Source organism: Mesoplodon densirostris, chromosome 2, assembly GCF_025265405.1.
Source record: "Mesoplodon densirostris isolate mMesDen1 chromosome 2, mMesDen1 primary haplotype, whole genome shotgun sequence".
NCBI classification, from domain to species: Eukaryota; Metazoa; Chordata; class Mammalia; order Artiodactyla; family Ziphiidae; genus Mesoplodon; species Mesoplodon densirostris.
In genome coordinates, this window is record NC_082662.1 from 15453857 (window position 1) to 15709155 (window position 255299).

At 47.9% G+C, this 255299-nt stretch overlaps 5 protein-coding genes, 2 long non-coding RNA genes and 2 pseudogenes across 15 annotated transcripts; 5 read left to right on the forward strand and 4 right to left on the reverse strand.

Annotated features, from left to right (window-relative positions):
• Positions 1-29508: 29508 nt before the first annotated feature.
• UBR4 (ubiquitin protein ligase E3 component n-recognin 4) lies at positions 29509-159825 on the reverse strand. Of its 5 annotated transcripts, none has more exons than XM_060089053.1 (106): positions 159594-159825; positions 152558-152655; positions 151215-151318; positions 150297-150426; positions 150044-150183; positions 149435-149537; positions 149176-149317; positions 148892-149016; positions 145805-145929; positions 145133-145192; positions 144842-145032; positions 141651-141750; positions 141378-141515; positions 140794-140911; positions 139729-139916; positions 138656-138815; positions 138452-138537; positions 132228-132397; positions 130666-130948; positions 128908-129043; positions 127874-127953; positions 127245-127373; positions 126085-126267; positions 125825-125947; positions 125498-125727; positions 124046-124167; positions 122948-123045; positions 121553-121710; positions 120349-120558; positions 119394-119495; positions 118977-119077; positions 118529-118727; positions 117967-118155; positions 117483-117546; positions 115778-115969; positions 114969-115039; positions 114731-114878; positions 114075-114302; positions 113237-113407; positions 111605-111787; positions 110576-110734; positions 110081-110233; positions 109392-109619; positions 108936-109093; positions 107827-107998; positions 107379-107580; positions 106379-106542; positions 105720-105936; positions 104650-104926; positions 102673-102736; positions 101877-102011; positions 100713-100887; positions 99700-99840; positions 98376-98497; positions 97595-97706; positions 95568-95695; positions 95269-95446; positions 94702-94806; positions 93021-93158; positions 91902-92076; positions 84970-85066; positions 83972-84079; positions 83415-83531; positions 82027-82236; positions 80359-80508; positions 78887-79114; positions 78057-78135; positions 77318-77563; positions 76023-76191; positions 75354-75498; positions 74685-74770; positions 73886-73973; positions 73431-73624; positions 71597-71836; positions 71044-71182; positions 70190-70315; positions 69947-70075; positions 68814-69157; positions 67039-67129; positions 66615-66699; positions 66305-66432; positions 63013-63142; positions 62732-62889; positions 61881-61990; positions 61017-61158; positions 60251-60332; positions 59743-59916; positions 57594-57715; positions 56427-56624; positions 55679-55759; positions 53532-53619; positions 52879-53006; positions 51889-51996; positions 51236-51355; positions 50371-50561; positions 49752-49925; positions 49288-49387; positions 45063-45281; positions 44029-44142; positions 42710-42852; positions 42122-42247; positions 40838-41032; positions 37902-38126; positions 34391-34481; positions 33535-33697; positions 29509-31121 (listed from the first exon to the last, which is right to left on the reverse strand). In XM_060089053.1, the coding sequence occupies exons 1-106, from the start codon at positions 159767-159769 to the stop codon at positions 31057-31059; spliced, it is 15603 nt and encodes a 5200-aa protein (XP_059945036.1). In that variant the 5' UTR covers positions 159770-159825; the 3' UTR covers positions 29509-31056. The 5 variants fall into 5 exon arrangements, with proteins under 5 accessions (XP_059945036.1, XP_059945037.1, XP_059945035.1 ...); XM_060089054.1 differs by having other exon boundaries at positions 93021-93152; positions 95568-95698; XM_060089052.1 differs by having other exon boundaries at positions 95568-95698.
• Positions 159826-159941: 116 nt separating this feature from the next.
• On the forward strand, positions 159942-162526 carry LOC132477798 (uncharacterized). Its single transcript, XR_009530317.1, has 2 exons — positions 159942-160085; positions 161771-162526. It is a non-coding gene; the product is annotated as an uncharacterized LOC132477798 (long non-coding RNA).
• Positions 162527-172707: 10181 nt separating this feature from the next.
• On the reverse strand, positions 172708-197388 carry EMC1 (ER membrane protein complex subunit 1). Of its 3 annotated transcripts, none has more exons than XM_060089058.1 (23): positions 197244-197388; positions 194249-194373; positions 193500-193565; positions 193166-193259; positions 192176-192304; positions 191059-191185; positions 190359-190508; positions 189893-190060; positions 189314-189385; positions 188889-188948; positions 188115-188237; positions 187325-187421; positions 186870-186992; positions 184992-185191; positions 184693-184842; positions 183246-183407; positions 182787-182906; positions 179569-179706; positions 177524-177697; positions 176739-176949; positions 175739-175823; positions 174280-174409; positions 172708-174098 (listed from the first exon to the last, which is right to left on the reverse strand). In XM_060089058.1, exons 1-23 carry the CDS (start codon positions 197366-197368, stop codon positions 173919-173921), a joined length of 3009 nt encoding a protein of 1002 aa, XP_059945041.1. In that variant the 5' UTR covers positions 197369-197388; the 3' UTR covers positions 172708-173918. The 3 variants fall into 3 exon arrangements, with proteins under 3 accessions (XP_059945041.1, XP_059945042.1, XP_059945040.1); XM_060089059.1 differs by having other exon boundaries at positions 186870-186989; positions 188889-188951; XM_060089057.1 differs by having other exon boundaries at positions 188889-188951.
• On the forward strand, positions 179887-180004 carry LOC132484763 (small nucleolar RNA SNORA70; annotated as a pseudogene).
• A 28-nt stretch (positions 197389-197416) lies between the features above and the next one.
• On the forward strand, positions 197417-203469 carry MRTO4 (MRT4 homolog, ribosome maturation factor). The gene is made up of 8 exons (XM_060089060.1): positions 197417-197690; positions 199817-199875; positions 200777-200880; positions 201420-201501; positions 201777-201844; positions 202082-202233; positions 202610-202686; positions 202793-203469. The coding sequence occupies exons 1-8, from the start codon at positions 197663-197665 to the stop codon at positions 202940-202942; spliced, it is 720 nt and encodes a 239-aa protein (XP_059945043.1). The 5' UTR covers positions 197417-197662; the 3' UTR covers positions 202943-203469.
• Positions 203470-204085: 616 nt separating this feature from the next.
• Positions 204086-212247, reverse strand: LOC132502537 (aflatoxin B1 aldehyde reductase member 2-like; annotated as a pseudogene).
• Positions 212248-227954: 15707 nt separating this feature from the next.
• Positions 227955-235354, reverse strand: LOC132483613 (aflatoxin B1 aldehyde reductase member 4). The gene is made up of 7 exons (XM_060089061.1): positions 234952-235354; positions 231834-232021; positions 231553-231657; positions 230501-230597; positions 230154-230253; positions 229435-229564; positions 227955-228386 (listed from the first exon to the last, which is right to left on the reverse strand). The coding sequence occupies exons 1-7, from the start codon at positions 235265-235267 to the stop codon at positions 228225-228227; spliced, it is 1098 nt and encodes a 365-aa protein (XP_059945044.1). The 5' UTR covers positions 235268-235354; the 3' UTR covers positions 227955-228224.
• A 91-nt stretch (positions 235355-235445) lies between these two features.
• On the forward strand, positions 235446-249629 carry SLC66A1 (solute carrier family 66 member 1). 3 transcript variants are annotated; one of them, XM_060080315.1, is made up of 8 exons: positions 235446-235510; positions 240259-240474; positions 245221-245350; positions 245995-246082; positions 246690-246832; positions 247004-247096; positions 247684-247869; positions 249482-249629. In XM_060080315.1, the coding sequence occupies exons 2-8, from the start codon at positions 240311-240313 to the stop codon at positions 249539-249541; spliced, it is 864 nt and encodes a 287-aa protein (XP_059936298.1). In that variant the 5' UTR covers positions 235446-235510; positions 240259-240310; the 3' UTR covers positions 249542-249629. The 3 variants fall into 3 exon arrangements, with proteins under 3 accessions (XP_059936298.1, XP_059936307.1, XP_059936317.1); XM_060080324.1 differs by having other exon boundaries at positions 247684-247785; XM_060080334.1 differs by lacking the exon at positions 240259-240474 and having other exon boundaries at positions 235459-235510.
• Positions 249630-249679: 50 nt separating this feature from the next.
• On the forward strand, positions 249680-250434 carry LOC132477822 (uncharacterized). Its single transcript, XR_009530332.1, has 2 exons — positions 249680-249760; positions 250230-250434. It is a non-coding gene; the product is annotated as an uncharacterized LOC132477822 (long non-coding RNA).
• The last annotated feature ends 4865 nt before the right edge of the window (positions 250435-255299 follow it).

The window sequence follows — 255299 nt, forward strand, 5'->3', positions numbered from 1 at the left end:
TCTCCTGCCACCTCAAGATTCCACTTGTTTTCCACGTGTTGACTTTCGACTCGAAATCCTCAAACAAGCCCCTTCTTGGTCCCCAAACCACCCCTGGTCACCTTGATCCGGGGGACTCTGGCCAAGGTGGCCTGGTGTTTTGAATCACCTTTCTGAGGGCCTGTCCTGGGTCCTGGGTGATCGTAGGAGACCCCAAGCGAAGTCCTCCTTGGAGCACCTTCGCCATCCCGGGCAAAGCCAGTGCTCCCAGCCCCCAGCCCATGACCCCTTGCCCGGGAAGGCCCGCAGGTACACTGTGGCATCAGGCCAAAGTGTCGTGGTGACTTGATCCTCGGTCTGTCTCCCCCCTGGATTGTGAGCCTCTGGGACATAGAAGGTGCTCAGGAAAAGTTGGGAGATGGGAGAGAGGGAGCAGGGAAAGAGGGAGACGAAAGGGAGCGGGGGAGGGAAGGAAGGAGGGAGAGAAGGAGGGAAGGAGGAGGTAGGGATGAGTCTAGGGTGGTTCCCAACCCATAGGTGTGTTATTGAATACAAATAAATTATTCTAGATGCATCTGTTTGCTAAGGGGACATTTACTACCTCCCAAAAAGGAAAACTTGCTGCTTTTACTTTTATAGCAGTAATACATGCTCATGTTAATTTTTTTTTCTAGACCAAAGGCTGGTGAACTTTTTCTGTAAAGAGCCCTAAATAATTTAGGTTTTGTGGCTCACATGTGCTCTCTACAGCATAGTCTTCTGATTTTTGTTTGCTTGTTCTTAATTCTCTGTAAAAATGTAGAAGTCATTCTCAGCTCATGGGCTGCACAAAAACCCCAATTCTAGATAACCCACAAACATACAGATAAGAAAATGGAAATCACCTTAAACTCTCCTTCCAGAAATAACCACTGCCAACATTTTGGTGTGTTTGTCTCTAGACTCCTTCTGGGCATGTGTATTATGTATATTTTTCCAAAATAGGATTATGTTCTTACATTACTGTTTAATAACTGGCTTTTTCAGTTAACAAAATAATGTGGATCTAGCTCCACGCTGCTGAATACAGGTGGAGGATGTCACTTTTGTGGCTGCGTTGCACTGCACTGTATGAGCCTAATGATCTCTTTGGTATATTTATCGAGGGCAGATGAGTTGCTGCCTCCAAACCCTCATTCAGTTTATTAAAAGAGATGAAAAGGCTAATGAAGGGATGAATCTTAGTGCCTGGCTACAAGGCACCCCTCCTAGAGCAGACACGGAGAAACATTTCTTGCTGATGATTTTATTACATATTTATCCCACTTCTCTGCAGTGAGGGCTGGGGGAGAAGAGAAATGGAAGCACAGACAGGCGCCTGCTTTGACCCCAAGGCTGATTTTGAGAGCAGACGCAGTCAGACTGAACAGGGAGCCCATTTGCTGGGAGTCGGGTGCAGGCGATACAGCAGCCTTTAGCCGCTGAGCATTTGGATGGGTCTTCAGGCAGGCGACACTGGCTCGGCCAGTCACCAGACGTTTGTCCTGCATGAGGGCAGCCGCTATTTAGAAACTCCTGGAGGGACAGTTCCTCACTTTCCAGATGGGTGTTTGATGTCCCAGCAGACATGCCCCTGGAGGTCAGGAGAGGGGCGTCCTCCGCATATCCTAAGATGCTCCAATATTTGTAGGCCAGCAAAGGGGGGGTGGCCGGGGGCTTCGATCACAATGATAACACATCGTTTCATGTATCGACCATGCACAGGCTTCGTGACCTCATTTCAGTCTCACATATGCCCAATGAGAATATCCCCACTTTACAGGTAAGGGACCTAAAGCACAGAGCAGTCAAGTTACTTGCCCAGGGTCACACAGTCTGGGAGTAGGAAACCCCAGACCTGCACCTGTGCCATCTGACTCAGAAGCCTGTATCCCACTGTGCAGACAGTAGGTATCCAAGGAAGGGGGTTGCTTCAGCGACGGGGGAGAGCCCAGGGCTAGGAGTACAGAGACCTGGTGTAGGGTCCACCACCTCTTAGGAGCAGGGGTTCTGGGGAACCTCTCAGCCTCTGCTCGCCAGAGCCCGCGTCCATCTCGGGGGTGCCCCACACTCCCCTCAATGCACAGGAGGGCAGGTGGGAGATGCAGACCAGAGGGTGGACCTGAACGCGCTTTAGGTCACATGATGTAAGGGGAGCCACGCCGACTGGCCAACCTACAGGAAGATGTCATGGAGAAGGGGCACCGCGGCCAGAAATGAGGGAAGGGCACCACCAGCTGCAAAAGGCAACGCTGCTTTCAGGGACCAGGGGCCCTGAGTTCACAGGAACCCGACCCTCCTCTCTGTCCCCCTGCCCCATCCTGGTCCAGAACTCTCTACCTCCCCTGGACTATCATGCCAGCTGCCAACTGGGCTTCCCGCCACCTGTCTCCACCCTCTGTCCATCCTTCCCACCTTGCTACCGGCATCACTGCCTAAAACCTGACCCTGGTCATGTCACTCCCATGCTTCAGACCCTTCTGTGGTCCCCATTGTCCTGGTTTGAGCTCGTTGGTGTGACAGAGAGCCCACCACTGTCCAAGTCCTGCCACCTCCCCCTTCATCTCTTCCATCACAAAAACTGCTTTGGCTCCCCCAAACGTGTCTCTGGACCTTTGCACATGCCGTTCCCTCTGATTGATGCTGTTCCCTCTGATGTGTCCCCTCCCATTTTCTGGCAGCCTCCGATACAGCCTTCAAGACTCATTTCCAGAATCACCGTCCCTGACCTCCAGGGCAGTCGGGTGTTGCCCCCTAAGTGTACCAACAGAGTCTGGCACAAATAGTTCAATGAGTGGAAATCTCTATGTGCACATTCCTCCCAGCCCCACAGGCACAGGGTCTTCTCATCTTCAGATCCCAGTGCCCACGCTGGGGCCGGGCCCAGAGGCAGCCTTCAGCTGACAGCAGTTGGGTTAAGGGCCAGATGAAAGCCAGCGGGGCCTGATGGGCCTGGGGCCCAGCTCTGCTCACCGACCACCAGCCCAGGGTCCCGGCCCACAGCCCGCGCACCAGCCGGGGTGGAACCGGGGTGCAGCCGGGGAGCCAGTGGGAACAGAGCATCCCAGGCAAGAAGGTGCTTGTCTGAGAACCCAGCCAAGGGGTGACTTCACTGATGACTCAGCCTCTTAAACACAAAGGTGGGGGCCAGCCTTCCAGGGAAGGGCGGTGCCTGGGACGATTTGAACAGGCAAGGTGCATGCTTGGGGGCCAGAAGTGGGGTAGATGAGTCAACGAAGGGGAGATGCCTTGCCCTAAAAAGGGAAGAGCTTCCCTCTCACAAGGCTCTGCTGAGCCCATCACACTCATTAAGAGAAAGAAAAGAAATAGGAGGAAAAGCCTCAAACCTTATAGCTGGCAATTTTTCTCAGAGGTAATTAATAATCATTCAGAAAGAATGGATGACACCATCCCTGGTTTGAGCCAAAAGCAAGAGCCCCAAGTGTACGTCAGGTACAGGGCCCTGAACGCAGTCCACTCCAAGGACACTGCCTGCCCGTCAGGTTCATCCTCCCGCCCCTGCAACCTGTCACCCCCCAAACGCGTCAGCTCCCTTCCCAAAGTGGGGGCATTTGCAAGCCCTCTGGTCCTCCGAGGCAGATTTTGGCTTCCCCCCAATATATCGGAGAACGGGGTTCCAAGCTGCTGTCTCTGACGTGTTCCCCAGAGCTCCAGGCTCTGTTGCGAGCTTCCGACACACACAATCTCCAGAGCTCACAACAGAACCACGAGGCGGGTCCTGCTGACCCGATTTTAAGGTGAAGAAACTGAGATTGGAAAAGAGGAGGGGGAACTCGAGGTTAATGATTAGTGAGTGGTAGCACAGGACACCGTCCTTTTGGACAAAGGGACACATCAGTTGTCACTCTCAGGCAATGGCTGCTTTGCAGAGTCCCCTTACAGGATGAGCAGTGAGGACACTGATGCAGGGCAGGGACCACAGCAACAGAGCCGGCAGCCGGCAGGTGATGACTGGCTTACACTGGGTTACATAGACAGAGGTGGGAGGTAGACAGGGTCTGTGCGCCCAAGAGAGTCACATGGGGAACCCCCAGCCCTTAAAGACAGGGCAGAGGCCTGCTGGCCACCAGGTCCTGGGGGCCACTTTGTCTCCTGCCAGGAGGTTCCATGGGGACAGGAAGTTCGTCCAGGGCAGCTTCACCTGCCCCAGGAGGGAGCCGGGCACAGACAAGTCAGTTAATATCCGCCAGCTGAACTGAACCAGAGGCGACCTTCCGACAGGGCCAGTGTTATGGGTTGAATTGTGTCTTCCCAAAAAAGAGATGCCAAAGTACTAACCCCCAGTATCTCAGAATATGACCTTTGGAAACAGGGTGTTTACAGAGGTAAGCAAGTTAAATGGGGTCATTACCAAAAGACAACCCTCAGAATGGGAGAAAATATTTGCCAATAAAGCAACTGACAAAGGATTAATCTCCAAAATTTATAAGCAGCTCATGCAGCTCAATAGCAAAAAAACAAACAACCCAATCCAAAAATGGGCAGAAGACCTAAATAGACATTTCTCCAAAGAAGATATACAGAGTGCCAACAAACACATGAAAGAATGCTCAACATCATTAATCATTAGAGAAATGCAAATCCAAACTACAATGAGATATCATCTCACACCAGTCAGAATGGCCATCATCAAAAAATCTAGAAACAATAAATGCTGGAGAGGGTGTGGAGAAAAGGGAACACTCTTGCACTGCTGGTGGGAATGTGAACTGGCACAGCCACTATGGAGACAGTATGGGGGTTCCTTAAAAAACTACAAATAGAACTACCATATGACCCAGCAATCCCACTACTGGGCATACACCCTGAGAAAACCATAATTCAAAAAGAGTCATGTACCAAAATGTTCATTGCAGCTCTATTTACAATAGCCCGGAGATGGAAACAACCTAAGTGTCCATCATCCGATGAATGGATAAAGAAGATGTGGCACATATATACAATGGAATATTACTCAGCCATAAAAAGAAACGAAATTGAGCTATTTGTAATGAGGTGGATAGACCTAGAGTCTGTCATACAGAGTGAAGTAAGCCAGAAAGGGAAAGACAAATACCATATGCTAACACATATATATGGAATTTAAGAAAAAAATGTCATGAAGAACCTAGGAGTAAAACGGGAATAAAGACACAGACCTACTTGAGAATGGACTTGAGGATATGGGGAGGGGGAAGGGTAAGCTGGGACAAAGTGAGAGAGTGGCATGGACGTATACACACTACCAAATGTAAAATAGATAGCTAGTGGGAAGCAGCCGCATAGCACAGGGAGATCAGCTTGGTGCTTTGTGACCGACTGGAGGGGTGGGATAGGGAGGGTGGGAGGGAGGGAGACGCAAGAGTGAAGGGATATGGGAACAGATGTATATGTATGACTGATTCACTTTGTTATAAAGCAGAAACTAATAAAAACAAATAAAAATAAAATGGGGTCATTAGAGTGGGCCCTAATCCAACACAACTGGTGGCCTTTTTTATTTTTTGGCTACATTTGGTCTTCGTTGCTGCGCGCAGGCTTTCTCACCGCGCAGGCGGTGAGCGGGGGCTGCTCTTTGTTGCGGTGCGCAGGCTTCTCACTGCAGTGGCTTCCCTTGTTGCAGAGCACGGGTTCTAGGTGCGCGGGCTTCAGTAGTTGCAGTGCGTGGGCTTCAGTAGTTGCAGCACGCGGGCTCAATAGTTGTGGCTCACAGGCTCTAGAGAGCAGGCTCAGTAGTTTTGGCACATGGGCTTAGTTGCTCCGCGGCATGTGAGATCTTCCAGGACCAGGGCTTGAACCTGTGTCCCCTGCATTGTCAGGTGGGTTCCAACCACTGTGCCACTAGGGAAGTCCCTGGTGGCCTTCTAAAAAGAGGAAATTTGGACCCAGAAACTGGCACACTCAGACGAAAGACATACAGAGGCACACAGGAGGGGACAACATGTGAAGACGGAGATCAGGGTGAGGCTGCTACAGCCAAGGGAAGCCACAGACTGCCGGCGAGACCCCAGCAGCTGGGGACGAGGCCTGGGACAGATTCTCCACGAGATCCCCGGAAGGAACCAACCCTGCCAACACTTCTAGCCTCCAGACCTGGGAGACAACACGTGTCTTATTGAAAGCCACCTGGTTTGTGGGACTCTGTTCCAGCAGCCCTAAGAAAAGAATACAGTGGGTTTTGGGGGCGTGGGAGCTGTGCACAGGGCCGTGTGCTCAGAAGGGTCCATGCTTGGTATCATGTCCTGTGTTAGTCATCCTGAAGTTCTTAATTACTTTGGGACAGGGGCCCACGTTTTCACTTTGCACTGGGCCCCAAAAATCACACAGGCGATCATGTTTTCAGATCTCTCTGGCAAAACCCCGCCACAAGCCCAGATATCGCCAGGGCAGCTCAGTCCTAGGCCAAGAACTTTGTGGGCCCCAGGCCTGGCATGAGGGGTGTCCCAGGGTAGGGGCCTACTGGGCATCCTGCCACCTCCTTTCCCCAAAGACCTGTTCAAGATGGGGTATCCTCATTATAGCCCGGATCAGGACTCCTGGGGTCTCTGGCCAACCCCAAGTCCTTCCAACTTCCTTCCGAGCCCAAACCAGGCTAAACATTAGATTTTGCCAACAGGTAGTCACCAGGACCCAAGAGACTTAGCCATAATCCCAGCCCCCTCCCTACTGGACTGTGACTTCTTTCCACTTTGTCCTAACTCAGGTCACATCAGCTAGGGCTTCTAGACCCCTCCCCAGAGCTCAATATCATGATTCTGCACAGAACACCCGGTCAGTGCCTTCTGGGAATGGGAGCTCGCCATAGGGTGTAAGAATCAGTTTCTATTTATTTCTTCTTTGAAAGACAAACAAATCCTTCTGGGAAGCGGGTTACCTGACGGTGGAGGATTTCCATCAGCAGCTTCTGCAGGCAGCTAATGTGTTGTGTCCCACTGGATCAGCTCCCTTAACCTAGGGGCAGGAGGACAGGGGGATGGAGAAGGGCAAAGGGGTCTGCTTCTCTGCAATGCTGAAGTCCTGCCCAAAGCAACACCGTGGATAATCACATCAACTCCCCGCGACAAAGCTGGGACAAGAGAGATTACAGTAAGGCCAGGATGGTGAGGCTCACAGATAATCCCGCACATCTGACTTTAGCGCCAAGTTTTAGGACACAGCAAACTTTCACCCATGTGGGCTGCTGAGAATTCCCCTTCTCACTTTGCCCCCACCTGCTGACGTGGTACAGTGGTTCCGGGAGGAGGTGAGGAGAAGAGGGAAGAACGACCCTGGTGGGGGTGGTAGCCCGAGAACCAGCCCACCAGCCCTGATGTCCCCTGGCCCACCCTGGCTTTCCTCCCTGCCTTCCCCGGCCGATCCTCCCGGGCACCCTGGAAGAGCCTGGCAGGCCATTCCTCCCTGCTCATTCTTTTCCTTAACACATTTTACCCGGATTATCCATTTGCCCATCTCTCTTCCTGACCAGATGATGCATTCCTTCAAGCCAGAGCCTTCTTGATTTAATATTTGGCCTCTGGGCCTTGAATGGGACCTGGCACAGAGGAGGAGGTGTACCCTGAATCTTTCTGGGAGAGAACGGTCTAAGGAGGCAAGAAAGGAAAACCAGTGAGCAAGGCCAGTCAAGAGACGGTCATGGTGACACTAGACCATCCACCGTAGATCTGATGAGCGTGGTCTGATGTTGAATATATGGGTGAATGAAAGAATGAATGGATTAATGAAGTAGAGAAAGATCTCGGGGCCCAAGTGGAGACACAAGCCCAAACCCATTTTGGTGGTGAGAGAATTTGCAAGATGAGAGTGGGCGGGAAACTTTTGCCCTCTTTTTCTTTCACCAGGATCTGAGCAAACTGGAATCGTTGAAGCCCTCCTTGGGAGTAGCAGTCAGATAGTAACATTTAGTAGGTAACCCCTGTGGCTCTTTTGAGCTGATTCCTGACATAGACCCTGTGCCAGCAACCAGGGAAAGGAATGGACCCCCTACCCCCACCCCCGGAAGAGTTCAGACCAACCAGGGAATAGGGCAGCCATGGGCAGCTCACTGGCAGTGCCTGGAGCAAATTCCAGTGAATCTCAAGAAATTAAACTAAGCCCGAGGGGATGGGCAGGACCATGTGGGGACAACCAGGGGAGATTTTGCACAGGACTATGAAATTATGCAGGTTTCCTTCATTATCAAGGTCGTGCGTGGGAATTTTGGAAACTACAGAGAAGTAATAATGTTAACTCCACCCCCCAGCCCTTCCCAAGACAATTGCTATTTTATTTGGATGCATTTCCCCTTTATCTCTTTCTAGGTGCAGTTTTCTGTACAGAGGAGAGGAGAGGAGAGGCGTGGGGCCCCCCATGAAGGAAGAGGCCACCCCATCACCCCTCCCATTCTTGGGTTCCACGTGATTCCCACTGAGAAGTGCATGGCATCCCTGTTGGCAGAGGTGGGACCCTTTCCTAGGGGCCTCAGGGCTCCACCAGGTCTCTGGCATATTTTTACAAAGTTGATGGAACAATCCACCCTGCACAGGTGTGTGCAATCCTCTTTGGAAACTCAGGGACTAAGGAGGGGGCAGGAGGGCTTCTAGGCTGTCCAGGGCAAAGGAACAGGGTCACTACCGTGATGAGGGTCCAAATGCAACCTCCCGGCTGCCTTAATTCATTCATTCATTCATTCATTCATTCATTGAATTGGTCCATCCATCAGTCAGCAAACCTTCTGGGGATCCAGAGAAAACTAATGCAGAGTCCCTTTCCATTAGGAGCTCTTGTTTTAGGGAAGGAGATGATTACAACTGGGCATGCTAAAGGCACCGTGGAGCTGCCGACTCTCACAGTAGCCCCGGTGGGTTCCCAGGGCACAGCGACTAGGCCTCCTTGTCCCCTGCCCAGACACCAGAGGGTGGGGACTCTCGGAGCCATCAGAACAAGGACCCCCTAAGGACGCTCAGTAGTCGTGTCTTCCATCAGCCTGGGAATACTGGAGAGAGGAATTCTACAGAAAGTTCCCCAAGGGTGGAAGGATTGTCCCCTCATTAGACCAATCACTTACTGAGGATGCTAGATAGAAGAATACTTTATAAACTGGACAACACTGGATGAAGTTGAGAGCAAAGAAGGCTATCTCTAAGAGTCTCCTGGGGGCAAGGGCTGTGCCTCCCCCATCAGACTGGAACTCCCTGAGTCAGGGGCTAGGCCTCTCCCATCAAACTGGAGGTTCCTGTTTTAATTCTGTAATCCCAGAAGTTTCTGCATCCAGGGTGTGCTTAGCGAACCCACTTGCCCCACTTAACGTGGATGCCAATGGACCATTAGCCCTCAGCATTAAGACTCAGCTGGCGCATCTGAATACTTTCTGCTTCTTACAAAGAAAATCCAGCTGAATTCTGATATCACATTTTTTAAACCATTTACTATATATATCACATAGTGTACAAGATAACTTGTACCCTGTGGGAACAACATACTACACTAAATTTAGTATTTATTATTACACTAAATTTATTATACTAAAGTGTGAATGACCTTATAACACATACTTATCATCTTGAACTTAGAAGGAAACTTGGTGTCCCAGTTCTCAAACGTAGATGCACATGGGATCACCTGGAAAATGATGATCTTTTAAAAATATTAATGCCCAAACTGCACTTCAGAATCCATGGGGGTAAAATCCAGGCATTCATGTGTTTTAAATTCCCTAGGGATTCTGATATGTAGCCAAGTTTCAGCAGTATTCTAGAACAACCTCCTTCCCAATACAGGAATCACAATTATTTATTCAACAGACATGTATACAGCACCTACTCGGTGCCCCAAACCAGGATTGTCCCAATCTCTTCTACAATGACTCTCTCGGTTCTCCAGCCTTTTTTTTGTGGGGGGGGGGGAATACTTCCAGTGATGGGGAGCTCACTGCCTAATGAGGCAGATCTTTTCCCAGGAGTTGGCTTTTAGATAGTATGTAGGGAGGGAAGATGGGTTGGAAAGAGGAAACTAAGATGCATTGGGTCCTACTGTGTGCCGGCAATGGTGTGACTTATGTTATAGGCACTATTTCATGGAAATCTCACCAGTGAGGTCGGAAGTACAACCACAGTATTGCAGATGAGGAAACTGGGGCTCAGAGAAGTGAGGAGACTTATCCGAGACCACTCAGCTTGTGGGTGGTGAAGCCAGACCCACACCCCAGAGTGTCTCTTCGTTGGGAGATTGGAGCTGGCGGGGCAGGCGGGGTGGGAGTGAGGCACAGGCTAGGGATTATAGCCAGGTGTCCAGAAAGACCTTCCAGGTGTCCCACCAACTTCTAAATGCTCACATTCCAGACACGTTCCTTGCCCCAGTGTTCCTTCCTTCTTGTCCCTTAGGGCTGGGAGAGTCTGACAAACTCATTTTTCTAAAGTACTGGGGACCCGAGTCACACCTGTAGCAGGATGCACTTACACAGAAAAGGAACCAAGCTGGGCAGGGCGATTTAGTCCTGCCTGAAGTCAGTCTGAAGGAATGCCTATCTAGTGATGAGATAGGTGAGATTCTGTCGGTGGAGAAACACACCCATCCTTGGCATTCCCAAACCATAGCCCAGAGCCGATGGCCCCACCTTCCTTAACCTCCCATGGGTACATCTGTGAGGCAATAACAACAGAACCCTGTTTCTTGTGCCCCTACTCTATGCCAGCTGCCTTCCCTCCTTTATTCTCAGCCCTCACAGCAGCCCTGCAAATTCAGGACCATCATGTTCCCTTTACAAATAGAAACAAGGCACAGACAAATCCATCTCCGGAGCCTGAGTTCTTGTTCACTTCAATCAGCATTTTTCAATCTGCAGGTTGTTACCCACTTGTGGAGTGTGAAATCGATTTAGTGGCTCCTGAGCAGCATTTTTTAATAGAATAAGGTGGAAAAGAGTTTTTAAAAAATAGTGCGTATAGTAAGGGAAGGCTGGTTTCATAAACCTTTTGTTTCTGGTGTGTGTGTTGTATGCAAAGTGGTGATGAAAAATATATTCCTTACGGTGAGTTGTGATCAAAATGTTCGAAAGCCAGTGCCCCACACAGTTGTCTCCATCATGCTACTAGAAAGTGGCTTTTTTCTTCCTGAGAAGGGATGAGGTGACAGTGTGCTTTGGGCTCCCAAATATGAGGGCTCTGGAGACCACAGGGTGAGCTCACCGCTATTTTACCTCTAGGACGCTTAGAGAGAGAGAGAGGGAGTGAGCAGCCACCATCACTGAGACGAGCAGTGGCTCTCTCTGCCAAGAGTTCATCCCATCCAGATGTTCCAGCCTGGTTTTCCATAACCTCCACCCCCAGCCAGTCCTTGAGAAAACCCCCAGGAGACAGCCCCAGGGGAAGGAGGCAGCATGAGGGATGTGGTTTAGACACCAGGAAGACTTCAATGAGAGAATGCTGGAGTCCACGGTGAGCCAAGTGAGAAGTACGATGATAGATCCTCCATGCCAGGAGGTCTTTGAAAGCAGAGGTGGGTTTTCTGTCTAGAATATTTCAGCCAGTTTCCTGCAGGCAGACAGGGTGGATCACGGGGGTCTCAGAAATCCCTGGATTGGGCAATTCTTCGACATTGTGGTCTGGGCAGAGGGCTGTGGCAGGTTGTGAGTATGGAGGGGGTGAAGGTGGGAAAGGGTGCAATTGGTGGGGAAAAGAACAGAGCCACGGCGGCAAAAGGAGAAAAGATCTTTGTGACAAAAGTCTCCTTGTGCAGCCCAGCTCACCTCTCACCTCCTGAAGCAACTGGCATTCCTAGGATGAGCCCTGGAGTGGAGCTTTGGAGGCTCAGCTCTGCCAACAAAAACCCTAAAGCAAATCACACCTCTGGGCCTCATTTTCCTCATCTCTAAAATGGAATAATAGCCTAGATCAGCACGGTCCAGTAGAAACATAATGTGAGTCATAAGTGTTCTAGCAGCCACATAAAAAAGTAAAAATGAACAGGTGAAATTAGTTTCAATGATACGTTATTTACCCTAATATAGCCAAAGTATCTTCAACATGTAGTCAATATAAAAAAGGATTAGGAAGGACTTCCCTGGTGGCCCCGTGGTTAAGACTCTGCACTTCCACCGCAGGAGGCACGGGTTCGATCCCTGGTCAGGGAACTAAGATCCCACATGCTGCAAAAAAAAATTAAGGCAATTTTACATTCTTTGTGCTAAGCCTTCAAAATCCAGGGTGTATTTTACACTCAGAGCATTTAGACCAACTACATACCCAGGGCTCAATGGCCCCATGGTTAGTGGCTACCATATTGGAAGCTCAGATATAGATAATCGCTAGGGTCTCCTCTAAAATTATGTGACTGGAGTAAAGGCCAGGCTAGACTCCGTATACATTCTTTATACATTTGCCCCCTGTTGAAGCACAAGGCCCTGGTTGGTCCCAGTTGCAGAAAACCATTCAAGTAACACATTTAGGGAGTTACTTCAAGTGGCAATAAAATGAGTCATTGATTCTGGAATGACACAGACCTGGCTTACTCAGCTGTGTGCTCTGGGCAAGTTATGCTTCCTCTCTGAGCCTCAGTTTTGCCATCTGTAAAATGGGAATAATAATAATAGCTAACATTATATAGCACTTACCATGGGCCAGGCATTTTTGTTCTAAGCCCTTTATGTGTATTGACTTCTCATTCAAGAGTCTAACATGCAGCATCCCAATTTTATAGGAGAGCTGAGGCACAGAGAGGTTAAGTAACTTGCCCAAGGTCACACAGCTAGTATGTAGTATTGCTAGGATTCAAACCCGGGCCACCTGGCTCCAGAGTCCCTAGGCTGAACCCCAGGTCCACATTGCTGCCCTCCTCAGGAGGTGGTGAGGATTTAGCAAAGGACTGCCCTGAAAGCTCCTGGCAGAGTACCTGGAACACAGTAGGCAAGTAATAGATTTTTGCTGTTGCCTTCAAGCGGAGAAGAGCCCCTGGGTGACATCCAAACACCTGGGGCACAGCTGGGTCATGACCAGCTAGGAGGCAGCCCCTTCTGAGCTTTCCTTGTGCCGCTCCCAGTCAGAGGCTGAGAGGGGAATTCGGCTGAGAAGGCGTCTTCCTCATAGCTCTGATGCAGAGGCCTCTGAAGGTGGATGATTCAGGGTCTGAAGTGCCTGGGGCTTGTGGATGGGGGGGGGCGGGGGGGGGCCTCGGTGAGAAAGGCAGCCCCACCAGTTCCAAGGGCCGAGCCAGGAGCTCGTGGATGCCTGTCCGGGTTCCACTACCAGCATCTTCAGAGGGTGGGGTATGACAGCAACCTGGAGGAGGGGCTCAGAGGTCAAAGGGTCATGACCTTGCACGCACGTGGTGGTCATGGCAATATCCCAGGCCTGGGAACAGACACCTGCACAGGCAGATGCTTTCAGCTGCAGTGTTGTGTAGCTGAACTTGAAGATCTGATTCAAACTGGCCCAAACAATGAAGAGGCCCAAGAGTCTGGCAGCAGGTGACGCTGGATACAACTGGTCTAAAAATCACCAAGGGCCCACTTTTTGTGCATCTTCCCCCTTCCTGCGGCAGAGCAGCCTCCTCTCATGACTGGCTCAGTCCTAGAGGAAGGAGGCTCCCTCTCATCACCCTGAGTAGGAAGGAGAAAGCGTCTCAATCCCAGCATTCCCAGTCCCAAGTCCTGAGGTTCACTCTGATTGGTCCTGCTTTGGTCACATGTTCACTCCTGAGCCAATCCCTATGGCCAGAGAAATGGAACACACTGAATGGCTTAGTGTGAATCACATGCTCTAGTCTTGCATCCCCTGCCCAGAATGGGAAATGGTAAAGGGGGAGATGGATTCCTGGGGAGGCAGAGAGCAAATCTCTACTCCATCAGGTTCTGGTTCCATTTCTGCTACTGCCTGGTCATGTGACCTGGGCAATCCATTCCCCTCTCTAGGCTCAGTGGACTAGAGTAAATGTTTTAAAATCTTGACTTAGTTTTTTTTTGTTTTTTTAAACTTTTTTCAAAGTCTTATGTGGAACTCCAATATATGAACCAGATCCAACTGGACATGCTGCGGTTGAAGTGGAGGAGGGGCCCGGACCCTCAGCCTCCAGTCCCTACCTTTCCCCATGGGGGCTCCAGGAGCCCCATTGTCCCCTCCATCCCTGGCAGCCCAAGCCACCTGAGTCAACATGAGCCCAGCACCACTCCCAGCACACGATCCAGGTTGGTTGAACTGTCCAGGTAATGTCCAGGGAACCCTGGACACGGTGAGGTGGCAACCCCAGGGTCCTTGTATACAGAGGCGAGACTAGGGATTTGTGAACCCCATTCCCACGATAGCCCCAGCCCCTCAGCACCCTCAGCCCTTTCAGAAAGCGCCTGCTGCTGACCATGACCTCACCCTCACGAGGAAATGGTAGGCATGGTTATGGCACAGTCAGAGCCTTCACCCACCGTGGGTGACTCAGCCAGGAGCCAGGCTCGGGGAGAGAGGATGATAGCCATGAACAGAACCGCCTTTGACTACAGAGGACAGTGCCCTCCCCATGTTCTCTGAGGGATGGCCCTCACCCCCTTATGCCTGCCTGGTCCCCAGGAGCAGGTTAGGTCAATGCTGAGTTGTTTCAAAATAATAATAAAAGAGTGACAGCCATACCCCTCTCCCTCCCTGGCAATTCACAGCGTGTAAAGCTTTTTCCTTCCCTTTGGCTCAATTGCTTTTGACGGCAGCCACAAGAGGCAGTAAGGGTTAGGTCCCACTGTATGAGCTGACATTGACTGAGCCCCTGCCCTGCACTAAATGCCTTATTAACTCACGTCACCCTCTATACAGCGATAGGAGGCAGACACTATTGTTAGCCATGCCCTTGAAGAGAACCTTGTGACTTGGGGAAGTGAGCCCTCGCCACTCAGCTGGATGTGATGGAGCTTCCACTTAAACCCAGGTCTGCAACTCAAACCATGAGAGGAGCAGTTGCACAACTACAGCTGCTAATTCTACAGAAGAATAGATGGTCACCATCACCAAATCCTTGAAGGAGAGAATGGGAGAGAAGGATTGCATGGGAATTCTGAGAACAGAACAATGTCAACACAGGGATGCGTCAGGGGCTCAGATGTCTATTTGACCCGAGAAAGAACACTGTGACGCTCGGAGCTGAGGGACAGAAGACAGGGCAGCCTGGTGAGGCCTGAGTGTGCGGGCGGAGGCTGAACGGCCATTTGGCACAGTGTGGTCGGAGTTCCCACACTGATGGGGGTTGGGCAAACATGGTCTTGGTGCTGGCGTTTCAAATTTTGTTTATTTCACTAACAGGCCCCCCTGTCTCCAGCCTCAGCCCTCCCCACCCACTCTCCACACTGCAGACCTGGTGAACTTTCCAGAGCATCCCTCCACCAAGTTGCCTCCATTGGCAGCTCACCATCTTCGCCAAACTACCCAAAACTTAGTGGCATAAAACCACCACTTTATTAGGCTCAGAGTCTGTAGGTCAAGAACAGACAGCGCCTATCGGGGATGCCTTGACTCTGTGATGTTTGGGGCCTCAGCTGGGAAAACTCGAAGGCTGGGTGGGGCTGGAGTCATCTGGAGAAGTCTTTGCTCACATGCCTGGCTGCTGATGCTGGCTGTCAGCGGGACCTCAGCAGGGCCGTTGCCTGGACCACTTACACGTGGTCTCTCCAAGAGAGGGCTTTCTCAGAGCCTGGCAGCCAGGTTCACAGAGTAAATACCCCAAGAGAGCAAGATGGAAAAGCATTTCTGTGACCTAACTTTGGAGGTCACAGAGTGTCATACACAAAGCTCCACCATATACCCAGAAAGTTCCACCCAGGGTCAAAGGAAGGGGACATAGACGCCAGCACTGGATGGGAGGAATGTCAAGGTCATGTTGAAAGAAGAGCAAGAGAGATGGGAGAGAATGTTACGGCCGCCTTTGGAAAAAAATAATCATCTGCAACACATGACTCTTCAGATGGGGGTCTGAGCCCTCAGCCTGGCTGACGAGGCCCCATTTACGCCTCCAGCCTCACTGGTCTTTGCACATATGCTCTTCCTTCTGACCAGAAAACTCGTCCACCCATCCCACCCCCCACCCCCTTCACCTGGTCCAACTCTACTCACCCTCACGGCTCAGCGGGGACATCATCTCCTCCCAGGAAGCCTGCTCTGACCCCTGCCCCCACCGCAGCTGAGGTGGGGCACCTTTGGACCACAACAATTAGCCCCTCTGGGTGCAGCGGTTTCTCTACTTTTTCGTCTCTAACAGACTGTGAGACCACGAGGGCATGAATGGTGTCCACCCCATGTGTCTATCATTATACCCCCAGCCCTGGGCCAAATTCCAGCCCCTTTCTGGGTCCTGCTGGTGGACAGCCCTCAGCCACTCCCCCCCAGGAAGCCTTCCTAGATTGTCCAGGTGTTAGGTGTCTCTCCTGCTCTCCCACAGGCCCCCTGTGCAGGTGTTTGGAAAGGCTGGGATGAAAGCACAGAGCTCTGCCCCCTGTTCCCAAGCCAGAGCTTGTTATTGCAATAAAAGAAGCAGCAAATTACCAGATGGGCTTGGAGCTGTAATGATTAAAACAGGGTATTGTTCTTGGGGCTGCTAATTGCATACCTGAGAATGAGGCCTGCTCAGCCCATGGTGTATTAACACAGACCTCAGCCACCGTGCCAGGCCCAGGCTGGCAGACAGCCAGACACAGAGGTGACAGGGGCAGAAGAGTTGTCCCGGGGCAGTGTGTCCCCAAAGGGGGTGACTGCCTCAGCCTCATGGGGGACCTATTAAAATACAGATTCCAAGGCCCTGCCTCAGACCCACTAAAGCTCTATGTGGGGGGCTGCGGGCCTAGGAACATGTATTCTTGACAAGCTCCCAAGGTGATTCTGAAGGTCCAAGCCTGGGATTTCTAACTGCCCCACCCCAAAGCCAGACAGAGCACCACGCCACCCGGCCCAGCTCACCTTGAGAACGTGGCAAGATTGAGAAAGTGAGGACAAGAAGAGGGCAGTTTTCCCAGGACCTCAGGTCCAATCTTCCTCGTGAGCTGAGGGACCCAGGACGAGCCACCCCACCTCTCTGAGCACAGCCTGATTTACCCGGAAGCCACGGAGGCTTAAGCTTCCAAGATGCCCCCAAGGCTCCAGGAGGGGCCTCAGCAACGGGTTCACTTGCTCGTGTGTGTTCAGCAGTTTGCAAAAGTAAGATATTTTTGTCTTCTTTTTCTCCGAGTTCCTGCCCCCCAAACTGTATGAGCTTCAGGCTCCCTAAGAAATGAAGAGGGTCGTTTGGATGTCACAGGGAGCTGTGGGGATGAAACGAGCAGACAAAGGTAGAGCTGCCAGCCCTGAGCCTGACGACCAACTGTCCAGGGAGAAAGCACCGCCAGCAAGGGGCTCAGCCTCTCCGCGCCTCCGTGTCCTCGTCTGTGAGAGGGACATGTGACCGCAGCTGTTGTGCACATCGCGCTGTGCGAGCATTTGACCAGCGAATATGGATAAAGCATCCAGCTCAGTGCCTGGCGCAGAGCAAGTGCTCCGCAGGTCCGGCCAGGGATGCACAGCTGATGAACAACTGTGGGACCGAGCGAGCAAGGCAGCCCAGCCTGAGAGGGTTGCGTGATGTGTGTGCTTTTGAAATCGTGTTCCTTGGAAGCATAGAAAGAAGATAAGGCCTGCTTTCGCCAAGCCAGTTTAAGAACGGCCCTGCCAAGAGGCAGGGGAATGGACTCAGTGAACCAGATTCGCTGTAATTCTGGGACCGGAGTGACAGAATGGCCTTGACCTTGGGCCAGTGGTTTCTGGGAAGACACCTGCTCTGAGGAGAGGAGCAGACACCCGGATCAGAGGATGCTGGAAGGTTAGGGCAGGAGGAGAGCTTGAGGATGGGGTTTCACACAGTGCAACCACCTCCCGTACTCCCTATGCTACCAGCAATTGTGAATGACATTTTCATGGAGAACTTCCTGGAGGAAGCAGCGTTTGAGCAGGGAGGGAAATGACAGGGATGGGCAGAAAGAAAAGACAAGGCCAGGAGAGGCAGGACACTCAACAGTCATCAGCAGAATTACAGACATTGGATGAGCACATCTTATGTCAGGATTTGCCTACGTGCTGCATTCAGATGGTCTCATGTTAGGAATTCTTTTCTTGTTTCTGTTTATTTTGCTCATCTCCTTTTTTTTTTTTTTTTTTGCGGTACGCGGGCCTCTCACTGTTGTGGCCTCTCCCGCTGCAGAGCACAGGCTCCGGACGCGCAGGCCCAGAGGCCATGGCTCACAGGCCCAGCCGCTCCGCGGCATGTGGGATCTTCCCAGACTAGGGCACGAACCCGTGTCCCCTGCATCGGCAGGCGGACTCTCAACCACTGTGCCACCAGGGAAGCCCTCACCTGCTTTTATACTAATAGTTTTTAAGCTCTGAAACAATTTCAAACTGGTAGAAAATTTGCACACATAATAGTAAGAACTTTTTTTCTGGCTCCTTTGGAAAGTAAGCTGCTGACCTGATGCCCCATTACCCCAGATTCTTTGGTGTTTACCTTCTACAAGGACACTTCCCTGCACAACCGCAGCAGAACCGTCCAGTCAGGAAGTTAGCACCGAAACACTGCTACCTTCTGCTCCCCAGGCCCCGTGCTGGTTGCCCAACTGTCCCGGCAATGCCTTTTATAGCCAAAGCACCCAGTTCACACACCTAAGTTGTCAGGTCTCCTCGTTCTGGACCAGTGTTACTCACCCTTCCTTTCACAGCCTTGACACCTTTCAAGATGTCGGGTCAGTTATTTTGTAGCATTTGGGTTTGGCTGCTGTTTCCTCATGGCTGGGTTCGTTTGTGGCAGGACGCTCCCAGGTGGCACCTACTTAGCTTTGAATTTGTTCCATCATGTCAACTGGGGTCACTTGATTAAGGTGGTGTCTGCCAGGTTTCTCCACTGTCAAGTGACTCTTTCTCCCTTTGTAATTAAGAAGGAGATACTCTGAGACTAGGTAACTATCCCATTCCTCACCAAACTGTCCATTTATTCACTTATTTATTTATAGCAGGATGGACTCATGGTTTCCTATTGTATTCAGCAGTTTATAATCCATGACTATCATTGTTTACCATTAATTCTCAAATTGTCCCAGAGTTGGCCAGTGGTTGCCCCTTCAAGTGGTTCCTGGGGCATTTTGGCACGTGTCCACCATTCTTTGAGTATTTCCTTAATTTCTGGCACAAGAAGCCATTCCAGCTTCGTCTTGTACTTTCCCCGCCTCAGCCCTAGAATCAGCCATGTCTCTAAGGAACCCCAGTGGAGAGTGGTATATAGCAGCCACCATCTGGGTGCTAAATGGGCTCGTTCTTATTGGGGAGAGCTGCTACTCCCAGGCCCTCTCTGTAGACAGAGCGGGGGGCAGGGACAGGAAGCATATTTATTTACACACACACATACGCTATATGGTATTTACACATTTACATCTATATTTCTATATCTCTCTCATATTGAAAACCATGAGTACACACGGATACCTCAATTTCCAATCCAATGCCACAGGATTCATTTCCGTTCTCTCCCTTCCCGTATCTGTAACTCCCTTCTTGGATGTGAAAATCTGTGTTTCCTTGATCCTTACTATATTTACGAAGTTGATGAATCTCCTCACAGGTAAACAGTCTCCCACCACTATCATCGCCCCCCCCCACAGGGATGCCCTCCTCACCCCTCTTGGGCTCTGGCACCCCTCATCTGGCCACCCTCCATACCCTGCTGGGGCTCTGACATCCCCTGTGGCCGACTCCCCCCTCGTGGGTGACCTTCTCATCCCTTTGGGTTCTGATACCCATACCAGGTCACCCTTCCATGGGGTATCCTTGTCCCCTTGCTCAGGCTCTGATTGTCCTCTGGGCCACTGTCACCCCTGTGAACACTCTCCTTCCCAGAGCTAGTAAGTTGCAAAGCCCAGATTCAAACCCAAGTCTGTCTGATGCAGACCCTAAGATCTCTGCGTTCTCTAAACAGTTGCGAGAAGGAGCACGCTTTATCTCCCAAGTGAATTTTCCCAACTCAAGGGAATTGAGGAGGTTCTTAGCCTCAGCCAGGGCTGCTTCTCCTGGGGGAGGGAAGACAGGGACCCCACCTGTAGCCCTTCTGCTGGGCTGTACACCAGGCCCTCTGCTCCTGCCAGCTCATGGCTTCAGAAGGGACCTTGGGTCTCCCCAGGGGTGAATTCAGGAGCTGGGAGCGATCTGGCTGCCTATGGCAGATAATAAAAACAGCACACCATTTTTTCAGCGCTTTACGGTTTACAAAGCCCTTAACAAATCTGCTGAGTCTTCATCACAGCCCTACGAGATAAAGATCAGTAAACCCATTTTACAGGCAGTGAACTGAGGCTCAGACTGGGGAAGGGGCATGAACAAAGTCCGCATCAGACAACCAGTGAGTGTCAGAGCCAGAACTGCACTCAGGCCAGGCTGACCCAGGCCTGATCCTTTGCTCCTCCCCCTCTGGCACTCCCCACCTCTCCACTCTCCTCTTCGAGCGATGGTTTGGCTCAGAAGGGCCCACATCTCCCCTGCGGGCCTCTCCTGAGAACCCCAGGTACATGGCTACAGTTGCATGCGACAGGGCTGGGCAGTCCTGTTCCTGCCTCTCGGAGCCATAATCTGGGGCAGACATCATGGGCGGCTGCGGTACCAACCACAGTGCAGGTTGCCTCCACACCCTCTCTTCCTATAAGCCCAGCCACCCACTGCCTTTAACTGGGACCAACAAACGAAGGGGTGATCTGTGTTGTTCGGGGTTAGCCCTCGTTTGCCTCATTGTCCACTGTGACTCCTACGGGCGCCCAAGACGGATGGTCCCCTCGACGGGCTGGCCCAGCACTGGCACAGGACAAAACCCTGGTGTCAGCAGGCCCAGGGCCAAGACCCACCCGCGAGTGAGGGCGGCTCCCCGCCAGGCACTTGTGGCTCTGCTCAGCCTTGTCGCAGACGGGCTGGCCAGGCAGGCGGGAGGCACACTCATTAGCCGGCACGTGTTCAGGGCCCTGAGCCACCGGGCAGCCTCGTGCGAGCCCCGGGCAGGCCAGGCGATTCCTCCGGGTCCCTGGGAGAGGTCCCTGTGTGAGTCAACCCCAAGCTGAGCTCAGCACAGAACTTCTTCCCTGGCCGGCCAGGGATGCCACTCCCCACGGTGGGAACAGCCTTTGTGCCCCAAATTCCACAGAAGGGGACCTGGCTACAGGTCATTCCACATGGCCACGGCCGGGGCTACGTGACACCTGCTAAGGCGAGGAGATGAGTGCCTGCCAGGTGGGGCCTCCATGCACCCCAGCAAACTGAAGGAACCCCCTTACCCTCCCGATGCATACTGGGGGGCCACGCCTCTCCCCCAGGGGGGAGGAGAAGGTCACAGCCAGAAAAGGGGCCATCGGAGACAGGACCTTGGCCCTGTGAGCCCTCAGTGGCCCTGGTGAAGGATGGGCCAGGCACAGATGCCTTCTAGTGCTGGGCGGGCCGCGCACATTACCAAGGCACGGCAAGCCCGCCGGAAGTGGAAAGGTCATTGGGTGACATTGGCCGGCTGGCCCCCAGCTCACAATGCTGCCTCAGCTTCCCCGTCTGTAAAGTGAGACCGTTGTTTCTGACCAGTGGTCTCTATTCTGTTCTCCGTGGAGCCGCAGCCCCCTTGGAGGAGGGGTGGACATACCAAGCAGGTGGGACACCAGGTCCCACTGAGACAATGTCCCCAGAGCTGGACCTTGGACTTCTCTTCACCTGTGGCAGGATTCGGGGGGGATGGTTGGGGGCGGGGTGGCGTGGTCCATTTAGAGTTTGGCTGGAAAATAATAAGGTGTGAAAACCACTGACCCAGGGGAGCCTAGGAGCCCTTAGCATGGCCATCCCTGGCTTCCTTCCCTCCCTCTCCTATTAAGCTCATTCAGCACCTGGACTGCGTAGTCCCACTGGGCTCAGGGCACTGGGCATACTCAGGCACAATGAACACCTGGTCCCTGCGACCTGCGAACAGGTAGGAGTAAGCCCAGGTCCAGCAGATGGGGCTGGGGACAGAAATGAGTTGAGAACTGCCTCAGTTTCCCTAAGGTGCTCATCCTTGAAAGGGCACACTAACTGCAAGGCTGCTGGTGGCAGTGTCCTCCAGTTTCCCTAGTTCAATGCCAGGGGTACAGGCAGAAGAGGATTGCACTCCTGCCTCTGGGAATCTTGCGGTGCCAGGGAGCTGATGCTTATAGAGATGATTCCACCTGAGCCAGAGAGGGCTGTGATCAAGAGATGAACAGTCAGGGGGCCAGCTGTGAACACGCAACCAGGCGGATAAATACAGCAACTTCAGAGCGTGACAGGTGCTACAAAGACAATAAAATGGGCAGCAGGATAGAGAGAAATAGGGACAATATTGGACAGATGCTGGGAAAGGCCCCTTTGAGGAGGTGACATGTGACTCAAGTACCCCGAAAGAGTCTATGAGAATCTGAGGAAAGAGCTTTCTTCATGAGCAAAGGCCCTGGGGTTGGAAAGGGCTTGGCTTGTTGGAGGGACCGAGGCCAGTGTGGGTGCAGCTGTTTCCTCACAGGCTACACAGCCCCATTGCCTTTTGGGGGCACCTGCCCCAGCCCCCAGTCCCACCCTGGCACGTAGGAACGTGCACACAGAGAATTCTCTGCTTCCTCCATCTCCTGAAACTCAGCCATCCTTAACTCTACAGTGGATGCAGAGTCACAGACGAGGAGAATTCCTGCCTCATGGAGACCAGGCCCCAGGCCATCAGAAGAGGATCACAGCTTGCCCCAGGGCAGGCTGGGAAAATCCCAAGAGACAGGGATTGAGGATCTTGGCTGTGTGGCTGCCTCCCTGTCCCTCCGGCCTGCCTGGGCTCAGGTGCCCAGACACGTGCCAGCCTCTACCTGGTGGGGGCCCCACCCTGGCAGACGGAGCTTGCCCAAGAAGAGATGATGTCACTGCCTTCTGGCCAGGGGACCGGCTCTACAGAGAGTGATGGGGCAGCTGTCCTGGCGGTGGGGCGGGGAGGGCAGGGCTCCCCTGACTCCAAAGGAAGGCAGGGTGGGAGGTATCGATGCTCATTGTCACAGCTCCCAGCCCTCCCGTCCTTCTGAGACCTGTCTGTGAACCTGAGGGGCCATTTCCAGGCCCAAGTTTACGTTTCGCCAAAACACTGGGAGCCTGGAAACGCTCAGGTTCTGCCAGCGAGTCTTTCCTGAGGACCATCCAGAGCAGGGGCTGAGCTGGGGGAGGGGAAGGAGGGCCACTTTGACATGTTTTACGAAGGCAGGGTTGGCAGGCACTCTCGATAGAGATGTCACAGTGGAGACAGGATGGAAGGGTGGAGGGAGCCAGCTAGGCTGTTACCACCCTGGGCGGTGGCCTCACACCCACCTCGGGAAGGGGTGGCCAGGCGTGGCCAGAGGCACGCATGTCACAGGGCGTCTGGCCACCGGCTTTGGGCCACACTTCCCTCCTGAGGGCCGAGCCTGAGTCCCTCTCGCACCTGTGATCCCCCAGAGGCTTGCTGCTTCTCGCCCTCACACCTTCCCCTCTGCTGTCCTGCCTGGAACTTTCTTCCCCTGCCCCACCCCACCCCTCCCCCGCCCCCCAGTCTACGTTTTACTGGTTGTTGGGACTCAGCCCAGGAGGCCCCTCCAGGAAGCCTCCCTGACCCCAGCCCCCCACCCCGTGGTTCAGCCACTCCGCCCGCCAGCTCACGTCCCCTCTGTCACGGCCTCCAACCTCCTGTCCACTCCTCGGCTCGGGACCGACAGCCTTCTCTCATGGCAGGCTGAAGAGGGACGTGACCAGTAATTGTCCCCGTCCCCCAGGCCTGGCACAGAGGAGGTGCTTAGAGGGCACCAGGCAAAGGAGGGAACGGAGGCTTCGAGTGGCCAGCAGTCAGACAAACAGTATCACAAATAGTCAGGCCTTCGGAAGGGAGGGGCTGGCAAAGTCCCCAGGCTGCTCTTGCTGGGAGGTTGTAAGGAGACCCTCATCAAGCCCTTGATCTGACTTCTGGTTATGGGACAGGAGCAGGTAGAAGAACCAGTTAAATGACATTTCAGCGAAACAGACAAATCCTGCTGTGGAACATTCTAAAAGACCACCTACCTGGGCTCTTCAAAACGCCACTGTTGTGGGGAAAAGGTGGGGGTGGAGATCTTCTGGAATACAAAGACAACTAAAGAAAAAGGCATACGTCAGCCCCTGGAAACCACTCACCGCATCCTGCCCTGCGAGGTCCCTCTATCACCCGCAACCCGGGCCTCAGTATTCCCATCTGTGAAATGGGAAACGAGCAGCTGAGTGGGTGGAGAAATGGAAGGCTAAGCCTCTGGGGGGCTTCCAGGAGCACCAGGAGAAGACCTGGTCTCGTCCAACCCCCTCAAGCTAGAGACAGACCAGCAGGGCCTGGGACATGCCCTGGGTCACGCGGACCCATGTCCTGTCCACTGCGGCCAGGCCACCTTCCTCCCGGTCCTGCACCTCCCCTGCCTCCCAGCACCCCAGCTGCACCCTATACCTGCAGCCCCTCCCGGGTCCGCCGCCCACTCACCTGGCACCAGGCCTTTCCCAGGGCAGTGCCTACACTGGCTGTGAGACATGCCCAGACCCTCAGGGGCTGGCCTCCCCCCACATACCCTCCCCCACAGCTGTCCCAGCCCCTCTGGATATTCTGCTCCCTGCACTAAGGAGCCCCTGTCTCAAACGCCACTTCCTCCAAGAAGTCCTCCCCTGACGCCAGCACACCACCCCCATCCAGAGGTGGCTTCTCCCTCCCTGAGGGTCCCGGCTGTCCTGTGCCTCAGTCCACCAGGCCTCAACCCTCTCCCTTCATCCCTGAGGTGTCCCTCTGGCCTCCCCTGGAGGCCTGGCCCTCAGCTTGGGCACAGAGAGGGCTCCATGGATGTGTCTGTGAATGCTGCCCTGTGCCAGGCTCCCAGCGGCTCCTGATAACAGTTCTGTGGTCGTCAGTGACAGCGCTGTGCCAGGGGCCTAGTGGTCATCATCTTGCTCAACTCTGCTGTTGGGATGAGTAGCTCCTTTTTATGGATGAGGAAACTGAGGCCCCGAGCGATTAAGCAATCTGCCCAAGGGGATGGTGACTGGCAGGGCTGGGACGAGACCCCAGGTCAACGGACACCAAAGTTTCCCTGTAACACAAACTCCCTCATTTCCCAGGCCCGCCACCTGGGGGAAAACAGCTGTCCTCGTTTTTGGCCTCTGATTCATCTGAGCCCACCTGTAAGTCTTGGGCGCCCCGCCTCAATCCCCACAAAGGCTGTGCAGGCCCTTGCTTTCCCAGCCTCCCTGCAGCCTGCCCAGACTTTGAAACCAGAGCCAGGGATGCAAAGAAACAGGATCAATGCGGGAACTAGTTGGGGGCTGGCAGGGGTGGGAGCGGCCGTGGGGCACAGGCAAGCCTGGTGTCTGGAGTAAGGTGGACTGTGTGGACCAGATGAAGTGAGGGAGGGGTGCTGGGAGCCCCCGGGGTGGACTAGGACACTGTCGCTGCCCACTGCACAGCACTCCCGCCCCTGCCTCTGGCTCGGGGGGGGGGCCCCGGGAGCATTCACGTCCCTGCCCTGTCCAGCCCCAGGGAGGGCCACTTTTGTCTGAGCCAAGCTGGGCTGTCTCGTCTCCTGACAGGGACTGGCACAGAGATGGGTGAGGGACCCATCTTCGGCCCATGAGACGTGAGGGAGAACCCCTGGGGACTTCCGGGAGAGGTTTCCCGAGGCTCTGATGCAGGGATCAGCAGGCCCCATCTTCCTCTGGTGTGGTCGGGCCAGGCGGGAAGCGATACAGGGACCCCTGGGGGCAGTAGCCCTGGGGGACCTGGAGGGTAGCCGCCTGCGGGCAGAGCCGACAGACGAGGCCCGAGATGTGCTCTCGCTCGGAGACCCGGATCAGCCACTCCTGGGTCCCCCTCTGGGTTTGCTGTTGGGTGAGATGGTAGGTCCCCTTAACCACTCAGGCCGGTTCGCATCGGACCTCTGCCACTCACAGCCACGAGCCTCTCAGCCCCTCCGCGTCCCACGGCGACACCAGCACCCTCGTCACTGGTCACAGCGTTTGTTTCACCTCCAGCACTGTCTTCAGCAGGTGGTACCGAGGGCAAGCAGGGGGTCAGCCTGTGGGGTTTTGCTGTAAATCTACACGTGGCAGTGTGACTACAGGCACAGGATGGCATGGGGAACTTTAGGGACTTCGAACGGCCGACGGGGGGCGGCGGTGGCCCCCAGGCTGCGTCCCTCTTCACTGTAACCCACTGTGGCTCCCTCTTCCGAAGCAGGACTCAGTAAACGTTTTCTGCAAAGAGCCGGATACTCACATTTCAGGCTCTATGAGCCACATACGGTCTCTGTTGCATATTCTGTGTTTTTCTTCCAACCCTTTAAAAACGTACAAACTACCCTGGCTCTCAGGTGGTACGAAAGCAGCCAGATGTGTCTCACCCCGGACACCCTTCCTGAACCAACTGGCCGCTTCCAGCCAGGTCAGCCTCTGGGGCACTAAGGAGCTTTTCCTGTTTGCCCCCCCCAGTCCCGGCCACTCAAGTCCAGATGTTTCCAAGAGAGCGTCCATCTGGGATAAGCACAGAGACGAGGTGGCAAAGAGATGACGGCTGTGGACTGTGGCCTCAGGGGGACTTGGACTCAAATCCCTGCTCGGCCACTTCTGACGGGGCGGCTTCGGTTTCATCACCTGGAAAATGGGGAGGATACTAGTGCCAACCTCATAGGGCGGCTGTGAGGCTCAAAACACCCCGTGAGCACTTTCCGCGGAGCGAGGCACGTTGGCTGGTCAGGACCATGTGGGGAAGCGTCTGGGGCCTCCTCTGAACGGTACGTCCACCGTCCACCGGCTTCTCAGTGAGGCTGCGTGCCCCGCGGTGCTGATACCCGGGAGCCTGTGCAAGTCCCTGTCCCTGCCCGGCCTCGGCTTCCCCCCAGAGTGGCTCATTGGACAGATCTCCATCCACCCTCCACCTCCCCAGGAGTTAATGAGATGGAAACCCCCGTGCACGTGGGTGCATCCTGTCCTCTCCCAAGCCGGGCCGGGGGCAGCACAGTGCAGCACGGAGGGGAGCAAGGCGGGGGCCACGCCCGACCTGCGCATCAGGTTCACGCTGCCTCAGCATCTCCCCTTTCTCGGGGAGAAAGCCCCTCCAGAGCTGTGGGAGGGGACCCCGGGGAGGTGGGCGCTCTCTCCTCTGGTTTGCTGCCTCCCCCAGGTTCCCTTCAGACTCTGAGAAGCCCATGAGCCCCTCTCCCCGCAGCCCTGCCCCACCGGCTGGGGGACAGCCAGAGTCAAGGGCGGGGGGCAGGGCGGGGGCTCTCAGCAGGACTCCATGAAAGGCCCCTCGGAAGCCTCGTTCCCACATCAGCGAGACGCTTCTCAGGACCCACAAGTGTTTGGCACCTACGCTGAGCTGGGGCGCTCTGCAAATATGGTCACGTTTATCCTGTGATGCAGCACTGCTCACGTCCTTTGCAGGGGACCCACCGAGGCCTGCAGGGCCTGCCAGGCGTAGAGGAGGCAGAATCAGAACCCAGGACTGTCTGACTCCAAAGCCCCTGGACTTCCCACCCGCTGCCCCGGCCTGAGTTGGAAGTGACTTTTGATATCAGCATCCCCCGCCCCCCGCCACCTCCATGTGGCACGTCTGTGGTTAAGACTCGGCCTCTGCCTGGGTAACTCCAGTGACAGAAGACTCACTACCTTCAAACAGCTCTTGTCACTGTAGGAGCCCTGCTGTGGATGGAACCCCACGCAGGCCTGTGAAAGCTCTTCTTGGGCTGCCTCGTTCATAACCCCAACAATTTATGTTTCCAGAGCCTCCTCTGAGCCGCGGGCTGCATAAGCGCTCCCTTGGCTAACCCCCGATGAGGTGTGCTCATCTCACACGTGGAGAAACTGAGGCCCGGAGAGGTAAAGGGTTTGGTCTGAGGCTGCACAGCCAGCTCTGAACCCAAATCTGACCCCAAGCCCTTTCCCCGGAGCCCTGGCTCCCAGGCCCCACCCCACCCCTGAGCTGAGCAGCCTGGTGGGCAGAGGAGGGCAGGTGTGCGGGGGAGGCCATCATCAGGTGTGGCCAGTCTGGAACCATCTGAACTCCCCCAGTGGGGCTGCCTGTTGAGAAAGACAAGGACCCAAGAAGCAATTAGCCCAGAAAATGGTTCGAGACAGGAAGGGACTAACTGCTTTTCTGCCCGATGTCCGTTGGTGCTGTCAGGGGACGCAGGCTGGGGGAGGCCGAGTTCTTGCCCTGGACCAGCTTCCACTCCTGCCCAAGCTCTGCCGAGGGCACCGCCCTGGGACCCGTCACAGACCTGTACGGCCACCGTGTCGGCAACCTGCCTGCAACTGCGGCAGGCACGGGGAAGCAGCAGGGGTACATACCAGGAAAAGCTGTGACCATGAAAACAAGAGACTTGATGCGACTGGGCTGGGGCCAAAATTCTGAGGACTTTGCAAGAAACCAAAAAATGAAGGGCAGAGAAAAAGAAGTGAACACCTTGTCCTGAGCCTTGGAGACCTCAGCCTTGCAGGCCCAAGGAACCAAGCCGTGGCTAAGCTTCCGAAGGCCCTCGGTCAAAGCGTGAGGCCCCGAGGCACTGCCATGGGTGCGGCTCAGCCTCCATCAGTGCCCGCCACCCGGCAGGCAGGGATAGTCCCACCTGTTTACCCTGCACCCTTCCCTACTCTCCCCGCTGCCTTTGCTGTCCCAGATGAAGCTGTTCCAATCTATTCCCTGCTAGGATGTTACGTAACAGCAACTCCACATGGTAACATGGACCTGGGATGTCTCCTGGGAGACGACCAGAAAGCGGGAGATGATGGACCTACGAGAGGGAATGAACTTGCTGTGCTCAGTGTGAGAAGCAAGTGTGCCTGAGACCAAGGTCCGTCATCCACCTTCAAAGCTGGACATACTTAGACCTCACCTGAGACGTGGAGCTTCGTTAAAGAAAAAGCCAAGATTCTGCAGACTGCAAATGAATTCATCAGTAATAAAAGCGGCCATTTCCTTACTACATGGCAACCAAGTAAACTCGCGTAAACCTGGCAACCACCCGACCCCGTAGATACCGACATTCCCATTTTACAGATGAGGAGACTGCGGAGACACCCAGGGTGGTGGAGCTGGGATCTGAACGAAGGAGTGGGCGCCTGACGCCCTTAGATCCCCTCGCTGTCCCCTCCCTCGAGCCCGTCCGTCCCTCAGAAAGCCCCGTCGCCCACCCACACCACCGTGCACCCCCATGCACTCGGCACACGCACGTTCTCATCTGCCAGGGCCTGCCTGCCTCTAGCTGGGGGTTTTTTGGGTTTTTTAAAAGATTTTTTTGATGTGGGCTTCCCTGGTGGCGCAGTGGTTGAGAGTCCGCCTGCCGATGCAGGGGACACGGGTTCGTGCCCCAGTCCGGGAGGATCCCACATGCTGCGGAGCGGCTGGGCCCGTGAGCCATGGCCGCTGAGCCTGTGCGTCCGGAGCCTGTGCTCCACAATGGGAGAGGCCACAACAGTGAGAGGCCCGTGTACCGCAAAAAAAAAAAAAAGATTTTTTTGATGTGGACCATCTTTAAAGTCTTTATTGAATTTGTTACAATATTGCTTCTGTTATATGTTTTGTTTTTTTGGCCACAAGGCACGTGGGATCTTAGCTCCCCAACCAGGGATCGAACCTGCACCCCCTGCACTGGAAGGCGAAGGCTTAACCACTGGACCGCCAGGGAAGTCCCTCCAGCTGGGCTCTTGCAACAAATTGCCCTTGTCTCTCTGGCTAAAGCCCAAGCACGACACTCACTCCTGCTTGCGGCTGCCCGGTCGGGGGCTCCAGGGAAGAGACACTAAGTCCTGGCTCTGGGAGTCTTCTAAAGGAACCTAGAGGCCCCTTCTGTTCCAAATGGTCTGGCCTGAGGAGTGGGCCACATACACTGGACATCAAGATAGGGGAGCCTGTCACTCGGGAAAGCAGGTGGCAGAGCGGCCCACAGGGAGGTGAAGGAGGCAGCCACCACCGAGCTCCTCCTCCCTGCGAGGGCACGTCCGGATCAGCCTTGCCCTACAATCCGGGGGGAGGCTCGTGGGAGTCCTGCTGCCTTGCTAAGAGGGCTGCTGCCCATGAACGTTGGGGAGCAGGTCTCAAGGCCCCCAGAGGCAGCTGCCACAGTGGTTTAGGACTCGACTTCGGAGGCGCAAACCTCAGCTCTGGCAGCTACAGGCTGGGTGGTCTTGAGCAAGTAATGTCGGTTCATAGGCCCCTTCTTGCAGGGCTGTTGAAAGACTAGAAATAATTACACACACACACGCACGCGCACGCACACGCGGGCCTGGCAGAGAGAAGGCGCTCAGCAAAGGGCAGCCACTCAGAGTCTGCCCCAGACCTTCTCCCAACATGGCAACACTGAAGAGAAGTCGCCAAAGGATTTCCCATTTGAAGTTAACAGGGGACTGTCAAATGCCTCTGCTGTAGAAAGACCAGTGCCGACTGCGCTGAGCCGGCCTTTGGCAGAGGACTAGAAAATCACATGTCTTTGGGCTCCAGCTCTTAAGGCCAAAAGTTAAGAGAAGCCAAGGCGTTTGTTTCAGGAAAGATCATAGCCGTCAAATGCGGTGCCCCAACTTGCTGGCCGAGAACAGACAGGCTCCATTTGGCGCCAAGAGACAGCGAATGTGATACACGCAGGCCTCCCTGCTGACGCCAGAAAGGGCTGTGCAGTCAAGAAGTATTTGGCCAGTGTCACTAAGGAGGGGTTCAAGCACAGGCAACACCTTCCTTTTCAATGTGTATTAAGTCATTTGTTTATTTCTCAAGATGTGCACACTCAAGTATTCAGTTGGCCAGGACAACTCGTGGCTCCTAGGTATGTACAGGTCCCTCGACGGCTTGGGTTACAGACAACTTCATAGCTAGTGCACCACACACACGAGATAAAACAGGAAGCCTAAAATCCCCAAGCCACTCCAAGAAAAGGGAGGGAGGGAGGAGGGAGGAGCAATGATGGAGCAACGATGCAGCAACCCGTGGCGGAAATCACACACAGGAGGGGAGAACACAGAGGCAGGCTAGCTTCCATCTCTGTTGACCACCGTTTCCGTGTGGTGCTCAGGGGACTGAGTTCAACAGGTCCTTCAGGAAGCTCTCCGGATCAGTGATCTCTGATAAGAGACCTGGAAAACAGGCAGAGACTGCTTAGCAGTGGCCCTCACAGCCCCCAGCCCCTGAGTCACGGAGGCTGCGTCCATGCGGGGAACACACTGTGCTCCGACAAGCTCGGACACAGCTTCTCACGGGAGACCAGCGATGACCGCAGAGACAGTCACCGAGCAAACACTCTCGTTCTGGGAGGGGAGCTGGGCTCCGACACCTGGCGCTGCGGCAGGATTAAAGGCGTTTAAAGTGGCAGCGGCCAGCTCACGATCTCCCCAGGGCGGAGGTGCTAAACCCGGGTCCATTGACCCTGCAGGGGCCTGTAAGTCCACTGAAACTCAGTGCGCAATGGAGGGAGGTCCTCTGGAGAGAATGTCTACAGCCTTCAGCAGATTCTCAGAGAGACCTGGGGCCAAACAAAGGCAAACCCCACTGCCCTCGAGGGCTGGGAGGAACAGGGTAGGGTAAAAGAACCCAACCCCTAGTCCAGGGCCCGGAGCAAGCTGCCAGAGCTCAGGAGCTCTGTTTCCTCCATTGCCAAATGGGGACAGTGACAAGTCCTTGTCACATCACCCCGGGGATTAGATGAGGCCAGTTATGTGAAAGTGCCCAGGGCACAGAAGGTGCTCGCTCAATCAGCATCAGGTCCCCTGCGGCCCCGCCCCCCCCCCCTCACAAGCAGGGCTCTCATTTGACCAATGCGGGGTCATTAACCCCGAGGCGGGGCAACACTCAAACTGAAGTCTGGGCTAATGCAGGAGGAGTGGCCCCCATCAGCTCTTGCTGGTTTGGAAGGTGTTTTCGTCCTTGCATTTGAGTAGGGTGTGTCGGATGTTCTGAAATTTCCTACCAGTTTGAACCAAGCAATAAAGCCATGCCGTAAACACCTGTGCTTGAGTAGAAGGCGGCAGTGGCCTCCCGCCTGACCTGCCCCCCGCTCTTCCCTGCTCTAGGGCTGACGCAAAGCCCTGAACAAAGGGGAATACCTTCCTTCCCCTGCCCGCCTCTTCCTCCTCTTCCTCGGACTTTGACGTTCATATTGACAGTCTTTGTAGACATTCACCAGACCCCTGGGTGACAGGTAAGGCACTGGGCCCTGAGGACACAGACACACAGGCTACCTGCTCTCAGTCGGGGTCCCTTGATGAAGAAAGCAAGGAGTGTAGCCAAGGTAAAATGTCTAGGTTGAAAAGACACCCATGGGAGCATCTAGTGAAGTTAACAAAGGAACTGGGGTGAGTGGTGGCAACCTCTGACCGACAGGTAACAGGGAGGCACCAGACCACCAAAGGCCCATCCAGTATGGCTTCCACTGAGGCCACTGCAACAAACGGCCACACTGGAAGAAAGGCCTGGAGCTTTGGGGAAGCTCCATGGGGAAGAAAGAGGAATTCACATTGAGCATCACTCCGAACGTTTGAGGGTTTAGTGCCCAGAGGAGACTAGAAAATGCTAGTGGCGACCTTCTCTCGATAGTGGGATCTGGGGAGATTTTTTCTTGCTCTTCACACTTGACAAAATAGGCATCAGGGAAAAGGAAACAAGCTCACAGAAGAGTTAGGCAGGTGCAGCTCCCGCTGCTTTGGCTCTGGGAGCCCTACCTTGGAAAGGACGGTGGTGATGGGGGGCTGGACTGCAGTGCCCACACCCTCAGAGGGCACGGGACTTTAAATTCTGGGTTGATTTCCCAGCACTGGCCCAAGTCACCTCCCCCTGCTGTCACCTGATGCTTGGTTATGAAATCCAAACAAATTTTAATGTGTCTGCAATTAGGATGACAAATTTGTTGTATAATGAACCTGTACACAGGAGAGAACAATGACTTCATTTTTACCAGCTGGGGGATGAGGAACTGTCTGAGGATGTCTCACGTGACAGCACTTCAAAGCACTGCCCTATCCTTACTAGCAGAGATGTTCTTTGCTCTCTTTTGATATTTACTATTTATCTTAAGAATCAGAGTTGAAATCGTCCACACCTCCCCGGGGGCAGCTGTGACGTAAGATGTCTCGGTCCCCGAAAGGCAGGAGGAAGACAGGTAAGCTCCACGTTAGTTCTCTGAACTGTCGTAAGAAGCCAGGAAACCAAAAGGGGGTCCAGTGATTTTCCAGCTCTGCCCCACTGGGAACTTGTTTAATCTTCAAAGCCTCAGTTACCCCAACTGTAAAATGGGGATAACCACAGCTCCACCTCACACAGGGCTGCCCTGCAGACTGGGAAAGCGCGTGCATGAGGAACACAGCACCTGGGGTGAAGTGAGCCACACGTCACGGCCGCATCTTGTTACCAGGGACCTGGTATGTACACATCTCTCCCAGACCCCTCGGTGGTGGCCCACAGGCTGGTTCTCGCCTGTTTTTTCCTGTGTGTGAAGATGAAAGCGATGGCCAGCCCCACTAAGATCTGTGAAAGATGAAAAACCTTGACACTGACCAGCGGCGTCGAGGAACTCTGAGAAGGTCTCCACTGGCATGAACTCCTCCTGGAAGGCCTTCAGGGCCTTGTCGGCAGCTTCGTGGATGGGCATGTCGTTGTGGCGGATGTACTCCGCGAGAGAGCAGGACCAGCCACCCTCCGTGTTGCTGGTCGGCACCTTCTACGAGAAGCAAGAGGACACACAGGCTGGGCGGGTCGCTCAGGTCAGGCAGGGAAGAAGAGAGCCCTCCCACACACATCCAAGTCTTCCCTGGAGGATGTGTTCTGCTTCCAGGAACAACAAAATTTCACTTCATTCCTCTCACAGCCCCTCTCCTAAGCACACGTCACATGAACCTACAAGCTTCAAGAGGCGATGCGTCCTTTCCTCCCCATCCCCATCACCATCGGCATTTCCCCAAGAAGAGGGACTCATCAACATGCTTTAATTCAGCTATTTCATTTAGATGATGAAAGGAACCACCCCAAACCCTCCGATTCTCTCAAGGCTGAGAGGAACGTCCCTATTATAAACTGGGCTGGAATAAGTTACACTCACACAGGGCAACGGAGTTGATCCTAACAGAGGGGACGAGAGCAAACAGAGGGTGACTCGGGGTGGAGTGGGGGGAGAGCTGCCTGTAGAAGAGGGTCTGCAGCAGCCTGAGACCGGGTCACAGGAGCGGTCATGGCTACAAATGCAGTCTACATACGCAGGGGTCGGAGCTAGAGGGTAAACCCCTCCCCACGGCGGGTCGGCCTGTTTCTCGGGGGAGGCTGGTGGAGGAGCCGGCTGCCGAGGCGGGGTCAGAGCCACAAGCACAGACGTCTACGCCCCTGCCAAACCCGGCCACGCTCCCAGCGGCCTCCTTACCTTAAACATGTTATAAATGAGATCAACGAGGGCCCAAAAGAGAAGGGAAGAGCGATAAGCAGAGTAGTCCTTCACTGCCTTGTCTGTCAGCCTGGAAAATAAAACCAAATCCCATGTCCGTGAAGACCCCGGGAGGAAACTCACAAGGACAGAGCCAAGCATTCTGGGAGCAGGGGAAGAGTCACGGGCACTGAGCATCACTCAGCTCCAGCCACTTGCCATCTTCTCAGAGGAAAGCAGCCACGGGTCAGAGCTTCTGAAGCCCTGGGACCCAGAGGTTTATTCACCACAAGACGCTGCGTGACAGAGTCATCTTTAGTAGCGACTCTGCTAAGCCAGGGAAAATGGGAAAGAGGGAAATGTAAGTTGTAACACGGAAGCCAAAAGGCTACTGCCTTAAAGAGTCGCCGCAGAGTCCCGTGTTTCCCTGTGTTTAGCTCCCACACGCACTCTCAGACTTGACGGGACCTAATAAATGCCGGAGGAAACAAGGTTCTACTTCAGTCTTCACACTCCCACTTGGAGAGTTTTTTTTTTTTGCGGTATGCGGGCCTCTCACTGTTGTGGCCTCTCCCGTTGCGGAGCACAGGCTCCGGATGCGCAGCCCCAGCGGCCATGGCTCACGGGCCCAGCCGCTCCGCGGCATATGGGATCCTCCCAGACCGGGGCACGAACCCGTATCCCCTGCATCGGCAGGCGGACTCTTAACCACTGCGCCACCAGGGAGGCCCCCACTTGGAGAGTTTTTACCAGCAGCCAGCAGACCTAAAGCAGTCCCACACAGTAATCTGCCAACCCCGTGCCGTGTTAAAACCAGCAAGCTGGTGGACACCTGGAGTCGGACAACAGTGATGTCTCAGATGAGAGCCACAGCCGGCCCAACATCGCCGAAATCCCGGATGCTCACCAGCATCGCTGCTACTTAATCCAGTGATGCAGTCTGGGATTAGAGAGCAGCCAGGCCCTTGGAACATGGAGGGCCGTCACTGACAACAGCGTCCGACGCTCCTGGTCTGAGGAATGATTACAGCCGGTAGGGCCACCATGAAGTACAGAACGACCAGCACCCCCTCTGCACGGTGAGTGAAGTGCCGGTGCTAGGACTTGGTTTCTACAGCCCAAGATCTAGGAGAGGTTTTGTCTGCAAACTGCCTTCATATCTGTAATAGGTAAAGGCTAGATAAACCCTTGTCATGGAGATTATATACCTTGGAACAGAGCCCATACCAAAGGGACCAGAACTTAGTATTAAAATGCGTGTGCACGCACGCACCATGTGTTTATATACGCTAGAATCATAAACATCAGACAAGCATAGATGTTATTCATTTAGAAGCTAAAACTACACTGTATGGGCCTCAAGTGAAGGGACTACCTAGCATGAGACAGGCCAACCACACCTACATTCAGTCAATGTTTAAGTTATTAACCAGAGTAAAGGAAAATAATAAAATGAGACAATTCTGTTCGCTAAGGTCTGCTACCTGTACCCTCCCTCCCCCCAACATCTCCGAAGCGCCCACCTCCTCCCCGACCGCCACGCATGAGGATGCTGCAGCCAAAAGGGAAAACTACTGCAAGGTGGGCCTGTGGACGACGATGAGAATTCTTTCTCTGCAACTCCGTGCGCTGGCAGACAAGGGAACAGAAAAGGCTCTGACGGAAGCCTAGGAAAGTCCCAGGCTTAAATACTTGCAAGTTCCAGGCAGAAGAATCTTTTTTCCTGAACGTAAAGCCCGCAAAAGAGAGCAACTCCTCTCGTGCAGACTCCTAGGTTGTTGTGTACCTGCTGCTGCCCCCCACCCCACGATGGGCTGAGGACAACGCCTGCTGCCAGTGGCACTGCCCCAATCACCAGGGGGTCACCCCCTAAATGTCCCTCCTCGGAGGGTGTCCCAACACCGTGCTGATGGCCAGCACTCTGCCACCCTGCTTCCAGGGCACCCTGCTCACACCCTGACACCCTGCCAGGGCTGCTGCTTCTTGCAGCTATTTCGCACTGGTGGCAGGAATCTGGGGTGGCCCTGCCCAACTTAATTATTTCAGGTTAATTAGTAAAGGTGACTAAACTGCTACAGAGGAAATGGCAACTCGTGAGTGCAGCTCACACTGGATTTCCTAATTAAGCTGTGACCAAATCAGCTTTTCCTTAACTTCCTGGGACAGTAATGAATTCCAGTCTCCTAATTGAAAGCAACACAGCTCCTGTGGGTTCAGATTTCACACCTGTCACCGAGAGCGTGTGCCCAGTAAATAGCCACTTTGCGTGCTATGGATACAGGCCGAGCCTGGCTTATCAACAACTTAGTATCTTCCAGATCTAACTTTTGATTCCTAGCAGCTAGTTAACTATTAATGCTTCAGGCTCTTGGTTAACACTGGAAAGTGCTATGTTTGGAATGGGGGCAGGGGCTAGGTAGGAATCTAACAAGACCGGCCCCCTCCTGCTCTACACAGAGGCTGGCACTGGCCGGATCCAACAGCAGAGCTCCAACCTGGTCTCCCCGGGCCACGAGGCGCCTACCACTAGCGACTTGATAAATCAGAGCTGATGGAGGTGCTGACACCAGGTGAGCAAATTCAGGCCAAGGCGGCTTCCCCTTGGTCTGTCATTATCAGGGGCCGAAAAGCTCCTCCCCTGCACCCTTGTTGGAAATGTCCCCTCGGATCCTAGTGAAAGCAGACACACGAGGACAGACCTTCCCAAAGTGAAGCAGGTTTCCCTCAAGGGCAGAAGCAAGCTGACAACTCATAGCCTACTCTGTAGCCCAGGGAGGGCAGACTGCTCGGGGCCACGACGGGCCAAGAGTAGCGCCAAGGAGTCCCCTCGGCGTGGGGCAATCTGTGAACTCGTCGCAAAGGGCTTCTCGCTGTTGCTGTCTCCAGTTGTTTGCCTCAAGACACCTCCCAGCTGACCCAAATCACAGCACGGGGTCATGAAAACAAAGACCACTTCCTTCCTGAAATGCCTTCCTTCTTAGGGAGGTGTCCACACCAACAGCAGAGAAAGAAAAACGGCTCATGGAACGCGGGGGCAGATGGGATAGGAATGTGACCAAGGAGGGAGATGAGGAGCTTTTAATACCAGAAAGGAACATCCCCGAGCACAGCCCCCAGGAAGCTTTGCTGGTTTATGCGCAGACCAGCAAGATTCGGAGCACCTGGCTACCTGTCTCAACTGCCTGCCGGCCCTAATCCTTCTCCTGAGAGGCCTCACCCTGTGCCTGGCTGGCTTCCTCCCTGAGGGCAGCTCCCAGGGGTAAGCCTGGCTCCACACTTCTAGTGCCTGAACACCTGACCCAGAGGGGCAGGCACCCGGCGGCGTCAGGCCTTGACTCTTGGTGTGACCGGCCGGGAAGGCTCAGGGTCCATTACCGAGTCAAGCGAGGCGCCTCCACTCAGCACCTGCACGCCGCGGGCAGCTTTTACCCACAGCGGTTACAGAGTCCGGGCGACAGGCGGCCCAGGAGATGGCTCCCTGAAGCAGGTACTTCCCGAAGCAAGCACTGACCTGGTGGCTCCCCCTGGAGCCACTGCCCGGGCCTGAGAGGTCACCAGCAGCCGCCGCAGGATTTCCACGCGTATGGCTCGCCACTTCTCGGGGGGCAGGACGTGGAGGGCTAGGACAGTGAAATAGTGGGGCCCGTCCACTTCAAAGGCACTCTCCACCCACTTCTCCTTGGGCTGCTCCAGAAAGCCCTGGAGGTTCTTCTCCTCTCGGGAAGTTGCTCGGGTTCTGGAACAAAAGGAGCACCATGAAACCAGGGCAGAAGCAAGGCACGAGCAGCAAGAGAGGAGGAGGCTTGCTCAATCTCCCGTCTTCTTTTAAGTTTCCTGAACACTCGGCTCACGGAACCCCCACCCGTCCTCCACCGCCCCCCCGCCTCCTCTCCAAGCGGGGCACCCCCAGCCCCGCCCCAGTCCTCCTCGGGGGCATCTTCCTCGTCCCCCACCCCCCAGCCCAGCTCCACACAATTCCAACTGCGTGTGTGTCCTGCACATTCACAAACACTCCGCCATCCACGTGTCCTGACAACTCTGGAAGGTGACAGCCAGCACCTCTTTACCAGCGTATCTCAAGGCCCGGGGATTGAAGTGACACAACCAAAGTCACCAAACCAGTCAGCGAACCCAGAGTCTCTGAGCCCACAGCCCACACTCCCCGACTCCACGAGTCTCAGTACAGCTAACTGTTCACACGGCATTTGCAGCCGGTGCCCTTCCTAGGCTATTCTGGTGTGTTCTTTTATGTGTCTGTGTCCTCTCTCCTCCATTAGAACAGATTCCTCCCGGCGAGCACCGCTTCTCGTCTCGCTTTTGCCTGAACTGCAGCAACAATGGTGATCATCAACTTTATTTAACCCCAAGCCCGTTCTAAGAGCTTTCCATGGATTATCTCATTTAATCTTCACAATAACCCGATGAGACAGGTACTCTCCCAACGTTACAGAAGGGGAAACTACAGCACAGAGAGTAAATATTCTGCCCAAAGCCACACAGTGAGGAGTGAAGGTACTGGGCTGTGACCCAGGCAATCTGGCTCCAGAGCCTCCCCAGCGTGGACTCTCCACCTGCAATGAAGCTTCGACAGGTCACTAGACGGGCACTGAGAGATCACTTCCTTATAAATCTGTAGCCAGATTTCTGGCTACACTCTCTCCTTACGACCTGGATGGTGCTCTCAGGCCAAGAGTGCTTGATGCCCCATCCTAGTTCCCTGAAGGGAAATAAAAACACAACACTAGTAGCGGCTGAATCAAAGTTACCAGGTCTGCACATGGCACTGCCAGGCACTGAACTGTGGGAAAGCAGGGGGGATGGTACGGGGACACCAGGCACCCTTCTGCTCCATGGATGAACATGGATAGAACAGGCAGCTACACTAGACTGGAGTGTCCAGAATTGGAAATCAGAAGCTTTGTGCCATCGCACGACCCGCTCCACTCTGCGCTGGCTCGTCTGTGTGTGACATACTCGCCTTCATATACAAACGTTCCACCAAAGGCAGCGATCCCTGCTCAACCAGCACCCCCCCGCCCACCGTGACCAAGCTCACACCAGCGTGAACCTGCGAGGGAAGCAGGCTGTGGCTGGGAAACAGTGCCTCTTCGTGCAGCTTCCAGCTCAGCCTCTAACTGACCGAGACCATCAGGACACAGCCCGCTCCCTCCCCAACTAAGGAAACTAAGCATGAGTTACGAGTGTCTGGCATTTCACAGACACAGTGACATCTGAAGCCACCGGCTCTGTTCTGCTGGACAAATCATGTGGCCTCTCTGGGTCTGCTTTGCTCCCCGGAGACTGGGGCAGCCCCCTCCACCCCACTGCTGCCAAGAAGAGGCAACGGCTCTGTCAAAGGCCCCACGGACACCAGCAATCAGCACTGCTCAGGCCTGAAGCACAGTCTGGATAATGGGAACGTTCGTGCTGTCAATGACGCAGGTGTTTCTTCTGACAGTCTACACAGCCGAGCAGACGATGTAACGACTGGTGGAGACCCGCCAGTGCCTCTTGGTTAACAATGAAGCCTGCGGTCTCCAGGTCAGCCTTTTCTCTCACAAGGAAATGGGAGGGAAGGGGAAAATCACTTTGTTGAAGACCAGAAAGGAGAAGAGACAAATTGTTCTGTTGCCTAAACTGAACTGCAGCTGCCTTGGGGGGACTGTACACAGCCTTTCAACCTGTGTGTAAAACTCTCGCTAGAAGATGGGGCCTAAAAGTACGAAACTATTTAAATCAAATCTAAGAGCTAAAGTATATTAAATCTCTTAGTTCACTTTTTAAATCTAGGGTGGAACGAAAGACTGTTCTCTACCCCCTTAGTGTTTCCGAACTGCTCCACAACGTACATACAGATGAAGATACAAATCTGTTTTTTTTTCTGGGCTACCTTCCTTCTCAGTTGACTTTCCCAAATAATCTTCAACAACACCTCCCCGCTCACAGCTGCCAGAAGCCTCGCTCACTGAAGAAGAAACAGGGATAGCAAGTCCAGGTCCTTGGTCCTGCCACATCCTCCAGCTGTGAAACGCTCACCTGGAACAGCCTGTGTGCCTTTGACAGTGACTGTGTGTGGCCCTGACCCATGGCCTCCCCCATCCAAGGGAACAGTCTTGCAAGTAGCAGCTACACTGAAGTAGAAGCTTCGATGATCTGGCCTCTCCCGCTTCCTGCTCCCCTCTGGGCTGAAGGTGAGTTCAAGGAGGCAGCCCTTGGCTGCCCGTGCTGGTAGATGAGACAGTTTTGGAAAAGGAAGCCACCGTACTCTTTACTCTGTGTGATTCTAAAGAGGTGCAGATGAACATTCCTACTTCGGTAAAGGCTGCCTGGGGCCAGACATTCGTTCTAGAACTAACTAGAACGGCTACAGAAAAGCCGGGAGAGCTTGTTGGGCAGAGGAACACGGGGTGGATCAGCCAGTGCTGCCCTGAGACGCGCGGTACTGACGTGTTCAGGACGTAAAGCACGGTGTGGATGATGTACGGGATCAGGTGGATGTTGCTCTCCCGGCCGCCCCCTCCAGTGTCCGCGCTGAAGGACTGCTCCATGGCGAAGCGCAGGAACAGCAGCTTGATGTCGTGGATGTTGAGCTGGTACGTGGGCTCCCGCTGGCCCGTGCACTCCTGGAGGTAAGTATTGTGCCTGGGAGAAGAGAACAGGTGGTGAAGTGGAAGCAAGCTCCCTGGTGAAGACCCAGCTGGGAAGGCAGAGCCTCCCTTCGGCCTGATGGCTGTGAAGGTTACACAGACGGATAGAGAATGAAAGGGGGAGTCAAGGACAAGGGCTGGGCTCGGGTGAAGACAAAAGCAGAGCACACTTTTGTTTCTGCTGTGACTGAACGCGATGCTCTCCAAGCTCTGAGGAGAACGCGCCGGTTTGGGGGTGGGGGGAGAGCAGGGGGGGCATTTCTTGATGGACTAATGTCATAGGACATATTGTGACCACATCTGGAAGTGCATTTTGGGAGAAGAAATGTAGAACTTATCCATTCTGACTGACAACGTGATCTATCCATAAGAATCATCTCCTCAACCTCCAAATAAAAGGTTTTCCTATGTCAATGTACATCCCCAACCACCTGGACTCTGCCCCTGATTAAGTCTGTGCCTCAGTTTCTTCATCTGTAGAATGTGCATAATAACAACACATGGTAAGCAGTTCAACATGCTGCCCAACATGACTTTCATCTTTATTACTGCCAAGCGCCTGGTTTATGGTAAGTACCTTTTCATCCCCGAGCTTTACAATAGGACTTGGGGTGGGTCACCACTGCACAAGGCATCTGCAAGAGATGAGGACCTCACAGAACGTTTCGCTACTCTACTCTGGATTTTAAGACAAGGGAGGCTTTGAAAGGAGCCCGATATTCCCCACGCCATCAAGCTATTTTCATTATTTAAACCTCAGAGAAATAGAAGTGAACTCTGGGAAATTTTGGCCTCGAGGACCAAGTCAGGGGTCCTGTGTTTTGTGTCCTAAGATCAGCAAAGGAGGAGAGGTAGCAGATAACCAGAGATTCCACCTGGGGCCCCAGACGCTGAGGGTGCTGGCTTCTCCCAGCAGAGTCCCCTCTCTTCCGGACGGGCTCCCCTGTCAGGAAGCAAAGACAGACATGGATTCCTGAGGAAGGTGACAGGAGATGGCTTCCCCGGGGCCGCACTGACAGCTGATCTTCCCCCATCTCCTGGAAATCCTCTCTTTTTTCTACCATGCAAGATGTCCCACACTCACCTTGCCAGACAGGTGGCAAAAGCTGACTCAGGGACATGGGGCCCCCAGACGGGAAGGAGCCCGTTGCACTTAGTGTTGGCATTCTGAAGCGCGGCACTTTCCCACTCTTCCCGGCCTCGAGCCAGCCTGGAATGGGAGGAGAGCAGGGACAAGTGTCTGCTGGAATTAATCTGGCAACCAGGCACCCGGGCGCGCGGGGGTGGAGGAGGGTTTGCTGACACTAAGGAAGTGCTGGCCCGTGCGTGCCTGACTCTACAGAGCGGAGCAGCCGTTGGTAACCACGATGGTAAATGCCGGCTTCACCGCCTCTAGTAAGCCAGGCTGCTCTCACCAGCCTTGGGCCAAAAGCCAAGTGTCTTTTCCAGATCATATGGCAGCAATGGCACTTGGGCCTGTATGGCTGAAGGTAGGACGCCCATCGCAGAGCCTAAGGAACAGAACTAAAGCCTCAGGGGTGGCAGTCCCCCCCGCTCCCAGTCCAGGGCCTCTGGCGAGCTGCCCGCTCCCCTGAAGTCACACAGGGCTAGAACTGAAGCACATGCAAGGGGAGGCCTAGTGAAGGAGCCACCCCGCAAGAGCCAGGCCCACCTGACGGCAGCCAGGTGGCAGTCGTAGTGCACGATGTTGAAGTGGGACACGGTACTGTAGCCCTGCTGTTTCCGGGGCTTGTTCTCCATCTCCTCTAAGGCTACCCGCTTGGTGAAGGTATAAATGCCCAGGACCTTGGTGGGCTGCAAAGATAACATAAAAGGGAGGAGAGGTGAAACTCCAAGGCAGGCTGTGAAAGGAGGGGAAGCAGAGCAGAGGGGCCCCGAGGGTCTACGATCCTAGGAAGGGATGCATTCAGGAAAGGGGGTGATGGTGAGCCCCTCAGTCTCCTGGTTAAGCACTTGGCTGGGCAGAGCCCCAGTGAAATGGGGGTTGTGGGGAGCAACTGAAATAAAGTGGATGCTGCGAGACAGAGGGCAGAAATGCGAGCCTGAATGGTCCCTTCCTTTTTGCTTCTTTTATCTGAAAATGAAGAATAAAGTGCCTTCTTGTTAAGTCCCTTGTTTTTCAAAACTGACCAGAAAGCTCCAAGGAGCCTGCGTCACAGCAGGACTCACAGGGCTTGTGGCCCACGGTAGTGGCCCTTCAACAGGCCTGGGTGCTAAGTAATAAATTCAAGCTGAAGAGGAAGAGGGATGCCTTTTAGGCCTTTAGGGGAGCAAACCGGTCACTTGCTGTTCTGCTCCTTTGGGTGTTAAATCGAGTTTGGTGGAGCCCAGAAAGCCAAGGTCCTGACCTTCTCCCCAGGTTATCTGAATACGGAAGCAGTATGATGTGTTTTTAAAAGCCCCAGGTCTGGGCTTCCCTGGTGGCGCAGTGGTTGAGAGTCCACCTGCCAATGCAGGGGACACGGGTTCGTGCCCCGGTCCAGGAAGATCCCACATGCCGCGGAGCAGCTGGGCCCGTGAGCCATGGCCGCTGAGCCTGCGCATCCGGAGCCTGTGCTCCGCAATGGGAGAGGCCACAACAGTGAGAGGTCTGCGTACCGCAAAATAAACAAATAAATAAATAAATAGAAGTCCCAGGTCTGAAGTCAGAAAAGCCTGGGCTAGAACTCTGGCTCTGCTACATGAACTTTGTTTTCTCATCCATAAATTAGGGCTTTTTACAGGTTTAAAGATAAAACTACCCAGTTTACATAAAGGCTCTGGGCATAGGGCCTGGCACACAGAAGGGACCCAGTGAGTGGTAGCTGTTGATGACGATGAAGACTACCATTCAGATCAGTCTGCCTTCCCACCTTTAGAGAGGACAGCTGGCCCTAAGATACGAGCCTTGACTCTGGCCTAAGAACAAAAAGGCCTCAGGCAAGGGAGGCCACCGGGCCCTTGGGACTGACCGCAAGCCTGCAGCCATACCTGGAACTTATACCCTTCCCTGCAGATGCAGCATGTGAGGCCCGGCTCCTCGATCAGCTCCTCCATCTGCTTCAGGAGCGCCGTCTTGGTCACGACCTGGCCCTTCTCATTGGTCTGTAAGGGGAACCCCAGGTGGCATGTCAGACGGGAATTTCCACAAACCCTCCCACTGCAGCTTGGGGACACGCAGGCACAGGGTTGACCTTCCACATACATGAAAAGGACTGCTGCACTGAAAGGACATCTCTTTCGTTGGCTTCTAATGAGGATAAAGACCCAGATTCTCCTGCTATTCTCTTCCTACAGGAACCACTGAAGCAGAGGTAACCATCCAGCTAGAACCCTGGCAAGGTGCCACTTGCCAACAAAGAAGCCCCCTTTCTTTGTGCCAGCAAGACCAGCTCGCGGCTGACAAGGGCTGTTGCAGCATGATTCATTTACTGTTCCCATGGGAGTTTTAAAACTGCTGACACTCAAGTTCGCTGGTCTGGAGAAGGCTCTCATAGGACCTCTGCCTCCTCCAAGGTAGGACAGTGAGAAGAGCACAGAGCCCTTCTTATCGAGCAGACCCAGGTTCAAACGCCTGTCAGCCACTTATTAGTTATGTGCCTTGCCGATTTACTTCACCTCTCAGCCTCAATCAGTTCATCTGAAAAATGGGTATAAAATCAACCTCTCAGAAGCACATGAGAGCTTAAATCTTACAATCTTACAAGGAAGCTGCCTAAGCACAGTGCCTGGCATATAGTAAATCCTTGATAAACAATGATTATCGCCATTTTTAATGCTTCTGTGAACTTGTTAAGTCATTTAACCTCTGAACCTCATCTGTATAGCAGAACAATGATAGTCACACATCTAAGGGTTGTCGGGAAGATGAAAGAAGGTGAAGCATCTAGCGCGATGCCCAGTACACCGACCCCCTGCCCACAGCCTTCACCTTCACCATCCCTAACCCCAGCTCTGAAACCCCAGAGCACAAATGACTGTGCCACAGGGTAGGCAAGAATGCGGGGACCCGGCCGTGGCTGTACCGTCATGCCCAGCGTGCCCAGAGCCTTCTGCCTCATGGCCATGGCCATGCGCTTCTTCTCGGCCCGGGTCTCCCGGCGGGCCGCGTCTATCTTCTTGTTTACGTCAGGGTGTTCCCGCAGTGCCTCCAGCAGGTTCTCTGCCAGGGTCCCAATGCCCTCATCGCTGGACACCTGCTCCAGTTTATGCAGGTTTGTGATGGAGTCGGTTCCGATCAGAACCTGTCAAGAAGGGACCAAAGAGATGAAGGCCTCCAATTATGTAAACAAGCGTTCTTCTCAGGAGCTTAAAGGTTTAAAAAATGTGCACAATCTCATGTCATCTGCTTGGTTTCAATCAGATCCTCTGATTTTACACTTCAAGAGATTCGGACAAATGGAGGAGGTTAGGCTCTGCCACCAACCTCTGACTAGTCACCACGCTCTTCGGTCTCCATAACCCTGTCTATAAAATGGGGGCAGGCCAGGGCCGCCATGATGATTAAATCAGATGCCATATGTAAAGTGCTCAGCACAGTGAAAGTGAGAGGGGCTCAGGTAAGAGTCCCTGGAGAAGCAGCACCTGATGAGGCCTCAGTGGTGAACTCAGCAACCACACCAAGCAAAGAAGGCCCTTGATGTTCACGGGGGCTGTGCTAAGTTCTTCATCCGTGTCCACCAAACCCAGGAGCACAGCAGTTTTCTCAACCTAGGAATTCCAGACGTACAACCACACGTGGGAGTGGGGATAAGAAAAAACTTAGAAAGAAATAGATGTAAACAAAAACCTCCTGTGCTTAAAAATGCTGGCAGCTGCTACACGACAGCACCACACTATCCACAGGGGTGGGAGAACATCACAACACTGAAGGCAGGGGAAATCTGCAAAAGCTCTCCAGGGGAGCTCACTGCGAAATCCACACCACCCCATCACTGGTGAGCTGATGCCAGTTACCACACAGTTGACAATAAATCGAAAACAACAAAGCCAACTTGCAGTGTGAAAGCTCAGCACTCAACTCAGGTCACTCACTAGCTCACAGATCTGTTTTCACAGCAGGTATGCGTCCACGTCATACCTCAGCGAAATGACAGGCTAGCTCTTGTCCCACACTCCTCAACTCTGAAATCGCGGTTCAACTGCCTACTGAATATTCCACGGGTCCCCTAGACTTAACATTCGGGCTGTTTACTGTGTGCACGTGTGTGCACACACATGCGTGTGAAGCTCCTCCCCTCCCGAGGCTTACACTCTAGTTAGGAGGACAGAGCACACACTAATAATCTAACCTCACAGACTCTCCTCCCCCAACTCACTCCCAAACCTCCTAGTCCCCCGTCTCTTTCAATGGCATCACCACTCCCGTCACTCAGTCCAGATACGGAACGGAGTTCTTGATTCACCCAGCTTCTTCACTGCCCACGTGCAATCAATCTCCAAATCCCATTTATTCCACCTCCCAGATCTCTGTCGAATCCATTCACTGTCCACCTCACTAACTGGAGTTCAGCCGCCATGGCCTCTCACCTAGATCACAATAAAAGCCTGCCAACTGTTCTTCCCACCTCCCTTGTCACCTCCATCCAATTCACCCTCTAGGGTACGGCCAGGCGCACTACCCTCAGGAGACAATCCACACCCTTCTCCGTGGGGCATGTGACGTGGACCCACGCTTACATCTCCAGTGCCGGCTCTTGCCATGTCTCACCTCCAATGCAAGTGCTTTCAATTCCTGGAATGCTTTAAGCTCTCTCCCCTCTGAGCCTCGGCGGGCACCCTGTTCTCCTCTTAGAAATCCCCTTCCCTTTGACCCCTTCCACACTGCATTTACCCCCGGCTCTGTTATCACTATGTCCTCGGCTCCATCTCCCACCAGACAGTAAGCTCCCAGAGGGAGCTGTGACTGTCTCATCTGCCAAGGTTGCCTCAGCCTAGTGCAGCACAGGCACACGACAGGCACTACACAAATACGTGCTAAAGGAGAGGTGAATGGTCAGAAGTATGAATGCCAAGTATCTAACTAGATGAAGCCTTGTTTTTAAAAAAGAATTCAATTTAGTAACTAAGAATAAGCTTGGAATCCACTGACCTGAGTTCTCAGGTCAATGTGTTGCCACTGGCCAAATGACAACTCTGTCCCTTGACGTACCCACATTCAAAATAAAGATGTTACAAGGATAGGGGTAAAAAAAAAAGTGAAAACTCTTACGTAGGAAGAATTACCCATAAGATGTAGTAATTATGACTATTTCCACTGAACTGAACAAAAGTTGAGTACTATAGTTATTTGAGTGAGATATATGGAAGAACCTTTACTGTAGCCAATTAACCACATTTTTGGAATGAGTTATCAGAACAGATCACTAAATGAGAACGTGGAACTATACTCAAGATAGACAGCTCTAAACAACAACCAAAAAATGCAGCCCTGAGGACTCTCAAAACTCAACAGTGAAAAAACAAACACTACTACTAGAAAATGGGCAAAAAATATGGACATACATTTCACTGAAGCAGACAGACAGATGAAAGACATGAAAAGATGTGCAGTGAGTGTCATTATCCATTAGAGAAAACAAATTAAAACCACGAGACATCACTCTACGTCTATCAGCATGGCTGAAGCACCACCAAATGCTGGCAAGGATGCAGATAAAGCGGACCACTCACAGCCTGCCAATGGGAATGTAAAGTGGTGCAGCCACTCTAGAAAACAGTTTGGCAGTTTCTTGTAAAACAAAATAATGCAACTACTACACAAGCCAGTAACTGCAGTCTTGGGCATTTACCCCAAAGAAATGGAAACTTATTCACACAAAAACCTGCACGTGAACATTCACAGCTGCTTTATTCATAGCAGCCTCAAAATGGCAACAACCCAGATGCCCTTTAATGGGTGATGGTTAAACGGGTCACGGTGCACCCCCACTGTGGACACTACTCAGCAGTAAGAAGGAACAAACGACTAATATATACAACGACCAGGACAAACCACCAAAATATTATGCCGAGTGAACAAAGCCAATCCCCAAGGTTACATGCTTTATGATTCCATTTAGTATACAACATTCTTGACAGGACAAAATTACAGAGATGGAGAAGATCAGTGTTTGCCAGGGCAGGTGGATGTGGCTATAAAAGGATAGGGACTTCCCTGGTGGCACAGTGGTTAAGGATCCGCCTGCCAACGCAGGGGACACGGGTTCGAGCCCTGGTCTGGGAAGATCCCACATGCTGCGGAGCAAGTAAGCCCGTGCACCACAACTACTGAGCCTGCGCTCTACAGGCCGCGAGCCACAACTACTGAGCCCGTGCACCGCAACTACTGAAGCCTGCACACCTAGAGCCTGTGGTCCACAACAAGAGAAGCCACCGCAATGAGAAGCCCGCGCACCGCAAATAAGAGTAGCCCCCGCTCGCCGCAACTAGAGAAAGCCCCGCGCAGCAACAAAGACCCAACACAGCCTAAATAAATAAATAAGTAGATAGATAGATAGAGAGATAGATAGATAGGACAAGAGGAGGGATCCCTGCAGTAAGGAAAAGGTCCCGAATCTTGACTGCATGGATGTCAATATCCTGGCTGTGATAAATTTCCTATAGCTTTGCAAGGCGTTCCCATTGAGAGAAACTAAGTAATGGGTACGCACGATGTCTCTGTATTATTTCTTAACAACTGCGTGTAAATTTACAATAATCTCAAAATAATAAGTTTAATTAAAAAAAACAAATCCAGACTGGCCACCCGTCTGGGCCAATGAGGGTTTGTGAGAGTAACAGATAGCTCAGCCCAGTGACTATCAGGAAGGAGCAACATGGCGGACAGGGTTGGGCCTCCCTGAGAACCAAGTTTTTGGCTGCCTGGGGCAGAGCAGAAAATGGTAGTGATGGCATTGCAAATGTCCCAGGGACATTGCCAGAAATCGAAACTCTTTTTACCCTCTGGCCAGCCACACCCTCACAACCGCTGCTCAGCTAAGCCGTGAGATAAAGAAGCCCCACATAAGAATGAGTTGAATGAGGAAATCACAAATGTAACTTAATCCTGTCTGCACTCAGAGAGATGAACCAGATGACTTCTGAGAGTCCTTCTAATCTGGGAGTCTTATACATTAGGGCAACTCCCATCTAAAGGCTAATCAGGTGGTTACCTTCACTCAGTCGCGGCAGATGAGGAGAGGGGGTGTGGTTCCCTCACATGATGTGTCCTGCTCCAGAATAAGGCCCATGTGCATGCTGGTTACTCACCTGGGTGGCAGGGTGCTGGATGGCCAGCCCCCGAAGAAGTCTCAAGATAAACGGCAGGGCTGGGCGAGATAAAAACTTTTTCCAGATGTCAGCATCCAAACTGCAAAGCAGAGAGAGGCTTATGAGCAGGCCAGAGAAGCAAAGGCCACCTAGAAACCGGCTGTTGATTCTGGCTTGTTGAGATGTGACCCTACAAGTGTACCATAAAGAATCACAAAGGACCACCCAACTCAGCTGAGAAACCAGATAGAAGTGAAACCAGATAGAAGTTTCTGTCTCCTTGAAACAGAAACCAACTAACTGCCATCCTTTCCCACAGCCCCAAGGGCTGCATGGTCACCTTGATAGTTTCCAGAAGGGGAGGGAGACCCCAAGGAAGGTAGAGGGATGCCAAGATGATGAAGGAGAAAAGGAACCAGAAAGAGGGGAAGGAGAGCAGCCCCTCTGACAGAGGTGCCCCTTACTTCTTGGCACTGGGAATGTGCTTCTTCATGTAGTCCAGTGCATTCTGGGTGATTCCCTTCTGGAGGATCAGATCCTTCAGCTGATGCCCGTTGCTGTTGTTCTTGATGCCAGCTGCGATCTTACAGAAGCAGTCCAGGAAGACTTTATCGTCACCACTGTGATCTTCGTCATACCTAGGAGGAAGGAGCAAAGACCCTGGGAGTGTGAAAGGAGGAACAAAAGCGGACCACGTCCTTTTCTTGGTTGACAATCTTCAATGGCCTATAGGATCAAGTCTAAACTCCTGAGCATAACATAAAGACCCTTCTCATCTGGCTCCTGCCACGCCCCCCTAACTCCCAACCCCCTCTTGCATTTTCATGCTTTTGCACACGTGACTCCCTCCAGCTTGTCATATCCCCTTCCCATGTCACCAACCACTTCTCCTTCTCTGCCTCACCAGGTGCTACTTTAACACAATGTATTTTACTTTTTGCCTCCCCAGTTAGACCAAGCCCCTTAAAGGCCAGACTAACACACAAAAATCTAATAGAAACTCAGGTGATTCTTCCTTAGTCTCACAGAACTAGGGTTTTCACAGGGACTCCCGTTTAGCTGTGTGAAATCTAAGCAACATACTTATCAAAGCTGCAGTACGGTTTGAACCGCTCCACCAAGGTCTGCATTTTCTCCACCTCCCCGAAGGACAGGTATGGGATGATGCGAAGCAGGCCCTGGAGCACGCTGGGGTTGGAGCGAACAAAGGTGCTGTTGATCTGGTCCAAGAGCATCACGAGTTGATCTTTGTCACCCGTCAGGAGGAGGTTGCCCTGCAGTAAGAGAGAGGACCGGAGGCCCACTAATAAGGTCGGGACTTCGGCTGCAGCCAACATCTGGCCCTTAAAGCTCATCCATTTCCATCAGAGCCATCAGAAGTAGCCCTAGAAGAACAGCGTCTCAGCACTTCCTGGGGAATAATCAGCAGTGTGAGCTCTACCTCACAAATTCGTTTCTAACTTTCTGCAGTGGCTCTGTTAATAGTCTCAGGTGGTCAAAATATACCAACACAATCTTCCCCTCCCCTGAGAGAATGCAGGCTGCCTGGTATTCATTTGGTCGTATCTTTAGCCAAACCATCAGCACCAACAAGAACAGAGGAACACGTGGGTGTGCTAAGCGGAGAGAAACTGAACTGGAAGCTGCAGACCTGAGTTCTAGGCCCCCAACTGTACAGTAACCGACTATATGATATCGAACGGCTCACTCATCTCTCTGGGCTTGGAGCTTCCTCAACTGTGAATTGAGGGGTTGGACTAAGGCCCTTGTCTATCAACTGAAACAGCCAGCTTTGTTTCCTCTGAATCCAGATTTCAGGCTTTAACATAATGATGTCACCGTGAACTGGGCAGGTTCAATCATTCTTGGTTGACACAGCTAGACACAAACAAGCCAGTGGCTGGCAATGAGACGATGTCTGCGGGTGGACAGACCGGGCTCCACTCACCTTGTCCTCACTCAGGGGCTCAGCATTGGACTCATCCAGAATGATCTCCATAATGCTAAGCACCTGCTCGGCCACAGCAGCACCACCACTGTCCTTGCTTTCTTGCTCAGCTACCAGGGCCTGCAGGAGAAGGAGGCCCAGTCAATCTAGGGACAGACCATAACCACTCACTGCTCATGGGATCTGCTCCTCAAGGATGTTCTTCGTGGCCTTACATTCCGGAAATCCTGTGCGTGTGTGTGTGTATGTACATGTGTACATGCATGGAGAGACAGGCAGTGTGTGGGTTTCTGAGGACAGTGAAAACGACGTTTCGGTTTCTTTCTGGTTGCCCTGAGGTGAATGGCACTACCTTCGCACTGGGGTGCAGTCTGGACTGGTGTAGGGACTAACTTCCTCTTGCTTCTCATCTGAATTCAGGAAAGAAACAAGGAAGCTCTCGGGTGCCATGGCAGCTGCACGGGGTGAGCCAGCAGGAGGATAAGGAACAGCCTGAATAATTCAAGCCTCTGTGCCCATCAGTTAGACAGATGAAGGGCTTGAAAAGGCCACAAATCCATTTCACTTGAGCCCAGAAGTGACACGTCTTTCCCCCACCCAGGACTTCCCCCACCGAGGCTCATTCTTTGTCTTTTGCAGCCCACACTCTTTACCAGGTTGAGAGTCCCCAGCATGACATTCAAAGTGTTCATTTCCAGCTTGACCAGCTGTTGCCGGTTGACTTTCACCTTCACGCAGTAACTGAATAATTTCAGCAGCACCTGACAAGAAAAGCCAGTCAAAACCCATGAGACCATCTGAGAGTGAAGACATGGGGACAAGCAGGAAAGAAATGTCCAAGAGGGGTCGTGTACAATCAGCACATACTCCCCCTGAAATACAGAGGACAGCGAAGTTTCCTTAAGGAGACATGATACGGTGGCTGGGCTCTCCTGTCAGGCTTGCATCTCAACAGCAATGTTCTCCAGCAGTAGCTCCCGTGGGCTGGGTATATATATCTCTGCCGTCTCTAAAACTATGGCAAGGACACTAATTCTTCGTGGAATAGGTGATGCCCTGTTGTCTTGGGGGAAATGCCAGTACTAACTCAGACTCTGAACTAATAACAGTAAACAGAAAGATCCCAAAGCTCATGGCCCGTGGGAGCTCAGAACCATGTAGCTCATTGAAAACATGGGTACAATATGTATGTTCTCATGTTCCCTGAAGGTGAAAACAACAGTGTAATATGTATGGTGCCTTTAGAATCCTCTGCTCTTCCCTAATGAGATAGGTGGATGAACAACCAAACAAAATCCTACAAACAATTAAAGAGTTACTTACAAAATCCATTTTAAAAAGCAGTAATAATAATAATTGACACAGGTGCAGCTTTTGGGGGAAAGACAATTAGACACTGGTTCCACAGGTGACTAAAGAAATATAGCAGAAGGCTTGCTATCACGCTGGTTTTTCGGGAGGACTCGGCAGGAAAGAGGGGAGTGGGGGAGGGAGCCTAAAGTGTAGAGAGGGCCAAGGAGGCTGTCAGGTCCTTCACTGGCTTGCACTGGTCCACGGCACCATGCTGCCCCCTAGGGTTAAATGGCAGGGGTCACAAGCTTCTGTCCACGGGGGCCTCTCCCACTTCGCTGCCTCCAACTCACTGTTAGAAGGTGTCGTCCCTGCTTGAAGTCTTTGATCCCTGCCAGTCTGTTAAGCATGCATTCCAGGCCCTCACACTGGGCCATCACACCAGCCATCTTATACACTTCTTCTTCATCTTCTTCTTCGTCTGGAAGAAAAGGGAAGCCAAGCAAAAATGGAGGTGAAGACAGGAATAAAGCACAGCCCTCTTCCAGGCCGGTGGCTACTTCCCTTTTCCGTATCTCCACTAAAGAACGTAGCCAATAAAAGGGGTCAGTATTGGATATCAAACTTCACTGTCTCACTCTTAGTAACTTTTTTAAAAGTTTCAAGTCACTTAAAATTGTTTACTCAAATATGTGAAAATACACGCATTTACAACCACTAGCGAAAAAAAACAAAAACAAAACCCCTAAATAAGGGGCCCTGAACACTCATTTGTTGCTCGCTGCACTTCCCCCAGCGCCCCCCACCATGGCCCCAGCGGCATCTGAACAGGGCCACTGATAACCGCGTTTTTCCTCAGCCAGAGGAGTAACCCCCCCTCAATTCTGAACAGAATTACGAGAGAGCATTTGCCCAGACTGCCCCCAAGTCCCAGGACGTGAACTGCTGCTCAGCGCTCCCAGTCCTCAAACCGAACGTGCAGTGGCGTCTGTGGGAAGGGCCGTACCCGTGGTGGAGTCCAGGGACTCGATAAACTCCTCGGTGGCGTCGCCCAGCAGCCCCCGCATCCGGTAAACAATCCTCATGGGCTCTCCCTGAGCAGACAGAGTTGGAGAAATGTGCTTGTGAACAGGCCCAGAAAATGCAAAGGACTCGACACCTGGTCTTGCTTAATGCTTCGGCAGTGTGGACAACTTCTATTTCTCTGCAGGGTCTAAACCACAAAATCTAGAATCCAGATGCACTACAACTGACTTAGCGGAAAGAAAGCTCATTTTATTTAAGGTCTACTACAAGCCAGGAATTGTGTGAAGCATTTTACAGACACTACCTCACTTAATTTCATTAAAACTATGTACTAACTATAACAGCTAGTATTTATTGTTTTTACTCTGCGCTAAGCCCTATGCTAATTAGGCACTTTATATTACCCTTTTATACAAGGTTACACAGCTTGTTCAAAGTTATCCAGCTATAAGCCCAGTTCTGTTTCCAAGCCTGTGCCTCCTTCAGGAGTACAAAGTCTCTCTAATCAATAGGGACCACTACTCAGGGGATCAGGACGACGGGAGTCAATTAGATCAAAGGGCTGCGATTCAAGTCTCAGGAATCAAAAGCAAGAAAACAGAATACACCAATCTTTGCCTAGGGAGATCCTGAGGTCTTCATATAACCCCACAGCAAGGAGAGGATTCATCCAAATTTCCTCAAGCTAAACCTACAACCTGAGAGAATGACTAGAAATAAGTCTTGTAAATTAGAAGATTCCAGCAACTTTCCTAAACTGGACCATGAGACTTCACTCTCCACCAGGTACCAGCTTAGGCACTCTAGCGCACGTCGTATTATCCTAATTTTGGAGGTGAGAAACGGAGGCTTGAAGTCACATTCTAGCAAATTAAGTGGGAGAGCAGGTACCATACTAATTCAAGCTGCCTGCCTCTAAGCCATGCTCAGCTTCAGGAGACGAAACCCTGGAGGGAGAGAACCTGTCAGGACAGGTCCCAGAGCATTTCCAGCTGTGGAAGCCCAGCGGGAACGAAGAGAGGGGACAGCCATAGACCATGGACAGAAAGAGAGAGACACAGAAAACAGACCCTTGTCTGTAGCTGAAGAGATGGGCTGCTTATCAGGGAAATGGGGGATAAAGTAAAAAGGGAAGCTGATGAAGGCCCGGATAAAAAGGTGCCACTGGGGCTTCCCTGGTGGCGCAGTGGTTGAGGGTCCGCCTGCCGATGCAGGGCACGCGGGTTCGTGCCCTGGTCTGGGGGGACCCCACATGCCGCGGAGCGGCTGGGCCCGTGAGCCGTGGTCGCTGAGCCTGCGTGTCCGGAGCCTGTGCTCCGCGGCGGGAGAGGCCACGGCAGTGAGAGGCCCGCGTACCGGAAAAAAAAAAAAAGGTTCCACAAACTCTGGACTTTGCCAGAAGAACCCCTTGGTGGATTAAGCGCATTAATGGGAGGGACAAATGATCCCAACTTCCTGCTCCTGGTTCAAAAGGGGAGGCTGACGACGTATATTCTTTGGGTTCCACACCACCATTTACAAGGGCGCCCAGAGAAGCTTGGTCTTAATTTTTTAGGTGCATCAGGGATTAAATATGTATGGTTGTTTTGATGCTAAAATGTCAGTGGGGGAAGTGGAATATCTGACTTTTGTAAGTGGACAAATGGTACTGAGGTGGCCAAAAGGACCACAGTGCCATGCTTCCTTCATTTCCCTTTTCCACTCCTTCAGAACAACTGCCTTTTGAGTCTCAATTTCCCAACTAGTAAAATAAAAACTATGCTCCTCGACACAGTACTGGAAAATGTTCTGAAAAGTGAGCAAGCCCATGAGAGTTGAGATTAATCTCAGTCAAGAGGTGTCCACTCTTGACAGCAAGCCCTCCCCATCACCGGGCTTCCTCAGACTTTGCCCGGGCCAGCTGCATGGCCAGGAAATGCTCACCCCTCCTGAAGCTCCTCTCCCCTCACCAGTAAGCTGCCTCACAAGGAGGACAAGGTGACTGGTTTTCTCCACACCAACACCGACAGGGGAAGTAAAGGTCCTTACATGCTGCTACCATCTGGGCAAGTAACGATGAACAACGGCTCTTCCCAGTACAAGCCTGCAAGTCAAACCACACCTCCAAGCAAGAAAACAAGCACATACCTCATTCGTGGTACACCAGACCTTCTTGTAAACCTCGGCCACAGGAAGGTCCAAACTAATGATTTTATTGTTCACTAGAAGCTGAACAGAAAAGAAAATGATGCTGTTATTTGGAAATAATTGTAAGGCAAGTAAGTTTCAAGGTCAAAGGGTGCTTTATGGCATAATGTCTGTGCATCAGGGACCTACTGACTCTCTCTCTCTAAAAAATGCACATGTGTGCGCAACACGCAGAATTTTGTGCACAAGTTCAGGGGTTACAAACAGCTTTAACCCAAACCAAGACTCCAGGTTAAAAAACTGCTGAGGACCTTCTCCTATCCTGAATCCATTTCAGCTCAGCACCAAAGAAGACAATTTTCTCTATTTCACCAACATGCTTTTCACCATGTATACGATAACGCCAGACCCTAGTGTTGTCTGCCAGACGGTACCAGATACAGGGCCAGAAATCTGCACAGGGGCTAAAGTGCCAGTATTTAGGGAGCTTAATTAACTTGGAATCCCTGGGAAGCCTCTGCCACAGCAACAAGAACAATAAAAGCCTGTGCCATGACAGGCAACAGTCACCAACCATTTGCTTACCACGTGCCAGGCAGTGGGCAGAGCCCTTTACAGGTAATTACCCTGAACATCAGGTGGGGTAGGTAGGTGGAGATCCTTAGCCCGCATTTACAGAGGCCCAGTGTTAATCGGCTCCTGAGGGAAAGGACCCCTAACCATGACAGTGGTGTCCTATGCTTGTTACCTCCATTCCACTATCATCCTCCAGGAGAGCCACCAAGTCACAGTCCTGGCAAATCTTGTTCTTTATATCCCTCATGAGTGGCCCAATGCCTGGCTCATTGCTGCTGTACGGGTTCCCAGGCATCCTGCCCTGTAAGAAGTCTTCTTGTTGGGGATCCTTCTCCAGGGTCACAAAGAACTCAGTGACTTCATTCTCCTCCTAAAGGACAGAGAGAAGGAAGCAGCAGAAGGGATGGCATAAATACACGTGCAGAGGGATGGCAGAGACCTTTTTGATTTAGACCATGCTACCTTGGCTCATGGACACTCTGAGGAAAACACACCAAACTCATCCAGCCCCTTACATATTTAAAGACATAAAGGATAAGAAGCTCAGAGGTGATTCAAAAAATCCAAATATAATTCAAATAGCCTTAAATATCAAGCACCTTCTCTGAAACTTAAGGGGAGATTAGAAGGGAAAGCCTAACAAAATAAGCAGATGAGGAGTGACCCATGAAAGCTGGATCACCGACATGAGGGGAGAGAGGGCTCTCCTCCTGCTAGTCTCATGCAATGCCAACCAACCTGGGGCCAGATGACTTTGTCCCTGGTGACCCTCCAGTCAAGGAAAGGGTCTTCTCTATATTATACAATATTCAGGCACACCCAACCCCACTGATGTCTCATCATTAACTGACGATGCTGGTGTTCTGCATTCTTCCTCAATAACAGGAGGGGATCTTTGGATCATACCACGCTTCTATATAGTTCGGGCTACGGAAACAGATACACCGGCATCCAAGCGTGCACAAAACGTGGGCAGGGAAAGAAGGAAGAGGGTGAAAATTTCCTTACACCCAACTCAGCTTTGCTTCTTTCACAGCATATTGGATTAATACCAGGATTTGGGCAATGGGAGGTTAGACCTAGCCCAAAAAGAAAGATTGATTTTGACTTTGAATCTAGGAAATGAGACCAAGGAAGGTCCTTAGATTTCCCACCATGTGGAACGGGAATATTATGAGGTTGCTTCTGTTTTACGTGCAGTGCTTCCTAAAACACTGCCTGAACAGGCCACCGCTGGTAAGATTACCCATGACTATAATGAATCACCAAGAGGCTTCATGGAGAAATGGCTCATGCTAACACCCTGAGAGCCACGGGAAGCACCACTGCTTATGCTTACAGGATAGATGATGCTGCAGAGCCTCTCAAAGATGAAGACAGGAGTCCGGTAGTCATCCAGATTGTAGCGCTTAGCTGTCTCAATGCACACAGCCATGAAAGCCTTGGTTTCCGATTCTGTACCTACCAGAAATCAGTATGGCCAAGTCAGTTAGGAAAGAGCTTCACACACGGAAACTAAGACGAGACTTTAAATGAAGTTCCGTCACTGACAGATTCTTTCTGCCTAGCAAGTCTTTAAATGTCCTATGTGGCAATATCAGTATTTCAACTGGAAACCTGAAGCTGACTGATTCTTATACTCAGACCACATTCCATTTGAAAGCCTTAATACCCAAGCCAACACAGAGCATCACAGTTAGTTGTGTACACGTCTTGCTCCCTCTGGGAATTATAACCTTGCATCCTCTTGCCCAAAATAGGTACCCAAAAATATCAAATAATGATCCTAACTGCATTCCAGTCAAATCAAAAGGAAGTTATAGTTTTCAGTTTCATTCTAAAAGGTTAAGTAGATTGCTCTCTATAAATGAAAGAGATAAACTTCAAGTCATATATGCAAGTGCTGTAATTACGCTCTTGAAAAGGGTCCAGTTGCCAAGGTCACAAACCAGCTCAGCAAGACAGCTGAAAATGGCCCCAGAAGGACCTCCATGTCTGGCAATACAGCAGACTATGTCCCCTGACCTACTTTCTACTCCTCCACTTAAAAACAATTTAAAATACTGAATAAAAAGGTATCAGTGAACTGCCACACTAGCAAAGAAAGCTACAGCCCCAAAATTAGAAAAATTGGGAACCCAGGGAGGTTAGCAAAGCACTGAGGCGAATTTTTGCCATGAGCTTTCATTTCCATAACCTGCCAGGATCTGAGAGTTGGATACAAAGCCCCAAATCTGCCAAGGTGGAGAATCTGGTAGGAACCACCCCCCTATATACATACATGTAAATCTGGTACCCCAAAAGAGCTACATCCTTGGTATAAGGGTCAACTAAAAATAACTCTCCATTTTCCCCCAAGCAAATCAATGAAAGGACATTGTCTTCCCACAAAATGCGGCACTGAGTAGAGGGGGAAAAAAAATCTCCTCCAAGAACTCATAACAAGCTGTTCTTCACAGGGGTTTGTGGCTCAAACTATCTAGGAGGTCTGAAAAATCTAAGGTCAGAACTTTGTTGAAGGTGGCCCTGGGATGGCTGTACCCTGAGATGCCTCACAGAAGTGGTTACAAATCTCCTCTGGAAAAACCCACCTTTGACTCGGGTCCTGAAGAATTTCCACAGATAAACCCTCAAAACACGAGCTCAGTCAAAAAAAATCACAAAATGCGAAAAGATTTAAGGCACCATAAGCAAGAGCCAGAAAAACAAACAACAGAATTAGATCAATAAATACTTCAAATTTTAGAATCATCAGACACAGAAATAAGTTTGCTATGCTGAAATATTATAAAAAGAGTAGGAAATGTCAGTAAAAAACTAGAGACTATAAAATCTACACAGAACTGCAAGAATTCAATGGGTAGATTAAAAAGATAACAGAGTGAAGAAAAAATTAATGAACTGAATGACACGGTATGGGATGGAAGACATTATCCAAAATCAGCATAAAGATACAATGAGATGGACATTGTGAAAGAGAGAGGAAGACACAGGGATGACAGAGTGAGAGTGGAGCTCCACAAGGACAAGGAGAAAGAAGAGAGCAGAGGCAACTGAAGATATGATGGCCAAGAATCTTCCAGAACCAGTGAAAAACACCAACATGAGAACTTTTGACCTCTTCCCGCACTATGAGCTCAATATAAAAAGTCCAAACTGGGAACTCCCTGGCGGTCCAGTGGTTAGGACTCTGCGCTTCCACTGCGGGAGGCGCGGGTTCGATCCCTGGTCGGGGAACTAAGATCCCGCAAGCTACATGGCGCAGCCAGTATAAAATAAGTCCCAAATCTCTGAGGCCAGCTCTGGAATTTTACAACGCCAAGAACCAATAGTCTCAAGAGAAATTTCTTCTCCTTCTTTCCTTGAATGTGAGATGTTTGCTGCCCCTGCCCTGGCTCTGAGGAAGTTGGGAAACTCAGACCAGTGTACCTAAGTGGAGCCAGAAGGGACACGGGAATCTCGGGCTGCAGGCTGCTGGGTGGTGCTACCTGTGGTCATGTCCTCCAGCATCTCCAGCAGCATGTCCTGGGTCTCGTCAATCAGCTTGGTCCTCTGCACCACCAGCTTCCGCAAGCACAGGTATCCATTCAGCACAGTACCCACCAAGCGACTTTTAAAGTGCCTTTTGATGGATTCCACCTCCACGAAGGAGGAAAGAAGGCCTGTGGGGACAGGAAAAAGTTGCTACAAGAGTTCTGAATGAGAATTAAGCTAAGAAGGCTTAATTCAACCTCAAAAGAGGACGAGCAACTCAAAAGCAGGGAAACACTATCTTTGCGCTTGGCATGGAGCATGCTCAATGATGTGAACCAGTCAATAGCCAACAGATGCTCAAAGACGTAAAGCCATCCCTGAGGAGAAAAACGCAGACCTTAAAAGTGCAGTGTGGTCAACATGAGAGAGAAGAGAGTCAACCACAGCATCCAAGGAACTGAGGGTCAGTCCCCAAACTATGCCCAGGGTACCCTAAAGGAAGGGCTGGGAGGCTCTCTCTACCTGTGAGACTTTTGAGGGCATAGCCCTGCTGCAGATCAGTGCTCAGGGTGGCCTCCTCCAGAGCCAGTAAGCGGGCTATTTCCTAAACAGGACAATAAGCACAGTTAGTGCGGCAGCACTGCCAACGACACCGGCCCACCCACCACTGGTCCGGGAACTGGCGGCGCCATCTTTTTATTCTAATGCTCTCTCAAGCTGAACCTTTGCAGAACTCCTTTCCAAGAAGCCAAGGACAGTTGCAATGACGTTAAGGGGCTGCTTAAAAATGGAGAACAGTCAAAGTGACCCCAACAGACTGCATATCCTCATGATGAACACAATGAAGTCACAGAAGTATCACACGCAGATCTCGGAAATACTGCAGGTTCAGTTCCAGACCACTGCAATAAAGCGATTACTGCGATAAAGCGAGTCACACAAATTTGTTTTTTCCCATGAGTATAAAACTCATGTCTACACTCGAGTGTAATCTAGTAAGTGTGCAATAGCATATGTCTAAAAAAACAATGTCTATACCTTAATTAAAAAATAATGTTGTTGGAAAAATGGCGCTGATAGTCTTACTTGATGCAGCGTTGCCACAAACCTTCAATTTATCAAAAACCCACAGTCACCTGCAGAGTGCAATAAGGCAAGGTATGGCTGCATTTTCAACAAATGTTTCTTCTTGGCATAAAAGAACACCACAAAGTTCACGCAGAGAAAGAGGACAATGAAAGCAGAGCTAGGGAAAGGGGCCCTGCTGGGCTGGGTGAGACGGAGGTACCTTGGTGATGAGGTTGCCCACGTAGGGCAGGACCCCTCGAGCTGCCAGGTAGACTTTCCAGTGAGCTGAAGTGATGAGCTTCTGGTAGAGCGCCAGGTACTCGGCGGCACACTCGCCGGCTACACTCAGCTCGTCCAGGTAACTGCCGTGGAGAGACAGGCACTGAGAGAGAACTCAAACAGCTGCAACAGTCCTAACAGCTCCTCTTTGCTTCTTCCATCTTTCATGCCTCTGCTGTCCTTCACTCCCTCTTCCGTGGAAGGAAGGGGGTGGGGTGAGAAAACCCCAAACTCCCCACTTGGGAACTCCCCACCCTTGGGGAAAGCTCAAGAGCACACAACAGGTAATGCAGTGCAACAAACTATACACGTTTGGAACAATAAAGCACCAAAAGATGAATGGCGGTTATTGGGGCAGCATGAGTATGGCTGTGATTGAGTCACTCACAAGGTAAGTTTACCAGAGTTTAGTGGCCAATAATGTGGGCTTTGGAATTGGACTGCCTGGATTCAAATCCTGCCTTCCAGTAGGCAAGTTAATTAACCACTTTAAGCCCAGCTAAGGATTAAATGAGACAGTGCATGCCAAGCATTTATAAGCTCATAAGATCTCAAAAAATACTAGCTGCTGAAATTCTGCTGCTCTATTACCGCCACCACCACTGCTACTACCACTACAATTGTACTACCACTACAATTCAGCTTTTTAGAACTTTTTTGTTTCTGTGATCTTCCACAAGGAATGAGACAGTTACAGAGCACAGGTGCGCCTCCAGTCGCCCTGATCTATGGATTCCCCCTGGGAAAGCGGGAAGGGCTCGAGATGAAGTCCAACCACCCTGCCCATCCCACTCTCAAATGGTACCTGGTGAGGAGGTCGAGGACCTGCTGCTTGCGGCTGGGAATGGTGGCCAGAGCTTCTACGATGGTACAGGCCGCCTGCCGTGCAGCCTGCGTCGCGGGAGTAAAGAGCACCTGCGGGGTATGGACAGAAGCCCTGGCTCAACTAACAGCCTCTCATCAGGCCCCGCAGGGCACAGTCAACAGCCACCCATCCAGAGGCAGTCCTCTGAGTACCTCTCTAGGAAAGGTTAAAGGTAAAAATCACCAGCTAACACAAGATCAGACTGCTGCAGGCTGGTAAAGAGGTTGCCTAAGAGCCACCTTCTTCATGGAGATTTTCTCCATCAACTACTTTGGAGAACGTACTCAAGATGACTGAAGTACGAAAAAAGACAAGCAGGTATTCTCCTTAGCAAAGCCATCTATAATTGTATTTTGGGGACGGCTACACGGTGAACACTTAACATTTAATGTAAACCAGTTATTTATGTTATGAACCAATGGACAAATGAATTCTCTAAAATATAAGTACTTTAATCTTGAAGAACATTAGCTGGAAAGAGGAAGAGGACAGCAGAAGATAGGAAAGGCGGAAGGAGAAAGGGGAGTACAGGCACTGAGGCTCGGGCCCGTTCAGTGGTCAGGGAGGAGACCAGAGATCACGAGCTTGATGAGAAGGCGGAAAGAGCTCTGTTTCGGCCAGTCCACCACGCTGGCGGCGGCACCGAGAACTTCTACCTATGTGAAAGGAAGCAAGAATAACAAAGAGAAAGAAGAGAAAGCAGAGCAGACAAGTGGGGCGGAGCAGAAACACCCTGCTCGGGATCTGAGGCCAGCGCAGCAGGGCGAGGGGCCCAAGGGATGCTCACTCACTTGCCGCAGCCAGTTGTTGTGGCCCAGCTTGAGATCCAAGGGGGAGGTCCTCTTCCCCCGACGACTCAGGAACTGCTTCCACCGCCACACGTACTTCTCAGTCAAATAGAGATGGCGGAGCTCTGATTTGCTGGGGGACTTCCCGTTGCCATCGATCCCTGGCAGGCAAAGGGATGCAGGGAGAGGTAAAGAGAAGACAGGGACAGAAAGCGGGGGATTGTGGAGCTGTTGGGATGGGGTAGGAATGACCGATTTCTCAAGTCTTGAAGAGACAGACACACCTCTGATAGGAAGACACTTCTTCCAGGCTTCATAGGATGCCTTGGGGTCTCTCTTGAGCCAGAGCTGAGCCTGGGCATGGATCTCATTGCAGTATGGCTTAACTGTGGTAAGGGCCTCGACAGGAACATCCTGCAGGAGGAAAGCGGACAAGGTGAGAGAGCTTGAGGGCACATCTGAGCCACAGCTGCAATACAATAGCACTGGCACCCCAAGGGGACATATGCAAAGGCAAGAATGTTGAAGGATCAACATTCATATCTTTTATGCCCCCTATGTGTTCCTTTAAAGCATTTTGATCCAATTTAGCAGTAGCAACTCCATGCTGAGCTTAGGGTCGCTGACTTTGACTATGCAGGATAAAGTGTAACTGGCTTCCTGCAGACAGTCTTATAGCCACATATACTAATTCCTATCCCAAGGCTGATTTGTAGTTTCCCAAACATAAATCTTCAAGGGGTCACTAAGCAGCCTCCAGAATTTAAAGAGCCATAACTAATCCCAAGGAGCCTACACAGCAGAGCCCCAGGACTCTGGGTTCTCAAACTTTTCAGCCTCAGGACCCCATTACTCTTAAAAATTACTGACTCCAAAGAGTTCTTGTGTGTGTAGCTCTCTCCATCAATATGTACCTATTGAAAATTAAGGTTCAGCAATTCTTGAAATATTTATTAATTCATTTAAAAGTAAAAATAAATCCATTACCTGGCAACCTAAATAACATTTTTTATATTTTCCAAAACAAAAATAATCTAGAGAAAGGAGTTGCACTGCTTTATATTTTTGAAACTGTTTAAAGACTGCCTTAATAAGACAGCTGGATTCTTATACCTGCTTCTGAGTTCAAATTGTTGTGATATGTTGTTTCAGTTGAAGTACTCACACAGATATTTAGTTGGAAAAAAGAATATTTTAATAGGTTTTTCAATTAATTGTGGATTTTTTCTTTGATACTAAACCAAAATTTAACAAATTACAGGTTCTTAAAGACTGGCTAGAATGTGGAATCTGAAACCAATCAATAAATGTTTCGTATTCCATTCCACTAAAATTCATTGTTTACTCTCACAAGATTCGGTAACATGTACTGGTCATTTGGAAAATACTAGTTCACCAAGTTACGTCAATTCCTCTTTAAGTGACAAGCTCACTTTATTCACTTTTTAAGAAAATGTCTACCAAACACCCGATTCTGAACAACCACAATTTGCTCATCAGCCCTCCTTTCAAGCACAAACGGGGTTCCATGAAAAAAGCAGCTGGTTCAGCTTGCAACGCAGTCACACAAGCGCTTTTCCCCAGGACAACCACTGCGCTGCAGTGCACCAGGGCACTGTCTCTGGGCCTCGCACATAGTCTTGCTGAATATTAAAAAGATTAGCTGGGCTTCCCTGGTGGTGCAGTGGTTAAGAATCCGCCTGCCAATGCAGGGAACACGGGTTCGAGCCCTGGTCCGGGAAGATCCCACATGCCGCGGAACAACAAAGCCCGGGCGCCACAACTACTGAGCCTGTGCTCTAGAGCCCGCGAGCCACAACTACCGAAGCCCACGTGACTAGAGCCCATGTTCCGCAACAAGAGAAGCCACCGCATTGAGAAGCCCGCACACCGCAACGAAGAGTAGCCCCCGCTCGCCGCAACTAGAGAAAGCCTGCACGCAGCAACGAAGACCCAACGCAGCCATAAATAAATAAATTAAATAAATAAAATTTTAAAAATCATTAAAAAAAAAAAAGATTAGCACCCAGGAGTCAAGATTTACTAAAATTAACCGGCGATGCTTCATCAAGGACACTCTAGAAGGAAAGTACATGGCAGGGAAGAGCACGGCTCTGAGTGGAGCTGGGCCCACAGCCTCTTCGTGCTAAGGCTCCAGAGGCCTCACCATCACTGACTTGGCACCATCAGCACAAATGCCACGAAACAGTGAAGAGGGCAAATCACGTCTTAGGGTAATTATGAAAGCAATGTTGACCTCACAGATTCCCTGGGAGTCTTGGGAACACCCAGGGATCTATGAGCCAAACTTTGAGAACTGCTGCTCTCTCTGGGCTAAAACTAAGCAAAATGTGAGGCTTCAGTGCTCAGAGAGTAAGAACCCTGTGGAAATCTTTTACCTCACACTGTGGGAAAAATGACAGTTACGTGGGGATGAGGTTCCTCTTTTTAATCAAGAACCAATTTTTATTTGCTGAGACTTAGCTCTGAGGCGAAGTAAACCTTCATCAAAGGGAAGGAAGGGGGGTTCTTTTCTGAGGACTGTCCGGGCAGACCAGGGAAGGGAAACAGAGTAAACTGTTCATTGCCCAGCTTCCTCCCTACTGCTTACCACTCGGAATCCTACAATGAAGACTTCGGTTCCCACCAAGGGATTCCATCAGGATGGAGCAGGAAGGAGAATGGCCCAAGGACTACAAAGAGGGATAGGAGGCACTGACGGCCTCAGGCACGGCCGAGGGAAAGAATTACGGCCCGACTGGTGTTAAGCAAGTTCATCTGTGGCTAGGCCATTTTAGGATTAAAAACTTGGCTTTATTCATTCACTTAACAATGATTTGCTGAGTGGCTATTATAATGCTAGATACCACGCTATGCACTGGACATAAAAACATCTTAGTAAGACAATCCCTGGATTCGAGGAGCTCATAGCCAGCCTAGCTGAGAACTGGTTAACTGAAGGAGCAGCTAACAAAATGAGGGCGGGCATTCCAGGCAGAGGAGACACCATACGGCCACAAATAACATTTATTAAGGATTAACATGGGCCAGACACTGCTCTGAGCACTTGATCTGCATTAAGTCATTTATTCTTCCCAACACTTCAGGTGGAAAGTGTATTCCCATTTTACAGATGGGGTAACCAAGCAACCTAAGTTAAGTAACGTGCCCAAGTCACAGTGCTAGTGAATGGAAGAGCTGGGATTTGAAATCAAGAGGTCTGCCTCAGAGCCCAGGACTTCCACCACTGCGCAAAACTGCATGTACAAAGGCACAGGGGTAGGAAAGAACGCTGTGTCCTCTGGGAGCTGCGAGTCATCTGACGGGACCGGAGAAAGAGGCAGTCCTCCACGCTAACCACTTTGTTCTACGCGTTTGTATTTCTGTGTTTGCTTTTCTCTTGAGTTCCCTCTGAGAAACCTTCCTTCTCAAAAACCCCAACCCAGCTCTGCTGAACTGCCGCAAAGGAAGCACTGGTGCCGCCCAGGGAGAGCGAGTTCACGTGAGCAGAGGCCTTTAGAGGCAGGGCAGGTGCTGGCCGGGGCCTGCGCCCCGCCCTCCCTCTTGGCCCCGTACCTTGTTCTTCTTGCTGGTGGGAGCAGGTGGTTTAATCAGCTTCTGCAAGATCCGCAGGCACATGAGGGTAATGTTCTCAACAACCACGGGAGTCTTAATGTTCACGGCCATGAGGAAAAGGCTGAGTGCTGGGCAGAGGAAGGAAAGGCAGAGTCACACGTGTTGATCACAGAACACATCACGCCTGCCGTGGCAAGGCTGCCCAAGCACAGCTTCCCCTGCCCTCTCCCGCCCTGCGCCTAGGACTGCACCCTGAAGCCTCCTCTCCTTTCTCTAGCAAGCTGCTAACCAGACGTCCCCACAAACTCACCACAGCGTAAGCGGAGCTCCCAGCAGCTGTCCTCCTTCGAGATAGAGTCTGTCAGCAACAGCATTTCATACTGAAGGCTACTTGCCTAGAAGGCCAACAGGAAGAGACATGAGTAGAGGAGGGTCTGCAGGGTCAATCCCAGGACTAGGGCTCACATCCATGCTCAGATCCAGGGACTCAGCATTAGAACGTCTGGTCACAGGTGGACCATCGGAGAGACAGTGGAGAGATGGAGACCCTCCACAGGGCCAACCACTCATTTCTCTTCTCTCTGAGGTTGACTCTGACCTGGGAAAATCTTTGTGGGACATGAGCTCTGCAAATGTGCCGCTCCCTCCCTCCCTCTCGTCTCTGCAAACGAGACCGGCGGGGAGGAAGCCGAGGGAATGAAGGCAGAGAGTGAGGGGACGGCCAGCCTGCTCACCAGATCAGGATTGGCCCAGTGGCCCTTCAGGGCTGTGGAGACTTTGCCAATAATCAGGTCGTTCATTTGCTGGGTGGCCTCTGGATTGTCCCTAGGGAGGCAGAGAAAGGAGTCCTGTTATTCACCATTGGCTGTGCCCCTCCTTTGCACTTGAAGGAGCCCAGAGAAAAGGAAATCAATGTCTAGGGCTACCCAGCCTTCCCAGGGACAAGAAGACACACTAGCCCCACAAAACCCTGCTGTGTAATAAAAAGGGCATGCCCCAGCCGCCTTTCCCGGGAGGAGACGCTGACCGAGAACAGAGCAGCACTGACGTACGGGGGATTTTCTCCCCAGCCCACATCCCAGGCTGCACGGTCCCCAGACACTGCCTGGTGTGTCAGCCTCCAGAATCTAGGTGTCCACTCTCAGCCTTGGCCACAGCTCTTTCCTCATCTTCGCCAACTACCCTCACTTCATTTCCCACAAGGCATCCGCATTTCCCATCTATGTCCCTTTGTAATAATGTATATTTTAATAATAAAAAAACCCCCACGAATTGTGTCACATCCCCTTCTTGCTTCCCAACGTGTCTTGAATAAAATCCAAGTCCTTATAATGGCCTACAAGACCCTACAGGATCAGGGCCCTGGCGATCTCTCACTAAATCCCCTCCCCTTTGTTCCCCCACTGGTATCCTCCACTCCATGCACAAGGGCTCCTCGTGGCCCCCGCCCCTCACACCCCGGGCACACCCCTGCCTCTCCTCCTGACACTTGCTATTTCCTCTGTGCGCAGCCCGCGCCTTCAGTATCTGCATGACTTGCCCCCTCACCTCACACAGGGCTCTGCTCGAGTATCACCCCTCGGAGGTCGTCCTTGACCACTTTATCCTCCGCAGCAACCCCACCCGCAACCAGGGCTGCCATCGCAGCTGTACCGCTCTTCACATCTAATCTCCGGACACTACACTGTGTAATTACCTGTTTACTGCCCTTCTCCCCTCTAGAAGGTAAGCTACATGAGTGCGGGGACTTTGTTTCATCTACCACTGTATCCTCAGCGTTTAGAACGGTGCCTAGCATTCAGCAGATGCTCAATAAATATTTGTTAGATGAGTGCATAAATAATACAGCAAGTAATACTTACCAACCAGCTAACATGTTCCAGAACTTATGCAACATACTCAGTAAATAATCCAAATCCAGCTGTGGGTACTGCATGGGCACAGACTAAGTACTCCACAAATATGAGTTATTACTTGCATGAGTTATGTTAGTCTATCCTCACCACAAGCCTTTAAGATATTTGCCACTATCAGTATTTCTCAGATAAGGAAACCTTACGCTCAGAGAAGTTAATAAATGTGTCCAAGGCACATAGTACAAAATATCTGATACTGGGTCTTTCTGATCCAGATCCAAGCTCTTAACCCCTAGGCTCCACTGCTCCAACTGTCTTCTTCTGTGTGAGTCTTGAGTCCAAGTGCCCTGCTGCACCCTTCTCCTCCCTCACCAAAACTCAGAAACTGCTTCCTCAGGAAACCCCACTGGTACCAACCAAGTACAAGCCAAACATACTATCTACACGGAAACCTGGGCTTCTAATGCTCCCCAAGTTTGTTCAGCTATACCCGGGACCTCTTCCCATTTTTTTCTCTATTATAAGCTAGCGAAGCTGTTTGGCAGGGAGAAGCATGGTTCCGTGCACCCTCTGGTGCTCCCAGCACCGCTGCCGCCTCCACCCCAGCACGAGCAGGCATGAGCGGCCCCCGTCACCACGGTGCAAGCTCTGACCGGGTCAGCAGGCACATGAGCTGGCGGACCTCCTCCCGCATGGCTGCAGAGCCTCTGCGAAGGTTATAATCAAAGAGCTCCCGGATGAGGCCCTGGGAGACGAGGATGTGCCTCAAAGCGGGGTTGGTGGCCAGGGCCCGGAGCAGGGTGATACAGTGCTCGGTGACGGCCGAGGCGCAGCCGTAGCACTTGGTGGAGGATGTGTGGCCACAGCCCAGGACAGACAAGGCGCGGTACTGGCTGGCAGTGAAGGTGGGCTGCACGGAGGTCCGAGATGACTTGGTGGCTGCTTCCCTCTGCTGCAGGTCATATTCCAGCAACTCTTTGCGTGAAGCAAAAACTTTCTAAGGAAAAAAAGAAAAAAGAAAAAAAAATGACAAAGGAGAAATAAATCAGCAATTAAAATAAAAAGAGGAAGTTAACTAGAAATCAGCTTTGGTTTGAAAAAACACTTTACATGCATTATCTAATTTAACCCTCTTGATAATCTTAGCAGTTAGATACTTTATCCCCATTTTATAGAGGAGGAAACAAGCTTAGAAGGGTTGGCTTGACCAAAGTAAGTGGCAGAGTTAGAACTCAGCCTCTGATCGCAGGCCCACACCCTTAACTCCCACGTAACACTGTCTCATAAAGAACAAAGTCAGGAATGTAGGCATGTGTAGCAAAGATGGCACACCAGCAACTTAAGGGACAAGGACCCTGGCTCCTCTCGTCTGCGGCTAGCCTTCCCTCCCATGGGGGTGGGGTCTGTAACATGCCATCCACCGTATGGCCCACCCTGGTTGACTGGAGTTGGTGTGCCCTACCCTTCAAGTCTGCAAACACGTCTATCAGAAAAAACGGGAACAAAACCTTGGCACCCAATTTTTTTAAAACCAGTTAACACCTCTACTAAAAGATGGGCTGTGAATGGTCAAGAAAAACACTTCTATAATAATCTCCATTATTCTGTTTTCTGGAATGAACTCAGCTCTCTACCGAGCACCCAAAACCACTGTGGGTGAGAAGCTATGAGGCCGGGCAAGGGCACCCCCGGAGCTGAGCTGCTGGAGGAGACCAAAGAACCGCTTTGAAAACGACATCGATAACACATGACCAAGCACACTGTCCAGCTGCTCCCGTTTCTCTACCTGAATGATTTTGGAGAGTTCATCGAAAGAGTTCTTGCAGTCTCCACAGTACTCCTGAGCCAGCTGCAGGATGTACCGGTTCACACTGGCTGAGGTGGAACTGATGCCCCCAGTCGTCCCTGAGTCATCCTGCAACCAAGAGGGAAGCTGTCAGCCTTCCACCATGAGATGGCCTCACCCAGGGGCTAGTCTTCTGCTTCTGATCCAGAACCCTCTCCAAATGTCCCTCCAGCTTTGGACTACCTGTGGCTTTTCAGGAGCTGCCTCGTTCACTTTGCAGAGCAGGTTCTCCAGCTGTGGCCGATGTCCCATCAGCTGGTGATACACTCGATCAGCTTTGTCCAGAAGTGTGTTGATGTTGGAAACAGCCTAGACAGGAAGAGACAGGGGTGTGCGTGAAGGCTCGTCAGCATGAAGATTTTCCCTGAGTGATCGGTCAGGGACCTCTAGGTCAGGTACTGTGTTTCATACATTATTTCTATTCTTCACAATAATCCTGTGGGGCAGGTACGTTATTTTTAATAATACACAATGTATATGATATATGCATAAATAAACAATGCTGAGAGCAGTGACTTATGCCAGGTCACACAGTATTAAAAAGCACAGGTGGAACTGGAACTTTCAACCTTCTGACTCCAAAGCTAGGTGCTCTTTTGCTTTGCCAGGCTGCTGCTGCTAGTGACTATCCTGACAGTTCCCCCCTCTTCCCTGTCCTCCCATATCCAGTCCAGCACATCAGCTGGCAGAGAACTAGCCCCTGGACAAGCCAACAATGAGGGAAGGCCAGCAGCTGCAATTTGAAGCAGCCTGTGGAACAAATGCAGGGCAAGTCACCCAACTTCTATCTGCCTTTCCAAATCTTGTCATTTGTCCCTTGAGATATTCTAGTTTCATTAACAACATGTCTCCAAAATCCTACACAAACCATGTGTTCCAATATACCTGTCTTATTTGTTGCCACTCAAAAGCCGAGCCCTGAAAACAGTGCTGAGTTGAGAAGACTTCAGCCAGAAGGAAAAGCACACTCCCCCCATGAGCTCAGTTCACAGCTCAGATCAAAGCCCTGCCTGAGTCTCGGACGGATGTGGCCTCACCTTCTTCCGGTCTTCTTCATTCTCAATGGGATCCACTGCACAGCAGGGCTTGGCATAGAGCATGAAGTCGAAGCGAGCGTATTTACAGAAGCCACAGGCATTGCACAAGAAGGGGTCCTTCTCATCATAGTTGATGGATCTGAAAAACCACAGTGATTGGGTCAGGGGGCAGCAAAGGATCTGTAGGGAGAGGAGACGGACCGTGCCACGTCTATACACTGCAAACTACTGCAGGGACTCTCGGAGGGGCAGCAGCAAATAGGCGAGGATGACTTCAGCAACCAGGTAACAAGAAAGGGAGACCCAGAACCAAACTCAGGGACCCCAGCACCACCCACCACTGGACGGTCTCGTGAATTCACATGCACGCGCACGCCCACACACATCCCACTCTTCCCCTTCCCTCTCCTTTTCCATCCTTGAACTCCGCACTCTACCTACCCATAATCCTCTAGTTATTATGAGGGCACCACACAATGAAATTGAGCACAATGAGACTCTTACAGAAGAATACAAGGAATGTGCCTGGCCTGGGTGACAACCACTCACTTACCTGCACTTGTGACACTGGTAGACATTCTCTCCACAGTTGCCGCAGACCCCTGGGTTGGCAGGGACTGAGGCACTACAGCGTGGGCACTGCAGGGTCTCCGTGGAGGCCTGATAGTTTTCATAGAAGTCTGCAAACTCAATCATCAGGTTGGAAGCAACTATTGGCAAAGGCAGGTCGATCTTCACCTCTGTCTGCCCAGGGGTCAGCTGAACCTTCTTGGCTTTGTGCCAGCGAGCCGGCCTAGGAGAGACAGTGTCAGAGGGGCAGATGGCCTAAGAGCCTCTCACAAGACCCTCAGCAGTGACAGTCCGATGAGATGAAAAGAAGACTGTCCCTACCTATTCTTCTAAGGCAATTAAGTCGTTATTCTAAGGAAAGGAAATCTGGCAAATAAAAGCAACTTAATTTAAAAAATATGTTTCCTCTATTCTTTCTCTCTTAAAAAAAAAGGGGGAGAACATACAGGTGCTTTAAGACATTATATATGATAATTTTTGATACTCCAGAAAAACAAGGGAATGCACATCAAGGGAAGATATTACTCCAAAAGTGTGCCACACTGAAGCCTGTAATCCCAAGAGGTACCATGATGATGACTGCCATGAGTTCCTATCCAGACAGCTACCTTGGAAGGATAAAACTGAGGTTGCTTTAGAGAGGCAGAGGGACATACCAGGATCCGGACCAAGTGCCAAGTAGAGTCAGAAAGAGTAAAGGCATGGGATAATTTAGAGGTAATTATATTAATACAATTAGAGCTAATATTTACTGAGCACTTACTATGTGTCAGGCTCTGTTCTCAGCACTTCACATATACTAACACATTTAATTCTTAAAATAACACTCTGAAAGTGGACTTCCCTCCATTTTACAGTTAAGGAAACTGAGGCTATGTAAATTCTCCAGGGGATGTGAACCCACAGTCTCATTCCAGAGTCTGAGGTCTTTACCAGCAGCTACGCTGAGTCTACACAACAGAAAATCAAATCCACCTTCTCCAGAGGGGACTGGGTCATCCCAATGAGCAGCTTCTACTTGCAGATCATCAATGTTAACTATGCTTTTCAAAGGACAAAGAGAAAACTTCCTTTAAGCAGAGCTCCTGTGGCCATTTGTTCATGTGGTACATGCTAGCTTTAGGCTACCTTTAGAGTAATACCAATACTTCCATTCTATGCACAGAGCAGCACTCCCTGTAGGTCTAAACATTCAAGTAGCAACTACTTATATTCTCTGCCCAACAAAAATGACTAAGTCTTCAACAACAAGTGGTCTGTCTCTGTAAAAATTGACACTGTAACCCATGCTAGTGTCTTCTTTGGCCCATATACAACATGCCTTGAGATTCAGATGTTAGGACAGATAATCTAGAAAGATCCAACATCAGCATATGTAGAGGGAATGCACCATGCAAAAATGGAAGGACTTCAAACTAGAGAACCTCCTTGAGAAATACTGCCTGCTCTGTGAACAAGAGAACAGTGTCCTAATCCAAGAAACAACTACTTCCCATATAGAATCATCTATCTAAAAATAGAACCGCTCTAGTTAACATGGGTATGAGAAGCCTAGAAGCCCTCACTCAGCTTCCCTTCAGGCTGCTGAAGATCTTAGACCCTGAGGGTTCCACGGGACATAATTTCAAAATAGTTTTCGTCAGTATCCTTAAGAACTGGTGTTTCACCTGTGTCCCTCAGCCATGACCTAAGTAGGCAAGAGGACATACTAGGCCTCTAGAAATGTGCTGCTTTACCTGATTCCAGCAATCAAAGGCAACAACTGATACTGAGCCTCGTAAGCCTGCTGCCCCTCCCCAAGTCTGAAAAGCCCATACTTGTTTTTCAGCTCCACGATGGCCTGCACAGTTCGGTTGTTGTAATAGAGGTTGATAGTCCGCACCATCTTGGTCCGTTTCAGGTCCCCAATTTTCACCGTCACTTTGCTGATGGTGTGGCTGCCAATGAGCTTCACAACCTGCTGAGTGGTGGTGTACCTCGTGTCCACTTTAATGGAAGACAGCTTGATATACTAAATGCAAAAGTAAACACAAAACACTGTGTTAGTTCAAGGCTAACGGCTCACCCTGTCCTCTTCAAAACTCATCAGTGTAACCCACTCTTCATCCATGGATGAAGTTTCTATTTAAGGTAGCAGGGCAGGTAAGGATTAATACCACTGCAACCAACCATTAGGAGAGGGATGCCTATGCAGTAATAATCAACCTTGAAAAACAAGAAACCCACTGGCCCTGTAAGCCTCGGGACTGTCCATGTTAAAGATGTCACTTACACAAAATGGCACTTCTGGATTATTACACACCAGGCAGGGATCACTCTCCAGGTAATAACCATCAAACTCCACTAGGCCAGACAAGGTGCTAAGGAAGAAAGCAGTCTTAGCATAAGGAGATTTTCATTTTAGAAAGCATGGAGCTTCACAAAGAAGCCATGAGAAAACCATGGCTCAATATTCCCCAAGGTAAGCTCCACTCTAGTGAGAACACAAGGAAATGTGAGAAATCCCAACAGAGTTAAGTCACAGGAAGGGAATTTCAACTGAGTGACCTTAGACGTTTCCTATTTCTGAGCTGTTCTGAGGTCACAGGAATCCTAAATGTTACATTAAAATTTGACTCAAAGAAGAGTCACAATTAAATTTACTAAAAATCACTGAATTGTACACTTGTAATGTATAAATTTTGTTGTATGTAAATTATACCTCAATAAAGTTTGGAGGAAAAAAAAGAACAGTCACTAATAAACCAGGGAAATAATAAACTGACAGTTTAACCAACACTTTCTTCCAAAGTTTTTTTTTTTAATGCAACCATTTCTGTAAACTTGCCTTATGTGATTTACACTTAGACCCTTGAAAACTAGAGACCTTCTTAAATCATTGCTTACCAAACCCTAATTCAGCAGTTACATTTTGAGCACCTTCTATGCACAAGGCCCCAACTACAAGGGAAGGATTCAAAGACCAACTAGACAGGAGCGTATTGATTCATAAATAAGAGCCAATCAATGTGGAAATAGCAACTGGACTGTTGACCGAGCTTCAAATAGAAAGAAAGCAGAACAAAACTCACTTGTAAATGTTGGAGTTGGGATGGTTGGTAAGAATGTGGTTTTGAGTACGAAGAATCTCCACAGCCTTCTGTGAATATTCTTTCAACTGAAAACAGAAGTCAATATAGGACCAGAATTAAAGCCCAAGGGAAAGTCTTACTGGCAAAGACTTTTTTCCTCTGCTTTCTAGCTGATACTGCCCTAGAAGTAGCAGCCCTCATTCAGAATCAAACAAAGCTGAGCCTAACTCCTAGTCATTTAAAGGATTCTATCTTCTTTAGTAGTTTCCACGATCTTAGTGACAGCCCCTCTTTCTATACCCTGTGGAGGAAGAGAAATTTTACTATTATGGAGAAGCCATGAAATGGTTATCTAATTGCAAAAACACGTTGGATATGTGATCAGGACTGCCAGGAAACCCAGAGGAGCACTTTCTTTCCCAAGCAACTTTAATGAGTTGCATTTTCTTCCCCACTTTATCTACTTCTATTGGCTAAGCCAAATTCAGACTATATTTATTTGCTAGTGTGTATTATCTAGGTGGCATACATACTGGGGGTGCTTAATATATATTTAAAAGAGACTTCATATATGTACTCCCATGTGGGTTGATCATAACGTTCTTAACTCAAGATAAAAAAGGTTAAAATGTAGCAAGTTAGCCTCTCCGACCGTCAATCGTCTGTTACCTTCTTCTCTGTTTGTGGGGTTTTCAAGGAGAAATATCCTAGTAGGTCCACAAACTGGGCAGCCTTACGACCATAGGCTGGGAGTTCTGGCCATATAGACCACATCAGATCTAGCAGGAGCTCCTGTTGAGATTTGCTAGAGTTTCTGTAGATAAATGACAGTTCATATTATAAGCAGCAGAAAACCCTGAGGTTCCTTTACTTATCAACAAGGCCCAGGTACCGTTTCGGAGATGTATCTATTTCCCCACAACTATGGGTTAAGTTTGAATGGCTCTACTGTTCTTTTGACAATCAACCTTAACAGATGTAGCATGATCCTTTCCTGTCTTCAGGAGGTGATTTATTCCCATCATCTGACATCTCTCAATGGCAGAAACTGAGCTTTGTTACCCTAAAGAGTCAAGCCTGGTCATTTTACAAACTTCTAAACATAGCCTTCTTAGTGGAAAACAGATCATCTCTTGCTTCTGACATCAGTTTAATAGCCAAAAAGCAGATAACTCAATGAAGAAATCTGCAATTGTCAAGAGAATTCAGATTGGTGTAAATACTTATAGTACGGATGACCTTGAGTATGTAACATAGAGCCAAGACAGAACTGTTGATACACCACCCACTCTGGTCCCAGACCCACACAGTCTGCTAAAACTAAGCCCCGGACCCTACCTGTAGATATGCAGTGTCAGGCAGTGGGCCTGCCAGCGCACTGAGGAAGAATTGGACTCTAACAGGAAGCAACGCAGAAACTGGACCAAGGTCTCCTTATCTGCAAATTTGTTCAGCTGGTTCACCAGAGCTGTGCACAGCTGGTCCTCCTGGCTTCCTGAGCTCTCACCTGCAAGATCAAAGCAGGACTAAAGGGCTAAAAAGTAGGAAGAAGTGGTCTAGGGTCCTACAGCCGGTGCTCAGGTGGAAAGAGAGGGAATTCTGTCCATGTTTTAAAGTTTCACCAAAATGGTTATGATTTGAAAACAACTTTCAGTTGGCTACTGGGGGACAAAAAGTCAGCCCCAGATATAATAATCCTACCAAAAAAAGTACCTCTACAAGCCTGGCACTGACAAAGATAGTCACACTGGAGAAGGAATTTCCTTTCAAAAGTTTGCTACCTACAACAGTCAACATTACCACAGACCGGCACAGAGGGATCTGAATAATTCATTGGGGAATGTGAACCTCCACTGCTCTCCACCAATCACCTGTCTCAGGCCTCCAAGGACCATGAAAATCAGGAACGCAGAAAAAAGCTTTTGCCTTTCTGATGGCAAGGAATCAGCTAAAGTGCTGACCACTGCAGTGTCCATTTGTAGAGCATTTACCAGTTTACAAGGCACATTTACAAGCACAGTTTCATTTAACACTGACAATCTCTCCACGAAGCAAGTGTTATTATTTCACAGAAAAAGAAACTTGGGCCTAGTAAAAATGTTTGGTGCACTTTGACCTTTCCCATTACAGACACTAGGTATGGGAGTCACACTCTTTGAGGTGTCACCTTCAACATAACTGAAAATGAGACCAAGAGTAGACACTAGAGGGCATTTGGGTTTTAGGTCCCTGTAAATCAGGATGAAAAGCCTTTCAGAAGAAGAGAATGACAAACTTATGGTTACCAAGGGGGGAAGGGGGGAATGCGATGAACTAGGAGATTGGGACTGACATGTATACACTACGTATAAAACAGATAACTAATGAGAACCTACTGTATAGCACAGGGAACTCTACTAAATGCTCTGTGGTGAACTAAATGGGAAGGAAATCTAAAAAAAGAGGGGATATATGTATACGTATGACTGATTCACTTTGCAGTACAGCAAGAAACTAACACAACGTTGTAAAGCAACTACACGCCAATAAAAATTAATAAAAAAAAAAGAAGAGGAAGAAGAGAATGAACGATGTGCTCTCAGAGAGGTTAGAACACATCACCCTGGCCACTGAGACAAGAAGGTGACCCTTACCCTCTTTCTCCTTTTCCTTTTCTTCTTTCTTACTCTTCTTTGTGGACGACTTTGACTGTGTTGTGGCTTGTCCAGAACCAGTGGCCACAGGGGCTGAGGAGGAGGAAGCACTGGAGGGCCCTGCCGAGGCCGCCAGTGCAGCGAGGACTTTGCTGCCACACAGAGCACAGGAGAGCAGCTGCAGCAGCACCGGAGACACCCCCTCATCCACCAGGAAGCTGACTTGGAGGAGGAAGTACAGGACAGCTGCAGGCAGAGGAGACAGGGGCTCAGCTCTGACACAACTGCGAGACTCACACACAAGAATGGGAGCACCTGCTCCAGACGCCAGGGCTGCCCTACTCCCACCACCTCCTTTGTCCAGGTTCTCTGCTGGAAGTTCCCAGAAGAATTTACACCCTCTTTGGAAATATCTGACAAGTACTGCAACAACTACACAGAGGCTGGCTCCCAGCCCCCACTCCTTTGAAGAAGATGATTCTCCTCCTTACTTGACCACAACAATATGGAAGTCAGATACTCCTACCTTGTGCCCCCACCGCACCCCACATTTTGTCTATGGACGCTTAGCAATCTTGTAAGTTTTTACTTGTCTTCTTTGCTGGGCAGAGTTCTGTCTATCTTGCTCATGGCTATATCTCTAGAACCCAGTTTAACGCTTGGCATATAGTGGGCTTTGATGAACAGTTCTTGAAAGAATGAATGGATAATAGCAACCAAAAGGAGAAGCACTGCTTACAGTCATCTTTGATGCAGAATTTCTGCCAGTTGATGGTTCGCTGGGCAGCAATCTCTGCACAGGCTTTCAGGTGCTCCATCTGAAATGGAAACCAATCACCAGAAATGACCCACACCTGCTGTCTTGAGGGGTCATCACCCCAGCTTTGTACTACAAACCCTGGCCCTCTGTGTAAGGTTTGTCAGTGCCCCAGTGAACCTGGGACCAAGGCCCACTGAGCCTCCTACATTCAACGTCCCACCACACAAAGCCCTTTTGTTTTCAGGGATTCTTCAGACCACTCAATAATGCAGCAGGAAGGTAGGTCATGACCTAAGACACTACAATCCAGTTTACTTTTTTCTTGCTAAAAGCATAATAGTAAGAACACTGGATTAGGAGTCTTTAACACTGAAGATGTTCTTTCTAGATGTTCCTATGCAATATATTCAATTTACTCCCCAAAGTCAAACAACTGATCTTAGGCGATAATACATCATTTCTTTAGTATTCAGGGACAAAAATGAGAGGTGCACAAATCCCGGGTTGATCCTGTCCACGACATGAGCAAATGACACTGGTAAAAAGCCCAAGCCACCCCTCCTCACAAAAGAGGAACCACTGCCAGGTGGGGGTGGGACCAGGGAGGGGCAATCGCAGACCCTGAAGCCAACTGTATTTGGTACAGCACCCAGTTGGGTATCATGGATTTATCCTGATCGCAACCCCGGCCATGATGTTCTCAAAATACTGAAAAGCCCCGTGTGTGCTGCTCCATCCTATTACCTACTTGGCTGAACCTCATCCACAGCCTCCCCTGCCCTACCACACCACCCCAACACCGGCCGTACCAGGCTGATGAGCGTGTCATACTGCAGGGCGGAGCCAGAGCTGGCTGTAACCACACTCGCCCGGAGGAAGATCCCCTGCTCCTCCAGCAGCTTCTTGATCCCACGCACATGGGAGTCGAGGGTGTGCAAATCCCGGAGCTGGCGGTATTTCTCCTTTGACCCACAGATGAAGAGCAGAAGTTTGCGGACTTGCCGGCGCACAAATGGAGTTTGCTGGATCATCAGGTACTTGAGGGGAGAAACGACACAGAGAGTCAATGACTCTGCAACTGTATCTATACCAGCCACGGCGCCTTGGGTTTACATGAGCTGTTACTAAAAACTGGTAACACAAACCAAGCTACTTCCTTGCAGTCAAGCTAGCCCCTGGTGAACTTTAGCATTCCTTACAAGGACCAGGAGAAAGAAAGGCATAGAAAGAAAAACGTCAAAAAGTGAAAAGGAGCAACATTCCTGCTACCGCTCATGGAGTACTTAGGAATCTATAGGAGGCTGGTTTGCACTCCAGCCCACCCAGAATGAACGCGTGAAGAAAAAAACATTCAGAATCTCTCTTTCAGGTAAAAGAGGTGGGGAAGAAGCTGCGTTGTTACATCTACATGACTTGAAATGGCTGTTTGGGGTTTGCTAACATTATTCTTCCCAGAGTTAATCTCATGTTTGCTGTGCAGGTTATTCAGCTATTTCCTCTCGGCTCCAAAGCCACCCCACCACACCCTGCTCTGTGACGTCCAGTCCAGACTAAAGCTAACTGCGCTGTTTCTTGCCGGGTGGTCCCCTCTTAGGTTCTGCCAGTGGGGAGCACTGGAGAGACACCAAAAGGCAGGAGGGAGAGAAGGGACTTGCTCCTTCCCACTTGCCTGCAGTCCTAGGAGCAGCCCTTCACCCTAGCGGCCTCTAGCATCTCTTCAATAGTCAAGGACAAACCAGGTCCGGGCGGTCCTGTTCACTGGCTTCTTTTAGAACTTCCAGAATCCACCACATCACATCCCTTCAGAGCTCCTGAGGTGCGAGCAGCAGCAGCCCCTCCTCAGATCCACCGGGCCTCTCCTCTGCATTCAGGGGCCTGCTGGCAGCTGCTGCTTGCGGTTACTACCCCTCTGTTACCGCAGCGTTCCCTTTTTATCTTTTCAGTTCTTCAGTGGCTGTTTAACCAATTCTCTGTATTAAAATCTCTCAGTTCATTTAACTAGTATACTTTCTGTTTTCCAGGCAGAGTCCAAACTATTAAACTTGTCCATTATCACCACATGTGGGGGAAGGTAAGTGTAGAGAATCAAAAACTAAAGTAGATGGCTTGCTCTGATACACATCTTCCACAGTTTCACCACATAGTACACTCTGGAGGGGCAAGACCTAAATGGTGCAAGGGACTCTGCTGGGGGAAATACCACATGAGGATTAGGATGCAAGGGAGCTACAAAGGCAGTCACAGCCGGTGTGTCCTCTCCTCAGCTGGGACCTTCACTTACCTCTGAGAGAAAGTAAAACCACGAATGATCAAAGACAGGAGGCGGGATTCGAGAATTGGTGTCAGCGATCTTTTTGATTTGGTATGGCAGCCTCAGTACCATCTCTGTGAGAAGCTGAGTATAGGCCTCAAACACATCAGCAGCATGGCCCTGGGACAAGAACGTTTGTATAAGAACCTGTGATTGACAATTTCCCCGACCACAGTTAGGAAAAAGGCTGGTCTATTGCTCACTAGGAGTACCTCACGCTGGAGATGGTAAATGGCACCTTTCAAAGCTGGAGCCTTCACCGACTGATGGCTTAATTTATAAACCCAGGAAGACCCCAGGCTCCTGGGGGCAATTTCATTACATTCAAAGCTTATTGTGGAGGCAGATCTCACTGCTCTTAAATGTTCTAACATTTCACTCTGGTTTTTGACACTGGATTGATTTTACTCTGCTTACACAAAAATTAGAATAGGAAAAAATTGAAAAAACAGCAATGGAGAAGGATTTCTGACTTTCTATGAGATGTATTCCATTCCCTAGAACCGAAGCTTTCCATGACAAGAAACATTCGTGTAACCAAGGGGGTGTCAAAGATCACTAAACTCAGTCGAGATCCTGAGCTCACACACAGAGGCAGGGGTACCGAGAGATTGAGGACAATGGAAACAACAGCTATCCTACAACCTGTGTGGTCCCCAGGAAGAGTCTGCAAGAGTTTGGGGGCACGTGTCCCACATATTCAATCACCAGTTGTTTATCAGACCTATGTCAAGCACTGGGCGTGTGAGAAGAAATAAAATATGGTCTTTGCTGATAGTCTGGAGGGGAAGACTCTACATGTGTGCACAGGGTGCTCTGGGACCCAGGGAAAGGCCATCTCGCTCAGACAGCAGGAAAGTGTGTTCTGGGGAAGGATCCAATACTTGAGCTGGGTCTTGAAGAAGGGCTAGGAATTAACTAGACAGGGGAAGGAAGGGATGCAGAAGGAGAGGAAAAAATTTCTGAAGGGACAGCATGTACATTGGGAGAGACGCAACGATTAGCAGGGCTGCATGCGGGGGTGTTACAGTTGATCAAGTAGAGAGTTAAGTAGATAGCTGGATTGGCAAAGAACTTTTTGGCTGAAAAGTTATGGAAAACCACTAGAAGGTTATACAAAGAGAAGGATATGATCAGATTCAAAATTTTTGCCCTGTTAGACTCCCATACTATTCGAAGCTGTCCTGAGGGTGCAACAAGAGGCACAGCTACCCCAGGCCATCTGCTCCACTACACGGACCAAATGCAACAGAAATGGTAATAATAATTAACATTTATTGAGCACTGGTATGTGCTAGGCACTGCGCTTTACAAACATCACCTCGTCCAATGCTCACAACAACTCTATAAAGCAGATACTATGTGTATGCTCATTTTCCAGGTGTGCCAACTGAGGCTTACTAAGGTCAGATAGAACTTCTCCAAGCTTCATGGCTGGTAAGTGGGAACACTTCTCCCCGAGGGACATGTTCCCAGACTCACCTGACCCGAAAGCCCATCTTCTAAACTAGGGCATCCTGTAACAGCAGGGGGAGTATGTGACATTTCCGGCTCCTTCAGTGCTACTCACTGAGACTGAAGAGGACAGTGCCCTAGATGAGGGACAGGAGTGGTTCACTGCCCGGGGAAGGACCTCACCTTCACATACTGGCGGAGGAAGAATGGGCTCATGTCGGGTGGGGATGACGTAGTATGTGGTTTCAGCAGCTGGCTGGTAGCCACGGGCTCCTCATCGTTCTGCTGGCTCTTCCAGTACTCCAGCAGGGACTTGAGCACGTGCAGGCAGTAGTCCACAGCGCCAGAGCTCAGGAGGGCTGCTGCTGTGGCACTGGAGATGAGGGAAGATGACTGGGGAAAAACCAGGGAGAAGCTAAGAATGGCCTGTAGAACAGTGTGGCATTCAGCTGAGTGTTGGGGGTAGGAAACGCACTCACAACAGCCTTAGGAGTAGCTGTCATGGAAGTGAGGGAGTCAGTCTCTTGAGTTAAAAGTTTCCCGACTAGGGGCTTCCCTGGTGGTGCAGTGGTTGAAAGTCCGCCTGCCGATGCAGGGGACACGAGTTCGTGCCCCGGTCTGGGAAGATTCCACATGCCGCGGAGCAGCTGGGCCCGTGAGCCATGGCCGCTGACCCTGCGTGTCCAGAGCCTGTGCTCCACAACAGGAGAGGCCACAACAGTGAGAGGCCCGCATACCGCAAAAAAAAAAAAAAAAAGTTTCCAGACTAGGTCAAACATTTCCCCCACTCTTCTGAACAGCAGCATGGTAAGAGAAAACAAAGAAACACCAGTTCCCAAATCTAATCTCCCTACACATATGTGCCAGAGGCCAAGGAGGCCAGGATTAGATAACCCTTCCACCTGCAGGGAAGAGGTTTTCTCTTTCTCCTTGGGCAGCTAGAAAAGAAGCCCATTTATGCTAAAAAGAGAGAAAACTTTCCACTATAGGCACTTCTCTGCAGCCCCATCCTCCTAGTAGGGGCTCTTTCCATAGAACCAGCTTCCAAAGGAGATGGGGTGAGTGATCACATGAACAGAAAAGCGGGAGAAAAGCTACTGTAAATAAAACCATTAGGAGAGCCTGGCAAACCCCAGCCACCCACATAGCTCAGAAGCTCATTAAGACTGGATGCAGTTCAGCCTCCATTTCTACCTTCTCTGCTTTGTGTTAATCTCCTTTCCACCACACACCACTGCTTTCTCTCTGCTCTATTACCATACCTTATAGCAACATACAAGAGGGGAATCCTCTTAGCCACTCTGTGCCTTGCAGAACAGTCTCCTGCTTTTCAATAATGCAACTTCCAAACGCTTTAACCGCCCCCGGTGGAGGGATTGTTGGAAAAGATCAGAGCTTAGAAGGGACCCCGAGAAAGGTGGATGCTCGGCCCCTGAGCGGTGGCAGCTTAGAATCTTACTGCTCTCGAGCGACAACGGCCTGGCTCTAACAGAGGCCTCTGCCCGCTGTCCGAGCGCCAACCAGACAATCCTCTTTCCTTTCCCCACACCCATTAGCCCAAAGCAAGATACCTCGCATACGGAAGACTTGGATCCGGATTTGGTCCTGGACATGAAGACACTCAGGAGTCTCATCACCACCAGGTGGACCTCATTCAGGGCACTGCGTTCGTTCTTCTTGGAGACATCCTGGGGACAGAGGCGGAGCCCAGAAGACCACACTTACTTTAACCTTGAGGCGTCCTCTCAACAAGATTGCCTCACTTGGACTCAGAGACAAAACAAGCTCCAATGTACCTGTGGCCTATACGTGGATGATCTAGAGCCTGATACATCTAGGAAGCCATGTTAAGATACAAACAACCAATTTATTGTTTTCACCTTGTGGAGATACAAAATGTCTATGAGGGCAGGGACTTGGTCTTGTTCCTCATTTATAGCCAGAGCCAAAAGTATGCCAGGGCCAAAGCAGGCACTAAAAACGTTTCTGATGAATCAACAGAACTGGAGCCCTCAGTGGAGGGTCACCCCTTGAAACTAGATGAAGTTCCTCTAAGAGAGGAATGAAAAACTGAAAACTGATCTCAGCCAATCCCTGCCTCTCACACAGTATGACTCTCAAATTTCACCTTCTTATCCATGCCCAGTTCAGCAATAAGCTGGGAAAGCAGGTTGTCCAGGGCCCCCTTGTCTTTCTCATCTTCTCCATCCAGATCTGTAGTAAGCATCAGAATGACCTGGACGTCAACAGAGAGATAAAACATGAAAGCCAATTCCCTAAAGAACAACAATTCTAAACACAAGGTGTTTCAGAAGAAATCTCAGTTTTCCTGACTGCCCTGTCAATCCTAACAATAATCCATGAAAAGGTTCTAAGTCCTAACGTAACCAAAGTTGAAGTGTCCAGAGTCAGAAGAGTCAAATTATGGCATATGCTACCCTTGGCATCACAGAAAACGTTCTGCAAAAAGTCTGCAAAACTAATTGACTAGCCTACACTATATCCAACCAAAGTGGCTTAAGATATGGCACTGTGGTATTCTAATTAAAGAACAATTTTGCCTAAGACGAAGGCAGCTAGTGGGAGAACAGCTATCAGACCACACTCTACTACTAATATTAATAAACAGTTACTAGGGCTTCCCTGGTGGCACAGTGGTTGAGAGTCCGCCTGCCGATGCAGGGGACACAGGTTCATGCCCCGGTCCAGGAAGATCCCACATGCCGCGGAGCGGCTGGGCCCATGAGCCATGGCCGCTGAGCCTGCGCGTCCGGAGCCTGTGCTCCGCAATGGGAGAGGCCACAACAGTGAGAGGCCCGTGTACCGCCAAAAAAAAAAAAAAAAAAAAAAAGTTACTAGACACTAAGAATCTCTGAAGCAGACTTTTGTTCCTGGCTCTGTCAATAACTAGCTGGATGGCTGTAGAAATTTTTTAATTTCATTCTGTGATCCTCGGCCTTCTCATCTATAAAATGAAGGGCTATAACTTGCAATTCAAAATTACATTCCATTAATCTATGACCTAATACCAAACCAAGTCTTACAGAGCCTCAGAAGGAGAGCTGTGAGCATGCTTAAGGATGGTCCAACTCTGATGTGTACAGACCCAAGTGAACTGAGGGATACCTGCATGTATGGAATGGCCCGGACACCTCCAACACTTCGTAACTGGGGCAAAGTTTGCAGTAGTCTCTCCAACAGCATCAGACGGACCATGTGCAGCCTAAAAGACCAGGGAAAATACATGAAACATGAGCTAATACACAAACACTAACCAGCTGAATATAGTTCTTTCCTCCTGCCACTGACGTAAATAAGGAAGCTACTTCTTAGGAACAATCCTAGCATTAAAAAAAAAAAAAAACTGTTAAAAGATATGCCTTTGGTATACCAGCAACATAGAAGGAAAAATCTCACTCTGTTAAAGTGGAGCAAAACTATTCCAAGATACAGCTGATGGTACTGAAAACTTACTACAGGAAAGTTAAAATATTTCTCAAGCAACCAGGTCCTAGTTGTTCTCACTATTCAAACCAAACCTTCAATAGTAAGCTCTATGGCTTTTCCCAACACATGGCCCTATTCTGCCTCCAGGCATTATTTTCTGGAATTCTCCCGGCTACAAATTTTACATCATCTAATTGCATAGTGACCTAGCCCTTTTTTCTTGCTTCCCAAGTCCTTAGGAAGGCCAGTCACTGCTTTGCCCTCTCACAGCTTAGCCATCATTTTTCCTAGTATAAAATTCAATCTCAGCATCAATACTAGAACCGTGAGTTCTCCCATATATGCAGTTGGCCACTACCTAGCCTTCTTCATCTGCAGATATACAGCTGGGCTTCTATAGTATAACAAATGTGTGTTTCTGGATCTCTAGTGAATATGCTGATTCAAGAGGACCAATATGAAAATTAATTAGGGTCTTGTCAACAAGTGGGTTGGCAGTCTCACCTAACACAATCTTACACAGATTAACAGTGCATTTGCTAAATCAATTAATGGATTCACTCTCAAAATTAATAAACCATTTTGCTTCATTTTACTTTACGTGTGTAAGAAACCACATGCCTTCATATTTTTTAAGTGTGATTTTCATGCATTCCATATCCTAGCAGGTATCCAGAATATTTTCAGTATAATAAAAATCTGAATGAAAATAGTCTTGAATAATAAATGACAATTGTTCTAAAAAGAACTTGAAGGAATGACCTAAACAACCTTCAGAATATAGTAATACACAAAAACCCAGGCATGCATCTTCGAATAATTAGACCAGCTGTGTGAGCACTACAAATGAATAAAATTGCTCAGGAACAGATAAGGTACAAGTGATGAAAGACGAGATGACAGCAGCAGCTTAATACTTTTAGGATAAAACATAACAAGTTCTGAGATGGATTAAAATCCTCAGATTTGGAGAACGTGCATGTGAATATACACAGAAAGGAAAAAGCCAACATAATGAGTAGAGTCTGGATCTGGACCAAGATCATGCCAGATTATTGACTTTTCAAACTCTTAAGATAGTAGTACTCTTGCAACTTAACAAAAAAATTAAACAGTGTACCAAAATTACAATCTCCTCCTCGTGACAAAGTAAAACCAATTCAGTTATTCTATTATTTAAAACAATAAGTTACTTAACAATTCTTTAACTAACTTATTCCTGAAAAATACAGTTAACTTAAAACAACTTTAGAGAATTTCATTAGCAATATGGCTAGGTTACCTAAATTGACCCTCCAGCTAAAAACAAATGAAAATCCTAAAAAGATAAAACAACATTTTCAAAATAACGAGTCTCAAGAAATTTCAAAGGATCGAAATCACATAGTATGTTCCCCAACCACAGTAAATTAAGCTGTCAATCAATAACAGAAAAATAATTAGAAAATCCCCAAATGTTTGGAAATTTGGCAACATATTCCTAAATAGCCCATGGGCCAAAGACTAAATTACAAAAGAATTTAGAAAACATTTTGAACTAAACAGCAATGAAAATACAACGTATAAAAATATGTGAGCTCCAGCCAAAGCAATGTTAAAGGGAATTTTAAAGAGAAATATATAGCTTCAAATATGTATTGAAAAAGAAAGGTTTAAAATCAATGATTTAACTTTCCATCTTACGATGCTAAAAGAAACAGAAAATTATCCCCCCCCACCAAAAATTAAGATACTAAAACAAAAAAGTTAGTAAGAAGAGAAAGGAAATAATCAAGAGTGCAAATGAAATAGAAAGTAGGCATACAACAGAGAAAAATCAAAGCCAAATGTTGGTTCTTTGTAAATAAAGTTGATAACTTCTAGCAAGACTGACTTTTGGGGGGAAAAATATTTGTTACCCATACTAGAAATGAAAAAAGGTATATCACTACAAATCCTAAAGACATTAAAAGGATGATAAGATATATTACGAACAACTTTATGCCAGTAAAATGAATGAATTCCTTGAAAAGCACAACATATCAAAATTGACACGTGAAGAAACAGTAATAATTCTGTGTCATTTAAAGAATGAATCTATAGTTGAAAGTCTTCCCTTAAAGAAAGTCTTCCCTTAGAGACCCAGGTGACTTCATGGCTAAATTTTTCCAAGAACTCAGACGAAATAAAACCAATCTTACACAAACTCTTGTAGAGAACAGAGAAATGGGAAACATGTCCTCACTTACTTTATGAGGCCAGAATAACATGAACACCGATACCTGACAAAAACATTTCAAAGAAGAAAAATTACAGGCCTAAATAAAATATCAGCAAATCAAATCCAGTGACACAAAGGATAAGACATCACAATCAGGTGTCCCCAGAAGGTTGGTTTGATAATGGAAAATATTAATTACTGTAATTTACAACCTTAAACAGAATAAACGAGAAAAACATATAATCAACTAAGCGCCACAAAAGCAACTGGAAAGCTTCAAAAACCAACCCAAGATAAAATATCTCCCAGCAAACTACTAACAAAACTTAATTTGATAAAGAATATCCTAGAAGGGCTTCCCTGGTGGCTCAGTGTTTGAGAGTCCGCCTGCCAATGCAGGGGACACGGGTTCGTGCCCCAGTCCGGGAAGATCCCACAGGCTGTGGAGCGGCTGGGCCCGTGAGCCATGGCCGCTGAGGCTGCGCGTCCGGAGCCTGTGCTCCGCAACGGGAGAGGCCATAATAGTGAGAGGCCCACATACCACACACACAAAAATTTTAATTAGATTAAATTAAATTAACAAACAAACAAACAAACAAATAAATAAAAGAATGTCCTAGAAAACCTTCCAGTTAACATCACACTTCATGCTAAAATAGGAAACCATTTCTCCTGTGTCTGGTAATGAGGTAATAAGGATTTCCACCATCACCACTTCTCTCCTACCCAATACAATAAGGCAAGAGAAAACAGTTAAAAGGTGTATAAAGATTGAATGGAAAAAACTTAAATGTTGGGCTTCCCTGGTGGGGCAGTGGCTGAGAGTCCGCCTGCCGATGCAGGGGACACGGGTTCGTGCCCCGGTCCAGGAAGATCCCACATGCCGCGGAGCGGCTGGGCCCGTGAGCCATGGCCGCTGAGGCTGCGCATCCGGAGCCTGTGCTCCGCAACGGGAGAGGCCACAACAGTGAGAGGCCCGCGTACCGCAAAAAAAAAACCAAAAAAAACCCCTTAAATGTCATGATTTACAGGAGACAAGATTGTTCATGCAGAATCTGTGATAAGAATTAATCTAATTACCAAATCCATAATTGGGATTAATCTAATTATCAAAACCGATAATTAGAATTTAAGTGAATTTAGAAAGATCACAGAATACAAGATCAAAATAAAAGCAATAATGAGCTCACCAGCAATTAAGAAATTATTAGGCCAGGAAATGAGTGAAGACAGAAATCCAGAGGGGTAAGGAGAGCCCTGAGACTGATTTCAGGGCATCCGAAAACTTGAGGCTATGATGCTCTAAAGGCAACTTGTACATCAGGGTGCTAGGACCTTACAAGGCGTCTGGACTAGGAAAAGATACCTAGAATCTGCCCCAAGTGAGGAGAGTCTTCTAAGAGAATCTCATAAAAAACCACAGAAGGCTACCTGACTTTAAAAGTAAACAAATATACCACTTCCCCCCATACCACTTTTTCCCCATCCAGGAGTCTATAAGAAAAATTAGCTGACTCAAATCCTGATGCTGAGACAAAAGGAGGAAAAAAAAGAATCAGCTGCTGAAATATAGTCTAATCTATATGTCTTTTTCCTTTTGGTTAACACTTTTTGTGTCCTATTTAAGAAATCTTTGCCAACCCTAAGTTATGAAGATATTTTGTCTTCTAAAACCAGTACGGTGTTACCTTTTGTGTTTAAATCCATAGCAAGTGATTTTTGTGTATGATCAGGTCAAGACTCATTTTATTCCGTATTAATTTCCAACCAACCTATTGCCATTGATTGAAAAGACCATCTTTCTTCCACTGTACAGAAGTCTCATCTGTGTCATAAATCAGGTGACTATGTATGTGTGAATCTGTTTCTGAACCCTAGTCTGTTTCGTTAATCTATTTTGTCTATCCTTGCACCAATATCCCACTGTCTTACTGAGCACAGCTTTATAAGCTACAGTTGTGTAGTCCTCTAATTTTGTGGGTTTTCTTCTATATTGCCTTAGCTAATCTTAGTCCCTTGCTCTTCCAAATAAATGTTAGGATCAGCTTGTCAGTTTTGACACATACATAAAGCCAGCTAAGATTTGTGACTGGGATTATACTGAACCTGTATCAATGTTAGACAATTGTTACCTTTATAATAATGAGTCTTTCAATCCATAACATGGTATATCCCTTCATTTATTTAGATCTTCTTTAATTTCTCTCAATTAGCTTTTATAGTTTTCAGTGTAGAAGTGTTATATATCTTCCAAACCTATAACTATGTATTTGATGTTTTCTGATGTCACTCAAATAAATCTTAGGAAACTATAAACAACTAATCACAGGAATTTAAAAAAGAAAGAAAAGAGATATTAAGATACATGGAGAAGAGAATATGATGGTCTAACATCTATTTAAGTCCCAGAAAGAGAAATAACAGAAAATGAGGCAGAAGCAATGCCCAATGAGATTAATGAATGAGATATCTGAATGAGATTAATGAATGAGAAGTTTCTAGAATTAATAAAAGACACTAACCCAAACATTCAAGCAGAACAAATGTAAAGAAATCCATCCTAAACCTATCCTAGTAAAACTACAAATAACAGTGACAAGATAAAGACCTTAAAAGCAGCAGTAAAGACATTGTCTTCAAAGCAATATTTGTAACAGCAGGTGACATCTCATTGGCAATAACAATGGATACCATTTTCAATTCTGGGAGGATGAAACCATCAACACAAAATTGTATACCCATCAAAAATACATCCACAAAATGTAAGCTAAATAAAGACATTTCCAGACTAACAAAACCTGAGATTTTGAAACCAGGGGACCTCCCCTAAAGGAAAATCTAAATGACATACTTCAAGAAGGAAATGATCCTAGATGGAAGGTCTGAGATGCACAAGGAAAACATGAGCATAGAAAGTGGTAAACATGTGAGCAAATCTAAATAGACACTGACTACGTAAATTATATAAAAGAGCAATAATACCTTGAAAGCTTTAAAAAGACTTTTCTTAAAACACACAAATATAATTGCTTACATTGATAAGAATGAGCAAAGTCTTTTAAGGTACTAATTCAGGAAGAAGATATAGCTCTTAGTTAACCTTAGTTTTGGTTAAGTATGCATGTTGAAGTGATTAGTATAACTACTAAAAGATGGGAAACAGAGTTAACGACCTCCAAACTTGCAAAGTTGGGACAGGGGAGAATGAGAAAAGAGCAAATCAACCCACAAGAGGGCTACAAAGAAAAAGAAACACAGAAACAAGCAGAGCAAATAAGAAGCACAAAATAAATTCAAATATATCAGTAATTAACCTTAGTTATAAATGAACTTAACTGTTCCAATTAAAATGCAAAGGTAGACTGGATTAAAAATATTTTGAAAAATAAACGTCAAAGAACCAAAAATCACAAAGATCACATTATCTGAACACATGGAATTAACCTAGAAATCACATGAAGAGAAAAAAAAAGATTAAGTAGAAAATGCCTTTTAGGTTAAGCAGTTAAGAAACAAATCCCATCAAAATATCATCAGTTAACCGAGCCAGAGGTCATCTTCCCCAAAGGGGTGCTGCAAGAGTTTAAGTGGAAGAACACAGAGAATAGAGGAAACACTCACTGATGCCCTCCCGAAATGTCTCCGATGCCTGACTGTTCAGTTACCTCTTTTTCTGATCGAAATCATTCAGTTCAAAATACTGATTTCTGCACTAATGCGATAACTATGGGCCTCACCAAATTTAACAAACATTGTATCACGGGTATATTCTTAGGTTTCTTTTCTTCCTCCTCTTCTATTTCTCTAGTCACCTCTTGGTTAAGAATACATTCCTCCACCAATCCAGTACCAAACACCACCAGAATTTCTTCAGGGGGCTGGATTAGGATTTTATGGATTACTTTCAATTTGCCAAATGCCCCACCACTGGTATTTCTAGTCATAAACTTGTATTTGCTGTTTGATCTCTCTATTACCTAATCAACATGCTGAACAAGCAGTTATTTCTAGTATTTACTTAATAACTATCACTTTTGAGCCCAGAACAGTGTCACTTATAAAGAGAATGCTACAAAATAAGTGTATGGTTAATGATGAAACAAGAAAGATTTGACTAAGGAGGATACGTGTTTTTACGACAATCCCTTTACTAAGGGATATAGGGGGGCCCTAGCGAAAAACCACTTTCTATTCTCTCTGCAATTGATTTGATGAAATTCTAATTAGGACCAGAAGACAGACCTAGAACACTTCTTAAGGTTTTTAAACTGTTTCACGAGTCTATTACCTTTACATGTCAAAAGAAATAAACTGTTATCACCACTCCACCTCCTGCAACTGATCCATCATCCTATTCCTGAAACATTCTCCCCTAGGAAAGCCTCTTGAGTGCAAGTGGCCAGCTCCTGACCTGTTGCTAGCGTGGACATCTCCTTCCCCTTCCCCTTCTCCTTCTCCCTCGGAGCCATCTCCTTCCTGATGTCCGGTGGTGGTGCTGATGGCGCCAGTGCTTGAACTGACACTTCCTGGTCCAGCCGGATGCCCCTCTGCTGTGGCATCACCATAAGCACTGCTCCGGCCAGATACTAGAGGGAAATGGTTTAAAAAGTGCAAATCAACTCCCAAAGCACGGTGGAATCCAGTGCATTCTGAAGTCAGCAATTACCTGACTAGTAGCTTTAGAAAATTTTTTTCTTCTGTGTGAAGATCAGTAAGGATTGAATTCACGATTTCGGCCCCACAGGACTAAATGACTAAATGACTCTCTGGGTACCCAAAGAACAGAAGATCCACCCACAAGAACAATTAATCTCGACTGTGGATAAATTTCCATCTCATACTCCAGAAGAAACATATACTGATTTGGGAATCTCGAAATTATCAGCTACTCTATATCTCTTCCACAAAAAATTTTCATATCCAATTTTTAAGCAGAGACTGATTTTTAAGATCAAACCAAAATGGCTTGTCATGCTTCCTCATTCCAGAAGCTCAACCCCCACCAGCTAGTACAGATGGCCTGCTATATTAATATACCAGATCATTAACAATGGGACTGCCCAAAATCTCTTCCCCAACAGAAGCAGCAAAAACCACCATAGGGGGCCTCCCTGGTGGCGCAGTGGTTGAGAGTCCGCCTGCCGATGCAGGGGATACGGGTTCGTGCCCTGGTCTGGGAGGATCCCATATGCCGCGGAGCGGCTGGGCCCGTGAGCCATGGCCGCTGGGCCTGCGCATCCGGAGCCTGTGCTCCGCAACGGGAGAGGCCACAACAGTGAGAGGCCCACATAACGCAAAAAGGAAAAAAAAAAAAAAAAAAAAAAAAAAAACCACCATAGGACTGATTTCAAAATCATACCATAATTGTTTCCAATTAATCATGATTTGGGATTATGTATGTCATTTCTTTCTTCCACTAACAGATAATTAAACTTCCCTTTGCTGAAACCAATCCTAGGACCCAAGCAGGGATTTCTATTTTGTCCCCACCCTCTCTGCCCAAGGATATCAGGACCTCCAGCCACATTACCACTGTGCTCGCCAGCCACCGAGTCCACTGCACTTCCCCCGCTCTCCGAGCCCACACTACCACCGTGGTCAGCAGGGGAGGTCCGAAGGGTGGAACCATCAGTTGCTGCTGTGCTGCCCTCGTCGTCTGAGGCTGGAGCTGAGAGAGTAACGAGAGCTGTTACAGGTAAAAACCCCTCTTCGGGGCAAAAGCATCAAACTACATAGTGCAGAAGACACAATGCAGTTTATACATCCTGTTGTCAAAGAAAAAAGGGAAGGATTTGCTTTGCTGGTTAATCACTAACAGGAACAAACACTATACATGGTGCATTGCAAACAGTACTTAGACAGAAGTGAAAACCCAGTTCACTGGGCATTTCCTTCGCTGTTACATCACAGTGCAAGTAAAACAGTGCAGAGATTCAAGAAGAATCTGTGACATGGACACTCAGTTTTCCAGCTAAAATGCTTCACGGTCACCATAGTCTAGGTGTTACTGACACCTGCTGAGATTGGAAAATAGCCATTACCATTCAAAAGCATAGATTCTGAATTTTCATCAGATTTGTTTTGCAATCAATTTATGCTTATGCTAGGAAATCACTTATCATGAGCTCTCAAATCCACCCTGTCTGTTTTTTAAATCAGATGGTCCAGAGGGGAGCTCGTTCGGAAATTTCAAACTTCCTAATCATCCTCATCAGATGCTAATAATGAAGCAAGGAAATTCCCCAGAGACAGCCACAGCATCCAGGATCAGGGCTGAGCTGAGACAGGAGGAAAATGCTGGATGAGATACATGGGGGAGAAAAGCCAAGACAGCCACAGAGCACAGTAGGAACACAACTGGCACAGCACAACAGTGACCTCCAAGCCTGAAATGACAGCAACTAAAGAGACCTAAGAAAAGCAACAAGCCATGGCAGCAGGAGAGAGGGGACAGCCAGTTTCTCCCTTTCTTATCTATCCAGGATAAAACGCCCAAAACAAGAAACAAAGGAAAAAAAAAAAAAAAAAAAGAAACAAATAGAGGGACACATCAGTCTGAAAACTCTCAATCAACCCTTAAATTACTCAGGGGCTGATTTTCCAGTAGATTGTTCAGATGTTCCATTCTCCTCTATTTGGTCCAACTCTCCACTCAGGACATATTTTTTTCTTATCAGATTAGGAAAAGTGATTGAAAGTAAACACAAAATGAGGTCTGAAGATTTCCTATGCATTTGAATTGTCCACAAAAACCCTACCCACCAAGCTCAGATCCCACGCTGACCTGAAGTGTAACTCAGCTTCTTGTAGCTTCACTTTTATTTGCAAATGAAGAGAAAAAAGTTAAAAGGTTTGAGCTCCATTTCTTGTCTCCCTTCTGAAACTGTCTAAAATGTTAGAACTCTGGTGAAGAACCCTGAAAGCTGAGATTTAAGCTCTAAAGCCGATCAACCTGCAAGCTGTTCTCTTGGCCTTTCCTTGGGGAATTAGCTGAAGCCAGGCAGCATGCAAAGTGTAGGGAAGCAGAGCCATGAATGCCTTTGCCAAGCTGCATCACTATGCCTTCCACACCCGCATTTCTAAAGCAAAGGCACAAGCAGGAAGTCCAGGATGGCCTGTCAAAGCAGCTGCCCATTACACTCTCACAGCGTTGGAAACGAGGCCTGAGGGTCCTGGGGCCCTGAGCCGCGCTCCTTGCTGTGGACAGTTACCTGATGCTGTGGTGTCAGAGAGGGTTCCTGCGTCCAGAGAGGAAGAGCTGGGTGCCTGGCCGGACAGCCCCAGGCTCTGCAGGCCCAGGGCACTGCTGCTGCTGCCTGGGAAACAAGTGGAGAGTGAGCACAGCATCCCCTCCAGACCCCATCCACAGCGCCGCTTGGCCACCTGCTGCCCTCAGGAGCCTAAACTCACCAGCGTGTGACCCCCTTGGCCTAGAGGAAGTTACTCAACAGCCACTGCTGTCCACCCACCAAATTTAGTTACAGAGATGGTGGAAGCCTTCCTTCAGCTCAGGCAGGACACAGGCTGGAGGAATCTAACAGATTTGGGAGGAAATAATCCAAAGGACCAAACTAACAGAAACTATGAGATTGGCTCCCAGACTAAAAATCCCACCGTGATCCCTCTCACTCTCCACCTGTATCTCTGAACAGCTCTCACCCAGATCAACCTCTCCCCAAATCTGGGGACGAGCTCGGTCAGCTGGATATCAGTAACTGCCAAACCCTCTTTCCTGTGCAAGGCCAATGGGCCACTGTGTTCCTGGCATTGCCTTCTACCTTGCTGGTCCTGCTGCAGGCTCAGGGCAATGGCTAGTTCAACCATGGTCTCGTCATCTGCATCAGGTGGGATGTCCAGCATGGGGGGGAAGCCCTCTGCGCCTGCCAGCAGGGCCTCCAGGGGAGAGGGGTTGCCATTGTTGACATTTTCAGCTGTCTCCAGGACCATCGACTCAGACTGCAGAGAGAAAGCTCTGTCAGTGTCCCGTGGTAAACGGCAGCTTGTGGAAGTCCACTGAGTAAGAGCTAGAGGAGAGTTCTGAGGCTCCTCCTCCCCTCTCCTGCTGCCAGAGACTCACCACCATCTCAAAATCTCCATGGTCCACCTCACTCTGTTCCTGGCTTTCCTGACGGATGTGGCCACCATTCGGGATCCCTGACGACTGCATTTTCTCATCTGCGTCATCATCGTCATCATCATCCTTGTCTCCTGAGTCAAAGAAACCCCAGTCACCTGAAGACGCTTGCTCTTTCCTCCCTCGGCGGGTGGTAAGATAAGCTACACAGCAAACAAAAACCAAGACAAGCAAGCTACCAGCTAGTGCCCTGTGCTTTAGAGATAAATTCCAGGGAGCCATGCCTGGCCTTGTTCTCCTGCTTCCTGGACCTAGCAGGATCTGGGAAGGTGGGGCTGGCAGTGACAGCCTGCTCCACTTAGGAGAAGTCTTTTCCAGCTGATGAAGGAAAACAAAAACAAAAACACTTGGATTCCATAAAGCAGAAAAATCTAAGATCAGCAGGTCCCATGAGCTTGTGCCAACCCTCAGGAGACCCTGGACAAGACAGGGAAAATAATACAGTTGAGATGTTTATCTATTATCTGTCACGGCAGCTTGGAGTGTTATCTTACTTTTTTTCCCCCAAAACAACTGGGTCAGTGAGATTTTCACACTACATAATCATTAAGAGAAGAACCAACTGAGATGTGAAAGCATCAAATGAAAGCTGGTTCTTGCAGCACAGCACTACAGGTCTTACCCGGACCAGCTTCTGTATGATGGGGAAAAGCCTTCTAAAAAGGGAGAAGCCCAGGTTAGACTCCTAATTATCAAAAAAGGAGGGAGACCTTGCCTTCCACTCAATGGGCTGAAAAAGTATGTGCATATGACCTTAACTGGAAACATAAACTATCCGGACTCTAGCTTCTCCACAGAGAAAAGATGCACAAACTGTTGCCTGACTCATCAAAAGCTTAAGATGAATGATACTCAAGGAAGGTTGTCTGAGGGTCGTGAAGCTGCATGTGCTCCTCTAAACCTGCACTGGACCACACAGTAGCCACAGCCACTAGTTACAGTGTGGCTAGTCCACATGGAGATGTGATGTTAGTGTATATAGTACACACTAGATTTCTTTTTTATTATTGGAATATAATTGCTTTACAATGTTGTTAGTTTCTGCTATACAATGAAGTGAATCAGCTGTATGTATACCTATATCCCCTCCCTATTGGACCTCCCTCCCACCCACCGCCCCGCACTAGATTTTTAAGACAGTAAGAAAAAATTTTTTAAGAAAGGAAAATATTTTACTAATAATTTTTTATATTAATTATGTGTTTAAATAATATTTTTGATATATTGAATTATCAGTAAGTTAATTTCAAATATTTCTTTTTACTCTTTATCATGTGACTAAAATAAAATTTTAAACTATGTATGTGACTTTCATTGGAAGTTTAACCTCTGAGCTAAGCGAAGTAACCAGAGTTACACAATGCACTACTGCTAAGATTTAGACAACTGGTAGAATTGCTTTTCCTAAAATGTTAAATGTTATGTCCTTGACTTGTATCCAAGTGTATCAAGAGAGAAATCTCTTGTGAAATTTGCTGTCAATCTTATCGTAGGTAAGTCCCCTGAAGATACTACCCATTAGGCAACAAAATGGACCCTTAATGTAAGAGCTTTCATGCGGGGAAATTTTTCATTTCCTGAAAAATGGCGGGTTTTTTCTTCAGTCACTGTGATTTTCGAACTGTTCTCATTTTATTTTCACTCTGGCTTTTGGGAAGCTTTCAGCCAAAAATAAGATCTTCACTTAACAACCATGTAGGACTCTGTGATGCAGATTTTATGTCCTTGGCTTGATTTTACTATTGTACCTTTATTTTCCCCTGGCCTCGATTTTCCTTCTTTTTATTCTACTTACTATGCGTTTTTTATACACCACCTTCAATTCCTCATGGAATAAGGCGGCGTAAAACAACGGATACATCACCAGAAGTCTCCAGGGCCTTGGTCAACGTGAGCAGCACATCCTAGTGCTTTACTTCCCTTCTCCCCCCGCCACACTCGCACAAGCCTAAACCCAGACCTCACATTACCCATTGGAGTGTTGCTTCGAGGGGAGGAGGGCAATGTCACATGTCTCCGCTTGTTCCTCGGCCTTAGGACTCGAATTAGAGCTTGTTTACAAGAGAAGCTCACAGCAGGATCCTGAGGTTGAAAGGAAACCATCATTCTTAGGTTTTAATATTATTCATGAAACTCTCTATAAAACACTTTCCTTTCTTGGACAATCACATGCATGTGGAAGATCTGCCTGCTCTCACCTGCAACCTGCTGAATCAGGTCAGCAGTTAAGTCCATTTCCCCGACCTGGCATATAGAAGCCCCATATGCTACATTCTTGTATCTTAGTTCCTAGTAATAGACTGGCAGGTCATTTGGCCCTGAAGTCCCTTTGGCTGTCTACAAATTGGTTTTGGCTTTTCATCAGATGATCAGGCTCACTTAGCTCTGTGCTAAAATCAGTACTTCCAACACTAGCTTCTGTGCCAGAGTCACTGGAAATAGATGTTGATGATGTTCGTTCAGGTACTCATTTAATTAATACTTACTTAGCATTAACTATGAAGCAACCATCAGCATATTCCCTGGGGACTCAGCACTGAATAAAACAAACCAAGTCCATTCCCTTTTCAAACCTTTCTTTCCATGCATGGAATGAGTAAGATGTTAAAGGTTTTACTGATATGCAAAATTCTTAATTCCCATTATACCCTCCTTTAAGTCTGTTTTATTTCATTAATTAGCAAACTTACAAAAAAATTTTTTTCCAGACATTCTCAGATAAGGATTATCTGGGGTTATAATGATACGTACAGGGCACAATAGCATCTGCATGTATATCTTGGATGCTGTATTAATACAGTCCAGCTCACAGGTACAGTAGCCATGGATAATGTCTACCAGAGCATTAACGGTAGCTTCAATATGAGTTAGGCCTAAAGGGGAGAAACAGATGGTGAAAAACCTTCTAACTACTTGACAGTCAAAGACAAAAGTACAAATTCTTATGCCCACGTAAAGGTCAAGCTAACAAGAAAATGACAAGCACACACAGAAAAACAAACAAACAAAACACACATGTAGAATGTAGGCTGGAGGCATTGTTTGTGATTTGTTTTATTAATAGTCTCCTAAATCTCCCAGACTGTCTCCAAAAGCCTTTCCAAATATCCTGCACCACAGAAATAAATAGGTATCTACTCTCTATGGATATCAAGAGACAGGGCAGAGAAATGTGAAGAGCTGAGCAGAGTCTAAATGTTCCCTACTATCTCCAAACCTTAGGTGATAAAGATGACCCTAACAGGCCTTTTGGGTTTACTGCCCAAGCAATGTCCAAACACAAATGAGTAACAGGGGTCCTTCTACTTTTCTAGATTGCTATTCAGAACCTTATTACTCTCCCACCTAAAAACCTTAGACAGTGTGAAAAGTCAGATACCAAAGGCAGCAGTGGCTTAGAAATAAAATAATTCTCTAGTATGATGTTTTTGGGTTTTGTTTTAAATAAATAAATTTATGTGTTTATTTATTTGTTTGTTTATAGCTGCACTGGGTCCTCGTTGCTGCGTGCAGGCTTTCTCTAGTTGTGGCGAGTGGGCTTCTCATTGCGGTGGCTTCTCTTGTCGCGAAGCATGCTCTCTAGGAGTGCGGGCTTCAGTAGTTGTGGCACACGGGCTCAGTAGTTGTGGCCTGCAGGCTCTAGAGCGCAGGCTCAGTAGTTGTGGTGCACGGGCTTAGTTGCTCCGTGGCATCTGGGATCTTCCTGGACCAGGGATCAAACCCGTGTCCCCTGCACTGGCAGGCGGATTCTTAACTACTGCGCCACCAGGGTAATCCCCTCAAAGACTTTTTTTGAAACAATTATAAACACCACTAAGGGCACACGCACGCACACACTTCTTTATGTGAAGTATTCAATCCGACATGAGAGATACAAGAAAGTCCCACTTCTCTGCTACACTGCTAAATTCCTCTATCAGGAACATTGATCTCACAGGCTTCTGTTTCCTAAATATTCACTAAATATCCACTCTGGAAGAGATGGATGATGAAGGCTAAAGGTGAAGAGTTCAATCTGTTCCAAGAAACAACTTACATCAGGCTTCACTATCAAGTATCCCTTTTAACATGATACCTGGCAGGCAGGCAGGTGCCAAGAAGGCATTCTTGGGTTTGGATGCATGGAGTTTCCAGAAGTGGTTCACCAGCTGGGTGATGAAACTACAGCAGTCTCCCTCCAACTGCTTCTGAGGTTCTCTTCCCTCATCTGCTCCTTCTAAGCAGGAGAAAAAAAAATTATTAACGACGGTCAATCTCAGATGGAATTGAATTTGCTTTAAGGTTAACTCAGGTCGAGGAAGCTTGCCTGGGGAGGGAGTTTCAAGTGGGGCCCCAGTCAATATGCCAACTATCCCTAGACTCCAGCAGGCACATCTAGGAAGAAAACAGTCTGGGAAAGGAATATCACAGAAAACATTGTGTGTTAGAATTAAGTAGGAGGGGAGCATTCAGGAGCTTACAGCAGATTCAGAGATCTCAGGTGCAAGTGTTCAACTCCTAAAAGCTAGGGGAACATGTGCAATTTTCTAGAATGATTCGTGAATTATAGTATTAGAGGAGGAACAGGATGATGACAGCATATGGAAATATGTAAATAACAGAACTGTAAAGGCATCAATAAGCTCTATGGGATGAAAGCAAAGCAGGTTTGGTACCCAGCCAATGTGAGGAGAGAGGAGGAAATAGAATCAAGCACTGAGAAAGGCTACAGATATTAATAAAATACTGGCAAAAGTACAGCACAAAAGCAAAAGACATGATCCTATTACTTTAAAGCAACCAGGGCACAAGCTTAACTTTACCCTGAAGATCTTAAAGAGGTAGTAAATTCAGAGACAGATTATATCTGATGTCCAGAGCACTAAATAAACTCAAGAGTAATCCAAGGGGGAAGCACTGGAAACAGTATTTACTTAGAATGATACAATTCTAATGTCAAAAGTCCTTCAACATATAAAGACAAGAGGTAAAATTCCTGTCTCAGAGCATGAAGTCAGTCAGAAGCCAGTGAGAACAAGAAGATGAGAGAGTAAAGAAGGTGGTGTAGCAAGCAGATTTCAGGACCACGGCCATACAGGCCAAGTTCACCTGTTTCCATCTGGGGCAGCTTTGACTCCGTAAAGTGGACAAGGTTGTTAGGGCGCATGATGGCAATGGAGCGAGCTGTGACCACCAGCCTCTGGAAGACCTCGGGGTCCAAATCCTTGCCTTCTTTGCTGGATGTGTTGAGACACTGCACAGCTTTGCTCAGCAAGGCCTGATCCTACAACAAAAGAATCACAGAGGATGAACCAAAAGCAAGGAAGGCCTGGGTACTAAAGCACAGAGGAGAGGGGAACTGACAGATCATCAGGATGGCTACCTCCTCTCAAGAGAACAGGTTAATTACCGTTGACTACCTGGAACAAATCTTCAAAGCAGCCCAACACAGAGCAACTTCTTCATATAATAAAACGTTAAAGACGCTTAAAAAAATAAAATCAAAAGCCATGAAATCAGTACCAAAGTATGATAGGAAAACTAGAAATACCAGCCGATTCTCCAGAGCTACAACATCCCAGATCTCCTCCCTATGGAAGTCATTTATTCGCAGGCTCACACCAAAGCTATGTTTCCAAAAGCACCTTTCCTTGACAGGTTCAGCAGGTTAGCTCGCACTTCTCAGCTCTCTGGGTCGGAGGCACCACGGCATCCGGGCTGGCGGCTTCGTCCTCACGGATCTGAACTGTCGACAGTCTCTCCCATTTTTAGAAACTGGCCTAACTTACTGCCTTCAGTCGCTACTTACTTTTATAGGTGAGACCCGCTCTCCCCAGATTTCCCCCGCAGTCTCTCCAACAACCACTTACCAAATTCATCACAAGCAAGTACACCTCACTGAGGGCTGTGGCACAGCTGCAGGAGTGGAGACACCAGCAGCCCTGACCCCTGAGTGACTTCCCGCCCCACTCCTTCAGTGAGAAGCCACCCCTACTCAAGCATCCCTCTCCTCCCTTCCTTAAATCTTCCTGATCCTATTAGAGTAACAGAACAAAATGAATGCAAACCAGTGGCCCATTACTGGCTGGTCCTCATTTTGAGTGGTATTTATTAATTTCTCAGGAGAAACTTTAGGATGTGTGGGTCTAATCTCAACGCTCTCCTCTCCCCACCTTACTTTGCTACGCCTCTGCTTTACATCCAAAAAACCAACTTGCCTGATTCCCTGTCAGTACCACAACTTACGCCTTGACAGAAGGCACCCCTGATTACCTTGTGGCTGTGATAGGCTGAGCGGCTGGTGTGCAGGCTGGCCAGAAGGCTCTTGGACTGCTGCTGGACACTGGCAGGTGCTGGCAGGGACAGCAGCAGAGTGGCCAGCTCCTGAGCTGCATTCTTGTTTCTCTCCTGATGCAGAAGACAGCAGGATTGTCACTAACCCCACCAAATCCATGCAGGATAAACTGCCCACACGCTGCCCCCGACGCCTTCCTCCCTTCTCGGCCAACAGGACTAGGTTAAGCTCCATGGACCGCAAGGAGCAAAACAAAGAATTTCAGAAATAACAATCCTCCCACAATACAGGTAAAGAGAGTCCAAGGTCATGACTCCCAGAACAATGTTCTTTAATCAGAACACTAATTATTCATCCTATTCTACAAAACACTCTCACTATGGGTCCCCCAAAAGTAGGACATAAGGCCTTAAGCTGAAGACTCCTCTGGATCATCTTTACAAATCAAGATTATGCTATAAATGTTCTTTAGCTGCAAGGCTTCGAGGCCTCTGATGACTCCACTGACTTCCTGCCTCTTCAGAAAGCTCCCATGTGCTTTAAAAAAGTACCTTGGGGCTTCCCTCGTGGCGCAGTGGTTGAGAGTCTGCCTGCTGATGCAGGGGACATGGGTTCGTGCCCCGGTCCAGGAAGATCCCAAATGCCGCGGAGCGGCTGGGCCCGTGAGCCATGGCCGCTGAGCCTGCGCGTCCGGAGCCTGTGCTCCGCAACGGGAGAGGCCACAGCAGTGAGAGGCCCGTGTACCACAAAAAAAAAAAAAAAAAAGTAACTTGCCTTCTCAATGATTGGGCCAACAGCAAAGCAGCTTTCCAGGGCTTCTAAAGAACTCACAACCAGCCTAGGGAGACAGAAAAGCTGGTGTGAGTACAACAACCCTTCTCTCTGCCTGGTGCTTTAGCCTGCACAGACTACAGTCGTGAGGACCTTGGGGACAGCTAATGAATGCCAAACACAAAATCAAAGCACAATAAGACCTGCCACAGGCACCATGCATATCGTTTCCTTGTGTTACTGGCCAGAAGAAACCTGGCTCCTGCTCGGAGATCAACCTGAGGCCGTGTTCATAATCCATAACTCAAAGACAGGGCTTTTCTTCCTCAAAGAGGATAAATGTGCTTCCTCCTGCTGCCTGTGGCAGGGAGCCCTGAGAAGGGCTTAACAGTCTTGATGCAATGGGACCCGAAGCTCAGGTGCCCCATAGATCAGTAGGCAGAGGGGACACACAAAGAGAAAGGTTAAAACCATCTTCTTATACTGGGAGAGCTGGGGTTATATTTTACTTACACCTCCAAGAAAATGCACAAAGGCACTTCGTATGAGTTCCCCAAGTACGGGGAAGAGAACAAACTGTATTTTCAGGTGCATGCCAATTGCCAACGTTCAAAGGGTACTATAAAGCACCTTTAGGAAACTGGGCAATTTTCCCTAAGGGAAGGATAGGAAACCCAACCACTGAAGGGTACCAAGTGACACGCTCCCAAGGGCTCACTCCTGTGGGTTTAATGCAGCACAGTGAAAAGACCAACATCCTGAGGGCTAAAGCTCTGGACAGAGAGGGCAAAGTGTGGAGAAGGCAGCTGGAGAGAAAAAGGTCAAGGGGCAGAGGAAGGCAGTAAAGAGCCAGGAAAGAGAGACCTGGGACATAAAACCACGGTGGACAGAACAAGCTCTCTGGTGGCTTTTCAGACAGTAGAACTTTTCCACTGTCCCGGCGCCCCCTCCCCGCTTCTCATCCACTGTAGAGAGGGAGCAGAGAGGGATGGGGTAAGGAAGGGGAAGCTAAGCGTCTGAAGCGGCCGACACCAAGCACGCACGTACAACCCTCCGCATTCTCCACTTTGACACGGGACAGCTCTGCAGCCATGCAACGACCAGAACAGAAAGAAGCAGGAGGACTTTTCCACAGAAGCGGAATCAACGCAAAGCCACGCCATCGGTTACACCGCTCTCTGACACACACTCGCTCGTGCAGAGAAAAGAAAGAGGGCATACTAACCGGTCCAGCTTGGTTAGGGACTCAGTTTCAGAACTTGGGGGAGAAGCAAAAGAAAAAAAAGGAAAAAAATGTGAAGCTCAGAGAAACCTGGAAATACATCCTAAGCAAACAATATAAGAATAGGGTGGGGGGAGGAAGAAAGAGAGAGAAAAGGGGTTGGGTGGGGAGGCTGCTGGCAGGAGGCCGTGATTCCAAGCCAGGCTATTCCTACGACTTACAATGTAAGAACTGAACGTCTTACATCCCGCATCTGCCACGGCAAACCAGCAGCTCCCTAGCGCAAAGAAGCCAAGCGCAATGCTTAAGAAGGCTACTGGGAGAAGCCTCAGGAGGCTCTGAACGCTGCTACAAGATGCCTGGGACAGCCTCTTGCCAGCAGTGTTATTACCACATGAAGTAGCTGCTGCAGAGGAAGATGAGAAGACGATGAAATCGGAATGAAAGGGAAGATTTGTCCCTGTATCTCCAGCAAGACTAGATCCTAATCTATAATACTGGCTTAAGCATCTTCTGGTCAGCAGCCTCTGGCTACTCCAAAGGGTACCCGAGCTTATTAAGAGAAGGGTCCAGGCAGAGCCCTGGGAGTCAGATGGCTCTGAGCTGCCTCCAGGCCTTGTCGGCACACTAAGGAGACACTGAGTGAAATCCTGAAAAACTCACAGGCCAGACTTGGGACACTTAGAGCCTCACTCTCTCAAGACACAGGTTCTGCTGGGAGAGTGAGAACCGAAGTCAGCCCCTGCCAGTGCTGGTACCTCTCCAGGACAGTTCCGCTCGTGGTGGTAGGGGCAGCTGAGTCACTGTCTCCAGTGCCATTGCTCTGGCTCAGGTTTGAAGGACAGATGTTGCTGACGGAGGCAGAAGGGAATTCTTCCGGGGGCTCATCAGGCCAGCCAAACTGCTCCTTAGTCTTGCCATAGACTTTTACAGCATCGATCATGGTGACACCTGCTGGATCCACTGAGGCCCCAACTGCAGTAAGCAAGAGCAAGCTTTTAGGAAGCACATTCTCTGAAGGGTTACCACCACCACCTACAAAGCAAAGACCAGACTAGTTTGGACAAAGTACCAAGCCTCATCGATTTCACAGGCATAGAGGAACTTTATCTCCTGAGACTACAGTAGCACTTTCTTCTTGTATAGATGCTGACTACATGTAGAAACAGTTCCATGAACCAAAAGTCTCCTGCTCAGAACAAGAGTCCCCAAACACCGGTGTAGGGATCCTCTGGTGCTATCAGGGTACCGTATCTCCCAACTCCACCCCCAGGGATCTCTAAACACTCCTTTTGTTCAAAGCACAGATCATCATCATGAATGAATACCAACAGCAACTGTTTCCGGAAGGAAAAGTATCAGACAGGTGGCCAGTAAATGGTAGGGTAAGTTGCCCACCTTATGAAAGGCTCAGGGATGTGTACTCTGAGGGTTTAAAGGCATTGCTAAACATCTCTCAGTGACATGTGCCCTGAGGCCTGCATCTGCGCCTTAAGAAAGCCTTGCAATTTCACATGCTAATCTTGCTGCCTAAACACCCAGGCAGCCCCATCAGCAAGGCTGCCCAACCCTACAGAAGGTGAGGGAGTGAGCCCTGAAGCAGAGTTTTATCCAGTCTTTACCCCTCCCATTCTCGAGTATAACCCTTTCCTGTAATCTTGTTTCCTTTATATCTCAAACGAAGCTCAAAGTTTCATGATGGCAGAGACCACAGAGCTATCAGTAAAGCAGAGGGTTCCTAGAATACTGGAAAGCCACAGAGAAGTGGCCACCCAGTCAGAATTCATAATGAGAAGGATACAGTCTATGCCAGGGGCTGGGGACTCACTGAAGAGATTCAGCTTCTTATCGGCCTGCAGGGCTTCTTCTCTGGTGAAGGGGAAGTCAAACCAGCGTGAGCGACTCAGATTAAGCTGCATGGTTCTGCCAAAGATCTCAATATATGATGGGGCCCGTTCAATTGCCTGGGTCCCAATCTGGATCCGCATGCCTGTCATCACCATAGTGCTGTTGTTGTTACTGATCTCAATGGTGAAGCCACCAGGCTGGAGGGAGAAGAGGCACACATCCCACAATTATTGCAAGTTCTTAAGGGCAAACTTTCGATCCTTCCTGTGACAGTGACACAACGTATGATCCTACAAAAGACCTTTATCATTTTTAACTCCTCAGCACTGACTTCTTTTCCTCCAAGGATGGGAAAACAGAAGCAGGGGGTAGACTCTTCAGTTTCAGGCTTCTTTCTCCCCAGCATTAACCACCTCCTGCTGTCCTGTGGACAGTAACCCTACTGAAAACATGGGAATAGGAGCCCTTTGGCATGGAAGTGAGAATATTCATTAATTCTAGGGACCATGAAACTAGAATCAAGGGTTAATGACTGTGAGTCTTGCATTCTAAGAGTAGGTGTGTCCTCAAACCTTCTAAATGTGTCCTCGAGTCCTTCTACCCAGCGAATGAACCCAGCACGGTGCAGTCAGTCCTCACCTTGGTGTTGGCCACATACATGCCAGTGGAATTCAGCCGGTGCTTTATCTGTTGTGCGTTGTAGACCTGCAGGAGGTCATTACCACCAAACTCCACATCTGTCAGCTGCTGGTTGTGTTCAAAGAAGTCAATGGGGAAGGTCACTTGGCTAGACGTGCGAGTTGCTGTGGAGAAGAGCATCAGATTGCCACGGAGCAACATCAGCGCGATCGCTACCACCTCTGTGCTCCTAAGCTCACGCGTACGCTCCCTAATCTTTCTAGGCCAACTCGGCATTATAAGCTTTGCATCAGTATGAGGCCTACACGTGGTCAGCTGTCCAACAGTCATCATCCCCAGCCACAACACAACCTAGCGGGGCGAAGAAATCTGATGTCAGTACTGGGTACACTTAGTAACAACAAGCTCTCTCAGAGCTGGTTTATTGAAAATAAACAAAGGAAACTATTTCTTTATAGGAGGATAAGCTGCATGATTATCTCAAACATAGACTCTAGAACAAATTCGAGATAGTGGGGTGAATCCTGTAAAGATCTTTGCTCAGCCCGAGTCACTCACTCCTAAACTTAAGCTTTCACTCCCTGAAGAGTCCTCCTCCATCACTCAGGAGCAAAGACTTCCAGCTCAGACACCTATGATGGCTTCTACACCAGTCGGCGAGAATGAACCAGCCAAAGGATCTACTCCTCAATCAGTTCCATCCTGCACACCACATCACGGAAGCCATTTTTTTTAAACCCAGAGAAAACCATCTCAAACCAGGTCCAAGAGAGAATTCTTTCCTGGGCACCTAGGAACTGCTGCCTGACGTGGACAGCCAACAGGTGCACAGAACGTTGAGTGGCCTCAGGAACCTTGACTCGGCTTCTGAGAAACTAGCTAGCACAGTCTCTTCCTTTATGAGCCGCACAAGCAGGACAGTCCCCGTCGCTTCATGGCTATCTACAACGGTCTACTCTAAGTCCCCGACCCCTACCAGTCTTCTAAGGAGGGGCCTTACTGATGGTAGCTGCTTTGCGCTTTCGAACGGGCTTCATTATGCTGATGACACTGCTGGGCTGCAGGGAGGGCTGAAGCCAGTAGGAGGTGTTCTCCACGTTGGCCATGTAGATGCGCAGGCTGCCATCCTCACACAGCAAGATCATCGTTGTCCGCTGCTGCTCATTGCAGGCTGTGTGCCTGATGGCGACCATGTCCTGGATCTAGGAGGAGGGGACAGAGGAGTGGTGGTTCCCGCACCTATAGACCAGAACCTACAGAAAGAGGCAGAGAAGCAACTGGATTCATGGCCAACTGAGGGGGTGCTGAGGCTGCCAAAGAAAAGGCGTCTAGGAGAAAATTCTTCTATAGGCCTCCGTTGAAAGAGCTGGCAAAGTGACATGACATACAAATATAAAAAGAGAGCAGGTTCACAGTCTATTCAAGTGATGGGAGAACGGGGCACTGACCTTTGCTTTGGCAGGAAGAGTCTTAATCTCCTGGATGAGGAAAGTGTCTGGTTTCACCATCACTACCAGGGGCACTCCTGTAGTTTGCTGGACACAACACACCAAGCCAGGGTGGTTCATCACCTCAGACCACTGGCAAAGGGCAGGAGACGTCTTACTGCCACCATTGGAACTACAGACGACAAAAGTGGCCACAGTTAGGGTGTCAATCACCATCTAACAGTTCTTTTCTTGACCTAAAGGCCATCCTCACGAACCACTGGACTCTCAGAGCAATATACCCACCCAAGGACTCAAATTACCCACGAGTCTCAGTCTCATTCCAAGCCACATAAATACTCTCATACACCCCAATGTGCCCCCCCAGCAGGAGTCCTGGTTTAGGATCTCAGTCAGCTGTTGGGTTCCACTGTCTGAGGGAAGAGGTGGCCCTATGTGCGTAAGGCTGTCAACTGCATAGGGCCACGGAGCTGCCAAAGGCTGATGACCCGTTGTCCTCTTAAGAATTTCCAAGCACATCAAGCTACGTATGAATGGTATCCATTTTATTTCATCTCAAACCGGGTAATTCACAAAATACAGGCCAGAGAGAAAGTGCTTTTCAGTGGCAGATAATAAAGAGGGGAAGAGACCCTAAAACTTTGCTGCCTCCTCCTTGAATAAAACACTCACTACCTCACACACCCCTGTCACCTAGAAGTCTGATGGCAGCCTCCACCTCCCCAAGCTCCAAGCTCGCTCCATCTGCTGACACCATGTTCTATTTACTGATCAACCCCCCAGGAGGGAAACTTAAAGGGTATCTTAGCAGCACTAGTGTCTAGGAGAAACTTACATTCTCTTCTCAAAACTCAGTAATCAAATTAAAATCACATTTGCTACCCTGACCCTAGCTTTTCCTTCTGAGTGACAGTGGCTCCCCAAACTACCTGTTACAGCTTGGGGTCTCCACGGTGGGAGACAAACCATGCAGGCCACCCAACCTACCAACACTGGACACCGCTTGATTTAAAGACACCAAGCAGGGAAGGGCGAGCCCTTGCGAGGGGCGGAGCTCTCCTGCTGCACATGGGCGCTGCGGAAGTGCACCTTTAAGTGCTCATCCCCACCTCTTGATGTTGATGGAGAAGAGTTGCAACACCTCCAGCGTCGTCCTACTGATGGTGGCTGCAAACGACCTGCCCTGACAGTAGCTGAAGAACAGCATCTGCAACACGTGCGAGTAGTAGACAGACACACCGCCACCTGCCACCTGGCTGTTACTGTCCTGTCACAACAGAGACACAACATCCGCATTAACTTCTCATGCTGCCTGGGGCACCAGCTTCTGCTCTGGCTGGTCATTCATTTTACACCATGATTATGGGGTCTCATTCTTGAAGTATGAGATCCCCGCAGGAAACCTTAAAAATACCAAGAGAATAAAGGAACTTCAAGTTTAGTCCTAAAGGACTAAAGTTTTTGCTATTAGATAAAAGTTAGAAGAAAAAAGAGAAACGAACAACAGAAGCCGTGCTAGGCTAATTAAACCTGGCATAGAAGGGAACAGTGCCATGTGCTCTAACCTTCAGGTCCTCGTGGTTTATTTCCAGCACATTAGTAACATAGAAGGGTCCCTGCTGGGCACTGCTGGCCTCTTCCATGAGCTGGGTATAGATGTACCCAGCCGAAGACATTATAACAATGATGTTCTTTCCCTCTTCATTGAAGAGGAAGGTAACATCTCTTATCTTTGAGCTGGGCAGGAGAAAGTAGAAGGTTGGACTCAAGGCATCAACGGACAGGTCATAAATCTGCAGAATGGAAGGAAGAAAGATCAAATAAGGGAGATCCATTTCAGTCCCATGCCCAAACTATCCTGCTGAACCCACAGAGCTGCAATCAGTGAGGAATGAGCACTCAATCTCCACTCAGCAAGCACCTGTAAGTGCTAGTCAATGAGCACAAGATGATAAAGTATCTTTTCACTGCCTCTCAGGAATGAGCAGAGGAGAGATACACATCAACAAATTCTATGCCAAGTACAGTAATTAACAGCTGTGAACTGGACACAGGGGGTGTTGAACCAGAATCAATTTTCTGCTACCTGCACACAGATAGCTCCTGCTCAACAACATAACAAAAGGCAACAAAATGTTAGAATTTTTCATTTTTAAATTCTAAGAGACGTTAGCACATATAATGGAGATCAGGCATTTTGGATTTAAAAGCAAAACCATTCTAGGATGAGATCATCAAAGGGCTGTAACGATACCTTGACAAAATCTGCAGTGACGATCGCTAGCTCAGTCTGTGAACCAGGTAACCACACGGCTTTGATGATGAAGTTCCCTGTTGCCAACTGGGGGTGCAAAACCAAATGATCCGACACAGAGCCTGAGCTACTGAAGGTCAGCACATGGCAGTCCTGGACATGGTTGAAGGAAGAGAATGGTTAAAAACTGATTTGGAAACTAGCCTAATTAATTTCAGAGTTCTAATGCTGCCTTTTCTTCCCTAACATTCCCTGCCTCCAGACAGTACTCAGACTGTCTAGTAACATGTTTAAGTGTCAAGAACACACAAAGATTATTTCCAATACAAAAGAAATCTGGAAGATCTGGAAGAAATTCAGAGATTTCTTTTGTGTTCCCAATGGCTTTTAAGTTCTGATCTCAACAATGAATAAGAGAAAATGGTGCTGAAAACAGGGGAGAGAAGGTGACTGGGGTCCATATTAACAGAACCAAACCTGGATCAGGATTGTTACCTTCAGCCCACAAACAGCAAGGTAGTCCTCCTTGCACGGATTCCCCGTGAGGCTGAGCACAGTAAAGGGGACTGGGGCAGAAGCCAGGCGGGTCAGAGTCAGCTTCCTTTTGCTGGAATCTGCTTGCTTCAGGAGAGCTGAGAGCTGCAGGACAGTGATCTGCAAAGGAATAATTACTAATTTATTCTTAACCCACATCCTCTCAGAGAACACAGAGCAATAAAAAAAAAAAGTTCCTTCACTAGAGCTACTGATTTGGAGGCTTTTTTTGTGGGCAAGTCTCTTAGGAAACTCCAAGACCAGTATCAGTCATACATCCCCTGGTTAAAAGAATGGAATGCCTTTCATTTCCTCCTTCTAGAGATGACAAAAGAAACCACCTTCTCTTCGTATAATCAGTTCACGAACTATTTAAACAATTCCCATATACTACTGTCCCTTCTCATGTTCTCTGAGAATGTTTTTGAAAAGATTTTAGAGCTATTTTAACCTCTAGTTTGTTTTTCACTTAAGGTGTGACTAAAACTTTACTGATAATGAAGAAGTCAGAATATAGAAAAGTGTAAGTTAGGATACTCTCCTCCAACCTCTCCTGGTTCTATAAAACACGATAAACTTCCCTGCGCCCTTAGAGGGCTGGGAGGGCAGGAAAGAACTAACTAAGGATCACTGAGCCTTCCTATGAAGACTCTTCTCTCCCCACTTGTGTCCTCACAGTGGCCAAAATGGGAAAGACTGGGAGCCACGGTGTCCTAGGAAACCATCAGTCGCTGCCTTCGCCTAGGGGTTCCCACAATAGAGTGGGAATTAACTATTTAGACTCTCTGTTCTAGTCACACTGGTCCTAAGTCTAATAAAGTAACTCAGGGTTCAAGTAGAAAAGTTTCTTGAGCTCTGTCCCTGAAGCTTTGCTGGAACCCAACAGACTTTTTCCCTGAGGGCCAATCTGAGTGTAGTCATCTATTTGTTTTGCTCAGCACCTAAGACAAACATGACCTCAAGTGAAAGGGAAGGAAGTGGAGGACCCACCTTGCCTTTCTCATGGCTGACAGCCAAATGCTGGCGGCGCCCATGAGGGGAGGAGAGCACACACATAGCCACCCTCCTGAGCACATGGGCGCTGATTAGCTGTCGAATAGTCTGGCCCTGGTCTCCGCTGTAATTCATCCGAACATTCTCAAAGGCACCTTCCTGGGAACCTAATGTGGGAACCTGGCAAAGAGGGAAGCAGAGAGAGAAGGCAGTAATAAGGCAAAAAAGATCAAGTGGATTCATACACATGCTATTCATGTGACTGAGACACTGCACAATTTAGTTATTCAAAAGCAATGGGACTGGGCTTCCCTGGTGGCGCAGTGGTTAAGAATCTGCCTGCCATGCAGGGGACACGGGTTTGAGCCCTGGTCCGGGAAGATCCCACATGCCTCGGAGCAACTAGGTCCATGCGCCACAACTACTGAGCCTGCACTCTAGACTCCACGAGCCACAACTACTAAAGCCCGCACGCCACAACCACTGAAGCCCGTGCGCCTAGAGCCCGAGCTCTGCAACAAGAGAAGCCACTGCGATGAGAAGCCCGCGCACCACAACGAAGAGTAGTCCCCGCTCGCCGCAACTAGAGAAAGCCCGAGCACAGGAACGAAGACACAACGCAGCCAAAAATTAATTAATTAATTAAAGCAATAGATTCCAATCTCTAATCCATAGACAGCTAGGTAAATTCATCAAAATTATTGTCAGTCCAATAAGAACAATGCAGTGAATGCTGCATAAAGCTAAACTAATACAAAGTATTCACTTTTAAAAAATGTTAAAACGCCTGTTTTTTTTTTTTTTTTTTGGCTGCGCCAAATGGCTTGCAGGATCTTAGTTCCCTGCCCAGGGATTGAACCCAGGCCACAATAGTGAAAGCGCCAAGTCCTAACCACTGGGCCACCAGGGAATTCCCAACTGTGACTGATTTTTAATAAAATACCAGAATATATGTGTGTGTATTACCAAGTGATTATGTTTCCCTTAAAAGCAGTCACCTTGTGAGATCTATTTGTGTACCTCACTCATTTTCACACTTCCCTTCCGGAAATGCTGACACTTTACTTTCTACTACTTTACACAGCTGCTGAAGACTCCAGGCAGACCACGCCAGGTGTCCTTCAGTCAGTGCTAAGCAGCAGGTGTAAAGTGGATAATGACTTACAATTTACAACCCAAGTCATAGGAGGAATTAAAAGGAAGACTACCTAAAGGTAAACTTTGGCTATAAGCCAAAGAGGACAAGCATTATTTTTGTAAACAAGGTGAACCTTAGGGGAAAAGATACAATAAGGAGGTCTTCTATTTTACATACAGAAGAAATTTCTAACTATTATAATTTCCCCCAAATGTCGTTCCTCACATCCAGGGGTCCACATATTTATGTGAACTAAAAAGGAGACTTACTCACTGGGTTTGTCCGAATGACCTCTGGATTCCCTTCTCTGGAAGACACACCTCACATGCTGATTTTCACACTGGATGTCACGGTATCTTAAATTCTAAGTTCTGAATGGCCAGGGGTTGACTGTTCTAAGGATACTCCTCAGAGTATCTAGCACACTTTGGCATCTCAGTCAATGTGCTGGTTCCCACCTGCACATAACTCCCAGACCCGGACACACTCACCATCAGCTGGTCTGTCATCTCAACCACCTTGTCCACTGTGTGCAGCTCCCGGAGGGCCTGCTGGGCCCGGCTGCTGCTCCCCACAGCTGAAGCCTGCTGAAAGTTGGTCTGAATGGCATCCATGAGGAAATTGAGCATGTCTAACACGAGAGGAGCGAAGGAGAAATTGGCCTGAGAAAAATCCAAATACACAAGTGAAAAAAAAAAAGAGAAAAATAATGGGTCATACTCATCACCACAATCTTGCTAGTAACTACCTACAGAATCCAGAACCCACTTTCCTCACTTCAGTTTGATATTCTAGCCCTCATCTCACTCTCTCCAATAACACTGGATTTGATTCCAGTCAATACGCTATTGTGCTACTAACCTAGAGCAATCTTCCTAAACCAGGGATCCCATGTCGATATCCTACTGCTTGAACGCACCCACCATGTGTAATTAGTTAACTTCTCCCCAATGCATCTAGAATGCCACTAGTTATGTACCATCCTTAGGAAAACTGAGAAAATAATCGCTCAAATCATCTTCTGTATTCTGTGCTTCAGATGAGGAAGCCTGACCAAGAAAGTGTGCTCTAGAGTGTTACACAACTAAAATTTACCCTCCCACAAATTTCCCAAACACTCCTCAGTCATAAATTCTTCCTTATGAAGTAGTGACTAACAACACACACTATTCATATTCCACTGTGGAAATCAGCAAATTTAGAGAGAGGAGGAAACAACCCCATGCCCACTAGTGGGGTCGTAAGGAGAGCCTGGTGCACTGATCGCTCGTGGCCCAGCTGGCGAGGCTCCGTGCTCTGGCCCCCGTGCTGGACGCCGCCAGAGCCCACCTGGTTCTGCAGCTCCTCCCGGCAGCCCTCCACTGTGCGGCACAGGCTGCTCTTCTTGGGCTTCTCTTCATCAGCAACCTTTCCGTCACTGATGGTGACTTTGGCCTTGTCAGCCGGGGAGGTGCTGGTGTGGCGCACGAGACTCTCTGAAACTCTGGGTTCACTCTGAAATGCTGACTCCTTCATGGTGGAGCTCATGCCGCTGCTGGGAGTTCGCTTCACTAGAGCCTAGGGACAGAAAACGTCAGAGGCCCCAAGTCTTGCCACGAGCATAGATGAAATACTGCCTAAGATGCTGAAGGAAAATCTGACCCAAAGGAGACACTGGCTAACCATTTAAAGATTATCCAAAAGCCTGAATTCTGATCTTCACTGTATTCACCTAATGTCTGGTACTTTACCCACTTAGAGCAATAGGTCTTGAAATTGTGGAGGGGGTCTTTGAAAAAACTGCAAGATCTCTAAGGACACTGCAAGTTCTAATATTCTAAGTGAAGTGCATAGGCCATGACTATATAGCTAATCAATGACAACCAGAACTTAGTCCTTGACCCAGGCCACCATGAAGGTGACATGGGAATTGCCCAGTCTGGCTTAAGCATTTGTGTCACCAACAAGTCACCCTTTATAGCCAAGAGAATGCTCCAATCTCTCACCAGACAGCTGCCATCTTCCTTGGCTCCACAGTCACAGAAGAAGGATCCATACTTGGCATAGGAAATCTCATGATCCTTGTGGCACACCTTGGCACATACTGTGCACACACCCACCCCATCAACCATTTTGCAGGTGTGACAGTGGTACCTACGAAGAATGAGAACCAGCCAATGAGCCCAGAAGTCCCAACAATCAAGGCCCAGCAAACCCTCACCTGAAACGAAAAACTACTCTTACCAATGCTGGTTCATGAATTCTTTCTGAGTGATGGTAAAAGTGCACAATTTATTGCAAAGAGAATCTTCATCCTTCAAAGATAATAAATAGTTTTAATCAGAAATACATCCTTGGGGCCTCCCTGGTGGTGCAGTGGTTGAGAGTCCGCCTGCCGATGCAGGGGACACGGGTTTGTGCCCCGGTCCGGGAAGATCCTACATGCCGCGGAGTGGCTGGGCCCATGAGCCATGGCCGCTGAGCCTGTGCGTCCAGAGCCTGTGCTCCGCAACAGGAGAGGCCATGACAGTGAGAGGCCCGCGTATCGCAAAAAACAAAACAAAACAAAACAAAACACACCCTACGGAGAGTAAACCACTGACGCATAAATGACCAGTAGAAACCTACTCCAATTGAAGATAGCTTGCAGGCTATAAATATGCTGCAATTTCAGGTGAGACCTTAAGGTTTTGTGGCTAAGAAAAAAATAAATCTTATGCTTTCTCTACAAGGGAGCTCACACCATCCCCATAAGAACTCATCTTTGAAACTCCATTTTGGATGCAAAAACCAAGGAACTGTAGGACAAGTGCCTCTAGATGGAGGAAGGCATGTGCTTATTAAACGGTCCTTCCCCTAGGAGATTAGAGCCCTACAGCTTGCTCTGCAGGCCTGGAAAATCAGTCTGGCATTAGTCATGTAAGCTGTGAGAAAGCAGCAAGGGCTGGGAAGAGTTCTGAAGCTCACAGGGGCTAGAAGGGAGGGCCAAAGGATTGTTAGTGTGAGCTCTGCAAGTGCCAATCAGCCATGACCGTGGTGGTTACTTTACTTACTGAATCCTCAGCCTGGGAGTCTTCCTCTTCCACTGCCAGCTCCTCCACCCAGTCTGAGTCCACTTCAATGGCCCGCTCTTCCCCATCCACTGACAGGTGACTTGGGCCTTGACCATTACTCTGGCTCAGGGCATTGGTGACATCAGCCAAGTAAGACATAATATGGCAGGTGCACTCCAGGACTATCACATGCTGTAAGAGAAGACCACCACACCATGGAAACTTCAGTTCTCCATATTCGATTATTATGTAAACTGTGTTTTCTCAAGCTTTTTCCAATAAAGCTCAATATCAAAGGAATAGTATAAAAGCAGAGAAGAAAAACAACAGGTTTTAATTATCTATTTCCTCAGCTCTTAGCACTATGACTACATGTAGTTGGTCAATAAACTGTACTTAATCAGTATGATTCATTTTTTCTTAAGCACAAAGACAACTCTTTAAAAATTTTTATAAAATGAAGTACAATGGAAATCAAGAAAAAAAAAGTTAAAATGGAGACAAAAATCATTCAAGAAAAAAATAGATTGATACAAAGAACAGACTGGTGGTGCCAGAGGCAGGGGGTAGGAGGGTGGGCGAAATGGGTGATGGGGGTCAAAAGGTACAAACTTCCAGTTATAAAATAAATAAGTCATGGGGATGTAATGTCAAACATAGTGACTAGAGTTAATAAATACTATTGTATGCATATCTGAAAGTTATGAAGAGAGTAGGTCTTAACAGTCCTCATTGCAAGGAAAAACAAATTTTGTTAACTACGTATGGTGATGGATATTAACTAGACTTACTGTGATCATTCTGCAATAAAAACAAATATCAAATCATTATGTTGTACACCTGAAACTAATATAATATTCTATGTCAATTACACCTCAAGAAAAAAGAAATAAGGCTACGTTAAAAGTATGAATAAGCTCTCATTGGCTTTTTTCCTGCTGTTACCATTTTTGTAACCATTAGTGAAAGATGTTTAAATTACTGGGTTTTTAATTAATGAAGGAGGGGAGGAATAGCTTCAGAGATCAAGGGAAAATTTTTCCAGCAAATCACTACAGATAGTTCGTGCTTGCCTAAAGAAACCCAAAAGTCTGGCATCAAAGCCTCAGATTTCTAAGGTCCTTCACTCTGCACTCTTTAACAGTTCAGTGTGGAAAGGATAAAGATCAGCAAGAAAGCAGGGAGAGATGAATGGTGCTGTGGTGGGTCAGAGGCCAGTTATCTGCTCTTAGCCAGTATGTCAGCATCATGGGTTGGGTGGGGGGAGAAAATGCCTGAATGCAAGATTTCTGCCAGTTTCCACCCTTTTCCTCAGCACAGTGACCTGAACCTTCAGGTAAAGTAAACAATTCTAGCATCTGGACTGGAGCTGAGGAGGCAGACCGTAACTCCGTATAACACTCAGAGCACACAGTTCCAATGCAGGAGCAGGGGACAATTTCCCAGAGATGCCAATACCTAAAAATAGCAGGAATTCACCGTTTTAAGAAGGACTCTGTTGGATGTCTGTTTACCAAAATCTTTCCTTCCTATCACTTCTTGCCACCGAGAAGAGGCCTAAGGGCATGCAGTTAGCAATTACACACTTCTAGGCCTTTGAGATTATAGGCCTTGTCCTCTGTAGGCTAGCCAGGGACAGAAACCAACAGGAAGGAGACTTCCACCTGGCCACTCCCCGACTGCTGCCACTCCTCACTTGTCTTACCTTTCCGTGCATTACATTGGCATTCAGTTTTTCAACCACATTCTTCTGTGACAGGTATTTCTTGCTGTCCCAAAGAAAAAAAAAAGAGGGGGGGGGACACAAAATTATCTAAGGAATCAAAGAAAGGAAGCATCTTCACATATCTCGCATCCATTTGTGGACACTGAACAAAAGGCATTCTTAGAAAATTATGTGGGTAATCAGAGGTTGGGGGCTCTGTTCCTATCAGTGGCAGGTGGTACACTTTCCCCAAGACTTCTCCCAGGAATAATGAACAGAAAATCCTACTAATAAAATAATGAAGATTAAATCTAAACTGAACAGTTACTGGCTACTCCCTCAATCCCCAATAAAAAGGTAGAGATTCAAATTTCTTTTATACTCACTCTGAGCTACAGAAAATAGCCTGTAATTAATTATCCCCCTTTTCTCTAAGAGCAATGTTGTAACATACAGATGCGTTCCTCCAATTTCACCCTCTTACCATCTACTCAGCCAGTCCACAGCAGCATTATGAAGCTGAAGATGGCCAGCACCTTGACCTGCACTGGCCAGGGTAGCCATCACAACCATGAGTTCAGGGAAACCAGTCCCATCACCGTTGGCCAGCATCTCTGTTGCCATGGGGATCAGGGTGCCCAACAGCACAGCACACACACCTTCCCCGACTTGGCTGATAGAGAAGAAATAGCAAGTTGGTAAACAATCAACAGGAATCTGACTGTACACTTCTAAATTTATAAGAGTAATTACGGAGTTTAAATTTAAACATTAAATGCATGACTATACACACTAAGCCCTGTTGTGGACTTGGGCTACTAGAGCACAAAACATTCATCCCCGTTACAAATGACATGCCAAGTCACTGCAAAAGTTTTTCCATGGGAAAAATCAAGGAGAGCCACTAGATTCCCTGAGTCTATTGAGAGGGAGCTATGGAATCACTGAAAATGCTCACGACTGATTCCTGAAAGAAAGACAGCGGCAGTGATCTCACCTTATCTCTGGGGCCGATAGAACATGTGAAATAAATGCAGGTGCCCTACCTGTTTTCCCGAACAATGTACGTGGTCAACAACTGTAGCAGCTGCCTGTTCTCCTGGATCACATCCAGCTGATCGGAATCTTTGGGGGGCGATGCAGTCATGCGGGTGAGCCAGGCCTGGAGACGCACAGGCTCCACGCAAGCCAGCTGTGCCAGGGAACCACAGAGATGCAGAAGGCTCGGGTTAGGGCTCTTCTCAGCTGGAGACAGACCGAGAGGCGAAGGTCAGTGAAGGAAGGCAGGGGGAAAGGAAGGAAGGCGCAGACTGTGAGCAAGGAAAGGGGGAAAGGCTCCCAGGAAGTTTTTGACTTCCTTCTGAAGTATCTCTGAGGGATTCTCTCCACATGTTAGCATTTTCATGCCATAGTTATACTTGGGCAGCAGATAGGCACAGTCATTAGCTGGACGTCAAAGTTCCCTTAACAAGATTACTAAAAGCTGTCACTCACTCAGCTGGAAGAGTTTGGTGAAGAATTTCAAAACTCGGTTACAGAATTTAGCAGAGAGGTTCTCATTGGCTGTTGCCATCATGATCTGCACAAGTTCTCCACTGAAAGGCAGGAGGGTAAAAATGGAAGAATCACATTAAGCTTCACATAAAAGGCATCCATTTCTATTTCTTCACAATCTCATCCCTCTAGGGGAACTGGTCATTTGTGAGTCAACAATGCCAGGTGTTCATGAAATCAACCCCCTCCACCAATAACCTCAAGGAGCCAGCAGTTAACTGAAGTCCTCCCAGAGGTACAAACACCTAAGCAGGCTTTTGTATTCCCTGAGAAAGAACACCCAAGTCAACATAGACAGGTCCCTACTTCCAGGAGATACTCAAAAATGTTCACTGAGGAGAACAAAACATAGCTCACCTGTCAGAGAAAAAGTCCTCCATAGCTTTACGAGCCTGGCTGCTTTCCAGTTGCTTTTCCAAATATTGGAGACATTCCTCTAAGATGGATTCATCCAGTCCACTGAAAATCCAAAAGAAAAATTAACTACCAGAAACAAGGCTGTTTCAATGTCCTCCTAATCCTGACCTTTAAAAATCCAAAGTCTGTTTACGGCTACACCTTTTGAGGGCAATATTCAATTTTGTTTTGTCAAAGCTTAGCATAAACCCTGGCATACAGGTGCTCAATAAATTTTTGAGGAATCAAACTGAAATAAAATTTAAAAATTCCTAAAATCTGAGATAACTGATGTAGTCGATGGCTAAGAGTTCCAAGAATCACTGCTGTTATTTCAAACTGTTAGAAAGAGGAAGGAAGGGAGGGAAAGACTGAAGGGGGGAGGGGGGACGAAAGAGAAGTGGGGAGGGAGAGAAAAAGAAAAGGCAGCCCCTGATGAAAACCCGGATTCCTCAACAACAAAAAGGCAGGAAATTCCAATACCTGGAACCCTTTATTTGTACAGTTCTCAGTGGGATAAAACTGTTAACTTATTCACCTGTTCTGTAAGACTCTCCTACATCAACATGGCCTACACTATCAAGGTCAAACAATGCTATGAGACCACCTAATTCCACAGGACATGTCCTATCTCAGAAGCATGGCTACAAAAATATTAGAAATTTTATCATGCTCCTTTGTACACTTCATCACATCTAGTACAGCATGTTTTATTCCTAAGAATTAAGCACAAGATTCCAAGTAACATTTCATGCGTGTCCACAAGAACACAAAATGCACACAAGTATAGAACTTTCTGTTAAAAAGCACAATCATAATCTAATCATTAACAACATAAAGAAGCCAGTGTTGGTACGTTGCATTGATGGTAGCAGGAGGTCACAGGAACCGGAGGCTCCTCCCCAATCAGGCTCACCTATTGGGATCTGCATGATTAGCCAGAATGTTGTAACAGCCAGTGATTAGTTTCTCATAAACGCGAGCCAAGAACTCATCAGACTCTGCAGGGCCCAGGATGCGCTCCAGAGAGTTGCTACTGATCTCAGCGACACTCTCAGTGCTCGACTCCAGGAGAAGGGGAAGCAGGGTCCGAATGACCTGTGGTGGGTTCATCTCATCGGACCAACTTCAGCAAAGAAAACAGAACCAAATTCGTGAATATACTCCTCTCAAAAGCTGCGAGGGGAGGAGAGGGCAATCTACTCGTTTACTGAGAGAAGGGCTTTTTTCCTTTGATGGTTGTTTTTTACATAGGTATAATCATGCAACTTCATGGTCTCCTTTCTCATTATTATATCAGAAGCTAAAATCACTTCCATATGAAAAGTCCACTTATTAAGATGTTAAATTAATACTATAAGATGTATTTTATAATATTTAGAAAAGAAAATTAACTGAAACCTAAACTAGTAACCCTCCCAGACAACCTTTCTAGAAGAATTCCCAGGAATCTGGATCACTTTTTTTTTTTTTTTTGCGGTACATGGGCCTCTCACTGTTGTGGCCTCTCCCGTTGCGGAGCACAGGCTCCGGACATGCAGGCTCAGCGGCCATGGCTCACGGGCCCAGCCGCTCCACGGCATGTGGGATCTTCCCAGACCGGGGCACGAACCCGTGTCCCCTGCATCGGCAGGCAGACTCTCAACCACTGCGCCACCAGGGAAGCCCTGGATCACTTTTAAGGCAATGAGATATAGGACTTTACCCGTGACCTATGTACAGGAAAACAAAATAGTCCCTCCACTGGTCTGCCCTTAGTCTCCACGATGGCAGCATCTAACTTCCGCAATGAATCTGGAGAAGCGTGACTTCAAATACATCACTGTCACCTTGAAACTTAAACCCAGAGGACCTCCAAATCACAATATGGTTGAAAACCAGCATGCCTTTTCTGGAACACACTACACAGAAGGAGGGGGGGGGGGACTCGGCTGCCCTTCACATCAAAGCCAAAAATCATTCTAGGTAAACGTTCATACTCGAAGGCAACAGGCTCTCTCTGCTATAGAAGCAGGCAAAAAAAGTATTATTACGCAGTTATTAAAACTCTCATTGTCTTCCCTTAGCTGTGACAGAATACAGGAGTAGAGAGCACTTAGGGCTACGTAAAAGGTACTCACACTATAAGATCTCCGGTCAACCTGACCAGTGAGAGGAGGGTGTGCTTCAGGGAAGCAGCCAGGGGCAGACTCTGGCCACAAAGAGTCCCCAGGTGAGCGGCCTGCACGGCACTGATGTAACTCTCAGAAGGGATGGTGTCATTGGCAAAGGCATTGCGCTGAAAGGAGGCAAAGCAGACATCAACGGATAGACCATCTATCTCCCAGGACCAAATTCTTACGTGAGAAAAAAGAAACCATGATGACATAACCAAAGACCCCACTGAGATTCACAGACGGTGACTCTATTCAGTATACACTCTTATTCATCCTGGGAAGGAAAGTGGGGTGGAGTAAAGGAAACGGTTAACAAATTCTAGTTAGCACAAAGTCGAGCTAAAATTTAAAAGTTAAAGTTAAGCTAAAATTTAGTTAGTACATAGTTAAGATACCCAATACCACTTTTCAAATAATTAGAATATATTATATTTAACATTAAAACTATGTTTGTTTGCCTCTAGTAACTGAGAAAGATCTGGATTTTACAATGCATCTGGGTCCGCATTACAAATATCTTAATTACCCTTGCATGATAGCTCTGGGTGATGTAAACAGAGGTCACGATTACAAAGCAGGGATAACTAGATTATAACACTTGGCTTTTCCAAAGAACTGTAGTAACGCAATAATCTGTTAATAGAGGTAATCTGAGTAGAGCACACAGAAAGATCAAGGAAACTAACAGAGGACTCAACAGCCTTCCAAAAGCCTAGAGAACTTAAAAGCTACCCCATAAAATTATGTATGACAAAAGGAGCAGGTTCTTGACACATAACCTAAAAAGGAAAGGAAACGGTTAACATTTACTGAGAATTCATGTGACAGATAATGTGCTAGGCACTCTACATTTAATATCCTTAATATTTACATCCCAGTATTTAGCAGATGAAGAAACTGAGGCTCCTAGTAGTTGACCCTTAAGTACCACAGGGGTTAGGGGTGCTGACTGTCTGTGCAGTCAAAAATCCATGCACAGCTTTACAGTCAGCCCCCCGTATGTGCAGTTCCACATCCACAGATTCAACCAACCACAGATCATTCAGTACTGCAGTCCAGATTTAGTGAAAAAAATCATGGTAAGTGGACCCATGGTGTTCAACCCTGTATTGTTCAAGGGTCCACTGTAATAAAGCAGTTATTCTATAAACCAGTAACAGACTTCTTATTCTTAGCAAAATGATCATATGAGTACCATTTGAGTAATTCAAGGCCTTGATTATTGATTCAGCCATAGCAAGTACTACTGCAGCATATTAAAATCTCTTGGTAGCTAGTTTAAGCCTAAAGAGTAAGAAGAGAACACAGAAACAGAACAGTGCTCCTAATTTCTACTCCTGAGAACAGACAGACGCTCACCCAGGATCCAATGTTTGGAAACTCATTGGTGTTGATGTTGTTCCAGGATTCACAAACAGCCTGCACCGAAGATGGTAAATTCTGAACCAGTGTTGGACCTGGAGGAGACAGAAAGGACAAGGAATCATCGTGAGAGAAAGAGAGAAAGAATGACACACAGCATTTTAAAAGCCAAGCCCAAATGCAGAGAGAAACACACCACAGCCCAGGCTGTCAAAATAATTACTAAGACAGCTTAGATGGATAGTTATTTCAGTAGCAGCACTATGTCCAAGAACTTGCTAATTGCTTAACAGCTAACAATCTCAATTGTAAGGTTTTCATTTCCCATCGTATTCACTTTCTAATCTTGCAAGTAAAGAAGACAACTGAATAAAAGATGCAAAGTGAGAGCAAGTCACTACAAGTCACTATTAAACATCTAGACTTTCTATGAATAGGTATCACTCTGATCTCTTTTCTACTTAACACAAATCTTGAGGGCAGGGATCACTAATGCACATTAAGAACAGTATTCAAAGAAGTAATGGAATTAAATTTCTAAAAGTAAGAATATCTGAACATTAAAAGGGTCCTTGAAGCTTGAAATTCAGGAATACACAAATGCCTGTAAATTTTAAAGGGTAACTATTGCACTTAACTCCAATCCTGCTCAAGTCCTTTTGATTCCCCATCCTAAATTTCGATTAGATCATTCCTAACACAAGGAGGAAGTTCTCCCAAGCACTAAGCAGTAGCTTGCTAGTCTTCCTGATCTCTATAAATGAAAAGAACAAAGGTCTTTGCCAACAGCGAAATAGCCTAATGCCTTGGAACCAACTTATCTTGGTTTGGATCCCAGCTCTGCCACTTGCAAGATGTAGGATTTGGGCAAATAACTTCTCTAAGCCTCAACTTCCTAATGAGTAATGGGGGATAATAACAAAGCTTACCTAATAAGGTTATTGTGAAGACCAAAACAGATAAACCTATGTCAATGCTTGACACTCAGAAAGATTCCAGTAAGTGATAAATGCAGTAGACAGGTAGAAAGGGAGAGAAATAGCACTCCTAGTCATACTAGTGTTAACAGTCTTATTCAAAAGCACATTCACTTACCCAGAGTGTTCGCCTTGCACCTACTAGAGCCAATAGCCAAAACAGCAGCAAAGCCGTGCAATTTCTCCTGGGAAGGTTTTTCAGTGGATCCCTCTTCATTAAAGTTCTGCAGCAAATAGGCTCTGGAGAAAAAAATAGGCGGTTATGTCAAAGCTGAAGGAATCTAGTGCCATTTTGGCTAGGAAAAACTAACCCTAGACAAATCAAAAAACCTTTATCTCAGTTGGGTCTCCTAAGAATTACAATGGGTAATTGTTTCCCAAAGAATATGCCATCCTCTGAAACGCTTACAAAACTCAATTCCAGGACATATCTACCACACTCTTCCTGGCCTCAGAAGACTGACAATGTATATACTAAAGGCTCTGAGAAGTATTTTTTTTTTTCTTTTTTAAAAAAAGCACTTCCTAAACTAATTTGCCCAGGAACATGTATTAACAGCTCAGTTTAGAAAGTCTTAGCCTGATGGGCCAGATTAGAGCCTAGACACTCTCAAAGGGCAGTGACTCAGCCAGCTTTGCTACCACTGTACCCCCAACACCTAGAAAAGTACTTGACATGTAGCAAACACTCACACTTGTCGTTCATAAGTTTATTGCTCATATTCGTTCAAAAATTTTGCCTCAAGCAATAGTCCTCTGTCTACTGCAAAGCATTCACACTAAGACATTAGTTAAGTTTTACAACGATCTAAGTCCCGTTCACCATCAACGCCCCATAAAACAGGAACTGAACAGTGAAATCCTACAGGGACCAGATAAAGTAAATGAGCTTAAAGGGTCCCAGTGAGAATGGCTAACGAGAAGCAGCCAGTCCTCAGCTGCAGTTTGTTACTGTCATGTGGGAAGACAGGCCCAGTTTTGCCAGTTCTTCTAAAGGAAGAAAAGCCAGAAATCTTGACTTGTGAATAAATTCCCAATTTTTATAAATGAATTCTAAAATATTTAAACATCATGCAGAATAAACAAAGCAAGTCTACAGGGTGTGTAATTTGCAATCTTTATTATAGAAAGGGCTGGGTTTCAAAATACTCTCTAGGGGACTTCCCTGGTGGCGCAGTAGTTAAGACTCTGTGCTCCCAATGCAGGGGGCCCGGGTTCGATCCTGGTCAGGGAACTAGACCCCACATGCATGATGCAACTAAGAGTTCGCATGCCACAACTAAGGAGCCCACCTGCCACAACTAAGACCCAGTGCAACCAAATAAATAAATAAATATTTTTAAAAAATACTCTCTAACTCATTAAGAAAAATTTTTCTCTACCTACATACCATGAAATTTAAAGAGCTTCATCTTAGTAAATAACAGAAATGACAGTGTTTGGAAAAATTACATTATCTTTCTTTGTACCCTACAAGAAAAATGCTAGAAAGTATTTAAAGATGAAGTAAACCACCCAAGCATCTACATTCCCCCATCTCCGACATCTCTGGGCAGGCAGCCCATCACACCTAGTGAATGACGCGTAGGTGTCAATGAGTTGCAGTGTGGCTGGAAGCAGGTTCTTGGTGATCTCAGATGACTTATGAGGATCGGTCTCGGCAGCCATCTTAGAAAAATGTTCATCCAGAGAGACCTGGACCTTCGAGATAGCAGCGTCGAGGGTGTAGATGGACTGCAGACTGGGAACTTCATGGAGCTGCAAGATGGTGGTACAGTCGATGCTACAGAAGGATGAGATCTTTAAAAATACACAAGATATTAATTAGTTGTAGCAAAAAAAAAAAAAACTGTGACATAAGCCAAGTTCTATCATTATGGACCTCAAACTTCCATACCTGTCGAGCAAAGTATTCCTCTACAATTTCAACGTCGTATTTCACTGAGCTGCACTTGCTGGATGCCAGTTCTAGGAGAGAACCAGCATGTTCAGCCTTCATTCCCTGTTTGATAAGGTGGTCCTATTTACAGCAAGAAAAAAGTGTTCAGGAGATCAATACAGACAGTGTCTAAGGCTTTCATTAGCCTTAAATTTAAAAGTTCCTAGAAGTAGAGTATGTTGGCTTTGAATACTCCATAGCAGCAAGCCTTGTGGTACCTTTATCCAGTTGACATAGGAGCTGATCCGGAGGCGGGAAGACCACCGCAGAGTGTGTAGGATGTCACATTCACTCATCTCTGGCGAGTTCATGGCCAGCTGGTTCATGTAAGTCTTTGATGGTGGCAAAATCCCTAGAATCCTCCACAGTATCAAGAAGTAATATTGAAGGGCACAGGCCTCCTGGAAGAAGCAAAAAGAGCAATCACAGAGGTAGAAGCTTCTGGTATTGCCTCAACAGCTCCCTAACAGTAAGAATTGTTCCAAATTCAATTTTCAAAGCAGAACTGAGATTTGGCTCTCAAGTCTGCTCACCAGGTCTTTCTAGAGAATACACCCAAAGCAGAAAATGGTAAAACGCACATTTTATATCTATATAAAACTTGTTCCAGGGCCTCCCTGGTGGCGCAGTGGTTAAGAGTCCGCCTGCCGATGCAGGGGATACGGGTTCGTGCCCCGGTCTGGGAGGATCCCATATGCCGCGGAGCGGCTGGGCCCGTGAGCCATGGCCGCTGGGCCTGCGCATCCGGAGCCTGTGCTCCGCAACGGAAGAGGCCACAACAGTGAGAGGCCCGCATACAGCAAAAAGAAAAAAAAAAAAAAAAAACTTGTTCCATATTCTGCACATTTCACATTTTATATCTATATAAAACTTGTTCCATATTCTGCACATTTCACAGGCCAAGAAAGCAATTCTGAGACAACTTTGGCTCCCCAGTAATTCACCAAGTTACTGAAAGAGAGCAAGACATTCTCCTCAGCACGCCCGCAATCAGCTGGCCCTTTGCCTTAATTGCTCTTATGAGCTCTACAGGCACGAGACACATTCACAGGACCACAGGAAAAGCTCAACTGTGAGGCTTTCAATATCATACAACAACCAGCATTCACAGGAGATACAGAACTTAGGTGACGCTTACTCTCAAAGTCACATTCTTCTAAGTGTTAGCAAAAAAATGCAAAAATTAGACATAAAAAATTATCTCTAAGGTGAACATAACCCCCAAACTAGATAGAAATAATGAAGTACCTAGTCAGTTTTGCAAACGGATATCCAATAAACTGACTAGATGCCAGAAGGAAATTTCTGGTAGACTGCTACCCAATCATCAAACATATCCCAAACTCTTCTTAATTAGCCCAGGTTTCCACGGTCTTACCAGGGCTGTTACATTCTTGTTCTCCTTTCTCCTGACTGTATCAAGCTGGGATCCAGCCGCCAGTAGGGATGTCAGTGCAATGTAGAGCTCATCGTACTTGACAAGCTTGGAGTAAAGAACACCACATGCCTAATATCAAGAAAAAAAGGCAATCGTTTTTTCTTATTTTTTGAAACATCTTTTTCCTACTACCCATACACTACCACTTAAACTCAGGATTGACAAAATAGCTCACTCCAAATATAGTTATTAATTTCTCATTGCAGCATGATTCCCACTTAGGGACCAACTCAGTTTAGGGATTATTGTGAGCACACAAGTGCAGGCTTTAGAATGAGGCAACTACTTTGTCCATTAAAATAGCTGCATGTGAAAATGCTAACAGAGATAGTCTTCAGGAATAATGTATCAGCGGTGTCAACCGCCAGGAAGGACGTCCCCTACCGCCAAACTGGAGCCCAGTGAATAAATCTCAAAACAACACTTTCCTTTTAGAATAAACTCAAATCCTAATACAGACCAAATTCCCTCATTACAAAAAGTTAAGTCACTCCCTTTCCCCTGATAGACTGATTTTGGTGGAGACCACCTAACCAACATGTAAAATGGGATTTTTAAATTCCTGGTACCACAGAATCAAGTCGGTTCAGATCATCCTCTGAGGCTTCTGGGGACAGGACACAGTAGAATCTGGGTTGTGGGACAGCATCTGAAAAACAATGTGCTTACTGAAAGAATGGTTTCATTCTCAAGTCTAACAAACATGAAACATAAAAACTAAGAAAACACTTTGGACCAGGGTTTCCCAACCTTGGCACTACACATTGACATTCTGGGCCAGATCATTCTCTGCTGTGGGAAACTGTCCTATGTTTAGCACTATCCTGACTTCTATCCACTGATTGCCAGTAGCACCCTCCCAGTTGTGACAACCAAATATGTCTCCAGACATGGCCCCAGGGCCCATTTGGGGATGGGGAGGACAATCATCCCCAGTTGAAAACTTCTGCTCTGGGAGTTAACTTCTGCTCTATAATCACCAAGTTAATCAACAAACTTGATGATTGTATCAAACTTGTATCATTAGACTGATTGCCTTAAACTTAAATGCTGTTTCCCCAATATCAAAGGGACTAACTACTAAGAGATCCCAATGATAATAAATTCATACTAGAGCCTGATGAACATTTCCACCAAATACACTTTACATCTAACAATCCTCAGATGAAAGCAAACACATGCTAAAATGAACACAAGAGGCACCTTCTGAAAAGTATGGACCACTGCTATGTGAGAAACACTGGAGAGAATGTCACAGCTCCCACTGTCTGAAGATCCTGACCCAAAGAAATTAGCCTGCGGGTTAGAACCATGTCCCTAAGGGAAAATTAATTCAATCACCCAGTGTGGCAGGAATACATATACTGCACTCTATGGCCAGAGGATTCCTAATTCTCATGTCTCAATGTTTTTTGCTTTTAAATAGATGCAGGATATGCAAGAGTCTGTTTCCACAAGAGTTTTGAATCTCTAGGTATCTGCCACCCACAGGAAGGAGACTAAACCGATGACCAAAGATCCTCAAGGATGCCCCAAGCTCCAAATTCAACCCTTCCAGTGAAAATCAGCAAGTCGGTTTTTTATTGACAATCTTCTTTCTGACCTGATGAAAAATGCTTAGACCAGTTTTCTTCTACTTCTTTGAACCCATGATAGAGAGGGGTGGTTGCCCGGCGGCTGTTGCTGTCCTGGGATCCATTCACCCACCCAAAAGGCGGACTAAGCAGGTTATGTTGCACCTTTTAAAACACAAATACTCAAATTAAGAAAGATACACAGTCATCATTCTGCTTCTCACTCCAGGCTTGACATTAGATCGGTACAGCAAAGTTTGGGAAACTTATAAACCAAAACAAAATTTTAGATTTTACTGTGACTTCTTTTGGGAAACATCTTTTTGCTGGAGTATAAAGGGAATAGTGTGAATGGATAAAGATGTGGCACATATATACAATGGAATATTACTCAGCCATAAAAAGAAATGAAATTGAGCTATTTGTAATGAGGTGGATGGACCTAGAGTCTGTCATACAGAGTGAAGTAAGTCAGAAAGAGAAAGACAAATACTGTATGCTGACACATATATATGGAATTTAAGAAAAAAATGTCATCAAGAACATGGGGGTAAGACAGGAATAAAGACACAGACCTACTAGAGCATGGACTTGAGGATATGGGGAGGGGGAAGGGTAAGCTGTGACAAAGTGAAAGAGCGGCATGGACATATATACACTACCAAACGTAAGGTAGATAGCTAGTGGGAAGCAGCCGCATAGCACAGGGAGATCAGCTCGGTTCTTTCTGACCGCCTGGAGGGGTGGGATAGGGAGGGTGGGAGGGAGACGCAAAAGGGAGGGGATATGGGAACATATGTATATGTATAACTGATTAAATTTGTAAAATAAAATAAAAAATAAAAAAAATTAAAAAAAAATAAATAAATAAAGGGAATAGTGCTCAATGAAACATCTGAAGAAACGCTGAATTCTTTTTTTTTTTTAATTTTCTAGCAGCCATAATTTTTTTGGGGGGGGTGTATTAGTTTCTGCGGTTTTTTTTAAACTTTTTTTTTTTTTTTTTTTTTTTTTGTGGTATGCGGGCCTCTCACTGCTGTGGCCTCTCCCGTTGCGGAGCACAGGCTCCGGACACACAGGCTCCGCGGCCATGGCTCACAGGCCCAGCCGCTCTGCGGCATGTGGGATCTTCCCAGACCGGGGCACGAACCCGTGTCCCCTGCATCGGCAGGCGGGCTCTCAACCACTGCGCCACCAGGGAAGCCCAGTTTCTGCGTTTTAACAAAGTGAATCAGTTATACATGTACATCTGTTCCCATATCCCTTCCCTCTTGCGTCTCCCTCCCTCCCACCCTCCCTATCCCACCCCTCCAGTCGGTCACAAAGCACCAAGCTGATCTCCCTGTGCTCTGTGAAACGCTGAATTCTTAAGTGGCCCTCCCATCCTCATTTTGGATCCCTGCAACAAAGGAATTTACTAATCCGTAAACTTTACCGCTCGACCATCATTCAACCACTAGTAAATACTGAGGCCCGACACACACGGCACTGTGCTCGACACGGGTAAAGAGGAGTAGTTCAAAGAAGGACACCTGTGAACAGAGCCTATGAGCCAATTTTAACAAACGCATCAAATCAAATAATCTACATTTATCACTTCTGGCTAAACATAAACTGTGGGTGCAAAGACGTAAGTCCCAGGGGTCACCTAAGGCTAATCAAACACACCGCAATGAACACCTAAACCCTCAAGTGAGCAGGTCATTTTGGTTTGGAGCATGGTAACTTGAGAATAGTTATGCTCTCAGTAACAGCTGTAAAGCAAAAAAGAACGTGTTCATCTGTACCTGCTCAAACAGATACACAGGGGCTTTGGAGTACTGATGAAGCAGATAATCAAAGATCAAAAGCAGGCGAGCCAGGATGAGAGGCACAGAGCGCGACTGGACATCCATGTTGGCACTCAACTCCTGGATGATCTGCACAAAAAGGGTCAATATGTCCCGCCGGCCTTTCTCAGAGAAGTTGTGGAAAATGAGGAGGAGCAGCTGCAGGTGTTCTACATTCAAATCTTCCGTCTCACCGGGCACCACCCCTTGCAGGGCATTCTGCTTCATTGTTGACAAAAACCTACCACAGAGGAAAGGAGACATGTCTGGTGAGGAAAAGTCAGAACATCCCCCAAGAGTGACAATGTCCAATGCCGGAAGAGTCCAACTTCTTAAATTAAGATAACGAATTAAGGAAGACAAGAAGCTACATGTAATGAGAAGATAAAAACTAAATCTTGGCAACAAAAAAGCCAGATTTGGCCACAAACACGTTTTCAAGACCCTTCGGCAACATTAACCACGGCCACAGTGGTGGTAACCCCCACGCTGCCATTCCTGACAATTCTGAAAAGAATGACAAGTTCTCCAAAAAGCAGCTTTTTTTTTTAAATTAATAAATCCGGGCAGATAGAAGCAATTCAGTTACTTTTTCCCTATGGTTTGATTCTATAGTTTAATTCTCGTTTTGAGAATTTATACTACAGGTTAAAAATCACTGCATGATAACAGTCAAAATTAACTCTATGCACTTAAAAAGCAATTAAAAAAATTGTACTATTCAGAGAATTTGTGAGAAAAGCTTTTATGCAAAAAAGGAATGAATGTAGCCAACTATTTCCACTGCCTTTGGCTATTAGGAAAGAGATTTGTATTTTAATAAGGGTTTTGCTCCCCACCTCCCCCTGGCCCCCACCTTCCGGCCTTTTTGCAAGATTCCACCAGGAAAAATATAGTGCATATCTGGCATTCAAGGGGGTTTATAATTTCTCAAATCCAGCATTAGAGCTATTTGATCATAGAATGATGAAGAGGAAAACAAAGCCGTTTAGGAAAACAAACTGCTTTGAAGACTCCCAACCATGTAAACAAAAATGGCAAATATAGGTCCATCTAAAGAGGATTTAGATGATTAATGTGAGCTTCCCCCAAGTAAAAAAATTCTTTAAAAGTTGTCCAAAAAAGACTGTAAGTCACTCTAAGTGGTTTCATGTTGAAAGCAAAATAACCATTGAAAGCAAAATAACCAAAGACAGAGCTGGCTTCCCTGTTCCCTCTTTCAAAAAAAAACCAGGTCAGGATAAAATTGGTTACGTTCAGGATTCAGGTTCTATCTCATAATTGCAACCAAATCCCCCATGTGCTAAAGGAAGATTCTATTTCCAGACTGTAGTTTATATACTTCTATTGTTTAAACAGCACAACTCCTCTCAAATCCCATCGGAAACACACTCCTCCACCCTTGCCACTTTAAATTTATCATCAGAGTACCACCCCAGAGTCACAGATGAACTACAAATAAGTCAAACAAATTTTTAAAAGCAGCCTTCTCCGTGGAGCTTCTAGTTAAGTTACCTTACCTGTCCCAAACTTTAAGGCATTCAGGGACATCCGGGTCACCTTGAGCGCCAGCTTTATGTTGCCAGATGAGCAGGAGGCGTGAAAGCACAGACAGGCTTTGAGGATGAATGTATAAGGGCCAAGGGCCCTCAGAAAAAGGAGCCACTCCCAGCTGCTGCAACAGTGTATTCTAACATGAAAGACATACAAGAGACCATTAGGGAAAAAGGCAGGGGATGAAGTCAACAGGTTACTAATGCTCTCTAACGTTACTTTTTTTTTTTTTTTTTTTTTTCTTTTTGCGGTATGCGGGCCTCTCACTGTTGTGGCCTCTCCCGTTGCGGAGCACAGGCTCCGGATGCGCAGGCCCAGCGGCCATGGCTCACGGGCCCAGCCGCTCCGCGGCACATGGGATCCTCCCAGACCGGGGCACGAACCCGCATCCCCTGCATCGGCAGGCGGACTCCCAACCACTGCGCCACCAGGGAGGCCCTAACGTTACTTTTTAACACTGAAAGGAATACAAAGAAAGACAGACACAGAAATTCAAATTCAGAAGCAGTTTGCAAAAGGTCATTCACACATGAGAAAAATATCAAGGAAAAATTATACGGATTGAACCCCATTAACAACTATAGTTAATTAGTGTCAGAAATGGGGTCCCCAAAAAGGAGACGTGCACGGAGACAGCAGAATCATAAGTTTCCAATGGATACTGTGCCTTTGAAAGAAAACTTCTTCAACAACTGTAATAGCTAACATTTTTCTTTCATAATCAGTTACATGCCACAAACAACAATCCAAAGGGGGATTTCCAACAACTTGTAAGTCCAACAACTTCTAGTAATAGTATTAGCAGAGAAATTTTGCCTCTAAGATGTCAAGGCATCTAGAATTAATCAGGGTTGTCTTTGCCTCCAGTTGTGGCATGTCTTTCAAATGAGCTTTACTTTCAGCTTAGTTACCTAAGCTGCAACTTATCTCCTCAAATACACACACAAGCTGAGCAGGATGCCAATGGAAAACCAGACAAAAGCCTGCTTTCTCACTTGGCTTCAGAAAACACAAATCACGGTTACCTCAGGATACAGGATAAATTTCGAAGTCTGCCAAATTAAATTATATTCTTATAAAACATCCCAGAGAGGGACTTCACTGGTGGTGCAGTGGTTAAGAATCCGCCTGCCAATGCAGGGGACACGGGTTTGAGCCCTGGTCCAGGAAGATCCCACATACCGCGGAGCAACTAAGCCCATGCGCCACAACTACTGAGCCTGCGCTCTAGAGCCTGCGAGCCCCAACTACTGAAGCCCACGTGACTAGAGCCCGTGCTCTGCAACAAGAGAAGGCACCGCAATGAGAAGCCCACGCACCGCAACAAAGAGTAGCCCCCGCTCACCACAACCAGAGAAAGCCCGCACGCAGCAAGGAAGACCCAATGCAGACAAAAATTTTAAAGTAAATAAATATATATTTTTTAAAAATCCTAGAGGACCCTATTCCTCGAAGACATTCAAAAAGTCACAGATATCATGAGTAGTTCCCAGGTACTGGGGGGTTCCCATAGGCTAACTGCTGTACAGAGACCATCACACTAAATGCTCAGAGCTACAACGTCAGGTGGGGTGTGCTCCACTTCACTGATACGGGAAACAGAGCTCAGAGTGGCTGAAGAACATGACCAAAGCCACAAGATTACCAAGTGACGAAGCAAGGTTTATCTCTAAAACCTACATTCTTCATCACTATGCTCAACACAGCCATAATGACTAACTTCTCAATTCCTGACTCAAGAAAACAATTCAAAAAAATAAAAATAAACATGCCTGAGCTATATCAGAAGTGTTAACTGGAGCATTACTGTTAATAATAAAAAAATCAAATCAAGGGACATGCAGCCATAATGGTGGCAACTGTAAAGACCAAGGTAAACATAAAAACATACTCTATACATATTACATTACATATATAATAGTAAAATTTGAAAAAGCAGAAATCAAGGGATATATCAATGTTCTGATAATAACCGTAAAACTATGCTACTATACAGACAGGGACTAGAAGGAAACATGGAAAAATTAAAATCATGAATTTCATGGGAGGATTATGATTAATGTATATTCCTTATAAGTTATTTACACACTTTTTTAAGTGAGTTTTTGTTTCATGTCAGTTACTTGTGTCTTTAGGTCAGTTTATTTAGGCCTCAGAACCTTAAGAAACGAGCTAACATTCCTCAGGAACCTAGTTTTTCCCTACCACTCAAATTCTTATTAGCTCTAAGGAAGAAGAACTGACTTCTGAAGTAGTAAAACTGAGCCACAGCACAGCAAAACCCTGGCCTCACCCATTCCTTGCCACCCTCCGGCTACCTTTCCTCCACTCCTCCTCAATGCTGGCATTCCTGAGGTTTCAGTCTCAGCCTTCATCTCTCTTGCTATCCCCAATCCATCTCATTGTATCTCATCACTTCAACAATTGCCTCTTAATGGATAATCCCCAAAGCTGCATTATCAATCTTAATTTCTTAACTCCTAAATTTCAGACTCACATTTCCAACTATTTTCTAGACATCTTCATCCCACTAGCACCTCAAAATTTCACCGTATTTAAAATATTTTTTTCAATAGTAGTAATGGTGACTATTTATTTAAACTAAAAACACTGATAATATATAAACTGTTTTTCTCATTTGATTGAAAGGGCTATAAAATTCAACATACTGACAAAGGAAACAATATAATCACATAGATGATGCCTCTGCTAACTGCCTTCAGCTTACTCCTTCCTTAAAGGAGAGCCTCACACTCAGGTATACAGTTTTCTTGACCGCACGATGACTCTATGGCTAGCCTACTAAATGGGACTAAAAGTCATGTTGAAGAGCTGACACTGACCTGTTTGTTTTTATAAACAGAGAGAAAATGGCAAATTGTGCCTCATGTACCTGAAGAACCCAAAGGATCATTCTGAGAAAATGTGAACTAAACAAGTGAACCTTGAGAATTTAAGCTGGCACAGCCACTGTAGAAAACAGTATGGAGGTTCCCCGGAAAACTAAAAATAGAATTACCATATGATCCAGCAATCCTACTCCTGGGCATATATCCAGACAAAACTATAATTCAAAAAGATACATGCACCCCTATGTTCATAGCAGCACTATTCACAGTAGCCAAGAGATGGAAACAACCTACATGTCCACCGACAGATGAATGGATAAAGAAGCTGTGCTACACATATACAATGGAATACTACTCAGCCATAAAAATGAATGAAATAATGCCATTTGCAGCAACATGGATGCAACTAGAGATTATCATACTATGCGAAGTAAGTCAGAAAGAGAACGCCAAATACCATATGATATCACTTATATGTGGAATCTAAAATATGACACAAATGAACCTATCTATGAAACAGAAACAGAATCCGGACATAGAGAACAGAGTGGTGGCTGCCAAGGGGGAGGAGGTTGGGGGAGGGATGAAGTGGGAGGCTGGGGTTAGCAGATGTAAGCTTTTATATATAGAATGGGTAAACATCAAGGTCCTACTCTACAGTACAGAGAACTATATTCAATATCTTACGATAAACCATAATGGAAAAGAATACAAAAAAAAGAATGTATATATGTGTATAACTGAATCACTCTGCTGTACAGCAGTAATTAACACAACACTGTAAATCAACTATACTTCAATTTAAAAAGAAATTTTTTTTAAGAATCCTGAAAAAATAAATAAATGTGACCCATGAGTAAATACAATCTCTGAGTTGACTTAAACCTAGATGAATGAGCCACTGCGTACTCAGCATCACTCCATCTACCCCCAAACCAACTCTCTTTCCTGACCTCCCTATTTCTATTAAAGACAACAGCATCCTTCTAGTCTCATTTGGGTTTCAAGGGTTTTAAATTTAGGCAGTATCTTGAATTCCTTCCTTTCCTTGTCCTTCACCTCATTCAAATAATTTCCCATGATCTCTACAATAGGTCCTTTATCCACACCCTATCTCCCCTCTTTCTCATGATCCCATGCTAACTCAAGTTATCTTTATTTCTTCAGTTCCTATAACAGTACCCGGCACATAGTTAATGAATACTTATGAATGAACCTGGATCACCATAGTAATAGTATTATTAAGTTATTATAATGTTATATGCAATGTTAAATATTAAGTAATAATAGTAACAAAATACATTTTACTGTAAAATACATTTTATTGCACTGTCTGTGTCTTGCAACCTAAGTCAGGCACCTTGGCTAAGGCAGCTTTGCACATTACTCCAAAGAAACAATATCCAAGGTTAGCGGAACTCAACAGCAGATAGATTACACTGACTATCCTTCATAGCAATGAAATGTGGGGGAACAATTTAAAGTTCCATGTTTGGAAATGGACTGAAAAAGGAGATCTGAGGATTTCCTCTGCAGAGTCAGTAGCTATGGGCAGCCAGGTTGCATGTCCACACAAGGTCTATAATTATTTTTAAATGCTAAGAGGGCAATATCATTACAGGAGTCTTAAGAATCCTATTCTCTAGAGAAAAATATTTCTTCCCCATTATTTGGACAAGTTTAGACAAGAAAAGGCCAAATCTATGAACTTTGAAACCTCCCTCCTTGCTCAAATCTGGGCAAGGAGCTGATAATTTTGGCAGGACACCCTGACCCTATAGTCTGAGAAGGTACTGCAGGCAATATACTAACTGAAGCATTTCCTTCTCTTCACCTTAGACAGGTCAACAACTTTTCTACTCTATATATTCCCTTTCCTGCCAAAAAAAATTTTTTTCATGTAACAGTAGGTAAGTATAAATAGGTTTTATAATTATCTTTTTAAACAACAAAAGAAATGTTTAAGAATTTCTCAAATAGCTTGGGATTGTGAGAATCAATTTTAACCTCTTGAAACAGCTTCCTGGATTTTGTCCCTTTGGCGGCAAGTGCAAGCCCTTGAATTGTGTTTTGATTCTGAGAATCCACTGAAATAATCCTAAGAGTAACAAAAAAATTTTCAAAACAATCTTAGGGCAAATTATTGGAGATTTACCAAATTAAATTCTACTGGGGTTGATGCGGGGGAGCGGGAGGGTGAGTGGTCACAGTACCTAGGAATCCGCAGTTTTAACAAATTCCCCAGGAATCCTTATATACACTAAAGATTGAGAACCACTAACTCTGACCATGTTATTATCAGACTATGACATCATCAAATGTTGGGAGAGAATATGAATCCAAGTATCCCTGACGCACTACTGGTGAGAGTAAAACATGGTGCAGCTACTACAGAGAGCAGTTTGGCATTATCTGCTTAAGGCCACATACTCCACAACCTGTCTATTCTACTCCAACTTATATTCCCAAGAGACTCGCTTGTAACAGGGTACATACAGGGGACACGTACAAGAAAGATCATAGCAATAAAACCTGACTGACACAACCCAAATGTCCATCAGCAGGAGCAGAAGGGAGATGAATAAATTGGTATAGTCACAAACACGATGGAATATCATATAGCAGTCAAAACAAAAACTACGATATATGCAACAGTACAGATGAATTCTGGCAATAAAGTACTAAACAATATTAAGTGAAAAAAATTACACAGAACATGATGTTATTGCTAAAAACAGTCAAATAATTTTAAATTTTAAAGTATTCCTTAAATGCAAAAACAAATACATATATGAAACTAATGAAATGAGGGATTTAGGATTCCAGATATCCACTACTTCAGTGAGGAAAGCAAGCCACAAGGTTCAGACAACCACAATCAAGATCCTAGACTTTATTTTGGTGGTGGGTTTGCAAGTAAGAGCGTATATGAGAGCATCCATCTCCTGTAATTTGACTGATCCTTTAAGATACGCGTTTTAATTTATATTTCTTAGATTACTAATGATGTTGAACATTTCCTATGTTTCTTGGCCATTCTTTTTTTTTTTTTTTTTTATAAAATGCTCTGTTGTCTATTTACTTTTCTACTAGGATAGTCATCAGGAGTTGTTTTTGTTGTTTTCCCTTTTCTTTAAGCTTACTAAGTGACTTAGGGATAAAGGACACATTTCTCGAAATGATCCTAATTAAGGCAGAGGGACATACTAGGATAGTCTCTCAACACTCTTTCCAGGGAGGGGATCCCATGATAAACTTTTCCTTAGCAATAGAAACAAGTGCAGCCTACTGAGTACAGATGTAGAGAGCTCTTGGCCTACACGGTTGTAGTGCACACAAACCTGCAGGTTAGGTGACTGAAGGTCAGAAGTTACCAAAGAGTGGTTGAAGTGATAGAGAGCGGCAGCAAACTCTTCATCTGATGCACCTTGAAGACAAATGGGAAAACCAATTATTCAAGCATCTAACTGATGCATCGCACCATGCTGCCAACAGTCAAACACCACTAGGAAAAAATCCACCAGGCACATATCCTGTCTACTGACCCTTGAGTCCATCTTTGTCCACCTCCTTAATGATACTGGCCAGGGTGGCCATATGGTGCTCTGAAAGAGATACACTCAGATAGTTTCGGATAAAATTATTCCGAGAGTTCAGCATGGAAGAGGTGATGAAGTTCAAAATGTTGGAAGCCAGACCTAAGAACTAAAAAGAACACAAAAAAGCTCATTGCAGGTTCATAAGCCTAGAGCTCCTACAAATCCTGAATACAAATAGAAAATAAAATATGCCCATAGGTCTCTTGCAATAAACACAATGAATTAAAAAATCAAATTTTAAATCACCTACAGTGGGACTAAGTTACAATAGTCTTTCCCATGTGATTCTACCAGTTACAGAAAAGGGTATGCCAATTTAATACAACAGACTTCAGGAAATATTTCATGACAGGATTTCCAAAGAGATTAACTCATGTATTTCATTCTTCTAAGGTCCTGTATTGGTCCAGCTCTAAGATATTATTGATATATTCAATTCTGAAGCCTATATTGTCATTATACATGCTTGGAATTCCCAGTTCTTTACTTCTCTATTAAAATTAAATTTCCATCCACGTCCCTGACTAGACCAAGCTGTATGAAAGCAAAGACTGTATATGACTTGTTTACTGATAGAGCTTCAGAAGAGGGGCTGCTGACACGCAGTACATCATTAATAAATACTGGTTGAACAAATAGTTAGCAGTCACTTACGAGGTACCAGACCTAGGCTAAGGGCTCCTTAATTCTTCACAACACTCTTAGAAGAGGTACAATCACTCCCATACAACAGGAGACAAAACTGAGGCTTGGAGAAATTCAGTTTCCTGCCCAAAGTCATAAAGCCAGTAAGTGGTATCTAACTCCAAAGGCTATGTTACTAACCCTCAATGAGAGAAACAACACCGAGAGTGTAAGAGTTACTTAATCAAATATAACCAATACATTTATGTCCTAAGTAAAAATATCTTTAAACATTAGTTATCCAACCTACAAAATGTTTTTGTTCAAATGATCTGCTTTTCACACCCCTTCTCCCCATTTCTCCCTCCCCCTTAACCTCAGAAATCCACTCTTACCAACTCAGGATCTTTGCGACTAGCCAAAATGTTGCCCTTCTCACCAGAGGCCTGCTTACTGGGGCTTTTAACTCGAGGTGAGCTCTCCAGCGGAGGGGGTGGGGGAGGAGGCGGAGGTGCCACTTTCTCTTTACTGGGGGAGATGGTCTCTTCAAACCACTGCCCCAGAATAGGCTCACTGTCATCATCTAACAGGGAAAGAGAAATGCAACAAAAATAACACGTTTTTAAAAAATTTTTAGTACATCTGCTTTGTAAAAGTGCCTGAGTCAAAAGGAACACAAGGTTTGTAGATCATGGTGGTAGTTACACTGCTGCATAAACTTGTCAGAACTCATCTAAATGTATATGCAAAATGGGAGTATTTTATTGTATGTAAATTATACCTCAATAAAACCAGTAGTTTTTTTAAAGGAACCCAATGGAGGAAGAGAAACCACCTCATTTTACTTCACCAGCAAGCCAAACATGCTCAGTAGCAGAGTTTTACTTGTCTACCAACTGTAAGTCCCCAGATAAGAATCGTACCTCTGGCAATTCTGTACATTGCTCCCACAAACCTGGTTAGAAAGAATCTGAGATACTTATCTTATCCAATCCCTCTCCAAACCAAGGCAGGAGGGAATGTTAGTGTTGCCCTGTTGTTCACCACAGCAGTCTGGCATTTCTTTCCCTATGCTTCCCCAAGCCACATGTCTATGACGTCAGCCAAACCCAACACCTCACATACAGCCTTCATTTTGAGTTTCACTGGGAAAGCTCAGAGCAGAGTTCCCAAAATGAGTCAGCACAAAAAGAAGTATGAACAACTGAGATGTATTCTGATTGCGGGGGGAAAGGAACAAAAAGCAATCTGGGCTTTGCTGACGGCAGTTTTAATCACTCATCTTCAACAGCTCCGCTTACTCTTGAATAACACGTCGCCTTTAAGTGCACATGCCGTCAAGATCCATGCCGGGTGGGTGAAAGCAAACAGTGACTAGGAAGCTACAGGAAGCCCCTAGGGACACTTCCTGCTGCACTCTATAGCTTATCCCCTGGGAGAGAGCGAAGAGGGGTGTCTACCTTGGCTGCTGTCCTCCTCCGTGCTGCTGAAATCATCCTCATAGTAGGTGTTGGAGTCAGTAGAGGCACTGGCATCACTGCTCATGGAGCCCTTCCTCTGACGCTGCAGGACACACGCCTAGGAAAACAGCGAGGTTTCTGTAACTGACGATCACAAAAACGGAGCCATCCTACCTCGTCCCATTTGCCACGTGAAAAGTTTTCTCCATGTCTGCTTTTCTCTAAGTCCAAGAAGTATTTCTCCTAATAGCTCCCTCCAGGACTCTCATGGCCTTATCCTATAGAAGCACTCCAAAACCAGAGATTTGGACAAGAACTGAAAAAGGAATGTTTCCACAGTGTCCTCCATGTTTTTGCTTCAGCATGCCAATTGTCACAAATCACCAAGTAGCCATATGGACCACAGTGCTGATAATCAATAACTAATTCAAATGTTTGAAACCATTTAAGAGTTTTTCTCATCTTCAAAACCATTACCACAAATTATGGCTTTCTAAAGATCATGGCATACAGTCAGTCTCATTCATTTTGAGGAGATTATATAAGAAGATCTTCCAAATTATCAATGGCATGACCCCACCCACCTTTCTGTAGGAAGTTGAGAGTAATGTCAACAGCAGGTTTGTCAGTGGGACAGAGTCTATCAGCCGTTGAATCCTCTGTATGGAGGTACTCTGGGCCATAATGCTCAGAACAGCAGGGGGACCATCTGCCTCCCAACCCTGAAGGTAACGACATGAAAAGAGAGTTAATGTCAGGACTCGGCAGGAAATAACCACCTGATCTGATGGCTCAAGCAAGCTTAGCCAGAAAGGGAGCCAACAGTCAATATGCTGGTTCTGAAGACAAGCCCTCACCTTGTGCAGAGCCTCCACTTGCAGGTCTTGAAAGAGAGACGTCAACAGCTTGACGGCATGGTTTGCCAATATTACTGAGAGCACCCCAAATCCCTGATGCCTACACAAAGCAAAAAGGAAACACAAACGTTAACAACTCACAACAAATTACAATCTCGGAAACCACGGATCTTGCCATTTTGAGGTCCTACACCCACTTCAGAATCTATGGACCTTTCCCCAGGGGGAAAAAAAAAATGCAAAAACATAAAATTTGCATATAATTTCAGAAGCTCACAACCTCCCTGAAGCCCATCTACACACTGCCTAAGGATCCACAGGCTTCAGGTTAAGAACTTCAGGACTAGAAGAAATTCTTCCAAATCCATGAAATTTTGGAATTTAAACTATCAATTCAAAGCTATTGGGTCATGTGAAGACACTAATATTTAAATGTTGGTTGAATTTTTAAAAAGTCATTCTTTTGAGAAGAAAAGGTTCAAAATCAGCAACTTTTACAAAATATCTGGACACAAACCAAAGAGAATAAAAACAAAGGTTTACATTAAATCTGAGTAAAACTTTCTCTTTCTGTCCAAACGACCACACGACAAAGGGTTCGTATATCTAATATACAATAAGCTCATGTAAATCAATAAGAAGAAAGGACAAATATCAAAGAGAAAACTGGGGCAAAGGATACAGACTGTGTGAAAATGATCACAATCACACTAGTAACCAACGAAATACAAATAAGAGCAATACAGTAATATCTTTCTCCTCTAAGATTAGCAAACATGAAGATTAATGACTCCCACTGTCAAACAGGACCTGAGGAAGAGGCATTCGCACACACAACAGCTAGGAATGTATATCAGAGCAGTTTAGCAAAACATTTCAAATTTTTAAGTAAGTATACCCTTTGTCCTAACAATTATACTTCTAGAAATTTACCCCAAGGGGATAACTGAACAAGGTCACAAAGATTTATGTTTTAGAAGGTTTATCAAAGCACAGTTTATCAAAACAAGAAATTTGGAGCACACTAAATAAGTGTTCAATAAGTTAATTAGTTAACTATGGTCTATTTATACAGTAGAATACCATCAGTCACTAAAAACATAGAATCTATAATCGTATCTATAATCGTATCGTAGACTGTAAACATGTCTACGATATTTTGTAACAGTGATCCTATTTTCATAAATATGTACGTTTAACATATGAGCACAGAAAAATGTCTGGCAGAACGTTTACCAATTTGGGTGGTAGAATTTCGGGCAATTTTTTTCCTTTCTTATGGTTTGCAACCTACACAATGTATTTGCATTCTTTTAAGTCTCAAGACACTACAGCCATTTTTCAAATGTTTCTGCTACTTCTAAGGATATATCTTTTGGCATTCTCCCATTTCCCTTTACAATACCAAGCATGCAGATGCTCAAAAATCACGAACTACTGTTCTCCATGGAACATGATTACCTCCCTATTTTGCTTAGTGTCTACTTCCTACCATCCTAATGTCTATTTCAGATTTCAGCTCAGTAACACTTCCTCAGGGAAGCCTGTCTTGATTTCTCTGACCAGGTCAAAAGCCCCTATTATAATACTCTCTAGATACAATCTGACATGTATTTGCATGAATAACTTCTTGTGTCTTCGGAAGGTGTCTATTTTTTTTTATTCATCACAGCATTCCAGAACTAACACAGAGCCTGGAACAGAGAAAGTAGTGAATAATTTGCTGAATGAGGTCCAGAATGCGACTTCCTCCTTGAACTCCAGACTCACATACACAAGTGCCTACTCAACATCTCACAGAAAGATCTGCCAGTCCTCTCAAAAGCAGCATGGACCAGATTAAATTCATTTCTTCGACTTCCTGCCATCCAATCTACTCATAAACTGGTGTGCCCTATCTCAGTAAATTACACAACCCAGGTACTCATGCCACAAAATTCTGATGTCGTATTTTTCACACTCAACATCCAAGCCACCCGCAAATCCTGTCAGCTGCACCTTCAGAACATCCCGATGTGACCTTTTCTCCCTGCCTTTACTACCACCCACTCCGAGTCCTCTCATCGCTTGTGCGGAGTAAGGCTGGAGCCTCCTAACTGTTCTCTCTCCTCCTTGTCTTACGATCCCGCAGTGTATTCTCCATAGAACAGCTGGGTTCTCCGGTCACTAATAATTCAGATCACGCCACTCCCCTCTCACAAACCCTCTAACACCTACAGATTACACTTGGCCCTAGGTGATCTGGCCCTGGCTACCTCTCTGACAGCATTTTCTACCACTATCCTTCCTCGATTTCTCTATTCTAGACATACTGACCTTGCTGAGCCTTAAAAATGCCAGTCATACTTCCACCTCAAAAACTGAACAATTCTACCCCAAATATTTGCATGGCTCATCCGTCACTTCACTTCTACACCCTGTTCTCAGAGCCCTTTCCTGACCGTGCTAACTAAAATACTAGCCCCTGACACTCCCTAACTCCTTGTTCTGGCTTATTTTTCTTCACAACACTCATATATGATAATCTATTATGAACTTACTAGTATGTCTGTTCACTGTTGCTCCAGTTAGAAAATAAACTCTACAAAGGCAAGGAGATTGCTTTGATTAGTGCTCTATCCTCAATGGCTGGATAGAGCCTAGTGGTACATGGCAGGGACTGAAAAAAAATAAATAAAATCCAGAAACGCCTAGGCTTAGAAAATAAAACCTTGAACAACACAGAAGTCACATCTCTAACTTCTTTCCTGGCAAGCAAGGGTTTCTGTCCAGACTTCATCAAAACAGTAGTAAATGTTTCAGGAAGCAAGCCAGGAGGACCTGACAGAATCCTCACTTTACAGGTTAAACACATAAGTGAGTAACCAACTCCAAGTCAAACAAGCCCATTTTACAAAATAGAAGCATTTTTTTCTGATTTGAACCTCACATAAGTCCTAAAATATGTATTACACAGATGTTTTCTCCCTTATAGAGAAGGAAACAAGATCGGAGAGAATGAGTGATTTACCCAAAATCATACAGCTATGATGTAGAGATAGTAAACTATGATCATCCTCTTCGTAGTTACATTCAACTGGATGGAGGCAAATTTTTCTATTGCTGAGGAGATGAGAGGAGTTACACTAGCTCCCCATCAATATAAAATTGCAGGAAAACAAAACCTGAGCGGCAGTCAAGGGGACACATACCCTTTTCCAGGCCCCAGCTTTGGAGAGCCCACTCCCTCCTTTGTACGAGAAAGGATGTCTCTGACCCGGAGAGCAGCCAGCGGATCTTTCTCTTTCCCCTTATCAGCCAAGGCAGTAGGACTGAGGTTCAATATGAGGAAAAGGCTGTTTAACAAACACCAGGCACCCAGCAATTGGAAGTTCTGATAGTGCTATTGAAAAAGGCACAAAAAATATATATAAACAGAGAGCTTACAGGCTATGTACCTTACAGACAAGATATAAGACAGGAATATAGCAGAGACTTCTTACCTCACCACCAGCCCGGCGGGAATTGCTGATTGCTTGTCCAATCATTTCGTAGATTTCGAGCTGTCCAATATCAAACATACACAAAAATCTGAGCAAGGTGACACAGTTCATTACAAATGCTAAATCCTACCCAAAGCAATTTAGCTTGAAGACATCAATATCCTCAAGCCACTTCCAATGATAGAATTCCATCACACTTTCCTTGACCTTCATAAGATGTTGACTCTGTCTTTTCATTCAGCTCACGTGTCACCTTCTCAGAGGCGTCCCCTCCACCCAATCTAAAGCAACACACCCAGCACCACATCAGATCACCTTCTATCACATTTGTTCATCCAATCCACTTATCACTATCTGAAACTGTCTTGTGTCTATCGTATGCCTCCACTGAAAGTACACTGACACAGTACAGTAAGCCCTTATATATATTTGCTGATTGAATGACTCATCTTTCACAAAGTCCATTGCCACCACAAAGTTGCAGTGTTTGCTGCAGAGCCAACCAATCTGCCAAATAAACAAGCTAAAGGCCCACCTCTTAGACCTACTACCCAAGGGGAAGGGGTATGGAGAGCACTCCACGTCCTTCCCTCTAAAAAGAAAGAAAGTGGAGCTGGCCATATTCCCTCATTTGAATAATCAAGGTTCCATGTCCCCAGAGGCATAGCTTACACATTTTTGGACAATTGTAGCTGCGTCACTCTCATAGTCATCTTCTTTGGAGCTCGTGGACCCTGTCCGCACTTGCTGGGCACTACCCACGTGAAGGATGGCCATGCAAGTTGCCACACTCACACCTGAAAAAGAAGAGATACACACATTCCAAGAAACTGAAACACAAAAACACAACCCACCTACAAGCAATTCCATGATTTGAATACTGAAAGTAAATTCCATAAGGGCAAGACTAAACACAGTGTTACCATACAATCCAACAATCGCACTCCTAGGTATTTACCCAAATGAGCTGAAAACTTCCATCCACACAAAAACCTGTACACAAATATTTATTGTAGCTTTAGTCATAACTGCCAACAAATGCAAGCAATCAAGATGTCCTTTGATAGGTGAATCAATGAACAAGCTGTGGTATATCGATACAAGGAATATTATTCATCAATAAAGAGATGAGCTACCAAGCCACAAAAAGACATAGAGGACCCTTAAATGCATGCAGCTGGCCCTCCACATCCCCAGTTCCGCATCTGGAGAGGCAGCTAGTGGAATCGGTGGATGCTGAATCTGCAGATGCTGAGGCTGACTGTACTACACCATTTTATACAAGGGACTTCGAGCACCCGTGGATTTTCGTATCCACGGGGGGTCCTGAAACCCCCCGCCCCCTGAAAGCAAAAGAAGCCAGTCTGAAAAGGCTACATACTATATAGTTGATTCTAACTATGACATTCTGGAAAAGATACCTATGGAGACAGTAAAAGATCAGTGGATTCTAGGGACTGGCGCTAAGGGTAGGGGAGAAGGACCACTAGGTGGAACACAGGGAATCTGGAGGGCAGTGAAAACATTCTGTATGACACAATGATGGTTACATGACGTTATGCATTTGTCAAAACCCGCAGAACTGTACAACACAAAAAAGGAACCCTAAAGTAATAAACTATGGACTTCAGTTAATAATAATGTATCAATATTAGTTCATCAATTACAGCAAACGTATCCTATTAATGCAGTTGTTAATAATAAGGGAAACTGTATATAACGGAGAGAGAGTATATGGGAACTGTACCATCTGCTCAATTTTCCTGCAAACCTAAAACTGCTTTAAAAATGAAATTATTAATTTTAAAATATTTTTAAAATTTTTATGATGGAAAAAAAACAATCCCACATTTAGTATTTCTCAAAGACATCAAGGCCAAATCCCTTTCTTTAAGTCAAATCCCAAGTGACCAAATTTCAATAACAAACCAAATCTGGGCTCTTTAAACAACTAAGAATTTTTATGCGGCATCTAGTTCCCCGACCAGGGATTGAACAGGCGCCCTCAGCAGTGAGAGTGCAAAGTCCTAACCGCTGGACCGCCAGGGAAGTCCCTTAACAACTAAGAATTTTTTTTTTTTTTTTTTCTTTTTTTGCGGTATGCGGGCCTCTCACTGTTGTGGCCTCTCCCGTTGCGGAGCACAGGCTCCGGATGCGCAGGCCCAGCGGCCATGGCTCACGGGCCCAGCCGCTCCGCGGCATATGGGATCCTCCCAGACCGGGGCACGAACCCGTATCCCCTGCATCGGCAGGCGGACTCTTAACCACTGCGCCACCAGGGAGGCCCAACAACTAAGAATTTTTAAGGACTCTTTAATCCTTATCAACTAAGTACACTGAGATCCATGTGATATTCAAGAAATTCCCTGAAAATTGAAATTAATAAACCGCAAATTTAAAAATGCAAAAATCAAAGATAGAAAACTAGGAATAAACACTGGAAGCGGGCTTGGAGAGAGTGCCTGCTCACACGCTGCCTTAGCTTTCCATTCCCACTGCTGCTGCTCTCGCTCAGACTCTTCTTCACCTGTCTTGCCCGAATGACCACAAATTCTTCCTAGCAGATCTTCCAGCCTGGTACTACTGCTTCAATGTGCTCCTAAAGTATAGCTCAGATCATAGCACACTTCAACATCTTTAATGGTCTCTACTGTCTACAGGATATGGTCCAAATGACTTAGACTGCATTTCTAAGCCCTCTGTGATTGAGCTGTACTTTCTTTCCAGCTGTCCAACACCTACTAATCACACACACAGACACACACACACACGTTCCCCCAAATTCCAGGATACTCTTGGTCCTGCTTTTGCCTCTGCCTAGGGATAGCCAAACTGAAATCCTACCTGCCCTGCAAGATACATCAACAGAACTCCTTTGTGAATACTGCCTTCCCCAACTGAAAGTGCGTTTATCTTTATATTCCCGTTTACACACAGATGTTTATAATAAAGCCATTCAAAGAATGTAGGGAGATGATTAACCTCAGCAATTTCTTGGTGCTCCCAAGGTCAGGTTTCCAAGACTGTTCACATCCTCACTCACAGAACCCAGTAAATGTCGGAAATTGTTATGTCTCCCAAGACATACCAGGACTATGGTATTTAAAACCAAGGATCAGTGATTTGTGTTAAAAAGCCACTGTAACAATAACTTAAAAGAGAGTAAACACCAGCTGTCAGGCCCCACTTCCAAGGCAGCATAATCAACAGGAAGGGAGGGGATTTTGCAGCAGCATGAAGAATAAGAGTCGTTGCATTTATCAATATAAACAGATACCACCTGTTCTATGAATCCTTCCTCAAATCTGCCCCCACAGCAAGACTCAATTCTCCCTTCTCTGTGTGCCCATAATATTCTATACTTCTCTTATCGCCTTTATCATCTCCTGTTTTATATTACACTCTGTGGTCCTATCTATCCTCCATTGCTCAAGTATAGGCTCCTTGAGGGCAGGGGTTACATACTGCTCATCTCAATATCCCAAAAGCACTTGGAATGTTGCTTTCAAACAGCAGACACTTACCATGTGCACACACTATGAAATCAAATATCCACATAACACAATGGCAGCAGTTGAACAATAAGCGAATTTACAAGATTCCTATTGAGACCTCATTTCATCTAGATGAGCTATTAGATGATCCTTGGGGGAAGGGCCTAAGTAAAGGGGGAAAGAGTACTCAGAAGGATCTCATGGTTTCCAGAAAGTGTAACTGTCCTTGGTTGAGAAAATGAGATCAGATATAACAACTTCTCACCTGCATACAAACAACTTAGGCTGAGGACTGTCACATCTTGCAGACGAGAAGGATTGAGAGGTTCCAACACAGGTAGAGAAAGGGTATCCAATGCCATGGTCACATCAATCACCAGTGAATGAAAACTGGAACATAAGAGAAGATTAACAAAAGTGTCTCTTTGAGTCACTTGCTTCTATAATCTGATAGTTAAAGAAAGTCGGCGTGCCATAAAAACTAACCAGTTTCTCTCTTTTTGAGAGCAGCATTAAAATGCAAAGCATATGCACCCTGGGGCACCTTACCCATTACGAACAGCAGTGGCATCTGCTACTGTTGCAGGCATGATGAAGAAGGAATTGGCCAACACTGCATCTTGAAACCGATTGATGTAGCGTAGGAAATAGGGCAGGTTTAAACACACACGCAGTAGCTTCTCTGAGCCACCTGAATTAACAAAAAAGCTCAACCTTACAAACAGGCCTCTGCTGCTTGATTTTCTTCCACTTAAGGAATTTCTGAAAGCAGAGAAACCACCTTTCTGATGACAACTAAGAGTCTTACCAAGCTCCTGAAGACTAGCCACATTCTGAGCTATGAACACATTCTTGGTTTTGATAGCAGAGGCTTGATCTGTGGATGACTGCTCATCATTTTCTCCTTCCGCCTGGAGAGAAACAAAGGATGTGAAAGGCCCATCAAGATACTATCATCTGTTGATTGCTGTCCTCAAGTTCAGAATAGAACCAACCATCCAAAGTAAACAGCTGCTCCACAGATACTCTTCAGACCCCCCAGTTAATGAGGGGGAAATTCCTCTCTAACGGTGGGGAAAATACAAGTCATTTTTCCAAGAGGAGGGGGAAAATATATAGCTTTAAAATATATATATTCTGTAACTAGTATAGAGTGATGCCTTTTACAGAAAGGAGTACATGCTCTTTGTCTACTTGCATTGAGAAATGTTGGAAGAATGGTCCTCAAAACAGTAATAACTGTGAACAGAAGGAATTGGGGTGTTACTTATTTTTGGTTTGTCTTCTTCAGCTTTGTACCAAAGGCAGGTACATCATTTTATATCACAAATGTAAAATACATTTGTTAGCTATTTTTCCTAGTATTATCATGTTAACAAACCCCACAGGATGAGTCCATTTGGCTGAAGTAACTCACCGGAGTCTGTGGACCTATGGGTGATGATGCTACAGTTCTAGGGTTAAAAACTGATGTCAGCTGGTTCAAAAAATTCATCTGGACCTCCTTCTGCTTCAGCTCTGGGCTTACTGGTGCAGCCAGCTCTTTCTGATCTTCCACTACAAAATATAAAAGCAAGAGAGGGATGAGGGGAGTGCCACTAGAAGGCAAAAGAGGAAATACCTGGCCAGAGGACTGGCCAAGAAACCAAGTCTGGTGAAGGAACACTCACCATCTGACAGTGTCTTCACTGTTTGTGGCAGCTTGGCCGATTTCATCATTGCTGTAAATGTGATAATTTCAGTTCTGTCTAATCGGCTACAGCCAGTGCACAGGCCCTTGATGAGGAGAATCAAGTGTTTCTGGAAAAAAAAAAAAAAAATTTCAAATATGCCTTTTAGAGGAGTCTATCCTTTAGGGACTTCTAGCTGGCAAAGGGCCAAATTTAGGTTCATACCAAGAACTGCAAATTAGGAAAAACAGGAAAGCAGAGATCACAACCTGATGGTCCTCAGACCATATCTGCTTGCAGGTTTGTCTTACTGTTCTCAGTGTTGTTGTTGTTGTTGTTTTAATTTGAAGTTATGGCCAACTTTTTAAAACACGGAAGATTTAACATACAAATCCAGATTTCCTGTCTCTCTCAATAATTTACAAGACAGAGCAACTCTGCTGCCATTCCTGTAGGGCAACAGTCAGCTGGAGCCAAACAGTGATTGGCCCCTTCACAGCTGGGTCATGCACCCTTCTCAACCAGCATACTTGACTCACTTTATGTCACTTGCCTGGCCCCCATAGGCATATCTTCGCAATCCTTGAAAAAGCCTCTGCAGCCCTCTATACCAGGGGTTGGTAAACCATAGCCCCAGTTCAGCCCACTGCCTATTTTTGTAAATAAAGTTGACTGGACCACAGCTATGCTCATCCACTTACGTATTGTCTGTGGCTGCTTTCACACTACAAAGGCAGAGTTTAAAAGGCAGAGATCAGCTGCAACAGGGACTGGATGGTCGACAAATTATCTACTATGTGGCCTATTACAGAAAAAGTTTACCAAGCCCTGCTCTATGCCATCCCTTCTCCATCATTCCACTTGTCAGTCACAAGCCTACCACAAAATAAGGGTCAGAAATGGGCCCATCACTCTTACCTGGGACACAGCGCAAGCCTCATCTGGATTCTCCAGACGCAGGAGAGAAAACTCAATCAGGACTTTACAGGCTGCTGCCACAGACTGAAGTTGGTTCCGGGGAACTGAGAAAGGAATAAACTTGACTTAACTTCAGACTGCTATAACTCACTTCAGCCTCACAGTCAATAAACCAAATAAGTATTGAGCTCCATATGTCCAACATTCCCAATATCATTCTACGAGAATAATTATTCAGAACCAACAACTCTACAGGCAAACAAAGGCATTTTGGCATTGATAAGCATCAACTGCTTCTAGATCAATTTATCTTACATTTACTAGAAATTAAGATAATTATAATAGGAAATACATCACAGTAAGTACCAAGCACTTCAAATATATTAACCCACTTAATCCCTAAACCAATTCTATGGGGTAGATAATATTGTTACCCCCCTTCCCTTCTTTTTTTTTTTTTTTTAACAGATAAGGAAATTAAACCATAGACAGGTTAAATGACTTGACCAAAGTCACGCAGCTGGAGTTAAATCCAGGAAGTCTGGCTCTAAAGTTCATGCTCTTACCCAGTAGACTACACTACCTCTCCTTTCCCTTTTTGCAACGGGCTTCCTACTCAAAGTTTCTCCAATCTAAAAGTGACTCTTACAGTGGTAGCCAATGCCTATAATAAACAGCACTAGACACCAAAAGGTTATTCAGCAACCCTGTAACTTCCTTTCACTTTGCTTGCTTAGCAAACTATTTAAGTAAAATAATTCAAATTCTTCAGAACTATATGAGTTAGGATTGGAAAAAAAAAGTGAAAATGCAAAATTTCAGAAATAGTGGAAAGTAAGGGCTTAGTCACATTTGGGGGTAGAAAAGTTTAAAAGATGGGGAACTGAAGTTGAAATCCAGTCACATACCAGAGAACACAAAAGCAGAATCTAATTTCTCACCAAAACCAAATAAGGAATAGGGCCTTGGTTTGTGGCTGCTAACCCCAGGTCAGTATCCACCTAACCCCCCAATCCCACCCACCCTGCCCCCCAAAATTAGCACACTAATAACTACATGTGTAAAATCAATACAATGCTTTTGATTAAAAAGGCAAGGAAGGTTAACTTAATGGTTATGAAATAGATGTCCAAACCAAAGAGTTTTTAAATCCCTTTTGGTTGGCCTCGGTAAAGGAACTTCCAGAGCCTTATCATACTGACAGTTGTCTCCACTCCTGAGTGAACAGGTTACAACTAAAATACAGACTTCATTAACAACTTGTTCAGACACCGTAACAAGAGGACACACAATTTCCCTATTCATGAGCCCTTAAAAGGGAATGACAGGAATAGAATACTTACTGAGGCTACAAACTGTTGTGATATAGTGTGTGGAAAGTGCAACAAAAGATGAGTAGAAGGGCTCGTACTGCTTCTCGTGGTGCAGGATTTCTGATTCACTGCAAAGAAAATCATTCAGCCAACATTTACTTAGTGCTTACTATATGCCAGATATCCTACCCCTTTACAGGCATTACCTGACTTAATCCTTGTAGCAATCCTACTTGGTAGGCACTGTTATCATCCTTATATCCAAGTTGAAAAAGTGAAGCTTAGAGGTAAAACTAAGTACCTTGTTCAAGGTATCAGGCTTAGTAAGTGGCAAAGGCTAATAAACAGGAAACACTTTCAAACTCACTTAGAATTAAAGAAATACAAGTAAAAACACAACAGGATACCATCTTGTCCTGTATTACTGACTGGCAAAGACAAAACTAATAATGCCATGAGCTGGCCAAAGGAGGGGTAAAGCAGGGCACTCAAAATACTGTTAGTGGGAACACAGACTATAGTAACACATTCTGAAGACCAAACAAGTCCAGTCCATAATGCAGTAACTTAAAAAGAATCAACAACTCAAGGGAAGAAATCATCTGATGGGTGATAAAATCCAAAATTCTTTAGGTACCAAAGTCCTCCATCCCCCTCCCCACACCCACAGGATACAGCTAGATCACAACAAAGTGATTATTAACCACATCCCTTATCTTTACCTGAGAAAATGGCCTCTTCAGTGAAAATCTGGAGCCCAACTACGTCTAAAAGCTGGATACATTTATGTCATTCTCTTTATCAAATCAGATGCTAATTGCAACCCACGGAACAAGAAGGCAAAGAAAACACTAAAATGTCTTACTAAATGGAAAGAGGAGAGCAATGTGGCTAAATAGTTTCCTCAGTAAGTTAATTCTCCAACAAGAACTATCAGCCTAGGAAGGGAAACGTGAACAGAGTCAGGACTCCACCCACTCGCCAAATCAACACAGGAGCCAAAAAGACAAGCTCAACATTTGGAAGGTGCCATTGTGAGCGATGAATCACCTCAAACAACACTTAAGAGTCTGGCATTGCAAACACTTTGCTATTTGGAGATTTATCAAGGATAAACGGGTGTTTATCAAAGATCAGTTCCTTATCTTGGAATATCTCCTTCACCAAGAAAAAATATTTATGGAGCACCTATGATGTGCAAGAACCTCCCTGCCCATCAAGAATCATTTCTCCCTAGTTGTCAGATGGACAAAAAGAAGGAAACAAAAACCTCAGAACATCAAGCAACACTCAAAGCTTCAGGGGCCATCACACAGGTGAGAGTCATATCACATTCAGCAGAGAACTCCCCAACCCCCTGCTTCCACCTCCAACGAATAGCTGTTCCTTCACTCCCATCCTCACACTTATGCATTCATTGTTCTAAGGTCTCCCCACCCTGTAATTTGATCCATTTTACTAAGTATTTAGCTTCTCTGCTTTATTTCAAAGTTTCAGAGCTGCTTACCCCCATGTTTTTCAACTGAACAGGTTTACCAAAACTAAGAGAAAAACTGCCTATCCAAAGAACAAACTTATTCTGCTGCTTTCATTCCCATTCAGATAATAAAATATATCCACAATATAGGAGTAAACACACTTAATTGCCTGGTTCAATGCTGCCCTATTATGATTTAACAAACCCTACTTCCTGCCCTAGAAATACACAACTGCCTTATTCCAATCAAAAACAAACAACGCACTTTGGGGAAAGATGGACATTGGCAATAGAAAAAATGGAGCAGTCTTGAGGCTGAACTTACGATTTGCTTAGGACAAGTAAGGACTAAACCTAGGGAAATTAGTGTTAAAAAGACTTAAAGGTGGGGCACTTCCCTGGCGGTCCAGTGGTTAAGACTCCACCCTTCCAATGCAGGGGGCGAGGGTGAGATCCCTGGTCGGGGAACTGGGATCCCGCAGGCCGCACGTTGCGGCCAAAAAAAAAAAAAGAAAAGAAAAAGAAAATATATCGGAGTGCCTTCTTTAAAAAAAAAGAGACTTGAAGGGGAGAGTAGGCAGGTGGACATGTGGCCCAAAGGATAATGTTGTTATCTCTTGATTCTAAAGAAACAAGTGTGTTTGAGTACCCTGATGAAGACGTGCCGCCTCGATTCCTTACCCCACCCTCATTTCCCAAGAACCTGACAGACACCAAGTCACCAAAGGAGGCAAAGAAATGGAAGAAAGCGCAAGACATTAGGTAGGAAGGGGAAGAATGCAGAAATTGAAGGCAAATATGACAGGAAGAAAAATAAGGAGATTTCAAGGTAAAAATATCTCTCCTCTAGGCAGTCAAGCTATTTTCCTCAAACGTCTGCTTCACCTAACAAACTCTGCAACAAAAGTATCACAGAGCCTCAAACGCTGCTGAAAAGACAAGGAATCTGAAGTGGTTTTATTCCATACAAAATAAATGCAATGCAGAGCATAAAGGGAAACAGCAGCTAAGCAGAAGTCCAATTTGGTCAGAGAAGTCCAATTTGACATGTAAGTAAAAAAGAACTGGCCAGGGTCTGGAAATATCTGGGTTTTTCTAGGAAGAGGTGAAAAATCTGATGGGGCAAAATAAAAGACTAAGGATTCACCTTCCTTCTCCCTCTTAGATTACTACTTATATCTTTGTTGTAAACTGTGGAAACTCCACAAAGGCCTTTCCCCTCATCAGAATCATAAACTCCCAAGTACAGAATCTATTATGCTTGTTTCAAGATACTTAGAATCATGAAACAAGCATAACGAATACATTAATGAGATATTCATTTTAAAAATATGTTTATTGACCATCTGCTGTGTGTCACAGAGTACTTAATACATGTTAACCAAAGAACTGAAAGTTTTCACATACATCCCTCACACTCTCCACAAACCTGCAGGGAATGTAATACTGAGACATGGAAACATTACCTAATCTCACAACTAACTATATACACTTATCATTTGGTGGCTGGCTTTCTTTCTGTAGGTCAATCACGAACTCGGCTGATGATGGCACTAAGTGCCCCCCTTTCTCCCTTAAGAGATTTTTAGAAAATGACTGTGCATTATCTAATGGGGATGTTGTAACAGCTTCTGCCTTCCCAAGTAGGTCTTCTCAGCCTAAATTTTATCAAATAGCTGAGAGGCAGGGACTCAAGGAGGTTTATCACTAAGAAAGGCAGGACAGCCTAGGAAGGACTGGTTCAGGGGGAAAGGGCTTTTTTTCTTTTTCTTTTTAATCTACAAAGACTCAGTCAAATTATTCAATGAGAACCATTCTCACCAACTTATCCTGCACAGAGTTAAGAAAGGAATTCTGGGGACTTCCCTGGTGGTTCAGTGGGTAAGACTCCGCGCTCCCAATGCAGGGGGCCCGGGTTAGATCCCTGGTCGGGGAACTAGATCCTGCATGTGGCAACTAAAAAGATCCGGTGTGCCGTGCCACAACTAAGACCCGGCGCAACCAAATAAATAAATAAATATTTTTTTTAAAAAAAAGGAATTCTGTATTGGGTAGTATATAAGGCTACATTCAGCAATTACACTTTAAGCCCACATATGGCATGTGCTCCATTAAGCTAGTTCTAGCTTCATTTCTGGTCTAGAAAAGTAATGGTGTTTAAAAGATTTTCAATCTTTATTACTAAAAGACATGCTATCAACAAGCAGCAGAAATGAAGATGAAGTCCCCTTTAAGTAAACTCAGATATCTTTCTCCTTTAAAAATCTAATGACAGGGGCTTCCCTGGTGGCGCAGTGGTTGAGTCCGCCTGCCGATGCAGGGGACATGCGTTCGAGCCCCAGTCCGGGAAGATCCCACGTGCCGCGGAGCGGCTGGGCCCGTGAGCCATGGCTGCTGAGCTTGTGCGTCCGGAGCCTGTGCTCCGCAACGGGAGAGGCCACAACAGTGAGAAGCCCGCGTACAGCAAAAAAAAAAAAAAAAAAAAAAAAAAAAAAATCTAATGACACTTTTGAGAGTATGCTTCCCAATTTATCCATGCTAATCTCTCCTTTGTTTCAGTTTGGTTACAAAGTCAAACTTAACAAACAGGGTCCAGGGAACTCCCTGGCAGTCCAGTGGTTAGTACTCTGCCAAGAGCCCGGGTTCAATCCCTGGTTGGGGAACTAAGATCCTGCAAGCCTCGCGGTGCGGCCAAAAAAAAAAAAAACAGGGTCTGGATCTAGGAATTATTTCTTCTACCTTTTCTTCAAACTCAAAGGTCAATTCCAACTATAAAAGTATGAAAAAATAGAGGCAGAAAGTAGTATGAAAGAATACAGACAGAAAGTAGAATGGCGGAGGAGTCTCTCAGGGCATGTGTCATCGTCCCCAAAGGTCAAAAAGGGAGGAATTCAATGGATGAGCAGGCCACCAGATAGGAAGTTAGAGCTGACATGATGCAGCCAGGACATCAAAAAAAAAAAAAAAAAAAAAAAGTTAAAAAAGAAAAAAGGGAAGCAGAGAGTAGCAGACTGCAACTGAAAAATAGAAGGTCCCTGGAGGGAAGGAAGAAAAACATGGAAGGCATGCAACCACAGAAAGAAACACGGGACTGTCTGGGAGCGGCAACCACAGAGGTAAAGTAGCACCCTAGGCACCTAAACCTTTGATTACCTGCAAAGCGAAGCTCACCACAGCATCTGTACAGCGCTGGCTCTGACCTGGTTCTATACTCAGTAGCCATAACTTGATGTTCAAGAAATAATTCCACAATTCTGACACCTTTTTTTTTTTTTTGGAAAAGCAAATAAAACTTTTGAGAAACAGAATAGTGATAGCAGGGTATTAATTTTTGTGCTCTAAACCAGTGGTTGGCCTGCAGGTCAAATCCAGCCAGTCACCTACCTCTGTACAGCCCATATTTAGGAATGGTTTTTACATGTGTTTTTATGGCTGGAAAAAAAAAATCAGAAGAACATTTTGTGACACGTAAGCATCATATGAAATTCACATTTGTGCCCATAAATAAGATTCTGGAACACAGCCACACCCATTTATTTATGTAATGTGTATGGCTGCTTTCGCCATACAATGGCGGAGATGACTAGTGTACACGCCGTATGGCCTGCAAGTTAAATTTACTCTGATCCTTTACAGAAAAAATGTGCTGACCTCTGCTCTACACCAAACTGAACACTTGATATGTTTAGTTGTTCTAACTGTAAAGAACTTGTAAGCCAGATATTTCTTCTGGAAATTACAGAACCATGTAACAGCAAACCAATAAACAGTCCCATTTGCAAGAGTCTGAAAATATTTTACTGAGAGAGGGAGGGAGGGAAGGAGGGAGGGGGAGAGAGAGAAAACTGTTTCGGTGGGAAAATGACCTCTCAGAAATAAGCACAACCTTCAGATCATATTGCTCTCAGAGAGCCTGAAGAGGACACATAACAGGCTTTCCAAAGTTGACCGAGCCACAAAAACCAGAACAGAGACTTCAAGGATCTTGCCTTCCAATAAAAATATGTGTTACTAAACAGCCATCAGTTTGGATTTCTTTTCCAAACCATGAAAAGAGGTCTTATTAGTGTCTATAAACGCAGGCAACCCTTGATTATCTTAGCTATACAGAGTGCAAGAAGGGCCACTATCACTTATTTGGCAAAATTCAATCGTACCTTGACATATTTGGTTTTGGTTCCTTCTACAGGTTGGAGGGAGTTGCTTAACTATTACAGTTTAAAAGGCGTGGGCCCATAATACTGGATGTATGGACCAGGGTGTCAACAAATGACTCTATTACCTACTCAGCTCATGTCCATAAAAACATAAAAGCAAATGTTCTAAAAAGTGGAACATTGACCATTCTAAGTAACACGACAAGTGTAATTCGGGAAAAATATCACTAATCCAAATGTTTAAAACAGTTATAAAGAGACTACATAATTTGAGAGCAGTATCTTTGATATTTGTTTACATCTTCCGAACCTTCTTGGCTTAATAATGAGATAGGAAAATCCATCTGTAAAGTTAACTGTGAACTTACCAAACCAAACCATTATTTTATTCTATTTTTTTAAATCTCATCCAAAGTATCACAAACCTAACAATAAACACTATAATAGACAATGTGTCAAACCATAGGTCTCCCTTGAGTAATAAACTGCAATTTCTAACCTTCTGGATAATATGTAGGAATACTCTTGTTGTCATGAAGCTAAAATGACCCAGTTAGCAATTGCAGAAAGTTGCTGAAGTCAGGTTTGGCTAGAAAAATGAAAGTGAGACTAGCTTTAAAGGCAGGTCTACCATTAAACTAATGAAAGACTGCTCTGAGGAAGGTAAGACAGGAAAAGACAGGCACTGTGATATCACTGGCCTTGTATGTACACAACTCTCACAATCTAAGTATCTCAGAAAGAAAAATTCATGTAACAGCAAACCAATAAACAGTCCCGTTGGTAAGAGTCTAAAGATATTTCATTGAGAGAGAGGGCGAGTATACGGTTTCAGTGGGAAAATGACCTCTCAGAATAACACTGAAATGTTTTTAATCAAAGACCGTTAAGGTAGCAATATACCATAAGTGCAACCCGAAAAGAAAGTCATCAATGATAACTAATGGCTTCAGTGACAGAAACAGCACGTGCCCCCAAGTAATTACAGCACCAGGGAGACCGTTATTAAATTATGGGGTAGCTCTCCAATTTAAACCCCGGGCTCCGCTACGGCCCAGGCTAGGGGGATGAGCGCGGACGAGAAATGCAAACTCATCAGCGCTTTGACCTTAACACAGGGGGCAGCCCTGGGAACATTCCCCTACGAGGTCGATGCATCTCAAAATTACTCCGAAACCAGCCCGGCCACGCCCTCCCGAGAGGGCGTCCTCAAAAGTTTTGCTCGTGAGGGAAATTGAGGCACAGGATTTACCCGGGTTGGCGGAACAACACGAGACAAGCCTTCCTCTCACAGGGCCGGGGAGCCCCGAAGCCGGGGCCAGGGCCGCGGTCCCAGAGCCTCAGGAGGTAGCCGGGCAGCGGGTCCAGATCCTCTGGCACGACTTCCCCTCCCCCTCCCGGCTCCCGCCCCACCGGGGACGCCGCCCGGTACCTCTCGATGACTGAGGCCACCAGCTGCGGCAACTCCTTCATCTCGAAGGCGGAATAGGACGCGGATAGCAAGGGCCGCACCGCCACCTCCCAGCCCGGGGTCGTGTCTGCCTCCGTTGCCGGAGCCCCGGGCGCCGGCGCCGCAGCCGCCGCCTCTTCGCCGCCGCTCGTCGCCATCTTCCGTCGTACTACTGCGGCTCCCTTCAGGGGCTTGCCACCGGCCCAGCGCCACCTCCCGGGAGGGGGCGGAAGTGACGCAATCGGCGCGTCAGACTGCGCGACGCAGTCGCCAGCCAAAATACGCGACGCGCGAGGACAGCCTCCCTCTGCTCTCGCAGGGGCAGCATGACGCGGCGTGGGGACGGGGACGAGGAGATGCGCCTGCGCAGGACGTAGTCCTTCGGGTAAGGGCGGGAGCGTTAAGCTCCGCGCCAGCGGGCTGGAAGTCGTTCCCGAAAATGGGAGGTCTGTGGCTTTCGGGCACTCCGGAGAGGTGAGTTTGGGACTTGGTTTCAGTTGACTAGACCAAGGCAGCGAAGTAGACCTGCATCGGCGAATATAATGGCCCCGGCTCAAGAAAGCTAAGGACGAGAAGAGGCCATCGAAGCCTAATCACGCTCACCTGCTTCACTTCCCTGATGGCCCCCCCCCACCCACTCCCAACAGTTACAGTATAGCGCTTCAGTTTGCAAAACTCTTTCTCCTTCACACACCACCTCTCGCTATTAGTGTAATGACCAGTTCTTTCTTTGCGCTGTAATCCCTTTTATGTTGTTGGGGTTTTTTTTTTTTGCGGTACGCGGGCCTCTCACTGTTGTGGCCTCTCCCGTTGCGGAGCACAGGCTCCGGACGCGCAGGCTCAGCGGCCATGGCTCACGGGCCCAGCTGCTCCGCGCCTTGTGGGATCTTCCCGGACCGGGGCACGAACCCGTGTCCCCTGCATCGGCAGGCGGACTGTCAACCACTGCGCCACCAGGGAAGCCCCCCTTTTATGATTACCATGATTAGTAATGTTACCAGCTCGTGTTTGCATCGCTCTTTGCTATTTGCCAGGTAACGCTCCATTCCCCCCTTTTTCTACTAGCAAAGAAAGAATGTAAACTTTTCCTCCGGTAATTTTCTTGTTTCTGGTTGTGGGCTTTTCTTTTCCGCCTAGAGAAGTTCCTTTAGCGTTTTTTGTAAAGCTGGTTTGATGTGATGGTGCTGAATTCTTTTAGCTTTTGCTTGTCTGTAAAGCTTTTGATTTCTCCATCAAATCCGAATCAGTTCAGAATGATAAATATAGTTAACGCCGTATGTTATATATGAAAGTTCTTAAGAGAATAAATCCTAAGAGTTCTCATCACAAGAAAAAACATATTTTTTCTTTCATTTTGTATCTATGTGAGATGATGGATGTCCACTAAACTTATTGTGATAATCCCTTTATGATGATTTTAAGTCAAATCATTATGCTGTACGCCTTACATTTACCCAGTGCTGTGGGTCTATATCTCAATAAGACCTGGAGAAAATAAAATAAAATCCTGAAAAAAAGAAAAAAAAAAAACATCTGAATGAGAACCTTGCTGGGTAGAGTATGCTTAGTAGTGATAGGTTTTTCTCCTTCATTACTTTTAAGTATTGTGCCACTCCCTTCTGGCCTGCAGAGTTTCTGCTGAAAAATCAGCTGATAGCCTTATGGGAGTTCCCTTGTATGTTATTTGTTGCTTTTAATATTCTCTCTTTATCTTTAATTTTTGCCATTTTGGTTACAGTGTGTCTTGGTATGTTCCTCTGTGGGTTAATCCTGTATGGGACTCTCTGCACTTCTGGACTTGGGTGACTGTTTCCTTTCCCAGGTTAGGGACCTTTTCAGCTATTATCTCTTCAAATGTTTTCTCAGGCCCTTTCTCTCTCTCTTCTCCTCCTGGGACCCCTATAATGCAAACATTAGCACACTTGGTGTTGTCCCAGAGGTCTCTTAAACTGTCATTTATTTTCAGTCTTTTTTCATTTTTCTCTTCAGCAGCAGTGATTTCCACGACTCTGTCTTCCAGCTCACTGATCCGTTCTTCTGCCTCATTTAGTCTACTATTGACTCCTTCTAGTGTATTTTTCATTTCAGTTATTGTATTCTTCAATTCTGTTTGGTTGTTCTTTATATTTTCTCATTCTTTGTTAAAAACTTCTTTATAGGAACTTCCCTGGAGGCGCAGTGGTTAAGAATCGGCCTGCCAATGCATGGGACATGCGTTCGAGCCCTGGTCCAGGAAGATCCCACATGCTGCGGAGCAACTAAGCCTGTGCGCCACAACTACTGAGCCTGCGCTCTAGAGCCTGTGAGCCACAACTACCATGCCCGCGAGCCACAGCTACTGAAGCCCGCGCACCTAGAGCCCATGCTCCGCAACAAGAGAAGCCACCACAATGAGAAGCCCACGCACCGCAACGAAGAGTAGCCCCCGCTCAATGCAACTAGAGAAAGCCAGCATGCAGCAACGAAGACCCAACACAACCAAAAATAAATAAATAAATAAAATTGAAAATAATAGTAATAAAACTTCTTTATACAATGGAATACTACTCAGCCATAAAAAAGAATGAAATAATGCCATTTGCAGCAACATGGATGGACCGAGAGATTATCATACTAAGTGAAGGAAGTCAGAAAGAAAGCCAAATACCATAAGATATCACTTATATGTGGAATCTAAAATATTACATAAATGAACTTATCCACAAAGTAGAAACAGACTCACAGACATAGAGAACAGATTTGTGGTTGCCAAGGGGGAGGGTGTATGGGGGAGGGATGGAATTAGCAGATGCAAACTATTATATATAGAATGGATGAACAACAAGGTCTGTATAGCACAGGGAACTATATTCAATATCCTGTAATAAAACATAATGGAAAAGAATTTTTTTTAAATAAATTTATTTATTAATTTTTGGCTGCATTGGGTCTTTGTTGCCGCGAACAGCAGCTACTCTTCGTTGCGTTGCGTGGACTTCTCATTGTGGTGGCTTCTCGTTGTGGAGCACGGGCTGTAGGCACGCGGGCTTCAGTAGTTGTGGCACATGGGCTCAGTAGTTGTGGCTCGCAGGCTCTAGAGAGCAGGCTCACTAGTTGTGGCGCACGGGCTTAGTTGCTCTGTGGCATGTGGGATCTTCCCGGACCAGGGCTCGAACCCGTGTCCCCTGCATTGGCAGGCGGATTCTTAACCACTGCGCCACCAGGGAAGCCCTGGAAAAGAATTTTTTTAAAAATCTTCTTAAAGGCACGCATTCCTATAAGACTATCCTAAGAATTATCAATTTTCTGGACTTCTCTAACTTCAATTTAGGAAATATTAACTATCCTAAACTCCACATCCTAGCCTTGCCTTATTGTCTTGTTTTGCTGAGTGCTACTTATTTAATATTCTTTACAACAATGCTCTTACTATGCGGTATAATGATGTGCTACTGTAATACCAACTTAAATGAAAAAAAAACACTGATTGCTTGCTCTATGCATCCATTCTCCTCCCGAGTTCTTTGATCAAGTTTACAATCATTACTCTGAACTGAAAGAATGTGAACTTTTATCCACAGGATAATGTCTATATTTTTGCCGATAAAAAATGATCTGGGTTCCAGATCTAAGAGGGAGAAGCAGTTTGACTTAAGGAAAGGTATGCATGCCTTGAGGGCCCTCTTGTGTGTGAGTTCTCGGTGGATGACTTCAAGCTCCAGGCCCTGAGGCTCACAGTCCACCCAAATCAAAAAATGTTCACAAGAGCTGTGAAGACGTTTTGAAAATCCTGAAAGCCCTGAAATTCTCCCCCATGGTTTGGAGGAGCGCCTTTTATTCCTGGTGTAATGCTGATAAATAAATTGATTCCTGGTGTAATGCTGATAAATAAATTGGTACCTGGTGTTCAATCTAGAATCTTCGTAAGAAAAGAGCTATTTTACATTAGAAATAAAATTCAGTCAAGTCAAGGCCAGTCTTGGAGGAAAACATGGCTTCAGTGATAACAGTAGGAATTTTCCTTTAGTGTCTTATATCAGGGCTTAATTAAACAGCAGTTTCCTTAATCATAAAAAAGATGAAAGGGAAAAAAACCTTTCCGTAACACAGTAACTATCGCCATACTACAAGATACAGAAACAGAACCCTAAGGAGAAGGCTGGAGACCAAGTATTTTATAGTGGCTCTTGGGACATTAATTTTATTTTACCTAAAGGACAAAATTAATCTGCAAAGGTTCTCTTGGAGAGGCTTCAGAAAATAATAAAAGATCAAATGACCCTGCTCTCCTCCATCCCCCTCCATCTGCTGCAGCTGTACGAAAGAGTAAAAAAGGCAAATGCATACTATCACAGGGAGATTTGCATCTGTACCTAAACATTTTTTTGGTATATTTTTAATATTTCTGGCTTATAGATTTGAAGAATACATTCTAGGATAATGACCTTCCATTATAAATACCACATTAATTTCAGTATTGGAGGTTTTTGTATTGCTACAAAGATTTGGAATGGGGACTTCCCTGGTGGCGCAGTGGTTAAGACTCTGCGCTCCTGATTCAGGGTACCTGGGTTCGATCCCTGGTCAGAGAACTAGATTCCGCATGCATGCCGCAACTAAGAAGCCCGCGGTCGCAACTAAGACCCGGCGCAACCAAATAGATAAATAAATTTTTAAAAAATAATAATAAATATAAAAGATTTGGAATGGCATCCACATTCTAAATTTAGATAACGAAAGAAACAGGATAAATAGGGGAGTAAAAAAGACTTCTAGATGAAACAGCTTCTAATACTTTGGCCCAGAAAATAAGATAGAAACTAAAAAATAGTAATTTTTATAAATTATTACCTGAGGGACTTAAAATACTAGTTCTCTTCTAAGCCCAAGTGGCTGGGCAAGGAACTAAAATAAATTGTAAAAGAAAGCAAGAAATGATACAGTCATGTTACAGGAAATACAATGAAAGAAAAAAATTAAGCAGCCGTAGCTGAACTGTATGGTTTAAAGATCAATGTGGTGGATAAAATAGATAAAGATTTACTATATAGCACAGGGAGCTATATTCAGTATCTCATAAAACTATAATGGAAAAGAATCTGAAAAAGTATATATGTATATATATACAGGTATAAAAATAACTGAATCACTTTGCTGTACATCTGAAACGTAAATTAACTAATACTTCAATTTTAAGAAAGTGCATGCTGGTTTATGTACTCTATTGCAAAGCTACATTGAGAGATGGGAGGGAGGATAAAGCAAATAGGTGGAAAATGTTAACATTTGGGGAATCCGAGTGAAGGGTATCAGAATTCTTAGGACTCTTCTTGTAATCTTTCTCTAAGTCTGAAACTGTATCAAAATAAAAAGTTAAAAGAACAAAATTGTAAATACTTTGTGATTAGGAAAACGTTAGTTTTCCTAATTAGTATATCATGAGTATAATGACATATGGTAGGCACTTAACAGAAAATAGTGTACATAAAGTCTAGGAAGAGTGGAATCCAATGGTTATACTGTATGTATTAGCACTATTGGGGCATGAGGAAGGGCTGTCCTGATCAGCGGAAGTGAATATTCTGGTCTCTCTTACAGATATATATCTATGATAAAAACCATGCATAGGATATCACACCCCCTATTCTAAGTCCATAATAACCAAGCAAATTTATAATAGCACTTTGACTTATTTTCCAGGCTTTTTCATAGGAGAGAATGTATATTTCAACTAGCAGACATAAGTAGTCTATTCCTCTTTGCATTTACAGTCTTCACTGTCATCAATAAGCTGGCATTCTGGTCATCAGTCTAGATTATCTTATCATAGCATATGGGATGTACAATAGCACCAAAACTATAAAGAAGTATGATGGACTTACATGAGTGTGCCTTGGACACGTATTTTTGCTTTCTTAACTTTCATTCTTTCGGATTGCATGTTATAGTCAACAGTATGCTTCAGGGAATTCCCTGGCGGTCCAGTGGTTAGGACTCCACGCTTCCATTGCAAGGGGCACAGGTTCAATCCCTGGTTGGGGAACTGAAATCCCACAAGCCACGCAGCGTGGCCAAAAAAAAAAAAGTGTGCTTCAATATGAGTCTGTGGTTATTTTATAAAGACACCTTCCTAAATGCGCTCAGTCTCTCCCGGAATAGGCACATCCCCAGTATCAGAGATCAGAAATTTAGATAAGCCTCAGGACTGGTGAGAAAATGGCTTCTTGGTTGAAGGTCAGTCTCAACTGACATCACACCCAAACTCCTTAAAAAATGAGGAGGTGGGTGTACACATTCTTTATGTTATCATAAACCCTTACTGGAAGGATGGTCTAAATAATACAAGAGAGACTTACCTGAAAGAGTATTCAACTGATCTCATAAAAGTCCCTAATGGTGGGACTGGTGGCGCAGTAGTTAAGAATCCGCCTGCCAATGCAGGGGACACGGGTTCGAGCCCTGATCCGGGAAGATCCCACATGCCGTGGAGCAATGAATCCCGTGAGCCACAACTACTGAGGCTGCACTCTAGAGCCCATGAGCCACAACTGCTGAGCCCGTGTGCCACAACTACTGAAGCCTGCATGCCTAGAGCCCGTGCTCCGCAACAAGAGAAGCCACCACAATGAGAAGCCCACGCACCACAACAAAGAGTATCCCCTGCTCACAGCAACTAGAGAAAGCCTGTGCACAGCAACAAAGACCCAAAGCAGCCAAAAAAAATAAAAAAATAAAATAAATTTATTTAAAAAATTAATCCCTAATGGAATAACACTTAAGAATTTCAGAGAAAAGACAGTCTCTTCAGTAAGTGGTGCTGTGAAAACTGGACAGCTACAGGTAAACGAATGAAATTAGAACACTCCCTAACACCATACACAAAAATAAACTTAAGGGCCTCCCTGGTGGCGCAGTGGTTAAGAGTCCGCCTGCCGATGCAGGGGATACGGGTTCGTGCCCCGGTCTGGGAGGATCCCATATGCCGCGGAGCGGCTGGGCCCGTGAGCCATGGCCGCTGGGCCTGCGCATCCGGAGCCTGTGCTCCGCAACGGGAGAGGCCACAACAGTGAGAGGCCCGCATACCGCAAAAAGAAAAAAAAATAAATAAACTTAAAATGGATTAAAGACCTAAATATAAGGCTGGATACTATAAAACTCTTAGAGGAAAACGTAGGCAGAACGCTCTGACAGAAATCACAGCAAGATGTTTTGCTTTTTTTTTTTTTTTTTGCGGTACACGGGCCTCTCACTGTTGTGGCCTCTCCCATTGCGGAGCACGGGCTCCGGACACGCAGGCTCAGCGGCCATGGCTCACGGGCCCAGCCGCTCTGCAGCATGTGGGATCTTCCCGGACCGGGGCACGAACTCGTGTCCCCTGCATCGGCCTCTCAACCACTGCGCCACCAGCAAGATGTTTTTCAATACACCTCCTAGGGTAATGAAAATTAAAACAAACAAATGGGACCTAATTAAACTTAAAAGGTTTTGCGCAGCAAAGGAAAACAAACAAAATGAAAAGACAGCCCTCAAAATGGGAGAAAATATTTGCAAACAAAGCAACTGACAAGGGATTAATCTCCAAAATATACAAACAGCTCATGCAGCTCAATATCAAAAAAAAAATACAACCCAATCAAAAAATGGGCAGGGGCTTCCCTGGTGGCGCAGTGGTTGAGAGTCCGCCTGCTGATGCAGGAGATATGGGTTCGTGCCCCGGTCCAGGAAGATCCCACATGCCACGGAGCGGCTGGGCCCGTGAGCCATGGCTGCTGAGCCTGCGCGTCCGGAGCCTGTGCTCCGCAACGGGAGAGGCCGCAACAGTGAGAGGCCACAGCGGTGAGAGGCCCACATACCACAAAAAAAAAAAAAAAAAAAGGGGGCAGAACAGAATTCCCTGGCAGTTCCGTGGTTAGGGCTCCATGCTTTCACTGCTAAGGTTGCGGGTTCAATCCCTAGTTGGGGAACTAAGATCTGGCAAGGCACGGGGCAAGCACAACCAAAAACAAACAGACAAAAAAAAAAAAAAACAATGGGCTGAAGATCTAAATAGACATTTCTCCAAAGAAGACGTATGGATGGCCAAAAAGCACATGAAAAGATGCTCAACATCACTAACTATTAGAGAAATGCAAATCAAAACTACAATGAGGTATCACCTCACACTGGTCAGAATGGCCATCATCAAAAAACTACAAACAAGGGGCTTCCCTGGTGGCACAGTGGTTGAGAGTCCACCTGCCGATGCAGGGGACACGGGTTCGTGCCCCGATCCGGGAAGATCCCACATGCCACGGAGCGGCTGGGCCCGTGAGCCATGGCCGCTGAGCCTGTGCGTCCGGAGCCTGTGCTCCGCAACAGGAGAGGCCACAACAGTGAGAGGCCCGCGTATCGCAAAAAAAAAAAAAAAAAAAAAAACTACAAACAATAAATGCTGGAGAGGGTATGGAGGAAAGGGAACCCTCCTATACTGTTGCTGGGAATGTAAATTGGTACAGCCACTATGGAGAACAGTATGGCGCTTCCTTAAAAACTAAAAATAGAGCTACCATATGATCCAGCAATCCCACTCCTGGGCATACATCTGGAGAAAACCATAATTCGAAAAGATACATGCACCCCAATGTTCATTGCAGCACTATTTACAATAGCCAGGGCATGGAAGCAACCTAAATGTCCATTAACAGAGGAATGGATAAAGAAGATATGGTACATATATACAATGGAATATTACTCAGCCATAAAAAAGAACAAAATAATGCCATTTGCAGCAACATGGATGGACCTAGAGATTGTCATACTGAGTGAAGTAAGTCAGAGAAAGACAAATATCATATGGTATCATTTATATGTGGAATCTAAAAGAAAAGGTACAAGTGAACTTATTTACAAAACAGAAATAGAGACACAGATGTAGAAAACAAACTTACCGTTACCAGGAAGTAAGGGGGGGCGCGGGGAAGGATAAACTGGGAGATTGGGATTGACATATATACACTAATATATAAAAAATAAATTACTGATAAGGACCTACTGTATAACACAGGGAACTCTACTCAGTACTCTGTAATGGCCTATATGGGAAAAGAATCTAAAAAAGAGTGGATATATATATATATATATATATATATATATATATATATGTATGTATATATATATGTATAACTGATTCACTTTGCTGTACACCTGATACTAACATGACATTATAAATCAACTATACGCCAATAAAAATTTTTTTAAAAATAGGATTTCAACCCTGTGGCCACTAAAAAAAAGGGTGTGGGGGATCTATATTCCTAATATGGAAAGCTCTCCATGATATGTGACATGATAAAATCAAGTTGCAGAACATTATGTGGTCTGGAGAGATGCAAAACAAATTGTTCAGTGGTTACCTACGGGAAATAGAGGGTTGGAGAAGGTTTGTTTGTTTGTTTTCTTTGCGGTATACGGGCCTCTCACTGTTGTGGCCCCTCCCGTTGTGGAGCACGGGCTCCGGACGCACAGGCTCAGCGGCCATGGCTCACGGGCCCAGCCACTCCACGGCATGTGGGATCTTCCCTGACTAGGGCACGAACCCGTGTCCCCTGCATCGGCAGGGGGACTCTCAACCACTGTGCCACCAGGGAAGCCCTGGGGAAGGTTTTGAAGGGGAGACTCGCCTTAATTTCTTTGGCATTGTTTAAATTTTTTTTAACTTCTATAATCTTTTAAAATAAAGAACTTAGTAGCAAAATTGGAAGCAGTTCATGCATACAAAGTACCAGTATCTCCATTATTGAAAGGTAGATGGTACTTCTCAGTTTACATTTTACAAAAATAAAAGTGCACAATGTTGTCTACCTTGTTTTAATTATGGAATGATAATTGTCAATTTTTGAATGTTAAGGCAGTTGTTATAAAGAATAGTGTTTTCCAAAACCTATTTGGACTTTGAGTCTGAGTAATCAAAGTTCTTTTTTTTGTTTGTTTATATAAGTACATATAATACCAAAAAGATACCTTTCCTTTTTAAAATGGAAATTACCGTACCACGAAGCTCATTTCCCATATTGATCTTATGAGCATTTCTCTTAAGTAGTAAAGCAGGGTTTGTCAGAGCTCCAGGCACACCAGGGAAAGGTGGGTAGGACTACCTCTTGGCATTTCAGTCAATATAAGAATTCCTTACTAAGTCACCAAAGGCACTGTAGAAACTTAAGAAATTAGGGACAAATGTCCTAAGGCTTCTATCAAGAAGGTATAACCATTTGGGGAACTATTTGTCAAGTAGCAGCTTTATGCTTAAGATTGTGGAGAATTCAAAGAACAGTCTGACAATCCCTGGGAGACACAAAATGACTGAAATAATAAAATGCTAGGATACATCATTCAGGAAATTGTGTGGCTAGTAGCCAGGAAACTCGGAGGTCCTTGGTAGCCAAAATCAACAGGGAAGGCTTTATGGAGTTTAGATTTCAGACAAACCGGATTTTGAGAAGGGAAGAAAGCATTCCAAGTAAAGAATATAGAGAAAGATAGATTCATGACTTTAAAACAAAATTTTAAATGAACAGAAATCTGTAAATAACTCTTGGGATAATCCTGATAATTGTAGTTTATGTAATACGCTCTTACCAGAAAAGGCAATTTATAAAGGAAGTGAAATTACAAATCTGAAATTTCCAAGCTGAAGGACCTTACAAGCCATGTAATCTATGCCCTCACACAAACGGTAAAACACACTCAGAGAGGTTAGGTGACTTGCATTGAAGTCTCTAATACATACGTTAGGACTTGAGTATTTTTTTCTGTCATACTTTGTTCCAGAAAGGATTTAGGGAATCTCTACAAATACATGATGTTTAAGATGCATCAGTTGAAAAAACAAGTAGCAGAATTAAATAGCATGATGCCGTTAAGAAAGAGTATGTATAGGGAATTCCCTGGAAGTCCAATGGTTAGGACTCAGGGCTTTCACTGCCATGGCCCGGGTTCAATCCCTGGTCGGGAAATAAGATCCTGCAAGCCATGTGGCACGACCAAAAAATGAAAAATTAAAAAAAAAGGCAGGGGGGGCTTCCCTGGTGGTGCAGTGGTTGAGAGTCCGCCTGCCGATGCAGGGGACACGGGTTCGTGCCCCAATCCAGGAGGGTCCCACATGCCGTGGAGCGGCTGGGCCCGTGAGCCATGGCCGCTAAGCCTGCGCGTCCGGAGCCTGTGCTCCGCAACAACAGGAGAGGCCACAGCAGTGAGAGGCCCGCGTACCACAAAAAAAAAAAAGAAAAAAAGAAAAAAGAAAGTATGTATACAAGAACATTAAACTTGGACTATCAGTGCCCTTGTGGGTAATCAATATTAGCACTAGCCCATATTAATTTTTGAATTTTAACTTAAAAAAATAATGTATATGTTCTATTTAAAATCAAGGAAAAGAAGATTTTTTAGAGTGACTTAAGAGATACCACTATTCCTGATACCAAGACAAGAGGGAAATTTCTCTTTGGCGCTCTACATAATATGATAAACAATGTCCTTAACAGAATAAATGCAGCACCAAGTTCTAAAATCCATTCCTAAGGAGAGGCTATGACAAAATACTGTCCCTTCTAATTCAACCTAGATGCACAGCTAGTTCTCTACTGGTCTGGCTTCATCTAGGGATTGACTTAGAGAAGCTTGAAGAAAAGACGGAATATATATAGAACTGTACTGACTGCACATTAGCCTGCTCACCGAATTTCTTTGCTGGGAGAAGGGGAGCAGGTATCACCACGTTTAAAGTGGTGTTAAATCAATAGGTTATAATTGTAAGAGGATCAGTGGGGCATAACACATTATTTTTAAACCCCTCTTCCAAAAAAATAATCAAAATTTAAAAAGGCCCTTACTGATCCCAGACATTCTAACCGCAATTCTGGATTTAATTCACGCACGTTCTCCAATCACTATTACTGTCCAGAGTCAAACGCTAAGGAGAAATTATAGCAATAGCCACAAACCATTCTACATTATTCCCAACAGGGACTGAGAATCATTAAATACTATTCAGTAGCAAAATTTTATACCAAAAGATCTTGTATGCTGAACAAACTAATAAAAAAATGACATAAAAAATACTGAAGAACTTACTTCTCTAAATGAAACACTCCAGGGGGCGCCCAAATGAACCTATTTTATGGAGGCAGGGGAAAACACTTGGCTCTAGCGATACACACAGAAAAAGAGGAGGACAAGAAAACCCATCAGACAGGAATTCCTGGCAGTCCAGCGGTTAGGACTTCTCGCTTCCACCGCAGGTGGCGCGGCGAAAAAAAAAGAAAAAAAAAAAAAAGGCCAAAAAAAGAAAGAAAGAAAACACATCAGAGATCTGAGAGGAAGCAGTTTCAAAGGCCATGGGTAGAGGCTGAGCATAGCTGGTCAGAAGCAAGTGCTGCTTTGAGATTAAGAAAGGTTGAGAACTAAGAAGACTTAGATTTGACCATGCCGTTAGCATTAGCTATTTTAACTGCCTGCTTTGAGGTAACTTTCAGTAAAATAGTTATGATTAAAGCTGAAATAGAGGGAATTTTATGAAAAGGCAGATAACTTCCCTCCCATCAGCTTGTTATTTCAGATTCTGGCACGTACATGGGTAAATGAAAACTAGAATCTAGCAGACTTATTGGGCCATGTAAGCAGAGCAGGCAGCAAGGTAATAGGTAATGATGCAGCTTGCACACATTTATTTAGGACAGGCAAAATTCTAGCCAGGCTTTATCAAAACTAGGGCAGAATTTTTTTAAGTTGTACTTATTCCCATCTCTCAGATCACTTTAAACAAAATATGTATGCCTTGAGTCAGGATGAATAGATGCCTATTTTTTCTGGAGATACTCAGATGTTCATTCATTCATTAAAATCAATTTCACAGTTTTATTTTAAAGTAAAATTATTCTCACTTCTCTTCCTTCTCTACCATCAGCATATGACCACAGAAAAAAATTTGTTTTTTAAATAACACAACTCTATATGATTAAATTGGCATGTTTCCCAGTTAAAATACTGCACTCACTCCATTTCTGCACAGCTTTCTGTCCCCCTCCAACGCAGAAGTAGCCTCAATATGATGTTCCGAAGCCAAAAAAAAGGACTTGAACAATGTCGTTCGTCATTCACTTTATTCAAACACTTAAACGTCTCTCTCTCCCAACAGGGCTCTCTGTACATTTCATTCTTCACAGTAAAGAAAAACGCCATCATTCCCCAAATCCATGAACAAGGGAAAATTTTTAGGACATCTTTAGTTTGTAGCAGAGACAACAGCCCAGCCAATCAACAATGCTACCCACAAGATGCCAGTTTCCTACCCCTACCCTTTTCTCTCTTTTTTTTAAAGATAAGATTTAAAATCTGCTCATTTTAAGAGAAGTAGAGTAATCCACACATTAATTTATAACTAAAAATAATGAGGTTCTTAAAAAAGAACAACTTTCTCTATCTAGGTTCTAAGATGACTAGACCAGCTTGTGGGTGAAATGAGAGATTATGAGGGACTGTGAAACAGGCAGATTTGCCTTCCTCCCTCGAAAGCTCTTCAAGGTTCAGACAATTCAGTAGTATTGAAAAGGCCTCAGCTCCGACATATCTGAGGAGAAAAGCTTGGACGACGATGACCAACAAACCAAGACAGTATTATGCACTTGGCTTTAATAAACTGAATCTAAGACTGGGTGGCCCATTGATGAATGGGAGCATGTAATGAGAGGCAAGTTTCGACACACACATAGACTCCTCGACGCAAAGTTACTTTGGAGAGAAGCCATGAGAGGCTGCATCAGTCCTCAAACTTCACCTAAGGATGGCTCTTCTTTCTCCCCAGTGTAAAACAGCAAATGCACCTATAAGGTGGAGGTGTCAATAAGAGTTCCCTTCTGACTTTGAAGCAAGGAGCAGGGAAACAATCAGAAGGCTTTCCAGATACACCCGGGAGACAGAAGGCAAACCAACATCAATTTAAACAGGCCTCACAAAAGAGAAAAATCTGTTGGAGGTCTTAAAAAAAACACAACATCCATGGATGGGCACAGAAGGGAAACGGCGATGGCCTTGGGACTCCGGGGGAAAGTCCATCAAGATGCTTTGAGATCTCGGCTGAGAGAGTGAGTTCAGCCTCCATCCACCACCAATGACTCCACATCAGACGTATCCCAAAAGGAGTCTCCACGAGAGCCTATCTTCTTCCAAAGAGCTCTTAACTGAGATGAGTGTTCAACACACATCCTCCCCTGACCTGTCAAACTGCAGCTGCGGTTTCTTGTCTGACCCTCACTCCCCTTGGCTCTCTGCTCTCCGGCAGTGGGTCTCAGGTCTTTACCGCCAGGCACGATTCAGGAGTTTCACCTGTGCCAGTCTCTTAGTGATCATGGTGGCAAAGACCAGACCAAAGAGGACGCTGCTGATTAGTACATAGTCATAGTCGTCCTTCAGGACATCAAACTGTTTGGATGGGTAGACTCGAGTTTGGTAAATGTCCAAACCGTAGGCCACAACCTGGAAGGCAGAGAGAATGAGAAATCCATAAGAAAGGCACCAGTGACCCGCCACAACCACAAACTCTGGTCAGAAAGGAAACAGACTCCTCAGCTGTTTTCCCAAGGGTGAAAGAAACAGCAGGTGTCACACAGGGTGGCTGTGGACGAGGTGGCACAGGCTGGGCTGGGGCTCTACTCACCAAACAAGTGGACTCCAGGCCCGAGGGAGCCGTATAGATACCTCGCATTCGAGAAACTGTCTGGTTATAGTTGATGAACCGCTCTGCGTGGATCTGTACGTCTGGAGAATACGGGATCAGGTTCTCCTCCCTGCAAAAACATCAACCAGGACCGGCATTCAAAACTGCTGTAAGGGGATCTCCTGGCTGCCCTGAGCCCTGGGAGGTTTCCAGGCCACGTATCAGCCTCATATCTTCTTCCAAGGTCTACGTGCATCAGGGAATGTTAGGAAGGGCTGCAACAAAGAAAGCTGTATGGAGAGTAAGACAGATCCGGATTCCTACCTTGTCCTGAATCTAAAAGAGACGAAACCACAGACGACCAGTATTTCATACTAGAGGAAGAAAGGGCCATTTTAAAACCAAAACATCGAGCCACTAGGCCAGTTCCTGCTCTTCACTCCAGAGTGCCTCAGTCCACGAGCTTTAACCTCCGCCCGCTCCAAACCGTCCTCCCTTCCCTACGTGCAAAGACACATCTACTGCCTCCCCGCCCGGCCCACAGCTCCTCACACCCCTCAGGGAAGAGAGTCCGGGATGGAGGCAAGAAAATACGCAGAGATGATGGCTGGAAACACAAAAATGAAAACTAGGACTTGCCTGGTGGCACAGTGGTTAAGAACCTGCCTGCCAATGCAGGGGACACGGGTTCGAGCCCTGGTCCAGGAAGATTCCACACGCCGCGGAGCAACTAAGCCCGTGCGCCACAACTGCTGAGCCTGCGCTCTAGAGCCCACGTGCCTGGAGCCTGTGCTCCGGAACAAGAGAAGCCCACGCACTGTAATGAAGAGTAACCCCCACTCGCCGCAACTAGAGAAAGCTCGCGCGCAGCAACAGAGACCCAATGCAGCCAAAAAAGAAAAAGAAAACTAACATCAACAGCTATTGGCTTCCCACGTGACCCAGGCCCTAGCACCTCCCTCACCTCATTTCCCAGTGTCTCCACCATTGGCTGCTCCAGCCGCAGTGGCCTCCAGCCCTCCCAGTAACTTACCAGACATGATCTCAGGGCACTTGTGATGGCTGTTCCCTCTGCCTAGAACATTGTCCTTCGACATCCACAAGGCCAGCTTCTTACCTCCTTCAAGTCTTTTCTCAAAAGTCACCTTTTCTGAGGGGCTTTCCCAGGCCACCCTCTCAAGTTGCGCCCCTCCACACCCTTCCTAGACCCTACACCCCTTCTTAGTTTTTTTCTCCTTGCCATTTACAAGCACACTAATACAGCATTATTTCACTTGTTTATCTTATTTATTATCCACCTCGTCACCCCCACCGGAATGTAAGCTCCATGAGGGCAGATGTGTTCACTGCCACATCCCCAGCGGAGCAGGACAGTGCACAGCAGACCAAGGACCAAACGTAATCAAGATGCTAAGTTCCTTAAGGTCACAGCCTTCAGCACTACCCACAAGGGTCTCACCTGCTTTGTTCTGTTGGGATCTCGGGCCGGCGGGGATCCAGCAAGGCCTTAGGAAGGGAAAGAATTGCTCCGGAAGGCAGCCCAACTACATACACAGAAACAAGTCAACAGAAGTGAGTGTTCACACTGACCTGATCCCCAATTAGGGCTACTTACAAAAATGTCCTTATCACAGAAACTGAAATAGAATTTAAAACCAAAAAAAATGGGTCACTGAGGCTCCTTTAAATGGCCAAAAACAATAATCCAATGCACCTGGGTCTGAATGAAGGTTTCCCACTTTTGAAGATACTAGTGTCTTCACATATCATCCTGAGACATCAGAAAATAAAGAGCTAGACTCAAGAACTGGGTAATGATGACAGAGAAGAGCGTGGAAGCCCACATGGATTTCTTCATCCTCCGCCTTTCCTCCAGCAATACCTGCCCTAGCTAAGCAGGCCTCCTCGCTGTCAGCCAAACAGGAGCCTATGGTTGGCTGAAGCAGTGACGCTGGTGGGAGATGGGGGTGGGGGGAGGGCAGCCGGAGGACCGGGCAACATGAGATCCCAGCGGTTTCAGGAATGGTGGGAATTAAACTCGGGAAATTACCAAGCAGTCTGTCTTCCTCATATTTGAGGGTAAAATAGTAATACCAAGTGCTGTCAAATCTGACAGTCCCAAATGTCTTTGGTAAAATCAACGAGACGGGGCGACCTGTCTAGTTGAGTCCTGAACTTGAACTACATGAAGATGAGACCCTACACCTTGCCAGTTTCTGCAGCCCACCTGCACAGGCTACGTGTTGGGTATGGTATCAGGGCTCAACTTTCCAAACGAGGTGAAAACAGAACAGAGACATGAAAGTGGTTCATCAGAAACAAGGACGAGGAGGGATGTGTCAGCTCTTTCATGGACGGCAAAGCCAGACGAGGGAACTTTTTCTGCTGATATAAAGCCCTCCTCACTGATCCCGGCTCCGTCCTTCAGTGCGGCTGCCTGAAGGGACCCGGTCACTCACTGAGCAGGTGTCGGCTGGTGATGCCCCGCTCGGTGATGGTGGCCTCCATGGCGCTGATGGCGGAGGGGAAGATGTAGGACTGCTGGAGGACCTGGGGCAGCTGTGGGCGGTCCAGAGAGCTGAAGGCCGTGGCATTGTACTGCTCGGTGCCCTCATAGAGCTCCAGCGCGGTGAACTCGTTGCGCCGGGCCTTGGTGTTCCAGTACTGGTACTGCAGAGAGAAGAGGAGGGAGCTGCTTGGGGCTCAGCTGCTGGTTCAGCTGGAAAGGGGAACGTACATGCAAATGCACGTCCAGGAAGGAAAGAAACAACCAGCACCCTAGCTTCCTTCCAGCTACCAAGTTTACTCACCTTCAGGGTAGCTGTACCTAGACTATCCAAGTTCACCACAAGACAAAGGAATTCTCAAGATTCTTAGAAGTCAGAAGATTAATAGCTAATATCTGAGCGCTTACTACATGCCAGGCGTTGTTCTAAACTCAAATAGAGGTGACTGTTGTTACCCCTATTTCATATATAATACAACACAGAAAGCTTAAATAACTAGTTCAAGGTTGCACAGTCAGGAAATGGAAGAACAGGCAGTCTGATTCCTGAGACCAACACCCTACCCAGCACCCACTGCTGCCAGCCAGGAGCTCTGAATTCTATGAAAACGCAAAGTAGCAAATGGTTTCTGGAACAATAGGCAAGGAAAGGATTTAGGCTGCAGGGAGACCAGCCACATACTCTTATGCTACATCAGGCCCCTGGGGGGTGCCCTGAGTTCACGCGCCACGCCTTACCACCACCCAGTTCTCCGAGTGCACAATGTGGACGGGGCCCCTGGCCTTCCTCTGCGCGGAGGAGTGGACGACGCGCCCGGTGACGCCGTCCACAAGGAAGATGCCGACGAAGGTGCGCTCGTGGTGAACATCTGCGCTCTCTGTCACCACAGCCAGCAGGTTGGGGTTCAGGCTCTGGGGAGACGAAGAGGAAAGCTCCTTCAGAACCACAGCAGCGTAGCATGAGCGGGGGGGGAGGCAGGCCCAGAGCTCTCCGGCTGACAGAGGAAGAGGGTTTTCTGGTTGGAAGAGCTTTCTGTTTAGAGGGCCTCGTCACTGCACTCGTTCAGTGTCTGCTGGAGGCTGGGGGCCATGCCAGGGACTTTGCCTCCATCATTTCATTGAATCTCGTAAACAACCCTGCAAATAGCTGTCACTATCCATGTTTCACAGATGAAATGTCTTGAAGCAGTTAAGCAACTTGCTCAAGTCACGGGCAAGCAAACGGTAACTCAAGATACAACCCGGGCCGGCCCACTCAGTGATGGAAGGACATGGGTCCAGCAACACGATGACTCTCCACCAGTGCCCTCCTACCACCGCACCAATGGATGGGTCTCAGTCCTCATCTGACTTGAGAGACTGGTACCAGGTGACACAGGTGATCACTCCCTTCTCGAGACACCTTCTCTACCTGGCATCCAGGACACCCGTGCCCTGGTTCTCCTTCTGCCTGTCTCAGCCTCTCAGCCCCCTCTGTGGGTCCCTCGTCCACTCCCCAGTCTCTGGACGTTTCTGTCTACACTCGCTCTCATGGTGATCTCAGCCAATCTCATGGCTTTCACACCATCTACAGGTGCTGGCATCGCCTGAGTTTACATATCCAAGCCAGACCTCTCCCTGAACTCCAGACTTGATTAACGGACCACCACATCAGTATCACTTCTTACGTGTCTCATCTCAAACTTGACATGCCCCAAACTGAACTCCTGTTCTACCCCTGATAAAACCTGCTCCCCACAAGGCCTCCCGAGTGTCAGTGTCTTATACCTGGGACCTCTGAGTCGTCCTTGACTCCCTTCTCTCTAACACAGACACCAACACCCCATCCATCAGCATATCCTATTGGTTCTACCTTCAAAAGTATCCAGAATCTGATCCCATCTCACCTCCCCCAACCAACCCAGTTGAAGCCACCATCACCTCACCTGGATTATCACAGTAGCCTGTCTGCCTGCTCCCCTCCTCGGCCCCCTATAGTCTAGTCTCAACAAAGCAGGCAAAAAATCTCCACAACAAATATGAATCCAAAAAGCCCTACTCCTGGGAATTCCCTGGAGGTCCAGTGGTTAAGACTCTGCGCTTTCACTGCCGAGGGTGCGGGTTCAATCCCTGGTCAGGGAACTAAGATCCTGCAAACTGCGTGGCGTGGCCAAATTTAAAAAAAAAAAAAAAAAAAAAGAGAAGTTCAAGAAGCCTAAGCAAGTTACCCACGGATGAACAGCAAGTCTGGACCTGGACTGTCCAACTGGAGGCTTGTGTTCTGCCTCACGCTTAGTGAAGCAGCTGCCCTGTCGAGTTCCTTGGTCGTGTTGCCCTGTTCTATTACGCCTCCTCCTCCGACTCAGTCTCTCCTCTGCCAGAGGCTGTAATTCATGTTCATCACCACAGTGATTACATTCCCTCATAGGATAGCTCTGCAACTGACTAGTCACCTCTCCATCTCCCCGCCCTCACCACTAACTAGAGTGTTGGATTTCAGAGATGCAGTTTCCAATGGATCGACTAAGGTTTAACCCCAGAAAGGTCGATCTGCACTACCACTAAAAATACCAGCTAACATCCACTGGGTAGTGGCCATACATGCCTGGCACTATGCTAAGCATGAGTGCCTCATGTGATCATCACAACAATCCCAGGAGAAGGGCATATCATGCCCATTTCACAGACAGTAAATTAAGGCTCAAAGGGATTAAATGACTCACTCAGGGACCCATAGCCACCAAATCCCACGGCCAGAATTACACCCCGTGCTTCTGTGCGCTGTGCCAGACGGCTGGCCGTACCTTGTAGAGCACGCTCCGGTCCCCCATCACTCGGCCCTGCGAGTGAACGTGCTCGCTGCTGCGCTTCCCCTTCACCTGGACGATGCGCTGCACCTCCGGGGGAATGGTTAGCTCCCAGCTCAGCTCAGTGGTGAGATCCTGGGGTGGGGGGCAAAAGAACCAGCACTGGTCATCAGGCAGGTACCCTTAGACCCGCGACAGCTGTGGCTAGACACATCCTGCAGTTCAGCTGGGGCCTCTGTGCAGGAGGAAACAGGGATCAGAGCTCCCAGAGAAGCAGCAACATGGGATCTAGTCTGGGAAGAAGTCTGGAACTCTCAGTTCAAGTAAGAAAACTAGTAAAGCCCAGTGTGCTTCAGCTGCAAACAGCAGCCTCCTGGGCAGTGGAGGCACCAGGTGCTTATCTGGGCTGCCCGAGGGGACCTGGGAGACGGTCCTCTCCAGTGGACATTCATGTCTGACCTCATGCTGTCCCCAGTCTAGGCTCCAGACAGCCCTGCGAGGTGCCTTTGGAAAGCCCCAGGGCCCAGCGGCCAGCCAAGTCATCACATCCATCTGCACCAAGCTGCAGAACAAGGAGCGTGTGACTAAGGTCCAACGTGGAGCCAAGTTCAAGTTCCCTGGCTGCCAGAAGATCCACATCTCCAAGAAGCGCGGCTTTACTAAGTGTAATAGAGATGAATTTGAGGACTTGGTGGCTGAAAAGCAGCTCCTCCCGGCTGGCTGTGCGGTCAAATACACCCCTAATCTGTGGCGCCCTGTACACACGGCAGGCCCTGTACTCATGGGAGCCTTAGAGCTGCCCCTCCTCACTCACATCACCAATAAATCCTACTTCTTGTCAAAAAATGGAAAGATACTAAAGCCAGTGAGAAAGGAGAGGAATATTTAATAGTATCCCATTGTTTATCTGAGTAAGAATAATTCAAAGAAAATTTACCACTTATTACTAAAATCTAAGTTCCCTGTACACTGAGCCAGCAGTGAATTACTAAGCTGGCGGGGACCTCAGAATATTACAAGAAACATTCTTTACGGTCAAAAGAAACCAATAAAAACTGTGTGGTTAAATGCGTTATTATACATCCACACTGTGGAATTACATGGAGCCCTGGGGGGTGAGGTGGGGGGGGTAGTGACTGGAAAGGGGCACAAGGGCTTCCCAGGGCGCTGGTGCTAAACTGCTTCCTGATATGACTGCCGTGTACACAAGTGTGTTCCTTTTGTGAAGGGCCACTGAGTAGTAACCTCGGGATTTTGCGCTTTTCTCAGTATTTTATTTTAATGAGATATGGGTTTAACAAAATAATGAGGTAAAGAAACATAAAGTGAAAAAAGCAGATTTCCTATTAGTTAAATATAAGTCAGTTCCATTTCAGGTAAGAAAGAATATATGTAAAGCTCATGTCTGTGTGGTCTGTAAGCCGTTTATCCAGCACTATAGACACAGAGGCAAGAGACAGGACAGGAGAAGGCATGCAGATCACTGAACGGCATTCCATCCAGGGAGGCAGCTGGCAATGGGCCTGAAAGGGCCCATTCACATCTTGCTCCTGTACCTCTGTATCAGTTTAATCTTATACTATGAGAATGTACTCATGTGTTAAATTTTTTTGAAATGTAAATGTTTTTGAAATAATAAAAATTTTTATTAAGAACATATAAGGCTCCATTACCAAGGACACCTGTGAAAACACTAGAATTCACCAAAACCTTCCCAGAGAGCAAGGTCACCGATGAGGCCACCAGAGGTCAGAGACTGGAAGACCACCCCTCACATGGCTGGCTTCCCATGTGAGCTCCGCCTCCTTTGCCATCCCCCCACCATGACACCCACACTCCAGGTCATACCCTTCTATCCACAAAGAACTGTCTCTTTCAAGGTGCCCTTTTCATCAACTCAGAAGGACAGTATTTTTTCACCCACAGGGTAAAGAGCACGTTTTCTGGACAGACCATTTCCTATATTATTTATGCTAAAGATTAGCTGTTACAGAATGTCAGGAAAGGACACTGCATTTTTTAAACAGCAGCAGGTAAAACTTGGATGGCATTTCCTGTGTAGCAGGCACTGCTTTATGTGACTTACATGTATTAACTCTCCAACTGCTCACAACAACCCTCTGATATAGTACTATTACCATTTTGTTTTACAGACGAGAAAACAGGATCAGAGAGAAGTCATCTGCCCAAGGACACAAAATGAGTAAGTGATAAATAAAACTAGGCTTCCCGCACAAGCAGCCAGGTCCAAGCTCTGAACCTCTATGCTGTGGTGTCCCTCCAAAGGCCTTACAGACAGGATGGGAGGGCCCTCTGGGGAGTACGCCACAAATTACCCCTCTACACAGCCCTGCTATCGGAGCCAAGGCCAGCCCTTGTGAAGCTCAGAGCTGGACTTCAGAGCCAGTGTGAATCACTGTTTGCAAGCACTGGACTCAAGTATGTCAGGATCGGAGTACGTCGATCCCATTTCTAGAAATAAAATTCAAAGCGCATATTCAATCAAGAGCGGATCAATAGGGACTTCCCTGGTGGCGCAGTGGTTAAGAATCCACCTGCCAATGCAGGGGACAAGGGTTCGAGCCCTGGTCCGGGAAGATCCCACATGCCGCGGAGCAACTAAGCCTGTGCGCCACAACTACTGAGCCTGCGCTCTAGAGCCCGCAAGCCACAACTACTGAGCCCACGTGCCACAACTACTGAAGCCCACGCCGCCTAGAGCCCGTGCTCCACAACAAGAGAAGCCACCGCAGTGAGAAGCCCGTGCACCGCAACAAAGAGTAGCCACCGCTCGCCTCAACTTGAGAAGGCCTGCACATGACAACGAAGACCCAACACAGCCAAAAATAAAAAAAATGAAAAATGAAAGGAAAAAAAAAGTGGATCAATAACACCATCTTCATATAGAAAGTACTGTTGTTCAATCACCATTCCCACCTCCCGCCCTTCTAAGAATGGAGAAAACGCCCGTTCTCCCTGCTATAGAAGAGGAATGAGGAATGAAAGCTCCACAGGGGCAGAGACTGTTGTGCACTGCTCCTTCCATGGCAGCTAGAACCGCACCTGCCATGGAATAGATGAAAATGACTGCCTTTGACATCAGGATTATGCTAAGTTTACAACACAACGAATAGCACATTTCACTCCTTAGCCAAATAACGAGGAAACACCTACACCCCTCCCACAAAGGGGCGTGCCAGGATGCCCCCTCCTACCTTTCGAAGTCGATAGCCACACAGCCGTCCCTGTTCCGCGTCCACCAAATAGAAGAAGATGGAAGGGGCGAGCTCATGGAGCTGTCGCAGGACATTCCGAGTGGCCGGGAAAGCTGTGACCTTGAAAACCCCAGAAAAGAGTTAAGGGAAAAGGAATCTCTAAGCACAGCTTCTCCAGACTCATTACTGTTTCCTGTCAAAGAGGGCCTTAAGAAAAAAAACAGCAAATCTTTAAAGAATTAAAGTCTACTAAACTCAATCAGGGCTTAAACTGAGTTAAGAGTCCGAGCTTTCACAAGTGCAGAAAGAGCAATCAAGTCGCTTAGAGACACCCTTCAAGCCCAAATGAGTGCTGACGGCAGACGGCTCCCATCTGGGGCCCTCGAGCCACTGTCTGAGCACCCAGCTCCCACACCTGATTGGTTGGGCAGTTCTGCAGCCACTCTGCAGACGGTATACCTTGTACTCATCATCTATCAACAGCAGCACCTTGGCATAGTCTTGATCCATGATGGGGAGAAGCAAAGATTGCAAGATGGGGCGCTTCAGCACTGGGGGGGCCACCTGACTCCACTTCCCAAAAATGGGATTGAAGACATAGAGCGAACTCATTCCCGTCTCCTGAAATGGGCAAGCAAACAGTCAGCCTCCAGCAACAGAAAAAGAATGCAAATCCTACGGGTAAACCTGGAACGCTGGGACTTGAGCTCAGCTATGGCAGACTCCCTAGTCTTTGCCCTCCCTGTGGAAAATAAAGTCTTGCCTAAAGGTGAAAGTGTCTGAAGGCTGATGTGTCAAAAGGGTAAAAGTTTAACTGCCTCTGGGACTTCCCTGGTGGCGCAGTGGTTAAGAATCAGCCTGCCAATGCAGGGGACACGAGTTTGAGCCCTGGTCTGGGAAGATCCCACATGCCATGGAGCAACAAAGCCCGTGTGCCACAACTACTGAGCCCGCATGCCATAACTACTGAAGCCCGTGTGCCTAGAGCCCGTGCCCTGTGACAAGAGAAGCCACCGCAGTGAGAAGCCTGCGCACCGCAACGAAGAGTAGCCCCCTCTCGCCGCAACTGGAGAAAGCCGGTGTGCAGCAACGAAGACCCAAAGCAGCAAAAAAAATTAATTAATTAAAAAAAAAAGTTTTAACTGCCTCTAGCCCCAAAGCTAAGCAAGAACGGGTCACAATGAGGAATAAACAAAAAAGTCAAGGACCAACTCAGCAGCCCCATGGCAGCCGTTCCAGAGACTATCTACCAAGTACCCCCCCCTTTTTTTTATTTTAATTTTTATTGGAGTATAGTTGCTTTACAATGTTGTGTTAGTTTCTACTGTACGGCAAAGTGAATCGGCTATACGTATACGTACATCCCCTCTTTTTTGGATTTCCTTCCCATTTAGGTCACCACAGAGCAGTAAGCAGAGTTTCCCGTGCTGTACAGTAGGTTCTCATTAGTTATCTATTTTATACATAGTATCAATAGTGTATATATGTCAGTCCCAATCTCCCAGTTCATCCCACCCTCCCGCCAAGTCCCCTTTCTGATGATGGCAGAATGAATCTGCAAAAAGCCATCTGCTCCCGGGAGTCAGAGACATAAACAGTTTTGTGTCCTGCCCTCCAACACCTGGAGAATAGCAAACAGCCATTCAGGTACCGACAGCCGCCCGTGCCTGGGAAGAAGCGGAGCTGGCTTACTAGGGACCTGGTGATGTCACACCTACCCTACAGTCACTTCCACATGGGCCCCGGACGGTCCTCCACTCAGGCAAAAAACTGGAAGGAACAGAGCTCTAAGCCCTGACTCCCTGCCTTTAACTCTCAGAGAATTCCGAAGGCCTAGGAGGAACTTAAGTTACAAAACACCAAAAACCACACCCACGTTGGCTCAGATGAGAGGTAGCGGCCTCACCTTGTCCTTCACCAGGAGGGTGCACTGGGGGGGGTGGGGGAAATGGGCAGTAGTCCTCTGGACCATCAGTTTAAAGGAGGAGTCTGGCTTGACGCTGGGGAGATACTGTTTCCACAGGATGGTGCCAGAGCTGCTCTCAATGCCAAAAAGCTGCAAAATAAACACCTGGCTCACTACTGGAAAGGCAAACCCCAAAACTAGTTCTACCCTTGAAAACTAGAACCCGCGTGATCCCCTTCCAAAGGCTTTTTGTTCCCCACTCCCAAAACCTCAGGAGGTTTGGCTTAAGCCCCTCTCACCTTGCCTGAGGCCGTCACCATCACCATCATCTTCTGCAGGTTGAATTCATCCCTGGCCAGGGTGTCAATGTTGATCTCATTCTTAATCTGACTCCGGGGCTTCCGAGCATCGTAAAACATTTTCCAGAGGTGGGAGGTCCATGCCTGCAGCAGGATGAGCTGGGACGAGAGGCGTTTCAGGAACATGCCCAATAAGCCGTCTGGTGTCAAGGAAAAGGTAACGCAGCTGAGGCTCACTCCTCATCAGACCAGGTGTTTCCAGCGAGGGGGCACCTCCTCTTCCTAAGGAGGGCTCTCTCCCTCTCTGGTGGAGCACTCGAGTCACCCACACCCCAGGCCACAAGCCCAAGGGGCAGTCCTGTGGCTGACGCCAACAGTCTCACACTTAGACACAGCCATGCAGGAACTCCAAAAACCTACTCACCTGGCTCTCAGCGCTTCACCTGCCTGAAATCTTGGAATAGCAGACTAAGAGGGCAGGGATCGGCCATGCAGGATGCAGCCATGCTGTGAATGACTCCACCACAACCCCACATCTAGAACGGCCAGAGGGAGGCTTCCGGGCGCCATGACAAAGCCGGAAAAGGGCGGGGTGCGGGGGTACCAGGGTGCAGGTGTGTGTGTGTCACGGACAGGCACTTCCATTTCCCGCTGCTTTAGGCCTAGGCTGTCAACGGTTTAGTCTGCACCCATCTAACCTACTTTCAACCCATTCCCAGGGCTCTCTTTCACTCCACCCTTCCTCCATCCATGAGGCTACCACCCTCAAGTCTCCTCCAGAGACTAGCCTGGTCCCCAGAGCAAGGTAGCATGGTAAAAAGCATGGCCCCTGGAGTCTGGCAGACCTGGATTAAAATCCCAGCTCCACTTCTTACCACCTGGATGACCTGGAGAAATGTACTTAACCTTTTAGCCTCTGGCTCCTCATCTGTAAAATGGCAAGTAACCCATAGGACTGTTGCCAAGATTAGACCACATGATGTACACACCGGATTTCCCAAGGGGTGGGGTACAGGGTAAGTGCTCACTGAAAAGGAGCGGTGTCTTTGCTTATCCGCTTTTCCATTAACCTCAGCTCAAGGAAGGGAAGTGAGAGGCAAACAGGACGAGTCACAGGCATAGCAGTCCACACACACACGCTATATACCTCATTCATGCAAGTCAGGGAAAATAACTAATTAACCAAAAGCTAGCCGTGTGGGCAGGCAATGAGCAAAAAGGCAGCAGGAAGCAGGTTTTACCTTGAATGGCTGGATCCAGGCAGCGGAAATAAATAGTAAAGTCAAATTAATCCTCGGTTTAAGAAAATCTGCAGTGCCTAGCAAGGTGCCTGGCCCAGAGCTGGCCCTCAGTAAACACCACCTGGCTAGCTAGACGAACGGATGGAGGGAGGAGGGAACAGGACTCAATCAGAGGAGAGTGAACCGAGTTCATCCTGGGTGCTGGGACCATGGCTGGTCTCAGAGGGCACTGGCCTATTACCACAGTAACTGACCAGCCTGGTCATGCTCTCTGGAAAGGTGTGACTATTGCTTTGGGGACAACGGGTATATAGTGCCTGACACGGTGCCTGGCAGATCTCAGGTACCCAAACAAGGGTAGCTATTACTACACTAAGTTAAGATTCGTTTTCATCAGGCTCTTTCCCTAGAGGGAGTCACAGGTCACTCCTTTCAGATAGAAGAATGGTTACATAAACCATAGGGCCACAAACACACCAGAAACTGGTCACAGAGCTAGTTCAGAACAGACCGGCAAAACAGGTGCATCCAGGAAGCCAGGGACACGTGAGACAGCCTCTCCTGTGGTGCAACTACCAAGCCCAGTCCCAGAGCACCCGCACCGGCAGCTCTGCTTCCCAGCCCCCTCAGTTCATACCTGCCTTCTTGCCAAATTCCCCTTCCAGCTCGGCCTGCGCCCCCGTCAGGGGGAGGTCCACCATCTGCAGGCACACCACCTCGGCCAGGGACTCCTCGCGGCTCCACAACACCACCCTCCCTGCTACAGAAACCAAGGTTACAAAAGTCAGGCCCACCTCCCTCGTGCCCTGAAGGGATTCTTCTCGGTGACTCAGAGACCACCACACCTCTTGCACCAAAAAGAGAAATGGCAGGGCAAGGGGCCGGAATCAGGAGGTCAGGTGAGGGAAGTTCTGTCTCCCAAGAATGCTAAGGAATTTTTCAAAGGCAGGTGACATATGGCTCTGGAAAAAAATATTCAGGATACACTCCACTTGAATCTTTCCCAGAAGCCTGTCCACAGCCCCAAATAAAGAGTCGGAATGGAACTCATGGGCAGGCCTAAAAAAAAATGGGTTGATGAGGTCCACTCACCCAGCTGCTGCAGGAAAAGTAGCAGGTGATCCTCCGTCTGTACCAAGGCCCGGTAGCCCACGGAATCATCCTTCTTCAGGAAGACCTGGATGTACATCTATAAACCAAACAGTCAAGCCCACTGTAGTCAGCAAGAATCCAGATGCCTCTCAGAGCACCAGACCCCAAGATTCAAAGCATGAGGAGTTGTCAGAAGTCTAGGTCACGGCATTACTGGATGTCCGAACAATACAGCTTTTACCTGGACTCCAATTAGATATCACATATTCTCAGGAGCTGACACAGCAGCGTGCTAGGCGCTAGCTCAGTCCCCCTCCATGAAGGAACCTGAGTGCTCCTCGGCTACCACATCATTCATCTTGCACCGATAACACCCCACAAAGCGAGCAGGAGGTCCGGATTAGACTTTCCGTTTTAGAGACGAAGAAGCCACAGCCCAGAGAGGCTGAGGAACACCGTTGAACGTGCACAGAGGCAATGTCGGGCAGCGACTCTGGATAGGGTCCTGAATCTCACGAGGCAGTTGCCTCGCTTATAAAATGAGGGCAGTAATAACCACATGGCTGTTGAGAGGGTTAAATCAAGCAGTGCGTAAGTAAAAAAGTGTAGCGCGGGCCCGGCGCACTGACGACTTGGCTTAAATGGTAGCTGCTTTTACTGTTATTCACAGTCAGTGGCTCAGGTAGAACTGGAGCCCACGTCCAGAGAATCCTACTCTGGGACCCATGGCTGTGAAGTGACCCCAACGAAAGAAAGCCCCAGGCTGAGAAGCCCGCAAGCCCCGACTCACCCGCTCTGGCCGAGTGCCATTCTGTTCCAGGCTAAAGGTGATTGTGGTGTCGAGCAGCCGCCGACCTGTCTCCATTAAGTAGAGGTTAATGGTGTAGGTCTGGTTGAAGCAAGCCAGCGAGTCCTAGGGTACAGACAACAAGGGTCAACTACAGGGATCCCCCAGAAGGAAGTCCAAGAATCTGGTGGGGCGGGGAGCAAATACCCTGGAGAAGGACCCAGGCCAGAAGAGGAAACGTACGCAAAGGGACACAAAATAGAAAAGCTAAGTCCTAAGGCAGAAATAAGGTGTCTGAGTAAATTAAAAAAATTGTAACCACTATACATACTTGTTCCAGAAGGAAGCCAGTACAGTGTAGCAGAGACTTCCCAAAGAGTTAGTTAAGACTATAGGCAGGGAAATCACAACCCCCTTGGGAAACACTTAGGAGATGGAAGCCACAGCAGAAACTGGAGCCTCTGGCCAGGGTCCCACACTCTGCTTCAGTGCAACTGCTCAGACTACCACTCAGCTCCACCAGCCAGACCCCACAAGACATGGAGAGACGGAGGCTCAGAGGAGAAAGTAGTTAAGGACAGATTCTAGGGATTCTACTCTCTGATCTCCCAACTAAAAAAGATCAAGAGAAACATGGTTTAATTTACTGAACTTAGCAAAGCCCATTGGAGGCTGGGAACTCCAGGAGACATGCTCACAGCCTTGGCTGCTCCCCCAGCTTCACTGGGGGGCCTCCTGTGTCTCTGGTCTGGCACGCTGCCCAACGCCACACCCTACCTGTGGACCAGACTTCTCGGAAAAGCTCCCGGTTGACCCATCTTCAGAACTGCTAGGCTTCTGCTAGGGAAAAGAGAAGGAAAAAAGGAGAAAATTCAGCCAAAGGGTCACTTCCTGGTCACCAAAATGAAGCTTTCACTTCTATGTCTTCTCAGCCCTTGGAAGAAGGCAAATCCCATTTCCCATTTCTGCCCACAAAGTCTACACAACCCTGAACAGTCCCAGATGAACATGAGGTCATCCTATTCCTGGGGACAAAGAAGGTGTGCAGAAAGCCCTACAGATGAGGTGAGATATTATTGCTCAACAGCCTCCTGCCCCCGGGTTCAAACTGACTAGGTGAATATGCCCAGACTTTTGGTTCTCAGGGCTCCTAGCAAAGATAAGGGAGGAAAACCCCACGCGCTGTTATTCCCAGTACTCACCGCCTCATTCCGACAGGTCATGACTGCAGCCACCGTCTTCTCCCCGGTGGTAGCAAAGCTCACTAGGGCAGTCTGGGGATAAAGCAAGGTGTCAACTCCTAAATAGGGCCTGTCCTAGCCAGCAGCCTTCTCTAAGTCACCTCTACAGGAAGGATCCTCGGCCTTGGAGTTGAAAATGCTCCCAACTTTGGAGCATAATGGCTAGGGCATTTGAGAGCAGGGGGAGGCCCCATTGCTGCCACAGCTGAACACAGCCCTCTCGCCAACCTCCAACACAGGCACAGGTGAATCCTGCATCCCACGCTGCTCTTAGTATCTATAGGGAAGCTCTGATTAACGTGCCCACTCTCCTGTGGACTTAGGAAGGTGCCAGTTTTACTCTAATAATCCTCTGTAATTCTCAGGAAAAAAAAAGAAAAAATTCCACTTCTGCTCTAAGGCTAACCCCTCTCAAACCACTCATGGAAAGATGTTTTCTTGCTTGAGCAAATATCTCCAGATTCAAAGGCAGGGATTTCTAGCATCCATATCTCAGCTAGATCCTCCTGAATCCTAGCGAACCACGCTGCCTCCCGTTACCTGTGGGAAGTTTTTGAGCAGACTCAGGACGCCGTGGTGGTAGTGCAGCAGCGCATAGTGGCTTGAAGACAGCTGCAGGAAGAACTGGGCCCGAGTAGGATCCACTGGGTTGGGCTGTGTAGGCAGGACCCGGGGTTGGAATTCACTTGCAAATTCTAGGTCAAGAGACTGGGAGACAAGAAGAAAAAGGATAAGGGCCAGAAGCAGACAAGTCACTGATCGTCCCAGGCTGGTAGCCTCTGCCCCACTTTGCCAGTGAGGGTAACGAGGCCACGGCATGTGGCTCCAGGAGCTCCCATTCAGGTTATCCAAAGAGGAGAGTGGCCCATTTCCTCTCACACCAGTTCAGCCAGAGGCCTGACCTCCCAAGGGCTGCCAAGCCTCAGGTAGGAAGCAGTGACACTGGGAGAAAGGCTTTTCTAAGCAGCAAGAGCAATGCCTCGCACCAGGGGACGCATCCTCTCACCTGCAGCGGGATCTGCCTCAACTCCCACTCCGTCTCCAGGGCCAAGGTCTGGAGGGACCGTGAGCTCGGGTCAGGGCATACCAAGACAGCCTCATCCACTACACCGCAGGCTCTGGTGAGACTCTGCAGCCAGGGGGTCGACACCCTGACCTGCAGGAAAGACATCAGAACAGGAGGCTCATGGGGATTTTCACATCTCCCTCTCAGCTCATAAGCTACGTCAGCACTGGATCCCACCAGGGGGCCTAAGCTCAGAGGTTCTTCCTCGTGGGTTCCGAAGGAGTTCTCCCCATCCCACCCAGCCTCCCAAGAGCTCTGAAGCTGGAGACAATCAGGATTGGCTTTCTGGTCAGTTGAAAACTATACCAGATCCTTTTTAATACTTGACATTTCAGATAAGCATTTCTTTGCTATAGTTGTCATACATGGCTTCCTATTATTACCTTACAGTATTATCTTATAAGATACTTGCAGGCAATGAATAGATCTATGCAATTTTTTTAGCCACCCCAGGACAGCACCATGTGCAGATGTGAGGGCTTTAAATAAATGCTTGATGAGCAGAAGGCAGCCTCCAGGTGCCCAGAAGCAGGGGCCATGAATGGCTTTTGCATCCGCCCAGTCTAGTCCCCTGGTCCCCAGGGCAAAGAAGGACTCTGTTCCCTCCACAATTCACGGGGCTCCTTGAGCCAGACCATACCTGCTGAACAATCTCTCCATCTTCCACGTTAAACTTGACAATGTTCACGTGGCTGAAGGGAACAACTCCGAGGGCCCACACTACCCCAGAGCCGTAGGAATACACCATCTGGTAATGGATGCTGTCACTGAGAGAGGGAAGGAAAAGCAGGGAGAAACAGCTTTAGCCACAGGACAGAGGTATCCTCAGGGGTCTTCCAAAACCAGGCCACCAGGATGTCACAAACTAGCAGTCCCAAATAGGTTTTGTTTGGCTCACAGATTTTTTTAAAATTTGAATTCATTGTCAACATTTAGACCTGAGATTTAACATGTAAGAACAAGATTTCTAGTTTTTTCTTAAAAAGTGAGACATAGTAACACTAGGCCTACTTACGTTCCTACAGGGCACCAATCAGCTGAGTAAGGCTGCCCCCTCGAGGTAGGCCAGGCACACTGCAGCTCCCCATAATCCCCACAGGGCCTGCTTTGCTCATGATTGCTATACACCTGGCCCCATAGTAAATTTTTTTTTTTTTTTTTTTTTTGGCTGCATTGGGTCTTCGTTGCTGCGCTAGGCTTTCTCTAGCTGCGGTGAGCAGGGGTTACTCTTCGTTGTGGTGCACAGGCTTCTCATTGCGGTGGCTTCTCTTGTTGCAGAGCACTGGCTCTAGGCGCGTGGGCTTCAGTAGTTGTGGCTCAAGGGCTCTACAGCGCAGGCTCAGCAGTTATGGTGCACGGGCTTAGTGGCTCCGCGGCTTGTGGGGTCTTCCCGGAGCAGGGCTCGAACCTGTGTCCCCTGCATTGGCAGGCACATTCTTAACCACTGTGCCACCAGGGAAGTCCCCCCACAGGAATTTGAGTTTTGGGTCCCTGCCAAAGTGAGTGAGCGAATGAGCCACTCCCCTTGCTTGACTGGCTCTCATGCCCAGCTGGAGAGTTTTCTCTTCACTGCAAAGGAAACTCCAGAGGCAGCCACAGCCTTGGAATTCAGGCCTAGAGCTAGTGAGCCCAACACACTACACAGGATGCCAACTTAAGGTAAGCCTGAGTCAAAGCAAACGCTTCAACCCCCAAGGAGAAAGGCGGGCTTGTAGAGAGCAGGAGGTAGCCGTCACCTGGGGGGAAGGCAGCCTTACCTTTCTGGGAGATGTTCCACCCACTTTAGGTGCCCACTGGAGAGGTGATGGAGGGCAAGAGTGGTCTTCTTCAGGACCGCAATGTACCTCACCGACTCCTGCAGGCCCACCAGCCCAAGCGCCTGGAAACTGAGCACAGGGACGGGGTGAGCGCTGCCCAGAGCCTCCTGAGCCTCAGGCTGGACAATCTGGAACACAACCACCATAGCTCGGTAGGTAATGAAACAGGTTTTGGGGTCAAATGCATCTGGATCCTAATCTTGGCTCTGCTTTCCACTAGCTGACTTGAGAGACTGTACTTTCAGCCACTTGGCTGTACTGTTTCCCTGAAACCCCTGTGAATCTCCTAAGGGTTGTTCCCTCCTTCCCCTGGGACCTCACAGCAACCAGGCCTACCCTCTACCGTGGTAGCCATCAGACAGTTCTGTCATTAGTGGGCTGCATGCCCGCCTCACCCAACTGATGATGAGTTCCTTGATGACGGAAACTATCTCACATTCACAAGTGGGTTCCCACTGCCTGGGGGCTCCCCAAGTACTTACCAAATGAATTACTACCAGAAGATGTATAAGCTAATGCAAGTAAACCCTATAATTTAAACAACTTTAGCAAAGGTGTAACAGTAGCTGCAACTGTTCTTCAACATAAAATTAAAACACTAGATGTGTTATATCACATTCTTTTATCTAGAACATTGCAAAGCTCTTGTGTCATGGTAAGATTAGGAAAAGCGGTCAATATAAGAATGAACGCTGCACCCAGCACAGAGCTCTGCAACTAACAGGTGCTCAATAAATGCTGGCTGAGTAAGCACATGTGTCCCGTAACCTCAAGAACATCAAAAACTGGGTGTCTGATGTTCTCTGGCTCTTCAGTGTATTTTTCCCCTGGGAAAAAAGCCAAAAGGCCCAGAGTTGCCATCTATGCAGATCTGTTTTCCAGCAAAGCCTTTAACCAAACCAAGATGAAATTCAGCTTCTTCCGCTCTACCTGCCACTGTCTAAGGTAATCTCCCAGTTCAAGCCCCCGATGTTAGTCTCCCAGGAGCGCATGATCCGGCCTCCATTGGACACAGTGATTGCATCTGGAAGAGAAAAAACCATGTGAGATCATCTCCCAAACTGATGCTCTGTCTGTAGCCTCCTAGGGTCTGTGAGCAGTGGCCTCGCCTCTAATGTATAAGTGCAAACAGAAACTATGCCTGTCCTTTCCTGTTGGGAACACCCCTACTCCATTCGCTACCAGACCCTGAACAAAGGAAGGAACCAAGCTAAGAGGAGAGGGAGCCGACGCCATCATAGGGACAAAGCAGGACTCTACCTACCCTGTCCACAGAGCAGCATGGCATCCACTGCCCCTTCCGCTGTGCCCTTGTCAACATGGCGCCACACTGAGAGACAGGAGAGTCGACGTTACTATGAACCACAGCAAGGCATCCAAGAAGGCAAGAGAGGACCGAAGAGGCCTTCGTTTGCACGGAAGTGCCCAATTTTACTTCAAGGGAGGGAAGGATTACAGCTAACTGGCAATGATCCACTCCCACTCACTGGTTAATGAGGGGAACGACTATTGTCCCAATCTGAGGTCTCCGCACTTCCCATCCCCACCACCACCCCATCAAACATATAAACGGACAATGACAAAATTCACAAAATCCATACGACTCACAAGAAAAGTAGTGACCGTAAATTACATTTCCATGATTTTAATGCCTACAAACATCCATAAAAGCAATATAAGTAATTGGGGGGGGGGGTACATCCAAAACTTTAGTGCAAAATAGAATAATGTGTTTTTTGCAGCAATATCTTATTTAAGAACAGTCAGGACTTGGGCTGAGGAAATAAACTCAAAGGCCAGTTATAGGAATACATTAAGTATTCAAAGCTGACAAGACCAAAAAAACAAAAAGAACAAAATAAAATGATCAGGATCCAATAAGAGATGCAACCTTTGGCCAACCTGTCCCCAAGTGGGGAATCAGCCACGTGGCCTTCACAAGCCACAAGGCATCCTGGATCCACTACAGGCAGCCATGCCATCCCCAGCTACCCCTCTACACAGTTCACTCACAGATCTCCCCAGTTCGAGAATTCAATGCTGCAATCACATTCTTCTCTGTGGCCACAACCAACTTCTTGGATCCAGGGGAAAATTCCAAGGAGGCAAACTTGAGTTTCCCGACATACTGCTGTCTCCTGAAGGAAAGAGGACAGGGAAATGGAAGGGGCCAAATCCATCACTGCACGAAACGCTCTGGAAAAAGACACCTGCACAAATACATGAGGTTATCGCCATCATAACTATCTCAGGATGCATGAGAAACGTTTGTTAACGAAGAGATCTGACCAAAAGCAAGATTTCCAGGCAATGGGAAGAAGAAGAGAGAATGCACCCTAATCGATGAGAAATACAACAGCCTTCCTTCTAAATGCAAGCACTTGTTTAATCTCAAGATAAGGAACACCCAAAAGAGCACCTGGCCAAATTCCACTAGAACAAAACTACAGTCCTCTCTGTACTCATTAATAGTGAGACTAGACACTCACATTACACACGAGAGAAGAGCATACAATCCAACTTCTCCTTCTATTTTCATTGACCTTTGGAGAAAAATTATGCAAATATTCTTACAAAACTTGATAGATCAGGGTCAGGCCTTTGTTCTCTGCAGCCCGTTCTAGCCCAGGCTACGTTCAGGATCCATCTGACTCGTTACTCATACTTTCCGTGGAATATACCCCATCACTTTCAACACTCTTATCTAAGCATAAAGTGAAAGTACTTAGCTTCCTGAGGCATACTACCAAGTACAGAGGAGGTGTGTTGCATACTGCTGTTCATGAATTACACCCTCTAGCAAATTAAACACCTGACATTTACACTGAATTTCCCTTGTTATGTTGTTTGGTCTAATTTTTTTTTAAAAAAAGAAGAAACTACACTAGTATAGAGAGACAGGTTTATATGACATTTGACAGTTTCTATCTGTATTTCCACATACTTAATCTCACTGTAGTCACTAAACACTCTATGAAGTACATAGGACAAATATTATCACTCTCATTTTACAGGTGAGTAAACCAAAGTCCGTTGAGATCAACAAATTACTATCGGAACTAGAATGCAAAATTAATAACTTCTTAGTCTAAATCCCATGCTCTTTTTTAAAATGCTGTTATCTTTTATCTGGACTATAAAAGTAATGCCTGTAGGGAGGGTGGGAGGGAGGGAGACGCAAGAGGGAAGGGATATGGGAACAGATGTATATGTATAACTGATTCACTTTGTTATAAAGCAGAAACTAAAAATTAAAAAAATATTGTTGATTGAAATGTTAACTGCTTTATTGAGATACAATTGATATACCAAGAAACGAACATAAGTAATGTATACAATTTGATGATTTTAGACACACCCATGATACCATTACACCCATACACCCAAGATACCATTACCATCAATACAATTGAGGTAATAAACATATCCATCACTTCCAAAAAATAAATAAATAAAAAATAAAAGTAATGCCTGCTTCTTGCAGAAAACATAAAGGTATAAAAAAGAAAACAAAAAATGCCTAAAATACCACCATCCATGAACTTTTTTTCTTCAACCATAAACTTTTCAACATTTTGGTGTATTTCCTTCTGTTTACTTTTCAATTTATAAATTGCATATACCTAGGATTCTGCTAAATTGGAATCACATGCTGTACATATGTAATATATACAGTTAACCCTTATAGAACACAGGTTAGAACTGTGCAATTCCACTTATACGCTGGTTGTTTTCTACAGTAAATACTACAGAACTACACAGTCTGTGGTTGGTTGAATCTGCGGATGTGGAACTGCAGAGACAGAGGGCTTACCACAGGTTATGCTCAATTTTTGACCGCAGGGAAGGTCAGCACCCTCAGCCCCTGCGTTGTTCAAGAGTCAGCTGTACGTATTATATCGTGAGCATCTGCCCACATCATTAAAAATGTGACTCATGTTGCATTTGTCACACTGTCTTATATCACATAACTTATATATCTGCCCCCCTAGACTGAGCTCCTTTCCATCTCTGTGTCCACAGCACCTAGAATGATTGTTGACCCACAACAGGCACTCAACAAACATGCGAATTAATTTGTCTGATACAGAAAAGACTTCACAGAGGAGCTGGGTTCGGAAGGATAAAGTGTTCCCTCAATAGTAATTATTGGAAACAAACTGATTGTACTCAGTGAGCCAGGCACTGTGCTGAGTAATTTAAAAGAATTGTCTTATTCATCCTTACAACTACTGAAAGAGGTAATGGACTACTAGTAAACCCATTTTACAGATAAAGAAAACAAGGCACAGAGTGGTTAAGTCATTTTCCCAAGATCGCACAATGCTTAAGTGGCAAGTTGACATTCAAGCAAAAGTGAGCCAACTCCATGGCCTTAAGGAAGGGGTGGGTGAGTGAATGAATGAGTGAGTGAATGAGCGACTGAATGTGTGAATGAGCGACTGAATGTATGAATGAGCGACTGAATGAGAGACTGAATGAAGAGTAAGTGAATGAATGAAAGTGAGTGAATGAAAGAAGAGTGAGTGAGTGAGCCAGTGAGTGAGGGAAAGAATGAATGGCGCCTCAAGGCTGATGTGAGCCTTGGGTGGTCCTGTTCTGAGCCCATGGCAGGGCTGGGCCAGAGGGGTGGGGAAACACGGCGTTCACTGAGGGCTGTCGACGTCTGACACCCAGGAGATCAGAAACCTGACAGTCACAGAAATGGGGCCTGATGGAGAAGAGTGACCTCTGACCAGAACCTCAGGCATGCCAGGATGGCAGAGCCCGCTTCACGGGCTTGCGACCTGTACAGTCGCACAGGGACTGGCTCAGAAGGGCCTCCAACTCTCGGTTTAATGCTCTGCCGTCACCACCTTAAAACTCTTAATTTTTGAATAAGGGGTCTCACATTTCATTTTCCCCTGGGCCCCGCAAGTTATGCAGCCGGCCGTGCTGCATGGTAACCACCCCCCATCCTTTTAGACAGAAGACAAGTACTGCGAAAATATTTCCCCCACGTACGCACCAATCAAACTTGCCCACTTGGTCTTCGTAGACCGCGGCCGCAGGGATGAGCAGGGCAGCCCACAGCCAGAATCGGGAAGCCACCGCTGCCGCCGCCATGATAGGAGCCCGGGCTCGGCCCACCATCGGCCCGGCATGCACCGGGCCGCAGGCTCCGCCTCCGCGGAACCATAGAGTTGGGAACTGCAAGCGGAGCTCTCAGTGGGGCGCCCAGGATCCCCCGCCCGCCCGCCGGCGCAGGAAGTCGCTCTGGAGACTCGAGGGAGAGCGCAGGCGGCGGCCGGGCAGGGAGAGGCGGGCCTCAGCGCAGATTGGGTCAGGCACGCGCAAGGGAAGCCCCCGAGGGCCGTCCCAGAGGCCCCAGCGCCGCCGAGGTCCTAATAGGCAGCACCGTCTTCCGCCGCACGTGGCTGCAGCGCGATGCCCAAATCCAAGCGTGACAAGAAAGGTGGGCAAAGGGGGTCTTGGGAGCCGGTGAGGAATTCGCGGGCTGGCTGTCACCTGCGGTAGGGGCTTCGCGGGGGAAGCACGGGGGTGGGGGCTGGAGCCGGGTCAGGTCAGGGAGCGGAGACTGCTTTGCCAGGCCACCAGAGTTTGTCCAAGGCCGGCTGGTCGGGGAACAGCCTCTGAACACACAGGCTGCGCCCGATCTCGCCTTGGCCCACCTTTTCCTACCTCAGCTCATCTGTCTTAGCTCTCCGCGCTCCCCCCCACCCTACCGCCTTTCCCTCAACCCAGGTTTATCCCTAAGTATGGTCTTGTGTACTTGAAGTTGCTTCTATCTGGCATGCTTGTGCTCCGGTCTTCATATGGCTGGCTCTTTCTCAGTTGGCAGTTCGTAGGATACCTCCTAAAAGAGTATTCCTGACTGCCTCTACTATGGTGAGTCTCTCTCACTCCGGCCCTCTAGCACATTCACTCAACAAATTAGAGAGGGGCCTGGCACTCTCTAGCTGTCGAAAGATACATCAGTTACAACAAGGAACGCCTAGAGCTCTCATCAAGCTTAATATTTTAGTTATGGGAAGTCTATCCTCCCAAGGTACTGAAAATCGAATCAGTAAATTCAGTGGTAAATATAGTGGTAATAGTGGTAAGTCCCGTGGAGTAAGAGTGAGAGAAAGAGAAGTTGATATTCTTTTGTGCAGTGTGGCCAGAGAAGGTCTCTGTTGAGATGACAAATGAGCAGGAACTTGAAGAAAGTAAATAAGCAACCCATGGAGTTACCTGGAAGGGTGGTGGTCCCAGGAGAGGGGACACGAAGGGCAAAGGCCCTGAAGCGGGAGCATGTTTGACATGTTCTGGGGCAAGAGGCCAGCGTGGCCAGAGCAGAGTGAGCAAAAAGGAGGGAGAGGGAATTAGGCAGAGCGTGCGGGGCTTGAAAGACCTTTGCAAGGAACTGGCTTTCACACGCCGGTGGAACGGGAGGAGAGAGCTCGAGCAGAGGAATGATGGGGTTCAACTTTACTTTTAAAAAGATCACCCTAGGGGCTTCCCTGGTGGCGCAGTGGTTGAGAGTCCGCCTGCCGATGCAGGAGACACGGGTTTGTGCCCCGGTCCGGGAGGATCCCACATGCCGCGGAGCGGCTGGGCCCGTGAGCCATGGCCGCTGAGCCTGCGCGTCCGGAGCCTGTGCTCCGCAGCGGGAGAGGCCACAACAGTGAGAGGCCCGCGTATCCAAAAAAAAAAAAAAAAAAAAGATCACCCTAGTTGCTTTGTTGAGAATAGACAGGGAAGGTGGGGGCACTGTGCAGGGGTGGAAGCAGCGAGACTAGCAGTAATCCAGGAGAGCATGGTGCTGGCTAGGTCCACAGTTGTAGCAGTGGAAATGTTGGAAAATGGACAACTGTATTTTGTTTGCCCTCCTGTGCTGCACTTGCCCCTGCATGGCATGATTATCTTTCTAGATGTGTGCTTCCTGAAGAGGGACTGACTGAGTGCCAGGCAGGATGAATAAGAAGCCACCTCCTCCTAGGACCCAGGGCTTTGCATTTGATGCTCTGTTAAGCGTTTGTGGAATGATTGGGTTCTGTGGAGGAAGCCCTGGTCAGATCTGGCAAATGCCAAACCCTTCTGGTTAAGGGGCAAATTGGGTCCCAGCTGTTGTTGGAGAAGAGATGCTTGTCCCTCCCCAAAGACACGTTGCTGCATCCATGGGTCCAAACTGCAAGACAGGGTGTAGCAGAGGAAATACAGTCCCCATCCCAGAGCAGCCACAGATGGTCTCTGCGTACCACAGCAGCACAGGGACGCGCCTCAGCCACTGGCAGGGCCCCCAGAGCCCCCACACCTCAGTAGGGAGTTTTCACTTCACCTCAGGGGAGCTAAGGAATACCTAGTTCGTCTGAGTAACAGGAAGGATGGGAAGGAACCTTCAGGCTCGGGAACAGTAGCGAGCAGGCACTCTGGGGACCCTGGGAGTAGCCTTGCATGCCAGAAGTGGTGGCCACAAAAGCCTTGCTACCTTTTCTCAGATTGGCTTGGTCCAGCTGGGCTACCAAAGCGGGGAAGAAAGAGTCTCCGGGACATCCAGATTTGTCTCTCATCATCTCCCCTTTTTCTTCTTTGTATTAGTCTCCCTCACCAAAACCGTCAAGAAAGGCTTAGAACTGAAACAGAACTTGATAGAAGAGGTAAGAGCGTGTTCTTTTTATTTTTCCAGACCTTGTATTTGGTTTATAAACGTGGGTGTAGGGCTGTTTGTCAGGGAAACATACTGTTTGGAAAACAAAAACAAAAACAAGGTGCTGATCCAGCCCCTTTTCCTCCAGCAGCAGCACCAATAAAAACTCCCTTAGTGATGGTTTCCAGCTTGATTGAGCCCTTACTCTGCCCTGCACGGTGCTGTTTCACATGTGAAGCACCCCTGTGAGGTAGATGCGAGGGGATGTTATCGCTGTTTTGCGGTCTGGTAACTGAAGCTTGCAGAGATTTGTTAGTCGGCCCGATGTCAAAAAAGCCAGGGAGTTACCAGGTGTGGGTAAATGCATGAAGCCACTGTCTGCACTGCATCGGGCTGCAGGCTGGGTGAGAGCGGAGTTTCCTCCGGCACAAAGATGCCATTTTCCTTGAGACCACTTCATCGTGGCTGCAGCCAACCACGTGGGCACCACAGGGCTGATGAGCCGCCTCCCCTCGTGACTAAATGACAAGACTTTACATGTTTCCATAGAGCAGGAGCCTTCCTAGTGTAGCTAAGTTTCTAGATCGTCAGCAATTACTGGACAAAGCAAAGAGAAGTGGTCGATTGCACTGGTGGCCACCGTAAGTCGGAAACCTGGGGAGACGGTGGGCTCTTGACCCGTGGCTCGGCTTCCCCCGCACTTTGCCATCACGCCTGCTTTGCATCAGGGCAGCCCCTGTACTTAGTATCCTGGCTTCAGTAGCAGAGGCAAGGAGGAAACAACCAGGTTAGAGGCTCTAAACATCTGCAGTTGTAAGAGACCTGGAGCAGTCTCTTTCCCACCTGAGGCCAGAGTACTGCCCAACCCCTGCTGCCCCTTGGACTCCAGAGCCCCATGAATTGTCCTGCAGCTTCGGAAATGTGTGGACACATACAAGTACCTCTTCGTCTTCTCCGTGGCCAACATGAGGAACAGCAAGCTGAAGGACATCCGCAGTGCCTGGAAGCACAGCCGGTGAGCGGGCAGTGGGAGAAGGGCCTGAGTGCAGAGCGGCCGGGCTGCTTGCAAAGCACAGGGGCAGTTAGGGACCTCAGTCACAGGTAGCACCTTAATAAGGACCAAGTGCCACGCCCCCATCCCCGCTGAAGGGCGCTTTTTAACTGTTAAAGTTTGTCTCGCCTTGGGGGGTGGGGGGCGGGTTGAGCAGTGACCTCTCCAGGAGAAGGGGCTCCCTGAACCCTGGTCTGGTCCCTTAAGGAACATCCCACCCGTTCTGGTTCAGACCGTTAAACAGGCCTCTTCCGCATATCCAGACGCACTCACAGCGGGCTGAGACAGAATGTGAGTTTCAGGGTCTGTGCAGGAAAATAATGAGGGACCCTGGGCTGGCGACAAAGTGAGCAGGGCTGCGTGGAAGAGTGGAGCCTCTGGCCACACCTTCTGCTACAAAACAGCCTGGGCCTTGGCTCGGGCTCTGGGGACTGAAGCTGGTTTGCACTGAAGTGAGGGCAGGGCGGGGCGCTTCCTTCACAGACCCCTCTTTTTCTCTGTAGGATGTTCTTTGGCAAAAACAAAGTGATGATGGTGGCCCTGGGTCGAAGCCCATGTGACGAGTACAAAGACAACCTGCATCAGGTGAGTCTCGGGCCCTCACAGGGAGGGCCCGAGGCCAGGCTGCCTTCTCCGCTGCTGTCGCATGGTGCACGCTGCAGCCATGTGGCGGCCCGGGGTCGGCTTAAAGCTCGGTTCTCCTTTAACCTCCAGACCCAGAGAGTAGTGCTGCCCGCCTCCAGCTGTGAGCAAATATGTCTCCAAGTGTTGCCAGATGAGGGGGCGGGGCCGGCAAAATCGTCCCCAGTTGAGAACCGCTGCTCTAATGTGACCGACCCCGCCCCACTTTGGTCCTGTAGGTCAGCAAGAAGTTGAGGGGTGAAGTCGGTCTCCTTTTCACCAATCGCACTAAGGAGGAAGTGAACGAGTAAGTGCCCTGGAGGAGTGCTGGGAAGGGAAAGGTTAGCGAGGTCTCCCGGGAGGGAGTAGCCCAGGACTTTGTACAGTAGAGGCACCGAGTAAAACCTGGTTCCTGGTTGCTGGAATCCTGTTACTGAGTCTCTGTTCTCCCGGGCTCGGAGCTCCAGGCTGAGCCGAGGAGGAAGGGAGGTGAGGCGAGGCCCAGGCGGAAACCTGCCCTCCTGCCACTTCTCTTTCCCCTCAGGTGGTTCACGAAATACACGGAGATGGACTACGCCCGAGCTGGGAACAAAGCCACTTTCACCGTGAGCCTGGACCCGGGGCCCCTGGAGCAGTTCCCGCACTCCATGGAGCCACAGCTGAGGCAGCTGGGCCTGCCCACAGCCCTCAGGAAAGGTACAGGGGCAGCCCCAGAGCTGAAGGGTCACAGCCGAGCGGCCGAGAGCGCAGGTTTCCAAGCCAGACAACTCCCCCCTCACCCCCAATTTCTACCGGCCTCCGTTTTCTCATGTGAAAACGGGACTAACAGCACCCGCCTGACAGCTGGGGTGAATGTGGACAGTAAGTTACAGCTAGAATACAGCAGTTAAGGGGCGAGGCAGGAAGGAGGAGTCACTGCCCCCCAAAAACCCTCCTGGGCGGCTGAATGCTCACTGAGGAACCCCTGCCCCGGTGCTGCTGGAAGCCTGGGGGTGGGGGGCCGGCCCAGTTCCTCTGGCCCTGCACAGACCTCTGTGCCAGAGTAACTGCCTGGGGGCCCCCTTCTCTGCAGGTGTGGTGACCCTGCTGTCCGACTATGAGGTGTGCAAGGAGGGCGATGTGCTGACCCCGGAGCAGGCCCGCGTCCTGGTGAGTTCCCTCCACCCCGGGCGTCTGCAGCTGTGGCGGGAGGAGCTGCAGACTCCTCTGACCCCACTTGCTCCTCCTGACCTTTGGGTCCCTTCACCTCTGGCAGAAGCTTTTCGGGTACGAAATGGCCGAATTCAAGGTGACCATCAAGTACGTGTGGGACGCGCAGTCTGGAAGGTTCCAGCAGATGGGAGATGACTTGCCAGAGAGCGCGCCCGAGTCGGAAGGAGAATCAGAGGAAGACGACGACAGCTGACGTGCACTTGGGATGGGACCTCCGGGCCTGCTCCAGGTCTTGTCTGGACAGGACGGTGTGGGACTGCCGCTGCCCTCTCAGGGGAGCAGCCGTGTATTTTGCTGTGAAGGCACACAAGGGAGGGTGACAGGGACAGGCTATTCTATAAATAATGAAACTTTGTCAGCAGGGTGTCTCCTGCAAAAGGGACTTTTCTAGGAAAAAAACCCTTGGGTTTGGGCTTTGGTTTGGACCCCCAGGATTCTTAGTTCACCTCAAGCCAGTTTCCAGCACTGGCTCCTGTGTGACCACTGGCCGGGCGGCCCTGGGAGCACAAGAGGAACCACCTTCTCCTTTCCTCTGGCCTTCGGCGCCCCTGGCTTGAAACTGGGATTTGTTTGAGGAAAACAGGCACCCTGCCTGTCGCCCTCCTACCCCTACTCTCTATTCTCTTTCCCACCCCCAACCCCCAAAACCAGGGCCGAGAAACTTGTGGATGACCAGGAGGTGTTGGCTAAAGCAAGAATAAAGCCACTGCCGAAACTGAACTAATGTAAAAAACATTCCACTGCATCCTGGGAGGTTTTAGCCTTCTGGATGGTGGCCCCAGGTGGTAGGTTTTTGCCCAGATTGTTCTAAGTATTTAATGAGGTAATTCTGAACAAGAGAAAATCTACCTCAGGGTGTATGACCCTCTTTTTTTCTGTCACGTGTAGAAGCGTGAGGGCCACCTGCAGCCCCGATGTTGAGAGGTCACACTGGGTTCAGGGCAGGAGGCTGGGAGACCCTCCCACCGCCTCTGCCCTTTGAAGACCAATCCCTACTCCTGGCCCCTTCTCACCAAGCCTGTGGGAGGACGAGAAACAGCTTGCAGGCTGCAGAGGAAACAAATTCACCAGGTTCACTGTGGGCTTGGGCTCTAGCCAGGTTAGTGCCTCTTTACTCAGACAGGAAACGCCTGAGTAGATGCAGCCCTGGCCTTTTTACACGATGAAGGCAACTGGGAGTATTAACAAGAACATAGGAGACAAACAGTTTGTGAGCTGGGACTGTGAGGAAAGAACTAGCTACATAAAGCAGCTTAAAGTCAGAACTGACTGGTTGAGAGAATAAAAGAGGTGATAGATGGAGCGTGTCCTCTGCCACCCCAAGTCAGGACTAGGCCTAGCGGAAGTAGCTGGGACATTGACGGCAGACAGGTGCCAGGTGTGATCAAAGGCCTGCGTGACGGCCGGCTCCAGGGGCTCTCCCTCAGCGGCCACCAAGTTCTGTTCTAGCTGCTCCAAGCTGGACATGCCCAGGATGACTGCGTCCCCCTGAATGCCCTGCAAGGGGAGACGGCCAGACGTCAACACACTAGCGCACCACAGTGACTCCAGTCACACACACCTGCTCCCACCCTGCCCCTGCCAAGACCGAAGTCTATACCCTATATTATTCCACATAGAACTTACATTGCCTTCAAACAGCTCTACAGCCCTGCTTCCCTAGACACACACAGGCAGACCTGAGTTCCCCTCTGCTGCTCGGCAGCTGGGTGGGCTTGGGTTAGTCATGTGACCTCCCTAAGCTTCAGGCTTCCTTTACTTGGCAGGGTGGTTGTGGCACGTTTTTTTTTTTTTTTTTTTTTTTTTTTTTTTTTTTGGCCGTGCCTTGCAGCATGCAGGATCTCAGTTCCCCAACCAGGGATCGAATCCATGCCCCCTGCAGTGGAAACGCAAAGTCCTAACCACTGGACCACCAGGGAATTCCCTAAAATTTCATAAAGTACTTTGCTTCAGGCTTAGCACTTAACGGGGGCTCAAGAAAGAGGCACCATTAGTATGTGATGCCCAAGTTGGAGGAAGTTGTTGGGAAAGCGGGATGGCAGGGAGAGGGCAGCCCTGCCAGGGACACGGAGTTGGCCTCTGCAGAGCAGGCAGCCAGAGACAGATAAATGCTAATGCTGAAAAAATGTAGGTTTCAGCGTCACACATAGCTTCTGCCCTATCTCATGTAGCCACAGTTAGGTGAAGTGGCCTCTGAGCCAGTTTACTCATACGTAAAGTTGGGATAATTATACTTACTAGGGCCAGTAGTGTTTGTAATGTGACACTTAATAAACTCTAAGAACAGGAATACCACCCAAAAGACCTGGGCCGTGGAGACATTTCAGAAAAGGAAAAGGAGTAACCCAGAAATGAAATAACCACACAGCCCTCTCTTCCACTTCCTCCTTCCTACCTGGAGCTGGGCGTGGTGGTACCTCCACCAGAGGGCGGCCAAGGTCATGCTGGGGGCGCTGGTGCCATACGCAGCCTGCAGGGCCTTCCCCACCAAGGCAACAGCCTCGAAGTAGTGCTTCCAGAAGCTGGGTGAGTGGAGAGGGTGGCACGGGTCAGGACGCTGGGATTCCTGCAGGTCACTGGTCCTTGAGGCACTGAGGGACCAACATCTCAAATGGAGGTTTTGTTTCCCTGAGCAGCAGAATGCATGTGGATTTCTGGGCCCCTCAGCGGAGTTATTTCAGCCCAGTGGTAGGAGCAGTGGGGATGCAGTGAGCAAGGATCCTTGCATCGAACATGCTCACCGGATGCGAACAATACAACTCCCCAAATCAGGACCCAGGAGTGTCTCCAGCACCACACCTTTGTGCCCCGGGTCACAGACAGGACAGGTCCTGGCTCCAGTCCTAGCTCTGGTCTTGGCTCAGTCACCTGCCTTCACTTATCTGCTCAGGGAGGAAATACCCCGAGCCAGCCCCACACGGTGAGTGCAAAATGTAAAGGAGATAATGGACCTGCAGTGCTCCGTCAACTAAGTAGAGAAAAGAAGGTGAAAACGATCAACCAAGGTCCTCCAGGGGTGAGGCCTAGGCGCTGGTGGTGTGACAAGCTCCTTGAGAGACACTGCTTAGGGCAATGGCTCCTAAACCTGGCCAGACAATCAGAAACCCTGGCAGGGGACTTCCCTGGCGGCGCAGTGGTTAAGAATCTGCCTGCCAATGCAGGGGACACAGGTTCGATCCCTGGTCCAGGAATATCCCTCATGCCACGGAACAACTAAGCCCATGTGCCACAACTACTGAGCCTGCGCTCTAGAGCCCATGAGCCACGACTACTGAGCCTGTGCACCTAGAGCCCGTGCACCGCAACAAAGAGTAGCCCCCGCTCGCTGCAACTAGAGAAAGCCCACGTGCAGCAACGAAGACCCAACGCAGTCAAAAATAAATTAATTAATTAATTTTAAAAAGTCCTGGGCCATTTCAACAAAACTAGCATTGGAGCCTTGGAGACTCAGCTTCTATAAATCTTGAAAGATTAGGAACTTTCCAGCAGTCCACAGATAATGTCTAAATTTGATAAATTAAGGAATAGCAGTAAAGTGTATGCATCAGAGATCTCACAGTAAATGCCAGAGGGAAGGAAAGCTGTAGGAGTTAAAAAGCATCACCTTGGAGGAGTGTGACTTGGAAAGGGCTTGCTTCTAGCTATGGGCATGTATTACTTTGATAACTTTTTCAAACTTGCAAAAGTGAAAAAAAGGAAGGGAAGAAGGCTAGTCCCAACGGATGTTCAACTATAACTTTAGACATTGATGACAGTGTTATTGCCAAGAGTTTACAAAACTTAGACTCAGTTGCCCCAGGTGACAGGCCAGCATCAAGCCCCAGGAATCCCAAGTGCCAATCCAAGCTTTCTTCTCCCGCTGTGGGCAGGGGGTAGGCTCTTCCCAGGGAAAGGACATAGTCTCACAGACCTGGTGGAAGGTCCACAGCTCTACACATTCCCAATCCAGGCCCCCAATCACTCTCCAGGGACACTGGCAAAATTTTAGGGGTAAGTTTCTCAGTAAAGCTGGTGGGAATCCAGGGGCAAAGGTCTGAGCACAGGGGGAGGTCCTGGCCCCCAAGAAAGCAGCCCCAGGGACTCCCCATTGCAGACTAAGGGGACCCATGCCACCTCCCACCCTGATGCAGCCCATCCCCAGCTCACCGATTCCTGTAGATCTCTGCCCAATTGGTCCCAAGGAAACGGCCCACAGGTTGTTTCCTGTCCTCGTCCTCATACTTGTACTTGCCTGGCAGCAGGCCCCCTGCGGAAAGGCTGTAATCAGATCCCCTGGCACAGCTCCCAGAGGCTGCTCTGGACCGGAAGTGGGGGTGATGGTGGGGGACCCAGCCCAGCCTCCTGTCAAACCTCTCCCTGCTTCCCAGGTCTGGGACCAGGCATCCCCAGGGTCAGGAACAGGCGGAAACATGGCCAGGAAGACCCTTCCACCCCGGGGGCGAGTCGGCCCCCACAGCAGCCCATACCCCATACCAGCCAAAGGGTTTTAGGCGTCAACCTCAGTCCTGAGGCAGGGGAAGAGCTCTGTCTCCACTTGCTGGGTGGTAGCGGCGTACATGCCCTGTGGGCAGAAGGGCCAGCTGGAGAGGGCACATGGGACCCCAAATTTTCCTGTGGAGAACCCCAGTTCAGACCTTAACAATCAGGCAGATACTTAGTGGCGCTGGTGGAGAGGGCTCAAGCCCAAGGAAAATTCATTCCTTCAGCCAACATTTCTGAGCACCACCTATGGCCTGGGTATTGGATTTCTATCCACAAGCCGAAGGACAAAGCTGCTGCGCTCAGAGATTTAATAGTGAGGTAGAGTGTTAACAAACATCCTCAACAAAAGAGACAATCATAATACACTAGTAAGTTCTGTGACCAGTGCCTGGCAGCAAGTAGGTGCACAAACATTTGCTGAATGAATGAGGAGGAGAAAAGGAGGACCTGAGATCTCAGCCTCCTCTGGGCTGTCAGGAAAGGCTTCCAGAGGAAGAGGCATCTAAGTGAGACCTGGGCACTCCTTCCAGGGAGAGCGGGGAGGAGTGTTCCAGGCTGACTGCAGAGCGAGAAGCAGGCAGGAAGGGGAGGCAGAGCCGGAGAGCAGGCGCCTGTTTCCCAGGCTGAGGGTACCTGGGAGCCATCATCCTGTAGAGCAGGGGAATGGCTGCTATGGAGAGGGCACGGGGAGGGGGGAGCCTCGAGGACCCAGGATCCCCAGGCCCCCAGGAGACAGGGGCCTCTGCAGCCCTGGCCTCACCTGGTACACGGTGGGCAGGATCCAGCTGTTGCTCTTGCACAGGGTACAGATCTCGGCCACTTCCCAGGCGGCGTAGTTGGAGAGGCCAAGCTCCACAAACTTGCCCTGCGGGGGAGAGGCCAAGGTCAGAACCCACTGCAGCCCAGAACACCAGGAAGGAGAGACTGGCTGGGGACCCTGAGAGTGGGGTCTGTCCCCAGCTCTGCTCTGGGACAGCCCTGGAGCCTCCGCTCTCCTAGGCAACGACAGGCCAAGGAGAGGAGCTGGGGGGCCGCCCTCACCTCCTGGTGCAGCTGGTGGCAGGCGCGCAGCGTCTCTTCCCTGGGGGTGCCGTGGTCCGGCAGGTGCAGGTAAAAGAGGTCCACTCGGGGGCACTGCAGCCGCTTCCGTGACGTCTCCAGCTGGGACGGAGGCTGTCAGGCTTCAGAGACTTTTCACCCACTGGATTGGCCTTGGTGGTGATTTTCACTTTGGGAGCAGAGAAATGGAAGTCCAAGTCACTTTACCAAACGCTGGAGAGGATCTAGTGTAATGGTCGAGAGACAGACCTGGGTTCACACCCCAGCTCTGCCAATTCGAGCTCTGTGACCCTAACCAAGTTATTTAACCTCTCTGAGCCTCAATCCCTTCAACTGTAAATTGAGAGTGATATCTTGTCAGGAGGCCCCAAGGATTGATCAGAATTTTGATAGATTTGCTCATTATGAGCTGCTAATGTTATTACGATGCCTATTTACCAGACAGCTGGGTGTGCCACGCCTGGCGCTAAGGGCTGGATGAGGAAGGCCAGCACTGGATCTCTGCCCTCAAGGATGCACAGTCTAAGGGGCCACTACAGAGTAAGTGAGGCCAGGATAAGCACAAGGTGGGAGGGGAGCCCTGGGAGTTCAGGGATGGCTTTCTTAGAATTTGAATCTCCAGGGCCAGTCAGAGGCCGCCCAGAGGCAAGAACGTGGCATGTGAGGAGCCATGCCTGCGACCCCAGGATCCAGAACACCAGGTCCACGGGGCACACAAGGCAAGAGAAGGGGCCACAGACCAGATGGATACAAAGGGCCCTGAGTGCACCCCTTAGAATCTGACTTCAGGGGGCTATAGGGAGACTCTGAACACTTTTCAGCCAGTGAGCCAAGTTGTCAGCTTTGCAGTTTTGAAAGATGACTCTGAATGAAGCACAGACAAAAACCTCAGAGACAGGTCTGGAAACAGGGCAAATGGCAAGGAGACTGCGGCAGGAATTCAGGAAAGGGAGCAAGAGGCCTCAACTGGGGCCCCAGGGAAGGAAAGGCAAGATATTTCCATCAGAGAAATAACCCATTGAGAAAAGGCTGGTGTTGTACTGCCTGTGTGAGTCAGGAGTGAGTTAATCAAATACTTTTCTCCCCACCCCAATTAAGAATCCCAGGTGGGGGCTTCCCTGGTGGCGCAGTGGTTAAGAAGCCACCTGCCAATGCAGGGGACACGGGTTCAAGCCCTGGTCTGGGAAGATCCCACGTGCTGCAGAGCAACTAAGCCCGTGTGCCACAACTACTGAGCCTGTGTTCTAGAGCCCGTGAGCCACAACTACTGAACCCACATGCCACAACTACTGAAGCCTGCACGCCTAGAGCCCGAGCTCTGCAACAAGAGAAGCCAATGCAATGAGAAGCCCACGCACTGCAACGAAGAGTAGCCCCCGCTCACTGCAACTAGAGAAAGCCCGCACGCGGCAATGAAGACCCAATGCAGCCAAAAATAAATAAATAAAATAAATAAGTTTATATTTTTAAAAAAAAGAATCGGGCTTCCCTGGTGGTGCAGTGGTTGAGAGTCTGCCTGCCGATGCAGGGGACACGGGTTCGTGCCCTGGTCCGGGAAGATCCCACATACCGCGGGGCGGCTGGGCCCGTAAGCCATGGCCGCTGAGCCTGCGCGTCCGGAACCTGTGCTCCACTACGGGAGAGGCCACAACAGTGAGAGGCCCGTGTACCGCAAAAAAAAAAAAAAAAAAAAAGAATCCCAGGGGGCTGGAGTGATAGGTGAGGGGAAGGCCCTCTGCACTGCTCACACTTGGAAAGTCGCCTCAGCAGGACAGACCCCTTGAGATGGGAGAGAGCAGGCTGGAGGGTTGGAGGGCTACTCACTGTAATTTTCCCTTCCACCATCTCATCCCCCTCAGCCCCCACCCCTTCTTGATGTTAACTTCAGATCTGAGATTTAAGAACTTTGGCCCAGCTAGTTCCAGCCTGAAGGAGGGAAGAGAAGGAGGAGCTGGAGAAGAAAAAGCAATCAGAAATAAGACCAACGTAAGTGTCCATCAACAGATGAATGGGTAAAGATGTGGTACATATATGCAATGGAATATTACTCAGCCATAAAAAAGAATGAAATAATGCCATTTACAGCAACATGGATGGACCCAGAGACTATCATACTAAGTGAAGTAAGTCAGACAAAGACAAATATGATACCACTTATATGTGGAATCTAAAAAAAATGATACAAATGAACTTATTTACAAAACAGAAATAGACTCACAGACCGAAAACAAACTTATGGTTACCAAAGGGGGAAGGGGTTGGGATAAATTAGGAGTTTCAGATTAACATATACACACTAATATATATAAAATAGATAACCAGCAAGGACCTACTGTATAGCACAGGGAACTATACTCAATATCTTATAATAACCTATAATGGAAAGGAATCTGAAAAAGAATATGTATGTACACATTTAGTTATACATATATATGTATAACTAAATCACTTTGCTGTACACCTGAAACTAACACAACATTGTAAATCAACTAGACTTCAATAAAAATTTAAATTTAAAAAATAAAAAAGAAAGAAGACCAGAGTTGTCAGAGAGAGGCAGTCAGGTGATCTAGATAGCATGAGATGCATGCATATTCTCGTTTTGTTTCAGATCTGTGCTGTGAGTCATTTCACTCCGAGGAGTCTCAAAGTAAAAGATGGTACATGGTGCTAATGATACTACTACTACTACTACTACTACTAACAGTAACAGCTAACATTGCTGAGCCCTCACTATGTCCCTGTGAGGCACGTTATAAACACTTCAGATGGCATCAGACTGATGACAGATGTCCCCCTACGCCCATACACAAACCCTCCACTTAGCTACGTCTGCCTGTTCCAACACCCTCAGCACTGCCAAATCTCATTGCCTTTGCACACTCACTGCCCACCCACGCAGCCGGGAATGCCCTTTCTCCTCTTACTCCCCCTGGAAAACTAGCAGTTCTTCAAGGTCTGACGTTCCGTTTTCCGAGTGTTCTTCAGTGTCCCCTCCCAGGAAGTGGTCCCTCTTCTGGGCTCCCCAGCCATCTCTAGACTCTGAGTTCCCTGGAGTGGGTTAGTGTCAATTTCCCTTCTATGGGCTTGGACGGAGGCTGGCACAGAGAGGGCAGTTAGACACCATACCACCCCCACTCTCCCATCCCAGCTACTGCCTATAGCTCCTGCGGCTCCGAGGCGCGGCCACCCTGGTGAAGATGGAGGCACTGCCAACTGAACGGCGCACCCCGAGCTCCACGGAGCAGTCTACAGCCCAGAGCAACGAGGAAGCAGATCCCCGCCGGTTCCGAAGCCTGATCTGGGACTATGCCAGGAAGTGCCAGGGCCATAAGGGCAGAATTCCTGCAGATCAGGACCGCACCGGGCACCTGCGGGGAAGGGGAAGGAGGCAGGGGCTGCACAGCGCCAGACTCCGTTTTCAGTCCCCCCGAGAGGGGCTAGCCAAGTCGTTCCAGGCTAGACCAGGGTTGGGACGTTGCTGAGGGGAGGGAAAAGGAGAGGAAAAGAGTCAAGACAAAGCACTGTCCGGCTGTCCGGGGCTAGATGTGCACGGGGCCTGAGGAGCGGGGTGTTCACAGAGCTGCGGGGTGGCCAGTGGAGGTCGGCGCCTCGGCAGGAGGGCGAAGCTGTCGGTCCTGACCTCGGCCGGTGCATGGCTCGGGGGAGGTAAGGGGGACGGAGTCCGGGTGCCAGGAGTTACCTCTGCAGTTGCCACCGCCCAACCCGAGCCCCAGGCCGCCCAGGATGCTCTCGGACGTACGCTAGGGCCGTGTCTATCTCGGTGTGGCCGCGCTCCCGGAAGAGGCGCCCAGCACGGTGCCTGGCCGGCCCGGAGGCCAGAAGCTGCTGGCGGGGCGACAGCAAACGGGACACTGCGGCGGCGGGGGACCTGCGATAGCCCAGTGGAGCGCAGCCGAGCGTAGCACGAACCACTGCACGAGGTGGGCCACCGTTTTAAGGAGGGGGTCTGGCCCCGCCCACCAGCTTTGGAGGGGCGGGGCACGGGAAGTACCGCAAAAGGCTGCGCGGCGACTCCGCCCTCCACGCCAGCGGCTCTCCACCTCTCTCGGCTTGGCTCCTGAGCTGTCTCGGGGTCCACGTGTTCTTCCAGAGGGGGCTTTCCTAAGGGCGAAAGGTGCTAAAATGAGGTCTTGGCCCAGGGGTGGTGCCCTCAGGGGTGTCCCGCCACCTTGCAGGCCCCAGAGGTCGGCTCTGTGTTTCTCTCGTCGGGACTTGCCAAAGGCTCCAGCCCGCGTCAGTATTAAAGTATTGAAAGAAAAGAACTGTCAGCCTCGAATCCTATACCCAAGCGAAGACACCTTTCAAAAAGGAAAGCAAAGTAAAGACTTCGTTCAGACAAAGGTTGGGGAGAATTCATAGTAGCCAGCTTTCACTACAGCAGATATTTAAAAAAATTCTTTAGACGGAAGAAAAGTTGGATTTACACACACAAAAAGTGACGAGTGCTGGAAAATGGTAAACGCGAGGATGAATATAAAAGACTTTTTCTCAGATAACTGAGTTTCAGGTAGAAAGTATTATTATTATTATTATTATTATTATTATTATTACTGCAGACATCAGTAGTTTATTGTTTGTTTAGTCCAAACACATTCAAAATGGAAACTCAAAGAATACTTTCCACCTGAAACAATTATCTGAGACAGATAATACAGATAACTTTTAAACAGATAACTGAGTTTTTATAAAGTTAAATATACAATTACTGTATGACTCAGCAAAAACTACACCCCGTTAATCTTCATGAACCTACATATAAAAACCTTTGACCAAGCGAATACAGTGATATATAAAAAGGATAATACATCACTTCTCAGTGAATTTCATCCCAGGAATACAGTGGGCTTCATATTTGAAAACCAATCAATATAGTTTACTATGCTGACCAAAAAATAAAACCCATATCATCATTGCAATTGATGCAAAAAAAAGCATTTAACAAAATTCAATACCTATTCATGAAGAAGGAGGGGGTGAAGGGAATTTCCTCAAACTGATAAAGGGCATATACAAAAAACATATAGCTGACATTATATTTAATAGTGAAAAAACTTTCCCCCTAAGATTGGTAACCAGTCAATGATATCTGCTCTTACTCCTTTTATTCAATGTTGTGCTGGAGATACTAGTTATGCCAACATATTTTAGTGTGCGTGCATTATAACAGGCAATTTCTTACATAACGACAATGCCATTGTCACACTAAAAAAAAATGAACAATTCCTTTGTGGCACTTAATACCACATCCATGTTCAAATACCTGTTTTTTAAAAAAAGTTTCAGTTGGCTTGAATTAGGATCAAACATGGTTTACACATTACATTTGGTTGTTATATTTCTTTTTTTTTTTTGCTTTATAACAAATTTAATCAGTTATACATATACATATGTTTCCATATCCCCTCCCTTTTGCATCTCCCTCCCACCCTCCCTATCCCACCCCTCCAGGTGGTCACAAAGCACCGAGCTGATCTCCCTGTGCTATGAGGCTACTTCCCGCTAGCTATCTACCTTACGTTTGGTAGTGTATATATGTCCATGCCGCTCTTTCACTTTGTCACAGCTTATCCTTCCCCCTCCCCATATCCTCAAGTCCATTCTCTAGTAGGTCTGTGTCTTTATTCCTGTCTTACCGCTATGTTCTTCATGACATTTTTTTTCTTAAATTCCATATATATGTGTTAGCATACAGTATTTGTCTTTCTCTTTCTGACTTACTTCACTCTGTATGACAGACTCTAGGTCCATCCACCTCATTACAAATAGCTCAATTTCATTTCTTTTTATGGCTGAGTAATATTCCATTGTATATATGTGCCACATCTTCTTTATCCATTCATCCGATGATGGACACTTAGGTTGTTTCCATCTCCGGGCTATTGTAAATAGGGCTGCTATGAACATTTTGGTACATGTCTCTTTTTGAATTATGGTTTTCTCAGGGTATATGCCCAGTAGTGGGATTGCTGGGTCATATGGTAGTTCTATTTGTAGTTTTTTAAGGAACCTCCATACCGTTCTCCATAGCGGCTGTACCAATTCACATTCCCACCAGCAGTGCAAGAGTGTTCCCTTTTTTCCACACCCTCTCCAGCATTTATTGTTTCTAGATTTTTTGATGATGGCCATTCTGACTGGTGTGAGATGATATCTCATTGTAGTTTTGATTTGCATTTCTCTAATGAGTAAAGATGTTGAGCATCCTTTCATGTGTTTGTTGGCAGTCTGTATATCTTCTGTGGAGAAATGTCTATTTAGGTCTTCTGCCCATTTTTGGATTGGGTTGTTTGTTTTTTTGTTATTGAGCTGCATGAGCTGCTTATAAATTTTGGAGATTAATCCTTTGTCAGTTGCTTCATTGGCAAATATTTTCTCCCATTCTGAGGGTTGTCTTTTGGTCTTGTTTATGGTTTCCTTTGCTGTGCAAAAGCTTTTAAGTTTCATTAGGTCCCATGTGTTTATTTTTGTCTTTATTTCCATTTCTCTAGGAGGTGGGTCAAAAAGGATCTTGCTGTGATTGATGTCATAGAGTGTTCTGCCTATGTTTTCCTCTAAGAGTTTGATAGTGTCTGGCCTTACATTTAGGTCTTTAATCCATTTTGAGCTTATTTTTGTGTATGGTGTTAGGGAGTGATCTAATCTCATACTTTTACATGTCCCTATCCAGTTTTCCCAGCACCACTTATTGAAGAGACTGTCCTTTCTTCACTGTACATTCCTGTCTCCTTTATCAAAGATAAGGTGACCATATGTCCGTGGGTTTAACTCTGGGCTTTCTATCCTGTTCCATTGATCTATCTTTCTGTTTTTGTGCCAGTACCATACTGTCTTGATTACTGTAGCTTTGTAGTATAGTCTGAAGTCAGGGAGCCTGATTCCTCCAGCTCCATTTTTCGTTCTCAAGATTACTTTGGCTATTCGGGGTCTTTTGTGTTTCCATACAAATTGTGAAATTTTTTGTTCTAGTTCTGTGAAAAATGCCAGTGGTAGTTTGATAGGGATTGCATTGAATCTGTAGATTGCTTTGGGTAGTAGAGTCATTTTCACAATGTTGATTCTTCCAATCCAAGAACATGGTACATCTCTCCATCTATTTGTATCATCTTTAATTTCTTTCATCAGTGTCTTATAATTTTCTGCATACAGGTCTTTTGTCTCCTTAGGTAGGTTTATTCCTAGATATTTTATTCTTTTTGTTGCAATGGTAAATGGGAGTGTTTCCTTGATTTCACTTTCAGATTTTTCATCATTAGTATATAGGAATGCCAGAGATTTCTGTGCATTAATTTTGTATCCTGCAACTTTACCAAATTCATTGATTAACTCTAGTAGTTTTCTGGTAGCATCTTTAGGATTCTCTATGTATAGTATCATGTCATCTGCAAACAGTGACAGCTTTACTTCTTCTTTTCCAATTTGGATTCCTTTTATTTCCTTTTCTTCTCTGATTGCTGTGGCTAAAACTTCCAAAACTATGTTGAATAAGAGTGGTGATAGTGGGCATTGGTTGTTATATTTCAAAAGTCTACTTTAGACTTCAGCAGTCTCACCCCTTTTTATGCATTTGCTTATGGAAGAGACCTTTAGTCGTGCTATAGCATGTCCCACATTCTTTTTGCATAGTCATAGTTTCATTTAACTTGTTCCTCATATTTTTTGTCAAATTGAAGGTAGTGCTAACGGCTAGATTATATTCTAGCTCACCTTTTTTTTTTTTTTTTTGGTAAGAATGCTGCATCAATGGTACTGTGTACTTCCTGATGCATCACATCAGGGAGACACAAACAGCATGGTTGACCCACTCCTAATAATGCTGAGAGCAAGCAGTGGGTTCATGTGGTGTCAACCTGTTCCCCCCACTGTAAAGTTCCCATGGATCGTTCATCTTATGGTTTCATCTCTTGATGACCTTTGCCTGAATCAATCAAGATAGAATTTTTAAGTCTCAGATTATGTTGTGTACATCCTAAATACAGATCTCGAGTATAAGGTTAATATGTATAACCTTCTGACTACAGTTGGCCCTTGAACAACATAGGTTTGAACTGTGCAGGTCCACTTATACGTAGATTTTTTTCAATAGTAAATATTACAATACTGCACAATCCAAGGTTTGTTGAATCTGAGGATGTAGAATCTCTGGTGCAGAAGAGGGAACCATGGACACAGAGGGACTTCATATGCAGAGGGCTGATTATAAGTTATATGCAGATTTTCGACTGTGAGGAGGGTCAGCACCCCTAACCTCCACATTATTCAGGGTCAACTGTACTTTTAAATGAGAAGAAAAGTACAGGTATTCCTTTTTTAAATTAAACTTTTAATTTTTGAGAAAATTTTAGATCATATACCATTGTAACAAATAATACAAAGAGATACCTTGTTCCCTTTTCCCAGTTTCCCTCAGTAGCAACATCTTGCAAGATACTATTTTTGTTAGGTGGAGTGTCCTATAAATGTTGATTAGATCTGCTGGTTGATGCCTCTTGAGTTCTTCTATATCCTTGATGATTTTCTGGTAGTTGTTCTACCTGTTGTTAAGAGACGGGTGTTGAATTCTCCAATTACAATTTTTAAAATATATTTATTTATTTATTTATTTATTTTGGCTCCACCAGGTCTTAGTTGTGGCACATGGGATCCTTAGTTGTGGCACGTGGGATCTCTTTTTTTAGTTGTGGCATGCGGGATCTAGTTCCCTGACCAGGGATTGAACCCGGGCCCCATGCAATGGGAGCACAGAGTCTTACCTGCTGGACCACCAGGGAAGTCCCCTCTAATTGTAATTGTGGATTTATCTCTTTCTGTTTTCATGTCTATCAATTTTTTCTTCAAATATTTTGGCAGCTCTCTTTGGTGTTTAAACATTTAGGATTGCTATTCCTTGATGGGTTGACTCTTTTCATCGTTATATGATGTCCCTCTCTGTCTCTGATAGTTTTCTTTGTTCTGAAGTCTACTTTCTTAGATACCTATATAGCCATGTTGGCTTGCTCTTGATTAATGTTTGCATGATATAACTTTCGCCATCCTTTTACTTTCAACCTGCCTATATAATTATATTTTAAGTGAGTTTCTGTAGAAAGCATGTAGTAAGGTCATTTTTTAAAATCCACTCTACTAAGCTCTGTCTTTGAAATGATATATTTAGGCCATTTATCATTAATGTAATTATTTACACGTTAGGGCTTAACTCTGCCATTTTATTTTTGGTTTTGTTTTATTCTCTTTATTTCTCCCCCCAACACCACATGGCTTTAGTTTCCCGACCAGGATCGAACCCAGGCACCCTGCAGTGGAAGCATGGTCCAGTCTTAACCACTGGGCCACCAGGGAATTCCTTAGTCTCAGTTTTTTGTTTGTTTCTTTTTTTTATGCTTTCCTGTAGGTTAACTGAACATTTTTTAAAGAATTATATTTTGATTTAATTACAGTGTTTTTGAGTATTTCTCTTTGCATAGCTTTTTTTAAAAATAAATTTATTTATTTTTGGCTGCGTTGGGTCTTGGTTGCCGCACGCGGGCTTTCTCTATTTGCGGTGAGCAGGGGCTACTCTTCCTTGTGGTGCACAGGCTCCTCATTGTGGTGGCATCTCCTGTTGCGGAGCATGGGCTCTAGGCATGTGGGCTTCAGTAGTTGTGGCTCACAGGCTCTAGGTGCGCGGGCTCAGTAGTTGTGGAACTTGGGCCCAGTAGTTGTGGTGCATGGGCTTAGTTGCTTCGTGGCATGTGGGATCTTCCCGGACCAGGGATCAAACCCATGTCCCCTACACTGGCAGGCAGATTCTTAACCACTGTGCCACCAGAGAAGTACCTGTATCGCTCTTTAAGATTGCTCTAGAGCAACAATCAACTGGTGGCATCATTTTACAAGTTTAAGTGTAGAAACCTTAACTCCCTTTCCATTGCTTCACTCTCCTCTGTTTATAATAGCCTTAAATATTTCTTCTACATGCATTTAGAATCACATCAGTGTTATAATTTTTGCTTCAACCATCAAATGTAATTTAGAAAACTTAAGAGAAGGAAAACCTATTGTATTTACCCATATTTTGCTACCATGTTTTTTCTTCCTTCCTGATGCTCCAAGATTCCTTCTTTCATCATTTTCTATTTGTTTGTTTGTTTAGAGAACTTCCTTTAGCTATTCACTTAGGGTGGATCTGCTGACAACAAAGTTGTAGTTTTTCTTCATCTGAGAATGTCTTGATTCCCCCTTCATTCCAGAAGGACATATTTGCTGGGTATAGGATTCTGGGTTGATGATTCTTTTCTTTCAGCACTTGAAAAATTGTTGCACCACTTCCTTCTTTTCTCAGTATTTGCTGGCATGGGTGATAGTAAGGGAGGCCACAGTTTTTATTCTACGATGTTTGGCTGGAGTACACTTTTCTGTCTTGCCAGGATGCCCCTTTCCTAGTTCTTTGGCTAGAGAAAGCAGGCTTTTGTTGGGGCTTTTTCTGACTGTGTCAGTCAGCATTTCCAAGTTGTTGGCTTTGTCAGCTCTGAGTTTGGGATATATAAGGAAAAAGAAAACTCAGGAAACTCATCTCTGTCATTCCTTGGGTAATGAGGTCCCTAGCTAGTCTGGGTTCTTCTTTCTGCCTTTCAGAGTCTTCTCTTGTTTGTGTTATGCATGGTGTCCAGGGTTTTTATTTGTACTTAGTAGGAGGAATAAGGAAAAGTATGTCTGTTTCATCTTCCTGTAAGCAGAGGTCATTTTGGCATGTTAAAAAATAAAGTTACAGGGCTTCCCTGGTGGCGCAGTGGTTGAGAGTCCGCCTGCCAGTGCAGGAGACACGGGTTCATGCCCCGGTCCGGGAAGATCCCACATGCCGCGGAGCAGCTGGGCCCGTGAGCCATGGCCGCCGAGCCTGCGCGTGCGGAGCCTGTGCTCCACAGTGGGAGAGGCCACAACAGTGAGAGGCCCGCGTAACGCAAAAAAAATAAATAAATAAATAAATAAATAAATAAAGTTACAAATACACTTTACATATGATTTACCACTCCCACTTCTAGATGTGTACCAAAGAAAAATAAAAACATATGTTCAAATACTTACACAGAAATGTTTATGTCAGCTCATTCACAAGAGCCCCAAACTGGAAACAACCAATTAACTTGTGGTATACCCATAAAATGGAATATGATATAATCAGCAATAAAAAGGAATGAACTACTGGTTTACACAACAACATGGATGAATCTCAGAAATATCATGCTATAGGACTTCCCTGGTGGTCCAGTGGTTAGGACTCCACACTTCCACTGCAGGGGCACAGGTTTGATCCCTGGTCGGGGAACTAAGATCCCACACACCATGTGGCAGGGAAAAAAATAAATCATGCTAAGTGAAAGAATCCAGACACAAAAGACTATGTATTACATGATTCCACTTTTATAAAATTCTAGAAAAGGCAAATTAATACCGACAGAAAGCAGAGTAGTGGTTTCTAGGAGCAGAGTTTGAGGGATGTAATTGACTACAAAGTAGCATAAGGGACCAACTACACACTTAAAATTGGTGAATTTTATTGTATGTAAGTTATACCTCAATAAACCTGGTTGTTAAAGATTTATATTATTCCTAAATACAAATTAAAACCACAATGAGATACATTCCCCATGAGAATAGGTAAAATTAAAATAACTTAAAAAACCAATTAGTTTACCATCATGGTTGGTGGCTACATTACTCCACTGTTCTGAATCATTCTTTCTTATCACTGGACAAGTTTTGTACCTAAGGATCCATAGCGCCATTCATCTGGGTAAAGCAGAAGTTGATATATTCTCTGTCTCTATAGGGTGGACAACTGCTTATTCATGAAAATACCTAAGGACCAGGCTTTGTCCTTGACTGGATCTTCTAATACTTAACAATAATTCTTTTTTGGACATGACCCAACTTACATGGTTTTGATTCAGAAAGAACTTATTAAGGATGAGAATGTTGAATTGGAGAATTAGAGCTTCCTTTTATTTATTTATTTTATACAGCAGGTAGAGCTTCCTTTTTTAAAAAAAAATAGATTTATTTATTTATTTTTGGCTGCATTGGGTCTTCGTTGCTGCCCGTGGGCTTTCTGTAGTTGCTGCGAGCAGGGGCTACTCTTCGTTGTGATGCACGGGCTTCTCGTTGCTGTGGCTTCTCTTTGTTGCGGAGCACAGGCTCTAGGCACGCCAGCTTCAGTAGTTGTGTCATGTGGGCTCTGTAGTTGAGGCTCGTGGGCTCTAGAGCGTAGGCTCAGTAGCTGTGGCACACGGACTTAGTTGCTCCGCAGCATGTGGGATCTTCCCGGACCAGGCATTGAACCCATGTCGCCTGCATTGGCAGGTGGATGCTTAACCACTGCGCCACCAGGGAAGTCCCCAGAACTTCCTTTTAAATAAGACAATTTCTTTATTAGTGTCTAGTAATAGATTTGCTCAAAGGGTGTGCACTGTGCAGCAGAAGGATCAAGTTCAAAGTTCAGGGGACAACAAATAGCAGCAGTGTCTAAATGCCAAAGCCTCTAAGCAGTGATGTGATTATTATAGATACCTATAATTCTTTGGGGTTTGAATGGGATAAAAAGAAGAGCTTGATTTCCTGCCATCTAGAACACTTTCAAAGCTTTTTTTACTTTAGGAGGCTCCTTTCACATTCAGATGTTTATCTGATACCCTGATACAGAAGATTTAATAGAATTTCCAGGTTAGAATGTGCTGTCCTCAGGTATCGCAATGTTAGGCTTTATCCTTCAGGTTTTGGGGCCATGAGGTAATAATTTGTCTTAGACAAGCTGTGAAATGCCTTTGGAAGCTACTTAAATAGCCCCACATAAAGATTACTTAAAGGATATGGCTTGGATTTGTCCTCATTTGAGATCTGTTCATTTGTATCCGCTGTGTTTGGATAACATGCAACGAGAGGGCCACTATCGGAATATACTGCTTAATTTCATTATTGTAATAGAATGTTTGGACACCTATTAGCATATATTATTGTACAAGTGTTTTTTTGCCCAGTTAATGAAATAATACAGGTGAATTTTAAATAACCCAGTGAAAGGAAGAGAATGCGTACTGCATACCCTGCCAGGTGAAAGAAAAGAAGACTTCAGCAAAATCCAAGGTCACATACCAAGTGCCAGTAGTGGCAACAATTCAATCACCAATGTTCACTGCTGATGGAGCAAGAGTGACCACTTTTTACTTAAACCCCATTTGTCCACAACGATTTGCCGAGCACAACTGTCTCTTTTCAGAGATAAGGCTATTAAACTGAGAGATAGCATTGTAGCAATCCTTGAATGAGAAGTGTACTTTTTTCTCTCCTGTATGTTGTACTGTTACAATTCTTTGACTTGTAAAGACTTTGGAATATAGGCAGTCACCCTTAACGCTTTCTGCTGAATTTATGGAGGCAATTCCTAGGGATCATGAATGCGTCTAACCAGCACGTCAAAGCATTTGCCCCTTGCAGAAGTAATTCTAAATGCACTAATCAACAAGGCAGTTCAGTAAGGGAATCACCACTGTATGCCAGACAAAATACTCAAAAACTCTCATATCAAGTTCAGTCTCAGGCCATAGTACCAATCCCTTTAACAAAAAGCCATAGCAACATAATTTTACATGAGGGGAACCTCTAGGGAGACTCCTTTTTTCCCTCAACCTCGGCATAAACCTAAGCTTTTTCTCAGGCTTTGCGCATCAGCACAGAATAGCTGTTATTCTAACAGGGTTAGCCAAAGGATCAGAGTCAAAGCAGTTGTCAGTTTGGAAAGGCCAGATGCCTAGCTAATCAATATTAAATACTAGATTTCCATTTCTCAAGAAAGTTGATAATAAACATATAATTTGTTTGTAGTATATCCATTAACATTTACCATCTACCATGGGGAATGTAACACCACCACCAGCCACATGAAAAGCAGAAAACACAAACCTGAATTGGTGTTACAGACTAAATGTCTGTATCCCCCCCAAATTCATATGTTGAAACCCTAACCCTAAAGTGATGGTGTTGGGAGGTAGGGCCTTAGGGAGGTGACTAGGTTTAGATCAGGTGTGAGAGTGGCACCCCCGTGATGGAATTAGTGTCCTCAGAAGACGGGGAAGAGACTAGAGATCTCTTCCTTAGCTATGTGAGAACAGAGCAAAAAGAGGCTGTCCAACCAGGAAGAGGTCCTCACAGACTCCGAATATGCTGGCACCTTCATCTTGGACCTTCCAGCCTCCAAAACTGTAAGAAATAAATGTTTTTTAAGCCACCCAGTCTATGTTATTTTGTTATAGCAGCCCAAACAGACTAAGACAAGTGGCATGAGCATCTCAAAATAATTGCTAATTTTTAAAGTAGAAGATTGTGTCAGAAGATGATGATTTCTTTTTTGAAAAAATATTTATTTGGCTGCGCTGGGTCTTATTGCAGCATGTGGGATCTTTAGTTGTGAAAGATGATGATTTATCTTGTATAATGTAGGCAGTCCATTTTCTTATCACATATAACTTTTTTTTTTTTTTGTGGCTGCATTGGGTCTTTGTTGCTGCACGCAGGCTTTCTCTAGTTGCAGTGAGTGGGGGCTACCCTTCGTTGTGGTGCACAGGCTTCTCATTGTGGTGACTTCTCTTGCTGCAGAGCATGGGCTCTAGGCGTGTGGGCTTCAGTAGTTGTGGCGTGCGGGCTCAGTAGTTGTGGTGCACGGGCTTAGTTGCTCCGTGGCATGTGGGATCTTCCCAGACCAGGGCTCGAACCTGTGTCCCTTGCATTGGCAGGCGGATTCTTAACCACTGTGCCACCAGGGAAGTCCTCATGTATAACTTTTGATCTAAATTATATAATTATTCTTCTCAATTAAATTCGCTCATTTTTTATTCTACGATTTCTTATGCATGTCAGAGGAGTAAAGCAACAGCTGCTGATGTGTGGTATCAAGAATAGAAATACTTCACAAATAGAAAATAATGCCAGTTTTGTATCAGTGTCAGATACTTCAAATAGAAAATCAGTCAATTCCAATAATAATTAAAAATTTTCCACCCAATTCATGGAATCAAAGTAAAGCTTTTGGAAGTTCTTTTTGTTGAAGGTGACACTACTGTGAATGGTATTTTAAATTCAGTTATAAAGTTCAACAATGAAGATAAACATGTTTTTGTAATGGCCATATACTTACAAATCTTTGTGCATCACAGTGTTTGTTAAAAATAATCTTATTAAATTAAAAACCAACAGTGGTTCTCAAACAAGTGTGCATCAGAATTCCCTGAAGCGCTGCTTAAAACAAATTGCAGGGCCCCACCCACTAGTTTCTGATTTAGTAGGTCAAGCATGAGGCACAGTAATTTGCATTTCTAACAAGTTCCCCAATGATGCTGATGCTGCCAGCCCTGAGACCATATTTTGAGAGCAACTGGCTCACAATTTCACTGTTAGAAGCTCTCTATCACTATGTAATTCAATTCATACAGTATAGACCAGGAGTCTGCAAACTATCGCCCATGGGCCAAATCTGACTCACTGCCAGTTTTCACAAATAAAGTTTTATTGGAAATTTGGAACAAAGCCGTATCTATTTACTTATCATCTGTGGCTGCTTTCTCACTACAAAGGCAGAGTTGAATCACTGCAGTAGAGAACATATGGCCTGCTGATATGGACTGAATGTTTGTGGGTTAGTTTAGAGCTAATCCACTAATTGGTTGGGTGGCACTTATAACAATCACTATACAAATTCACATGTTGATCTAATCACCAAAATGATGGTATCAGGAGGTGGGGCCTTTGGGAGATTCTTAGGTTATGAGGGTGGAGCCCTCATGAGTGGGATTAGTGCCCTTATAAAACAAACCCCACAGAGCTCCCTTACCCCTTCTGCCAAATGAGAACACAGCAAGAAGATGGCTGCCTATAAACCAGAAAGCAGGTTCTCACCAGACACCAAATCTGCTGATGCCTTCATCTTGCACTTCTAGCCTCCAAAACTGAGAAATTTCTATTGTTTATAAGCTACTCAATCTGTTGTATTTTGTTTTAGCAGCCCAAATGGACTGACACCCACAAAATATAAAATACTTACTACCTGGCCCTTTACAAAAGATTGCTGACCTCTGATACAGACCACAGTGGAATTAAGTTTTCCTTATATTATCATGAGACTACAGAATATTGATTTACTTATATATTCATTGATCATTCTCTACTCCTACAATGCCATTTTCCACTTTGATAACAACCACAAGAAAATTCTTTAACAACTGGTATTTATTATTACTATTAATGTCCCTAGTAAGAGCATTTGTTATCAAGTACAAGTCTCTCCAATATGGAATTGGAAAGATTCTTGGGAAGCAATACAGATTTTCAAAAAGCTTCTTGTGTGAAAGTTGGGAAAGTCAGGGTTGTTTTATTATACCTAGAAGAGTGCTGAGGCAGAACAGGTGTTAAAAAAATTAAAAAATAAAAACCTATGGAGTAGAAATGTATTTTCTCATAAGCAATTAAGGATCTTGACATTCCGACCTTCCTTACTGCTTCTAAAATGTATTCAGAATGCAAATTTGAGACATGGTGAATTAACCATCACAACCACTAGTAACAAGCAGGCCAGAATGCAGAGGAAGTACATAGGTCAGCCAGATGCCCTCCCTCAAGCCTTTAACTTCAGGAGTCCCCTTCCTGTCATATTGATTCGAGTATACAAAATCTATACCAACTCATTTTTCCGGTCTTCTATACGGTACACAAGTCTCTAGTTCTTGAGGTTGGTTAAGTATGTTTGTCACTTTCCAGATCCAACTCTGTTCCTTTGTCTTTTGAAAAAGCTCTTTAGTAGGGACTTCCCTGGTGGTCCAGTGGGTAAGACTCCATGCTCCCAATGCAGGGAGCCTGGGTTTGATCCCTGGTTGGGGAACTAGATCTCGCATTCATGCTGCAACTAAGAAGTCTGTATGCCACAACTAGTAAGTCCGCATGCCACAACTAAAGATGTTGCGTGCTGCCACTAAGACCCAGTGCAACCAAAATAAACAAATTAATATTAAAAAAGGAAAAGAAAAAAGAAAAAGCTCTTTAGTAATGAAATGGCTGAATTCAAGTGACCATCAAATATGTGTGAGATATCCTCCCTGAAAGGATCTAACAGATGGGAAATGACCTAGCAGATGACGCATCCCTGATGGAGACACTCGGGACTAAAGGTCTCCTGACCAGTCACGTGGCTCACCTTCTTGACTTGACCACTTAGGACCATTGCTCCCTGAGAAAGAGTTTATCTTCCAAAGATGACCATCTGTTTCTCTCACATCCTCTTTTTACAACATAACTCAGACACTCCTCCATGAGGCAAGAGGGATGCCTGCCCTTGGAAGCCAGCAGCACATGCTGTGGGGAAGCCCAGGCCACATGGAGGGGTCACATGTAAGTGATGACCACAGCTGACAATCAGCATTAATTGCTAGACATGTGAATTAGCTTGCAGGTGATTTTAGCCTCCAGCTGTAATGGCACTTCTCAGACACAGGGGAACAGATGAGTATTCCCCACTGAGCCCTGCCAAACAGCAGACTTCTGAGCTAAATGACTGTGTGCGTGTGTGGTTTTTTTTTTTAAAAAAAAAAAACAGCTTTATTGAGACATAATCCACATTATTATACACCCATTTATTTTATTTATTTATTTTTATTTTTGGCTGCATTGGGTCTTCGTTGTTGCACATGAGGTTTCTCTAGTTGCAGCGAGCAGGGGCTACTCTTCGTTGTGCTGTGCGGGCTTCTCACTGTGGTGGCTTATCTTGTTGTGGAGCACAGGCTCTAGGCGCGCAGGCTTCAGTAGTTGTGGCACGTGGGTTCAGTAGTTGTGGCATGTGGGCTCATCAGTTGTGGCTCACGGGCTCTAGAGTGCAAGCTCAGTAGTTGTGGCACACAGGCTTAACTGCTCCACAGCATGTGGGATCTTCCTGAATCAGGGATCAAGCCTGTGTCCCCTGCATGGGCAGGTGGATTCTTAATCACTGCACCACCAGGGAAGTCCCTATACACCCATTTAAAGTGTACAATTCAATGTTTTTTGTTTTCTTAGTGTATTCAGCATTGTACAACCATCACAATCAACTTTAGAGCATTTTCATCACCCCCCAAAGAAACCTGTACTCGTTATCAGTTAATCTCCATTTCTTCCCAACCCCCCCTCAGCCCTAGGCAACCACTAATCTACTTTCTGTCTCTAATGGATTTGCCTATTCCAGACATTTCACGCAAATCAGATCACACAATATGAAGTCTTTGGGAACTGTCATCTTTCACTTGGGATAACATCTTCAAGGTTCATCCACATTATAGATGTTTCATTACTTCATTCTTTTTTATCACCAAATAATAGCCCATGGTATGGATATACCACTTTTTATCTATCCATTCATCAGCTGATGGACATTTTGGCTGTCTCTATTTTTTAGCTATTATGGACTTACTTCTGGACTCTCAATTCTGTTCCATCGAGCTATATGTCTACCCTTATGCCAGTCCCATACTGCTTTTATTCTGTAGCTTTGTAGTAAGCTTTGAAATCAGGAATTGGAGGACTTTGTTCTTGTTTAAATTTGTTTGGCTATTCTGTATCCCTTGAATTTCCATAAGAATTTTTAAAAATTTTTGCCAATTTCTGTAAAAGAAAAAAAAAATCCAGCTGGGGTTTTGATAGGGCTTGAACTGAATCTAATTAGGTCAATTTCAGATTTTGTCATCTTAAGCAACTCAATTTTGGGGTGGCCTGTTGTACAACAATAACTGATACTATTATTAATATGAGTGGGGTAATAACTGATATCACCCCACTTGGGGAAACATCCATTTTATTATGGGTGAAGACAAAGGAGGGTGTTTCACTCTAAATAATAAAACTTCATCTGAAAGGTGTCTCCTTCTAGAAGGCAAATAGGACTTTCCTTTGAACAGTCTTTGATTGGTGGTTTTGTCTGCATTTCTAGGTTGAGCCCCTTTCATCATTTGAAGAGACTGGTCCAAATGCTGCCTACTGCTGCTGCCTGGCCCACACCCTACCTTTCGCCCAGGGTGTGATTTTTCTGCCCTGAGAATGTTCAAACAGCAACCACTGGACCCGGGATTTCATTTCTTCTCCAGACTTGGGTGCCCTTACTTGGGGTAGGGATTTGCTGAGGGAAACGGGGGTCCTGGTTGCCCACGCCCACTCCCACCAGAAGGAGGCCCAGCAGCAGAGCTGAGAATCTATGGAAGACCAGAAGACAGGAGGCTTTAGCTAAGAGTAAAGCTGCTGCTGAAATGAGTGTGTGTTAAAATGTCCAACAGCATCCTGGAAGGTTTTATTCTTCTTCATGGTGACGCTAACGGTAGGTTTTTGCCCAAATTATTCCATTTCTAAGTATTTAATGAGGTAATTCTGAATGAGAGAAAATCTACCTCAGGGTATATGACCCTCTTTTCTTCTGTTGCGTGTAGAAGTGTGAGGGCCACCTGCAGCCTGGCTGTTGAGGGGTTAGGCTGGGTTCAGGGCAGGAGGCTGGGAGACCCTCCCACTGCTTCTGCCTTTAGACGACTCCAGCTCATGGTTCTACCCCTTTGGCAGGAAGCCTCCAGGCAGGGTGGAAACAAGTCGTAAGCAGCTGAGGAGACAAATTTGTGGGCTTTACTCCGGGCCTGGGCTACAGCCAGGTCAAGTGCCTGCTTTATTCAGATGGGAAATGCATGAACAGGGCTCAGCCTCAGCCTTTACACATTGTGAAGGCAACTGGGAGTGAGGCAGGGATCTAGAAAAATAATGCATGGATCCAGACAATGGAGAAAGACCATGCTAAATCAGCTTAAGGCAAAGACCGGCCAGGGTGAGAGAGTAGAAGAGGTGACAGAAAAGGAAGAAACCTTGGGCAGCTTGAGCTGTGTTGGGGCCTAGCGGAAGTAGCTGGGACATTCATGGGCAACCAGGTGCCAGGCCTGATCAAAGGCCTGCACGATGGCTGGCTTTAGGGGCCCTTCTTCAGTGGCCACCAAGTTCTGTTCCAGCTGCTCCAGGCTGGACATGCCCAGGATGACCGCATCCCCGTGGGCACCCTGCAGGGGGAGATGGCCAGACGTCAACACACTAGCGCACGACAGTGACCCCAGTCACACACGCTCCCCCCACTCCACCCACAGCCTTGCCCCCACCAGGACTTGATTTTAAAATTTATACTCTAGGGCTTCCCTGGTGGCGCAGTGGTTGAGAGTCCGCCTGCCGATGCAGGGGACACGGGTTCGTGCCCCGGTCCAGGAGGATCCCACATGCCGCAGAACGGCTAGGCCTGTGAGCCATGGCCGCTGGGCCTGCGCGTCCAGAGCCTGTGCTCCGCAACGGGAGAGGCCACAGCAGTGAGAGGTCCGCGTACCGCAAAAAAAAAAAAAAAAAAAAAAAATATATATATATATATACTCTACATAGTTCTAGAAAGCACTTAAGGTACCTTCAACAACTGTAACTATGTGACCCCAAACCCTGTCTTCTTTCCTCCTGCTGCCACACGGCTCATCCTCATTCAGACCGAAGTTCAGAGTCCAGTTCTGCCACTCAGCAGCTGTGTAAACTAGGTTTAGCTATTTAACCCCCCTGAGACTCAAATCTTCTCAATTTTCAGCATGGCTATGGGAATGAGAAATTATGCAAAGCATTTAGCTCCCACTTATTGAAAACCTACTATATACATGTCAGAGACTATGCAACTAGGTAAGGCTGAAGCTGGAGAAAAGTTTTAGCCAGGAAGACAGGGGACACCAAAGACAGAGGGAAACCCCACCTCCCCCCAGAGGAGCCAGACCAGTGGGTTTTACAGTCAAATCTGTGATAATTTTCTATCCCTTTCACAGCTGTATGAACCCCAGTTTGCTTATCAGTAAAACTGGAATAATCACACTTCATCAGGCCTAGGTAATAATTCAATCCATGTTAGTAAAGCCCTCATTATAGGGCCTGGCACTTGGACAGCTACTCAGAACAACAGGAAGGCTGCCATGAAAACTGGAACAAAGAGAAATTTCAGAGGGAAAAACTACTTAGAAATCACCTGAAGGTAATGCTGGCTTCCCGAAGGGAGCAGAAGTGGGGCTTCCAGCGACGATACGTTACCTGGAGCTGTGAGTGGTGGTACATCCACCGGAGGGCGGCCGAGGTCATGCTGGGGGCGCTGGGGCCATACGCAGCCTGCAGGGCCTTCTCCACCAGGGCAATGGCCTTGAAGTGGTGTTCCTTCCAGAAGCTGAGCAGGTGGGCAGGGTAGCACAGGGGTCAGGACCATGGGGTCACACTGGGGGCCACCGCCAAAGAGTCAAACAGGACAGCTGCGCTCACCCCAACCCTGCAGCATGGAGGAGCTGGTATCCCCTCTAGCAATGGGTCTCCTGCTTTACTGAAACACCCAGGAGGCTGGTTCCCTCACCAGAGACCTCAATGACATCGTTACCCCTGAGAACTCAAAGCCTGCCCTTACTTTACCTAGGGAAATAGGCAGCAAGTACAGGGGTATGACTCGGCCCCAGGACTGCTGAGCCTCCATCCACGGCCCTCTCCTTCTCTATCTGCAGGTGATGAGCACTCCTCAGGGAGAAGCTATGACTTGGAAGACCTGGCATAAGGTCCAGGGATCCTCATTCCTCACGGAGGTCCCAAGAAAACAAGAAGAAACCCTATAGAGGGCTTCATAATTCCTCTAGGAATCAAAAGAGGTAGGTCCAGGCAGCAAGGGATGGCTTGGAGACCCAGGAATGCAGCCTAGAACTCCTCCATTTCAGATAAAGGGGACCGCCCCCCCACTCCACCCACCCTGAGGCAGCCCATCCCCAGCTCACCGATTCCTGTAGATCTCTGCCCAACTGGTCCCAAAGAAACGGCCCACAGGTTGTTCCCTGTCCTTGTCCTCATACCTGTACTTGCCGGTCAGCAGGCCCCCTGCGGGAAGGCTGTAATCAGACCCCCTGGCACTGCTCCCAGAGGCTGCTCTGGACCGGAAGTGGGGGTGATGGTGGGGGACCCAGAAGGGATGGAGGACCCAGCCCAGCCTCCTGTCAAACCTCTCCCTGCTTCCCAGGTCTGGGGCCGGGTATCCCCCGGGTCAGGAATAGGGAGAAACAGGACCAGAAATGCCCCCAGGGACCTGGGAGGGGAGCCCGTCCCCACAGCAGCCCATATCCCATACCAGCCAAAGGGTTGTAGGCGTAGAACCTCAGTCCAAAGTGCCTGATGCAGGGGAAGAGCTCTGTCTCCACCTGCCGGGTGGTGGCGTTGTACATGCCCTGCGGGCAGAAGGGCCAGCTGGAGAGGGTGCACGGGTTAGGGGACCCCAGTCTTCTACAAAAACCTTCAGTCAAAACCTGCCCAGGACTTCAGCAATGATTTCCAACATCACTAGTGGTGGCTGGGTGATGGGGAGATGTTGCTGGGCCCCAGGAAGGGACAGTGGACGGGATATGTCATTCCACACATATCTGTAGGCACCAGCTGTGTGCTGGACACTGAGTTCCCAAACACCAGCGTATCTAGTAAGGTCTCTGCTTCCAAGAGATGTTAGAGTCAAGTTAAAAACAAAGACAGGGGCTTCCCTGGTGGCGCAGTGGTTGAGGGTCCGCCTGCCGACACAGGGGACATGGGTTCGTGCCCCAGTCCAGGAAGATCCCACATGCCGCGGAGCAGCTGGGCCTGTGAGCCACGGCCGCTGAGCCTGCGTGTCCGGAGCCTGTGCTCCGCAACGGGAGAGGCCACAACAGTGAGAGTCCCGCATACCCCCCCAAAAAAAACCCCAAAACAAAACAAAGACAGAGGTCAGGTGATCACATAAAGGTGGGTTCGGTGATCATAGCAGATTCTCCCAAATACTTGCTCAATGTATGAAGATAGGGTTTGGAGATGGGAGGCCCTGCTGGGCTGTTGGGAAAGGCTTCCAGAGGAAGAGGCATCTAAGTGAGACCTGGGCACTCGTTCCCACGAGAAGCGGGGAGGAGTGTTCCAGGCTGACTGCAGAGCGAGAAGCAGGCAGGAAGGGGAACCTGGGCCGGAGAGCAGGCGCTTATTGGCTGGGCTGAGGGTACCCGGGAGCCATCTACAGGCCGTGAGCAGGGGAGGCAGGGGAGTGGCTGCTATGGAGAGGGCACGGGGTGGTGGTGGGGAGATTGGGGGGGAGTGGGAGGGGCCAAGAGGACCCAGGATCCGCAGGCCCCCAGGAGACAGAGGCCTCTGCAGCCCTGGCCTCACCTGGTACACGGTAGGCAGGATCCAGCTGTTGCTCTTGCACAGGGTACAGATCTCGGCCACTTCCCAGGCAGCGTAGTTGGAGAGGCCAAGCTCCACAAACTTGCCCTGTGGGGGAGAGGCCAAGGTCAGAACCCACTGTAGCCCAGAACACCAGGAAGGAGAGACTGGCTGGGGACCCTGGGAGTGGGGTCTGTCCCCGGCTCTGCTCTGGGACAGCCCTGGAGCCTCCGCTCTCCTGGGCAACGACAGGCCAAGGAGAGGAGCTGGGGGGCCACCCTCACCTCCTGGTGCAGCTGGTGGCAGGCACGCAGCGTCTCTTCCACAGGGGTGCCGTGGTCTGGTGCGTGTAGATAGAAGAGGTCAACCTGGGGACACTGCAGACGCTTCAGTGACGTCTCCAGCTGGGACCGGAGGCTGTCAGGCTTCAGTGACTTCCCTTCCCAGGGATTGGCCTTGGTAGCGATTTTCACTTTGTGGGAAGAATGTAATGGTTAAGAAATTTATTGTGACCACTTACTAGCCATGTGACCCTGGCTAAATTACTTAAGTTCTCTGAGTTTCAATTATCTAATCTGTAAAATGGGGATGATAACAATGGAACTGTCTTCACAGGGAGAGCATGAGGATTCAATAATGTCTCATGTGCGAGTTCCCAATGTCCACTGCTGCTATATTATTAGTCACCAAACTGCTAGCTGTGTCAAGCCTTGTAGTAGAGGCCAAGTGCACAGAGATGAACTAAACACACTCAATTTCTGCCCTCAAGGAGGTCACAAGCTAGAAGGTGATGTTACAATACGTAAGTGCAGTAGAGCCCAGAGGAGAGGTATGTGGCCAACCTGGGAATTCCAGGGAGGGCTTCCTGACCCCACAAGTTGAGTCTCCAAAAAAGCATCCTGGGACTTCCCTGGTGGTCCAGTGCACTTCCACTGCAGGGGGCATGGGTTCAATCCCTGTTCGGGGAACTAAGATCCTGCATGCTGTGCAGCACGGCCAAAAAAAAAGAAGAGTCCCAGCCAACAGGGAAGGGTGGGAAGCAAAGGATGGGAACTTAGACAAAGTCACAAAGGGAAGAAAGCACAGCACGTGACGGCCATACGTGCAACTCTGAGTTATAAACTCCAGGCAGGAAGCAGTGGTACATGAGACAAGAGAAGGGGGTCCAGACCTAATCCCAACGGGTTTTCTCAAATGCCATCATTCAAAGGTTTTATGAGTGAACTGGTCAGCTGTGTTCGTTCTGGTTGCCGTATAGAGAGAGACGTCGAGGGGGCAGGCCTGAAGACAGGGGGACAAGTAAAGAGGCTGCTGCAGGAATTCCGGAAAGAGATGCAGCTGCTGAACATAGCCACTGGCAGATCCATTTGAGAGAGAAGTAGAAGGCAAAATGAGCAGAAGGCAGTGACAGTTTCCCCCCTCTCCTTCCAGACTCCCGGAAGCGTGCACATCCACATATCCACTGTAGAGACACACTCCCCATGAGAACAAGAGAGTGTTCTGACACGCAAGCAGCTTGGAAGTGCTATAAAGAATGCTGGCTCTCTGGGGGATTCCCTGGTGGCGCAGTGGTTAAGAATCTGCCTGCCAATCAAAGGGACACAGGTTCGAGCCCTGGCCAGGGAAGATCCCACATGCTGCACAGTAACTAAGCCCATGCGCCACAACTACTGAGCCTGAGCTCTAGAGCCTGAGAGCCACAACTACTGACGCCCGCGCTCCTCAACAAGAGAAGCCACCACAATGAGAAGCCCGCGCACCGCAACGAAGAGTAGCCCCCGCTCTCTGCAACTAGAGAAAGCCCGCGCACAGCAATGAAGACCCAACACAGCCAAAAATAAATAAATAAATAAATTTATATATTTAAAAAAAAGAACGCTGGCTCTCTGGATTCTGCACTTTCCATACCTGGCAAACGCAACTCAGTAATCCAGAGGGGAGGGAGTCATCAGACCACTTGGATGTTGGAGAGACCAAGTCTCTCAGCTTCTCGTCCAGATTTTTTCCATTCCCCACATTTCTCAATCCCCCTGCATTCTTGGTGTGAACTTTGCCTCGGGTCTGACCTGAGGACTTTGACTCTGTGAGTGCCTGGCCTCAAAGAAGGAAGCAGGGAAGGACTGGAAGGGGAGAAACCAATTCTGAAATAAAATCTTCATTAGTCACGAGAGGCACCCAGGTGAACTAGAGAGTGTGGGTCTGAGATGCACATTCCCAAGTCTGTTCCTCCAGATCCACCAAGCTATGAATCTAAGGAGGACCCAGAGGGGGACGCCCCTGACACAAGGGCTGGGAAGAAAGTCTCAGGATGGAAAAGAGGAGGCAGAGTGTGGTAGTAATAGTATCAGCTGACCTCACTGGGTCCCACCATGCGCCAGGCACCCTCCTAGGTACTTCCAATGGCATCAGGCTGATGGACTGTCCCTCCACACTCACATCCTCCGCTCAAGCACACCTGTCTCCTGGCCATCTTTACACCAGTCTTGGCACAGCTATGCCCTCAGCCTCTCATAACCCTTTGACTCATGCTCTGCCCAGCAACTACTGTTGTTCCTCGAAGGCCCAGCCTCAGTGTTCTCTGAGCCTTCCCTAGGGCCTCTGTCTGGCCCCATCATGCCTTCCCTAAAAGTGCTTCCTCTTCTACGCTCCTCTGCAATTATTTGCTTCAATCTTCCCCACTAGACTCTGAGCTCCCTGCGGGTGGGTTAGAGACACTTTCCCTTCTATAGCTCCATAAGAAGCTGGCAATAGGGCTACAAGAGTGGACAGAAATGCCTTACCCTCTCTCTCACGCCTCCCCACTCTTTACCCCACCACCCCTGCTCCCCCAGCCCGGTCTACGGCAATGCTACAGCTCTCCCTGAGAGAGCCAGGGGTACTGCCAACTGAACAGAGCAAAGTCTAGGGACTGATGAAAGACCTGGATGAGAAAAGGGCTCTCGGTGAGCGCATGGGCGTTGAGGACCATGGGGAGGGGCATAGGCAGAGCGCCTGGGGACCGGTTATGGGCACCTGGCAGGGTTGGAGAGGGGTACGGCATACCTCTGGAGACCAGTGCCGCAGAGAGGTGCACTGGGGTAGGAAGCCAAGGACTAGATCAGGCTCGAGGGTTACCGAGTTGCAATCCCCAGACGAAGAAGCGGAGGAAGCGGAGGGGGAAGGTGGTCAGCATAAAGCGCTGTTCAGCTGTCGGGGCTGGATGTGCAAGGGACTTGAGGCGCGGGGGGTTCACAGAGCTGCGGGATGGCCAGGGGAGGTGGGCGCCCCGGGGGCGGGGCGAAGCTGTCGGCCCTGACCGCGGCGGGCGCGTGGCTGGGGTCGGGTCAGCGTCCTGCGGGACGGGTCTGCACTGCACGGTGCATGGAGAGGACAGGCGGTCGGTGCGCGGGCGCCAGAAGTTACCTTTGCAGTCGCCGCCGCCCAGCCCGAGCCCCAGGCCGCCCAGTATGCTCTCGGACTGGCCGTCGCTGTACATGAAGGCCGTGTCCAGCTCAGTGTGGCCGCGCTCCAGGAAGGCGCGCACTGCCGCGGCGCTGGCGGGCGCGTCCATGCGGCGCCCCATCTCCATGGTGCCCAGCACGGTGGCGGGCCGGATCGGGGAGCCTGAGGTGGCCCGCGGGCCCCGGGACATGTCGGCTGCAGTGGCGGCGGTGCGAGCCTCGGGTGGCCGGGGTGTACGAGCGCAGCGGACGGCGGCGCGGGCCACGGCGCTCAGCATGAGGTCGGCGCCTGCGCGCTGGGCCGCCTCGGGCCCTGCCTCCCTGCCGATGCGGAGAAGCGCGGCGCCCCCTCACGCAAGAGACGCTCGCTCGCCACGACTACCAGGACCTTCCGCTAAGTGCGCGGCGCAAGAGGCGGAGCCGCGCAGCTCCGGGGCGGGGCGGGGCGGGGTTTCTGGTCAGCTGATGAAGGCAGGAGCTGGAGAACCCAGAAGCCGGGCGGTGGGGAGGCTCTAGACTTGGTAAGCCGAATTTGAGGCTGGGGCTGCGGTTCGGGACTCTGGGCCTTCCCTGCTACATCTTTCCAACACCCTCCTCCAGCCCCTGGATGGTTCTGGGGCTACTGCCCCCACCTCGGGGCGCGATATCTTGGAGCGAGGCTCTGGGCTGGGATTGGGAGGTCCTCAGCGGGGGCCCAGGTGCCCCTCCTCAAGGGCGACCAGCATGACCCCTCGGGCCGCTCTGACCTAGGGCCTGGGGTCTGGGTTCCTTTTTCACCTCTTGTTCCCGGCCGACGGGCCCCTGTGTTTCTGATGACTTTGTTTTCCCCAGGGCGGGCCAGAGGAGGGGACTTCGCGGCGAATGAGCGCTGACTCCAGCGGCTGCCCTGTTATTATCCCCGCCAAACAGGCGGCCGATGCTCGGCTGAGTCACTAGGAGGGAGTTGTGACCGAGGACCTGGAGGGCTGGAGTGGGTGGTAGCCCCAAGGCGGGAGGCTCCTCCCCTCAGGTGCTCCCCAATTCTGCAGGGAGCCCAGATTGTCCCCTCCCACTCCATACCTAGGACAGGTTTCCAAGTGTGTACATGGGGAGTCTGTGTTTGGAAGTATGAGGACTGACGCAGTCTTGTGTTTTCAAGGCTTACTGAAGCCAGCTGTTTACCAGGAACCCTGTGGGGGGAGGGGAGAGAGCTATAGACAGAACAGAATAATAGCCATCCCCGGTTATTCTACTGAGGGTTTAACCTGTGCCAGGCGCCTCTCTAATCCCTCAGCCTGGATTCTCTCATTCAACTCTGCAATTAGCCTAGCAGGTGGATACTTGCATTATTCCTCCATTTTACAGGTTGGAACTCTGAGGCTCAGTCACTTGACCAAGAATTCATTACTAGTAGGCATCAGGCAGGTCAGTTCCAGAGTGCTTTCTCCTCAACCCTAGGCCATCCAGGCTCACAATTAGGTCTCCCATTCTCCCTTCCTTTCTGTGTTTCTCTCTCTCTCTCTCCCTTTCTTCCTTCTTTTCCTTCCTTTCTCTCTCCCTCTCCCCTCCCTCCCTGTCTGTCTGTCTCTTGCTGTTTTTTGAACCTTTACTGTGCACCTGGTGTGTCTGGAGCCTAAGAATAAGTTTACAACTAGGGTGAAGGGAGAGGAGTGGGCTTAGAGGGCAGCAGTGGCTGAGGAGTGTGTGGAGGGTCTGTGGAGGAGGGTAAGGGAAGAGGTGACAGGTGTTTTCCCACCAGCTCCTGTGAGGACCCTCTAAACTGAGATGGCAATTTAGAACTGGGTCTTAGTTTCTCTTTAGTATGCCCTCTAGGATGAAAAGGCCAAGCCTAGGGGAAGAGACAGCATGGACAGATGTCAGGAGACCTGGGAATGACCGACTGAAGGCCTAGAGGGAGGGACAGGAGATGGGGGGGGAGGGCAGTCCTTGGAGTACCCTGGGGCTCAGTCTCAAGGCATTTGGACTTATCTGGTAGATAAAGGTGGCCACTTGAGCAGCTTCAGTGGGGAGCATCTCTGTGACTCAGCTTGGGATCTGGACGAGTTACATGGCTGTGGCAGCGGATGCCATTTCCAGGACTGCCATTCTTTTCTTTTCTTTTTTTAAATATTTATTTATTTATTTGGCTGCACCAGGTCTTCGTTGCGGCATGTGGGATCTTTACTTGCAGCATGTGGGCTCTACGTTGCGGCATGCAAGATCTAGTTCCCTGACCAGGGATCGAACCCGGGCCCCCTGCATTGGGAGTGCGGAGTCTTAGCCACTGGACCACCAGGGAAGTCCCTCCGCCTTTCTTAAAGTGTGGTCACATGCACAGAATACATGTGGTCAGAATCCGCTGGGGGAGCTTTTTAAACCCAAGGTCCCTGATCCCCAGCTCTGACACACTGATCCTGAATTTCAAACATGTGCCCTCCATGATAACAAGGCACCCCTGAATCAACTATATACTTCAATTAAAAAAAACAAAAACCACAAGGCACCCCTGTTGTGGTCCTTGTCACACCTACAGACCTGGTCAACCTTTGTTGCAACCCTGGCCATCCATTTGCTCAGTGCTGTTGGACTAGGAGGGGCACCCGGTCTCAGAAGCCAGGCCTGGGCCCAGGCTGGCTTCCTACTTGGGTCAGAACCCATGGGTGACAGGCTCTGTGCACAGTGGCCCTCAGAGGAAAGTTCAGGGCTCAGCTGTGTCTCAAAGTATCCTGAGCCCCGAGCTGCACATGGACCCCGTGCATGGACAGGGGACCACCCAACCAGGGCCCTGGGCTCTGGGCCCTATGAGCCAAGGTACATCCCCCAAGACACCCATCCCTCCTTCACGTGTGTGTCCACTTTCTTTCTTCCCTAACCTGGTGAAAAGTGGAGTGAGGGTGACCTCAGGGTGCTTGAGATACTGGCCTCTCATTCTCAGTCACTACCATTGTGTCAGGCCCTGGGCTAAGAGCTTTATGTGCATTTTATCTATACAACAACCCCAAGGAATGGGCGTCATTATCCTCGTTTTATACACAGGCTCAGACTGTTACTTGCACAAGGCCACTCAACCTTACCTGTAGAATGAGGACCGTGTTCCCCTCACAGAGAAGTTAATGAGGATGGCAGTATACTACTGTATACTACTGTGATGAGCTGCTGTGGTGTGTTGAGGCTCTACCAGAGGAGGCTTGGGGAAGTGGTCCACTGCAGGGGTGGCTGAGGAACAAAAGGACTTGATTTGAAATGCCTGAGGCACCACAAAAACCCAGCTCCTACCTGGACTGCGTGTTAACCTGGGGTGGCCTTGCAGCTGCTGGTGGCAGGACAGCAGATAAATGGCTCCGACATCAGCTGTGCTGAAGGTCAAGGCGGGGGGTCACCAAGGTACAGGAAGAGACCTTCAGCCCCCCTTTGCAGGGCCCCGGAGGGACTGCAGTGGACCAGGCAGGCAGTGACCTGGGGTGCCCTTGCCCCCAGCTCTGGGGCTCGCTGTTGAGTCACGTTAGAGCTGAGAGCCTAGAGCTTCCTAAGAAAAGCAGCTGACTCGCTTCCTTTCCCGGCCTGACGCTCCCAGGTCGCTGTGGCCTCAGCAGTTCCAAGGGTCCAGCCAGGGTGTCTCAGCCCATTCGGGCCAATGTAACAGAATACCATTTGTCTGGATGGCTTAGAAACAAACATTGATTTCTCACAGTTCTGGAGGCTGGGAAGTCCAAGATCAGGGTGCTAGTAGATTCAATGTCTGGTGAGGGTCCACTTCCTAGTTCATAGATGGCTGTCTTCTCGATATGTCCTCACCTGGCAGAAGGGGCAAGGGAGCTCTCTGGGGTCTTTTTTATAAGGGCACTAATCCCATTCATGAGGGCTCTGCCTTCATGACCTAAATACTCCCCAAAGGCCCCACCTCAAAAATACCATCACATTGGGGGTTAGATTTCAACAGGACAGGAGGGACATAAACATTTGGTCTATGGCATTGTCTGTGGGGCATTGCTTTATGAGGATCCTGGGTCTTTTGACACAAGCAGAAACTGAAGGTGGCTGGAGAGAGCCTCATCCCAGGTGAGGAAAGCCCCCCTCTGAGCGCAGTGAGAAAAGGGGAAGCCTGCCTTCTGGCTGCATGAGACCCTGGGCAGCCCTGTCAGACCACAGGAAGGTGCCACCGTTCCCAGGGACAGAAGCATGGTGGCTATGAGTGCTTCCTGCTTGGGTGGCCCTGGCAAGTCACCTCCCCGGGTCTACGCGGACATATCAGTAGCCCCCACTTCATAGAGTTGATGTGCAGCAAAATGCAGAAAGGCCTACGTAAGGTGCTTAGCACAGAGCTGGTACAGTGCTCAACTATCAGGGGCTGTGATGATCCTGCCCAGCAGAGATGCTCCAGCAGCCCCACTTTCTCTCCCTCCTCTGGGACTGTCACACAGGCTGTGACTGCTCTAGGACACCAGGTGGGGGCTTCGCTGCCTGCCCCTGCAACCAGCCAGCTCCTGGCTTTGTCGGCAGTGAGAATGGGGAGGTGGCTCTGGACTCTTTGCCAGCAGGCGTCCTACACACGCGAGCTGCTGGGAGAATGCGGCTTGAGCACGCCAAGCTTGAATCCCAGCCACGTGTGCAACTCACCTGCTCCTTCTTCACCACTTGCCTCATCTGACCGATGTACTGGGGGACAGCCATACTTTTTTTTTTTTTTTGGCCTAGTGGTGCGGCTTGTGAGATCTTAGTTCCCTGACCAGGGATTGAACCCAGGCCCCGGCAGTGAAAGTGCCGAGTCCTAACCGCTGGACCACCAGGGGATTCCCAGGACAGCCGTACTTTAAATGAGAGGATGTACTTAGTGGGCCTGGTCTCAGCAGACCCTCGCAGCGTGATTTGCGAGAAGAAAAGATTGGAAACAATCGAAATGTTCAAGAGTTAGAACAAAGGTGGCATTGTTTGAGGGCTCAGTTCTCTACACTAGATTTATGAACTCATTGAACCCTCACAGCTGTATGGGGGAGGCGCTGTTACCGCCCCATCTTGCAGATGAGGAGACTGAGGCACAGCAAGGCTGAGTCACTTGCGCAAAGTCGAGGCGTTAACAGGCAGAGTGGGGTTTCGAGTGCACCTGTCTCTGACCACACATCCAGTGCCCTCCCTGTATATGTGGTTACTTTGATCTCTGTACTGATCGTGTTCTCCGGTTCAGGGGCTCAGTCCATGCTGGGTGATAAGGCTGGAATGGGCTTAGAGTGGCAGGACCATGACTAGGACCTGGACCTCCCAAGGCTGAAGGCCCCTCTCTTGTTCCCTGTAGAGCTGTCGCCTGCCTCAGCACACCAGCTCCCTCCCTCCCTCCCTCCGAAGCCATGGTCTGGAGGAAGCTGGGCTCCAGCAACTTCTCCAGCTGCCCCAATGGCTCCAGCCAGTGGATATGGGACGTGTTTGGCGAGTGTGCCCAGGATGGCTGGGACAAGGCCAGCGTGGGCCTGGGCTTGATCTCCATTCTCTGCTTTGCTACGTCCACCCTCCCGTGAGTAGCATCAGGGTGGTGGGACCAGGGCTGGGTTGCAAGGGTGGGGCAAGTGCTCCTGGGGCTGCACCGAAGAGGGGCTCCCTGGCTGGCGTTGGGCCTCTCCAGACTCAAGGCCAAGTGTGCTCCCTCTCCCACCCACACTCACTGACTTCCAACCCACCCTGGAGGGCCCTACAGCAAACCTCACTCTAGGCCCCGCCTTGTGCTGGACCATGCTGACACACAGGTAATAATAATAACACCTGTTCAGTGAGTGCCCACTGTGTACCTAGCTCATTTCTAAGCACTTGACATGTCTTTACCCTATTTAATCCTCATAACCACCCTGTGAAATAGGCACAATCTGTATCGCTACTTTACGAGGAAATAGAAACCCAGAGAGGTTAACTAACTTGCTGTGAATTGCACAGCTAGTCAGAGAGGAGGCGGAGGAGTGGGAGGGCTGGGGTGCATCGAACTTAGCCTTTGTTCTGTGACAGTCTGGTGGAGGACAAGCAGTGATTACAAAACAGCATGGCCACTGCTGTGATTAGGGAACGCGGACACACTGTGACCTGGGCAAGGCCCTTCACTGCTCTGTGCCTCAGTTTTCTCATCTGGAAAATGGGAATGTTGTTCCCTACCTCACAGGGTTGCTATGAGGATGGCCTTTACACACTGTACGCTCAGTCCCATGGCTGGGCAGAGGGGCGGCCAAAGAGGAGAGATGAGGTCAAAGAGGTCATCCAGGGCCCTGTAATGTAAGGGCATTCTCCGCTGTTAGGAAATCTTATGCTGTTTCTCCTGAGGGAGAAAGATAACAGTTTAATTGAGAGATAATTCATATACCATTGAGTTACCCATTTAAATGTACAAGTCCAAGGTTTTAGTGTATGCACAGAGTTGTGTAAGCATTGCCGCAATCAGTTTTAGAACGTTTTTGTCACTCTAAAAAGAAACCCAGAAAGAAATGAGTCATTCCTCATTTCCCTCTAAATCTCCCGGCCCCAACCACCAATCTACTTTCTGTCTGTAGATTTGCCTATTTTGGACATTTCATATCAATGGATCATACAGTATGTGGCCTTCTGTGACTGGCTTCTTTCACTTAGCATAACATCTTCAAGGTTCATCCACGTCATACGTAGCTAGTGTCAATACTTCATTCTTTTTTACATCCGAATAGTAGTTTGTTGTATGTGTATACATTTTGTTTATTCAGTCATTCATTGATGGACATTTGGGTGGTTTCTACCTTTTGGCCAGTGTGATTAAGGCTGCTATGTATGTTCATGTACAAGTTTTAGTGGGGACATGTGTGTTTACTTCTCTTGGGTATATACCTAAGGGGTGGAATTGCCAGGTCACATGGTAACTCTGTGTATAATCTTTTGAGGAACTGCCAGACTGTTTTCCAAAGCGGTTGCACCATTTTATATTCCCACCAGCAGCGTATGAAGGTTCCAATTTGTCTAAATCCCCATCAACACTTGTTATTTTCTGTCTTGTCTATTATACCATCCTAGTGGGTGTGAAGTGGTATCTCATAGTTCTGATTTGCATTTCCTTGTTGGCTGGTGATATTAAGTAGCTTTCCATGTGCTTACTGGCCAAATTATATTCTCTTTGGAAAAAGGTCTATTTAGGTTCTTTGCCCATTTTTCAATTGGATTATTTGTCTTTTTGTTGTTGAGTTTTAAGAGTTCTTTATATATTCTAGATATATTTTGCAAATATTTTCTCCAATTCAGTGGGTTGTCTTTTCCCTTTCTCGATGGTGTCGCTTGAAGCACAAAAATTCAAAAATTTGTTGATGTCCAATTTTTTTTTTTGGCCGCTCCGTGCAGCATGTGGGATCTTAGTTCCCTGAGTAGGGATTGAACCCGAGCCCCCTTCATGGGAGCTCGGAGTCTTAACCACTGGACCGCCAGGGAAGTCCCTTGATGATGTCCAGTTTATGTGTTTTTTCTTTTGTTACTTGTGCTTTTGATATCATGTCTAGAAACGATAGCTTAATCCAGGTAACAAAGACTCACCCTTATCTTCTAAGAGTTTTATATAGATTTATTATCCAAGTCTGACACCAATTCTGATGTGTTTTTTTGCCACACCATCAAGCAATCAACTCAATTCTTACACTATCTACACCTGAGACAGCCTCAGATCCCACAGGTTAGGGGCCCAGTCCTACGAGTCCCACAAGAGTGCTCCCTCCTCCCCACTTCTGAGACCAGTCACAAGTCCAGGTTGTCACTTGTGCTTCTCACCTCCAGCTGTAGATCGGAGATTCCCCCCACCCCTCCTCAGGTTTGATTAGTTTGCTAGAGCAGCTCACAGAACGCAGAGAAATGATTTTTATGGAGGCTTTATTACACAGTCATTGGCCATTAGCGATTGGGCTCAATCTCGAGCCTCTCTCCTCCCCTGAGGTGGGTGAGGAGGGTGGGACAGGGGCCCGTGATACCAAATATCCCAACCTTCTAATCTTACTGTTGGTTCCCCTGGCAATGAGTCCTTATCCTCAGGTGACCTAAGGGCTTTCCAAAAGTCACCTCATTAACATTACAAAAGACACCTTGTTTTCTCTCTTTCTCTCTCTCTCACCCCTTAGGACATTCTTAGGAGAGCTCTGTGCAGGGAACAGGGAAGAAGACCAAATATATATATTTCTTATTGTAAATCACAGTATCACAAATTAGCTCTTACATGTAGAGCTTTGATTCAGCTTGAGTTGTATTTTGTATACAGTGTGAGGTAGGGATCCAACCTCGTTCTTTTGCATGCGGTACCCGGTTGTCTCAGTACCATGTGTTAAAAAGACTACCGTTGGGAATTCCCTGGCAGTCCTATGGTTAGGACTCTGTACTGTCACTGCTGAGGACCCAGGTTCAATCCCTGGTCGGGGAACTAAGATCCCACAAGCTGTGCAGCGGCCAAAAAAAAAAAAAAAAGACTACCCTTACCTCATCAAGTTGTCCCAACATGCTGTCTAGGGCTTGACATTTTTACTGACTCACCTTGTCCCAGCTGCCATACTAGATGCGGCAGAAGTAAGCAAAACCGACCGCATCCTTGCCTTTATAGACCTTCTATTAGGGAAGGAGAACTGGAGGGACGGGGGAGAGACTGGAGGCAGGGAGGCTGTGTAAGGCCTCCAGCAAGCAATGATGTCTGGGGGATGGGATAGGTGGCCCTTAGGAGGCAAAGCAGACAGGTCTGGCTGATGGGTGGAGGCCAAGGGGGAGAGACTCCCCATCTTGGGGTGAGAGCTCCCCCAGAAGCGCGAGGAGCTGGTGGAACTGGCTGAGGCTTCCCCTTTCCACCAGGTCATAGTGCCAGCCCTGCCTGGGCCTGGCTGATTAACCAGGGAGGGGGTGTCAGAGGTCTGGGAGAAGCCCCAGGTGATGGCAGGGAGGGCAGCCACCTCTCTGCTTCTCCTTAGGACTCGGCCTTTCCTGAGTGTGACAAAATCACTTTCCCTGAAATTTATGGAGGCTCTTCAAGTCACAGTATCCTAGAAGGGCGGGGCCACGGGGTAAACCTTAAGGGCCTCTCCGGGCCAGGCCCATGCTGGGCACTGTCCCTTCCCTCAGGAAGCTTGAGTCCAGGAGGAACTGACCAATGCTGGCAGAGCTCCCTTCTAGGAAGGCCCTGAGGAGGAACTGATATTCCCTGAAAGATACAGAGGAGGGACTGGGTGAGCCATCTGCTGATGCAGAGTTTGGAGGAAGAGAAGGCAGTCCTGGTGAAGAGGTGGGGGGGGGGTCGGAGGGACAGGGGACCTGGGGGCCTTGTCAGGATGTGCTCAGGAAGATGGGGGTCCTTACTGAAGAGCAGTGGGAGGCTTTGAAGGATTTTGGCAAGATAGGGGTTTTAGAGAGATCCTTGAGAGGCAGGATGGAAACAAGGAACACAGGCTTGGGTGGGAGACCTGAAGAGCTGGGGGCGGGGTCAGCAGGAGATGGAGGTGGAAGGATGACCGTGAAGAGCCAGGGCCAGGCCTAGCTTTCCTAGCTTCTGTCTTGGGTGGTAGGTGGGGTGAGGTGCTGTTTAGGTACCTTTTACTAATTTAAATACATGCAAATGATTAAAGAGAAATGTAAGCAGCAGATGGCCATTGTGGAATGACTCAGAGCGAGACTGGAACCTCAGGGTCTGGGTGTGAATCCTGGTTCCCTGACTTTTCCATCCCCAAAGAGGCCCATCACGACTTGACCCCATGGCTTTGTAATCAGAGCTCTGGGAGCCACAGCCCGAGACTTCTCTGTTGCCCTTTGAAGATAACAGGCCCATATTATCATCCATCTCCCCTGCAGATAGGGCAGCACCCAGGCCTCAGGCCGTGGGGCAACCACCATCCTCCTTCCTTCCAAACACCACCCCCCAGCCCCCTCCATAGAAGAGAGAACCCAGGGTCCCTATGAAGTGGTTCTCAGGGTCTGACACAAAACATCAGGACCCTGTAAAGACCCCAGGTCCCCACCAAGAGACTGCTGTGGAGGAGACTCTATCATGCAATGGCTCTCTCTGGAAAGATGCATGTCCCATAGAGCTCCTGGCTTGGAAGGGATCCCCTGGTAAGAATCCCCAAAGGGCAAAGAAAGGCCCATGAGGATCCCGCCTGCGGGAAGGATCGGCTCCCAGGCGACCCCCTGTGCAGATGCCGCCCCAGCCCCGCTATTCTGTGTTGGCTGTTCCCATGTTTACCCTCCACGCGGTATCACAGCCGTCGGCCCCTGAGCACGTCTCCCTCCTCCGCCACAGCCAGTACATGAAGGCCTGCAAGACGGGCAACATGGACCAGGCCCTGTCCCTGTGGTTCCTCCTGGGCTGGATCGGCGGAGACTCCTGCAATCTCATTGGCTCCTTCCTTGCTGACCAGCTGCCCCTGCAGGTAGGCTGGTCTCCGGGCTGGGTGGGCTGCCAGGGACAGTCTGCAGAGGCTTCCATCTTGCAAGGGCCCCATGCTATAGAGAGAGCCCTCTGCCTACCTCACAGTGTGACGATGGGCTGTGGGCCTCAGTTCCCCCATCTACAAAATGAGCACATCAAACCACAGGATGGCTGGGGTCTTTGACCTCTGAGGTGCTAAGATCCTGACTGAGCTTTCAGGGCATGGGGCCCTGGAGGAGGAAGGTTTTCCCTTGGGAGGCCCAGGTGCCACCATTCTTCTGTGGCTGGGTGGAGCTGGGACTCAAAATCAGGAATCTATTGTCTTCCCAAGGGGGGCTGTAAATTGCCCCTGTATCAGGCCAAATGGTAGTCTCCACTTAACCTCTGAGTCCCATTTTGTCCCGCCTGGTCATGCTAGCCACCGTTTCCTCTGTCTGCCCAGGCGGGCACCTGCCAGGCCCTTGCCTACCTGCTGTCTAGCTCTGTGATCCCCTCCTTTCCAGATGAGCAAACAGAAGCTCCAAGAGGTGAAGCAACTTGCTCAGGGTCACCCAGCTGGGATGGGGCACAGCTGGCCGGGTGCTGGGGTGTGGTCCCCGAGCCGGGGACTGCAGCCAGCGCCCCGGGGCCCCTCTTCTCTTGCAGACCTACACAGCCGTGTATTACGTCTTGGCCGACATGCTGATGCTGTCGTTGTACTTTCATTACAAGTTTAAGAAACGCCCCTCTCTGTGTGAGTACGGGGATCCCTCTGTGTCAGGTGCCTGAGGGCAGCCAGGAGGCCTGGAAGCTTGGGAGGAGGAAGGTTTCCCATTGCTGGTGATAAACCAAACCTCAAAAAGGCTTCCTCGGGCCTTATCTGAAAGCTGGGGCCCTGATCCCCTGATGAGCCGAGATAGAGGGCAGTGAGCACATCCGGGCAGGACCACAGGGAGTCCCCTTCACTTAAGTTCTCTCCTTCAGCAAACATGGCTTCAGCTGCTCCTCAGTGCCGGGCCCTGGGCTTGGAGCTGAGGAGACAAGGACATGGCACACAGGATTCAGAAGGGGCAGGCTGTACAAGAAATGACCCAGGCACCTGGGGGTGGGGCTGTCTCAGCATTTCCACGCTCCATAATCCCCTTGCTGCCCCCACTGCCCTCATCGGTTTACCTTTACAACCTTAGGAGAAGGGTACTCTCATTATACCCATTCTACAGATGAGGAATGAAAGCTCAGAGAGGTTAGGTCACTTGCCCAAGGTCACACAGCCACTGAGGGACAAGGCCAGGACTCAAAGCCCAGTCTGTCTGCCGCCACTCAGATCCCTAATCTAAGCTTCCCTCCTGCCTCACGTCCAGGGTCTGCCCCCATCAATTCTGTGCTGTTGTTCATCTTGGGGGTGGCGTGTACCACCCCACTGCTGAGCAGCGCTGGCTCGGTGGCTGCCCCCAGGGAGGTCTTCCGGGGGCGGACGCTCTTGTCTGTGGAGCCGGGCAATAAGGTGAGGTGTGGGCACGTGAGGGTAGAGCAGGGGTGGGGGTCTGGTTCACCCCGAGGACTCGCCCCTGCGTGACCACGAGGTCAGGGGAATTGCCCTCTAGGAGGGGGTTGGGGCTCTCAAGCTGCACCCCGGCCCCTACTGAGCACTGAGCGCTCTGCTCTGCCCTCTCAGCCCTTCACGCAGCAGGAAATCATTGGCTTCGTCATCGGCTCCGTGTCCAGCATGTTGTACCTGCTGTCCCGGCTGCCTCAGATCCGCACCAATGTGAGCCGTGGGCAGGGGCGCTGGGGCCAAGGGAGGAGGAGCCAGCTGGCAGCTCGGGCTCCTGGGTTAGGGAGTAACAGCAGGTCTGGTCCACACTCACTGTTGGCTTGGGTGACGTAATCCACTTCTCCAAGCCTCAGTTTCTGCCTCTGGAAATGGGCATGAGATGCCTGCCATCCAGGGGTACATGTGACCTGCATGTGTCCTGGGGAGGTTGGAGGTCAGGTGAGAGCAAGGGGCTGAGAGCAGAGGAGAAGGTGGGGAACCAGAGATGGGGGAGCCTTGCTGGGCAGGGAGTCAGTGTAGGGCTGGGGAGCAGGCACCTTGGGGCGAGCAGGGTGGTGCAGCCCTGGTCTCTTGCGACCTGGGCAGGGGGGCCCAGGAGATGATGTTGGAACGGGGATGAGGAGTCAGGCCCTGGAAAAGGCTGGTCTGGGCACCAGGCCCATGTCGGACACTGGTCACACCATGTGCAGTCTGCTCGGAGCATGCGCAGTGTGACAGGGCAGACGGACACGTGGACGGTTACAGTCCAGAGAGACAAGAGGCCCGTTTGAGGTCTCTGACCCTACATCCCTCGCTTCCAGTTCCTGCGGAAGTCAACCCAAGGGATCTCCTACTCGCTGTTCGCCTTGGTGATGCTGGGGAACACGCTGTATGGGCTGAGCGTGCTGCTAAAAAACCCCGAGGTAGGCCAGAGCGAGGGCAGCTATGTGCTGCACCACCTGCCCTGGCTCGTGGGCAGCCTGGGCGTCCTGCTGCTCGACACCATCGTATCCTTCAGGGTGTGGGGGTGGGGGGTGGGGGGGGGCCACAGCAGCCTCCGCCTGCACGTGGCTTCAGCATCCATCCATCCATCCATCCATCCTTCCATCCTTCCTTCCATCCATCCTTCTATCCATCCATCCTTCATCCATCCTTCCATCCATCCATCCATCCATCCATCCATCCATCCATCCATCCTTCCATCCATCCATCCATCCATCCATCCTTCCATCAATCCATCCTTCCATCCATCCTTCCATCCATCCATCCTTCTGTCCATCCGTCTGTCCATCCATCCATCCTTCCATCCATCCTTCCATCCACCCATCCATCCATCCACCCTTCCATCCATCCATCCATCCATTCTTCTATCCATCCTTCCATCCATCCATCCATCCATCCTTCTATCCATCCTTCCATCCATCCTTCCATCCTTCCATCCATCCATCCATCCATTCTTCTATCCATCCTTCCATCCATCCATCCATCCATTCTTCTATCCATCCTTCCATCCATCCATCCATCCATTCTTCTATCCATCCTTCCATCCATCCATCCATCCATCCATCCAAGAGTCAAACCTCCCATGTGCTGGGCACCCCTCTAGGTACCGGATCTATTTGTGAGCAAGAACAGAATGCTCCTTCCTTCAAGAAGCTCACAGTTCAGTGGGGAGGCAGACAGGATACACGTAATCATAAATAATTACTTCATTGTGGTGCCACCGAGTAGCACAGAGAAAAACTGTAGGAGTGTGTGACCAGGGGGCTGTCTGTCCTGGTTTAGAGGCTCAGCAGAGGCCTCCGCTAGTGCCACTGAAACTGTGCCCTGAAGGAGAAGTTAGGCAAGGCAAAGGATGGATGTTCCTGGCGCAGCTTGTGCACAGGGTCTGGGGAACAGGGCATACATCAGCCCATCCAGGCAGGAGGAAGGAAAGCTGCAATGTGGAGACACACACATGAATTAGAGATGGAAAAACTTGAATTCAAATCCTGGCTCCCCGGTGTCCTGTGTGACACAGAGCAAACCGTTAGCCTCATCTGTGCTTCCATGTCTTCATCTTGCTGTCTCACCAAGGTCATGGGGCAATTACATAAGCTAAGGTCTCTGGAAATACCCAGCACCGGACCCAGCACACAGTGAGTGCTCAGTAAATGTTTGTTTGCTGGATGGCTGAGCAGGGCATTATTTCCATCTCCTTTGGGAGGAGGTAAACGGGGCCCTTGTTTCGACGTTTGCAGAGTTCCTGGTGGGTGCAATGAGAGATGAAGAAAGTTAAGCTCTAGTGCCCCAAAATGGCCCCTGCCACTAGCTGAAACCCCCAGGATGCTTTAGGGTGAGATGAGGGCAAGATCCTGGGGCTGGGGTCAGGGGAGGCTGCCTGGAGAGGAAGACCCAAGCGCTGGACTTGGCAGATAAATGGGGTTTGGCCGGTTGAGGGATGGGAAGGCAGCAAGAGCAGAGGCCAGGAGGCCATGGCTGACCCTGCCCACCGGGCCGAGCTGCAGGGAGGGAAGAAGGCTACAGTTCTGGATGGGGCCACAGGCCACCCTGGGGCAGGTCCAACCCAGGCTGTTCTCCGTTTGGCCTTGACGTTGACTCCTTCGGATCTCCATACAGTTCCTGATATACAGGGATGCCGCCACCTCATCAGAGCGCCAGCCACTCCTCCCCAGCTGAGCAGGACCCAGGCCAAGCCCAGGATGACAGGGACCTGCAGATGCCACACTCAGGAAGGGAGAAGTATGGGCAGTGACGGTGCTGCCGACCCTGGGCTGGGCCGTGGAGGAAGCTGGGGGTGCCTAGAACTCCTGGCCCGACTGCCTACCCCCAACACCTCCGAAACCTCGTGAGCTGACCCTTCCAGAAGCCCTGAATGACGGACTCTTCCAGGAGCAGGTCAGCCCCCAGGGCCAGCTCGCCCCGCCTTGGGATTCACCCCCAGGGTCTGAGGCAACTGTCCCTGGAGCCTGAAGGGAGGGGCTGCAGCCGAGACCTCGCCTCTCAGAAGACAGTGCGGCCGCCCCTCGGCTCACCTACCTCATTCTGCCTGCTTCCCCCACCCAACCGCCTGGGGAGGAGCCCAGCTCAGCCTGGTGCACCCTGGACTGTACAGTCGACTGCAGATGGCCTAGTAAACGGTACTCCCAGTGAGGCCTGTTCTGGTGCTCCTTCCCCGAGGTGCCGGGCTCTGGGCTGCTCTGGTGCACAGTGATGGATGGGGATCGGGATCCCACCTACAGGTCCCAGGTGGGGGCCTAAGGGGTCAGGACGTGGGAGAGCCAAGCCAGAGGGGCCTGTGTCTGCTGGCCCGCCCCTGCCCAGCCTCTTGGGCCTCCAGTTTCTTCAACCTGCTTCTCTGTGACAGGCTCCACATCTGGTGGTGGGGACACAGCAGTGAGAAAGACACTCCTCCAACAGGACCCCTGCTCCGCGGTGCTCAGCAAGGAGCGGAATAGTTAAGGTTCAGACTTTGGTTCTGCATCTCAACCTCTCTGTGCCACAGGATGACAGTATTACCACTTTATACGTCTTTCTAGGGATTAAATAAAATGGTGTGATTAGGGATGTTAGCCCTGAAGTCTGGCATGCAGTAGGAGCTCATTGAAGGTTAGCTTTGATCATTTTTAGTTGGAGGAGAAGGACAACCAGATCTCCCTGGAAATCAGGGAGACCTTCCTGGAAGAGGTGACATGGCATAAAGACAGGCAGGAGATAAACGGGGAAAGTGCCAGTGTTGCAGGCGGGAAGGGTGGAGAGGAGGGCAGGGCTTAGCCCTGAGCTCTAGTTCTGTGCCCCAACCTTAGTTTGCCTCCCAGACCCCAACCTGAGTCCACTTTCTCCTTGGCCACAGCCCCATGCGTGCCGGAGGGCGGAGGGGCCAGCTCCCCTCGCTGCTGGCCTGCTGTCTCCCCTGCCCCCGCCCTCGCCCCCCCCCCCAGCCGGTCCCAGGGGCCATCAGGGTGGGTGGTGCCAGGTGCGGCTAAGGCTGGTAGGGAGGACCTGGGGCTCAGCGTGAGCCTCTCTGTTAGAATCTTCCTCTTCCGGCCGCGGAGAAAGGAAGGAGCCCAGCCTCAGGGCTGTAGCCTCGGCCACGAGGGGACGCCTGCCCCGGTTTGGTGCCCCAAGTATTTGCCAAGCGCAGCTCTCCTCTCCACCCTGGCCCACGCTCTGCTGGGCATCTGGGATGGAGGTGAACCAGCTCTGGTCCCTGCCCTCAAGGAGGGGAGACGATTGCTGGGCCCTAGAGGGAAGGACTGTAACCAGAAGGTACAAAGTGCCGTGGGGATGAGGCCACTCAACCAGGGAAGGCTTCGTGGAGGAGTGGCCCTGGAGTGGAATCTTGAGAGAGAGGGAAGGGTGTGTGCAAAGGCCTGGAGATGGGAGTCAGGGCTGCTCCCAAGGTGGGGCGGGAGTGATGACAGGATGGTGAGGACAGGATGGTGGGGGCAGGGCCAGCCGCCAGCGCTCACGGCAGGTGACCTGGTTTGCTTGGGGGAAGAGGAGGAGGGAATGGGGGTCTGGGGAGGCCAAGGAGGGGGGCGCCTCTGAGGTTCAGTTGGGCAGTGGGTCGAGTGGGGTGCAGCGCCTCAACCCTGTCCTGGGTGGGCCTGCAGAACCCTGGGTGTCACCTGGCCTGCAGCTGATGTTTATTGAGCACTTGCTGTGTGCGGGGTTGGGCTGTGCCCTCGCTCGGTCCCCACAACCCCCTCTGAGGTAGGTGGTACAGGTGCAGTCATCACGGCCATTTTACAGATGGGAAAACAGGCTCTGAGGAACTAAGCAGCTTCCCCAAGGTCCCCCGGCTAGGAGTGGCAGCTGTTCTATCCACATTAGGTCCCTCAGCTGCGGGGGCCATCCCACACCCGGCCCTCAGAGTCCCATCCCTGCCTCCGCCCTTGGCTGGGGGTCCAGGGCTTCAGGCTGGGTGCCGTCCAGCCTCACCCTTGTCCTTGGGGGGCGGCATAACCCTGCTGTGCTCAGGCCCCCTCCCCACTGTCCTGAGCGGTGCTTCCCCCCCACCCAGGGCCCACGCCCGCCCCAGCTGGCTCAGTGCCCTTTGCAGCCAGGATCTGGCTCTACCCAGGGCCGTGACCTGGCTGAGTGCCCTCCCAGCCTGAGGACCTGGGGGCTCAGCTTGGCAGTGTGAACGCAGGTGTGGGCCTGGGCTCGAGCTGGGTGGGGAAGAAAGAACGAGATATCACAGCCCCTGCCCTGGTGGGGGTGATGGGGTGATGGCTCTTGCTTGCAGGCACCACCCAGTCTGCCGAGAGCTGTGGTTCCTTCCTCCTCAGGAAAGCCCCAGTCCGATGGGGGAGACACGGGCACGCCCTGTCTGATGGAGGGCGTTGTGGCAGTGGGTAAACGGGACAGGCTTGCAAGCCTGTGGTGCCGGGTGAAGGCTCATCCGCGTGTCCACCAGTCCTGGGACCCTCCCCGTGTCCCTCCCAAAGAGCAGAAGGGCCAGTCTGACCATCAGTCAATCCCACTGTCCACACTGGGCCGTGCTCACCGGCTGGTGGGGTCCCTGAGGTGCAAGGTCCTGGGTGGACTGCCTTTCTCCCCTGGCTGCAGGCAAGCGTTGGTAGGGGCTTCACCTCTAGGTGTGGCCTGAAGGGATGAGAGCCTTCCTCCCGCCTGAAGTGTGGACCTAGCATTTTGGTTTCAGGTCCAGGCTCTGCACTTACCAGTTGCCCTGGTAACTGGTCCAGGAGGATTTCTTCCTCGGGACCCACACGGGGAGCAGGAGGCTGGGCCAGTCACACCCAAAGATCCCTGCCATGGTGGCTTACATGTTAACTATTTTTAATTTTTAAAAAATTTTTAGGGCCTCCCTGGTGGCGCAAGTGGTTGAGAGTCCGCCTGCCGATGCAGGGGATACGGGTTCGTGCCCCGGTCTGGGAGGATCCCATATGCCGCGGAGCGGCTGGGCCCGTGAGCCATGGCCGCTGAGCCTGCGCGTCCGGAGCCTGCGCGTCCGGAGCCTGCGCGTCCGGAGCCTGTGCTCCGCAACGGGGGAGGCCACAACAGTGAGAGGCCCGCATACCGCAAAAAAAAAAAAAAAAAAAAAAAAAAAAAAATTTTTAGTTTATTTGGCCGCATTGGGTCTTTGTTGCTGCACGTGGGCTTTTCTCTAGTTGCGGCGAGCGGGGGCTGTTCTTCGTTGCGATGCGCGGGCTTCTCATTGCGGTGGCCTCTCGTTGCAGAGCATGGGCTCTGGATGTGCGGGCTTCAGTAGCTGTGGCGCGTGGGCTCAGCAGTTGTGGCTCGCGGGCTCTAGAGCGCAGGCTCAGTAGTTGTGGCGCATGGGCTTAGTTGCTCCGCGGCATGTGGGATCTTCCTGGACCAGGTCTTGAACCCATGTCCCCTGCATTGGCAGGTGGATTCCTAACCACTGTGCCACCAGGGAAGTCCCTTAGCTATTCTTTTTTAAAAATATTTTAATATTATTGGAGTATAGTTGGTTTACAATGTTATGTTAGTTTCAGGTATACAGCAAAGTGATTGTTATACATGTACATTCTTTTTTTTTTTTTTTTTTTTTTTTTTTGCGGTACACGGGCCTCTCACTGTTGTGGCCCCTCCCGCTGCGGAGCACAGGCTCCGGACGTGCAGGCCCAGCGCCCACGGCTCACGGGCCCAGCCGCTCCGCAGCACGTGGGATCCTCCCGGACCGGGGCACGAACCCGCGCCCCCTGCATCGGCAGGCGGACTCCCAACCACTGCGCCACCAGGGAAGCCCCTACATTCTTTTTTTTAGATTCTTTTCTCATATAGATTATCACAGAATACTGAATAGAGTTCCCCGTGCTATACAGTAGGTCCTTGTTGGTTATCGATCTTATGTATAGTAGTATGTGTATGTTCACCCCAAGCTCCTGATTTATTCCTCCCCTTTGGTAACTGTAAGGTTGTTTTCGATATCTTTGTTTTGTAAATAAGTTCATTTGTATCTTTTTAAAAGTTAGATTCCACATGAGTGATAGCATATGGTATTTGTCTACGTGTTAGCTATTGAATAAGATGCCGTCTATGAAAATGCCTGGGGCACCCCAAGCCTCAGGGTGGGGGGCAGGCAGGTGGCATCTACAAAGAAGGACTATAGCCCACAGACCCATCCTCAGTGCCCGGCCCCAGGCCCTCCCAGCCCAGGGTCCCCTTGGTTACTTAGCGAACCTGGGACTTTTTTTTTTTTTTTCTTTTTTTGCAACTCATGGCATGTGTGATCTTAGTTCCAGGCCGCATATCCCGGTGGGAGCAGGCTGTCTGCCTCTGCTTGTTCTGAGGCTTCAGAGCAAAGGCCGCTCCCAGGCCCAGTGACTGGCTGAGTAGATGCTGGACACAGGTGCCCTTTATCTTCCAGCCTCTTTAGGGCTCACTGGTTACCAGGACCAGAAGCCTACTTGCTAAGCAAGCAGCAGAGGCTCTTGGCCGGCTGTGGGCTCACAGGAGGGAGGGTTAAGAGGTGAGCCATCGGTGTCTGGAAGGACAGGACAGGCACTACAGCTCCGGGAATCATTCCTGGTGGGAATGAAATGGCACTGTTTCAGCATCAGTCTCTCAAGAGAGAGCATCGTTAACTGGCCTATTGTGGGTCACCCGGTGGGGACGAGGGAACGCCACGGCCACACTGCACCGAGGCTGCGGGGAAGGGGTGGCACCAGAGAAGGAAGAGGGGCCGTGAACAGGTCCACAAGGCCTACGCCACCCCTCGGGCGGGTAGGGTCCCACAGAGCAGGGAAAGGACCAGCTGGGAGGTGGCCCCGAGCCAGGGGCACACACTCCTCTTCTGCCCCTCACTGAGGAAACCCGGTCTCAGGGCCCAGTGTCCCTAAGCTCACTGGCCTGACTTAGCAGCAAAAGGCAGTAGTGATGGCTCTTCCAGTGATGGAAGATTTTAGAAGGAAGAGTAAGATCAGGCCCGGCATACGTCACAGTCACAGTATCTGGCTTCCAGTTGTTATTTTTGGTCACGTGATCGAACACCTGATAAAAATGAACTCATCTATCTGTGCCAAGCACTCTGCCACCACGAGCCCACGAGGATGTCATTTCCATTGTACACGTGTGGAGAAGGGCTCTGGGTCCACTGACAGCTGCGGCCTTCACCTGTCCGCCTCCCTCATCTTCTCCACCTGAAGGTCCTTGAAAGGAACTGCACGCAGGTGTCTCTCCTGTTCCCCGTCTGTATCTCAGTGGTACTCTGCACTCAGTAAAGATGTGCCCCAACTGGGAACTTTCTCATCAGACTACGCAGAGAGGAGCTGGGCCCAAGGATTCGGGGACAGGCATGTCAGGGACCCAGGTACCTCAAACCAGAGGGGCTTCGCCGGGGTGTGGGCCCTACTGCCCTGGTGTCAGCCGGGAGGGCACGGACTAGAGCTCGGAGGGACCTTGGGCACGTTAACCCCAACCTGTCTCCTCACGTCACCCAGGG

What these genes read in the sequence shown, in the direction of transcription:
- EMC1 (XM_060089057.1), bottom strand. Translation starts at nt 197,368, where the DNA reads ATGGTGGGCCGAGCCCGGGCTCCTATCATGGCGGCGGCAGCGGTGGCT. An exon ending in TTCTCGAACTGGGGAGATCT is followed by an intron (nt 193,566 to 194,248) that starts GTGAGTGAACTG and finishes CCTGTCTCTCAG; the next exon opens with TGTGGCGCCATGTTGACAAG. An exon ending in GTGGAACATCTCCCAGAAAG is followed by an intron (nt 191,186 to 192,175) that starts GTAAGGCTGCCT and finishes TCCCTCTCTCAG; the next exon opens with TGACAGCATCCATTACCAGA.
- MRTO4 (XM_060089060.1), top strand. Translation starts at nt 197,663, where the DNA reads ATGCCCAAATCCAAGCGTGACAAGAAAG. An exon ending in AACAGAACTTGATAGAAGAG is followed by an intron (nt 199,876 to 200,776) that starts GTAAGAGCGTGT and finishes ATTGTCCTGCAG; the next exon opens with CTTCGGAAATGTGTGGACAC. An exon ending in AGTGCCTGGAAGCACAGCCG is followed by an intron (nt 200,881 to 201,419) that starts GTGAGCGGGCAG and finishes TTTTCTCTGTAG; the next exon opens with GATGTTCTTTGGCAAAAACA.
- UBR4 (XM_060089052.1), bottom strand. Translation starts at nt 159,769, where the DNA reads ATGGCGACGAGCGGCGGCGAAGAGGCGGCGGCTGCGGCGCCGGCGCCC. An exon ending in AATCATGCAGATCCCAATAG is followed by an intron (nt 119,496 to 120,348) that starts GTGAGCCTGATT and finishes TTGGATTTTCAG; the next exon opens with TGGACTGGATGAATCCATCT. An exon ending in TCCTCCGCCAGTATGTGAAG is followed by an intron (nt 80,509 to 82,026) that starts GTGAGGTCCTTC and finishes TTCTTGTCCCAG; the next exon opens with GGCCATGCTGCTGATGTGTT.
- LOC132483613 (XM_060089061.1), bottom strand. Translation starts at nt 235,267, where the DNA reads ATGCTGAGCGCCGTGGCCCGCGCCGCCGTCCGCTGCGCTCGTACACCC. An exon ending in GCCACCAGCTGCACCAGGAG is followed by an intron (nt 231,658 to 231,833) that starts GTGAGGGTGGCC and finishes TCTCCCCCACAG; the next exon opens with GGCAAGTTTGTGGAGCTTGG. An exon ending in ACCACCACTCACAGCTCCAG is followed by an intron (nt 228,387 to 229,434) that starts GTAACGTATCGT and finishes CTCCCCCTGCAG; the next exon opens with GGTGCCCACGGGGATGCGGT.
- SLC66A1 (XM_060080315.1), top strand. Translation starts at nt 240,311, where the DNA reads ATGGTCTGGAGGAAGCTGGGCTCCAGCAACTTCTCCAGCTGCCCCAAT. An exon ending in TTTGCTACGTCCACCCTCCC is followed by an intron (nt 240,475 to 245,220) that starts GTGAGTAGCATC and finishes CCTCCGCCACAG; the next exon opens with CCAGTACATGAAGGCCTGCA. An exon ending in TCCTGCTGCTCGACACCATC is followed by an intron (nt 247,870 to 249,481) that starts GTATCCTTCAGG and finishes ATCTCCATACAG; the next exon opens with TTCCTGATATACAGGGATGC.